Below are 242,451 nucleotides of genomic sequence, written 5' to 3' on the forward strand. Positions count from 1 at the left end.
TTCTGAAACAGGTCCACAGATGTTCGTGGGAGAGGGGGAGGGTTAGTGGGGGCAGAGTCCCTTGTTTACATTCCACCAGGGAGACTGTGACCAGAGCGATCGGCCAAACCGCCCTGTCAAGGTCAGATTATAGAATCAACAATTATATTGAAAACAGACAGACTCAGTAATTTTCCGTCTGCCTTTAGTCTCTGGTTCATCAATGGCGACTCCAATCAGACGAATTTGTGATCAATTCCCGCCAAGCCGAGCTTCCAACTTCTCCAAGGTCTTCTCCATCTTGCCAATGAGCTCAAAGACGCCGCCAGCCTGCGATTCTGTTCAAGAATCACATCCCGGTTACGGTTTTGCTCTCCCAGCGTTAAAGTCTGAGTGTTGATCACCTTGCTTGATCCTTCAGCCACGTCCGGCAGCTCTGAAAGGGCCAGAACAGCTGTCGACGACTTACGCGTTTGTCGGTAGACCAGGAATCCCCCTCCTCCGATCAAGAGAAATCCTGCTATCATAAATCCAATTATGAAGCATCTTCAACGTCCTCGACAGACAGAATCGCCAAACACAACGGTTTCCAATGTTTCCAGGAATCCATTGTGTATCCAGCAAAAAATGTCCCATCAGGGCAGGAGGGCTCCCTTACCCCCTGACTTCTCGTCGCAAAAATTTGGTCAATTGTGCTGAGAGACCAGTTAATCAATTCCATGATTGTAGAGTTTTGGAGGAGTGAAAAGAAGAGACTCTGAAGACGAGACAGGACAAAAGCAGTAGCAGGGCAGATAGGGAGGGAGAGGAGCAGAAAAGCGTCCGCCTTCACCGACGTGTTGTGTTATTTAATAATAAATAACACAACTATCTTAATGCAAACTTTACACTCTCACTAACTTATAATGTGGCCATGAATGTGTTCACAACAGTCATTGCTTCATCTGTCCATCTGATTTGTTATAATAAAATGACATTTATAGAAATAGATTATTATTTTACTGAAATGTGACCGAGACCTTTATCTCTAAACTACGGAGGGTCACATGACCTTCTTTTACTCTTTACAAGTGTAGTTCGTTTTGTAATAAGAAATCTGGCACCCGTTTGCTTTGTTGAAGTTACTGCTGATTCCAACGTAACAGGATCTGCATCCTTTTCAAATGAAGAGCCCCCTAGCAGTTTAAAATGCTTTTATTGTGAAATATTTGCAGGAAGCTGTTGGGACTCATTATTAATGAGTCATTAACTTGCAAAGTTCCAGTTAACGCTTGAAATTGCAATAATGTTAAGAAAACAAAAACAAAGAAGGAAACAGGAGACCACACTCAAAATCTTACCAGGAATATTTGTCTTATTTCAAGTTAAAATGTCTAATTTTTAGTCAAAAAATCTCATTACACTTAAAACAAGAGTCATTACCAGAAAAATAACTTGTTATTTGACAATTTTCACCTGTTTCAAGTAAATTTTCCCTTGAAATAAGTAGAAAAATCTGCCAATGGAACAAGATTTATCTTCTTATTACAAGCAAAAAAATCTTGTTCCACTGATAGATTTTTCTACTTATTTCAAGTGAAAATCTACTTGAAACAGGTGAAAATTGTTGTTTTTTCCAGTGATGAGTCTTGTTTTAAGTGTAATGAGATTTTTTTTTACTAAAAATGAGACATTTTAACTAGAAATAAGACAAATATTCTTATTAAGATGTTGAGTTTTTGCAGTGGAACCTGGAATATCGTTACATAACCGTCTCCTCCGTCTCCTCCCTGCTCTCCTCACCCTCGCCCTCGTGACCAACATTCCCAGATGTTTCTGCTCTGAGTCTGGTCTGAATGGATCTTCTGTGTCCTGGCTGGTCACCTGGTTCTGATCCGGTCAGGAATGTTTCTGATCCGGTCAGGAATGTTCTGCTGCCTTTATAAACATGAAATACCTCCAGAACGGGGGTCTATACGTCTCAGATCTGTTATGTAACAGGAATCAGCAGCTGCAGCCACGAGGAAACAGGAACACGCCTGGATCTGGATCTGGCTGCAGGAATCACTCGCCAAAGAATCATTTTTAAGAAATTAGCTGTAAGAGTAGGCTACTTGCTCTTTAATTCAGCTTCATATTTCCATCATTACCGTAAATAAAGGGGCGTGTCTTACATTTCTATTTGAATTCTACAATTCATACGAACAAATGAATCGGATTCCAGATCAAACTTATAGTAAATAAGAGTCGTAGAGAAAAACACTCGCTTTTGGAGAGGGATTGTTATTATCGTACACTTCCAAGTATTGATCATACATCGTACGAAAGTCAGAATCATCGTACAAATACAATAATTATACGATGATTATTGTATAAATACAATAATTATCGTACGACGACGATAATCCTCGTACAAACACGATAATCCTCGTACAAACTCGATAATCATCGTACAAACACGATAATCCTCGTACAAACACGATAATCCTCGTACAAACACGATAATCCTCGTACAAACACGATAATCCTCGTACAAACACGATAATCCTCGTACAAACACGATAATCCTCGTACAAACACGATAATCCTCGTACAAACACGATAATCCTCGTACAAACACGATAATCCTCGTACAAACACGTTAATCCTCGTACAAACACGATAATCCTCGTACAAACACGATAATCCTCGTACAAACACGATAATCCTCGTACAAACACGATAATCCTCGTACAAACACGATAATCCTCGTACAAACACGATAATCCTCGTACAAACACGATAATCCTCGTACAAACACGATAATCCTCGTACAAACACGATAATCCTCGTACAAACACGATAATCCTCGTACAAACACGATAATCCTCGTACAAACATGATAATCCTCGTACAAACCAGGGTTATTATCGTTCACGAAAACGAACGAAATAACGAAAACTAAAATTGAAAAAATAATTTCGTTAACTGAACTAAGTAAAAACGGAAATTAAAAGGCAAAAACGATAACTAACTGAAACTATATTGCGTGTTTAGAAAACTAACTAAAACGAACTGAAATTATAGATATAATTTCCTCCGTTTTCGTCCCTGTCAATATAAGCCTCATGGTATGATTCATTTTTCCGCTCCAGCCGTTTATCTCCGACTGGCAGCTGCGGCACCTGAACACCTCACGGTCCGTGACGTCACCCCTTTTTACACAGCATCAAGTCATGGCGGCAGCAAAAGTTGGGAGAAAGCGGCAAAGTCCCATATGGGACAAGGAGAGAGATAAAAGCAAGTGTCTTGTCTTGGAAACAGACAAAATATGCGGCTTGCTTCTCAAGGGGAAAAATCCCACCAATCTTAAAGTCCATTTAAGAAGCTCGCACAGCGCGGCTAACGTTGAGTACCTTAACAAGCTGGCTGCTGTGAGCAGCCCGCTGCCCGCAGAAAGATTAGGAACATCCTCCCGGCCCGGTGGCACGGGGAAGGAGAGAACTTTAATGGACTGCTTTCACCGACGACCAAACAGCTGCCAAACAGTTTATGGCTTACAGTTTAAGATTAAGATTCCCAGAATATTCTTATTTTTTGAGATAGGATATTTGAGTTTTCTTAAACTGTAAGCCATGATCAGTAATATTAAAATAATAAATGGCTTGCAATATTTCAGTTGATTTGTAATGAATCCAGAATGTATGACATTTTTGTTTTTTTAATTGCATTACAGAAAATAAAAAACATTATCACAATATTCTAATTTTCTGAGGCAGTCCTGTACATACATGCATATTTGTCAGGTTCGGGATTTAAAAAGGTAAGAACCTTTTTAAATCCCGAACCTGACAAATAACCCAACATATGAAAAAACTAAAACTAAAACTGAAACTAATAAAAACTAAACTAAAACTAAGCATTTTTGAAAATATAAAAACTAATAAAAACTAGCAAACCCACACTAAAAACTAATTAAAACTAACTGAATTGAAGGAGAAAAAGTCAAAACGAAATAAAACTAAACTAAAATGAAAAATTCAAAACTATTATAACCCTGGTACAAACACGATAATCCTCGTACAAACACGATAATCCTCGTACAAACACGATAATCATCGTAAAAACACGATACGTTTGTACGATGATTATCGTGTTTGTACGAGGATTAACGTGTTTGTACGAGGATTAACGTGTTTGTACGATGATTATCGTCGTCGTACGATAATTATTGTATTTATACAATAATCATGTTTAAACAAACACGTTAATCCTCGTACAAACACGATAATCATCGCACAAACACGATAATATTCGTACAAACACGATAATCCTCGTACAAACACGATAATATTCGTACAAACACGATAATCCTCGTACAAACACGATAATCCTCGTACAAACATGATAATCCTCGTACAAACACGATAATCCTCGTACAAACACGATAATCCTCGTACAAACACGATAATATTCGTACAAACATGATAATCCTCGTACAAACACGATAATCATCGTACAAACACGATAATATTCGTACAAACACGATAATCCTCGTACAAACACGATAATCCTCGTACAAACACGATAATATTCGTACAAACACGATAATCCTCGTACAAACACGATAATCCTTGTACAAACACGATAATCCTCGTACAAACACGATAATCCTCGTACAAACACGATAATCCTCGTACAAACACGATAATATTCGTACAAACACGATAATCCTCGTACAAACACGATAATCCTCGTACAAACACGATAATATTCGTACAAACACGATAATCCTCGTACAAACACGATAATATTCGTACAAACACGATAATCCTCATACAAACACGATAATCCTCGTACAAACACGATAATCCTCGTACAAACACGATAATCCTCGTACAAACACGATAATATTCGTACAAACACGATAATCCTCGTACAAACACGATAATATTCGTACAAACACGATAATCCTCATACAAACACGGTCCGTGTATCTTTTGGTCATTGGATTTTTCCATCATGAGTGGGAATCAAAAAACAAAAAACGATTGGTTTATTTGATTTTCCTTTTAAAACAAAAAACAAATATTGAATTACACTGCATTTTTTCTTTTTCTGTGTTAATATGATTTAACAAAGATTCAAAATACGCTTTTATTTTCGTTTTCTATTTCATATAAGAAAAATGAAATTACTAGTAAACAGGAACGAAAAACGAACCAAAAACAACCGTTTATTCATATTCAGTGCAGTGTTTGGCGGGTGTGCTTGTGAGAACTGGGGTCCCTGGAGGTCCTGGAGAGCCAATGTCCCCGTAGCGCGAGGTGTCCCCGGCGAGCTGCAGTGTTTGGCGGGCTGTCTGTGAGTGTCCTGGGGTCCCTGGAGGTCCTGGAGAGCACAAGTCCCCGTACCGGGAGCTGTCCCCGGTCCTGGCCGGGATCAGTGCAGTGTTTGGCCGGTGTGCTTGTGAGAACTGGGGTCCCTGGACTCCAGGGCCTGGAGGTCCAGGAGGCAAAGGGAAAGCCCAAGTAGCCTACCCCCCGTACCGGGACGTGGTCCCGGTCTTGGCCGGGTGCAGTGCAGCGTTTGGCGGGCTGGGTGTGAGTGTCTGGGGTCTCTGGGTGCCTGGGTCCTGGTCCCGGGACTCGTGGGTCCCTGGGTCGGGTCCCGGGACTCGTGGGTCCCTGGGTCCTGGCCACTTTCGCCCGATTTTCAGACACTTTGGCCGGCTTTCGGCTTCCTTCGGGCCCGCCTGTGCGGCGCTGCTCCCCCCGACCACCGGGGGGGTTTGCAGCGCCTCCCTCTCGGTAGCGAGACCGAGTCGACCCGTCCGCCCCAGGTGTCCCCCCACGGAGCCCCGCCGCCGCCGGGCAGGCCGACCTCCGACGTCGGCTGCCGCTCTGGCGGTGGTGTTAGTCCTCCGGGAAAAACAATGTTACATTGTTTTTCGCATACAGCTGAACCGGGGCCCTGATATGATGGTCACCCCCAGCCCGAGCGGACCCACCCGCCCGCCCAGAAAACGGTGCGTCGAGGCGGGGAGAGGTTCCGGCCGCTCCCGAGGTCTCCCCGCACGGGGCTGCCGAGACCCGAGTCCCGTTGCTGGTGGATCGGAGGTCGGCCTGCCCGGCGGCGGCGGGGCTCCGTGCGGGGACACCTGGGGCGGACGGGTCGACTCGGTCTCGCTACCGAGAGGGAGGCGCTGCAAACCCCCCCGGTGGTCGGGGGGAGCAGCGCCGCACAGGCGGGCCTGAAGGAAGCCGAAAGCCGGCCAAAGTGTCTGAAAATCGGGCGAAAGTGGCCAGGACCCAGGGACCCACGAGTCCCGGGACCCGACCCAGGGACCCACGAGTCCCGGGACCAGGACCCAGGCACCCAGAGACCCCAGACACTCACACCCAGCCCGCCAAACGCTGCACTGCACCCGGCCAAGACCGGGACCACGTCCCGGTACGGGGGGTAGGCTACTTGGGCTTTCCCTTTGCCTCCTGGACCTCCAGGCCCTGGAGTCCAGGGACCCCAGTTCTCACAAGCACACCGGCCAAACACTGCACTGATCCCGGCCAGGACCGGGGACAGCTCCCGGTACGGGGACTTGTGCTCTCCAGGACCTCCAGGGACCCCAGGACACTCACAGACAGCCCGCCAAACACTGCAGCTCGCCGGGGACACCTCGCGCTACGGGGACATTGGCTCTCCAGGACCTCCAGGGACCCCAGTTCTCACAAGCACACCCGCCAAACACTGCACTGAATATGAATAAACGGTTGTTTTTGGTTCGTTTTTCGTTCCTGTTTACTAGTAATTTCATTTTTCTTATATGAAATAGAAAACGAAAATAAAAGCGTATTTTGAATCTTTGTTAAATCATATTAACACAGAAAAAGAAAAAATGCAGTGTAATTCAATATTTGTTTTTTGTTTTAAAAGGAAAATCAAATAAACCAATCGTTTTTTGTTTTTTGATTCCCACTCATGATGGAAAAATCCAATGACCAAAAGATACACGGACCAAACACGATAATCCTCGTACAAACACGATAATCCTCGTACAAACACGATAATATTCGTACAAACACGATAATCCTCGTACAAACACGATAATATTCGTACAAACACGATAATCCTCATACAAACACGATAATCCTCGTACAAACACGATAATCCTCGTACAAACACGATAATCCTCGTACAAACACGATAATATTCGTACAAACACGATAATCCTCGTACAAACATGATAATCCTCGTACAAACACGATAATCCTCGTACAAACACGATAATCCTCGTACAAACACGATAATATTCGTACAAACACGATAATCCTCGTACAAACACGATAATCCTCGTACAAACACGATAATATTCGTACAAACACGATAATCCTTGTACAAACACGATAATCCTCGTACAAACACGATAATCCTCGTACAAACACGATAATCCTCGTACAAACACGATAATCCTCGTACAAACATGATAATCCTCGTACAAACACGATAATCCTCGTACAAACACGATAATCCTCGTACAAACACGATAATCCTCGTACAAACACGATAATCCTCGTACTTCTGGCACCACTGGTCTCACCGGCGATCGTGACTTGTGGTGACAAATGTACTAGAAACTGGGGGGTGTAAATTCTGCCTGTTTGTGTCTACATGCGGCGCTGCGATGCAGGACGTGCCGGACCCGACCCGGACCCGGACCAGGTCCATGTTCCAGCTCTGCTGGTGCTGACGGAGACGGAGACGCGTTAGTAAAGATCTGCAGACGTAGATGTTTCAGCAGCAGCTCCAGACCTACTTTTTCAGACCTACTTTAACTTCTTTAATCTGCTTTTAACGAATGTCCTGGTTGTTTTAATCCCGTCTTAGATTCTCAGCTCCGTCACTAACACGTTTCACTGCTTTCATTTACTTATGTTTCTGTTTCCATTAATCATCATCCTCCTTTTCTCTGATTTGTTTATTTTGTGGTGGTTTCAGTTTCTCTGCACTGGGAGGGATGTTGACCCGGTTACCGTAGCAACGGCCCAAGGCCCGCTGCTCGGTTCTGAGGTTCTGAGGTTCTAAGCACGAAGCCTCGTATCTGTGAATGATTCCAGTCGCTGCAGCGGCGCTGACCCAGATTCCTGTCCCTCGGTTCTTATGTAACCTCCATCTGCAGCAGAACCGCCGACCCGAAACCTGAGTCAGCAGAAAAGAGAAGGCAGAAGAACAGAGAACCCTGCAGGAGCAGAAGAAGAAGAAGTGATGTAACGTATCACGGTTACAGCGTCACGGTTAATATTACAACTTTATTCTCGTGATTTCCAACATTTTTTTTGATTTTATTTATAGATAGCCATTATTGTTGGATGTTCCATTTTTCTAAATCAAAGGACCAGAGTATTAATTATTTCTCCCTAACGGTGATTCTGTTTACCATCGTACCATCGTCTGCAGATCCGACCCGTGACCCGGTGTTTCTGTGAAAGCTCTGATCTCTAATGTATCACATAACATGAGAACATGTGACCTCTGACCCCTTACCCATAATCCCCCTGACCCGTTACCCATAATCCCCTCTGTTAGGTAAGACCCGGGGAGTTGTGTAACTTCCCCGAGTGGAACTGGTGATGGAGATATTTAAAGCTGCAGCTCTGGAGGCATGAATGAATGAATGAATGAATGAATGAATGAATGAATGAATGAATGATGGATGAATGAATGAATGAATGAATGAATGAATGAATGAATGAATGATGAATGAATGAATGAATGAATGAATGAATGAATGAATGAATGAATGAATGGATGGATGAATGAATGAATGAATGAATGGATGGATGGATGGATGAATGAATGAATGAATGAATGAATGAATGAATGAATGAATGAATGAATGAACACTGTTGAGTAACGTCTGATTTATTTTTTTAACACAACCATTCAAACAGACAAAAGTACAAAATAATCATCTTCAGGCAAATTAAATCAATAAAATAATAAAATAAATGAAAATTAATAAAAAATAGCTTAAATTAAAATAAGCTTAAAGTAAATTCAAGTACTTTAATAAATAATAAGATAACAGAATAAAAAAATAAATTAAGCACAAGTATTACAAAATGTCCAGCCTTTGTACTTTTCTTTTTTAACCAGGCAGAACTAGAACAAACATGAACTCATAGAAACTCTGTGTGTGTTTGAGTCTGTGTAAATGTGCCAGTAAAAACAAACATTTTTCCCAAAGAATCACCAGTGATGTCATGAGATTGACGCGTACGCGGATAAAAGGGATAAAAGAAAAGTAACAGCTCAACGTAGCCTAATGTAGCGGAGTAAGAGGAACAGTTTCTTCTTCACAAATCTACTCAAGTAAAAGTACAAAGTATAGTGATTCAAAACTACTCCTAAAAGTACAACATTTCCCAAAACTTACTCAAGTAAATGTAACGGAGTAAATGTAACTCGTTACTACCACCTCTGACACACACACACACACACACACACACACACACACACACACACACACACACACACACACACACACACACACACACACACACACACACACACACACACACACAGATAATCTGGGATGTCTCAGCGTCTCAGCGTGATGTAATGACCCTCCAGTTCTGACCTGCCTGGAACCAGAACTATTCTGGTGCGTTTTTGTTTCCGTCCCACTTTAGTCCTGGACAGCTGCCCGTCCTCTTACTCTCACCGGGGGACGAGCTGCCCGTCCTCTTACTCTCACCGGGGGACGAGTTACGTGAGAGGAAGAACCAGGACCAGATGTTTAAAGTGACAACATGACCAGGAACTAGATAGGAACTACAACTGAAAGAGTTTACAAAGCAAAGTGATCGTTGTCTTTTAGATAAAGAAGAACAAACATACTTTTCACAGCTATAACAACTTTTTATCATAGTAAATATTCTTAATTTTGGTTTGGTTTGGTTATACTGTAAACATAACAGAGCTTATAGAACTGAAACTGGAACTAAGACGCCAGCGTGGGCGGTTTTTAGCCCCAATGTTAGCTCTCATGTTAGCTCCCACATTAGTGTCCACATTAGCTCCCACGTTAGCTCCCACATTAGTGTCCACGTTAGCTCCCACGTTAGTGCTCACGTTAGCTCCAACGTTAGATCCAATGTTAGCTCCCATGTTAGTGTAAAAGAGTAGATCCATTCAGGTGAGATCGCTAACAGCCATTTATTATTATGTAAACCTGCACTCTGAGAACAGAGAGCTCTGCCAGGAACATAAGGCACTATCAGGTCTTGTAAATACTGCGGAGCTGAGCCGTTTTGGGCTTTATACGGAAGTAATAAAACTTTAAATTGGATTCTGAATTTTACATGTACATACACATATACATATATATATATATATATATATATATATATATATATATATATATATATATATATATATATATATATATATATGAATATGTCTCTCCAGTGTTAGCGTCGCTCCATTGGCTACCTGTAAAATTCAGAATCCAATTTAAAATTTTATTACTTGCATATAAAGCCCAAAACGGCTTAGCTCCGCATTATTTACAAGACCTGATAGTGCCTTATGTTCCTGGCAGAGCTCTCCGTTCTCGGAGTGCAGGTTTACTCGTAGTTCCTAGAGTATCTAAATGTAGATTTGGAGGGCGGGCGTTCTGCTATCAGGCACCACTACTATGGAACCAACTTCCAATCTGGGTTAAGGAGGCTGACACCACCTCCACCTTTAAAACTAAACTTAAAACCTTTCTGTTTAGTAAAGCCTATAGTTAGTGTTTAGTAAACCTCTAGCTGGTGTTGGTAAATCTCTAGGTAGTGTAAACTCTAGTGTGTTAGAGTCAGTAGTCATAGTTGCAGCTATAGAACAAGACTATAATAGTTAGTCTCAAATATAGCTTGGTGGTAGATATGCTGCTATAGGCTTATGCTGCAGGGGGCACCGACATGATCCACAACGTACGAAAAAACGTACGAAAAAAAAAGCACGAATAAACGTACGAAAAAACGTACGAAAAAACGCACGAAAAATTGTACGAAAAATCGTACAAAAAAACGTATGAAAAAACGCACGAAAAATTGTACGAAAAAATTTACGAAAAAACGCACGAAAAAACACACGAAAAAACGTACGACAAAACGTAAGAAAAAACGTACGTCAAAATGTACGAAAAAACATACGAAAAAACGTACGAAAAAACGTACAACAAAAAGTACGACAAAACGTACGAAAAAACGCACGAAAAAACGCACGAAAAAACGCACGAAAAAACGTACGGAAAAACGTACGAAAAAACGTACGAAAAAAACGCACGAAAAAACGTACGAAAAAACGTACGACAAAACCTACGGAAAAACGAAAAATGTGGGTTAAGGAGGCTGACACCACCTCCACCTTTAAAACTAAACTTGAAACCTTTCTGTTTAGTAAAGCCTATAGTTAGTGTTTAGTAAACCTCTAGCTGGTGTTGGTAAATCTCTAGGTAGTGTAAACTCTAGTGTGTTAGAGTCAGTAGTCATAGTTGCAGCTATAGAACAAGACTATAATAGTTAGTCTCAAATATAGCTTGGTGGTAGATATGCTGCTATAGGCCTATGCTGCAGGGGGACCGACATGATCCACTGGGCGGTGCCTCTCACCCTTCTTCTCCTCTCCTTTTCCCTTCCTCTCTTCTCCATTTCCATTTTTATTTATTATTTTTTATTATAAGTATCTCATAGCTATCATTTTTGTCCATCGTTCCTGTAGTTTCTTGTGCCGGCCCCCCTTTTTTCTCTTTTGTGCATGTTTGCAGGCCGGAGCCTCGGGAGCTGCGTGCTGGCCTGTGTTCCCGGCCCCCCCCCATCCCCGGTCATCCCGTTGCTGCTTCCACCTGCCTGCCTGCATGTTTTCTTTTCTTTTCACTGCTGTTTCATGTTGGAAATAAAATTTAAATTTCAATTTCAATGAGGATTTCTTGACAGGGAAAGGCCAGTGAAGGTCGCGGTACGAGTCATTTCCTCTCCAACGTTCTAGACCTGGACGTTCCGTCCTGCAGATTACTGATTACTGATTACTGATTACTGATTACTAGTCCTGGTCAGATCATTAAGGTCATTAGTTAGATCGTCACTCGTTTGTAGGAACTCTCGTACGACGCTGGGTTATTTTGTGGGGGTTATTTAACTGGGTTATTTTACGGTGATCCTCAGCGTCGCTGCCAGCGGTGACTCAACACTTCCCAGGAGGATCCAGGATAAGACGACTAAACCTCCTGACTGTTCTATATTTACAGAGATTAGAAGCTCTGTGTCTGGAGAGGATCTCAAACGAAGTGCTAGCTGCTACTGTAGCTGCTACTGGGGTTAAACCTGCTGGGGTTAAACCTGCTGGGGTTAAACCTGCTGGGGTTAAACCTGCTGGGGTTAAACCTGCTGGACTGACCCAGTGTTCAGACAGACTGATCTCAACCCCCCATCACCTGGTCACCTGGTCACCTGGTCCCGGTCCGTCTCAGTGTTGGACCGTCTCTGGTCCTGCAGCAGGAGGTGGAGGGTGTTTGGATAAAGTATTGGAAATCTGAAAATAAAGACTGACAAAATAACAAAATGGCATTTACGTAATTTAAAGGGGACCTATTATGGATCTAATACCTATTTTAAACAGGCCTTGAATGTCTTAAAAACAAGCTTTTGATTGTTTTTGATAAATAAATTAGAAATTCAGCCTCTGATCCATGTCTTTATCTTCCCATTCTCTAACCTCATTATCTATGCAGGATTCTGAGTGGGCGGGGCTATGATAATGAGGTCTGTGCTGATTGGCTGCCTGAATGACGCGATACACGCTACGGAAAAATGGTGGAAGCTCCGGCCGGTGGAGTTAGTTGTTAGTGGTTTCAAGCATCGGAGGACAACCTATGTAAATCGCTCCTGTCGTTCCGTCACAACGGGAACATAATCTTATTGGCTCGTAGATCCACATCACACTGGCAGGTTGGCAGGCTGAGGGGAGACAACTTTATATATGTTAAAGCAAGAAAAAACCTGGTTTTCAGAATAGGTCCTTGTAGCACGGAGAGTGCTACGGGGCCCGACCGACAGGATAGAGAGGACACAGAGTTTAGTGAAGAACCCTTTTATTTACCCAGAAGCAAACACCCACACGTGCACAAGCACAGCATCACCCTTCAGCTTCAGTCTGACCACCAGTCTCAGCAGCAGCTTCTCCTCTTATAAGGCTGGCAGGGTGGAGAGGCTGACGGGCCACACCTGTGGACTGTCAGCCTGAGTGGCTGCAGCTCCTCCACCCTGCCACAGTCCTCCTTTAATGAAAACCTTGCAAGGTATGATGCTGATTTTGCTCCAAATTAAATGTACAGCACCTAAGATAATAGAGATATTAATCTAAACACCCCAAAATTACTATCGAATCTCTACAGGTTAATGTCCAAAATAGATAACTCAGTCTCTTCTGATTTCCAAACAGGAGGCGGACATCTCTCTCAATGGGAGTGGGTGAGGGACGGTATCCATGCTAGGCTGAAATGAGAAAAACACAGGGAAACACAACGGACACACAAGCCTTTGGAATCTATGAGAGAAAAAAAAAACAAACACACAGACATGAGGACAGGCAGAGACACAAACAACAACCAGTCCAGGTCCCTGAAACTAAAACAGGACTAGAATACTGAGATTAACTGTCCCAGAAACTGTGGAGTGAGTATTGTTGATGAATTTATCAAAACCAGTTCAGAAGTCCGCTTGTGAGTAGTGAGTTTTATTCAGTAGCCGGCGGTGAGCAGGACCAGCACAGATCGTGTCTGAGTTGGTGTGCCGACCCAGAGAGATTTTACAACAGGGTTTTTATACAAGAAGTTCAATCAACAAAAGACAGGAATAAACAAGCCAAGTGAGAGACAACAAGTAATTTACAGTCAGGTGTGATCTTTCAGTTTGGGACAACCCCCTGAGGAGTCAGGAAGTCCATATATGGTATCCTCCGTGGATCAAGTCCTCGTCTCTGCAGGAGCTGGAAGTCAAAGACACTTCCACGGTGCCGTCTCAGCAGGGATTCAGGACGCCGGAACTTGCGTGACAATGTGTCTCGAGCACTGTATGAGACTGGAGCCGCATGCAAGTCCTCGTCCCTGCAGGGGTCCTCGGGAAGCTGGAACTTGCTTGACAATGTCTCTCAACAGTATGTAGGTGAGCTAGCAGGTGTGTATGTCTGGAGACGGGCCCGGAGAGAGGGAACGTCCCAACAAGGAGACGAGAGGGAACCCCGCAACAAGGAGACACCCAGATAGACTCGGCAGCAGAGACCCATGTTTAGACAACGGGCAACCATACTTAGCTTCCATTTTTAGGGCCCGAGCACTGACAGTGCGAAGGCCCTGTTGTATCTGTAGGAGATGTTTTTAGTTTTAGTTTTCTTCCGACGAAATGAGGGCCTTTTCCCCCCTAAACGTGCCCCAAAAGTCACCAAGTTTTGCACCAAGCCAGGCCTGGTGATAAATGTGATATTTCATGGTTTGCATTAATGGGCGTGGCCTAACGGCTCAACAGCGCCCCCTAGAAAACTTTGTTCCTCAAGCCCCACGATATGGTTTGACGTACATGCACGAAAATCGGTACAAACCTGTATCATGTCACAACTTAAAGAAAAGTCTCTTGGAGCCATGGCCCAAACCCAACAGGAAGTTGGCCATTTTGAATTAATTTTGGCACAATTTATGCCATTCCTTCAGCAATTAATACGGCCCGAACCGTAACGTGCACCCATATAAGCGTCGGACGGCTCACGCTCCTGCGCCGTCCATATATTTATGTTAATGTACACCTCCTCGGGCATTATCCCTTACACACTTCCCCATAATGATGGAGGGAGTAAATGTTCTTAACCTCCTACTTCTGTCTCCTCATTCCTCTCCTTCCCTCCATCCTTCACATCTCTCCAGTCTGTCTGCATTCAGGCTTTTATTCATATTTAATCTCAGTTATGATTCTGTAGCTTCAGAGAGTGAAACACTGGAAGGAACAGTCCGGCGTCGTCAGGACAACGAGCTTTTGTTCCTGGTCCGAGTCGTGAACAATGAAGCCACAGATTCCGGTCACATGTGGCTCGTCCGTCTGAACCTCCTGTGATCTAAATCACATGAAACTGTGATCTGCTCCGGGCCGGCGTCCCGGCAGCACCGGCCGTAACCCGAGCCCTAACTCTGCACGGTTCCCACGAGGTTCCCACGAGCCGCCGCTGCAGGTGAAGGTGAAGGTGAAGAGAGGCCGAGCAAATATGATGGTTGGCAGCGACGCCTCGGATCAGAACTACGTTCCTGAGAGAGTTCACAGAGGACGTTTACGTTGAAGTTTATGTTTGATTAGACGGGACAATGAGTGCATTTACGTGGGAAGTTTAATTCCTCTTTAGTTCAGAATTAAAATTAATCAGATTTAAAATGAGTAAAAATGACCATGTAAACACCTGATTCTGAATGAAAACGGCCATTCCGAATTAAACTTAATTCCAAAGAAAGTGGCTGGTTTATTCCCATTTTAAATCCGAATAGAATAATTCCAGATCATGTATGTATATTTTTTCATTTAAAAAAATACAAAAAAGAATAAATAAATGAATAAATAAATGAAATAAAATAGAAATAATAATTTAAATAAAAATAAAATAAAAAATAACATAAAAATAACATAATAAAAATAAATTATAAAACAAAATTAAATAAAAAAAAAATAAAATAAAATGAAAAAATAAAACATAAAAAAATAATAAAATAAATTAAATTAAAAAAATGTAATTTAATAAAAATAAAATTAATAAAAACAAATAAAAAATAAAATTAATAAATACATAAAAATATGATCGCCTCAGATCAGAACAACGTTCCTGAGAAAGTTCAGAGAGGACGTTTAAGTTGAAGTTTAAGTTTGTTTTTTAGATGGGACAATGCATATTAATGAACACTACATTAATCAGTGTAAATACACCGGGTTTTTATCAGAAATGCTAGTTTCCACCCGCAGTAAAACCACAGAAAACATAAAAACTATTCAGTCAAACAATACAATCAAACAAGGGAACACACATCAAACATACATAGTAGCAAAATAGATTTAGCAGCATTTAAAATCAGTATAGATTGTATCTAAAGTGACTTGAGCAAAAAATGCATATAACAATAATGAAGTACCAGCGATGGTGATATTATGGTACTGAAAGTATCCAAGCTGTGTGACATACAGTACAAAGTGTGTGCTGCACATTGCCCTGTACGTACGAATTAAAACAGATAATTAACATTAAGACAAACTACACCAGTTTAAGCTGGTTGTGATAACAGTTGTTGCTCCAATAACCAGGATTTAAATTGTTTGGTAAAGGAGGTCAGAGTGGGAGGTTTATGTATCGTTGGTGCGTGAGTCTGCAGGTTCTGAGATGTAGATGTAGATGTAGATGTAGATGTAGGTTTATGGTCCTGGAGCTCCAGGCTAACGGAGGAATCAGCGTCTGAGAGTCCTGAGAGAGACAGTGTATGAGAGTGTGTGTGTGTGTATATGTGTGTATATGTGTGTATATGTGTGTATATGTGTGTGTATATGTGTATATATGTGTGTGTCCTCCCCTCAGGTGGTTTCCGTCTCATAGAAACCGGTTCCCCCCAGGACTCTCTCAGGCTCCGTAACCAAACACCTGCTTTTGTTTATCCGGAGGTTCCAGGTGGATGAAAGGATGAAAGGAGATCGGGGGGGGGGGGGGTGTGAGGAGGCAGGTGAGGGGGGGCAGGTGGGGGGGGGGGGGTTAGGTGGTGAGGGGGGGGCAGGTGGGGCAGGTGATGCAGGTGCGTCACTGATCTGATTTCTGCCTCCAGGCTCCTGCTCTCAGGGCTGCCAGGTGACACGAGGAAACTGCTGGAATCACCGACCTGGAAATCACGACCTGCTGCAGCATCCAGGAAGAAGAGGAGGGAGACATCTTCCTCCATCTCCCTCCATCTTCCTCCTTCTTCCTCCATCTTCCTCCTCCCTCGTCCCAACGCTCTGCAGCAGGACGGATATATTCGGATGAGAGGACATGAAGACGGGAAAGAAGTCCTTCCTGGGTAGGTGCTGCTTCATTCATGAGGTGGGGGGGATGTTCACCTGGGGGGGTGGGGGGATTCAAGCTGGGTTCATTTCCTTGTTCCAACAGTGTTGTATGAGCTCTACATCACCTGTATGGGGGGGGGTAACATGCAGTTCCTCTACCGGCCACCAGGGTCAGTCAAACAGATTTATAATCATTTATAATATCTCGTTCGCGTCTCAGGACGATCGATAACGTCCTGTCACATTCACTCGTCCAGTCGTCACGGGTTACGAGAGCAGAGGAGGTCATGAACAGAGACACAGGAAGTGACCTCACTAATGGCAGTCACCATGGCAGCTGATTTGTTAGGTTTTGATTGACATGTGAGCTGCAGAGACTGGATGAGTGTTGGCCTCGGTTCCCCCAGAGACGGACACATGGTTCCGTCCGTTGTTTCCGTTGTTCGGTTGCAGATGAAACCAGAACCTCATGAAAAGAGTCGTCAGGCTTCTGTCCTCATTTCCTGTCTGGCGAGGCGGAATCGTGTCGTCCTCCGTGGAGGAGGAAGAACCGGCGTCCGTCCTCCGCCGGAGGAAAACGGAGGGAGAAGCGCCGACTTCCATCAGTCAGGATCTGCTGCCAGGACGGCGCTCAGGAGAGAAGTTTCCAGGAGAGACGACTGTGTGGTTGTGGAACTGAACATCATGGTCATTAGAGAAGCTGCATCCTTATTACCCAGCAGCCCTGCTGCCCGACAGTCGCTTCATGAGTGACATTTTAGTTCTAGTGTGAAGAGTTTTGCTTAGGGTTGCCACCCGTCCCGTAAAATACGGAATTGTCCTTTATTTGAGAAAAAAATGTTGCGTCCCGTATTGAACTAATACGGGACACGATTTGTACCGTATTTTCATTAATTTTTACACCATATTCTAGTTGAATTATTGAAATAAATTAACCTTTACACCATATTCTAGTTGAATTATTGAAATAAATCAACTTTTACACCATATTCTAGTTGAATTATTGAAATAAGTTAACTTTTACACCATATTCTAGTTGAATTATTGAAATAAATCAACTTTTACACCATATTCTAGTTGAATTATTGAAATAAATCAACTTTTACACCATATTCTAGTTGAATTATTGAAATAAGTTAACTTTTACACCATATTCTAGTTGAATTATTGAAATAAATTAACTTTTACACCATATTCTAGTTGAATTATTGAAATAAGTTAACTTTTACACCATATTCTAGTTGAATTATTGAAATAAATCAACTTTTACACCATATTCTAGTTGAATTATTGAAATAAGTTAACTTTTACACCATATTCTAGTTGAATTATTGAAATAAGTTAACTTTTACACCATATTCTAGTTGAATTATTGAAATAAATTAACTTTTACACCATATTCTAGTTGAATTATTGAAATAAGTTAACTTTTACACCATATTCTAGTTGAATTATTGAAATAAATTAACTTTTACACCATATTCTAGTTGAATTATTGAAATAAATTAACTTTTACACCATATTCTAGTTGAATTATTGAAATAAATTAACTTTTACACCATATTCTAGTTGGATTATTGAAATAAATTAACTTTTACACCATATTCTAGTTGGATTATTGAAATAAATTAACTTTTACACCATATTCTTCACCTGCAGGCTATATTCTACATCTGGGCTGATGTTGACATACGTAGCATAGCAGGATATTTCAGTTGCTAGTATGGTTGGCTGTCTGTACAGTCATGCAAGTTCAATGCTATTAAAGCACTTTAAACTTTAAATCAAAGCATTTTGTTTTTTTATATAAAAATTTTATATAAAAATAAACACATTTTTATTCAGTTTAGAAGTTTGGGGGCTTTTTTTCTTTTGGCTCCTGCGCTGCTGAAATCAGGGCGTCCTTTATTTCTATTTCTGAAAGGTGGCAGCCCTAGTTTTGCTTCACTCACACGCGGCGGATGCTACCGCTAAAGCTTTCACAAAGCTTAATAATTCATAATTAATTTTTATTTTAAGATTTAATTCCTTTTTCCGCAGGAAAACTAAGGTTTATAGTTTACAACTTTTATCAACTCTAAGAGAGTGACATGTCTGCTGTTGTCTGTGTTGCTGCACATGTTCTACATCATTTATTACCACAGGAAAGATGAAGCTAGTAGCTACACTTACTCTTTGTAAACTGAGTCCAAGTCGTCTCTAAGAGTCTGTAGGGGGTGAAATCTTGCACATCAGTCTTCAATAAAACAGTCAATTCATGATACTTTCTCATCTCCTAATTTTAATACCTAATAATATAATGTCAGTGTTGTACATGAGATTATTGACGAATTTATGGATTTCACGCTGTGATCGGTGATCGGCTCTCAAAATCCTGATGGTGCATCTCTGTAACCACGGTAACGGCCTCGCTATCCGGACAATACGGCCTCAGATGAACAAAGAGAACATTCTGGATAAAACGGGAAAAGCTGAGAGAAGTTAAAGTCCCGGTTGTTCCAAAGTAAAGCCCGTCCAGGTTCTGATCCGCATCCAGGCACCTCAGGGAAACGTTGACCTGCCGCTCTGCGTCACGACTGGAGCAGCCGTCAATCAAAGCCTGGGCCGTTACGGCGTCTGAGCCGGCGGGTTAGCAGAGCCGTCAGAACTGGGTCAGGGAGGAAACCGGCTCTGCAGAATTCCTGCTCGAACCCGCAGGACTTTCCTGGGTGAGACGCCGGCCGGGCCTGGAGAGGCCTAAAGAGAGAGAGAGAGAGAGGCCTGGAGGCCCGTCTGCTCTGAACCGAGGGTGGTTGTCACGCGACGTAGCGTTTAGCAGCGCCGCTGTAAACTCAGAACTAAAAGTATTTCAGGTCAGGGAACCGGATCCGTCACATTTCAGAGAAAATGCTAACTATTTAGGACTCACGTTCCATAAATATCTGGTTTTGATGGACGAGACGTTCCCTCGGGGGCCAGAACACAAACACGTGTAATAACTGACATGAACGGCACTGGCAACGAGCATGTGGCTAACTTAGCTTCACTTTTACATATGGCTAACTTATCTTCACTTTTACATGTGGCTAACTTAGCTTCATTCTAACATGTGGCTAACTTAGCTTCACTCAACCATGTGGCTAACTTAGCTTCACTTTTACATGTGGCTAACTTATCTTCACTTTTACATATTGCTAACTTATCTTCAATTTTATATTTGACTAACTTATATTCACTTTTACATGTGGCTAACTTAGCTTCACTTTTACTTGTGGCTAACTTATCTTCACTTTTACTTGTGGCTAACTTAGCTTCACTTTTACTTGTGGCTAACGTATCTTCACTTTTACATGTGGCTAACTTAGCTTCATTCTAACATGTGGCTAACTTAGCTTCATTCTAACATGAGGCTAACTTATCTTCACTCTACCATGTGGCTAACTTAGCTTCACTTTTACATGTGGCTAACTTATCTTCACTTTTATATATTGCTAACTTATCTTCACTTTTACATGTGGCTAACTTAGCTTCATTCTAACATGTGGCTAACTTAGCTTCACTCTACCATGTGGCTAACTTAGCTTCACTTTTACATGTTGCTAAGTTATCTTCACTTTTACATGTGGCTAACTTAGCTTCACCTTTACATGTGGCTAACTTAGCTTCACTTTTACTTGTGGCTAACTTATCTTCACTTTTACATGTGGCTAACTTAGCTTCATTCTAACATGTGGCTAACTTAGCTTCATTCTAACATGAGGCTAACTTATCTTCACTCTACCATGTGGCTAACTTAGCTTCACTTTTACATGTGGCTAACTTATCTTCACTTTTATATATTGCTAACTTATCTTCACTTTTACATGTGGCTAACTTAGCTTCATTCTAACATGTGGCTAACTTAGCTTCACTCTACCATGTGGCTAACTTAGCTTCACTTTTACATGTTGCTAAGTTATCTTCACTTTTACATGTGGCTAACTTAGCTTCACCTTTACATGTGGCTAACTTAGCTTCACTTTTAAATGTGGCTAACATATCTTCACTTTTACATGTGGCTAACTTAGCTTCACTTTTACATGTGGCTAACTTAGCTTCACTTTTACATGTGGCTAACTTATCTTCACTTTTACATGTGGCTAACTTATCTTCACTTTTACATGTGGCTAACTTAGCTTCACTTTTACATGTGGCTAACTTATCTTCACTTTTACATGTGGCTAACTTAGCTTCACTTTTACATATTGCTAACTTATCTTCACTTTTACATGTGGCTAACTTAGCTTCACTTTTACATGTGGCTAACCTAGCTTCACTTTTACATGTGGCTAACTTAGCTTCACTTTTACATGTGGCTAACTTATCTTCACTTTTACATGTGGCTAACTTAGCTTCACTTTTACATGTGGCTAACTTAGCTTCACTTTTACATGTGGCTAACTTAGCTTCACTTTTACATGTGGCTAACTTAGCTTCACTTTTACATGTGGCTAACTTAGCTTCACTTTTACATGTGGCTAACTTATCTTCACTTTTACATGTGGCTAACTGATCTTCACTTTTACATGTGGCTAACTTAGCTTCACTTTTACATGTGGCTAACTGATCTTCACTTTTACATGTGGCTAACTTAGCTTCACTTTTACATGTGGCTAACTTATCTTCACTTTTACATGTGGCTAACTTATCTTCACTTTAGCATGTGGCTAACTTATGGTACTTTTCCACTAGGACCTACTTGGCTCGACTCAACATGACCTAGATTCTTTTCCATAACAATTCAGGTCCTGGAGCAGAAGTAGGCGGGTTAGCGCCAGCGGCACATTTACAGTATAATCTCCAAGTTCTACATCTTTAGTGTTGTTTTCTTCTTCGTTTACATCAATCAAAAACGTCACAGCAGCTTCTCCAACCTCCCACTTCTGCTCCAGGGGCTGATTGTAGTGGAAAAGAAACCAGGCCAAGTTGAGATCAGTAGGTGCTGGTGAAAAGGTGCCATTAGCAGAGCCGTCAGAACTGGGTCAGGTCGGAAACCGGCTCTGCAGAATTCCTGCTGAACCCGCAGGACGTTCCTGGGTGAGACGCCTGCCGGGCCTGGAGGCCTGAAGAGGTCTGGAGGTCTAGAGAGGCCTGGAGAGACCTGGAGAGGCCTGGAGGCCCGTCTGCTCTGAACCAAGTCTGGTTGTCACGCTAGTCTCTGCTCCCGGAGCTACGTAGCATTTAGCAACGCCGCTGGAAACTCAGAGCTAAAAGTATTTTAGGTCAGGGAGCCGGATCTGTCGCATTTCAGAGAAAATGCTAACTATTTAGGGCTCACGTGCTGAAGTTCAACTCGTAACGTTCCATAAATATCAGGTTTTGACGGACGAGACGTTCCCTCGGGGCCAGAACACAAACACGTGTAATAACTGACATGAACAGCACTGGCAACGAGCATGTGGCTAACTTAGCTTCACATTTACATGTGGCTAACTGAGTTTTGCTCTAACATGTAGCTTCACTCTAAGGTGTGACTAACTTAGCTTCGCTTTAGCATGTGGCTAACCTAGCTTCATTTTAACATGTGAGTAACTGCGCTTTACTCTACCATGTGGCTAACTTAGCTTCACTTTTACATGTAGCAAACTTAGCTTGACTTTTACTTGTGGCTAACTTAGCTTCACTTTTACTTTTACTTTCATTCTGGTTCTTGTTCATAAAACAATCCTCCAACAAGTTTTTAAGAAAAGAAACTGCATCAGCCGAGCCGGACTTTCCCTCAGAGCCAAACAGATGTCTACGGAGATATAGATATCTATAGATATAGATATCTATAGATATAGACGTGGTTCCTAGAGAGAAGTATTGACGTCCTGCCCCCTGTGATGTCATAGAGAGCGAAAGTTTAAAAAAACTCTCCAGAAAAAGCATTTTTTTAGCTTTATATGATGGCCTCCAGTTTATCTAAATCTCTATGATCAGAAAACTGAAAAAAGCTGAAAATATCATAATCTGGAAAACTGACGGCACCAAACTCCAACAATCAAAAATAAAAAACGGTAAATGATCAGAATATTGTGAATAAAATGAGCCACTTGTCATTTTTACACATAAAAAACAAGCTCCTTTTTTAAATAAGAGCTGAATCAAACAGCTGAAGCAGCGAGCAGAAATCTAACTTTGGTCATGTGACCCTCCAGATTACGGCCCAGTTATGTAACCTGGAGGTCAGTGGAGCGCGGCGGCTAACGGCTAACGGCTGGCCACGCCCCCTCAGAGCTCAGTGATGTCATCTGGACTTTCTCAGAAATCATAAATCTATCTGTCAGCTTCATGAGCCGCTAAAATCCAGGGATTACACAGATCGAAGGTTTCTGGATTAAACCAGACTGCCAGCTCTGTAATGTGTTGATGCAGCAGCAGCAGGAGATGATGGATGTTTCTCTGCAGCCGTGAAACCTCCTGCGTGGAGGGAGACGGAGAGCAGAGACGGAGGAGAAGGAAGGATAGGAGAATTCTGCAGCGGTTATTGTTAAGGGGCTATTTTTGGCGAGTCTGTAACAGGGCCAGCTGGACCGGAGGGGGGGGGGCGATGCAGCAGGAATTCTTCACAACTTCTGGGGAGCCTGACTTGTGAGAGATGAACTAAAGACCCAAAAAACCTCTGACATTCGCTCACATAACTATAATAATAATAATTAAAGCTGCAAGCAGCGATGAACGGGCCCTTGCGCGTGCAATTTTCACCAATGAAGGTTAAGGACTTAAAACCGAGTCCGATGACTCCACCACGAGTGTTTATGTCAAACCATTCAAAAGTTATGGCAGAAAGTAGGAACTATCAAATATGGACCAATCAGATGAAGGGGGGGCGCGCTTTTTGGCGTCTAGCGTCGCCACGGTAACGCTTTTGACTGAGAAAAGTAATGCGTGTTGTCGCAGGATGGAGACGCACATTTTGATGTATAACACACCTGGGTGCACGTTACGGTTCGGGCCGTATTAACGGCCGAAGGAATGGCATAAATTGCTCCAAAATTACACGATTTATTCAAAATGGTCGACTTCCTGGTTGTTTTCGGCCATGGTGCCAAGAGACTTTTCTTTAAGTTGTGACATGATACAGGTGTGTACCGATTTTCGTGCATGTACGTCAAACTGTATTGAGGGACTTGAGGCACAAAGTTTTCTAGGGGGCGCTGTTGAGCCGTTAGGCCACTCCCATTAATGCAAACCATTAAATATCACATTTATCACCAGGCCTGGCTTGGTGCAGAATTTGGTGACTTTTGGGGCACGTTTAGGGGGAAAAAAGGACCTAATTTAGTCAGAAAAATTCATACACATTCACCACAAACATTCATACACATTCACCACCAAACATTCATACACATTCACCACCAAACATTCATACACATTCACCACCAAACATTCATACACATTCACCACCAACATTTATACACATTCACCACCAAACATTCATACACATTCACCACCAAACATTCATACACATTCACCACCAAGCATTCATACACATTCACCACCAACATTCACCACCAAACATTCAAACACATTCATACACATTCACCACCAAACATTCATACACATTCACCACCAAAACAGTCATACACATTCACCACCAAACATTCATACACATTCACCACCAACATTCATACACATTCACCACCAACATTCATACACATTTACCACCAACATTCATACACATTCACCACCAAACATTCATACACATTCACCACCAAACATTCATACACATTCACCACCAACATTCAAACACATTCACCACCAACATTCACCACCAAACATTCAAACACATTCACCACCAAACATTCAAACACATTCACCACCAAACATTCACACACATTCACCACCAACATTCATACACATTCACCACCAAACATTCATACACATTCAAACACATTCACCACCAAACATTCATACACATTCACCACCAACATTCAAACACATTCACCACCAAACATTCATACACATTCACCACCAACATTCATACACATTCACCACCAAACATTCAAACACATTCACCACCAAACATTCATACACATTCATACACATTCACCACCAACATTCAAACACATTCACCACCAACATTCAAACACATTCACCACCAACATTCAAACACATTCACCACCAAACATTCAAACACATTCACCACCAACATTCAAACACATTCACCACCAAACATTCACACACATTCACCACCAACATTCAAACACATTCACCACCAACATTCAAACACATTCACCACCAAACATTCAAACACATTCACCACCAACATTCAAACACATTCACCACCAAACATTCAAACACATTCACCACCAACATTCAAACACATTCACCACCAAACATTCACACACATTCACCACCAACATTCAAACACATTCACCACCAAACATTCAAACACATTCACCACCAACATTCAAACACATTCACCACCAAACATTCATACACATTCACCACAAACATTCATACACATTCACCACCAAACATTCATACACATTCACCACCAAACATTCAAACACATTCACCACCAAACATTCATACACATTCACCACCAAACATTCATACACATTCACCACCAAACATTCATACACATTCACCACCAAACATTCAAACACATTCACCACCAAACATTCATACACATTCACCACCAAACATTCATACACATTCACCACCAACATTCAAACACATTCACCACCAACATTCATACACATTCACCACCAAACATTCAAACACATTCACCACCAAACATTCATACACATTCATACACATTCACCACCAACATTCAAACACATTCACCACCAAACATTCACACACATTCACCACCAACATTCAAACACATTCACCACCAACATTCAAACACATTCACCACCAAACATTCAAACACATTCACCACCAACATTCAAACACATTCACCACCAAACATTCAAACACATTCACCACCAACATTCAAACACATTCACCACCAAACATTCACACACATTCACCACCAACATTCAAACACATTCACCACCAAACATTCAAACACATTCACCACCAAACATTCATACACATTCACCACCAAACATTCATACACATTCACCACCAAACATTCATACACATTCACCACCAAACATTCAAACACATTCACCACCAAACATTCATACACATTCACCACCAAACATTCATACACATTCACCACCAAACATTCATACACATTCACCACCAAACATTCAAACACATTCACCACCAACATTCAAACACATTCACCACCAAACATTCATACACATTCACCACAAACATTCAAACACATTCACCACCAAACATTCATACACATTCATACACATTCACCACAAACATTCATACACATTCACCACCAAACATTCATACACATTCACCACCAAACATTCATACACATTCACCACCAAACATTCAAACACATTCACCACCAAACATTCATACACATTCATACACATTCACCACAAACATTCATACACATTCACCACCAAACATTCATACACATTCACCACCAACATTCATACACATTCACCACCAAACATTCAAACACATTCACCACCAAACATTCAAACACATTCACCACCAAATATTCATACACATTCACCACCAAACATTCATACACATTCACCACAAACATTCATACACATTCACCACCAAACATTCATACACATTCACCACCAAACATTCATACACATTCACCACCAAACATTCATACACATTCACCACCAAACATTCATACACATTCACCACCAAACATTCATACACATTCACCACAAACATTCATACACATTCACCACCAAACATTCATACACATTCACCACCAAACATTCATACACATTCACCACCAAACATTCATACACATTCACCACCAAACATTCATACACATTCACCACCAACATTCATACACATTCATACACATTCACCACCAAACATTCATACACATTCACCACCAAACATTCATACACATTCACCACCAAACATTCAAACACATTCACCACCAAACATTCATACACATTCACCACCAAACATTCATACACATTCACCACCAAACATTCATACACATTCACCACGAAACATTCATACACATTCATACACATTCACCACCAAACATTCAAACACATTCACCACCAAACATTCATACACATTCACCACCAAACATTCAAACACATTCACCACCAAACATTCATACACATTCACCACCAAACATTCAAACACATTCACCACCAAACATTCAAACACATTCACCACCAAACATTCATACACATTCACCACCAACATTCATACACATTCACCATCAACATTCAAACACATTCACCACAAACATTCATACACATTCATACACATTCACCACCAAACATTCATACACATTCACCACCAAACATTCATACACATTCATACACATTCACCACCAAACATTCAAACACATTCACCACCAAACATTCATACACATTCATACACATTCATACACATTCACCACCAAACATTCATACACATTCACCACCAAACATTCAAACACATTCACCACCAAACATTCAAACACATTCACCATCAACATTCAAACACATTCACCACAAACATTCATACACATTCATACACATTCACACCAAACATTCATACACATTCACCACCAAACATTCATACACATTCATACAAATTCACCACCAAACATTCAAACACATTCACCACCAAACATTCATACACATTCACCACCAAACATTCATACACATTCACCACCAACATTCATACACATTCATACACATTCATACAAATTCACCACCAAACATTCATACACATTCATACACATTCACCACCAAACATTCATACACATTCACCACCAAACATTCAAACACATTCACCACCAAACATTCAAACACATTCACCACCAAACATTCAAACACATTCACCACCAAACATTCATGCACATTCACCACCAAACATTCATACACATTCACCACCAAACATTCATACACATTCACCACCAACATTCATACACATTCAAACACATTCACCACCAAACATTCATACACATTCACCACCAACATTCATACACATTCAAACACATTCACCACCAACATTCATACACATTCAAACACATTCACCACCAAACATTCATACACATTCACCACCAACATTCATACACATTCACCACCAACATTCATACACATTCAAACACATTCACCACCAACATTCATACACATTCATACACATTCACCACCAAACATTCATACACATTCACCACCAAACATTCATACACATTCACCACCAAACATTCAAACACATTCATACACATTCACACGGGGCAGGTGGGTAAGGTGTCTTCTTGCTCAAGGACACTACGACAGCAAATGGGACGGAGCGGGATTCAAACCGCCAACCTTCCCATCATTGGACGACCCGCTCTACAACCTCTACTACCGCCTGCAATAAGGAAAGAAAGAAAGAAAGAAAGAAAGAAAGAAAGAAAGAAAGAAAGAAAGAAAGAAAGAAAGAAAGAAAGAAAGAAAGAAAGAACGGAAAGAAGGAAGGAAGGAAGGAAGGAAGGAAGGAAAGAAGGAAGGAAGGAAGGAAGGAAGGAAGGAAGGAAGGAAGGAAGGAAGGAAGGAAGGAAGGAAGGAAGGAAGGAAGGAAGGAAGGAAGGAAAGAAGGAAGGTAGGAAAGAAATAAAGAAAGAAAGGGGGAAGTAAATAAGGAAAGAAAGAACGGAAGAAGGAAACAAAGGAAGAAGGATGAAATAAGGAAATAAGGAAAGAAAGAAGGGAATAAAGACAGAAAGAGAGACCCTCCTCCGCTGCTGCGGCAGACCCTCCGCGTCATTTCTCCATCTCCATCTCTCCATCTCTCCATCTCTGCTGCTGCAGCGGAATCCCGTGACGTCACGCCCCCAGCTGGTTGCCGTGGTTACGGGGATGAGGGGGAGGGGGCGTGGCCCTGCGGGGGCGGGGTCACGTGGTCGGTATAAAAGCGGAGCGGCTGCGGAGCGACGCGGCAGAGAGAGCGGTGAGAGCGGTAGAGGAGCGGCAGACGCGTGCGGCAGAGCGGCAGAGCGGCAGAGCGGCAGAGCGGCAGAGCGGTAAACGCAAGCGGCAGAAGAACCGGAGAATTACCTGGAAAATTACCTGGAAAATTACCTGGACATTTACCTGGAGAATTACCTGGACATTTATCTTGACATTTGCCTGGATATCTACCCCGTCCTCGGACCCGTTCCGTCTCTTAGAAACCTTTTCCTCTTTACCTGGTTCCGCTTCAGCCATGGCCGTGACGGAGGCGGGATGTGACCTGACTTACTGCAGGATGAGAGGGATCGTGACGGTTCTGACCGGTGAGTGAGGATAACCTGGACCCAGACCCGGACACGGGTCCTGGTCCTGGTCCATTAATCCAGTTATTGATGAATGAGTGATGAATGGATGAATGATGTGACCTGACTTACTGCAGGATGAGAGGGATCGTGACGGTTCTGACCGGTGAGAAAAACCAGACCCGGACCAGGACCCGGACCTGGACCCGGCTCCGGGTCCTGGTCCGGGTCCTGGTCCCAGATCAGAACCAGACTCAGAACCGGACTGGCATTAGTCCTGGTCCATTAATCCAGGAGGTTATTGATGAATGAGTGATGAATGTTGTGATGAATGAATGAATGAATGAATGAATGAATGAATGAATGAATGAATGAATGAATGGATGCGTCGCGTGTGAATGGAGGGTGTTACATAACCGCCGCTACCGGAGGAAGGAAAGGAGGGAAGAAGAGAAGAGAAGAAGGGAAGAAGGGAAGAAGGACATGAAGAAGGGAAGAAAATAATAAGGAAAAAGAAAATAAGGACATAAATAAATAAGGAAAGAAGGAAATAAGGACATAAAGAAATAAGGAAAGAAGAAAATAAGGACATAAAGAAATAAGGAAAAGGGAAATAAGGAAATAAAGAAAAGGGAAATAAGGACATAAAGAAATAAGGAAATAAAGAAATAAAGAAAAGGGAAATAAGGAAATAAAGAAAAGGGAAATAAGGACATAAAGAAATAAGGAAATAAAGAAATAAAGAAAAGGGAAATAAGGAAATAAAGAAAAGGGAAATAAGGACATAAAGAAATAAGGAAATAAAGAAATAAAGAAAAGGGAAATAAGGAAATAAAGAAAAGGGAAATAAGGACATAAAGAAATAAGGAAATAAAGAAATAAGGACAAAAGGAAATAAGGACATAAAGAAATAAGGAAAGAAGGAAAAGGGGAAAAAAGGAAAGAAGGGAAGAAGGACATAAAGAAGGGAAGAAAAAAATAAGTGCAGAAGGAAATAAAGGAAAGAAAGAGGGAAGGGAAAAGGACATAAAGAAGGGAGGAAGGAAATAAGGATATATAGAAATAAGGAAAGAAAGAAATAAGGAAGAAAGGGAAGAACCGGTACTGGTTTTCTGAGTTTATTATGAGTTTATTATGAGTTTATTATGAGTTTATTATGAGTTTATTATGAGTTTATTATGAGTTTATTATGAGTTTATTAGGAGTTTATTAGGAGTTTATTAGGAGTTTATTATGAGTTTATTATGAGTTTATTATGAGTTTATTATGAGTTTATTATGAGTTTATTATGAGTTTATTATGAATTTATTATGAGTTTATTATGAGTTTATTATGAGTTTATTATGAGTTTATTATGAGTTTATTATGAGTTTATTAGGAGTTTATTATGAGTTTATTATGAGTTTATTATGAGTTTATTATGAGTTTATTATGAGTTTATTATGAGTTTATTATGAGTTTATTAGGAGTTTATTATGAGTTTATTAGGAGTTTATTATGAGTTTATTATGAGTTTATTATGAGTTTATTATGAGTTTATTATGAGTTTATTAGGAGTTTATTAGGAGTTTATTAGGAGTTTATTAGGAGTTTATTAGGAGTTTATTATGAGTTTATTATGAGTTTATTAGGAGTTTATTAGGAGTTTATTAGGAGTTTATTAGGAGTTTATTAGGAGTTTATTATGAGTTTATTAGGAGTTTATTATGAGTTTATTATGAGTTTATTATGAGTTTATTATGAGTTTATTATGAGTTTATTATGAGTTTATTATGAGTTTATTATGAGTTTATTATGAGTTTATTATGAGTTTATTAGGAGTTTATTAGGAGTTTATTAGGAGTTTATTAGGAGTTTATTAGGAGTTTATTATGAGTTTATTATGAGTTTATTATGAGTTTATTAGGAGTTTATTAGGAGTTTATTATGAGTTTATTAGGAGTTTATTATGAGTTTATTATGAGTTTATTATGAGTTTATTATGAGTTTATTATGAGTTTATTAGGAGTTTATTATGAGTTTATTAGGAGTTTATTAGGAGTTTATTAGGAGTTTATTATGAGTTTATTATGAGTTTATTAGGAGTTTATTAGGAGTTTATTAGGAGTTTATTAGGAGTTTATTAGGAGTTTATTATGAGTTTATTATGAGTTTATTAGGAGTTTATTATGAGTTTATTATGAGTTTATTATGAGTTTATTATGAGTTTATTATGAGTTTATTATGAGTTTATTATGAGTTTATTATGAGTTTATTAGGAGTTTATTAGGAGTTTATTATGAGTTTATTATGAGTTTATTATGAGTTTATTATGAGTTTATTATGAGTTTATTATGAGTTTATTATGAGTTTATTATGAGTTTATTAGGAGTTTATTAGGAGTTTATTAGGAGTTTATTAGGAGTTTATTAGGAGTTTATTAGGAGTTTATTAGGAGTTTATTAGGATCCCCAGTAGCTGATTCTTCCTGGTTCCACATAACGAACATAAATATACATTTACAACAGAAACTACATGATCCAGACCGATATTCCTGCTGAACAATAAAACAACATTAACATTAATAATGCAAAATAAACTAAATAACAAGTAATGATAATAAAATATGAAATAAACATGTGTGTGTGTGTGTGTGTGTGTGTGTGTGTGTGTGTGTGTGTGTGTGTGTGTGTGTGTGTGTGTGTGTGTGTGTGTGTGTGTGTGTGTGTGTGTGTGTGTGTGTGTGTGTCTACATGTGCAGAATTGTTTACAGACGTCGGGATATTTGACGTTGTTTCAGTTTCTTTTAAATCTTGCTGAATGAATGAATGAATGAATGAATGAATGAATGAATGAATGAATGAATGAATGAATGAATGAATGAATGAATGAATGAATGAATGAATGAATGAATAGTTATTTATTAATGTGTCATACACCTATAAAGGCTTACAAGACACAGATACACAGAAACTACGCCAGCAAACAAACATCAGCTGCTACAAACACAAACACAAAATGATAAATTCCATTTATACTTTACAGATCAAACTACAGATCATTTCTCTGTTTCCATATCATTAGTTCTTTCTCTGTTTCCAGGCTCTTTATAAAGGTAACGATAGAGAAAATCATTCCAACTTCATCCTCCGTCCAAAACAACTCACGTTTACAATCCTCCTTTTTCTGAAATAAAAACTTCCGCTTCATCATATAATGGACAATAAAACGAAATTTTGAGAAAAAAGTCGGAATTTTGAGAAAAAATCAAGAAAAAAGTTGGAATTTTGAGAAAAAAGTCGAAATTTTGAGAAAAAAGTCGAAATTTTGAAAAAAAAAGTCAAAATTTTAAGAAAAAAGTTGGAATTTTGAGAAAAAATCAAGAAAAAAGTCGAAATTTTGAAGAAAAAGTCAGAATTTTGAGAAAAAAGTCAAAATTTTGAGAAAAAAGTCGAAATTTTGAGAAAAAAGTCGAAATCTTGAGAAAAAAGTCGAAAACTAACGTACTGGTACCGGTCCAGAACCATCACTAACGTACTGGTACCGGTCCAGAACCATCACTAACGTACTGGTACCGGTCCAGAACCATCACTAACGTACTGGTACCGGTCCAGAACCATCACTAACATACTGGTACCGGTCCAGAACCACCACTAACATACTGGTACCGGTCCAGAACCATCACTAACGTACTGGTACCGGTCCAGAACCATCACTAACGTACTGGTACCGGTCCAGAACCATCACTAACGTACTGGTACCGGTCCAGAACCATCACTAACGTACTGGTACCGGTCCAGAACCATCACTAACATACTGGTACCGGTCCAGAACCATCACTAACGTACTGGTACCGGTCCAGAACCATCACTAACGTACTGGTACCGGTCCAGAACCATCACTAACGTACTGGTACCGGTCCAGAACCATCACTAACGTACTGGTACCGGTCCAGAACCATCACTAACATACTGGTACCGGTCCAGAACCATCACTAACGTACTGGTACCGGTCCAGAACCATCACTAACGTACTGGTACCGGTCCAGAACCATCACTAACGTACTGGTACCGGTCCAGAACCATCACTAACATACTGGTACCGGTCCAGAACCATCACTAACGTACTGGTACCGGTCCAGAACCATCACTAACATACTGGTACCGGTCCAGAACCATCACTAACATACTGGTACCTCAACAACATTTAAATCACAAACACATGATGTTTCCTCTCCAGGACCAGAGTTAAACCTGTTTCTACGGCCGGAGGGAGAATCAGTTCTGCTTTAGTTTCTTCTTTAGTAATCTGTTCTGGAAGAGTTCCATTCTATCATGGCTCAGGCCCGGTTTTATCCCGGTTTTATCCCGGTTTTATCCCAGTTTTAACCCGGTTTTATCCCGGTTTTATCCCGGTTTTAACCCGGTTTTAACCCAGTTATAACCCGGTTCTGACCTGGTTGTTCTGACCCGGTTCTAGACCCAGTTCTGACCCAGTTCTAACCCGGTTCTTCTCCCCCCAGCTTTCATCAAGGAGAGGAAAATGGGCCTGAACGACTTCATCCAGAAACTGGTGTCGTCCCCGCACATCTGCCAGCAGTGAGTAGAGATTTACATTTATAACTAACCGGTGTTATTTCTGCAGCAGTGAGTAGAGAAATAAATAAATACATTTACTAATATAACCGGTTATTTAATAAATACATTTACTAACAGAACCAGTGTTATTTCTGCAGCAGTGAGTAATAAATACATGTATTACTCTGTCTGTTTGTATTGATTATTCTATTATTTAATACATATAAAATAAATACAAATGCGAGTCAGAACAACATGATGATTTCACCAGGGCAGAGATCAACAACCCACGGCTCTTTAGCGCCGCCCTAGTGGCTCCTGGAGCTTTTTAGAAAAAGTTTCACCTTTTTTTTCCTTTTTTTCTTCTTTTTTTCTCTTTCTTTCCCTTTTTCTCTTTTTTTTCCTTCTTTTTTGTTTTTTTCTTCTTCTTTTTTTCTCTTTTTTCCTTTTTTCCTCTTTTTTCTTCCTTTTTCCTTTCCTTTTTAATCTCGACATTTTGACTTTTTTCTCGTCATTTCGACTTTTTTTTTCTCGACATTTCAACTTTTTTCTCAACCTTTTGCCATTTTCCTTCATTCTAATTCTGATAAAAGACTTTTCATGTTTTGCGGCTCCAGACATATTTGTTTTTTATGTTTTCGGTCCAATATGGATCTAAAACATTTTGCGTTGCCGACCCCTGACTCAGATGTTCCTGAGGTCAATCTCATCTTTATCTTTTTACTAACTTACAAAAATGAAAAGGAAGCAGGGAATCCTGCAATTTCTTTTTCAAAAAAAGAAAGCAAGTGATGGTCCAATGTTGGCCCGGCAACGGAGGGAGTCAGGCTGTTAACGAGTCTGTTAACGAGTCCGTTAGCCGCTCCATGTCCTCGTGATATTGTTGCACTGACTAGTGAATGAAGTGAACAGAATCAGTTAAATTACGTTTGTCAGATACTTTATTTCTGCTCTCTAACTGCCTCTTGCTGTCCGTGGTGCAGAAAACGGATGTGTAAAGGCGCGTTGACTGAATTGATCACCACGTTGTTAAAGTTTAGTGTTCATAGTAGCAGGATGTGAGTGAGGCTGCATTTGAAAAAGTTCCAGTTTTCTCTACCACTCAGATAAACTACATAGACTCCTGTGATGAGTGTTTGCTGGGAATGTAGTTCAGTTCTGACACTCGAAACCTTAGCCGTTCCTTAGCTTTGACTGAACTGACGCCACTGCTACCGCGGCGGCGCGCGTGCATGCGCGCGTGCGCGTGCGTGAGCGCCTGCTCGTGGACGCGCGGGTTATTTGTGACGGCCCATTCATGAGCGCTAATCCGCTCTGGCAGGACGTTAATCCTGCAGGACGTTGAGGTTAATCCGGCAGGAATAGCCGCTCTAACGAGCACAAATCCTTTTTGTCCTCATTTGGAGGATAAAACGTTTAAGGCAATTATTACATGATAATAATAATAATAATACATTTTATTTGTTAGGAGCCTTTCATGGCAATCAAGGTTGCCGTAGAACAATCAAAATATATTAAAACAAAAACAGTTTAAACAAGAGAAAACAGCAGGGTTTGCAGCAGAACATAAACGCCCGTCTAGAGATCAAATAAAAACTGAAACAGAGTCCGTATTCCTGATGTCACTTGTTTGGCTTCAGGTTTTTCTCCCACCAGGGGAGTTTTTACCTGCCAGTGTTTCTGTAATAATTGATCGGGGGTCGTGCTTTACTTATCAGGCTTTACTGGCTGTAACTCTTTGTGAAAGTGGAGCTCTTAACATCCGGGTCTCATCCGGCCCAAAACATCCCTGATTTAAGTCCCGGAACTGGGTCTTAAATAAGAGAGCGGGATTATTGTACATGACGGACCGTCGGAGACGGGAGAGATCTGAGGAGCCTTCACCTCCTTCACCTCCTCATCCTCCTCCTCCTCCTTCACTTCCGTGTCCCAGACAGGTTAACCCCCCCCCCCTCAGACAGGTTAAACCTCCACCTGAACTTGACCTGCAGGTCTGAGTCTCAGACGGTTATGAGGTCAAAGCAACGCTCAGAGTCCGGGTCTGAGAAGGAGGGAAGAAGGAGAGAAAGAGAGAAGAAGGAAGAAGGGAAGAAATAAATAAATAAGGAAAGAAGAAAGGAGGGAAGGAGGAAGGAAAGAAAGAAAGAAAGAAAGAAAAAAGAAAGAAAGAAAGAAAGAAAGGAGGGAAGGAAGTAAAGAAAGACAGACAGGTTAGACAGACATGGATAAACTACGGCCCGTTGGGTTTTTTTAATTCCACTTTTCCCTGCAGTTCCCTCGTTTCACCACTAGATGGCGCATGCGCACTCAAACACTGTTGCTGCAGTGGCTCGTGTTTCATTTAGTTTCATGTTCGAGCCTTCTGTAAAAAACCACGCATCCATGGACCATCCACGGTTTTGAGGGGTTTAATACAATTATACAATCAAGCTTTGAGTATTCCGTTGATAATATGTTTTGAATGATGAAAGTGATTCCATTCATTTTTTAATAAATGTTCATTTCTTTAATTTTGTACCTTCGATTGAAATGTATTAAAATCATCTGGGTCTAGATCTGGATCCAGATCCAGATCTAGACCCGGGTCACCTGGTCCGGACCGGGCCGTACACCAGACGCTCACGTCTCTCTCTCTGTCTCTGCAGCACCGAGGTGAACAACTTCCTGAAGATCGATGAGAACCAGAACGAGGAGGAGGACCCGGTCCTGGAGGGCCCGGTAAGACCAGCAGACCCCCCAGAACCAGATCCAGAACCAGGTCCAGACCCCCCAGGACCCGGGTCTCACTCCTCTCCTCTCTCCTCTCTCCTCTCTGTTGCAGATGTTCCTGAACTCCAGGACATCGCTGGCCGAGGAAACTCAGTAAGTTCAGATTCACTTTACCCTCTGTTCCGTTTAGTGGAGAGAAGTTAGTTTAAAAGAACTGGAGGTGGAAATGGGAGGGGAAGAAGGAAATAAGGAAGGAAGAAGGACAGAAAGAAGGAGAGAAGGAAATAAGCAATCAGAATCAGAATCAGGTTTATTTGTCCAGGTCGATCAGACAAGACATGGAATTTCACTTGGTTATTTTCGCTCACTCAGTAAATAGATACCGTATTGTCCTGAATATAAGACGACCCTCTTTTTCAAGACTCAAGTTTGAAGAAAGACTTTTGGAACACCAAATTCAATTTTTATACATAAAATAATTACAATACATCTGAAACAAATGATTATAACAATATATTGGAGAGAAAAAGCCTGTTATTTTGACTATTTGAAATCATTATCTTGAAGTTTGCATCATAACTTCTCCTCACCTGCCGATCTTCCACCCACTTTTCTCCAGATTGTCGCTACATTTCTCCACTTTCTGTTATCTCTTCTCTTATTTTCTTCTCTTTTCTTTCTTAAACAATTTTTTATTTTCATTTTTCGTGACAGGGGTTCGCTTTGGCCTGGGGAGTTTAGTTCAGCATTCGCTTTAAAGATATCTGGCTCCATCTAGTGTTGTGAATGGGTATAACGTCTAGACCCCGAATGTAAGACGACCCACTTTTTCAGTCTGATTTAAATGCAGAAAACACCGTCTTATATTCAGGCCAATACGGTAAATAGGTAATAGACAATGACAGCTCTTATTAAACTATACACAGTTTTTAAAAGGTAAAGGTTCAGCAGAATGAGGTAGATATGGTTGTTGGAAGGTGCATTATTATTGTGTTATTAGCATAGCATGCATAGCATAGCATCTGATTGTGATATTATTATTATTATTACCCCTCCAGGATCAAACCCTGCGACTTCGACTACCTGAAGATCATCGGCAAGGGAAGCTTCGGCAAGGTGAGTGCTAGCGGCTCGCGGCGCGCTAGCCCCCCCGCTAACCCAGGTGTGCTAGCGGTACTGCTAGCCCCCCTGCTAACCCAGGTATCTCCCCCCAGGTGCTGCTAGCGCGCCACAAAGAGACCACCAGGTACTACGCGGTGAAGGTTCTGCAGAAGAAGGTGATCCTGAAGAAGAAGGAGGTGAGACCAGAACTGTGTCCTAAACTCCATCCTTCCTCCCTAATCAGTAGCAAAAACAGTTACAGAAACATTAGTACGTACTCAATAGTATGTACTATCCATACTCAATAGTATGTACTATCCATACTCAATAGTATGTACTATCCATACTCAATAGTATGTACTATCCATACTCAATAGTATGTACTATCCATACTCAATAGTATGTAGTATCCATACTCATTCTGGAGAAATGTTTTAGTATGGATTGATGGACACTAGCTGAGCAGAAACTTCCCACAAGGCAAAGCAGCAGTGTTTGGTTGCTAAGCAGTTACTTAGCAACCAACAAAAATGCAGGCTAACGTTAGCGGTAGCAAGCTAAGCTGCAGCAGCAGCAGCACCACCACACTACAATTCAAATGTGAGGAATCGGGTGTGATTTCACTTTGGTTTCCATCAGATTTTAACCAGATGATTCAGCATTTATCACATTATTGTGTGGGGGGATGTGTTAGCAAAGTTTACCAATGAGCTAGCGACGGTTAGCCAAGAGAAATGTCTTCTTGTTTGGGAGCGGAGCAGAGCGGAGCTGCTAGTGCTGTGACAGCTCCTGTTACCATGGTAACAGGAGTTACTACTGCTCCTGTAACAGGAGTTGTTACCATGGTAACAGGAGTTGTTTCCATGGTGACAGGAGTTGTTACCATGTCCCCCCAGCAAAAGCACATCATGGCGGAGCGCAGCTACTGCTGCTGTTACCATGGTAACATATACACGTTACCATGGTAACCATGGTAACCCCCCCATCTATTTCCCCCCCCAGCAAAAGCACATCATGGCGGAGCGCAGCGTGCTGATGAAGAACATCCAGCACCCGTTCCTGGTGGGACTTCACTTCTCCTTCCAGACAACCGACAAGCTGTACTTCGTCCTGGACTACGTCAACGGAGGAGAGGTACAAATACACAAATACATATATATATATATAAATACAAGCTGTACTTCGTCCTGGACTACGTCAACGGAGGAGAGGTACAAATACACAAATACATATATATATATATAAATACAAGCTGTACTTCGTCCTGGACTACGTCAACGGAGGAGAGGTACAAATACACAAATACATATATATATATATAAATACAAGCTGTACTTCGTCCTGGACTATGTCAACGGAGGAGAGGTACAAATACACACATATGTATATATATATATATATATATATATATATATATATATATATATATATATATACATACAAGCTGTACTTCGTCCTGGACTATGTCAACGGAGGAGAGGTACAAATACACACATATGTATATATATATATATATATATATATATATATATATATATATATACATACAAGCTGTACTTCGTCCTGGACTACGTCAACGGAGGAGAGGTACAAATTAGGGTTGCAGCTATCGAATATTTTAGTAATCGAGTATTCTACTGAAAATCACATCGATTAATCAGATAAAACATATTTTTGTTTAGTTAAAGAGCAATTATAAATATACATAAGAACATAAGATGTTAGATGATAATTCACATTACTAAGACTAAATGAAATAATCCAGTAGGTTCATGGCTGTGCATTTAAAAACCCTGAACTTACACCAGTCGACCAAATTCACTGATTCACTCAAAAAACTAAGGATCTTACCAAGAAATATTCTTATTTCTAACCTAAAAATGCCATTACACCTGACAACACACATCACTTAAAAGGTTAGGGGTTTTTCCCACGTGTTAAAATTTAACTGTCATTTGTGTCAAGCACATTTTAAGTTCTAGTTACGTTTTAAGTTAGAGTTTTGGCAGTGTTCAAAATAAAATTATGAGACCTGCTGTATTGGAGCACATTTTCTTTTAGTTAAAACTGTAGCGGGAACAGATGTTTAGAGAAACCTATGTATGTACCGGGTGAAGGCTGATTTATGGCTCCGCGTTACAACAACGCAGAGCCTACGTATCCTACGGCGTAGGCTGTGCGTCGATTTAACGCGGAACAATAATTTTGGCGGGGAACATATAGGATAACGGACAAATATAGAATATAGCGTGGATTAAAAATAAAAGTTAAGCACTGAGCTACATGTGTCTCCCGTCTGGGCCGTTGCAGACTCATTGCCTGAGCATGATGTTACTAAAACCAAACAAATCTGCACCCTCTTTCTTCTATCTTTTACGTGCGCGGCGGCAGCGCGTTGTGTCGCATTAAATGTAGTCCGGGCGTAATACCTGCTTTGAGCTGGTGAAATTAAACGAAAAAAAAAAAAGAAATTAAACGATTCCTCGAGGCAGAGAAAATTCCTCGATCATTTTTTGTAATCGAATTACTCGAATTATTCGAGGAATCGTTTCAGCCCTAGTACAAATACACAAATACAAAAACGTCTCTCCTGATGCTAACGTCTCTCCTGATGCTAACGTCTCTCCTGATGCTAATGTCTCTCCTGATGCTAACGTCTCTCCTGATGCTAACGTCTCTCCTGATGCTAACGTCTCTCCTGATGCTAATGTCTCTCCTGATGCTAATGTCTCTCCTGATGCTAACGTCTCTCCTGATGCTAACGTCTCTCCTGATGCTAATGTCTCTCCTGATGCTAATGTCTCTCCTGATGCTAACGTCTCTCCTGATGCTAACGTCTCTCCTGCTGCTAACGTCTCTCCTGCTGCTAACGTCTCTTCTGCTGCTAACGTCTCTCCTGCTGCTAACGTCTCTCCTGATGCTAACGTCTCTCCTGATGCTAACGTCTCTCCTGATGCTAAAGTCTCCCCTGATGCTAACGTCTCCCTCCCGTCTCCCCCCAGCTCTTCTACCACCTCCAGAGGGAGAGGATGTTCCTGGAGCCGAGGGCCCGGTTCTACGCTGCAGAGATCGCTAGCGCACTGGGCTACCTGCACTCGCTGCACATCGTGTACAGGTAACGGTTTACCCTGCAGCTCCCCCTGCTGGCCACCGGGGGGTAATAACCGCTGGTGCAGCGCCCTCTGATGGCTCGTTGTCTAATGAGTTCCACAGTCTTACTCCTAAAACGGATAAACTGCCCTTTGTATTTGTTCTTACTGTTGTTGTGTTAAACATTGCTGTTCCCCTGAGCTCATGTTCTCTTGGTTTGAACAGTTCCTGCAGCCGGAACTAAATAGTTATAAACCTTATATATTACTTCCTTCTCCCCCTTCAGGGACCTGAAACCAGAGAACATCCTCCTCGACTCTCAAGGCCACATCGTCCTCACCGACTTCGGCCTCTGCAAGGAAGGACTGGAGCCCAACGGAACCACCAGCACCTTCTGTGGGACGCCTGAGGTACGATCTGGTACCGGTACCGGAGACCCGGTCTGGGGGACGACCCGGTCCCGGAAACTGTTCACGTTATTTTCATAAAAAACATGTTTTACGGTATTGGACCGATGTTGGACCGGTATTTGACCGTTGTCCTCCCGTCCCTGCAGTATCTGGCCCCGGAGGTTCTGCAGAAACAAGCGTACGACCGGACCGTGGACTGGTGGTGTCTGGGCTCGGTTCTGTACGAGATGCTGTACGGCCTGGTGAGTACCGCCGCTCCAGACCCGGGTCCGACCCGGTCCTTCCCTGGTTCTGCTCCGGTCCTGACCCGGTCCTGACCCAGTTCTAACCAGTTCTGACCCGGTTCTGTTCCCCCACAGCCGCCCTTCTACAGCCGCAACACGGCAGAGATGTACCACAACATCCTGCACAAAGCTCCGGTCCTGAAGCCCAACGTGTCCAACTCGGGCCGGGAGCTGCTGGAGGGTTTACTGGAGAAGGACCGGACCAGGAGGCTGGGGGCCCGGGAGGACTTCGTAAGTACCGACCCCCCCCATGGGTGCTAACGAGCTAACAAGCCTCTCTCTGCCCCCCCCCACCCGTGGGTGTAGGGCTGCAGCTATTGAATATTCTAGTAATCGAGTATTCTACTGAAAATTCCATCGAGCAATTGAGTAATCGGATAAAACATATTTTTGTTTAGTTAAAGAGCAATTATAATTAAAGCTGCAAGCAGCGATGAACGGGCCCTCGCAGTTATCACCAATAAAAGTCACGGACTCAAAACTAAGTCCGATGAACCACCATGAGTCTTTATGTCAAACCATTCAAAAGTTCTGGCAGAAAGTAGGAACTATCAAATATGGACCAATCAGATGAAGGGGGGGCGCGCTTTTTGGCGTCTATTGTCACCACGGTAACACTTTTGACTGAGAAAAGTAATGTGCGTTGTCGCAGGATGGAGACGCACATTTTGATGTATAACACACCTGGGTGCACGTTACGGTTCGGGCCGTATTAACTGCCGAAGGAATGGCATAAATTGTGCCAAAATGACAGGATTAATTCAAAATGGCCGACTTCCTGTTGGGTTTCGGCCATGGCGCCAAGAGACTTTTCTTTAAGTTGCGACATGATACAGGTGTGTACCGATTTTCGTGCATGTACGTCAAACCGTATTGTGGGGCTTGAGGCACAAAGTTTTCACCCTCATCGCTCTGTGTTTTTACAGATTAAATGCGTTAGCCACAGAAACCTAGCCCTCCACAGGGCTAACATTATGTTAGCAAGGTACCGTAACGTAAACGCCAGCTTTGAGCTGCAAAATTAAACAATTCCTCGAGGCAGAGAAAATTCCTCCATCATTTTTTTTAATCGAATACAATTATCCGAGGAATTGTTTCAGCCCTTCATGGGTGCTCCAGGAGCCCCTAACGAGCTAACGCTAACGAGCTAACGCTAACGAGCCTCTCTCCCCCCAGCTGGAGCTGCAGCATCACTCCTTCTTCTCCCCGATCAACTGGGACGATCTGATGGCCAAGAAGATCCCGCCGCCCTTCGTCCCCTCAGTGGTAGGTGTTACCGTGGCGACGAGGCCTGAGACTCAGGAACTCTTAGTTCCCGATGGTTTCCATGGCGACGGAGGTCCGTTTCTCATCCCTCTCTCCCGTCTCTCTCTCTCCCCCCGACAGTCCGGCCCGACGGACCTGCAACACTTCGACCCCGAGTTCACGCACCTGCCGGTGTCGTCGTCGCTGCTCAGCGACGCCCCGGCGGCGACCAGCAGCATCCGGGAGGCGGCCGGGGCGTTCCCGGGCTTCTCCTACGGGCCGCCGCAGGGCTACGCCTTCATGTGAGCGGCGCCGCGGGGGCCCAGGATCTCCGGGGGGCCCAGGATCTCTGGGGGAACTGGTAGCACAACAGAACCGGCCCGACACTCCCGCCAGAACCGGCCCGAACAATCGTCCACGTGTGCCAAGAACGGCGGCGCTGCAGCGCCAGGAACCGTCGGCCGGTTCCGACCCAAGGACAAGTGCCTGGCGTCGGAGAGGGACGTCCGGCGGCTAGCGGGCGGCTAGCTGGGATGCCTTTGTTACGCTCAAACTGTCTTTTATTTTTATCATTAATGTTCAAGATGCATGTAGCACCTTATAATGTCATAATTTCCTGAAAATGTAATAAAATTTGCACTTAACTCAATCGAAAATGTAACAAAATCCAATAATGTAATAACTTAACCAATAATGTAATAAAATATCCCGACTGATATTGTAATAACATTTTTACCCATAATGTAATCCATTATTACATTATTGGGAATTTATTACATTTTCAGGTGGGTCTTCTTTTTTTTTCTTCCAAAACTGATAATAATACTTGAAAAATAATGTCATATATTTGTTCATTTTCAGTCCACAGTTCTACATTTTGTGTTTTAAGTATCTAAGAATGTTTTATACACTAAACTATTGGGTTAAATTGCAGACTTTGGGTTCCATGTAATAAATTCCCAATAACGTAATAAGGTATAACGTTATCGGTAAAAATGTTATTACAATATCCGTCAGGATATTTTATTACATTATTGGGTTTTATTACATTTTTGATTGAGTTAAGTGCAAATTTTATTACATTTTCAGGAAATTATTACATTATAGGGTGCTACAATGCATTTTGTTTTTTGTGTAAATGCTGAATTGCACTCAAGGAAAAACAAGCAGATCGAAGAAAAGAGAAGAGAAGAAAAGAGAAGAGAAGCCCCGCCCCTTTTTGGACCAGAAAAGATGCTCATGGGTAATTTAATGGCGTTGAAATCCAGCGTGGATCGAACACTAAATGTAGAAGCTCCGCCTCCAGCAACCAGCACCACGTCAGGAACTGTAGCTGTCACTCAAAGGAAGCCACGCCCCCAATTGTGGGCGTGGTTCGACTCTCCGCCCCCTTGTGGTCAGGAGGGGAGTTTCTACATAGCGTGGCTTTAATCCAACCTCTTTCTTTACCTGTTTTATCCTCATGAACTTAACACTTTACTGTGTGTAAATAGATACATTTTACGGTGAAACCGGAAGGTTTTCACGTTAAAAAAGAACTTTCACTGTTTAACTTCTAAAGGTCCTGCAGATGTTTATGATTCCCTCGTGTACATATTTACATATTTACAGAGTTTATGGATATATATCATCTATTTTTTGGTTGAAAGTCTTGCACCATTGACTGTTGATCGACGAGGAATCTCCGATCGATCGATCGATCGGGAGATTCGGAACCAGAGGACACGCCCACATCAGTGACTGCGTTTCCATGCATCAATAACCTTTTAAAACCGGAATATTAGCAATAACCGGGTTTTGCACGGCCATGTAAACACCAATAACTCCTTGGAATAACCAGAATTTGATTGGTTTGATCCAGATAAATGATTAATTACCATGTAAACAGAGATAACCCTGTTTGCTCACGCATGGAAACACTTTATTCCCAATGTTTCAGGAACCGGAATATTAGCAATAACCCGAATTTTGACTGCATGTAAATGTAGTCAGTGAGCGAATGTGGATCTTGTTTGAGATTATCTTCGTATTTCTGTGTCGTGCCTGATCCGTGTTTATCGTACGTTTATCGTACGTTTATCGTACGTTTATCGTACCTACATATCTGTCCCCCCCGAACCTCCTGGTTCCGGGTCTAGAAGATGGTTGTGCAATAAATTGCAATAAATTATAAACCCAGAACATATCTCTCATATCTCTAACACGTTCTGGATCAGGTTCTTCCACATTTGGAAGCTTTTGAAATGTTTTTAAGTGTATTTTTAATGTTCCCGTCTCTGTGTAAACGTCACCGACATGAAAAACTGTAAAATCTGGGTCATAAAAGTCAAATAAAGAGTCTGAACTTACGTAAACGGTGTTTTCTGTGTTTGTTTTCACGGTTCTGGAGGTCCGGGTCGCCTTCGTGGACCAGAACCAACGTCATGATCATGTGATCAGAGTTAATATTAAACCCGTCAGAGCTGAAAACGCTGTTCTGGTTCAGTCCAAAAGGATTTTTTATTTATTTTTTACTGGTGAAATTAATACTGGTTAACTACAGATCAATACTGGTTAACTACAGATCAATACTGGTTAACTACAGATCAATACTGGTTCTTTTCTCCTCAGTCCTGCAGGTTTCCAGCTCTATGTCTCCATCTGCTGGACAGAGGCGGTTACTGCAGGAAGTTACTTTAAATTATTCACCCTATTTTCTCATGTTAGATGCAGCTGTGAGCTAAAACATGTGACCATAGTGGGTCTTAGTTTTAGGTAATAAATACATATAAATATAAATATAAATACAACAGCTGATGAAGGAAAACATGTTGAAGAAGAAAGAAACCAAAGGCCAGAACGCAGCTCCTGAGGCTCCGGCCTGCAAACATGCACAAAAGAGAAAAAAGGGGGGGCCGGCACAAGAAACTACAGGAACGATGGACAAAAACGATAGTTATGAGATATTTATAATTGTAGCAGACCTTGGATTTGAAGAAAGGTAGAGAGTCTCGACTGATGCGTAAGGTTTGTTTTATTGAAGTCGCATCCAGAATCATGCCGACAGAGTCCTTACGACACCGTGAAAACTATATAGAAAAAGGATACAAACAATTCATAAAACTAGTTTCCACAGCGCGTATAAAAAACTCATAAATTAAACAGTTCTTAATTTAATAATACAATGTTAAAAACATACACAACTATATCAAATTGTCAAAGGAAACAACCAGAAAACAAAACAAACATCGTACCTCGCTGCGCTCTCCAAGGAATGCAAAACAAAAACTGCTTTCCTCTCGCACAAACAGGCCCTGAAAGGGTGATTGTCTATTCGTCACCATTAACACCAAAAATGTATAGACTGACCGGGACAGAGCCACAGATGACAAAAACCCGATCCTGTATGACAGGCCCGGGGAAGTTCTGTGTACCCGGCTGCCACGAAGCCAGCTGATCATCAAAGCCGCGGGGCCGCCCACCGGACCTTTTCAATCATGCGGGCGGATTTCCGGTCAATTTACATCCAAATCATATCAAATAAATACAAAATACAATATATATGAAAGAAGTTACAATTTTAAGACACATCCAAAGAATAATCAACTGAAATTATACTCATAACAAATCCCATCTTTATCATAAAGAAAAAATGTATCAACTAAACAAATTGGCCCAATACGGTCCTTTACACTCCCACCAATCATTCAATCCGAAACCTTTCCATATTTATGAATGATTTAAGTCTTCAGGACCATTTAATCCTTAAAACGTGCAAATTAACATGGTTTACTATGGTAAGGGCCAAATGTACATGTCTGCGTACGCATGTTTCCCATGTCATTGTTCACTTTCCAGGAGCAGCACCAATTTTTGAACTGCTCTCTCCATGATGGTGAGCTTTTCTCCTCAACAACCTCACTCATCCTCGCCAGCAGCTCATCCCTCTCTTGAGTGAGCTGTTCAATCTCATCCTCAAGATGTCGTACCTTATTAGCTCCATGTTTCTTCAGGGCTTGATATTGTACAACAAAGTCCTTTGTTTTCTCACCCAGTTCCGTCTCTACGGTGCAAAGCATGTCCCCCGTGTGGTGACACTCCGCTATGACAGTGTTTTGCTCTCTGATCAGTTCCTCACACTGGTTTCTCAACTCCTGGTTCAGGTTTTGATGCTCCTCGCTGTGCTGGGAGTTTTGGTCTTGGGTTGAACTGGTAAGTGGCTCTACATCTTGATCTTGCCGGTCATGATCAATGACCATTACACCTTCAGTAGAAGCACCAGCCATGGCCATTGGCATCTCATGGGTTTTGAACTCCAGCTCCTCCTTTTCCATTTGAAAGTCTTCTTTGGCTCTCTCCAGCTCTGCCTCAAGCTCACCTTTCACATTACTGATCAGAGTGAGCTCATCCTGCGACATGGTGTTCTGGGTTTGAAGATCATCAAGTGTTGCTGTTACCTCGCTGATCTCTCTTTCTTCTCCTTCGCCATTACTGGAGTCATCTTGACTGGCTCTAGACAGCTCCAGCATTTTGGCAATCTCAGAACCACGGGCAGGTTCCTCATCTTCCTCTTGATCATCCTGCAGGAAGCTTTCTTTGAGGGCAGGCTGCTCAGTCAGCTCCTCTTGGAGCATCAGGAGACGTTCCCTCTCGATCTCACAGTCCTCCGGGGCTCTCATTTCCTCCTCGTGCTGCAGACTCTTCTGAGCCAGCTCCTGGTGTCTGCATTGGGATTCCTCAATGGTGGTTTCTAGGACTTTGATCTTCTTTTGCCTGTCGAGGTGAGGATTTGCGGCTCCTATTATACTCCAACCCAGCTCAGTTTTCTGTGCAAATGGTTCATTCTCACTGCCTCTAACAACTTCAAGGGGAGCTAAGGCTGAAGGACAGTCGTATCCAATCAACAGCCCTACCTCACATTCTTGAAGCGCTGGCAACTTGTTGGCAAGATGTTTGAGATGTGGCCATTGCAATGCTGTGGTCTTTGTTGGAATAGAGGAAGTATCAACAGGGATAAAGTCACGTGTGTATGCTTGTCGTAGTTGCAAGTGGTTTCCACGATTAAAGCTTCGAACTTGCAAACCACAGACGCTTTGACTTGGTATTACTGTATCTATGGCAATCATTGTACTGAGTTTTAACTGGAGTGGTCGAGTCATAACATTTAGCTCTTTGATAAGACTTTCCAAGACAAAGGATGAATCACTCTGCGTATCAAGAAGAGCGTATGTGAGAATTTCCTTCTGAGGGTCTCCATTGAATGACAAGAAGACTGGGACGATACTAGAAGTGGCAGACGCCTTACGGATGAGTCTATGTGACAGAGCTTCATGAACTTCCGTACTTGGTTCTTCTTCTGTGGGAGCATCTTCTGCTGTGTCTCCACTCTGCCTTTCTCCCACCATGTGCAGGCAAGTGGGATGTCGTCGACCACACACTCCACAGATATGTCTAGTTCTACACTCCTTTGCAAAGTGTCCTTTGCGTAAACATCCAAAGCAAAGACGATTTTGATGTATAAATGATCTTTTTTCTCCCATTGACTGAGATGCAAAGAGAGGGCACTTAGCGATGCCATGCAGCTCTTCCTTACAGACAATGCATGGTAGCCTTGACTTAGGAACAGAGTCAGAAAAATGTTCTGACATCTTGAATGTCTGATTTTTAGCTTGGGCATTAGTGCTAAGGGACTTTACTCCTTTGGGAAATGTATCATCTGATGATCTAGCGCTAAACAAGAAGGGTGAGGCAATAGGATTACAGGCTATGCGAGCCTCCTTCTGCACAAACTCAGCAAAGTGTTCAAAGCTTGGATACTCTTCAGATTTATCAAGCTCTTCCACAGCAATTCTGCTCCATTTGCGCACAACCCAGTCTGGTAACTTCTTCAAAAGCTTATGATTTTCTTCGCTGTCATTTAAGATAGACAGCCCTTTAACATGAGGCATGGCCTCTACACAGCCTTTTAGAAAGTCCGAAAAATCTCTGAGAGCAAGGGGGTCGTTTGGACCTATTTTAGGCCATTTCATCAGCTTATCTCGAAAAGCTTTCTGAACAACGAATGGATTGCCGTACCTGTCCTTTAAAACAGACCAGGCACCTTTATAAGCATCTTCAGAGCTCCGATAGAAGAATCCCTCTACAGCCTTACGTGCCTCACCAGCAAGGTAGCTTTTCAGGTACAGCATTTTTTCGCTTGCAGGAATAGGTTTAGAGTCAATCAAAGTTGTAAATGACACCTTAAAGTCCACAAATTTCAAAGGATCCCCAGCGAATGTGGTAGGCTCAGGAACAGGAAGGCGATTTAAGGAGAGTGAATTTGCGATTGTTTCAGCAAAGATGGCTACTGTGTCTAGATGACTATTCAAATTCATAGGCGGAGTCACTCTAACAGGGTCTGGATTGTAAGGCTCATCAGCAGCATCCCCTTCAATTTGATTGTATGTTTGAACACGAGCTGCAGCCACTTTAACATCCATTTCGACTTCCATCAGTTTCAACCTTGTTTTCTCCTCTTGCAATTTCAAGTCAACTTCCGCCTGCTTTTGCTTTAATTGTACCAACAGTTGTGACTCATGGAGTTTCCAATCACTCTCCAGTTTGCTAAGTTTGGCTTGCTGGACTTGTATCTCCAGCATTGCTTTTGCTTGCTCGCATTTAGCTGCAAGATCTGCTTCTGCATCTGCTCGTTTTGAGGCTCTAGAAATGACTGACAAGTTATCTTCCCTTTCATCAAAAACAGTCTCGGTGTTAGTTCCGCCAAAGATCGACCCATGATCATCTCGATTTAAAATCATTCTCACTCTTTGTTTCTCAGTTTCAGGGTTAAAGGTGTTTTGATTAAGGCCTCTGTCCAGTCGTCTACTCACGAGGTCAGCGATCTCTGTAGTCAGCGTATTACAAGAATCCATTTTCTGTATAATGTCAGGAGTATTAAGAGAGTTTCGCAGGAGTGGTCCGTAATTTTGGCTTACTCGATCATATCCACCTTGAACTTGTTTGTTTATATCTTCCAAATCCTCCCTGACACAGAATTTCTTTAGCTTTGTCCTGGCTTCTTTAGCCATCTGCTTCCAGGATTCATAAGCCTTTATGAATGCCGTTATGTGCCATTTAGCTCCTGCTTCACGCATTTGTTTACCCTTTTCTGTGAGCTGCCGCTCACGGCCACTAGGGGTCGGTTCTTGTGCGTCATTAGGCTTTTCATTTTGATTTCCCTCCTTTGATGACATTATTTAATATGATTGATCACTTGACTTGACTAAATGCAAAATAATGAACTATAATATGAATGTAGCTCAGGTTACGATTTAAGCATTACAACCCCCTACAGAAATGTATTACCAAAAACAAAACCGAATCATGTAGTCTGAGGAGAATTAAGCTCACTATTTAACATTCAATAGGCTAAATCTTTACCATAGACTACGATTTAATCCAAAAATTATTAACATCGGATTTCACAAGGTCAACATATCAGTTAACTGCTCATCATTTACATAGACCGTCCATATGAAATCAAGTTTCAATCACAAACATTTGAATATTTTCACGTGGCAAACACATTCAAAATATCATTAAGCAATTGTTACATTTGTTTTCTGAAAGTCCATTCCACCCTTTTCAGTCCGTTTGGGAATAATCCTTTTCAAGGTTCAGTTCGTCGGGTGCGTTTATTAAACACCGTCTCTCACCATGCTGGGTTCGCTGCTCACGCCGTTGACGTTTCACTCACCACGCCGAGTTTTCACTGTAGCAGACCTTGGATTTGAAGAAAGGTAGAGAGTCTCGACTGATGCGTAAGGTTTGTTTTATTGAAGTTGCATCCAGAATCATGCCGACAGAGTCCTTACGACACCGTGAAAACTATATAGAAAAAGGATACAAACAATTCATAAAACTAGTTTCCACAGCGCGTATAAAAAACTCATAAATTAAACAGTTCTTAATTTAATAATACAATGTTAAAAACATACACAACTATATCAAATTGTCAAAGGAAACAACCAGAAAACAAAACAAACATCGTACCTCGCTGCGCTCTCCAAGGAATGCAAAACAAAAACTGCTTTCCTCTCGCACAAACAGGCCCTGAAAGGGTGATTGTCTATTCGTCACCATTAACACCAAAAATGTATAGACTGACCGGGACAGAGCCACAGATGACAAAAACCCGATCCTGTATGACAGGCCCGGGGAAGTTCTGTGTACCCGGCTGCCACGAAGCCAGCTGATCATCAAAGCCGCGGGGCCGCCCACCGGACCTTTTCAATCATGCGGGCGGATTTCCGGTCAATTTACATCCAAATCATATCAAATAAATACAAAATACAATATATATGAAAGAAGTTACAATTTTAAGACACATCCAAAGAATAATCAACTGAAATTATACTCATAACAAATCCCATCTTTATCATAAAGAAAAAATGTATCAACTAAACAAATTGGCCCAATACGGTCCTTTACAATAATAAATAAAAATGTAAATGGAGAAGAGAGGAAGGGAAAAGGAGAGGAGAAGAAGGGTGAGAGGCACCGCCCAGCGGATCATGTCGGTGCCCCCCTGCAGCATAGGCCTATAGCAGCATATCTACCACCAAGCTATATTTGAGACTAACTATTATAGTCTTGTTCTATAGCTGCAACTATGACTACTGACTCTAACACACTAGAGTTTACACTACCTAGAGATTTACCAACACCAGCTAGAGGTTTACTAAACACTAACTATAGGCTTTACTAAACAGAAAGGTTTTAAGTTTAGTTTTAAAGGTGGAGGTGGTGTCAGCCTCCTTAACCCAGATTGGAAGTTGGTTCCAAAGTAATGGTGCCTGATAGCAGAAAATCTCAACTTCAACATTCAATGTTCAAATATGTTAAATATAAGGACTAATCACTTAAATCCTCAGATATTTATCCATGAACAGTAATTTCAATTATATTTATGCTAAGTAACCATTAACATTTATTATCCTGCATCACAACCAGGATAAAGTGTATCTCAAATCTCAATAGATGAATGCTTGAAGGCTCAATCTCAGATCATTAACACTCGACTGTGTTTATTACAGTACAACTGGATAATGAGATTATACATCACTCCTGTAAAATTAAATAGATTTGATCCTAATACGATCTACCCTGCAACGCCGGCGGCCCCCCGCTGGCAAATCCCCAGCTGTAGCCGACCCTTTGGACCTCACCTGCGGTCTGTTTCTGCTGGATGTGTCCCGTGGCCGTCCCCCGGGTGGATTTCGGCGTCTCCGCGCTCGGCTGGCTCTCAACCACCTCCTTGGTCAGCCCGATCACTTCAGCCTCCGCCTCCGCTCCTGCTCTCCGCATGGTGTCTCTTCCTCCCCGCCGACGCTCGTCATCCTCGGTTTCACCTCTGTTTCTCCCGTGGATTGTCCTGGTGTGCGCGGCCACGGCGAGCGGCTGTCCCTCTGCACCGGGCGTGCGTCTCACTGCTGGCGCCGGGTCTTCTCCCACCACATCCGGCATCATGCCTCAGTACTCGTCTCAGCAGCTGCTGAGACTCAACTCCCTTGCCATTCCACCTCGCATCTCAGTTATCAAACAACTTGGACTTTTACTTCGGCCCTGCTATACTCACAGAGGCTGTGGCCGCAAGTTTGTCATCCAGCGTGGTCATTCCAGAGCGATACCATCCATCTGGTCTACCGCGCGCACCGTCAAACCTCTGACGCGTCATCGGGACGCACCTGTTACCGGAACTAGTAACGCGAGACTACAATGCGCCAACGTAGTAAACATCGCTAGACTGCAACTCGCCAGGCAAAACGGGAAACCTGGAGTGGATTGTAAAGATCACTATAATGCACTCCGATCTGTGAAGTTTTCCAGCCCCTCAAGCCTAAAAATTGAACTTTTTAATGTTCAGTCACTCTCAAACAAAGCCAGCCTTATACCAGCCTATATGCCTTATAAAATCTGTATCAGATTTTCTTCAACTTCTGGACTGTCTTCACCTCAAACAGCTTGTCGATGTCCCCACGCACATTCGGGGGCACACATTGGACCTGGTTATCACAAACTCTGATCACCTCACCAACCTCCACATCTATGACCTCGGTGTCTCTGACCACAGGGTCATCTCAATGGATCTGCTGCTACTGTCCTCGCATACCAAGCCCAAACGCCAAATCAGCTTCAGAAACCTCAAACGCATAAATCCGGCCTCTTTATCCTCTGACCTCAATAATGTGTCCACCTCCACAGAACTGTTATCCATCGCTGACTTAGTGGACTACTACAATAACTTCCTCAAAAGTATCCTAGACACCCATGCTCCCACTAAGACAAGGACTGTAAATTTCACACGCTCCGCCCCCTGGTTCACTCAGGAGCTACGGAAAATGAAGGAAACTGGGCGTGCTCTCGAACGGCGTTTCCGAACATCAGGGCTTGCTGTCCACAATCTGGCTTTCCGTGACCATCAGAAAACCTACTCCAAATCACTAGCAAATGCAAGATCACAGTTTTACTCCTCCATCATCAACAATAGCCCTGGAAATTCCAAGAAACTTTTCTCCACTGTTAATCATCTCCTAAAGCCTCACACCACCTCCTTTTCTAACCCCACAGAGGAGAAATGCAATAACTTCATCACTACTTTCACCACAAAAGTGGATACCATCCGTTCCTCTCTTTTCCCCTCCAGCCTCCCACCTTTGCCTGCACGGGCCATTGAAAACCCAGAGACAGCTTCTCCCCATTCTCTCTCTTTTTTCTTTGACACCACACAGCATGAGATTGAAGCTGTCATCCGCAAAATGAAACCCACCACGTGCATCCTGGATCCTTTCCCCACATGTCTTTTAAAATCAAATGTCCATGCCATAAGCCCCCTCATCACCCAAATCATCAACCACTCTCTTCAAGTTGGCCATCTCCCATCCGCCCTTAAAACTGCCGTCATCAGACCCCTTCTTAAAAAGACCACTCTAGACCCCGATGACCTGACAAACTACAGACCCATCTCCAACTTCCCATTCATTTCTAAAGTAATGGAAAAAGTGGTCGCTGCTCAGCTTCACGACCATCTCCATGAAAACCACCTTTTTGAGACATTTCAATCCGGCTTCCGCACAGCTCACAGTACCGAGACAGCACTGGTCAGGGTCACAAACGACCTGCTGATGGCAGCAGATGCTGGCTCTCCATCCCTCCTTGTCCTGCTTGACCTGACCGCTGCATTTGATACAGTCGACCACAGGATCCTCCTACACCGCCTACAGTTCACCTTCGGACTCTCCGGCACCGCCCTAAAATGGTTCCATTCTTACCTCACTGGAAGAACTGAGTTTGTTGCCTTGGGGAATGCCAAATCCAGCATACATAACATCACCTGTGGGGTCCCCCAAGGATCGGTGCTCGGTCCAACCCTTTTTATCCTCTACATCCTTCCTCTTGGTCACATCATTAGGAAGCACGGACTCTTTTTTCATTGTTATGCCGATGACACACAACTGTACGTTAAAACTGGTTCCACCTCCTCTGAAACTACACCCTCACCATCTGCACTCTCCATCTGCCTGGAGGAGATAAAGGCGTGGATGAACCACAACTATCTACAGCTAAATAGATCTAAAACTGAAGCCATTCTCATCGGTACTCCCCACCAGCTACTCTCATCATCCATAACCAGCATCTCCTTCTCTGGCCAAACCATCCCACTTTCCAAAACAGTCACCAATCTGGGTGTCAAGTTCGACCCCCATCTGGCATTTGAATCCCACATCAAACACCTCTGCAAAACCTCCTTTTACCATCTACGAAACCTCGCCAAGCTACGCCCATTTCTGACTCTTCAAGACGCAGAAAAATTGGTCCACGCCTTTGTCTCCTCCAGGCTCGACTACTGCAATGCACTCCTCATCGGGATTCCTGGCAAGAGCCTTCAAAAGCTCCAGCTTATTCAAAACAGCGCTGCCAGGATCCTGATGAGGGTGTGAAAACATGAACACATCACACCCATCCTCCGTTCCCTCCACTGGCTTCCCATCCATCACCCAATTGAATATAAAATCTCCCTGCTCACCTACCACTGTGTTCATGGAAATGCACCCGCCTACCTGAAGGACCTCATCTCACCCCAAATCTCCCAAAGAACCCTCCGCTCAGCTGACAAACACTACCTCCACCCCCCCAGAACAAAGCTAAAAAAAATGGGAGATCGGTCATTCCAGGCAGTTGCCCCAAGGCTTTGGAATGCCCTGCCTGACCACCTGAGGGCCCCCCAGACCACAGACTGTTTTAAAAGAAACTTAAAAACGTTATTCTTTAAGAAAGCCTATCCCTGATGTCCTGGTCTTTTAGAATGTCCTTGTGCTTTTTTTGCTAATTTAGCTTTTTTATTTTATTTTATTTATTTTTTTTATTTTTATTTCTCTTTTATTTTTATTTTCTATTTTTTTCTTTTTTTCTAATCTTTATTGTAAGCGCTTTGAGACTTGTTCTTCAGGTGAAAATGCGCTCTATAAATACAATTTATTATTATTATTATTATCCCTGACCTCTGCTGTAAATGCAATGATTATCAGGGTACTTTATATCACGGTCTATGGGAATGTAAAGAAATCCAAACGTTTTGGAGGATGGTGACGCAATATATCTTTCAAATTATTCTTCGTGGACCAGAACCAACGTCATGATCACGTGATCAAAGCAGAGACATTCAACTTCCTCTGAACATAATAATATTACCCATCAAAACGCTGTTTTGGTTCAATCCAAAAGGATTTTTTATTTATTTTTTACATGTGAAATTTATACTGGACACTGCAGATCAAGATTCAAGATTCAAGATTCAATCTTTATTGTCACATCATATTACTGAGTAACATGGGTAAAAATCTTGGTTGTGCAGGTTCATCAATGTAGTTAAAAAAGGTAGAGAGACAAAAGACAAAGTGCATAGTGCATGAATAATCTACATGATACCGTAGATGGAATAAAATAAAATAAATAAAAAAAGAATAAATAATAATAATAAAGATAAAAGATAAAATAATAAAAGATCAATACTGGTTAAATACAGATCAATACTGGTTAAATACAGATCAATACTGGTTAATTGCAGATCAATGCTAGGTTTCCAGCTCTATGTCTCCATCTGCTGGATAGAGGCGGTTACTGCAGGAAGTTACATTAAATTATTATTCACCGCTTTTCTTTCTCATGAACAAAATATAAACATCAATATAGCAAAATAAAAGATGATGAGGTGAGAAACTGCTGGATGTTAAATTTCTGCAGCGGCGAGGTAAACATGGAGGTAGATTAGTTTTTTTAATTATTCAATCAAAAAATATATTTTCAATTTAAAAAAAAATCAATTCAATCAAAAAAATGTATTTCAATCAAAGAAAAAAAACTTTTGAATGCAAAAGAATATTTGAGACCCAAAAAATTGCATTTGAACTCTTCAAAATCGAGAAAAATATTTTCCATCCAAAAAAAGTGTTCAAATGCAATTTGTTTAATCTCGACATTTCGACTTTTTTCTCAACATTTCGACTTTTTTCTCAACATTTCGACTTTTTTCTCGAAGTGCACAATAAAAAAAATCTTCGAGAAAAAAGTTGAAACGTTGAGAAAAAAGTCGAAATGTCGAGAAAAAAGTCGAAATGTTGAGAAAAAAGTCGAAATGTCGAGAAAAAAGTCAAAATGTTGAGAAAAAAGTCGAAATTTTGAGAAAAAAGGCAAAACTCTCGACATTTCGACTTTTTTCTCGAAGTGCATAATGAAAAATGTTTCCCATGTTTCCCCCTGAGGCACCTTTATTGTGAAAGTATTCCCATGTTTCCCCCCGGAACCACCTTTATTGTGAAAGGATCACCGTGTTTCCCCCTGAAGGACCTTTATTGTGAAAGTATCCCCGTGTTTCCCCCCGGAAGCACCTTTATTGTGAAAGTTTCCCCGTGTTTCCGGTTGGGCAGAGCCAGTCGGACCTCAGACTGAAAGATGGGAGTGAAGCTTTACTACACCACCGTTACCGCCTCTCGCTCGGTGAGTTTTTATTACAAACATCATTTAATACATAAATCCAACTTTACTAATCAGTCACAGAGAGAAAAAAACAGAAAAAAACAGTTTAGTTTGATGAGATCAGACACAATAATCGAATAATGTCACCTCATGCCTCCGTTTCCTGTCTGCGCCAAACTCCGTTTAAAAAATGGTGCGTTTAAGGTTCAAACTGCTTATTACCAAAACTAAAGCGTCTTTTTCAGTGTTTGTACAGCAATTATGATTTTATAAGGCCTGATTAACGATTCGGCTCCAATAGAAGGTGATTTTCATGTTTCATATCTGCACATTTGTCTCTTTAATTCACACTAAAGCTGCTCCAGGTTGCGGATGTGGGCTGGGTATCAGTCAAAATGCCCGGATGTTCAAACCTTAATCTGCTGCAGATGCTCATCAAACATTTACAGGTTTACAGGCTCTGCCTTGTGATTTTTATGAACATTTTGTTTTAATGCCTCATGACTTTGCAGTATTTGACCGAGCCGGTTCCACCCAGACTCCAGGATCTGGTTCTTTATTCTACATGATGGATGTTTTGGTAAAACTGCTCTAAATCTAAACTTAAACTGGACCAAACATCTGGAATCTGTTAGCTGAGAGTTATTGAGCAAGTTTAGGTTTTAACTCCTTCATGTGCAGTAGGAACGGGAGATATTTTACCGTTCACGATAAACCGTCAAAAAAATTCCCCACGGTAAGAATTTGTATCTCACGGTAAAAATGATAAATTTGCGTTGATGATGTTTTTGTGTAAAACTGATTTATGGAAGGAAGGAAGGGAGATAGAAATGAGCCTGAAAGAAAGAAAGAAAGAAAGAAAGAAAGAAAGAATTTCAAAAACAAATGACAAATTACGCAATAAAAAAACCCACTTTCCAATAAACGTAATTAAAAAAAACCAAAAAAAAACCAAAACTACAACAAAGTTAGAAAATAACACAAAATATCTGTCGTCAAACACAGATAGTCGTATTCTTTTTTGATTCAAAGAAGAAAAAAATATGAAAACTGTGCTAAACTGCATTTATTTAATTCATTTTTTTTTCATTTTTTTTCTTTATTTCATTCATTAAAAGAAAAACAAAACAGTTCAATATAATTACAAATCTCTTTCCTTGAAAGAAAGGGAACAGAAAGAAGACTAAGCTGATTTTATCTGTCCCTTTTTCCTAAGAAATCACATTTCAATTAATGTAATAATAAAAAAAACTAATGACAAATTACGCAATTTAAAAAAAAAACACTCTCAAATAAACGTAATTTAAAAAAAAAACAAACAAAAAAAACTAAAACAAAGTTGTAAAATAACATAAAATAGCTGTTGTCAAACACAGATAGAAAAAAAAATATGACAATTATGCTAAAAAGAGAGAGAAAGAAAAGCATCAGAAGTTTAATCTGAAAACTCGTCAGGAGTTTAGACGTGTTTAAACTTTGCTGCAGAGGTTTCTGGGTAATGATTGTGGTATTTCTCACCAACCAGATAAACCCACGTCATATTCTGATTCAGCAGCATAAACTCAGACCTGTTTGTCTCCAGGAGGTTTTATCAACTATTCTGTGCAGGTTTTCACCGTTTCCTCCCCCGTACGACTTTAAAAACTACCAGGATGTAAAACCGTGTCTGCAGTTTCAGTCACATAAGGTTTTAAAGCCTAAAGTTGAGAAAGTTCCTCTTTATTCTGGTTTGAGGATGTGACTCTTGTGTCATTCAGCTCTATTTGTGTTTCTATTTGTATTTCTGGTCGGGTCTCGGGTGTGGTGACATTTCAAACCCTCAACTTCCTCCTCACATGACGGTTAATCAGCGTCCCAGACTCACAGACTCGTTGTTTTATCAGGCTCTTCCTGCACAAACAGAGCTGGAGTAAAACTCTGGTCCTGGTCGGGGGGATAAACCCTCCAGAACCAGAACCAGGACCAGGAGGACCGGGGGGTCCAGGCTGGTTCTGTGCAGAACGCTTCATGATGCTGTTGTTTTTATTAAACTGAAGACACCGTGATGATTAAAAACCGCCCAAGCAGCACAACTAACCTGTCAATCAGAATAATGCTCCCATCATGCAGCAGTTTGAATCATTTATTAGATTAGATTAAATTCAACTTTAATGTCACTGCACATGTTAAAGTACAGGGAAACCAAATGCAGTTATAATAATAATAATAATAATATAAAATAATCTAACCAGAAGTGCTTATGCAGTGAAATAAACGCATATATACACATATACATATAAATATGTATGTACATAGTGCAGATTAATAAATAACTGTTGTTATAAGTTCAGGTCAGACATGAATGAATGATAATATATATTATGAACAGATGAGATGATTATATGTAAAATATATATATATATATATATATTAGGGCTGCGCGATATATCGAGATTTTAATATATATCGATATATTTTCAAACTCGATATGGTACGAGACAATATCGTTTATATCGATTATTTAAAAAAAAAAATTATGATTTTGATATAGCTTATTTTGTGACAAATTGACTTGAATGTTTTATTTGAGATTTGCACAAATGTTTTGTTATTTGCACAACTATCAACCTCAGTGGAAAAGTCTGCCTGTTACTGTCTACATTGTATTAATTACAGTGTATTTTAATTTAATTGTTATGCAGGAAAGGGATATTTGTTTTATTTTATTCAAGAAGCATTTTTATTCTATATATGCAGGCAGTTTATTTGTATTTCATTTGTTTTATACATGGGTCAAAGACGTATAAGGCCTCATTTGGGGCGACCGTAATTTATCTCAAAATTAATAGATTTCAATAACAAAATGTATATTTTAATAAGTATCAGTAATTAAATTAACTTTTCAAGAAAGATAGACACATGTTTCCTTTCATTTTTTAAAAAACATTTTTTTTTTTTTTTTTCCTTCCTCATTTTTTTTATCCCGTTTTTTTTTCTCCCATTTTTACCACCCCGTGCTTCTACCTAAGTGACAGTCCTGGGCATTGCCATCCTCTACCAACCAGAAAAAACCATTAAAAACCATTTTTAAATACATTATATCCATAATGGCAGTGTCACCCTCTTACTTACTCTAAAATTCATAAAACTGATTTAAAATGTGTACAAGGTGTATCCACTTATGCATGCTATACCAATAATTCATATTTGAACCAAAACTGATAGACATTCAATTTTGAATTTGATACAGAATTGCCATTTGTTGGTTACCCCACATGACAGGTGGTCACCCCACATGATGCTTTCAAGTTTAATCAAATATAACAGGCTAACAGTTAGCTATATGATCTAAGCTAGCTACTTCTCACCACATATCACTAACAAATTTACCTTCAAAATATAGATTTGCAAATAAAACTAATTATTTACAGTTTTAGGGTGGTCACCCCACATGATATCAAAATGTGACGTATACACTGCAGCAGTTAGAAAGAGGATTTATTTGTAAAGGAGAGAGAGACTACTGACCTGCAGGTTGTCTCTCTGGGACCCTCATGGAGTAACTGGCTGATGCAACATCCTCTTTGAGATGATTGTCAATATAAAAGTCCCTCAATTGTATTTTTTTCATGGTCACCCCAGATGATAATTCAGACAATGAACATATTCGGACAAGATTAGTTTGTGTATTATGATTGAAATGTGTGTACAAATGTTCCATAACTTTGTCAATAAATCTAAAACAAGTTTGAAAGTATGCCCAATAGGGCAAGCATTATTTTTAAATTGTTTTAATGTGGTTTAAAACCAGTTGTCCAAACAGAAGTCAAGGCCGGACGGTCACCCCACATGATGTTTTCACACTTCAGATGGCAGAAAATGACCAATAACCAACATGTTTAAATAAAATAAGAGTGGGCACATGTAGAAGGAACGTATTAGACATACATGTTATATTTTTTATTCATTTTTATGTTTATTATTAGGTAAAAAGTTCCATCGGACAGAAAAAGTAAGCGTCACGTCTTTGACCCACATGTTGATATTGTGCAGACCTCTGTTAATAAAGGAACCTGTGTGACATTTGGCACGAGGCTTTGTATTAAAACTGACTGTTTTTTTAAGAAATGAAGCTAACAGAGATGCTAACAGAGATGCTAACAGAGATGCTAACAGAGATGCTAACAGAGATGCTAACAGAGATGCTAACAGAGATGCTAACAGAGAAGCTAACAGAGAAGCTAACAGAGATGCTAACAGAGAAGCTAACAGAGATGCTAACAGAGATGCTAACAGAGGTGCTAACGGAGGTGCTAACGGAGGTGCTAACGGAGGTGCTAACAGAGATGCTAACAGAGGTGCTAACGGAGATGCTAACGGAGATGCTAACAGAGATGCTAACAGAGATGCTAACAGAGATGCTATGCTATAATGCTTTGGGGGAAACCCCAATTATGGCACAGAAAAAATATTGATATATATCGAGTATCAACATTCAGCTAGAAAATATCCAGATATGACTTTTGGTCCATATCACCCAGCCCTAATATATATATATATATATATATATATATATATATATATATATATATGTATATATATATATATATATATATACTCTATATATAACCGTAAAGGTCCCAAAAGTCCTAAAATGTGCCGGTCCTGATGTCAGAGTTGGACCTGAAGCCGAGTGAACGAGTTTCCAGAGTAACGTAAAGGTTCTGATGTGGAGCCTCCTGGAGCCATCAATTCTTCAATAGTGTTGTCTCATGTTCAACACTGTCATTGTATTATTAGCTATAAACATTAGGAGATGAGAAAGTATCATTATTTGACTGTTTTATTGCAGGCTGAGGTAATATGCAATAATTCACCCTCTAGAGACGACTTAAGCCTGATTTAAGGTTCCACGTTAAACCAGTGCAGAACCTTCATGGTGAAATTAAAAAATGTTCAATTCGAGCAGGGAGGCGCGGCGCGGCGCAGCGCCGCGGCATAGCGGCCCACTCTTGCGCCGGTAGCACGTACACAATAAATGGGAAAGCCGGCGGCGGTCGCCGCTTTCCGCCCTCTCTGTGAAAGGGGCTTTACACACCTCCCTACTTTTGTCCGTTTCTCGTGTTCTTTCTTTTTGGTGGCGTGCAGCCACCGTCCACAAAATCATAAGAAAATGTTGCTCACACTAGCGCCCCCAATGGCCAGGAGGTGAATCATTCAGAGGCTTTGATTAATCCATATTGAATCAGGGCGGGGAGAGTTGCAATGCATCGATTTTTCAATATGTTTACGCACCCCTACGATCGATTGGTGCGTCCCTGTCTCTCGCCGGTACGATGACGTTACAGCTCTGTCTCCGTCTCGATGATGTCAAAGCTCCTCAGGTACGATGACCCCGTCTCTGTCCCGTCTCTGTCCCGTCTCTGTCCCTGCAGGTGAAGTCCCAGCAGGCCGAGGTGATCCGGATCCTGGACAGTAAGAGCATCGTGTACGAGCTGGTGGACATTTCTGTGGGGGGGGAAGTCCGGGACGAGATGAGGAGCAAGTCTGGAGACGCCACGGCTGTCCCCCCCCAGCTGTTCAACGAGGACCAGTACTGCGGGGTGAGTCTCATCATTCACAAATGCACTGGAAAAAATCCACAAATGCACAGGAAAAAAATTCACAAATGCACAGAACAATTCACAAATGCACAGGACAAGATCCACAAATGCACAGGACAAGATCCACAAATGCACAGACCGATTCACAAATGCACAGGACAAGATCCACAAATGCACAGGACAAGATTCACAAATGCACACACCAAGATTCACAAATGCACAGGAAAAAATCCACAAATGCACAGGACAAGAGTCACAAATGCACAAGACAAGATTCACAAATGCACAGACCGATTCACAAATGCACAGGACAAGATTCACAAATGCACAGGACAAGATTCACAAATGCACAGGAAAAAATTCACAAATGCACAGGACAAGATCCACAAATGCACAGGACAAAATCCACAAATGCACAAGACAAGATCCACAAATGCACAGGACACAGACCGATCCACAAATGCACACGCCGATTCACAAATGCACACGCCGATTCACAAATGCACAGACCGATTCACAAATGCACACGCCGATTCACAAATGCACAGGACAAGATTCACAAATGCACAGACCGATTCACAAATGCGCAGACCGATTCACAAATGCGCAGACCGATTCACAAATGCGCAGACCGATTCACAAATGCGCAGACCGATTCACAAATGCACAGACCGATTCACAAATGCACATGACAAGATCCACAAATGCACACGCTGATTCACAAATGCGCAGAACTATCCACAAATGCACACGCCGATTCACAAATGCACACGCCGATTCACAAATGCGCAGACCGATTAACAAATGCACACGCCGATTCACAAATGCGCAGGACAAGATTCACAAATGCACACGCCGATTCACAAATGCACATGACAAGATTCACAAATGCACAGGACAAGATTCACAAATGCACAGGACAAGATTCACAAATGCACACGCCGATTCACAAATGCACACGCCGATTCACAAATGCACAGGACAAGATCCACAAATGCACAGACCGATCCACAAATGCACAGACCGATTCACAAATGCACACGCCGATTCACAAATGCGCAGACCGATTCACAAATGCACACGCCGATTCACAAATGCACAGGACAAGATCCACAAATGCACAGACCGATTCACAAATGCACAGGACAAGATCCACAAATGCACAGACCGATTCACAAATGCACAGGACAAGATCCACAAATGCACAGACCGATCCACAAATGCACAGACCGATTCACAAATGCACAGGACAAGATCCACAAATGCACAGACCGATCCACAAATGCACACGCCGATTCACAAATGCGCAGACCGATTCACAAATGCACAGACCGATTCACAAATGCACAGGACAAGATTCACAAATGCACATGACAAGATTCACAAATGCACAGATCGATCCACAAATGCACACGCCGATTCACAAATGCACAGGACAAGATTCACAAATGCACAGGACAAGAGCCACAAATGCACAAGACAAGATTCACAAATGCACACGCCGATTCACAAATGCACAGGACAAGATTCACAAATGCACACACCGATTCACAAATGCACATGACAAGATTCACAAATGCACATGACAAGATTCACAAATCTTCAATCAGATGTCTTCCTTTGTTTCAGCCAATCATAAGAGCGCACCCCACCAATCAGATTACAGGGCGGAGTCACCTGCTGTTTGAACGGCGTCGCGCCGCAGCTCAAACTTAGAAAAGTGAATAATATTTGGAGTTGGTGGAGTAAAGATAAATAAACAAGACAGCAACACGGGATGGAGAGGAGACACTGTTCTGATTTTAATCTGATCTCGTAAAGAAAACAGCGCGATGGGAGATGGTTTGTCAGTTCAACCAGAGCCGTCGGGAGGGTTTTAACACAGAGAATGTTTGATTCAGGCTTTGTGTTTTCATTATTTGGGCGGGTTTTACGTCACGTTTGGGCTGGAACCGGTCAGATCTGGCAACCTGGACCTCAGTGCTGGATTTATTAGTGACTCGTCTTTTTGGTCTTACATTTTCTTTGACAATGGTATTAACAAGTCTAACCTGTAGACTATTATAGATTTGTTTCTTAATTATTCAATCAAAACATATATTTTCAATCAAAAAAAATTCACTTCAATCTAAAATATTTATTTCAATCAAAGACAAAAAGTGTTTGAGTCTCAAAAAATTACATTTGAACACTTTTTTTTGGATCGAAAATATTTTTTTCGATTTGAGGGGATTTTTTTAAATTGAAATGAAAAAAGTCTTTTTTTTTGATTGAATCATTTTGACACAAACATCCCGCAGTGAGCGGAGCTTCCCCATTGGTCAGACCAGAGTCAGACATGTTTGACAAGTGTCTTCTAACTTCACTTCTATCAAAGAAAACATTTCCAATCCAAGAAAAACAGGGCACAGGAAAAAATTCACAAATGCACGGGAAAAAATCCACAAATGCACAGGAAAAAATCCACAAATGTACAGGACAAGATCCACAAATGCACAGGACAAGATTCACAAATGCACAGGACAAGATTCACAAATGCACAGGACAAGATTCACAAATGTACAGGACAAGATCCACAAATGCACAGGACAAGATTCACAAATGCACAGGACAAGATTCACAAATGTACAGGACAAGATCCACAAATGCACAGGACAAGATTCACAAATGCACAGGACAAGATTCACAAATGCACAGGACAAGATCCACAAATGCACAGGACAAGATTCACAAATGCACAGGACAAGATTCACAAATGCACAGGACAAGATTCACAAATGTACAGGACAAGATCCACAAATGCACAGGACAAGATTCACAAATGCACAGGACAAGATTCACAAATGCACAGGACAAGATCCACAAATGCACAGGACAAGATTCACAAATGCACAGGACAAGATTCACAAATGCACAGGACAAGATTCACAAATGCACAGGACAAGATTCACAAATGCAGAGGACAAAATTCACAAATGCACAGGACAAGATTCACAAATGCACAGGACAAGATTCACAAATGCACAGGACAAGATTCACAAATGCACAGGACAAGATTCACAAATGCACAGGACAAGATTCACAAATGCACAGGACAAGATTCACAAATGCAGAGGACAAAATTCACAAATGCACAGGACAAGATTCACAAATGCACAGGACAAGATTCACAAATGCACAGGACAAGATTCACAAATGCAGAGGACAAAATTCACAAATGCACAGGACAAGATTCACAAATGCACAGGACAAGATTCACAAATGCACAGGACAAGATTCACAAATGCAGAGGACAAGATTCACAAATGCAGAGGACAAAATTCACAAATGCACAGGACAAGATTCACAAATGCACAGGACAAGATTCACAAATGCAGAGGACAAAATTCACAAATGCACAGGAAAAAATCCACAAATGCACAGAACAAGATTCACAAATGCACATGACAAGATTCACAAATGCACAGGACAAGATTCACAAATGCACAGACCGATCCACAAATGCACAGGACAAGATTCAGGGTTCAAATGCAAATTTTTTTTGAGTCTCAAATATTTTTTTTTGCATTCAAACACTTTTGTCTCTGGTGGTTTTTTTGGTCTGATTGGTCCGTTTCTCCCCCAGAACTACGAGATGTTCTCCGAGGCGGTGGAGGCCGACACCGTGGAGCAGTTCCTGAAGCTGGCGTGAGCCGGGTCTCCTCCGGTTCCCTGGACCCCCTGGAGGACCTGGACCCCCCTGGACCCCCAAACCCCCTAACGTCGGAGGCCCCGCCCCCCTAACCCCCCCCTCAACGCCAAGACGAGGGACGCCAAACCTCTCCAATCATCTCCGATCATCTCCGATCCGACCAATCACACGGCACATTCCCCCCCGGCCAGCGCCGGGACTCTAACGTCTTAATTCTTTTAAATGTGTCCTTTTTTTCTGTGATGTTTCTGCTCGCGTCGCCCCGGAAACCGGTCTAGAACCGGTTCCAGGAACCAATCCGCTCTGTAGGCGTCGGGTCACATGACCTCTGCAGATCAAACTAACCGCTGAACGTTTAACGTTTAACCCAGAACCGAGTCTTAACCAGAACCTGCGTGTTTCTCAGCAGTTCCTGGTTCCCGCGTTACCGTGACGACGCTGCACTTCCTGGTTCCCGCGTTGCCATGGCGACGCTTCTGCATCCTCATTTAACACCCGGAACCAGAATTCCAGCTGCTAAAATCCTGATAAATATGATAATCATGCCGACGATGAACTTAACCCGCTCACGTTTCACAGGTATTAAAATAAACGATTAATCTAAAATAGTTATTCATTTAATAAATAACGTAGAACCAGAAAACCTCCGATTTATCCAGAGGTTTTTCTGACCTTAGGTCGACATTTAAACGGTATTTAGTGGGAATTTAAAGGATTATTTAGGTTTCAGCCTGTAAAAAAAGGAAGAAATTAATCAGTTTTAGCGGTAAAATGAGTAAAAAACAGTAGTTTGAGCAGGTGAACAAACCTTTTTATGAACCAAATCCGATCAAAGGGATGAACCGGAACCAGAACCGGTTCGATGTCGGAGCGGCAGAATAAACTTCCAAATGAAGCTTTTATTCTGAAAAATCAGACGTTTCCGACCCGATCGTTGGGAAACTCGAAGGCTTTTCATGTTTATATTCATTCCATTTACTGAGGTCTGGGTCGGCTGTGACCCCTGACCCCTGAACCTGCACTGGGACCCGGTACCGGCCCGTACCGGACCGGTACCGGTCCGTTCACGTCCGACCCAGATCCAGCCCAATCATCCAAACATTCCACCCGGAGCTGCTTTGCTTTTGCCTCCCGGCCAAAGAGAGAGAGAAACGAGGGAACGATGCTGTTTGTCTTCCAAGAAGATGGAAATGTGATTTATTGGTTAGAAAATTAAAGAGTTGAATCAGTTCCTGAGTCGTGTTTGTTCTTGTGTTTGGTTTCTACGGCGGTTCGGAGGACGGGGAATCTGTCAGAACGGTGCAGAATCCTGCCCAACCCGGACTTTAATTCACAGCTGAATGGAGACGTTTGATGTTTATATCGCTATATTTAAACTGTTAAATCACTATATTTAAACAGTCAAATCAGAATATGTGGATATCAGAAGTTAGAGATGCAGAATGCTGCAATTTTAAAAGTTTAATGAAACTAAAATACACTAACTAAGTCATACGGAAGAGTATCATGGCCAGGCAGGAGAAAAATAAAAATAATATTTTAGAGGAGGAAGATTTTTTTGTTCATTATGCTAGTGCATACTATTGAGTACGTACTAATGTTTCAAACGCACTAAAAAATCTCACATACTGTTTTTGCTGCTCATTAGGAGGAAGGAGGGAATTTAGGATGCAGCTATAGAATGGATTGATGGACACTAGCTGAGCAGAAACTTCTCACAATGCAATGCAGTGGTGTTTGGTTGCTAAGTAATACGTATATGTCATAAGTATAATCAGAGACGTTCTATAACCGAGACAGCCCACTACGGTTGTGTTTCTTGTATCTGTGTCACGTGACTGTCACGCCCCCTTAGGAGACCGGAAGTAGGTCCTGAGTCTATTGAGTCCTATGGGAAAAGTGAACGTGAGCACAGATTATTACCAATTCCTTCGCCCCATAGTAACCTAAGTAAATACGGGACCCATTTTTCAAAAGCCACAAACCTTCTGAACATTCTGACACCAAAATGGAAATTTTCAGACCGGCAGATTAGGAGAAAATGAACTTTGTTTGAGACCTGTCTCTGTCTGAGCAACACACTCTCGCGAGATTTGGCTCTCATCGTTTTCCCATCGGATAAAATGAAGTTTAAAACTAAAATAAAACTTGCTTCTTTGCTTAATAATACTGTTATTTTTATTATTTAAGTATTTTTGGAAGAAAGTTGTACTGTATCTAGTGTTGTATGTTCCAAAACGATGTGGGGAGGGGGCGGCCACGCCCACTTAGGAGACCGGAAGTGTATACCGTTTCAAATCATTGCCAGTAACGGCAATGCGCTATCTTGTGTATAGAAGATCTTTGGTATAATATTAAGTATAATAATATTATTATATAATATTAATGTGGCGGACACAAATATGGATCTCGCACCCATTAGGACTGTAGGGAAGGGGGCGTGGTCACGGGAAGTTTATGGTTGCTTAGCAACGCTGTTGTCAGCTGTCAGTTGTGATTCCGTTGTCTGGAATAAAGTCCTGTTTACAAACCTCTGGAGTCGAGCTTCATCCTGCCACAACTTACACTTTAAGAAACAAAACAGGCTGGATTTGTGAATATAAAGTTCAAATCCTAGTTCAACAAGAAAAAACTAACATAAATCATAATCCCGTGGTTTAATCTTCATAATTGACAGGTTTGTGTGCATCACGTGGTCGATGCTTTTATTCTGAAACTGCTCCCGGAAGTGACGCAGCTCTGTTAAACTGGCTGCAGAAGGAACTGAAGTCTGACAGAAACCAGAAGGTAAGGAGGTTTAAACTGGTTTAAGGTGGTTTTTCATTAATGGTACCGGTATCAAACCACCAGACGGTACCGGGCTGGTGTTTTTGAGGGTTTATCCCGCTGGTTTTGGTCATTTCTAACGTTATTTGGCGGTTGTGGACGTGTTTGTAGCGAAGCTAAGCTAACTGTCAGGTGTGTTTGTTATTAAAGGTTTGGATGAATAAATGTGATTAAAACTCCGTTTCTGGCTCATATAAAGCAGGATTATGAGAGGAGTTTAATTCAGTCAGGTTTTATCTGAATGCATGTCTGGTTTTTGTTCTGTTTGGGTTTAAAACCGGTGAAACTGCAGCAGGTGAATTATTATTATTATTATTATTATTATTATTATTATTATTATTAATATTATTTTAACTTCATTAGCAAATCTTCCTATACAAACACCAACAAGGTAAACAATAGTGTGGAACAACAATGATGGAGTAAATTATAAAAATATCTAGTATGAATAAGAAGTCATAATATAGATAATGAAGGTAACAGTCATAATAATAATAATATTAATAATAATGAGTAAGTAAATAAATAGAGAATAAGATAAATACATAAATAAACAGGTATGAGGAATAGAATCAGATGAAAACAATAAGGAAAGGTCAAGACAATTATAAATAAAATGTTAATCAGAGGAAACAGGGAGAAATCATGTTGCCAATTGACCTAATGAGTTGCAAATTGGTCCTCCAGCTGTTCCCTATATGTACATTTAACTTTTACCGGCTTTTTTTTTTTGACTTTTTTGAGATGTGTTGATGCCATGAAATTGAAAAACAACATATTTTAACCTTAAAATTATACATTTCCTCAGTTTGAACATTTGATATGTCATCTATGTTGCTGAATACAATATTGAAATGTGAAACTTCCACATAATTGCATGCTATTTTTATTCACAATTTATATATATATATATATATATATATATATATATATATATATATATATATATATATATATATGTATACACACACTATTTATCCTTCAGAGCTGTTTTTACACAAGCCAGTTGGAAAAGTTAGTGCTTCATTCATTAATTTCTTTCTTTTTTTGGGTCTAAATCCAGGACTTTGTTGATGTTTAATAGTATTTATTTGCAGAAAATATCCAGCTGCTCTTTTACGGCCTCTGAGATTCAGAGATTGAACTCCTTAATGAAGTTAATAGTTAGTTAACTAGAGTTAAGAGATAGTCAATCCTCCAAACAGCTGACGAGGAATTGTTTTTACCAGTTGAGGAATATTACCAAAGTAAGAACAGTTGTTTCTAAAGATGATCTGGAGCTAATTATTCCTGCTTTTCTGTCATCTTGTTTGGACGCCGGCAACGGTTAGTTTTCTTGCTTAAACAAGAAGGAACTGTCTCGTCTTCAGCAAGTCCAACACTCTGCAGAAAGGCTGTGAAGGGAGAAAAATACATTTTGTGTCCTGGAAATGCCCTGAATTCCCAAAACACAGTCTCAGTCTCATATCAGCTCTGCACCTGCTGTTTATTAATAAAGGTCTGTGAGAGAGGCACCCCCTATGTGGCTCGTTCACACGGGACTCAGTTCCCGTGGGACGCGAGCAACATGGCGGGAGGCCAAGACTTAGTAAAGTTATAAAGACGGGATAGCCGGAAGTTCAAGTCAGAGTCTGCTGTGGGTCTAGTGCACGACGCCCAGCGGGGTTTTTTTGGCTACTCTGCTAGGACTGTCGGCTCTCCAGTCTCCTGTGTCGAGGTAAGAGTATAAGGCCTTAGCCCTGTGTAATTGTCAGTAATATTGCTCTGCCATTTGTGGGGGATAACTTGACACCTTATCCTAGCAAAAAGAGTAATTGTGTGTGTGTGTGTGTCCTGTGCAATGCTTGCTTTTCTTGTGGTAATAAACGTATTCATAAATCATTATAGCAAAAGCGAGTGTGTGTGTGTGTGATTCATTTTGTTGCAGCCGACCACTTTCGAACCTTAATCGATTTTCTCCCAAAACATTTGGCGTTGTCGGCAGGATAAGAGAAAACTGATTGATGTTTTTTTGAGTGGTCGGCGGCTTGAAATCAGGGCATTCCAGGACACAAAACATATTTTACCTTTCAGGCTGATAGGAGGTTCACGTCTTCACTGCTCCCCGTCCCTCTTCGTTTGACCTTCCCTAAACCTAACCATAACCCTCTTCCTTTTACCTCCCCTAAACCTAACCATAACTCTCTTCCTTTTACCTCCCCTAAACCTAACCATAACCCTCTTCCTTTTACCTTCCCTAAACCTAACCATAACCCTCTTCCTTTTACCTTCCCTAAACCTAACCATAACCCTCTTCCTTTTACCTTCCCTAAACCTAACCATAACCCTCTTCCTTTTACCTTCCCTAAACCTAACCATAACCCTCTTCCTTTTACCTTCCCTAAACCTAACCATAACCCTCTTCCTTTTTCCTTCCCTAAACCTAACCATAACCCTCTTCCTTTTACCTTCCCTAAACCTAACCATAACCCTCTTCCTTTTACCTTCCCTAAACCTAACCATAACTCTCTTTGTTTTCCCTAAACCTAACCATAACCCTGTTCCTTTTACCTTCCCTAAACCTAACATAACCCTCTTCCTTTTACCTTCCCTAAACCTAACCCTAACCCTAAACCTAACCATAACCCACGTTACACCTACTAGTGCTTGAATCGCTGTATTGATCAGCTTTAGTTTTAATTTTGAATTGAGGGTCTGCTTAAGTGCCTATTTGACACTCAGCCTTATTTTGTTTCTGAATTTTATTTATTTAACTGTATTTGTATTGCATTTTTGAAATATTCACCTGGCCTAATTGGTTTGCTGATGATGCTTGAGCTTTTTATTTTGAATTTCATTTATGAAACTTCACCAATAAAAATGTAGATTTCAAATTTTCTCTTCTTAGTGTATTCAATTGATTAGTCATCTGCAATTTTGTAATGTCTTAGAATTGTAATTCTTTATTTGGGGACCTTTAGCAGATATGAGATTAAAATGTGATTCATTAGATTAATTAATTATAAATCCTGTAATTAATCAGATTCATTTTTTTAATCGCCTGACAGCACTAGTATTAATATGTTGCAGAACTACAGTCATATAATTCATGCAACCGCTCAAAAAACAGTTTTACTAACTCGATTCTGAAGTTTAAGAATCGTAATCAAATTGATTCTTGACATTTGAATCTCTCCAGCCCTGGTTAAACTCTCTGTCTCTGCAGATGAGCGTCCCCGACTACCTGCAGTGTGCCGAGGACCACCAGACGGTCCTGGTGGTGGTCCAGCCGGTCGGTATCGTCCCCGAGGACCAGTTCTTCCGGATCTACAAACGCATCGCCAGCGTGAACCAGCTGAGCGTCCGCGACTCCCAGCGGCTGCTGTTCATCCGCTACCGGCACCACTACCTGCCCGAGAACAACGAGTGGGGCGACTTCCAGACGCACCGCAAGGTGGTCGGGCTGGTGGCCGTCAGCACCTGCGGGACGGCCCAGGACTGGCCGGCCACGGCCCAGCGCTTCCACGGACACAAGGAGGTGGGTTGATTTATACAATACTAGAGAATAATAAGGTGAAATGTCGAGAAAAAAGTTGAAATGTCGAAAACGCACGCATGAAAAAACGCACGCACACGCACGGAAAAACGCACGCACGAAAAAACGCACGCACGCACGCACTAAAAAACGCACACACGAAAAAGCGCACGAAAAAACACACGCACGCACGAAAAAACGCACGCACGAAAAAACGCACACACGAAAAAACACATGCACGCACGCACAAAAAAACGCATGCACGCACGCACAAAGAAACACACGCACGCATGAAAAAACGCATGCACGGAAAAACGCGCGCACGCACGAAAAAACACGCATGCATGAAAAAACGCACACACTAAAAAAGCGCACACACGAAAAAATACACAAAAAAACGCACGCACGCACGGAAAAACGCACGCACGCATGAAAAAACATGCATGCATGAAAAAACGCACGCACATGCACGAAAAAATGCATGAAAAAACGCACGCACGCACTAAAAAACGCACGCACGAAAAAACACATGAAAAAACGCACGCACGCACTAAATAACGCACACACGAAAAAACGCACGCACGAAAAAACACATGCACGCACGCACAAAAAAACGCATGCACGCACGAAAAAACGCACGCACGCACCCACGGAAAAACGCATGCACGCATGAAAAAACACGCACGCACGAAAAAACGCACGCATGAAAAAACGCACGCACGAAAAAACACGCACGCATGAAAAAACGCATGCACGGAAAAACGCGCGCACGCACGAAAAAACACGCATGCATGAAAAAACGCACACACTAAAAAAACGCACACACGAAAAAATACACAAAAAAACGCACGCACGCACGAAAAAACACACGCACGCACCCACGGAAAAACGCACGCACGCATGAAAAAACGCACACACGGAAAAACGCACGCACGCACGCACGAAAAAACACGCATGCATGAAAAAACGCACGCACTAAAAAAAAACGCACACACGAAAAAACGCACGCATGAAAAAACGCGTTTTCAGAACGGGTGATATCTCTCCTTCTCTCCTGAAGACATCTGCTCTCAGAGTGAAATATATTTCTTTGTAAGGAGGGCTCTCTTGGTCATAAACAAAACCACATGACACCTAGCTTGCACATAATCAGCTGTTTTTACGATCGCGCTCACATATGAATCAGTTTTTCACTCCTTTTTTCCCTCAAATGAGCCTTTTCCTGCTCCTCTTTATATACACACACACACACACACACACACACACACACACACACACACACACACACACACACACACACACACACACACACACACACACACACACAGCTCTCTTATCATCCCCAGCTGTTTCCAAAGATCATTCTAAGGTTAAAAACTTTTTAGCAACAAACAAAAGATATTAATCCTTCTACTACAACACAAGGAGGTGCGTTTATTTATAAAATGGAAGAGAATAAAAAGTTAAAATGTCAAGAAAAAAGTCCAAAAGTCGACATGTCGAGATGAAATTTGAAGTACAATTTTGAGAAAAAAGTCTAAATTTTGAGAAAAAGGTTGAAATTTCATGAATAAAGTTGAAATGTTGAGATTAATTTTCAAGTACAATATCGAGAAAAAAGTTGAAATTTTGAGATTAAAGTTGAAATGTTGAGATTAATTTTCAAGTACAATTTAGAAAAAAAAGTCGAAATGTCGAGGAAAAAAGGCGAAATTTAGATTTTTTTATTCTCGACATTTTGACTTTTTTCTTGACATTTTATAGATAACCAGCCTAGATTCTTCTGCTGCTGGACACATTAGATCTATAAGGACAACAGAGCAACAACGTGCAGCTTTATTCTGTTCCACTTGTAATCTATTCCCATTTTTAACCTAGTATTTTCCACCAGGTGTGTTTTTAACTGCAGTATTTGTCCGTGTACAGGTGTATTTCTAACTGTAGTATTTTCCACCAGGTGTGTTTTTAACTTGGTATTTTCCACCAGGTGTGTTTTTAACTGCAGTATTTGTCCGTGTACAGGTGTATTTTAACCTAGTATTTGTCCGTGTACAGGTGTATTTTAACCTAGTATTTGTCCGTGTACAGGTGTATTTTTAACTGCAGTATTTTCCACCAGGTGTATTTCTAACTGCAGTATTTCCACCAGGTGTATTTTAACCTAGTATTTGTCCACCAGGTGTATTTTTAACTGTAGTATTTGTCCACCAGGTGTATTTTAACCTAGTATTTGTCCACCAGGTGTACGGCTCGACGCTGTACGACTCGCGGCTGCTGGTGTTCGGCCTGCAGGGCGGCGCCGCGGAGCCACAGCAGCCGCCGCGCACCGACGTGGCGTTCTACCCCGGGTTTGACGACTGTCCCGACGTGGAGCGGAGGATCGAGGACTTCGTGGAGTCGCTGTTCATCGTGCTGGAGTCCAAACGTCTGGACCGGGCCACGGATAAATCCGGGGACAAGATCCCGCTGCTCTGCGTTCCCTTCGAGAAGAAGGACTTCGTGGGGCTGGACACCGACAGCAGGTGAGATCGCTGTTTTTACCGACAGCAGGTGAGTTTATCCTCTACAAACTTCACCGTAGCTGTTGGTGATGAGCAAAGTTACCACCCATGACTCTGTATGTCAAATCATTCAAAAGTTACTGCAGAAAGTAGGAACTATCAAAATATGGACCAATCAGATGAAGGGGGGACGCACTTTTTTGGCGTCTATCGTCGCTACGGTAACGCTTTTGACTGAGTAAAGTAATGCATGTAGTCGCAGGATCTAGACGCACATTTTGATGTATAACACATCTGGGTGCACGTTACGGTTCGGGCCGTATTAACTGCCGAAGGAATGGCATAAATTGCGCCAAAATGACACGATTATTTCAAAATGGCCGACTTCCTGTTGGGTTTGGGCCATGGCTCCAAGAGACTTTTCTTTAAGTTGTGACATGATACAGGTGTGTAGTGATTTTCGTGCATGTACGTCAAACCGTATTGTGGGGCTTGAGGCACAAAGTTTTCTAGGGGGCGCTGTTGAGCCGTTAGACCACGCCCATTAATGCAAACCATGAAATATCACATTTATCACCAGGACTGGCTTGGTGCTAAATTAGAAAAATTCCTACAGATACATTAGGGCCTAATAACCCTGACCCAAATCAATATTGGAATCAAATTTGATCGAATCTTGATCCGATAATTGATTTGATGATTTCTACAGTGTTTTTATACAAGAACAGTTTAGGAGTAAAAGAATGGATATAAACCTGCTCGTTCCTCTAGAGTTGATCCCAGTGTTTGTTTCTCCCTAAAACTGTCCTGATCTTTGTTTCATTCATTTATGTTTGATTGCTTTGCTTTATTTGTCTTTCTTCTTCTTTTCTTCCATACTGTCCTGTGAGTTTATTGTTGGGTGCGAAAAGGTGAGATGTGACACTGTTAGCTTGTTAGCTGGTTAGCTCCCACCGACCCACCAGGACTCGTTAGTGTTCATTTATTCATGACTGCAGCTCCCTATAATGTAATAATTTCCTATAATGTAATAATTTCCTATAATGTAATAATTTCCTATAATGTAATAATTTCCTATAATGTAATAATTTCCTGAAAATATAATAAAATTTGCACTTAACGCAATTGAAAATGTAATAAAACCCAATAATGTAATAACTTCACCAATAATGTATTAAAATATCCTGACTGATATTGTAATAACATTTTTACCGATAATGTAATACCTTATTACGTTATTGGTAATTTATTACATTTTCAGGTGGGTCTTTTTCTTTTTTCCAAAACTGATAATGTAATACTTGACAAATAATGTAATATATATGTTCATTTTCAGTCCAGAGTTCTAAATTTTGTGTTTTAAGTATCTAAGAATGTTTTATACACTGGATTTGAAACACCAGAATGATTATTGGGTTAAATTGCAGACTTTAGTACCATGCAATAAATTCCCAATAACATAATAAGGTATTACATTATCGGTAAAAATGTTATTACAATATCAGTCAGGATATTTTATTACATTATTGGGTTTTATTACATTTTTGATTGAGTTAAGTGCAAATTTTATTACATTTTCAGGCATTATTACATTATAGGAAATTATTACATTTTCAGGAAATTATTACATTATAGGAAATTATTACATTATAAGAAATTATTACATTATAAGAAATTATTACATTATAAGAAATTATTACATTATAGGAAATGATTACATTTTCAGGAAATTATTACATTATAGGAAATTATTACATTATAGGAAATTATTACATTATAGGAAATTATTACATTATAAGAAATTATTACATTATAGGAAATTATTACATTTTCAGGAAATTATTACATTATAGGAAATTATTACATTATAGGCTACTACAATGACTGCAGGTCAAACTCATCGCTCCTCGTCATTACAAACCGCTTTGTTGACGCCAAATCTGTTCTCTGATAACAAAATTACAGAAAACGCTGTCAAAGTAACGGTCCTGCTGGCTGAAACGTCTCAACTGACACTTAAATGACAAAAATACAAAGTTTGAAAGATGCCAGGAGCTTCAACTGTTAACTGTTTCTGCAAGTACTAGATTTTTTTGTGCACAAACCAGCACTAACGCAGCACAAACAAACAAGACCATTGTGGACAAAGTTGGGGCTGTAGACGTTGGTGTAGACACCTGTCACTCAAACCTGTCTGACCAATGGGGAAGCTCCGCCCACTGTGGGACGTTTGTGTCAAAATGATTCAAAATAAAAAAAGACTTAAACTTTTTTCACTTCAATCAAAAAAAAAAATCACTTCAAATCGAAAAAAATATTTTCGATCCAAAAAAAAGTTCAAATGCAAGTTTTTGGGTCTCAAATATTTTTTTACACTTTTTTTCTCTGAATTTTTTTTATTGAAGTGATTTTTTTTTTTTTTTTTTTTTTTAATTGAAAATATTTTTTTCTTTTTGAAGCAACTTCTTTTTTGATTAAATGATAAAGACACAAATGTCCTACCCATAATAATATGGCCCAAACACAAAACAACACGACTTCAATCAAAAAAGTTGCTTCAAACTAAAAAAACTTCTGTTCTATCAAAGAAAACATTTCCAATCAAAGAAAAACAGTGTTTTTTTGAGTCTCAAATATTTTTTTGCATTCAACACTTTTTTTCTTTGATTGAAATAAATGTTTTTGATTAAGAAACAAATCTACCTCCATAGAATATTACCATCTGCACATCGACAATTAAAAGCAGTATTTTTTTTATTGATAATCGGGGAAACGTGGGATTCCTGACACAAACCCACCTCAACACACAGGAGGAAGTTCTGTTAGTTACAGATAAATACCTGAGTGTATCTTTGCTGGTGGATCATCTCAGATCTGTGTCCACATTTGTTTTTGTGTTGAATAAAAAGGTAATTTTCCTGTGATTCGCTCCTCGTTACAAACATCTTCTGAGGAAACGTCCCGGATATTAAATAACTAGGAAAACATGAAGAAAGGAGATTGCTGCTTTATGTTCACCGTTATTTAATATCCTTTCTTCACTGATTCAACCCAAATAAAAGAATGATTTATTACTATCACTGACCAAAATAATCAGTTGCTTCACTGAAGAAACTTGCTAGAATTTTACTTGCAGCAGGAGGAGCCGATAGTTTGGACTTTATCTGCTGAGGCTGGACCAGGATGGACCAGGATGGGAGGATGTTTGGGATTCGGAAGGTTCGGATGAGCCACGCAGTGAAGGATTGATAAATGTGGAATAACTGGTCTCTCAACATGACCGAGGTCTCATTAGTGCAAATCAATCCTCCGTAGTAGGGATGCAATACTGGTATGGGTATCAGGGCTGATACTGCTCTCATAAACTCGTACTCGCAAAAATTCTCCGATACCAGGCACCGATACATCATTGTTGTTGTAGTTCCGGATTAGCGCCTCTAGGGGGAGATGTTGAGCTGCAGTCAGCGGTGATGACATACATGAGTGAGACTGGCAGCGCCGTTTCAGGCAAGATAGCGACAATTAATTATGTTATATTTTTGATATTTTCTCAAATGTTTAGACAGTGCCAGTGTGGAGACTTTTTATTTACAGTATTTTTAGGACTATAAGCCACTACTTTTTTCATAGGTTTTCAACCATGCAGCTTATACAAAGGTTCTATTCTGTAGATTTTTCTTCCACCGCTCGGGGCGCTCTAACCGGAATTAGAATCAAAACTAAGACAAAATAAATGCAAAGAAGAATACGCTACTTCTTCTTTAGCAGATAGAAGTAGGTGGAAGCAGATTTCAAACAGATAAATAGATAACTTTCTTGACATTTTGACTTTTTTCTCAAAATTTTGACTTTTTTACTCTACATTTCAACTTTTTTTCTCGACATTTTGACTTTTTTCTCAAAATTTCGACTTTTCTCGACATTTTGACTTTTTTTTACAAAATTTTGACTTTTTTCTCGACATTTTGACTTTTTTTATCGACATTTTAACTTTTTTCTCAACATTTTGACTTTTTTTTCGACATTTCAACTTTTTTTCACAAAATTTTGACTTTTTTTCTCGACATTTTGACTTTTTTCTCAAAATTTCGACTTTTCTCGACATTTCTACTTTTCTTCTCGACATTTTGACTTTTTTTCACGAAATTTCGACTTTTTTTCTCGACATTTTGACTTTTTTTTACAAAATTTTGACTTTTTTCTCGACATTTCGATAAATGCTCGGGGCGCTCTAACCGGAATTAGAATCAAAACTAAGACTAAATAAATGCAAAGAAGAATACGCTACTTCTTCTTTAGCAGATAGAAGTAGAAGCAGATTTCAAACAGATAAATAGATAAATAAATACTGGTTATTTTCTCTTGGTTCTGTCCCGTTTTAATCAGCAAAGTTGCTGCCGTGTTAAAAGACACTGTTAGGAAAGATCTATTTAGGTACAAACATGTACATCATTTACAGTTCAAAATCCTTCTGTACATGTAGTAAATATCTAATCTAACAACAGAAATATCTGCGGCTAAATATCTTTTTTTTTTTGCTTGTATGCAGGTGCGGCTTATAGTCCAGAAAATACGGTACTATATCGGCCCGAATATAAGACGACCCTGATTATAAGACGACCCTCTTTTTCAAGACTCAAGGTTGAAAAAATACTTTTTGAACCCCAAATTCAATTTTTATACAGAAAATAATGACAGTACATCTGAAACAAATGATTATAACAATATATTGGAGAGAAAAAGCCTGTTATTTTGGCTCATTCAAATCATCATGTTGGAGTTTGCATCATAACTTTTCCTCAGCTGCCGGTTCACCTGCCGAACTTACACCCTCTTTTCTACACATTGGAGAAACTACGTTTCTACATTTTCTGTTATCTTAGGGGTTGGCTTTGTTCTGGGGAGTTAAGTTCAGCATTTAAAGATATCTGGCGCGAATGGAAGACGACCAACAATTTTTCAGTGTTATTTCAATGCAAAGAACACTGTCTTATATTTGGGCCAATACGGTACACATAAAGATTATTTTTTGTTTAAAATAGTTATTCTACTAATTTTATTTTATTGAATTTATCTGTTGCAAATAAAACCTGATATAAGTATCGTATCAATACTCGATATGGGCCAGTACACAAATTTAAAATACTTGTACTTGAAAAAAATGGTATCTGGGCATCCTTACTCCTGAGCATCAGAGTGGAGTTAGATGTGAAGATGTTTCCCCAGTTCTAGACGTCTAAGAACATCCTCATCCCTCCTTCCCCTGAAGTCCTGGATCCTGCTGATCCTCTCTAGTCGAACCCTGACCTTCCAGGTCTCTGAGAGGCCTCAGATCTCCTGGTCATCCTGGTCTCGTAGAGCCCCCCATGGTCTGTGTTTGCCCCCTGTAGATGAGTGATGCGCCTCCTCTCCCGCTGACATAAACAAGTCCAGGTCCAGACCCGGCCAGAGCTTGTTTTTCTGCCTCCATCCCTTGAGGAGAAAGTATAATTTCTCCTGTTTTCTGCTGAGGTTGATGGTCTAAACGTCTGTTTCCACCAGACACTACAAGAAGCGCTGCCAGGGCCGCATGAGGAAGCATGTGGGGGATCTGTGTCTGCAGGCCGGGATGCTGCAGGACGCTCTGGTCCATTACCACATGGCTGTGGAGCTGCTGAGAGGAGTCAACGACTTCCTCTGGCTGGGAGGTAAATAAACTATCAACGACTTCCTCTGGCTGGGAGGTAAGACAGATCACGATACTGGAGTCACGATACGATACAGATCACGATACTGGAGTCACAATACTATACAGATCACGATACTGGAGTCACGATACGATACAGATCACGATACTGGGGTAACGATACGATACAGATCATGATACTGGAGTCACAATACTATACAGATCACGATACTGGAGTCACGATACGATACAGATCACGATACTGGGGTAACGATACGATACAGATCACGATACTGGAGTCACAATACTATACAGATCACGATACTGGAGTCACGATACGATACAGATCACGATACTGGGGTAACGATACGATACAGATCATGATACTGGAGTCACGATACAACACAGATCGCGATACTGGAGTCACGATACGACACAGATCACCATACTGGAGTCACGATACGATACTGGAGTCACGATACGATACAGATCACGATACTGGAGTCACGATACGATACAGATCACGATACTGGAGTCACGATACGATACAGATCACGATACTGGAGTCACGATACGATACAGATCACGATACTGGAGTCACGATACGACACAGATCACCATACTGGAGTCACGATACGATACTGGAGTCACGATACGATACAGATCACGATACTGGAGTCACGATACGATACAGATCACGATACTGGAGTCACAATACGATACAGATCACAATACTGGAGTCACGATACAGATCACGATACTGGAGTCACGATACAGATCACGATACTGGAGTCACGATACGATACAGATCACGATACTGGAGTCACGTTACGATACTGTAGTCACGATACGATACAGATCACGATACTGGAGTCACGATACGATACAGATCACGATACTGGAGTCACAATAAGATACAGATCACGATACTGGAGTCACGATACGATACAGATCACGATACTGGATCGATACAGATCGCGATACGATACAGATCACGATACTGGAGTCAGATCACAATACTGGAGTCACGATACAGATCACGATACTGGAGTCACAATGCTATACAGACCACGATACTGGAGTCACAATACGATACAGATCACGATATTGGAGTCACGATACGATACAGATCACGATACTGGAGTCAGGATACTATACAGATCACGATACAGGAGTCACGATACGATACAGATCACGATACTGGAGTCAGGGTACGATACTGGAGTCACAATACTATACAGACCACGATACTGGAGTCACAATACGATACAGATCACGATACTGGAGTCACGATACGATACAGATCACGATACTGGAGTCAGGATACTTTACAGATCACGATACAGGAGTCACGATACGATACAGATCACGATACTGGAGTCAGGGTACGATACAGATCACAATACTGGAGTCACGATACGATACAGATCATGATACTGGAGTCACGATACGATACAGGAGTCACGATACTATACAGATCACAATACTGGAGTCACGATACGATACAGATCATGATACTGGAGTCACGATATGATACAGATCACGATACTGGAGTCACGATACGATACAGATCACGATACTGGAGTCACGATACGATACAAATCACGATACTGGAGTCACGATACGATACTGTAGTCACGATACGATACAGATCATGATACTGGAGTCACGATACGATACAGATCACAATACTGGAGTCACGATACAACACAGATCACGATACTGGAGTCACGATACAGATCACGATACTGGAGTCACGATACGATACAGATCATGATACTGGAGTCACGATACGATACAGATCACGATACTGGAGTCACGATACGATACAGATCACGATACTGGAGTCACAATACTATACAGACCAAGATACTGGAGTCACAATAAGATACAGATCACGATACTGGAGTCACGATACGATACAGATCACGGTACTGGAGTCACGATACGATACTGTAGTCACGATACGATACAGATCACGATACTGGAGTCACGATACGATACAGGTCACGATACTGGAGTCACGATACGATACAGATCACGATACTGGAGTCACGATACGATACAGATCACGATACTGGAGTCACGATACAAATCACGATACTGGATCGATACAGATCGCGACACGATACAGATCACGATACTGGAGTCAGATCACAATACTGGAGTCACGATACAGATCACGATACTGGAGTCACAATACTATACAGACCACGATACTGGAGTCACGGTACGATACAGATCACGATACTGGAGTCAGGGTACGATACAGATCACAATACTGGAGTCAGGATATGATACAGATCACGATACTGGAGTCAGGATACTATACAGATCACGATACAGGAGTCACGATACGATACAGATCACGATACTGGAGTCACGATACGATACAGATCACGATACTGGAGTCAGGGTACGATACAGATCACAATACTGGAGTCACGATACGATACAGATCATGATACTGGAGTCACAATACGATACAGATCACGATACTGGAGTCACGATACGATACAGATCACGATACTGGAGTCAGGATACTATACAGATCACGATACAGGAGTCACGATACGATACAGATCACGATACTGGAGTCAGGGTACGATACAGATCACAATACTGGAGTCACGATACGATACAGATCATGATACTGGAGTCACGATACGATACAGGAGTCACGATACTATACAGATCACGATACTGGAGTCACGATACGATACAGATCATGATACTGGAGTCACGATATGATACAGATCACGATACTGGAGTCACGATACGATACAGATCACGATACTGGAGTCACGATACGATACAAATCACGATACTGGAGTCACGATACGATACAAATCACGATACTGGAGTCACGATACGATACTGTAGTCACGATACGATACAGATCACGATACTGGAGTCACGATACGATACAAATCACGATACTGGAGTCACGATACGATACAGATCATGATACTGGAGTCACGATACGATACAGATCACGATACTGGAGTCACGATACGATACAAATCACGATACTGGAGTCACGATACGATACAGATCATGATACTGGAGTCACGATATGATACAGATCACGATACTGGAGTCACGATACGATACAGATCACGATACTGGAGTCACGATACGATACAGATCACGATACTGGAGTCACGATACGATACAGATCACGATACTGGAGTCACGATACAAATCACGATACTGGATCGATACAGATCGCGATACGATACAGATCACGATACTGGAGTCAGATCACAATACTGGAGTCACGATACAGATCACGATACTGGAGTCACAATACTATACAGACCACGATACAGGAGTCACGTTACGATACAGATCACGATACTGGAGTCAGGATATGATACAGATCACGATACTGGAGTCAGATCACAATACTGGAGTCACGGTACGATACTGGAGTCAGGATACTGGAGTCACGATACGATACAGATCACGATACAGGAGTCACGATACGATACAGATCACGATACTGGAGTCACGATACGATACAGATCACGATACTGGAGTCAGGGTACGATACAGATCACAATACTGGAGTCACGATACGATACAGATCATGATACTGGAGTCACGATACGATACAGGAGTCACGATACTGGAGTCACGATACGATACAGGAGTCACGATACTATACAGATCACGATACTGGAGTCACGATACGATACAGATCACGATACTGGAGTCACGATACGATACAGATCACAAGACTGGCGATACGATACGATATTGCAATATCCAAATTTTGCGATATATTGCTATGTTATATATTGTTTGCTGAAAACTGTAAAAGGCGTGGCAAGTGACATGAGTACAAATGGGCTTATTTGATTGGTGACAGATGTTTTTAATTGTTTTGATTGTATTTGTTGTTTTCCAGCGGCGCTGGAGGGTTTGTGTTCAGCCTCGGTGATCTTCCACTACCCTGGAGGAACCGCAGGGAAGACGGGAGGACGGAAACCCAGTATCTCCCAACCGCCCGACGCAGGGAAACGCCACAGACCCGGTGAGACGACGCTAACTAGCTCCTGGAGAAACTAACCACCAGAGAGTTTCTGCTGACCTGCAGCTACGACGCCGCTAAGCTTCGCTCAGCCAACCGCTAACTCTGTGCAGAAACATGTCAGTCACCGCTGGAGCTTCAACCGTTGATCATTTAAACCTAACATGATCCAATCTGCTTGTGATTAACTTGCTATTAACGCAGCTCTCTGTGTGTCTTCAGTTAGTCAGAAAGGACAAACTAAACCTCCAACTGAAGGTTTCCAGGTTTACCTGAGGCGTCTAACAGCTCGTAGAAATCAGTACGACAATGTTATTGTATGAAAAGCTTAGTTTAGTTTAGTTTATTTGCACATAAAACACAACAGTAAAATTAATGGTAAAATGAAGCATTGTGCAGGAGAGGTGGAAGCCAAAAAGACTTATGAAAATGCCTCCCCTTTATAAAACCAACATAACAACAATAACAGCAGCAGTAGTAGCAGCTACTTCAAAGCAAAAACATAATATAAAAATGCATAATATAAAACAGAAGAAGACAATTTAGCATGAAAAACAAAAAACGATACTGAATTATTGACAGATAGGAAAAATGATGAAGATGTAGGATAATTGCATGAAAAAAGTACAATTTAACAACTCCAGAAGTGTTTCTGATCTTAAAGGAGCATGAGGCAGGATTGAGGCAGGATTTATGAAAAAAATTCGTATACGTTTTAAGTTTTCTAGTAATAATGTCAGATGAAGCGTTCCAAACCAAAAAGAATGATCCTCTAGTGTATCTCTCCGTTGCCTTGAACAGGCTGTTGCTGCAAAATGTGCTGCAATTCTGGGGCCGAATTTCCCGCGCTGTCCTGTGGATGTGACGTCACATGACGCTGCATGTGCGTTCTCCCCGTTCTCCCGTGCCGGCTTCACTGTTGGCTGCAGTACCCCCGACGGCCGTCGTGGTGAAGGGTGGCGCTAGAGAGTCTCATTTCTTAAAAGGAGCCTCAAGCTCCTTTAACTGAAGAATGATTTTTTTTCAAGTGTTTTTTGAACAAAGCCAGTGAAGATATTGGTTTTAGTGATGTAGGTAAATTGTTCCATAGATGGTCGTCTGTATTTTAAAGTGCGTTGATTGTGTGAAGTCCGGCATAAAGGAAGTTTCTGGCAAGATATAGTCCGGTTACCTGCACATCTCAATCCAGCTACTGGCAATAATGCAGCTAAGATTAAACTGGAGTTCCTAGAAATCCAATAAACAAGCGCGAGAAGATAATTACAGAAGAATATCAGGGCCAGGCAAGAGAAAAATAAAAATAATATTTTAGAGGAGGAAGATTTTTGTTTTTTTTCCTTATGCACTTTGAGAAAAAAGTCGAATTTCAAGAAAAAATTCAACATTTTGAGAATAAAGTCAACCTTCTGAGACAATAACAAACAGAGCATGTAACTGTCTTTACTAAATGCCTCGTAGGCCTAAAGACACTCCAAAGATGTAAGTTAGTTAGTAAGTAGTCCTGATATTCTTCCCCAGATAATCGATTATTGAGGGAGGTGAGTTCCACTCCGCAACACTAGGTGGCGCCACAAGCACTTTCGTGTTGGCGTTCTTCCGGTACAATTACTAAACAAGAGCAAAGGAAGACAACATGTAGCAATTCTGTAAATGTTGTGCTTATTAAGATCATGTTGCAGGTGAGATGCAGCAAAGTCTCCCTCTTCTTCTTCTGCTACCGTGTTGTTGTAGTAGCAGTAGCTCGGCTAAACGCTGGTTGGTATACATGCAGGAATAACTTGCATTAGGACGAATTATCTGGCAGTAAAAGTTCCATCTCAAGAGCTGCAGTTCAGCCCGGCTAAGGTTCTATATCGGTCGGATTAAGGAAACTATTCCACTTCCTGTTAGTGCAGGTAAACGTACCGACTGTCGATAAATGCAGGTAGATTTTAAGATATAACTTTAAACACAAAGAGCTCTTTACATGAGATCATGGAGGAATCACAAGAAATCTATTTAGAAAGTAACAAAGTCCATGAACCAAACAGGAGTTTACTCTCCTGAGCGTCTAATGACAGACTGAGGTGGATGGAATGCTGGAATGGAAAGAGTTTTTATATATATATATATATATATATATATATATATATATATATATATATATAGAATGAAGATATATTATATATTAATTATTATTAATATATAATAAAAAAATTATATATTATAATATAATATACTTTTATTTAATTTTATTAATTCGTTTTTATTAATAGTCAGTAATATTATTTATTATAAAATGTATATTCAGCTCGTATTTAACTGTCAACATGATCATGTTTAGTGTAAAAGAGTCTTTGACATTACAGATATAATCATCACCATCGTCTCTTGTTAGTTAGTTTATATTTATTGTCCTTTTGGAAATCCTTTTTGCATCTGCAGTCAGAATAAATGGTCAAAAACAAAAAAACACAACATAATAATAAAATATACAAGACAATTCGACATAAAACGATTAACAACGTGATTAAGGGCAGTAAAGTACAACATTATACAATAACTTAACACAATGATCCTAAAGTTCTTCACACCAAACCTGGTGGATTATGAAATTAATAATACATCTATAATTAATTTAGCAGAGCTTTACTAGAGGGTATAAAAGGTTGGTATTCTGCTTTGAAAGATGTACATTTCTTCAGTTAAGGGGTTGCTGCAGGAGTTCCTTACGCCGCTCTGCTCCTAGTTCGTACACTGTAAAAACTCAAAATCTTACCAGGAATATTTGTCTTATTTCTAGTTAAAATGTCTCATTTTTAGTCAAAAAATCTTTTTACACTTAAAACAAGACTCATTACCAGAAAAATAACTTGTTGTTCGACAATTTTCACCTGTTTCAAGTAAATTTTCACTTGAAATAAGTAGAAAAATCTGCCAGTGGAACAAGATTTATCTTCTTATTACAAGCAAAAAAATCTTGTCCCACTGGCAGATTTTTCTACTTATTTTAAGTGAAAATCTACTTGAAACAGGTGAAAATTGTTGTTTTTTCCAGTGATGAGTCTTGTTTTAAGTGGAATTTGATTTTTTGACTAAAAATGAGACATTTTAACTAGAAATAAGACAAATATTCTTAAGATTTAGAGTTTTTGCAGTGCAGCCGTAGCTTAGCATCAGTCCGAGCTAACGCCGCTAACATGCTCCACTAACTTGAGTGAATCTGCATCTGTTCTGTGTCTGTAGGAGCTCAGGAAGTCCTCATTGACCCAGGTATGGAACTCTAACCAACGCATGTTTGCTCGTGGGCACGTCTGCATGATCTGTGTCGTCTCCTCACACTTTCATCTGCACGTTTCCTCCCTTCCTGTGTTGTGTTTTCCTTTGTCATGGACCTGCTTGTTCTCACAAACACGCCTCATATCATGAGGTTCTTCTAGACTGAAGGCTCCTACATGAGAACCTGAACATGGAGTCTTTTTCTTATTATGGGCATGCCAAGTAGTGGCATGACCATATTGCAATCGTCCAGAATGGCCCAAAGGGCAATGCTGCTAGCATGCTAAAGTCGCGAAAGTCCCACTGCGCACCAGCGGGTGTACAGCATGACCCCGCACTGATGTGGAAAAAAAAAATCCCCAAAAAGTAAAACACGGCCGAAAAAATGAGGAAAAACATGAAAATGAAGGCGTAAATTAGTACCCAGAAAAGGTTTCCCTTTTCTTATTATTATTATTAGTGCCACGGCTGCGCCACGTGGCACGCCTCCTCCATTGAGCTGCGCAAGCTCAATGGAGGAGGAGTGCCTCGTGCGCAGCACGAGGCACTCATACTATTGCTCAGGCTTATTTATTATTTATTATATATTCTTCCGTAAAAACTTTGTCCGGCTACTCCTCCTACAGCTTTGAGAAAACGCGAAAAGTAAAAACGTAGAAACGTGCGCCTTAATCGGGAATCGATGGGTATGACTTTTATTAGCGATTGGCGTGCACGTTTTTGCGCAACGTGCACAAACGTGCGCTTTTTGCCCCATCCGGAACGCATTGCGTGAACTTTGGGGCCTCACCACTCGCACACCGTTACTCGAAAAATTATGAACCGATTTAGAAAGTTGTAGGCCCTGAATTTAACTACAGTCCTGTGGATTTTCAGAACGATGGCACGAATAGTTTTTGCACGAAGTGCAAAAACATTTCCAAATTTCCAAACTAATGGGGAGCTCATTTTCCCTATGTATTCCTATGGCGCCATTCAAAGCGGATGGGAAAATGTCGAGAAAAAAGACAAAATTCACCTTTTTTCTGAGTCACGTATCTTTCTCATACTTGCACGTAGAAACGTCATTCAAACTTCAAAACGGAGGAAAACTTCTCTTCTCTCTCCAAACCCGAAACAGTTTTTTCCTAAAATGTACACTTTTCAAGATATGAGCCCTCAAGCGAGGACTGGAAATCACTTTTTTTCAAATCTAGAGCACGGGAGTCAGTTTGCTAGAGTGTAGTTACACTGAAAAAAAAACATGATTTCTTATTTGTAACTCGAGGTCACGGCCAAACCGTAAAAGGTAGACAGATAATTTTTGGTCAGAATATAGACATAGGTGTTGTGATTTATAAAATGTGACTTTGACAGGCGTGGTGTGCACAAAATTTTAACGGGGGAGCCAACAGACACGCCAGTTCCTGTCTCTCTCTTCATTGACTCCCATGTTAAATGAAGTTTTCTTAAAAAAAATCTCATTTTTGTTTTCGAATTGCCGTTACTAACACATTTTAAGGAATATCTGTATGAAAATAACATTTAGATAATCTGGTAGGTTCTCTGTTTCTCAAAATGTTTTCGTTTTTCTGCTAAGAGCTACGGTTTGAGCGCAAAGTGGAGTGATTTCAGGTTTGTCACAACCAAAAATCCAGCTGAGTCATTCCCGCTCCCTCTGTATCAGGTTCTTGTTGCCCCTAGCAACCAGAGCTCAGCTGTTGACTGATTAGACTGACCCAGAACTGGTCACATGACTCACTCAGTACAGAATTCATAGTATAACCTGGAAAATGGAGAAATCTGAACCCTGACCTTTTAACCTTAGATGAACACACACACACACACACACACACACACACACACACACACACACACACACACACACACACACACACACACACACACACACACACACACACACACACACACACACACACACACACACACACGATAGGTGTTATTATGGGATGTCAGGTGTTTTTATAGGATGTTAGTGTTATTATGGGATGTCAGGTGTTTTTATAGGATGTTAGTGTTATTATGGGATGTCAGGTGTTTTTATAGGATGTTAGTGTTATTATGGGATGGCAGGTGTTTTTATAGGATGTTAGTGTTATTATGGGATGGCAGGTGTTTTTATAGGATGTTAGTGTTATTATGGGGTGTTAGTGTTATTATGGGATGGTAGGTGTTTATTATGGGATGGTAGTGTTATTGGTGTTAGCGGTCCCGTTAGCGGTTCTGTTAGCGGTCCTGTTAGCGATCCCGTTAGCGGTCCCGTTAGCGGTCCAGTTAGCGATCCCGTTAGCGGTCCAGTTAGCAACCCCGTTAGCGGTCCCGTTAGCAATCCCGTTAGCGGTCCCGTTAGCGGTTGTTAGCGATCCCGTTAGCGATCCCGTTAGCGGCTTGGTTAGCGATCCCGTTAGCGGCTCGGTTAGCGGTCCCGTTAGCGGTTCAGTTAGCGATTCCGTTAGCGATCCCGTTAGCGGTCCCGTTAGCGGTCCCGTTAGCGGTCCAGTTAGCGATCCCGTTAGCGGTCCAGTTAGCGACCCCGTTAGCGGTCCCGTTAGCAATCCTGTTAGCGGTCCCGTTAGCGGTTGTTAGCGATCCCGTTAGCGATCCCGTTAGCGGCTTGGTTAGCGATCCCGTTAGCGGCTCGGTTAGCGGTCCCGTTAGCGGTTCAGTTAGCGATTCCGTTAGCGATCCCGTTAGCGGTCCCGTTAGCGGTCCCGTTAGCGGTCCAGTTAGCGATCCCGTTAGCGGTCCAGTTAGCGACCCCGTTAGCGGTCCCGTTAGCGGTTCCGCTAGCGGTTGTTAGCGATCCCGTTAGCGGTCCCGTTAGCGGTTCAGTTAGCGATTCCGTTAGCGATCCCGTTAGCGGTCCAGTTAGCGATCCCGTTAGCGGTCCAGTTAGCGACCCCGTTAGCGGTCCCGTTAGCGGTTCCGCTAGCGGTTGTTAGCGATCCCGTTAGCGGTCCCGTTAGCGGTTCTGTTAGCGGTTCTGTTAGCGGTCCTGTTAGCGGTTCCGTTAGCGGTTGTTAGCGGTCCCGTTAGCGATCCCATTAGCGGCTCGGTTAGCAATCCCGTTAGCGGCTCGGTTAGCGGTCCCGTTAGCGGTTCAGTTAGCGATTCCGTTAGCGATCCCGTTAGCGGTACCGTTAGCAGTCCAGTTAGCGATCCCGTTAGCGGTCCAGTTAGCGACCCCGTTAGCGGTCCCGTTAGCAATCCCATTAGCGGTCCCGTTAGCGGTTCCGCTAGCGGTTGTTAGCGATCCCGTTAGCGGTTCTGTTAGCGGTTCTGTTAGCGGTCCCGTTAGCGGTTCTGTTAGCGGTTGTTAGCGGTCCCGTTAGCGATCCCATTAGCGGCTCGGTTAGCGGTCCCGTTAGCGATCCCGTTAGCGATCCCGTTAGCGATCCCGTTAGCGATCCCGTTAGCGGTCCCGTTAGCGGTCCCGTTAGCGGTTCCGTTAGCGGTCCCGTTAGCGGTCCCGTTAGCGGTTCCGTTAGCGATCCCGTTAGCGATCCCGTTAGCGGTTCAGTTAGCGGTTCTATATTTTCTGTAATAACTTTTGAATGGTTTGACATAGAGAGTCATGGGTGGTGTCATTGGAATCTGTATCGAGTCCTTGACCTTCATGGGTGCAAATAAGCCCCGCGATCATCCGGCAGTAGTCCGTGGCACTTCAAAATTTCCCGGGAATTTTGTCTAGTTATTATTCTTATTCCGCACTTTTTTTCGTCCGTTAATACGGCCCGAACCGCAACGTGCACCCATGCATGGCATACATCGTTGGATGCGTCTCCATCGTGATTCGATGGGCATTACTTTTCTCCGTAATAGGGGTTACCGTGGCAACGCTAGTTGCCAAAAAGCAAAAAAAAAGGCGAAAATTCCCACGCTTATTGCTCGGCCGAACTTTATCGTAGAGACATCGTTCAAACTTTCAAACACTCGGCCCGATAGTCACTAAAGGACCATAAAACTTCATCATGCTACTTATTACGGTTTTTGCGATATTTAACTTTCAATTTAAAAAAAAAATCTATTTTATTTTGGACGCTTGTTGCTAGGCAACGGTTTATTGTACAGACATCATTACAACATTGACAAACCCGGGACGCTTTGTACTGCAACATATTTTAGTCTCGTCATGCTTGCTATTACGGTTTTTGAGATATTCCACATTGTTCATTTTGATGCTAACGGAACTTCGGATGCTTGTTGCGCGGCAACGCGGTATCGCAGAGACTTTGTTCCAACGTTAAAAGACTCAGCTTGATGTGGACTACACCATACTGAGGTCTCATTACGCTCTCGTTTACAGCTTTTGAGATATTAAAGCCAAATTGTCCCATTCTATCCTATGGGGCTTGTTACCATGGCAACAAAAACCTATGCATTTGTATGGGAAAGCATGTGAATAAACAATCTGTTAATACTGCTCGGACCGCAATGTGCACCCATGCATGGCATATATCGTTGGATGCGTCTCCATCGTGCCTCGATGGGCATTACTTTTTTCAGTCAAAAGTGCTACCGTGGCAACGCTAGATGCCAAAAAGCCAAAAAAAAGGCGAAAATTCAGACGCTTATTGCTCGGCCGGACTTTATCGTAGAGACATAGTTCGAACTTTCAAACACTCGGCCCGATTGGCACTAACGGAGCCTAGAACCTCATTATGCCATTTTTTTAAGTTTTTGTGATATTGACCTTTCATTTTTTTTTTAATTTCCGTTTGACTTTGGACGCTTGTTGCTAGGCAACAGATTATCGTAGAGACATCATACAAATGTTCCCTGACTCGGCACGCTGTGACCTTCAACGTATTAAAATTTCATGAAGCTGTGATTTAAGGAAGCTTTAATGTAAAATCCATGCCAAATGGCCCCATTCATTCGGATGGGTTTTTTTAAACCATGGTGGAAAAAAAACCTATCCGTTAACGTAGCCTGAACCGGAACGTGCACCCATGCATGGCATACATCGTTGGATGCGTCTCCATCGTGCCTCGATGGGCATTGCTTTTCTCAGTCAAAAGCGTTACCGTGGGGACGCTAGACGGCAAAAAGTGCGCCCCATTAATAGCTATTGGGAGCACAGGAATGAATGAAATACAACCGTAAACACCTCAAACTGACATAAAACCGCCCCGAACACAAACACTACAGCCCCAAACCAAAGCAGCGAGAGGGCTCGAATGGGCGGTAGGGCATGCCCATATCAAAATTTCCAGAAATTTTCTAGTTGATTATTATTGTTTGGTTTTGTTTTCACTACTGTTTCATGTTCGAAATATAATTTCAATTTCTCCCACTAGGGGAGTTTTTACCTGTCTGTGTTTATGTAATAATTGATCAGGGTTTATGTTCTGGTCTCTGGAAACATCCTGGAGACAACTTGTGTTGGAATAGACGCTTTATAAGTAAAATGGAATTGAATTAACAATGACTTTAATGATCCGTCAAACCCCGGTGGTAAATGATCCTGATATAACCCCAGTCAATGTGCTTTACTTTACTTTAGTGAAACTATAAACTACTTTTACTGTAGCAGCACAATCATTTCACTGCCAGCTTGTTGCTCAGCATCTCCTACCTCACACTTACTGTACATCACATGGTTGCCGTGGATACGGCCCCGTTTCCAGGCTCTGGACCGTTTATCTGAAGCTTGGACTCAAAACATCTGGGAACCTGAAATATCAGAGTCTGAGAACCTCTTTATTTGAGTGAAATGGGGCGAGAAGGAAAACTTTAACCCTCTCTGGGTGATTTGAACCCTCTACTGTTGAATGCAGCAGGATGAGTGTTTGACTGGTACCTGATGTTTGTTCTGATCCAACCGTCTCTGCATCAACATCGTCTGGTTGAACCAGGTCTTCTGACGCAAATAAAACCTCAGACAAACCGTTTCCTCTCAGACCTCTAAAGAGTTATTGTTTACAAGCAGTGGAATGATGGGGGAACTTAATATTTACCCTTTTCTTCTCTTCCTGGCCTTGTTTTTGTTAATCTCATACCGTTCCTGTAAAATCTACATAATTTTGCATAAAACGTAAAATTGAAAGCCGTTCTTGAACCGTTTGAAGTTCATGGATGGTTTTGGTCTCTTTTGAAAGTTAACACTCTGAAGTTTTTATTTCAGGCAGAAATTTGCAGTTGAATCTGTGACTTATGAGCTTGAAAACACAATGAAACCACACCATGAAGCCTTATCTAGTGCAAGTTCAAATTTGATAACAATACCACAAAAAATTTGTATTTAAAAAAAATAAAAGGGAATAACTCTTGAATCTTTCAACATACAGTCATAATTTTGGCCTCTAAATAAATGATTGAAACAGTGAACGAGGACTTATGTTGCTTTTGTCTGAGGTTTTATTTCTCAACTGATCATCATGTGTCTGGTGGTGGAAGGAAGGAGAAGCTCCGAGGAGCCACTGGTTCATTTACATCCTCATTTTCCCCTCATGTCTCCTTTCCTTGAGCAGCTGAAGAGGCTGATGTTCGTCTGGACGTCTGAATAAACTAATGTTGTAATAGTTTCCTGTTCTTGTATCCGTAGGAGCCCTGACGGCCAACGGCATCAGCGCCGACACCAGCACCGAGATCGGACGAGCCAAGAACTGTCTGAGCCCCGAGGACATTATTGACAAGTACAAGGAGGCCATCTCCTACTACGGGAAGGTAATTAAAATACTATAATCAATATTATCGACAAGTACAAGGAGGCCATCTCCTACTACGGGAAGGTAATTAAAATACTATAATCAATATTATCCACAAGTACAAGGAGGCCATTTCTTACTACGGGAAGGTAATTAAAATACCATAATCAATATTATCCACAAGTACAAGGAGGCCATTTCTTACTACGGGAAGGTAATTAAAATACCATAATCAATATTATTGACAAGTACAAGGAGGCCATTTCTTACTACGGGAAGGTAAAAACCATGATCAATAATCGACAAATACAAGGAGGCCATCTCTTACTACGGGAAGGTAATTAAAATACTATAATCAATATTATTGACAAGTACAAGGAGGCCATTTCCTACTACGGGAAGGTAATTACAATACCATGATCAATATTTAGATATTTATGACCAAACATGATCAATATTTAGATATTTATGACCAAACATGATCAATAATTAGATATTTATGACCAAACATGATCAATATTTAGATATTTATGACCAACCATGATCAATATTTAGATATTTATGACCAAACATGATCAATATTTAGATATTTATGACCCAACATGATCAATATTTAGATATTTATGACCAAACATGATCAATAATTAGACATTTATGACCAAACAAGATCAATATTTAGATATTTATGACCAAACATGATCAATATTTAGATATTTATGACCAAACATGATCAATAATTAGACACTTATGACCAAACATGATCAATATTTAGATCATTATTACCAAACATGATCAATATTTAGATATTTATGACCAAACATGATCAATAATTAGATATTTATGACCAAACATGATCAATATTTAGATATTTATGACCAAACATGATCAATAATTAGACATTTATGACCAAACGTGATCAATAATTAGATATTTATGACCAAACATGATCAATAATTAGATATTTATGACCAAACATGATCAATATTTAGATATTTATGACCAAACATGATCAATATTTAGATATTTATGACCAAACATGATCAATATTTAGATATTTATGACCAAACATGATCAATATTTAGACACTTATGACCAAACATGATCAATATTTAGATATTTATGACCAAACATGATCAATAATTAGATATTTATGACCAAACATGATCAATATTTAGATATTTATGACCAAACATGATCAATAATTAGATATCTATGACCAAACATGATCAATATTTAGATATTTATGACCAAACATGATCAGTATTTAGATATTTATGACCAAACATGATCAATATTTAGATATGTATGACCAAACATGATCAATATTTAGATATTTATGACCAAACATGATCAATATTTAGACACTTATGACCAAACATGATCAATATTTAGATATGTATGACCAAACATGATCAATATTTAGATATTTATGACCAAACATGATCAGTATTTAGATATTTATGACCAAACATGATCAATATTTAGATATTTATGACCAAACATGATCAATATTTAGATATGTATGACCAAACATGATCAATATTTAGATATTTATGACCAAACATGATCAATATTTAGACACTTATGACCAAACATGATCAATAATTAGATATTTATGACCAAACATGATCAATATTTAGATATTTATGACCAAACATGATCAATAATTAGATACTTATGACCAAACATGATCAATAATTAGATATTTATGACCAAACATGATCAATATTTAGATGTTTATGACCAAACATGATCAATATTTAGATATTTATGACCAAACATGATCAATAATTAGATATTTATGACCAAACATGATCAATAATTAGATATCTATGACCAAACATGATCAATATTTAGATATTTATGACCAAACATGATCAGTATTTAGATATTTATGACCAAACATGATCAATATTTAGATATGTATGACCAAACATGATCAATATTTAGATATTTATGACCAAACATGATCAATATTTAGACACTTATGACCAAACATGATCAATAATTAGATATTTATGACCAAACATGATCAATAATTAGATATCTATGACCAAACATGATCAATATTTAGATATTTATGACCAAACATGATCAATATTTAGATATTTATGACCAAACATGATCAATAATTAGATATTTATTTTCCAAACATGATCAATATTTAGATATTTATGACCAAATATGATCAATAATTAGATATCTATGACCAAACATGATCAATATTTAGATATGTATGACCAAACATGATCAATATTTAGATATTTATGACCAAACATGATCAATATTTAGATATTTATGACCAAACATGATCAATATTTAGATATTTATGACCAAACATGATCAATATTTAGATATTTATGACCAAACATGATCAATAATTAGATATTTATGACCAAACATGATCAATATTTAGATATTTATGACCAAACATGATCAATATTTAGATATTTATGACCAAACATGATCAATATTTAGATATTTATGACCAAACATGATCAATATTTAGATATGTATGACCAAACATGATCAATATTTAGATATTTATGACCAAACATGATCAATATTTAGATATTTATGACCAAACATGATCAATATTTAGACACTTATGACCAAACATGATCAATAATTAGATATTTATGACCAAACATGATCAATATTTAGATATTTATGACCAAACATGATCAATATTTAGATATTTATGACCAAACATGATCAATAATTAGATATTTATGACCAAACATGATCAATATTTAGATATTTATGACCAAACATGATCAATATTTAGACACTTATGACCAAACATGATCAATAATTAGATATTTATGACCAAACATGATCAATAATTAGATATCTATGACCAAACATGATCAATATTTAGATATTTATGACCAAACATGATCAATAATTAGATATTTATTTTCCAAACATGATCAATATTTAGATATTTATGACCAAATATGATCAATAATTAGATATCTATGACCAAACATGATCAATATTTAGATATGTATGACCAAACATGATCAATATTTAGATATTTATGACCAAACATGATCAATATTTAGATATTTATGACCAAACATGATCAATATTTAGATATTTATGACCAAACATGATCAATATTTAGATATTTATGACCAAACATGATCAATAATTAGATATTTATGACCAAACATGATCAATATTTAGATATTTATGACCAAACATGATCAATATTTAGATATTTATGACCAAACATGATCAATATTTAGATATTTATGACCAAACATGATCAATATTTAGATATGTATGACCAAACATGATCAATATTTAGATATGTATGACCAAACATGATCAATATTTAGATATTTATGACCAAACATGATCAATATTTAGACACTTATGACCAAACATGATCAATAATTAGATATTTATGACCAAACATGATCAATATTTAGATATTTATGACCAAACATGATCAATATTTAGATATTTATGACCAAACATGATCAATAATTAGATATTTATGACCAAACATGATCAATATTTAGATATTTATGACCAAACATGATCAATATTTAGACACTTATGACCAAACATGATCAATAATTAGATATTTATGACCAAACATGATCAATAATTAGATATCTATGACCAAACATGATCAATATTTAGATATTTATGACCAAACATGATCAATATTTAGATGTTTATGACCAAACATGATCAATATTTAGATATTTATGACCAAACATGATCAATATTTAGATATTTATGACCAAACATGATCAATAATTAGACACTTATGACCAAACATGATCAATAATTAGATATCTATGACCAAACATGATCAATATTTAGATATTTATGACCAAACATGATCAGTATTTAGATATTTATGACCAAACATGATCAATATTTAGATATTTATGACCAAACATGATCAGTATTTAGATATTTATGACCAAACATGATCAATATTTAGATATGTATGACCAAACATGATCAATATTTAGATATTTATGACCAAACATGATCAATATTTAGATATGTATGACCAAACATGATCAATATTTAGATATGTATGACCAAACATGATCAATATTTAGACACTTATGACCAAACATGATCAATAATTAGATATTTATGACCAAACATGATCAATATTTAGATATTTATGACCAAACATGATCAATATTTAGATATTTATGACCAAACATGATCAATAATTAGATATTTATGACCAAACATGATCAGTATTTAGATATTTATGACCAAACATGATCAATATTTAGATATGTATGACCAAACATGATCAATATTTAGATATTTATGACCAAACATGATCAATATTTAGACACTTATGACCAAACATGATCAATATTTAGATATGTATGACCAAACATGATCAATATTTAGATATTTATGACCAAACATGATCAATATTTAGATATTTATGACCAAACATGATCAATATTTAGATATTTATGACCAAACATGATCAATATTTAGACACTTATGACCAAACATGATCAATAATTAGATATTTATGACCAAACATGATCAATATTTAGATGTTTATGACCAAACATGATCAATATTTAGATATTTATGACCAAACATGATCAATAATTAGATATTTATGACCAAACATGATCAATAATTAGATATCTATGACCAAACATGATCAATATTTAGATATTTATGACCAAACATGATCAGTATTTAGATATTTATGACCAAACATGATCAATATTTAGATATGTATGACCAAACATGATCAATATTTAGATATTTATGACCAAACATGATCAATATTTAGACACTTATGACCAAACATGATCAATAATTAGATATTTATGCCCAAACATGATCAATAATTAGATATCTATGACCAAACATGATCAATATTTAGATATTTATGACCAAACATGATCAATATTTAGATATTTATGACCAAACATGATCAATAATTAGATATTTATTTTCCAAACATGATCAATATTTAGATATTTATGACCAAATATGATCAATAATTAGATATCTATGACCAAACATGATCAATATTTAGATATGTATGACCAAACATGATCAATATTTAGATATTTATGACCAAACATGATCAATATTTAGATATTTATGACCAAACATGATCAATATTTAGATATTTATGACCAAACATGATCAATATTTAGATATTTATGACCAAACATGATCAATAATTAGATATTTATGACCAAACATGATCAATATTTAGATATTTATGACCAAACATGATCAATATTTAGATATTTATGACCAAACATGATCAATATTTAGATATTTATGACCAAACATGATCAATAATTAGATATTTATGACCAAACATGATCAATAATTAGATATTTATGACCAAACATGATCAATAATTAGATATTTATGACCAAACATGATCAATATTTAGATATTTATGACCAAACATGATCAATATTTAGATATTTATGACCAAACATGATCAATATTTAGATATTTATGACCAAACATGATCAATAATTAGATATTTATGACCAAACATGATCAATATTTAGATATTTATGACCAAACATGATCAATATTTAGATATTTATGACCAAACATGATCAATATTTAGACACTTATGACCAAACATGATCAATAATTAGATATTTATGACCAAACATGATCAATAATTAGATATCTATGACCAAACATGATCAATATTTAGATATTTATGACCAAACATGATCAATAATTAGATATCTATGACCAAACATGATCAATATTTAGATATTTATGACCAAACATGATCAGTATTTAGATATTTATGACCAAACATGATCAATATTTAGATATTTATGACCAAACATGATCAGTATTTAGATATTTATGACCAAACATGATCAATATTTAGATATGTATGACCAAACATGATCAATATTTAGATATTTATGACCAAACATGATCAATATTTAGATATGTATGACCAAACATGATCAATATTTAGATATTTATGACCAAACATGATCAATATTTAGACACTTATGACCAAACATGATCAATAATTAGATATTTATGACCAAACATGATCAATATTTAGATATTTATGACCAAACATGATCAATATTTAGATATTTATGACCAAACATGATCAATAATTAGATATTTATGACCAAACATGATCAATATTTAGATATTTATGACCAAACATGATCAATATTTAGACACTTATGACCAAACATGATCAATAATTAGATATTTATGACCAAACATGATCAATAATTAGATATCTATGACCAAACATGATCAATATTTAGATATTTATGACCAAACATGATCAATATTTAGATGTTTATGACCAAACATGATCAATATTTAGATATTTATGACCAAACATGATCAATATTTAGATATTTATGACCAAACATGATCAATATTTAGATATTTATGACCAAACATGATCAATAATTAGATATTTATGACCAAACATGATCAATATTTAGATATTTATGACCAAACATGATCAATATTTAGATATTTATGACCAAACATGATCAATATTTAGATATTTATGACCAAACATGATCAATATTTAGACACTTATGACCAAACATGATCAATCAACCAGGTTTAATTCAGGTAAAAACATTTAGTTGAGGTAGAAACGTCAGTCAAATCAGCTAAAATCCGTTTGCCAGATGAAATATATTAAGTTTCTACATGAAAGTACAATCTGCATTGAGGTTCTTGCTTGGGGAATCCCGGTCTGTGATTGGACGCTGACTCGGCGTCAACGCTGCTCATTTAAATAAAGTTCAGATTTTTCAACTTCAAGTTGACGCTCTGGACGGCTCTTTATAGACAACGAATGGCAGCCGGGCACCTAAGACGCCGTGATGCTTTCCTGTGTCTTTGGGCCGTTTGACCTTGATTTGACCTCTGATTGGTGATCCTGCATCTCCATGATCCCTGAGGGGAGGACTGGTCTGAATCTCCTCCTCCTCCGTTTGTCCATCAGCTCATCAGTTATTCTGGACCAGTTCTGGACGTCTCCTCTCTCTTTTAGGAGTCTGAGCGACTCCTCCGTCTTCATTGTTGTTTCTCCTCACAGATATTAATAAAGAGCCAGAAATACCAGCAGAGTGGGGGCAGCCCCCGGGTCTGGCAGTCAGAAGGCGCGCCGATTTTTTCCAGTGGCCAGCCGCGGTACTGCAACCAAAAATCCCATGCGGCCCAGAAAGCTTTTTTCCCATAGACCGCAATAGTAAAAGAGAAGCCTCTAAAACTGTTCACAGGACACCTCCAGCTGTAGTCCCCGGCAATTACTAATCTTTGTATTCTATATTTTTAAGTCATGGACTTTATATCCGTCAAAAATGTTTTATAACGGCCAGAAAAGTCAAAGAAAAGTCTCTTTCTGGGCGTGACGTCACGGCTGACGTCACAGCCGTGTCCGTGCATTCCACGGATGTTTTATATTAATATATATTATATAATTATATTATATTAATACATTAATAATATATGTAATGCTATACATGTAATAATATACATTAATTAATATATTATATTAATACATATTATATTAATATTCGCGTCATTGCCCCGGGGCATGATGGGAGGCCCCAGAGCATCATGGGAGGTGACTCAACTGCGCATGCTCTATGGGCCGCTGTATGCGGAAGTAAACCCGGAAGTCAGAGATTTTTTCGGCGGATGCGCTGGCTGAGCAGAATGCATTGAAATGAATGGGCGGCCATTTTTGACGTCCGATCCAGTTTCTATAATACATCCATGAGTGGGGGGGGTGGGGGGTTCAGGCTGCTCAGCATTCACAGGAACGGAGGATGGAGGGGGTGATGGAGAGATAGATGCTGCTGCTGCTGCAGGTTGGAGCTGCTGAGGAATCACTGGATACAGGATAAACCTCCATCTGTCTATCGTTCTGTCTATAGATCGATCTATCGTTCAATCAATCCATTTATCTATTGGTCGTTCTTTCATTCTATCTATCTATTGTTCTATATGTCTGTCTGTCCTTCTGTCTGTCATTCTATTTATAGATCGATCTGTCATTCTATCCATCTATAGTTCTTTCATTCTATCTATGTATAGTTCTATTTATAGTTCTTTCATTCTATCGTTCTATATGTCTGTCCGTCTGTCAATCAATCTGTCTGTTGTTCTGTCTATATACAGTATCTATAGTTCTTTCGTTCTATCGTTCCATCATTCTTTCATTCTATCCATCGTTCTATCTAGATATGTAGTGATAATTGTTGTTCCCTACATAGTTCACTCCAATGTTTCCCACAATGCATTGTGAGGTGCAGTACAGCCAGACAGCAGTAATCATGACCTCCTCATCTCCGTGGTGGAGCTGGTTGTTGGACGTGTCCCTTGGAGAGAGTCTTCATCTGGACCTGGACTCTGGTCCACTAGTTTTGTCCTAATCATCATCTCCAGCTCCATATTTAGATCATTATGACCAAACACGATCAATATTTAGATAATTATTACCAAAAGTGATAAATATTTAGATGTTTTTGACCAAACGTGATCAATATTTAGATATTCATGGCCAAACTTGATCAAAAAAGTGGTCTGGAGAACTACAAGTCTTCATTAACATCTGCATTCTTTAAATCCCAAAAACCTTTTTATTTATATTTCAAATGTGAAATTCACCTGCCTGGGGCTGAGAGGGGGGTGGAGCTCACCTGGGGGGTTAGGTCATGACATCGGGTCAGTATCAGGTCTAGGAGACGAAACACTGCCCCGAGTTACCCAGAATCCTTCATGCTTCAGCTGAGAGAGGTGTTCCTGCCAGCAGGGGGCAGCGTTGGATAAGGAAGGCTGGGATCAGCAGAGCTGGGATCTGCTGTGTCCCTGAATGCCAGAGAGAGATCACAGTGGTGCATCAGTCACCTGTAACAGCTCACCTGTAGCTCCTTCATTCATCTCTACTTAGGGGGGGGGGCGGAGTTAGTGGTGTCCTGTCTCCTGTGATGATGGTTCTCATGTCTCTGCCTGTTTCCCCCAGTACAAGAACGCGGGGGTGATAGAACTGGAGGCCTGCGTCAAGGCCGTGCGGGTCCTGGCCATCCAGAAGAGAGCTAGAGAGGCCTCGGAGTTCCTGCAGAACGCCGTCTACATCAACCTGGGACAGGTGAGTCCTCCGTCTGGGGACTAGAGACCCGTAGAACCTGTATTTACCTGTAGACAGGTGTCCATGAGGACCAGTATACCTGTCTAAAGGTGTTCTGGTCCTCATGTCCATCTGTCTACATCAACCTGGGACAGGTGAGACCTCACCTGGACACTAACGCCGCTTAAACCTGTCTTTACCTGTAGACAGGTGTTCATGAGGACCAGAACACCTGCAGACAGGTGTTCTGGTCCTCATGTCCATCTGAAAAAAACAGAATACAAATTCCTGTTCATTCGTTCGTTCGATCTATTGTTCGTTCGTTCTATTGTTCGTTTGTTCGTTCGATCTCCTGTTCGTTCGATCTATCGTTCGTTCGATCTATCGTTCGTTCGTTCGTTCGATCTATCGTTCGTTCGTTCGTACAATCTATCGTTTGTTCGTTTGTTCGATCTATCGTTCGTTTGTTCGTTCGTTCGATCTATCGTTTGTTCCTTCGTTCGATCTCCTGTTCGTTCGTTCGTTTGTTCGTTCGATCTCCTGTTCGTTCGTTCGTTCGTTCGTTCGTTCATTCGTTCGTTCATTCGTTCGATCTACCGTTCGTTCGATCTATCGCTCGTTCGTTCGATCTATCGTTTGTTCGTTCGTTCGTTCGTTTGTTCGATCTATCGTTTGTTCGATCTATCGTTCGTTCGATCTCCCGTTCGTTCGTTCGATCAATCGTTCGTTCAATCTCTCGTTCGTTCGTTTGTTCGTTTGTTCGATCTATCGTTCGTTTGTTCGATCTATCGCTCGTTCGATCTATCGTTTGTTCGTTCGTTCGTTTGTTCGATCTATCGTTCGTTTGTTCGATCAATCGTTCGTTCAATCTCTCGTTTGTTCGATCTATCGTTCGTTTGTTCGATCTATCGTTCGTTCGATCTATCGTTCGTTCAATCTCCCGTTTGTTCGTTCGTTCGTTCGTTCGTTCGTTTGATCGTGCAGTCTATCGTTAGTAGTAGATATTTACCTCCAATTATATACATAAAAATTACTATAAATCTATATATTGACATAACTATACATCAATATATATTAATAGAGATATCGATATATAAATACTATACGTATATTACAACTCGATATATCCATATAATTACCTACATACAACGTATCCGTATACACATCTAATATCTACATATACTAATAAATGTCCACATCTATATCCGTATATACATCTAATATCTACATATATTAATAAATGTCCATTTCTGCAGCTGTCGGAGGAGGAGAAGATCCAGCGCTACAGCATCCTGTCCGAGCTCTACGAGCTGATCGGTTTCCTCAGGAAGTCGGCGTTCTTCAAGCGCGTGGCGGCCATGCAGTGTGTCGCCCCGACGATCCCAGAACCGGGCTGGAGGGCCTGCTACAAACTCCTGCTGGAGACGCTGCCGGGGTACAGCCTGTCCCTGGACCCGCACGACTTCAGTACAGGTACAAGTACTCAGATTACTCACCTGTACCTGCTACAAACTCCTGCTGGAGACGCTGCCGGGATACAGCCTGTCCCTGGACCCGCACGACTTCAATACAGGTACAAGTACTCAGATTACACACCTGTACCTGGACAATTTTCTTGACAATTTTGACTTTTCTCGAAATTGTATTTCAACATTAATCTCGACATTTTTACTTTTTTTCTCAACATTTTTACTTTTTTCTCGACAATTGTACTTCAACAGCTCAGGTGGGGCCCCACCCTCAGTCTTATATTAATATTAACACACCTGTCCCTGGACCGCGGGACTTCAGCTCAGACTCGTATTAAAATTAAAGCGACGAACGGGCCCTCGCGCGTGCAATTTTTACCAATAAAGGTCAAGGACTCAAAACCGAGTCCGATGACTCCACCACAAGTCTTTATGTCAAACCATTCAAAAGTTTTGGCAGAAAGTAGGAACTATGAAATATCGACCAATCAGAAGAAGGGGCGGGGCTAATTTGCACCAATTATGTTCAAGGATTATAAAAACCGAGTCCAATCGCTAAACGAAACCACTACAGCCCAAACCAAAGCAGCGAGAGGAGACGAATTATTGACACATGGCAAGTCAAACATTTGCCAAAGCAGCTGCCAAACACTCCTAAACAAGTTAGAACTGCGGCAGTAAAACCCCTTCGGAGCTCCACTCTTTAGAAGGGATTTCATACGGATCCAAACCGTTAATAATCATTATTTTCTCCATATACCGCTCCCTGGCTTCCTTGTTTAAGGTATCCCAGTAAATTCCAGTTGCTTTCCGGCATTTTAACATGTTTTTCTGCATTCCGTCTGTTCACTTGGTGCTACCACACAGATGTTTGTTTACGCTCACAACGCTGCCAAAATGGTCGCCTCGTCCCAGAATGCACCTTGGCGAACGAACAAACAATAGATCGTTCGTTCCATCTCCTGTTCGTTCCATCTCCTGTTCGTTCGTTCGTTCGTTCGTTCGTTCCATCTCCTGTTCGTTAGTTCGTTCGTTCGATCTCCTGTTCGTTCGATCTCCTGTTCGTTCGTTCGTTTGTTCGATCTCCTGTTCGTTCGTTCGTTTGTTCCATCTCCTGTTCGTTCGTCCGTTCGTTCGATCTCCTGTTCGTTCGTCCGTTCGTTCGATCTCCTGTTCGTTCGTTCGTTCGTTTGATCTCCTGTTCGTTCGTTCGATCTCTTGTTCGTTCGTTCGATCTCTTGTTCGTTCGAGCTCTTGTTCGTTCGTCCGATCTCCTGTTCGTTTGTTCGATCTCCTGTTCGTTCGTTCGTTCGTTTGTTCGATCTCCTGTTCGTTCGTTCGTTCGTTCGTTTGTTCGATCTCCTGTTCGTTCGTCCGTTCGTTCGATCTCCTGTTCGTTCGTTTGTTCGATCTCCTGTTCGTTCGTCCGTTCGTTCGATCTCCTGTTCGTTCGTTCGTTCGTTCGTTTGATCTCCTGTTCGTTCGTTCGATCTCTTGTTCGTTCGTTCGATCTCCTGTTTGTTCGTTCGATCTCCCGTTCGTTCGTTTGATCTCCCGTTCGTTCGTTTGATCTCCCGTTCGTCCGTTCGTTCGATCTATCGTTCGTCCGTTCGTCCGTTCGTTCGTTCGTTCGTTCGTTCGTTCGTTCGTTCGTTCGTTCGTTCCAGATTAACACACCTGTCCAGGAACTGTTGTCATGGATACGCATAACAACAGTTACCGGGGGCCAGAGTTGCTGGTACCACTAGTGTTTCCAACCGTCCCTTGAAAACCGGAATCGTCCCGTATTTCTAAACTAAAGTTTTACTGTGAGAGTCAGAAAATAGTCCTAAAGTTCCAATGGAAAATGGCATTGAGCTGTTGAGTTCATAAAGTTCACGAGTTCTGTTTTACTGTAGCCTACAGTCACGGCCTTTGAGGCTCAGATCTGTTTACGCCTCAGTCCGGGTTGCCAGGTCTCAGTCAGGGTTGCCAGGTCTAAGTCAGGGTTGCCAGGTCCCATCAGGGTTGCCAGATCTTAGTCCGGGTTGCCAGGTTGGGCGAGTTTCAGCCCGACTGGTTCTGGCAGAGCTATTTTTAGCTGCAGCAGGCTGTGGCTGCAGAGGAAGATGCTGACGGAGGATAAAAACAACCTGACGGAGGATAAAAACCTGACGGAGGATAAAAACCTGACGGAGGAAGATAATAACCGCTAGAACGTTTCTGGTAGCTGAAGCTCCGGGGGCTACGGAGGATTTAACGTTAGTGGAAACGCTTTAACGGCCCGGAAATGTCTGGGAAATGCTAAAATATTTACAGCAAAGACTCCACATTCAAGACTAAACTCGTCTTTTGACAGATCAAATTAAGTGGAACAACGTTTTTAAGGAACATTCACTTTTCACTAAAACATTAAACATCCAGCTTTCACTCGGTGGAGAATTAAACGTTAATAAAACTGTGTCGTTTAAAGAGTCGTGAGAAGATTCTACTACGACTTCAGGTCCCTGAGATCCCGTTGCCATGGAGACCGCGATGATGGGGGTCTCTTCTTTAGTCTCAGCTCATTATGTCGGCTAATTGCTCGTTAACGTTAAGTGCTTCAATCATGCAGAACAAAGATGTGAGACGCTGGTGGAGACGATCAACCGAATACAGATTAGAAGATGATTATGTTTATATTTATATGTGGAGAAACTTCATCCTCATTCATCACTGATGACTTTAAATCTGGAACTTTGATCTCTCTCTCTCTATCTCTACACTTTTCTCTCTGTACTTCTCTACTTTTACCCGTCTATCTCAACATCATGAGGGTAAAACATCTTCATTCATGTTTACGTTTACATCAACTCACGTTTGCACTCAGGCCTCGTTTACACGGAGCAAAAACGCTGGTGTTTTCCTGCGGTTTGTTCGTTCATTTACACGAAAACGAAGCTCAAAGTCTCCAAAAACCATAATTTCTGAAAACTCCGTCCAAAGTGTAGATTTTTCAAACCTCCGTCTTCACGTTTGCTTGAAAACGGAGAGAAACGGACATTTAGGCTTCAGAACGTCACATTATGAGACAGAAACGTCACCACACTGCAAAAACTCAAAATCTTACCAGGAATATTTGTTTTATTTCTAGTTAAAATGTTTCATTTTTAGTAAAAAAAAAAAGATTCGAAATTTTGAGAAAAAAATCGAAATGCCGAGAAAAAAGTTGAGAAAAAAGCCAAAATTTTGAGAAAAAAGGCAAATTTTTTTAGAAAAAAGTCAAAATGTTGAGAAAAAAGTCGAAATTTACACGAAAACGAAGCTCAAAGTCTCCAAAAACCATCATTTCTGAAAACTCCGGCCAAAGTGTAGATTTTTAAAACCTCCGTCTTCACGTTTGCTTGTAAACGGAGAGAAACGGACATTTAGGCTTCAGAACGTCACATTATGAGACAGAAACGTCACCAGCGTCATGAGTGACACCTGTGGTTACAATTAGTTTGTAACCGTCAATATTTTCTTGTATTTTACCTGTTTTATATTCTAAAGTCCCACTTAAAAGTAACTCCACTTCTCTGTCACTCCAAACCAAAGACTCTGGTTCATCTTGGAAGTAACTGGAAGTTACTCGTGTCATTTGTTGATGTTTTTTTCCAGGATTCTGATTGGCTAGCATGACTTTATCTTCTCGTTACACTGCCCCCTGTAGGTTTGGCTGCTCATAGCACCTTAACAGATATTTATGCAGGTTCCTGGAAATGATGGGATTTTTATAAACGTAGAGGGGGAAATATCCGTTTTTGAGAAAGTTTGAGAAAAAAGTAAAAATTTTGAGTAAAAAGTCGAAATTTTGAGAAAAAGTCGAAATCTTGAGAAAAAAGTCGAAAGGTCGAGAAAAAAGTCGAGGAAAAAAGACGAAATCCTGAGAAAAAAGTCTATTTTGAGAAAAAAGTCAAAAGTTTGAGAAAAAAGTTGAGAAAAAGTCAAAATTTTGAGAAAAAAGTCGAGAAAAACGTCAAAATTTTGAGAAAAAGTCGAGAAAAGTCAACATTTTGAGAAAAAAGTCGAGAAAAAAGTCGTAATGTCGAGAAGTAACTCCACTTCTCTGTCACTCCAAACCAAAGACTTTGGTTCATCTTGGAAGTATCTGGAAGTTACTCGTGTTGATGTTTTTTCCAGGATTCTGATTGGCTAGCATGACTTTATCTTCTTGTTACACTGCCCCCTGTAGGTTTGGCTGCTCATAGCACCTTAACAGATATTTATGCAGGTTCCTGGAAATGATGGGATTTTTATAAACGTAGAGGGGGAAATATCAGTTTTTGAGAAAATTTGAGAAAAAAGATGAAATGTCGAGAAAATAGTCAACATTTTGAGAAGAAAGTCAAAATTTTGAGAAAAAAGTTGAGAAAAAAGTTGAAATTTTGAGAAAAAAGAAAATAAGACTTTATCTTCTCGTTACACTGCCCCCTGTAGGTTTGGCTGCTCATAGCACCTTAACACATATTTATGCAGGTTCCTGGAAATGATGGAGAAAAAGTCGAAACATTTTTGAGAAAAAAGTCGAAATGTCGAGAAGTCAAAATTTTGAGAAAAAAGTCAAGAAAAAAGTCAAAATCTTGAGAAAAAAGTCGAGAAAAAAAAAATGACTTTATCTTCTCGTTACACTGCCCCCTGTAGGTTTGGCTGCTCATAGCACCTTAACAGATATTTATGCAGGTTCCTGGAAATGATGGCATTTTTATAAACGTAGAGGGGGAAATATACATTTTTGAGAAATTTTGAGAAAAAAGATGAAATGTTGAGAAAAAAGTCGGAATTTTGAGAAAAAAGTCAAAATTTTGAGAAAAAAGTCGAAATTTTTGGAAAAAAGTTGGAATTTTTAGAAAAAAGTGAAAATGTCGAGAAAAAAGACGAAATGTTGAGAAGAAAGTCAAAATTTTGAGAAAAAAAATGAAATTTTTAGAAAAAAGTTGAAATTTTTAGAAAAAAGTTGAAATTGTGAGAGAAAAAAGTCGCAATTTTGAGAAAAAAGACGAAATGTTGAGAAAAAAGTCAAAATGTTGAGAAAAAAGTCGAGAAAAAAGTTGAAATTTTTTAAAAAAAGTTGAAATTGTGAGAAAAAGTCGAAATTTTTAGAAAAAAGTTGAAATTTTGAGAAAAAAGTCAACATTTTGAGAAAAAAGACGAAATGTCTAGAAAAAGTCAAAATGTTGAGAAGTAACTCCACTTCTCTGTCACTCCAAACCAAAGACTCTCGTTCATCTTGGAAGTAAAGCCTGATTTATGGTCCCGCGTTAAATCGGCGCAGAGCCTACACCGTACGTGCGCGTCGCCGCGTACCTACGCCGTAGCTCTGCGTTGGTGCAACGTGGAACCATAAATCAGCCAGAGGTAACAGAGTACTCGACCCCAGTACTCGAGTAAGAGTACAAATACTACTGGTCAAAATTTACTCCGTTACAAGTAAAAGTAGCTCAGTCAAAATATTACTCGAGTAAGAGTAGAAAAGTAAATGCTTTTAAATTTACTTTAAGTAAAAGTAAGAGTAAGAGTAAGAGTACATTTCTTATTTTCCACATCAGTAAATTACTATATTTTTTCTAAATTAATTTAAGGATCTTTTAACTCTTGTTTCTGAGAATTAACTCTTTGAAACCAGCTGCACTGATGTGCTGCTTTTAGAACCACAATGTTATATAAAACCTGCAGAAACACCAAAAACAAATCAAATGAATGAAATGAGTTTATGAACAATCATGAACTGAAACCAAATGAACCTGCACCAACTAAGTCTGGATCCCCCTCAAAGATACTGCTTTACAAAAAACTACATCTCTGCTTTCAATAACTCAATGTTGACTTTTTTTCTCGACATTTTGACTTTTTTTCTCGACATTTTGACTTTTTTTCTCGACATTTTGACTTTTTTTTCTCGACATTTTGACTTTTTTCTTGACATTTTGACTTTTTTTCTCGACATTTTGACTTTTTTTCTCGACATTTTGACTTTTTTTCTCGACATTTTGACTTTTTTTCTTGACATTTTGACTTTTTTTCTTGACATTTCCACTTTTTTCTTGACATTTCCACTTTTTTCTCGAAATTTTGACTTTTTTCTCGACATTTTGACTTTTTTTCTCGACATTTTGACTTTTTTTCTTGACATTTTGACTTTTTTTCTTGACATTTCCACTTTTTTCTTGACATTTCGACTTTTTTCTCGACATTTTGACTTTTTTCTCGACATTTTGACTTTTTTCCTCGACATTTTGACTTTTTTCTCGACATTTTGACTTTTTTTCTTGACATTTTGACTTTTTTTCTTGACATTTTAACTTTTTTTCTTGACATTTCCACTTTTTTCTTGACATTTTGACTTTTTTTCTTGACATTTCCACTTTTTTCTTGACATTTTGACTTTTTTCTCGAAATTTTGACTTTTTTCTCGACATTTTGACTTTTTTTTCTCGACATTTTGACTTTTTTTCTCGACATTTTGACTTTTTTCTCGACATTTTGACTTTTTTTCTTGACATTTTGACTTTTTTTCTTGACATTTTGACTTTTTTTCTTGACATTTTGACTTTTTTCTTGACATTTTGACTTTTTTCTCGACATTTCGACTTTTTTCTCGACATTTGGACTTTTTTCTCGACATTTCGACTTTTTTTCTTGACCATTTCGACTTTTTTCTCGAAATTGTGTTTCAACATTAATCTCGACATTTCGACTTTTTTCACGACATTTCGACTTTTTTCGTGCGTGCATGCGTTCGTTCCAGATTAACACACCTGTCCAGGAACTGTTGTCATGGATACTCATAACAACAGTTACCGAGGGCCAGAGTTGCTGGTACCACTGGTGTTTCCAACCGTCCCTTGAAGACTGGAATCTTCTCGTATTTACAAACTAAAGTTTTACTGTGAGAGTCAGAAAATATTGTTGAAGTCACTTAACTTTACAGGAAGGACATGTACCAGTACAATATAGCAATATAGAGCAGAACAAACTTTCTCCCAATATCCGTCTAAAAATAGGATTTTAGGGAAGAAGAAAAAAGAGCAGACCTGAAAGTAACGAGTACTTTTCAGCCTTCCTAGAAATTTACTCGAGTAAAAGTAAAAATATTTGTCTTGGAAATGTATCCAAGTAAGATTAATAAGTACCAAAGAAATGTACTACTCAAGTAAAGTACAAATCCTCTGGATATGTACTTAAGTACAGTACTCAAGTAAATTTACTCCGTTACTGTCCACCACTGAAATCACCACTGAAGTTACACGTGTCATTTGTTGATGTTTTTTCCAGGATTCTGATTGGCTGGCATGACGTTAACAGCTATTTATGCAGATTCGTGTAAACGAAGAGATTTTGAAAACGATCTCGTGTAAACGATGGAATTTTTCAAAACGTAGAGGGGGAAATATCCGTTTTTGTAAATACCCGGCTATGTGGAAACGGGGCCTTAGAGACAACAAAACCTGGTTGACAACAACGAGAAAACCTTGTTCCTCTGATCACCCCGTTATGGAAACGTAGTTTCCAGGGCAGGAAGTTGGGACCAGTTACAGCGACCAGAGCTTCCTCTTGTAGTTTGGGGTGAAACATTGGGGTTTGTTCCCCCTCCAGGGGAAAACGGTTCAAATACTCAAACTCTACTAATAAGTTGTGAAAGTGTAAAGATGTGCAGAATACGTGAGCTAACAGGAAGGAGATGCAAACAAATTGAGATGTCCCCCTAGTGGCCGGTTTGCAGAACATTCAAAATGAATCAATAATCAATAAGGCGATAGAGGCAGAATTGTAGGTGTTAGTGAGTTTAAATACGCACACCTGATGTTTTTTGTGTGTTATTTTAATAAAATCCTATTGTTTCACTGTGACTTAGTTCTGAGGTTCTGTTCATCTTAAGCCTGAATGAATGAATGAATGAATGAATGAATGAACGAATGAATGAATGAAGCCACTGTTCTCACCCAGTGAGATTATTGACACTACAGTGATAGTGACTTGTCCAATAAACAAAAAATTGCATTCCTTGGGGGTGAAAATAGGATCTAGATCTCTCAATAATCCTTCTATGTGACTTAATTCTAGAGATAAGGAGGTTTTTTGGGCAAAAAATGACCTCGAAAATTAAATTTGACCTTCATCATGACCTTGAAATAGGACATTTATCTCAGAATTTAATTCCTAGCACCAAAAAACCAGAGAAAGTGACAATAAACAACAATCTAGGACTAAGAGAAGCTGAGATTTGACCTTTGGTCTTTTTGGCGGGAGACATTTAGAATGTTCTGCAAACCGGCCACTAGGGGGCGCCACAGTTTGTTTGCGGTGGTTTTTGAAAACCTTATGTCCATAACTAACACCAAATATCAAAAAATATCAAGTGCACAATCTTTATGATTTTTGACAGATTCCCTCCCAGCTAGTAGAGACAGAAGCTTCACGTCTCTGTCTTGACCTGGACGTTGCAGGTTGTCGTGGTTCCTGGGTGACTCTGACCTCTGACCTCTATCCCGCAGGAAGTCACCGCAGTTGGGTGGTGGTGACCCCTGACCCCAGCGGTGACCCCTGACCCCAGTGTGACCCCTGACCTCTGTTTTCCAGGTTCCCACCGGGGCTGGGCGGCGGTGACCCCTGACCCCAGCGTGACCTCTGACCTCTCTGTTTTCCAGGTTCTCACCAGGGCTGGGCGGCGGTGACCCCTGACCCCTGCGTGACCCCTGACCCCTGACCCCAGCGTGACCCCTGACCTCTGTTTTCCAGGTTCCCACCGGGGCTGGGCGGCGGTGACCCCTGACCCCTGACCCCAGCGTGACCCCTGACCCCAGCATGACCTCTGACCTCTGTTTTCCAGGTTCCCACCGCGGCTGGGCGGCGGTGCAGATGCGTCTCCTCCATGAACTGGTCTACGCCTCCCGGCGGATGGGGAACCCGGGGTTGTCGGTCCGACACCTGTCCTTCCTGCTGCAGACCATGCTGGACTTCCTGTCTGACCAAGGTGAGAACCAGAACCCTCACACCCCAGAACCATCACATCACCCTCTCACCTGAGAGGAAACACCCACCCTCACCCTGACCACCCTCAGAACCAGCACCTTCTAATGCTGGACTTCCTGTCAGACCAAGGTGAGAACCAGAACCCTCACCCTCTCACCCAAACCCGAACCATTGTTGTGACTCGTCTGGATGACCAATAAACTATACTTCTTTAAATAAGTCTAACACTTATATCGATGAGTTGAAGAGAAGTCAGTGATGAGATTCAGCTGGTTCCCCGTCCACTGGTGGTTTATTGTAGAGTTATAATGGTTTATTGTAGAGTTATAATGGTTTATTGTAGAGTTATAATGGTTTATTGTCGAGTTATAATGGTTTATTGTCGAGTTATAATGGTTTATTGTAGAGTTATAATGGTTTATTGTAGAGTTATAATGGTTTATTGTAGAGTTATAATGGTTTATTGTAGAGTTATAATGGTTTATTGTAGAGTTATAATGTACCTGCATGAGAAGCAGCCCCGGAGCTCAGTATGAAGTTTCACTGGAAAGTTTTCTACCTTTTATCCAGTTGCTCCTCCACCGGCCCTGAAGTATCTTTTGGCTTATTTTCTCCAACTTTCCACAGTTATTTATTACCTATTAATTTTACCGGAGGTCGGACAAATGGTCCTGTATTTTTAAAAAGCTGGTAATCAATTCCCTCCTTCAGCCAGCTGGGACTTCCCTGACATCCAGACCGCTGGAGAGACTGTAAATAGCCTGAAGGCCAGACATCGATATCCCAATCACATGTTTTAAGGTTAATCAAAGTTTAGTGAAGTCTCGGGTTACACACACATGTATCTGTATTATACTGGAGAACTGCACTGGTGTTTCTCTCCCGGCTTCAGTGTTGGACTTGAAAACATTACTACGTTTAATAGCATTCAATTAAGTGATTATTAGTCCATCTGCCACTACACCATCACCCTCTCACTCCCTCACCCTGTTGCAGCCACGGCTTCATCCAACACAGTAGAACCCTGAGCAGCAGCAGGACCGGGTTTACCAACGAGAGGACGGGGGGTCGTGTTTGCAGGAGAGGCTGGTGATCCGTGTTTACTAGCAGGAGAGGACAGTGGGGGCAAGGCGAGAGCTTCTGAAATATTGAACACTAACAGAATCGTCTGCAGCTTTGCTCAGGCTGAGATAAACACTGCAGATATTAGTTCAGCCTCAACACACAAACAGAGCTGAGAGAGGTTTGTTCTGCTGGGGTCTGGAAGGAGAAATGCTGCCTGGTCAGCATTGTGGGGGACCCAGGGATCAGGCCCAGTAGACCTGGTCCCTGAGACCAGGTCCAGACCTGCAGGTGGTCTACCTGGTCTCAGGGACCAGGTAGATAATCAGCATCAGAATAATCATCACCAGAATAACCAGCATCAGAATAATCAGCATCAGAATAATCAGCATCAGAATAATCAGCATCAGAATAATCAGCATCAGAATAATCAGCATCAGAATAATCAGCATCAGAATAATCATCACCAGAATAACCAGCATCAGAATAATCAGCATCAGAATAATCAGCATCAGAATAATCAGCATCAGAATAATCAGCATCAGAATAATCAGCATCCCAGAATAATCAGCATCCCAGAATAATCAGAATAATCAGCATCAGAATAATCAGCATCCCAGAATAATCAGCATCAGAATAATCAGAATAATCAGCATCAGAATAACCAGCATCCCAGAATAATCAGCATCAGAATAATCAGCATCACCAGAATAATCAGCATCAGAATAATCAGAATAATCAGCATCAGAATAACCAGCATCCCAGAATAATCAGCATCAGAATAATCAGCATCAGAATAATCAGCATCAGAATAATCAGCATCCCAGAATAACCAGCATCCCAGAATAATCAGCATCAGAATAATCAGCATCAGAATAATCAGCATCAGAATAATCAGCATCACCAGAATAATCAGCATCAGAATAATCAGCATCAGAATAATCAGCATCAGAATAACCAGCATCCCAGAATAACCAGCATCCCAGAATAATCAGCATCAGAATAATCAGCATCAGAATAACCAGCATCAGAATAATCAGCACCCCAGAATAATCAGCATCCCAGAATAATCAGCATCCCAGAATAATCAGCATCAGAATAATCAGAATAATCAGCATCAGAATAACCAGCATCCCAGAATAATCAGCATCAGAATAATCAGCATCACCAGAATAATCAGCATCAGAATAATCAGAATAATCAGCATCAGAATAACCAGCATCCCAGAATAATCAGCATCAGAATAATCAGCATCAGAATAATCAGCATCAGAATAATCAGCATCACCAGAATAATCAGCATCAGAATAATCAGCATCAGAATAATCAGCATCAGAATAATCAGCATCAGAATAATCAGCATCAGAATAACCAGCATCCCAGAATAACCAGCATCCCAGAATAATCAGCATCAGAATAATCAGCATCAGAATAACCAGCATCCCAGAATAATCAGCATCAGAATAACCAGCATCAGAATAACCAGCATCCCAGAATAATCAGCATCCCAGAATAATCAGCATCCCAGAATAATCAGCATCCCAGAATAATCAGCATCAGAATAATCAGCATCAGAATAATCAGCATCAGAATAATCAGCATCCCAGAATAATCAGCATCAGAATAATCAGCATCAGAATAATCAGCATCAGAATAATCAGCATCCCAGAATAATCAGCATCAGAATAATCAGCATCAGAATAATCAGCATCACCAGAATAATCAGCATCAGAATAATCAGAATAATCAGCATCAGAATAACCAGCATCCCAGAATAATCAGCATCAGAATAATCAGCATCAGAATAATCAGCATCAGAATAATCAGCATCACCAGAATAATCAGCATCAGAATAATCAGCATCAGAATAATCAGCATCAGAATAACCAGCATCCCAGAATAATCAGCATCAGAATAATCAGCATCAGAATAACCAGCATCCCAGAATAATCAGCATCAGAATAACCAGCATCAGAATAACCAGCATCCCAGAATAATCAGCATCCCAGAATAATCAGCATCCCAGAATAATCAGCATCCCAGAATAATCAGCATCAGAATAATCAGCATCAGAATAATCAGCATCAGAATAATCAGCATCCCAGAATAATCAGCATCAGAATAATCAGCATCAGAATAATCAGCATCCCAGAATAATCAGCATCAGAATAATCAGCATCAGAATAATCAGCATCAGAATAATCAGCATCCCAGAATAATCAGCATCAGAATAATCAGCATCAGAATAATCAGCATCAGAATAATCAGCATCCCAGAATAATCAGCATCAGAATAATCAGCATCAGAATAATCAGCATCAGAATAACCAGCATCAGAATAATCAGCATCCCAGAATAATCAGCATCAGAATAATCAGAATAATCAGCATCAGAATAATCAGCATCAGAATAACCAGCATCAGAATAATCAGCATCCCAGAATAATCAGCATCAGAATAATCAGAATAATCAGCATCAGAATAATCAGCATCAGAATAATCAGCATCACAAGGGAAAACAAACGGCTTTGACGTTTCCCCCAGAAATCTAAAATCAGGTAAAGAATCTCAAGACCACGTGATGAACTGGATCATTGATTGATGATCGTCAGGCGTGAAAATCTGCAGAAAACCCAAGGATCGTTGGTTTTTGGAGAATCCAAGGGTGTAACGTGGTGCCAGGAGGGAAAGATATAAGCAGTAGCCTCAGAGAAGCAGTGGCAGGTTTATGAAACCATTTCCCAACAGTTTGGGCTCAGCGTTTTTCAGCTACAAGGTTTATTCTCTGGAAAGTGTTCAAGGTGGTCGACTTCTGAGGAGAGAATGTTCCAGCAGATTTACCTCAAAGTCTGACGGTCCAAAGCTCCCAGAAACACAATGGAAATAAATAGAGAAGGAAAATATCTGTCAGACCCAGAAACCTCACTGAGCTGAATGTTAAATTCAACAATCCCAACAATTCAGCTTTATTTTTAAAGCGTCTGTTACGACACAAGTTGTCTCGGATCATGAAGAAACCTGGACCAAAACCTGGATCAGAAGGGGGGACCCTCCTGGGGGGACCAGGTAGAGCAGGAAAAGAGAGGATGCAGAACAGATAGAGACACGGATATGTTGTCCAAAAGAGTTGCAGATAAGAGAAAAGAGCAGACATATAAGTATGATCGTTAGCTGGAGAACTAAGAGTTACATATGTTGGTAACTGGTTAGTAGGTGGACTACAGAGACCACCATGGAACCAGGACTACAGAGACCACCATGGAAACGGGTGTAGACAGCAGACCCTGGGCGGGTGAGAGGTGGATGGAGGGAGGCGAACACTGGAGAGCCGTTAGCATATCACTAGCGCTTTTAGTGATCTTTTGTAAGACATTCTAGGTCAATTACAATGATACAATCTGTACCACAGTGGTTTTAAACATTAGACATAAATGCCATAACTCCAATTGGTTTCAGGAAAAGTATCTAAACAAGGCCGTTGTGCCGTTAGCACGAGGCTAATGTGGACAAGCTAACGTCGAGGTTTGGCCTACTAGCTGCCAGTGGTTATGGACGGCTTACCGGAGTTCACAACGAGAGACAGACGGATGCAGCTCCTCCGTTAGCTTTCTCACACACAGGATTCGGTTCCGGGAGTTCTTTCGTTTGTTCGGACAGGTTTTTCAGGTCGATGTCTTAACCGGAAGAGAGGGAGCGACCCGAGACACATAAAAAACTGGTGCGCCACTCTGTGGTCGAGCATGACATTTGTCGGAGAATAATATAAAAATCCAGTTCAGAAATCCGCTGTGGTGTAGTGAGTTTTATTCAGTAAGCCGGCGGTGAGCGGACCTACGCAGGTATTTACAATGTTATTACATGGTAAATACACATAATTACATGGTACACGAAAATACGTAATAATTACCTAGTACTTACTGGGTAAATTACCCGGTAGTTACCATGTAATTACCTTGTAAATACAAGGTACTACTAGGTAATTACAGTGTAATTACCATGGTATTACCTGGTTATTACTGTACTGTAAAAGAAAGGGTTACCTTTTATTCAGTAGCCGGCGGTGAGCAGACCTACACAGATCAGGTCTGAGTTGGTGTTCCGACCCAGAGTGGTTGAAATCATGACTTTTATACAGTAAGTTCAAAGCACAAAAGGCAGGAATAAACAAGCCAAGTGAGAGACAAAAAGCAATTTACAGTCAGATGTGATCTGTGGCCAAATGCCGTTATCGGGCATTTGGCATGACTCTTACTAAGTTGTAAATTACGTCGTCATATGGCATTCCCGTGGTTCAAGTGGTTGAAGCCAGTTCCAAGGTGTCGCCCCTGCAGGAGGAGGAAGCTGGAGCTTCACGTCAGCCACAGTGTCACAATGCCTCATCACATTACATCCCTAAATCACATATACAGGTTTAGTAACCACTTGTTTCATGTGGGTTACAATAGCTTGACCCATAGACTAGACTGAAACTAGAACTGAAACAGGCTGACAGAAACTACACTACTGGGGGTAAACACGTAAACGCGTCTCATGGATCCTCCCAGCTCCGTATCTGTTAGCGTTGTGGATCCTGTAGCGTCTCTCCGTTAATGACCTTGTCCATCGACGGACGCAGCTGGAACCTGCAGAGCCAGAGCAGATTACTCGGCTGAATGAGCAGTAATGTCCTCTCTCTAAAGGTATTGATGATCCAATAAAGCTGGGAGTTTCCCTGGAAGCTGAAGCTCTCGCTCCACAAACCTCACGCATCATTAACCCTCAGAGATACGGCCCTGGGGGAACCGGAGGATCGGTGGTGTTCCTGTATCTGTCGAGAAAAAAGTTGAAATATCGAGATCAAAAAGGGAAGGAAAAAGGAAGGAAAAAAAGGCGAAATGTCGAGAAAAAAGTCAAAATTTCGAGGAAAAAGTTGAAATGTCGAGAAAAAAGGCAAAATGTCGAGAAAAAAGTTGAAATGTCGAAATGTTGAGAAAAAAGTCAAAATTTTGAGAAAAAAGGCAAAATGTCGAGATTAAATAGGGAAGGAAAAAGGAAGAAAAAAAGTCGAAATGTTGAGAAAAAAGTCAAAATTTCGAGAAAAAAGTGGGAAATTTCGAGAAAAAAGGCGAAATGTTGAGAAAAAAGTCGAAATGTCGAAATTAAAAAGGGAAGGAAAAAGGAAGAAAAAAAGTCGAAATGTCGAGAAAAAAGTCAGAATATCGAGATTAAAAAGGGAAGGAAAAAGGAAGGAAAAAAGAAAGAGAAAAAAAAGAAGTAAAAAAGGAAAAAAAAAGAAAGGAAAAAAAGAGAAAAAAAATAAGAAAAAAAGGAAAAAAAAAAGAAAGAAGAAAAAAAGACAAAAAAAGAAGAAAAAAAGGGAAAAAAAGAAAAGAAAGAGAGAAAAAAAAGAAGAAAAAAAGGAAAAAAAGAGGGAAAAAAAGAAAGAAGAAAAAAGAGAAAAAAAGAAGAAAAAAAGGAAAAAAAAAAGGTCAAACATTTTTGAGAAAGCTCCAGGAGCCACTAGGGCGGCGCTAAAGAGCCGCGGGTTTCCGACCCCTGGTCTGGGGGGGGGAGGATGTAGGGTTGGTGTTGATGTTCCTGTATCTGGTTCTCTCTCCAGAGAAGAAGGAGGTGACCCAGAGTCTGGAGAACTACACCTCCAAGTGTCCGGGGGGGATGGAGATCATCACGCTGCCCGACGGACTCAAGCTGCCGCCGGTTCCCTTCACCAAGCTGCCCATCGTCCGGTAAGTCCAGTCGTCCGGTAAGAGCAGAAAACGCTGAAAGAGCCGTATCGGCCCAAAAACACAAAAAACAATTAAAGCTGCAGCAGTGATGAACGGGCCCTCGCGCGTGCAATTTCCATCAATAAAGATCAAGGACTCAAAACCGAGTCCGATGACACCACCCACGACTCTCTATGTCAAACCATTCAAAAGTTATAGTAGAAAATAGGGACAACCAATCAGAAGAAGAGGCGATGAAGGTCAAGGAGCATTTCTTCTTCCGACTCTCGACGAAGGCGGACGCTTTTTCTGCTCCCTCTACTGCTTTTGTCCTGTCTCGTCTTCAGAGTCTCTCCTTTTCACTCCTCCAAAACTCTACAATCATGGAATTGATTAACTGGTCTCTCAGCACAATTGACCAAATTTCTTCAACAAGAAGTCAGGGGTTAAGGGAGCCCTCCTGCCCCGATGGGACATTTTTTGCCGGATACACGATGGATTCCTACAAATACTGGAAGCCTTTGTGTTTGGCGATTCTGTCTGTCGAGGACGTTGAAGATGCTTCATAATTGGATTTATGATAGCAGGATTTCTCTTGATCATCCTCTTGATAGGAGGTGGGGGTTTCCTGATGTATCGACAAACGTCGTCGACAGCTGTTCTGGCTCTTTCAGAGCTGCCGGACGTGGCAGAAGGATCAAGCAAGGCGATCAACACTTTTACGTTTGGGGAGCAGGCCGGTAAGCTGGATGCGATTCTCCAACAGAACCGCAGGCTGGCGGGGGTCTTTGAGCTCATTAACAAGATTGATAACAACCTGTAGAAGTTGGGAGCTCGGCTTGGCCGGAATTGATCACAATTCGCCGATTGGAGTCGCCGCTGATGAACCAGAGACTGAAAGGCAGACGGAAAATTACTGGGCTGCCTGTTTTCAAAATAATTGTTGATTCTATAATCTGCCCTCGACAGAGCGGTCTTGGGCCGACCGCTCCTGGTCACAATCTTCCTGGTGGAATGTAAACAAGGTGACTCTGCCCCCACTAACCCTCCCCTCTACCACGAACACCTGTGGATCCCTGTCTCAGAACTGTACGAGCCGCCTGATAACATCAAGGACATTTGGCTGAGAGCAGCTCTGGGCGGAGGTTCACAGACGGACTCATCGCTTCACAGAGACGCTTACTGATAAACACACACAATTCCCTCAATTCAAACGCCTTCCTCGGCTCCTCCCTCTTATCAGCCCCCCCAACAGTCTCCGGGTTCAAGCGCCAGACGGCGATCACTTGGATGTTCTGTGCGGGGCTTTTTAACAGTGTTTCATCTAAAGTAAAATGTCTTTAAATCAATTAAAAAAAGTAAAACGATAACTCTGATTTCTTGCTAAATCTATGACTACTGAGGGCTGCAGTCAGTCAGCACCTCCGTGATGTGAGTTAACTGAGGGCCGGGTTTCTCCTGGTGACGGGGAGACCCTCGTTCCCTCATTCCCTCGTTCCCTCGTTCCCTCATTCCTTATTTCATCTCATCCGTATTGATTTACTGCAACTCTGTTTCCATCAGTCGATAAAAGCTTCACCTCCCAGGATTCAGCAGCAGCAGCAGCTCGACTGACTGGGTCAAACAAACATTTACCATAAACCCCCATGGGTTTAAAATACTCCATCACTGTTTAAGCTCCAGCTCAAGACACTTTTATTTAAATCTGCCTCTGGTTAACCAATAGTTTTAATGTTACTCCCCTTTTTATGTTATTGTACCTGTTCAATCTGTTTTTATGTGTTTTATGTGCTTTGTTTTTTTGTCTGAGCTTGTCTTTCTGCTTCTGTCTGTTATTGAAAAGCATTTTGTGATTTTTATCTGTGAAAACTGCTCTCTAAATAAGGTTTATTTGTATATCACAATTCAGCACAAGGTAATTCAAAGTGCTTTACATCAACAATAAAAGCGGCAAGACACAATTAAACAGTAAATAACTCGACATTTCAACTTTTTTCTCGACATTTCGACTTTTTTCTTGACATTTCGACTTTTTTTCTCGACATTTTGACTTTTTTTCTCGACATTTCGACTTTTTTCTCGACATTTCGACCTTTTTTCTCGACATTTCAACTTTTTTTCTCGACATTTCGACTTTTTTTCTCGACATTTCAACTTTTTTTCTCAACATTTCGACTTTTTTCTCAACATTTTGACTTTTTTCTCAAAATTGTACTTCAACATTAATCTCGACATTTTGACTTTTTTCTCGACATTTCGACTTTTTTCTCAACATTTCGACTTTTTTCTCAACATTTTGACTTTTTTCTCAAAATTGTACTTCAACATTAATCTCGACATTTTGACTTTTTTCTCGACATTTCGACTTTTTTCTTGACAATTTCAACTTTTTTCTCGACATTTCGACTTTTTTCTTGACATTTCGACTTTTTTCTCAACATTTCGACTTTTTTTCTCAACATTTCGACTTTTTTTCTCGACGTTTCGACTTTTTTCTCAACATTTTGACTTTTTTCTCAACATTTTGACTTTTTTCTCAAAATTGTACTTCAACATTAATCTCGACATTTTGACTTTTTTCTCGACATTTCAACTTTTTTCTTGACAATTTCAACTTTTTTCTTGACATTTTGACTTTTTTCTTGACAATTTCGACTTCTTTGTTACATTTTGACTTTTTTCTCAACATTTCGACTTTTTTTTTCTTCGACATTTTGACTTTTTTCTCAACATTTTGACTTTTTTTCTCAACATTTCGACTTTTTTCTCAACATTTCGACTTTTTTCTCAACATTTTGACTTTTTTGCTCAACATTTCGACTTTTTTCTCGACATTTCGACTTTTTTCTCAACAAGTGCATAGGCTAATGAAAAAAATCTTCCTCCTCTAAAATATTATTTGTATTTTTCTCCTGCCCGGCCCTGATACTCTTCCGTACTTCCAGAACTAAAGCCACTCCTTCGTTCTACTTCCCCCAGGGAACTATTTCCAGCTGCTAATGTGTTTATTCTACCGCTAACCATGAATATTCATGACTGTTTCATTAAAGAGTCTCAGATTTACGTCCTGCTTCGGCTGAAGGTTCCACTCTCAAACATCTGCAGCAGCTGCAGGAACGAGGACAGAACTTCCCTGATAACGAGAGTATTAATAAAACCCCAGTCAGTGTTTTAATAAAACCCATTCGTGTATTAATAAACCCCCAGTCGGTCGGTGTGTTATCAGGATCATTACTGCTGCAGAACCTTCGTATGTCAAACATATTCACTTTAATAAAGACTTTATGGTTTGGCACTAATGAATTTAATGATGGTTTAACTCCCAAAGGGCCTCGTTCACCAAACCATCCATAAATCTGAGCAGATCTGCAATAAAATCACCTCCTACTGGAAATCTGCTGTGGATTCACCAAACCATCCATAAATCTGAGAAGATCTGCAATAAAATCACCTCCTACTGGAAATCTGCTCCGGATTCACCAAACCATCCATAAATCTGAGCAGATCTGCAATAAAATCACCTCCTACTGGAAATCTGCTGTGGATTCACCAAATCATCCATAAATCTGAGCAGATCTGCAATAAAATCACCTCCTCCCTGCGAAATCTGCTCCGGATTCACCAACGAACGACTCAGACTGGATTTTTTATCAGTAGTGCCACGGCTGCGCCAGAGGAACTCTTAATATTGCTCAGGCTTATTATTTATTCTTCTGTATAAACTTTGGTGCGTAACTAGTCCCGCAGCTTTGAGAAAACGTGAAAAGTAAAAACGTAGAAACGTGCGCCCTTATCGGGAATCGAGTGGTCTGACTTTAATTAGCGATTGGTGTGCACGTTTTTGCGCAACGTGCGAAAACGTGCGCTTTTTGGGCCATCCGTAACGCATTGGGAGAACTTTGGGGCCTCACCACTCGCACACCGTTACTCGAAAAATTTCGAACCGATTTAGAAAGTTGTAGGCCCTGAATTTAACTACAGTCCTGTGAATTTTCAGAGCGATCGCACAAATAGTTTTCGCATAAAGTGCAAAACTATTTCCAGATTTCCAAACTAATGGGGAGATTTTCCCATGTATGTGTGTGGCGCGGAATGTCACACTGTGTATGAGAGGAAGTAAAAAAAAAAAGCCAAAATTCACCTTTTTTCTGAGTCACCTAACTTTCTCATACCGGCACGTAAAAATGTCATTCAAACTTAAAAACGGAGGAAAACTTCTCTTCTCTCCAAAACACCAAACAGTTTTTTCCTAAGATGTACACTTTTCAAAATATGAGCACACAAGCGAGGACTGGAAATCACTTTTTCGTCAAAGCTGAGTGCGGAATGTCGGTTGGTAGAGTGTGAGAAGCCGTTAAAAATTACCTGAATTTTATATTTGTAACTCGAGCTCACGGGCAAACCGTAAAAAGGAGACAAATAACTTTTGGTCAGAATGTAGACATAGGTGTTGGGATTCATAAAATGTGACTTTGACAGGCGGGGTATGCACAAAATTTAAACGGGGGAGGCTAGAGCGGCGCCAATACCTGTCTCAGTCCCCATTGACTGCAATGTAATCAAACGTTTTCTTCAAAAGAATCTCACTCCGCCTTCGCACTGAGCTTACTCACTCATTTTAAGGAATATCTGAATAAAATTAAGATTGTCAGAATCTGCCGGGTTCTGTGTCTCTCACGATGTTTTTGTTTTTGTGCTACGAGCTACGGTTTGATCACAAATCGGAGTTATTTGAGACCTTGTCAGAAGCCAAAATCTGGGTTTTTCTCACAGCCAAACCGGAAGGTTCTGAAGAGAGGTTCTTGTTGCCGTGACAACCAGAGCTCAGCTGCTGACTCATTCAGCCAGAACTGGTCACATGACTCAGTCACTAAAGTCTTCATATACTTTAGGACAACTATTGTGTAAAAAACCAAAACAAAATAAATCACACACACACGAAGAAAAGAGCACTGAAAGTTCACGACTGCTTCACGAACTGGAACTGGAAATGCGTTGCTACCAAGCGAACCAATCACAGCCTCTCGGTCTGCGTTGGGCTGCGACCTCTCGGCGCGTAGCTACAATTTTTGGGAGGTGCACGTCAGGCACGGCGTGGCGTGCGGCATGGGGTGCGCGACGTGGCGCAACCTGCACGCCGACACGCTCGGTGTCGATTTAACGCAGAACCAGAATCCAGCCTTCATGACCTGAAGGTCGTGGGTTTGAATCCTGGCACTGGCGTCACTTTGGGCTTATCCTTGGGAAAGATGCTTTACTCTCGGCTTCCTCACTTCACCAGGTGTATGAATGGGTCCCTAGCTTTACCTAGCTAGCTTTGCTAGGGGAAGTATCCAGATAGACTAGCATCCTATCCTGGAGATGGTTACCATGGTTACCACCTGTTCGTTCGTTCGTTCGTTCGTTCGTACTATCGTTCGTTCGTTCGTTCGTTCGTTCGTTCGTACTATTGTTTGTTTGTTTGTTCGTTCGTTCGTTCGTTCTTACTATTGTTTGTTCGTTCGTTCGTTCGTTCGAACTATTGTTCGTTCCTTCATTCTTACTATTGTTCGTTCGTTCATACTATTGTTCGTTCGTTCGTTTGTTCATTCGTACTATTGTTCGTTTGTTCGTTCGTTCGTACTATTGTTCGTGCGTTCGTTCGTACTATTGTTCGTTTGTTCGTTCGTTCGTACTATTGTTTGTTTGTTCGTTCGTTCGTACTATTGTTCGTTCGTTCGTTCGTACTATTGTTCGTTCGTACTATTGTTCGTTCGTTTGTTCGTTCGTACTATTGTTCGTTCGTTCGTTCGTACTATTGTTCGTTTGTTCGTTCGTTCGTACTATTGTTCGTTCGTTCGTTCGTTCGTTCGTTCGTACTATTGTTCGTGCGTTCGTACTATTTTTTGTTCGTTCGTTCTTTCGTTCGTTCGTACTATTGTTCGTTCGTTCGTTCGTTCTAACCCCCTAACAGTAAAGTTTTGAGGTATAAAACTTTAACCCCCTAAAGGTAAAGTTTTGAGGTATTTTGAGGTATAAAACTTTAACCCCCTAACAGTAAAGTTTTGAGGTTTAAAGGTCGTGTCTCTAACCCTAACCCTCCGTCTCCTCCAGGTCGGTGAAACTGCTCAACCTCCCCGTCAGCCTCCGTCCTCACAAGCTGAAGGGTCTGCAGGGGAACGTGTCCACGGCCAGTCCCTTCATCTACTCCCCCATCATCCTGCACACCCGGGGGGGTGACAAGGACAAGATCGGTGAGTCTGCAGGACACCGGGGTGGGGGGACTCCGCTAGTACTGGGAGGGGGTAAAAGTAGCTGCTTTTAGGTTTGAGTTCACTTTTTTTGCCTGGTTCATTTTCACACAAATATCTCTCCGTCCTACTCCTTCCATTTAAGACCTCAGTACTTCTGTTTCTTTCTGATCATAATTCACCTCCAAGCTGAGCTGCCAGGACCGTATGTCCATCCACACCTTGTTTGGTTGGTAGGTGGATGGGTAGGTCCTCCATCCAGACCTTCATCCAGGCATTTCCACTTTTTTCTCAACATTTCGACTTTTGTTCTTGAAGTGCTCGGGGGTTTATGTTCATGTTCTGGATGTCTGGAAAGCGTCTACAGCAGTGGTTCCCAACCTTTTCCAACTCAGGGCCCACTTTTATGTCTCAAAAATGTTCGCGGCCCACCTCCGACCCCCTAAATACAAAGGCCATATAATGCGTTGTCAGAGCACTTTTTTATTGAAAGGTATCGGCATCAAACGTAAATAAGTCAAGTGCAATGCAGTCCCGCTGCAAAGTGGTCCGACCATTAACAAAAAAAGTTCCTATTGCTCATTTGCTTGTCACATGTCTAATACTTGAAGGAAAACAAAACAAAATAATGAAAATAATATTTAATCATTTTTAATATAATTTAGTTTAGGTTAGTGGGGGCAGAGTCATCTTGTTTACATTCCACCAGGAAGATTGTGACCAGGAGCGATCGGCCCAAGACCGCTCTGTCGAGGGCAGATTGTAGAATCAGCAATTATTTTGAAAACAGGCAGCCTCAGTAATTTTCCGTCTGCCTTTCAGTCTCTGGTTCATCAGCGGCGACTCCAATCAGACGAATTGTGATCAATTCCGGCAAGCCTGAGCTCCCAACTTCTCCAGGGTGTTATCAATCTTGTTAATGAGCTCAAAGACGCCGCCAGCCTGCGGTTCTGTTAGAGAATCGCATCCAGCTTACGGGCCTGCTCCCCAAACGTAAAAGTCAGAGTGTTGATCGCATAGCTGAGTTTTAACATTTAAAACATTATTCTGTATATTTGTATATAATTATATTCCCCCACACACAAAAATCATACTTTTTTGGAAATGATTTGGTGGCCCACTTGCAATACCTTCGCGGCCCACCAGGGGGCCGCAGCCCACAGGTTGGGAATCACTGCTCTAGAGACAACTTTTGTTGTATTAGACGCTATATAAATAAAATTGAATTGAATTGAATTGCATAATGAAAAAAAAAAATCTTCCTCTAAAATATTATTTTTATTTTTCTCCTGCCTGGCCCTGATACTCTTCCGTAGAGAATGACAACTTTTCCATGACACATATTTCATATATTATTCCTATGCATTCATCTATAGTGGGGGATTCAGGTTTTAACCACCTGTTTGTAACAGCTTTTTAGCTCGCTGCCAGGAGTATCTAGCAGTTTCTTATCTTTGTTATTCCACCCCTCAAATTGGATGTGAGAGAGCCTTTCCTTCCTGGGTAGTTGGTTTCTGGCTGCTCTGGTGTTTGTGGCGCTGCCTCATCTCTCATTCATGAATATCAGTCCAGCGCCAGATCTGGTTCATCCATTATTCAGGAGCAGAGATCAATGATCCTGATGGGTTTCAGATCAGAGTATCTGAGTATCTGCAGCTTCGCAGTCGGAGCCAGATGAAGTTCCAACCTCGCGGCCCTCGTACCATCGGGGGGAATCACCGGCTCTCAGCAGAAACACTAAAGTGTTGGTTTTTGGGTCTATTTGACAGTTAATTGGCAGATATTGTGTATAAATGGATGGATGGATGGATAAATAAACAAACTTATGGATGGATGATGGATGGATGGATGATGCGTCTCAGTCTGAAGCCTGTGGTCCAGGTTGTCCAGGTCAGACGGCAGAAACACACTTGTGTGTTTGTTTTGGGTGTATTTCCCAGTTTTTTGGATGTATTTCCCAGTTTTTTGGATGTATTTCCCAGTTTTTTGGATGTATTTCCCAGTTTTTTTTTGTGTATTTCCCAGTGTTTTGTGTGTATTTGTGTGTTTGTTTTTGGGTGCATGTCAGAGCTATATTTATATTCATATATTTCCCTGTTAATTGGCGTCTATCAGAGCTTTGCCTCCGTCCAGACCTCAGGTGGTGTTCGCTGAGGAGACAGTTATATTATGGATGTCTTTCTGTAGACGGCTTAATTTCCCAGGGTGCTCGGCTGCAGGTCCATAAATCTGCTGCTGCAGAGACTGAGCTGGTTTTCAGGCTCTTTTCCAAGTCTGTTCTCAAAAATGGACTTTCCTGATGAACTCGGAAGCATTTCAGAATAGAGATTGGTCGGTCCGGGGACTCGCACCGGCATCTCTGTCAGGGTGTGGATGCAGACGTGGAGGGGGGGAGGGGGTCGTACCTTTGAGATAAGACTCTTATCTCTACATCATGGATGGATGGATGGGTGATGGATGATGGATGATGGATGGATGGATGGATGGATGGATGGATGGATAGATGATGGATGATGGATGGATGGATGGATGGATGGATGAAAAGTAATAGTTGGTCACCATGTTTTGGTCCTGAGGAGAAACTCGAAGCGTGTCAGGAGATGTTTTAACTTCCGGCTCTTGACGAAGGCGGACACTTTTTCTGCTCTCTCCCTTATCTGCCTGCCCTGCTACTGTTTGTTGTCTCGTCTTCAGAGTCTCTTCTCTTCACTCCTCCGAAACTCTACAATCATGGAATTGATTAACTGGTCTCTCAGCACAATTGACCAAATTTTTGCAACCAGAAGTCAGGGGGTAAGGGAGCCCTCCTGCCCCGATGGGACATTTTTTCTGGATACACAATGGATTCCTACAAATACTGGAAACCGTTGTGTCTCAAAATTCTGTCTGTCGAGGACGTTGAAGATGCTTCATAGTTGGATTTATGATAGCAGGATTTCTCCTGATCATCCTCCTGATCGGAGGAGGGGGATTCCTGGTGTACCGACAAACGCGTAAGTCGTCGACAGCTGTTTTGGCTCTTTCAGAGCTGCCGGACGTGGCTGAAGGATCAAGCAAGGTGATCAACACTCAGACTCTAACGTTGGGGGAGCAAAGCCGTAAGCTGGATGTGATTCTTGAGCAGAATCGCAGGCTGGCGGCGTCTTTGAGCTCATTGGCAAGATGGATAAGACCTTGGAGAAGTTGGAAGCTCGGCTTGGTGGGAATTGATCACAAATTCGTCTGATTGAAGTTGCCACTGATGAACCAGAGACTGAAGGCAGACGGAAAGTTACTGGGAGCTGCCTGTTTTCAATATAATTGTTGATTCTATAATCTGGCCTTGGACAGAGAGGTCTCAGGCCGATCGCTCTGGTCACAATCTTCCTGGTGGAATGTAAACAAGATGACTCTGCCCCCACTAACCCTCCCCCTCTCCCACGAACACCTGCGGATCCCTGTCTCAGAACTGTACGAGCCGCCTGATAACATCAAGGACATTTGGCTGAGAGCAGCTCTGGGCGAAGGTTCACGGACTTATCGCGTCACAGACACTTGAACACTGAAAAACACATACACTTCCCTCAACATCCACGCCTTCCTTGGCTCCTCCCTCTTATCAGCCCCCCCCAACAGTCTCCGGGTTTCGAGCGCCACGACGGCGATCACTTGGATGTGCGGGGACCCCCCACACAACCACACACCCACATGCAAGTCTTGTGATGTCTGTCTGTTCTGTGTGCTGCTGGGGTGTTTTTTTTGCAACTTGATACTGTGTATTGTATGATATTCAGTGTGAAGATGTATTTCCCCCTATCCCAGTGTTACCCTTTGGAAAACAGGCACACAATACCATCGTGCCGCCGCCGGTGTATCCGAAGTCAAAAACAGTTTTCTAAGCTGACCTAATAAACCTAATTCTGATGTCCGAACACTGATTTAATTATGTTTCATGAAATTATTGTCAACTGTTTCGGATGTTGAGTATTTCCCCAGACGTCCAACACTAACGAACCCTCTAACGAGCTGATATGTTTGTGTCTCCAGACTTCCAGTGGGTCCAGGGAGACGTGTGTGAGGTCCAGCTGATGGTTTACAACCCCATGCCCTTCGAGCTGCGGGTGGAGAACATGGTGGGTGGAGCTCTTAATTAATGCTAATAACTGTTAACCGTTAATGACTGTTAATAACCGTTAATAACTTTAATAACCGTTAATAACTGTTAATAACCATATATAAACGTTAATAACCGTTAATAACTGTTAATAACTGTTAATACCCGTTAATAACTGTTAATAACAGTGAATAACCGTTAATAACTGTTAATAACTTTTAATGACTGTTAATAACCGTCAATAACATGTCCTTTGAGCTGTGGGTGGAGAACATGGTGGGTGGAGCGCTTAATAACAGTTAATAACTGTTAATAACTGTTAATAACTGTTAATAACCGTGAATAACCGTGAATAACTGTTAATAACTGTTAATAACTGTTAATAACTGTTAATAACTGTTAATAACTGTTAATAACTGTTAATAACCGTTAATAACCGTTAATAACTCTTAATAACCGTTAATAACCGTTAATAACTGTTAATAACCGTTAATAACTGTTAATAACCGTTAATAACTGTTTATAACTGTTAATAACCGTTAGTAACTTTTAATAACCGTTAATTAACTGTTAATAACTGTTAATAATAACAGTTAATAACCGTTAATAACTGTTAATAACTGTTAATAACTGTTAATGACTGTTAATAACCGTCAATAACATGTCCTTTGAGCTGTGGGTGGAGAACATGGTGGGTGGAGCGCTTAATAACAGTTAATAACTGTTAATAACCGTGAATAACTGTTAATAACTGTTAATAACCGTTAATAACCGTTAATAACTCTTAATAACCGTTAATAACCGTTAATAACCGTTAATAACTGTTAATAACCGTTAATAACTGTTTATAACTGTTAATAACCCTTAGTAACTTTTAATAACCGTTAATTAACTGTTAATTAACCGTTAATAACCGTTAATAACCGTTAATAACTTAATAACCGTTAATTAACCGTTAATTAACTGTTAATTAACTGTTAATTAACCGTTAATAACCGTTAATGGCCGTCAATGACCGTTAATGACCGTTAATAACGGTTAATAACGGTTAATAACGTTAATAACCGTGTGTGAGGTCCGATGATGGTTTACAACCCCATGCCCTTGGAGCTGTGGGTGGAGAACATGGTGGGTGGAGCTCTGAATGGCCGTTAATTACCGCTAATGACCGTTAATAACTTTTAATAACCGTTAATTAACCGTTAATAACCGTTAATGACCGTTAATGACCGTTAATAACTTTTAATAACCGTTAATTAACCGTTAATTAATTGTTAATAACCGTACATAACCGTAAATAACCGTTAGTAACTTTTAATAACCGTTAATTAACTGTTAATTAACTTAATTAACTGTAAATTACCGTTAATGACCGTCAATGACCGTCAATGACCGTTAATAACCGTTAATAACTGTTAACAGTTGGGCCGTTCGGTGGTGCAGTGGGTTAAGCAGCGGCTCATATACTGAGGCTACAGTCCTCCTGCAGCGGTCGCAGGTTCGAATCCCGGCCCGCGCACCTTTGCTGCGTGTCGTCCCCATTCTCTCTCTGTACCCCTTTCCAGTCTGCATCTTCAATAAAGGGCCACTAGAGCCCAAAAAAATCTTTAAAAAAAAACAAAAACAAACTGTTAACAGTTAATAACTGTTAATAACCGTTAATAACGGTTAATAACTTTTGATAACTGTTCACCAGAAAGATGAACAACTCCAAAAACAGCAGATAATTTACTGACGTCTGTTATGAAATATTTTGAGACGGTTTTAAAGACGACGGCCCCAGATTTAACATAATTCATCATCAAATATGCGGACGACTCTGTCCTCGTGTCCCGACTGATCTTGACCCGGAGTTGGACATAAACGTGTCGAAGACGCAGAAAATGGAGTTGGATTTTAGGGAAACTAAAACATTTTTGACTTTTTTCTCGAAGTGCATAATAAAAAAAAAATTCTCCTCAAATATTTTTTTCTGATACTCGTAGTGCGATGACACTTTTTATTGGTGGATTCGTAGAAGATTAATGAGTTATCGTGAACGAGTTGAAGAAAGTTTGATTTATTAGACTGTTTTGTTTTGCTTTATATGTTTTATCATCTTATAACCCTTATGTTAATAACTGTTAATACCCGTTAATAACTGTTAATAACAGTTAATAACCGTTAATAACTGTTAATAACTGTTAATAACTGTTAATGACTGTTAATAACCGTCAATAACATGTCCTTTGAGCTGTGGGTGGAGAACATGGTGGGTGGAGCGCTTAATAACAGTTAATAACTGTTAATAACCGTGAATAACTGTTAATAACTGTTAATAACCGTTAATAACCGTTAATAACTGTTAATAACCGTTAATAACTAATAACCGTTAATAACTGTTTATAACTGTTAATAACCCTTAGTAACTTTTAATAACCGTTAATTAACTGTTAATTAACCGTTAATAACCGTTAATAACCGTTAATAACTTAATAACCGTTAATTAACCGTTAATTAACTGTTAATTAACCGTTAATAACCGTTAATGACCGTCAATGCCCGTTAATGACCGTTAATGACCGTTAATAACGGTTAATAACGTTAATAACCGTGTGTGAGGTCCGATGATGGTTTACAACCCCATGCCCTTGGAGCTGTGGGTGGAGAACATGGTGGGTGGAGCTCTGAATGGCCGTTAATTACCGCTAATGACCGTTAATGACCGTTAATAACTTTTAATAACCGTTAATTAACCGTTAATTAACTGTTAATAACCGTTAATAACCGTTAATAACTTAATAACCGTTAATTAACCGTTAATTAACTGTTAATTAACCGTTAATAACCGTTAATGACCGTTAATGACCGTTAATGACTGTTAATAACCGTTAATAACGTTAATGACCGTTAATGACTGTTAATAACCATTAATAACTGTTAATAACCGTTAATAACTGTTAATAACGTTAATAACCCTTAGTAACTTTTAATAACCGTTAATTAACTGTTAATTAACCGTTAATAACCGTTAATAACTTAATAACCGTTAATTAACCGTTAATTAACTGTTAATTAACTGTTAATTAACTGTTAATTAACCGTTAATAACCGTTAATAACCGTTAATGACGTCAATGACCGTTAATGACCGTTAATGACCGTTAATAACTGTTAATAACGTTAATAACCGTGTGTGAGGTCCAGCTGATGGTTTACAACCCCATGCCCTTGGAGCTGTGGGTGGAGAACATGGTGGGTGGAGCTCTGAATGGCCGTTAATTACCGCTAATGACCGTTAATGACCGTTAATAACTTTTAATAACCGTTAATTAACCGTTAATAACCGTTAATGACCGTTAATGACCGTTAATAACTTTTAATAACCGTTAATTAACCGTTAATTAATTGTTAATAACCGTACATAACCGTAAATAACCGTTAGTAACTTTTAATAACCGTTAATTAACTGTTAATTAACTTAATTAACTGTAAATTACCGTTAATGACCGTCAATGACCGTCAATGACCGTTAATAACCGTTAATAACTGTTAACAGTTGGGCCGCTCGGTGGCGCAGTGGGTTAAGCAGCGGCTCATATACTGAGGCTACAGTCCTCCTGCAGCGGTCGCAGGTTCGAATCCCGGCCCGCGCACCTTTGCTGCGTGTCGTCCCCATTCTCTCTCTGTACCCCTTTCCAGTCTGCATCTTCAATAAAGGGCCACTAGAGCCCAAAAAAATCTTTAAAAAAAAAAAAAAAAAAACTGTTAACAGTTAATAACTGTTAATAACCGTTAATAACGGTTAATAACTTTTGATAACTGTTCACCAGAAAGATGAACAACTCCAAAAAAAGCAGATAATTTACTGACGTCTGTTATGAAATATTTTGAGACGGTTTTAAAGACGACGGCCCCAGATTTAACATAATTCATCATCAAATATGCGGACGACTCTGTCCTCGTGTCCCGACTGATTGTGACCCGGAGTTGGACATAAACGTGTCGAAGACTCAGAAAATGGAGTTGGATTTTAGGAAAACTAAAACATTTCGACTTTTTTCTCGAAGTGCATAATAAAAAAAAATTTCTCCTCAAATATTTTTTTCTGATACTCGTAGTGCGATGACACTTTTTATTGGTGGATTCGTAGAAGATTAATGAGTTATCGTGAACGAGTTGAAGAAAGTTTGATTTATTAGACTGTTTTGTTTTGCTTTATATGTTTTATCATCTTATAACCCTTATGTATGAAAATAAACCTGTTTATTGATATTGGGCCTGATGGTCCGTAAAACAGTTTCAATTTCAATTTATTTTATTTGGTAAGGAGGGACAGTGCACATCATTATGCATTTTACAAAATAAAAGCAGATGCACCCAAATGTAGCCTATTGGCTAATTCTAATGTTCAGTTAAAAAAATACAATAGTACAATAATATAACCAATATCACGATGATACAACCAAGCACATAACACATTTCATAGTATTTTTACATTTATAGTTTATAAGTTATTGTTATAAGTTATAGCAGCAGGCTAAAGTAAAGTGCAAGTGTCTATGTAAAGTGTCACAGCTATAAAGTGCAGAGTAGAGGTATAAAATACGTGGTGCATGGAGTTATGGACTCAAGAAAGAAGAAAAAAGATAAATAAACAGAAAATAAAAAATAAAATAAATGAAATAAAATAATAATTAAATAAAATAAATAAAATAAATAAAATAAATAAAATAAATAAAATAAATAAAATAAAATAATAATTAAAAATAAAATAACAAGGAGTATTGTAGGTGGAATGGGGTTGCAGCAATGCAAAACCGGGTCATGCTATTGTTTTAGATGTGGTGTAGAAGAATTGATTTTAGTATTTAGTCATTGTACTGTGGGAATGGGGAGAAAAAAAACAAACAAAAAAAAACAGGGTCCACGAATAATCCCCGGGTTTGTCGGGTGTCAGGATCAGACATCGTGATGATAAACTCTTATCTCATCTCTCCATCAGCGGAAGGAAAGGTCAAGTGTTAGTGGAGACAAAGGCGGCGTTTGAACCGCGGCGACTCTCTCAGCTCGAGCTGCAGTCGTTAGCGGCGGCGGAACGAGCTCGTTAACCTTTAAACGCACCGTGCAGATTAACTGTTTCACCCAGACGGCTGTCGCTCAATTCCAGCCCATAATGTCCCCCTGAATCACCGTGGAGACTCCTCTCTGCTGAGGTAGCGTCTGCTGAGGCATCATTACATCATCCCGTCTGCTGGCGGCTCGCCGCGGTGCGTTCAGGGGAATGTAAATCCAGCTGCTGCTGCCGCGGTGCGTTCAGGGGAATGTAAATCCAGCCTCGAGGCGTCTCGTGCTCGGCTGGTGTTCAGGTTCATGTTCTGCAGATCTGAAACAACCTGGAACAACTTCTACTTCTAAAACTGTTTTCCTTCCTCCTTGTACAAAATACAATTTGAGTATCTTGTACTAAACTGGACCTGGACCAGACTGCTGGCCGTTTTTGAAAAAAAAAAAAAAAAAAAAAAAAAAAAAAAAAACAAACAACAACATTTTTTTTTTTTTCCTTTTTTTTTTCCTTTTTTCTCTTATAAATATCAACAGTCACGTTCCATTACAGACCTAAATGTGTACTAGTCTGTGCATATCAATAAATATATGTGTCTGTTGTTCAACACAACTGATCAGACCAAGCGCAGACACAAGCTGCTCTGATCCAGACGGTGGAGTTGGAACAAACTGTCACACAATGTCGAGAGAACGAGACAGATTCAGGAAATTTCCATCAGGGGATGAAAAAAGAAAAAAACTAAAGAAAATGGAAGAGTTTAATGCCTCTCTGAAAGGCTCGTTTGATAAATTTGTTACAAAAATCACCGATCTGACCGGGTCTCAAGCAGCCGTCCCCCGCGTCGAGGCAAGAGATGATGATGATAAAGCAGGGGAAGGTATCCAGTATTTTGATCATTGGAGAGTTAAAATGGCGCATATAGACACCCGATCTGACCCGAAAAACCCAAAACTTTTGGGTTTTTCCAAAAATGTTTGGGTTTTTCCAAAGATTTTCGTTCGTGAGGGCCCCCCCAGCCATTTCGCACAGGGCCTCGCAAATCTCACAGACGACTCTGGACGTATGTGTCGACGTACGTCAACGTGGGAAGAGCTGTGAACACGGACCGGATCTAGAACCGGATCTAGAACCGGATCTAGAAATAACCCACAATGTCAATTAGGAAGATTTCCACAATTTTACTGGATTATTTGGGGATTTTTACAAACGATTTAATGGATTCAAACTCTGGGAAGCTAAATGCAGGATATGCCGTAATCCGTGACTTCCCTTCTCTTTCTAAGCACAACTCAAAACTCACCTTTTCACCCCGGCCTTTCCCCATTAAGTGGTTCCCTCCCCTGTTATTTTGTCCCGATTGTGTTTTTGTTTTGTTTGTTCTTTTCCTGTTTTTTTTCCTGTAAAGCGACCTTGGGTTTCTTGAAAGGCGCTATATAAGTGCAAACTATTATTATTATTATTATTATTATTATGTAGGTGAAACTCTTCCTGTTTAACCTGTTTTAATTGGTTGTAATTGTACATTTTGAAAACCAATATGCAAACGAGAGCGCCGGCGCTTCAAAAAGAAGGTGCTGGATAAAAAAAAAGAGTTTTCTCCCACAAATTAAAATCCAGATTCTGAGTCATGGAGACTAAAACATTATTAACCAGAATTATCCCCCTCTTTTGTCTCTTTCGCCACATTTTCTGTTTGAGAGATGATGGATGACATCACTGTGATTCCTGGTCTCTGATTGGCCGATGGTTCTGTCTGTGTTCAGGGTCTGCTAACGTCCGGTGTGGAGTTCGAGTCTCTTCCTGCTGGACTTTCCCTCCCGGCCGAGTCTGGACTTTACCCGGTTACCCTGGTGGGAGTTCCCAGAACCGCTGGTACCATCACGGTTAATGGTAGGTCCTGGACCAGAGACCCTAGACCACCGCCCCCCTTAGAGACTAGAACCCCTTTAGAGACCAGAGACCAGACCAGAGTCTGGACTTTACCCAGTTACCCTGGTGGGTGTACCCAGAACTGCTCGTTCGTTCGTTCATTCGTTTGTTCGTTTGTTTGTTCGTTCTATCGTTCGTTCGTTCTGTCCATCCGTCTGTCCTTCCTATCTATCGATCGTTCCATCGTCCGTCCGTCCGTCTTGTTTGTCAGTCGATCGATCGTTCGTTCGTTCCTTCGTTCCATCGTTCGTTCCATCGTTTGTTCCTTCGTTCCATCGTTGGTCGTTCGTTCCATCGTTCGTTAGTTCGTTCCATCGTTCGTTCCATCGTTCGGTCGTTCATTCCATCGTTCGTTCCATCGTTCGGTCGTTCATTCCATTGTTCGTTCCTTCGTTCCATCGTTCGTTCCATCATTCGGTCGTTCGTTCGATCGTTCGTTCCATCGTTCGGTCATTTGTTCCATCGTTCGTTCCATCGTTCGGTCATTTGTTCCATCGTTCGTTCCATCGTTCGTTCCATCGTTCGTTCCATCGTTCGTTCCATCGTTCGTTCCTTCGTTCCATCGTTCGTTCCATCGTTCGTTCCATCGTTCGTTCCATCGTTCGTTCCATCGTTCGGTCATTCGTTCCCTCGTTTGTTCCATCGTTCGTTCCATCGTTCGTTCCATCGTTCGTTCCTTCGTTCCATCGTTCGTTCCATCGTTCGTTCCATCGTTCGTTCCATCGTTCGGTCATTCGTTCCCTCGTTTGTTCCATCGTTCGTTCCATCGTTCGTTCCTTCGTTCCATCGTTCGTATTCCTTCGTTCGGTCATTTGTTCATCGTTCTTCGTCGTTCCATCGTTCGTTCGTTCTCTTCGTTCGTCATTTGTTCCATCGTTCGATTCGTTCTTTCTTTTTCGTTTTTTTCTTTTCTTCTATTCTTCGTGTCGTTCAGTTCATATTCGTTCATCGTTCATCGTTCCTTCCATCGTTCGTTCGTTCGTTCCATCATTCGTTCGTTCGTTCCATTGTTCATTCGTTCCATCGTTCGGTCGTTCGTTCCATCGTTCAGTCGTTCGTTCCATCGTTCGGTCGTTCGTTCCATCGTTCGGTCGTTCGTTCCTTCGTTCGGTCGTTCGTTCCATCGTTCGTTCCATCGTTCCATCATTCGTTCCTTCGTTCCATCGTTCGTTCCATCGTTCGTTCCATCGTTCGGTCGTTCGTTCCATCGTTCGGTCGTTCGTTCCATCGTTCGTTCCATCGTTCGGTCATTTGTTCCATCGTTCGTTCCATCGTTCGTTCGATCGTTCCATCGTTCGTTCCATCGTTCGTTCCATCGTTCGTTCCTTCGTTCCATCGTTCGTTCCTTCGTTCCATCGTTCGTTCCATCGTTCGTTCCATCGTTCGGTCATTTGTTCCATCGTTCGTTCCATCGTTCGTTCCTTCGTTCCATCGTTCGTTCCATCGTTCGGTCGTTCGTTCCATCGTTCGTTCCTTCGTTCCATCGTTCGTTCGGTCATTTGTTCCATCGTTCGTTCCATCGTTTGTTCCATCGTTTGTTCCGTCGTTCGTTCCATCGTTCTATCGTTCGTTGGTTCTATCGTTGGTTCATTCGTTCCATCGTTTGTTCCGTCGTTCGGTCGTTCGTTCGTTGGTTCTATCGTTGGTTCGTTGGTTCGTTCGTTCCATTGCTCGTTAGTTCCATTGCTCATTCGTTCCATCGTTGGTTCGTTGGTACGTTTGTTCGTGCGTACGTTCGTTCGTTGGTTCTATCGTTGGTTCGTTCGTTCCATTGTTCGTTCGTTCCATCGTTGGTTCGTTGGTTCATTGGTTTGTTGGTTGGTTGGTTCGTTGGTTGGTTGGTTGGTTCGTTCGTTCGTACGTACGTTGGTTCTATTGTTGGTTCTATCGTTGGTTCTATCGTTGATTCTGTCCCCAGGTTACCACACGTCGGTGTTCGGGGTGACCAGCGACTGCCTGCTGGAGAGTCTCCCCGGGGTGAAGACGGGTGGGTGTCTGGTGGAGGTGATCCCGTCTCTGCCTCGTCTGCAGCTCAGCACGTCGTTGCCACGGTGAGGGACGAACCCGGAGTCGTACCGGTTCACATCAGAAACCAGGTCACCTATTAACGAGATGCAGTGACTGTAGACAAACCTCTCTCTCTCTCTCTGCGTCCAGGTCGGCCCACGTGCCCCAGCCCATGAGCAAGGAGGAGGTTTCCAGCTCCGTGTCCATCCAGCTGTTCAACGGAGAGACGCAGCAGCTGCAGATCACGCTGGAGAACATCGGATCGGAGGACATCGAGACGCTGGAGCTGTCGTCCAAGATGGTGACCACCAAAGGTGAGACGCTAGTGGTAATTCACAGTTCAGCAGCGAAGCAGCAGATATCAGGGACCCTGAGACGCTCCCTCGCCATTTTTGAGGTTCTCTCTCCGTCTCTGAGGTTCCCTCTCTCCGTCTCTGAGGTTCCCTCTCTCATTGCATTTGGACCAAACAACTGAATCAACTTCCTCGTCAAACCTGGAAAGAACCTCTTTCATCGTAACGTAAACGAGACTCATCCTTCATCGTTTAGTTTGTGATATCATCACCGTGACACAGTTTCTAAACATTGGATTTTTTTGTTTTCGTTTCTCCATCTTCCTCATTTTTTATTTCTTTCTTTCTTTCAGAAAGATTTAACTGATATAATCAATTGTTTTAGACTTCGCTCAGCGATGAGGAAGAAAACCTGTAGATGCATCTGGACTGGTCCCTGCAGGAACCCTAACCCTAGTGATACATGTTTGATTTAGTTCTTTAACATGTAAGTAAGTCCTGTGAAGAAGAAGAAGATACGATCAGTCGAAGGTTTTTCTCTTGGTGGGATCAGTGAGGGTGAGTGATGGTTCTGATTCGCTCTCTCTGATTCGCTACATCAAACATGAGCTGACCTCTGACCTCTGATGTTCCAGCTGATGGAACTGAACTCTATCACCAACTCAGGCGGAAAATAGTTTGACTGTAGTTTCACTGAAAGCAGAAGAAGGAGCTGGTGGACGATGGTGATGAAGGTGATGATGGTGATGATGATGAAGATCTCTAAAAGTAGCATTCCACCTATCGTCCGTCCGTCCGTCCGTTCGTTCCACCTATCGTCCGTCCGGTGGTTCTGCAGCCTCCCGGCGTCTCGTCTCTCAGACGTCTCTCCATCACTCCCTTCCCTCTCTGTGGGAGCTGGATGAATAAAAGATGAGGAGCCGCAACAGGAAGACATCTGTGGAAAGACAAACAAAACATTTGTCTTTGTGCCGCGGTGCCGTCATCCTTAATACCAGACAGGAAACCTGCAGATTCAGGGAGGGATTAGAGAAGCTCTGGATCTCTGTGGAGAAAACATCAGTTCTGGTTCTAGAATCATCTCTGTGATTGTACGACGTAGTAACCTTAATATCGCTCAGACCTCGACGAAGACGCTCGGACCTCAACAAAAAGGCTCAGACGTTAACGAAGACGCTCGGACCTTAATGAAGACGCTTGGTCATCGACAAATATGCTCAGTTTATCCTCAAAATAACAATAAGAGGAAGAAAAGAAACTGTTTTAAACTCTCCTGGTCATCGGAATCTTCCTGAAACAGGAAGTTAAAGCTGCAGCACTTTTATTGAACAGTATTGATCAGAACAGATCAGAACTGATCAGGTGAATCTATATTTCCCCGTCAGCTGAACCTGCTGGTTTCCAGAAGTGGATTTTCTCCGGCTTCATTTCCTCCCAAAGGGACGTTGTCTCTGCCGAACACGTGAAGCTGAAACCAGTCGTATCTGGTGGTTTTTAATTAAACAAAGATAACGGTTTCTTTATTCAGAGTCTGCTGTTCCGATTACAGAGCTGGATTCAGACAAACGTCTTGTACTTTTTTACAAGCCTGATATCGTCTAAATCTTCCTCCCTCCGTCTCAGCGGCTGCTTCCTCCCTCTCTCTTTTATTCCATCCCACTATCTTTGCTGCTGGATTTCAAAGCAGTTGTTCTCTTCATTTACTGGTATTTGCGTCCACATACAAGAACATGCATAAAAGAATGTAAATAAACAAGCAATGCCCAACATCAACATAACAGATGGAACAAAAAGGACGGGACCAAAAAGAAAAGAATTAAGTGAATCTGTCTGATGCTATTCTGTACCTGAGAGGATTCTGTACTTGGTTCTGGTAACTTTTGCCCCCGTTAATCTGCTACCCGGAGAAAATTGTAATCCTGGGTTGAGTGGGGAATAACAACATATCGTCTGCGTACAATGATATTTTATTTTCGGTGTATTGTGTATTGTAACCATGTAGATCTGGATGTGAGCGAATAGTTCCGGCCAGTGGTTCTGTGGCTGATAAATATTATTATTTTCTTTCTCATGACCAAAATAAAAATATCAATATAGAAAAATAAAAGATGATGAGAAACTGCTGGATGTTAAATGTCTGCAGCGGTGAGGTAAACCAATATTACCAAAATTAAATAAATAAATACCTCATTAATTAATTAAAATGGGAATTAAATATATAATTAATTAATTAAATGTGTCATTAATTAATTAAATACTGAAATAATTAATTAAATACTGAAATAATTTAATTCCTTTTTTACTTAAAATGAATTGTATTTTAATTAATTAGTGACATATTTCATTCCAATTTTATTTTAATTAACGTTATTTTAATTGTATCATTAATCAATTTAATTAATTACATTTTATTAATTAATGATACATTTTATTAATTAATGATACATTTAATTAATAAATTATGTATTTAATTCCCATTCTAATTAATTAATGACACATTTCATTCAAATTTTAATTAATTAATGACATGTAATTAATTAATGACACATTTAATTAATTAATGACACATTTAATTAATTAATGATATGTTTAATTAATTAATGACACATTTAATTAATTAATGATATATTTAATTCCCATTTTAATTAATCAATGACACATTTAATTAATTAATGATACATTTGATTAATGATATATTTAATTCCCATTTGCCCCTACCCAGTTTATTGGGAAGTATTCTGGTCCAGAATCTGGACTTAGTCCAGGACACACTTTTATCAACACAGTTGAACTTCTTGCAAGATCCAGAATAAGAATGCCCATTCAACCCGGTCCAAAGCTTTTTCAGCATCTCAACTGAGGATAAATAGGTCCTTTTGGGGAATTCTGGAAACGTGGATGATATTTAAAAGACGTCTACAGTTGTGGGAGGAATGTTGTGGGGTAAACCCAGTTTGGTGAACCAGCTGGAAGATAAAGAATTCTGGTCGATGTCTTGGCGAGGCTGGCCTGTAGGAGCCACTTCTTCCGGGTTCTGATCACCGTCACCGTCATCTTCTCACCGTCATCTGATTTAAACCCGTCTGGGACCGTGGAGTCGGTCCAGGCGTCTCCACACCAGATCTGGGTTTAAGGGAGAACCTGAGACCTCTGCCGGTCCCAGTTGATCCAGTTCATTTAAACTGGACCTGGTCCTGCTTGACACTGGGTGTGTTCCTCTGTTGGGCCCTAAATCAACAAAAATACTTCAATACCCCAGGTATTTAAGTAAGAGGAGGTCTCTCACCAGTCTCAGGTGCCTTTCCTGGCTCGGGGACCCGTCACCGGACTCCGGACCGGCGCAAGACCAAAGCTATTGGCCCCGTCCCTAAAGTTTTAGGTGGCCTGTTTTGATCCTACGCCGTTCCAACGTCACAGATCTTGAGGTCCCGGGTTTCGGCACCAAAATGTTGGGTCCTAAATCAACATTACATAAATTCATAACGAGGAAAGACACAGAGACTGTTGGAATGGGTTTAACGCACTTCTGCAGAAGGGGGAGACAGCAGAGGAGTGCAGGGCACGAGGCCCTCATGGAGAACTCCTCAGCTCTTCTCCCAAAGATCTTCCTCCTGCATGATGCTTTTATTGAGAAACTGTGACAGGAAATGACCATATAAGGACTGTCAGTGAATAGACAGACAATGGACAATTGGAAGAAAACAGGAAACATACGGAGGGCTTGACATTGAAGTGACGTTGCTGCCGTCTGGAAGCTCGTTCATGTTCAACCTCTCCAGACCCGTTTTTACTGTCACGTGTCTCCGGTTTGGTGCCGGACGGAGGGACGTGGGTCTGATTCCGGTTCTGTTCCTGTCTCTAAGGCCACGTTTCCACAGAGCCGGGTATTTCCAAAAACGGATATTTCCCCCTCTACGTTTTGAAAAATCCCATCATTTCCAGGAACCTGCATAAATAGCTGTTAAGGTGCTATGAGACTTTTTTCTCGAAATTGTACTTCAACATTAATCTCGACATTTTGACTTTTTTCTCGACATTTCGACTTTTTCCTCAAAATTACGACTTTTTTCTCAACTTTTTTCTCAAAATTTTGACTTTTTTCTCAAAATTACGACTTTTTTCTCGACTTTTTTCTCAAAATTTCGACTCTTTTCTTGACATTTCAACTTTTTTCTCGACATTTCAACTTTTTTCTCGACATTTCGACTTTTTTCTCAACATTTCGACTTTTTTCTCAACATTTCGACTTTTTTCTCAAATCTCTTTTTTTTTCTCAAATTTCGACTTTCGACACTTTTTCTCAAAATTAATTAATTAAAATTAAAGAGGAACTAATCTGTGGTATGCAGAAACTTAAGTTTTAAAAGGACAAAGGTCAATGGGTCACTGGGTCAATGGGAAGTCTGAACAAATGCGTCCAACTAACCTTTAGTTAACCCCAAAGACAATGGGACAGCTGTTAACAAAGCATGTGATAGTTTCATAAGGATAAACTAGTTCAAAAGTCTGATTAACCTCACACCTCTCTCTCCAGAGAAAGTCCTGGGCCAGTTCCTGGTCTGGTTCTGGTTCTGATCCGGTTCTGGTTCTGTTCTGTCCCCACAGAGAAAGTCCTGGGCCAGTTCCTGGTCTGGGACCCGGCCCAGTTCCGGTCCCAGCTGCCGGTCCGGCCCGGTGGGTCCGTTTCTCTGAGCGTCAGCATCCGGGCCCAACTGGACTTCTCTGGCCAGGAGAACCTGCTGCAGGACCTGAACGATGGTGAGTACCGACCCAGGTTGACCTTTGACCTCCAGAACCTCCGTCTGTGTTTACGCCCAGCTGGGTCGGTCCAGGTCTGGTTCTGAACCGGTTCCCCTGACGGACCCGGTACCGGTTCCTCCAGTTCTGTCACGGTATTTTCTTTCAACTGTTTCTCAAACAAGAAGCTCTAAATGTCAAAACTCCAACAATTATTTGATTTATAACAACTTAAAAATAAATATGCATCAAAGATATTTACTAATGTTCTTACATGTTTCCATAGAATTATTAACATTTCTCTATAATAATAGAACTTATTGTTCAATTATTCATTCATATAACACTCGAGGGCGAATAGTGGAGGATTATGTTCCTTAAGTCTGACTCTACGCAGATGACAGGACTTTATACACCAGTAATAATAATAATAATAATAACTAGAAAATTTCTGGAAATTTTGATATGGGCATGCCCTACTGCCCATGCGACCCCTCTCACTGCTTTGGTTTGGGGCTGTAGTGGTTGTGTTTAGGGTGGTTCTATGTCAGTTTGAGGTGTTTTTACGCTTGTATTTCATTCATTCCTGTGCTCCCAATAGTTATTGATGGGGCGCGCTTTTTGGCGTCTAGCGTCGCCACGGTAACGCTTTTGATTGAGAATAGTAATGCCCATCGAGGCAAGATGGAGACGCATCTAACGATGTATGCCTTGCATGGGTGCATGTTCCGGTTCAGGCTACGTTAACGGATAGGTTTTTTTTTTCACCGTGGTAAAAAACCCCATCCGAATGAATGGGGCCATGTGGCCTGGATTTTGACATAAAATTTCCTTAAATCCCAGCTTCATGAAATTTGAGTATGTTGAAGTCCACAGCGTGCCGAGTCGGGAAACATTTGTACGATGTCTCTACGATAACCTGTTGCCTAGCAACAAGCGTCCAAAGTCAAACGGAAAAAAAAATAAAAATGAAAGGTCAATATCACAAAAACTGTAATACTTGGCATAATAAGGTTGTACGGTCGGTTAGGGACAATCGGGCCGAGTGTTTGAAAGTTTGAACGATGTCTCTACGATAAAGTTCGGCCAAGCAATAAGCGTCGGAATGTTCGCCTTTTTTTTTGCTTTTTGGCAACTAGCGTTGCCACGGTAACCTCTATTACGGAGAAAAGTAATGCCCATCGAGGAACGATGGAGACGCATCCAACGATGTATGCCATGCATGGGTGCACGTTCCGGTTCGGGCCGCATTAACGGTCGAAAAAAAGTGCGGAATAAGAATAAGAAAAGGGAAACCTGTTCTAGATACTAATATATCGCCTTCATTTTCATGTTTTTCCTCGTTTTTCCGGCCGTGTTTTAGTTTTTGGGGATTTTTTTTTTCCACATCCGAGCGGGGTCATGCTGTACACCCGCTGGTGCGCAGTGGGACTTTTGCGACCTTAGCTTGTTAGCAAAATGCTAGCAACATTGCCCTTTGGGCCATTCTGGACGATTGCAATATGGTCATGCCACTACTTGGCATGCCCATAATAATAATAATAATAATAATAATAATAATAATAATAATAATAATTAAAGCTGCAAGCAGCGATGAACGGGCCCTCGCACTCACGGCCACCGTCCCCATAAGCATATCAGAAATTACACCACCCACGACTTCCTATGTCAAACCATTCAAAAGTTATAGCGGAAAAAAGTTTTCTAGGGGGCGCTGTTGAGCCGTTAGGCCACGCCCATTAATACAAACCATGAAATATCAAATTTATCACCAGGCCTGGCTTGCTCGCAAAATTTGGTGACTTTTGGAGAACTATCAAATATGGACCAATCAGATGAAGGGGGGGTGCGCTTTTTGGCGTCTAGCACCGCCACGGTAACACTTTTGAAAGACAAAAGTAATGCGTGGTGTCGCAGGATGGAGACGCACATTTTGATGTATAACACATCTGGGTTCACGATACGGTTCGGGCTGAATTAACTCTCAAAGGAATGGCTCATATTGCTCCAAAATTACGCAATTAATTCAGAATGTTCAAAATGGCCGACTTCCTGTTCGGTTTCGGCCATGGCGCCAAGAGACTTTTCTTTAAGTTGCGACATGATACAGGAGTGTACCAATTTTCGTTCATGTACGTCAAAGCGTATTATGGGGCTTGAGGCGCAAAGTTTTTTCTGTCTGAACCAACCAGATGAAGGGTGGGCGCGCTTTTTGGCGTCTAGCGTCGCCACGGTAACGCTTTTGAAAGAGAAAAGTAATGCGTGTGGTCGCAGGAGGGAGACGCACATTTTGATGTATAACACACCTGGGTGCACGTTACGGTTCGGGCTGAATTAACTGCCGAAGGAATGGCATAAATTGCGCCAAAGTGACACGATTAATTCAAAATGGCCGACTTCCTGTTCGGTTTCGGGCATGACGCCAAGAGAATTTTCTTTAAGTTGTGCCATGATACAGGTGTGTACCGATTTTCGTGCATGTACGTCAAACCGTATCGTGGGGCTTGAGGCACAAAGTTTTCAAGGGGGCGCTGTTGAGCCATTAGGCCACGCCCATTAATGCAAACCATTAAATATCACATTTATCACCAGGCCTGACTTGGGTGCAAAATTTGGTGACTTTTTGGGCATGTTAAGGGGGGCAAAAAGGCCATCACTTTGTCAGAAGAAAAAAATAAATAAATAAAAAAAAAAAAAAAAAATCCTGCAAATACAATAGGGCCTTCGCACCGCAAGTGCTCGGGCCCTAATAATAATAAACACGACTAAGACATGACTAAAAGGAGAATGAACGTGACTAAAAACTAAAATGATAGCTGGTAAAAGCCAGCTATCCAGCTACTATCTTTTTACCAGCATGGTATCAACCATTAATGTATGCAGACAAGGTAAAAAAAGAAAAGAAGATAGCTGGACCCAAAGACTAGACTGAAACTAAAATTGAAACAGACTGAAAAAAACAACATTAGCTCCATGTGGTGAATAAAACCCTGGTTTACAAATCGTTGCATCCTGTTCATTAACATTTGAGCCACAACTGTTGAAGTGAATATTCATTGATACGTCTGAATATTGATGCTCCGTCTCCAGGAGCTTCCTCTTCCTCCCTCTTCACTCAGACCTCTTCCTCTCCCTCCTCCTCTTCCTCTTCACTAGGACCTTTTCCTCTTCCTCTCCATCCCCAGCTAATGAATATTCATTAACTCCAGGGTCGGAGTCGTCGGGGGGGAAACACATGTTTATCTCCCCCCACCAGGTCATGTGACCTGGTGGGGGGAGATAAACATGCAGGTCATGTGACCTGCATGTCTCCCTGTTTTAATTAACCGAGCAACAATGGAGGCCCTGAATTAACGAGATAAGACGCCTCTCCGCCCCGGCTGCTGCTGAACACGTTGATCTGCTGCTCCGATACCTGAACTCTGTTAATAACGTCCTGCTGACGTTAATAATGTCGTCTTGATGAACTTATTTACATAAATCCTGGTTCTGGTTTGGTCTCTGAGCTCCTGTTAGCGGGGGATTAGCGGGTTCTGCTGTCTTTGCTAATGAAACGCTGGAATGCTGATTGTCTCCATGTTAGAGTCCAGCTTCCTCTGTTTTAACTTTAACTTTCTGTTAACGTCTCCATGGCTAGAACGTTGGAAAGACTGTTAAACCAATGTTTTACTCTGGGAGGTTCAGTCTCTTCCAGGAAATTACTACTGTACACAGAGTTTAGTCTGAACTGAGCACAAAATGACCATCTTTTTATCTGCGCCGGACACTCCTAAGTGGTACGAGGGGGTTAGCTGGAATCCTGTTTCCAGCAGGATGAATATTCATGTGTTCACTGTTGCCGGGTGACATTTATTTATTTATTTATTTTTTGCACAGTGATAATACAATAATTTTTTTATCATATAAAGACAAATAATTTGTGCAGGAGAGGAAAAGAAGCCCGAAGGGCTTATAAGAAATCCTCCCCCAATACAAAATCACCAAAAACAAATCAGTCAATAGCAAAAGAATAGAAAGGAAAAAAGAAAAGGTAAAATAAACAAAGAAAAATACAATAAGTACACAAACAAAAATATCCATGAAATGGCAATTTCATTTCCGTAATAATAGCCTGTTAATTTTGTCTAGATAAAAGATTCCCCACCAAGCTGGTCCTAAACGTTTTTAAAGGAGCTTGAGGCTCCTTTTAAGAAATGAGACTCTCTAGCGCCACCCTTCACCACGACGGCCGTTGGGGGTACTGCAGCCAACAGTGAAGCCGGCACGGGAGAACGGGGAGAACGGGCATGCAGAGGGGGAAAAAGGAAAAAAGAGGAAAAAAAGGAAAAAATAGGAAAAAAAGAGGAAAAAAAGAGGAAAAAAGAGGAAAAAAGGAAAAAAAATAAGGGAAAAAAAGGAAAAAAGAGGAAAAAAGGAAAAAAAGAGAAAAAAAGAGGAAAAAAAGAGGAGAAAAATAAGGGAAAAAAAGGAAAAAAGAGGAAAAAGAGGAAAAAAGGAAAAAAAGAGAAAAAAAGAGGAAAAAAAGAGGAGAAAAAGGAAAAAAAAGTGGGAAAAAGAGAAAAAAAGAGGAAAAAAATAAGGGAAAAAAAGGAAAAAAGAGGAAAGAGGAAAAAAGGAAAAAAAGAGAAAAAAAGAGGAAAAAAAGAGAAAAAAAGAGGAAAAAAAGAGGAGAAAAAGGAAAAAAGAGGAAAAAGAAGAGAAAAAAGAGGAAAATAAGAGAGAAAAAGAGGAAAAAAGAGGAAAAGAGGAGGAAAAAATGGGAAAAAAAAGAGGAAAAATAGGAAAAAAAGAGAAAAAAAGAGGAAAAAATAGGAAAAAAAGATAAAAGAAGAGGAAAAAGGGAAAAAAGTGGGAAAAAGAGAAAAAAAGAGGAAAAAAATAAGGGAAAAAAAGGAAAAAAGAGGAAAAAAGGAAAAAAAGAGAAAAAAAGAGGAAAAAAAGAGAATAAAAGAGGAAAAAAAGAGGAGAAAAAGGAAAAAAAAGAGGAGAAAAGAGGAAAAAAGAGGAAGAAAAGGAAAACATAGGAAAAAAGCGAAAAAAGGCGAAAAAAATTTGAAAAAGTAGGAAAAAAAGGAAAAAATAGGAAAAAATAGGAAAAAAAGATAAAAGAAGAGGAAAAAGGGAAAAAAGTGGGAAAAAGAGAAAAAAAGAGGAAAAAAATAAGGGAAAAAAAGGAAAAAAGAGGAAAAAGAGGAAAAAAGGAAAAAAAGAGAAAAAAAGAGGAGAAAAAGGTAAAAAAGAGGAGAAAAGAGGAAGAAAAGGAAAAAATAGGAAAAAAAGGAAAAAAGAGAAAAAATAAGAGAGAAAAAGAGGAAAAAATAGGAAAAAAGAGGAAAAAAACAGAAACAATGAAAAAAGAGAAAAAAAGAGGAAAAAAGAGGAAAAAATAGGAAAAAAGAGACATGACACTGCAGCCAACAGTGAAGCCGGCACGGGAGAACGGGGAGAACGTGCATGCAGCGTCATGTGACGTCACATCCACAGGACAGCGCGGGAAATTCGGGACAGAATTGCAGCACATTTTGCAGCAACAGCCTGTTCAAGGCAACGGAGAGATACACTAGAGGAATCATTCTTTTGGGTTTGGAACGCTTCATCTGACATTATTACTAGAAAACTTAAAATGTATACAGATTTTTTTCATAAATCCTGCCACAATCCTGCCTCATGCTCCTTTAAGGATGAGGCTAATTTAAGAGATCTATCTAAACAGTTCCAGAGTTGAGGGCCATGGAATCTGATAAAGGATTGCTGACTGCAGGTAAAAGACAAAGAGGTAAATGAAAGTTCTTCCACCTCTAACTGAATGAGAATGAATATCTGATGATAACAGAAAAAAATTATGAAAAGTGCCTGGAATGTCTTGTTTGCAATAAATTAACTTAAACATAAACAGGCATGTTTGAAACTTGTTAATAGAAAAAAATGATAATTTAAATTTGCTAAATAAGGGTGCAGAAGGTGCAGCGTTAGGAACATCAGTCCCTCACGCTGACAGCAGCAGCAGCTGCAGATGAAGGAGCCATGAGGAGGAACATGAATGTCCTCTAGTCCTGACGGGCTTCAAAACGGCTCTGCAGAAACTAATGGGTCACATGACCTGAAGCTTACTCCATCGTTTACTAGTCTGACTGTGATTGATTGACTGTGCAGCACCAATCGAAGCTCACTTATTACCCAGAATCCTGTGGGTGATGATGTCATTAGGGTTTATCCAGTTCTTCTTCTACAGTTCCCTCTCCCTCCAGAATGTCAACATGGATCATTATGGGATGTTTCAGCCTCACTAATCGGGTTGATCAGTTTGTTTTCCGGGGACTCGGTGTCCTCTCTGCTTTAGCAGAAGGAACAAATTAACCCTGAACGGAGCTGAGGGAACATTGGGAACATTGGGAACCGGCCGGGCCTGAGCTGACCCCCCCCTAGCGTGACTCAGCTAATACTCCCCCACCGTAACTCAAACAGGCCTGGCTGATCCCCCCAGACCGAGCTAATACCCCCCTACCGCCCCCTCCGTAGCTGAGCTAATGGGCCTTCACTTACAGCAGCTTTATTGTGTTAAATGGTGTGAGCGTCGCCGCTAACGACGGCACCGCCGGTGGTATTAGCTTTGTGGGTGACGGTGGCGCGGCGTGCTGCAGGAAAACACAAGACACAGCAGAGGAAGCTGTCCAATCACAGCTGTTTCTATGAAATCAACAACAACAGATACTAATAATGATAACTAATAGCTGAACTAGCTGTCAATCAAAACAAGAAACATGCTAAGAATTAGACATGATCAGAAGTTTATTGCCAAGTAGTTTAAGACACACAAGGAATTTGTTTTGGTGATTTGGTGCAACATAAAAGTGAAAATAATATGAAAGGAAAAAATCAGAATTAGAAAAAGCTTTATTGCCAAGTCAGACATAAATCAGACGAGAGAACTTGACTCCGGTCACCTTGTTTACATTCCACCAGGGAGATTGTGACCAGAGCGATCGGCCAAAACCGCCCTGTCAAGGCCAGATTATAGAATCAACAATTATATTGTAAAAACAGACAGACTCAGTAATTTTCCGTCTGCCTTTAGTCTCTGATTCATCAATAGCGACTCCAATCAGACGAATTTGTGATCAATTCCCGCCAAGCCGAGCTTCCAACTTCTCCAGGGTCTTCTCCATCTTGCCAATGAGCTCAAAGACGCCGCCAGCCTGCGATTCTGTTCAAGAATCCCATCCAGCTTACGGCTTTGCTCCCCCAGCGTTAAAGTCTGAGCATTGATTTAGCTCTGAAAGAGCCAAAACAGCTGTCGACGACTTACGCGTTTGTCGATAGACCAGGAATCCCCCACTCCGATCAGCAGAAATCCTGTTATCATAAATCCAATTATGAAGGATCTTCAACGTCCTCGACAGACAGAATCACCAAGCACAACGGTTTCCAGTGTTTGTAGGAGTCCATTGTGTATCCAGTAAAAAATGTCCCATCCCTTGTCTTCTTGTCGCAAAAACTTGGTCAATTGTGCTGAGAGACCAGTTAATCAATTCCAAAATGTACAACAAGTTGGTTCTAAAGTGCCGGAGTAATGAGTCTGTAGGAAAAAAAATGTACATGAGGTGACCTAAATGGATGGCTTTGAATAATTTTACTTGATGTGGTAGAAAGAGATGAGACCTAAAACTATCAGGTCTGGATCCAGACCCTGGTGGCCACTAAGAATGGGAGATATTTTACCGTTCACGATAAACCGTCAAGAATTTGTATCTCGCGGTAAAAACGATAAATTCCCGTTGATGATGTTTTTGTGTAAAACTGATTTATGGTTCTGTGTTAAATAGATGCACAACGTACCTGAAAGATAGAAAGAAAGAAAGAAATGAGCCTGAAAGAAAGAAAGAAAGAAAGAAAGTAAGAAATGAGCCAGAAAGAAAGAAAGAAAGAAAGAAATGAGCCAGAAAGAAAGAAAGAAAGAAAGAAAGAAATGAGCCAGAAAGAAAGAAAGAAAGAAAGAAAGAAATGAGCCTGAAAGAAAGAAAGAAAGAAAGAAAGAAAGAAAGAAAGAAAGAAATGAGCCTGAAAGAAAGAAAGAAAGAAAGAAAGAAAGAAAGAAAGAAAGAAAGAAAGAAAGAAAGAAAGAAAGAAAGAAAGAAAGAAAGAAAGAAAGAAAGAAAGAAAGAAAGAAAGAAAGAAAGAAAGAAAGAAAGAAAGAAAGAAAGAAAGAAAGAAAGAAAGAAAGAAAGCAGATGTAATAGATTTATAGTTACAAAGATGGAGTTGAATTGGTATTTTTTTAATCGTCATTTTTATGGTTATAAGGATAAATGCCAGAAATGATCGTGATAAATCTTTTAGTCCATACGGCCCATCCCTAGTGGCCAGTAAAGGAACTGCAGGTCTGGATCTTTTTAAATGGCATTAACAAATATAAAGACACGACTGTAGGTCAGTGAGTCAGTAATGTTGCTAGTAATTAGCCCCCCCCCCAGGTCCTCTGTTGTTAAATGGATCTCCTGCCGTTCTCGTCGTCAGTCTGACGACAGTTTTAGATTAATCAGTGCAGTTAGAATCTGCATTCGAGCCTCTGTACTGTCTGACCCACGCTGGTCCCGGAGTCTCCTCTGATTGGTTCTGGTAAATCAGGGAGTCTCCTCTGATTGGTTGAGTCAGCTTGTGTGTCTGCCGGTCCCTGAGTGTTCCAGGTCTCGCCTGAACCCCCGTCCCCTTCGCCGAGGCTGCAGAGACTGATAAAGTCTCCTCTCCTGAGGGGAACTGCTCTGACGTCAGAGAGAGCTGTGATTGGTCTGTGATTGGTCTGACGTAGGGAATCCTCTGTGTGAAAGGCCCGGCGGTTGTAGCGATTAGCTGCTGGCGCTGCAGCTGCTGCTGTTGCTGCTGTTGCCATGTCTGTCAAGGTCAGGAACAGAAACCCCAGAATCCCCCGTCGCTCAGAAACATCTAAATATCTGTTATGGAGTCTGCTAAACAACATAGAACTAATGACTGATGTCAGACCTCTAACTGGACTAATGTCAGACCTCTAACTGGACTAATGTCAGACCTCTAACTGGACTAATGTCAGACCTCTAACTGGACTAATGTCAGACCTCTAACTGGACTAATGTCAGACCTCTAACTGGACTAATGTCAGACCTCTAACTGGACTAATGTCAGACCTCTAACTGGACTGATGTCAGACCTCTAACTGGACTAATGTCAGACCTCTAACTGGACTAATGTCAGACCTCTAACTGGACTAATGTCAGACCTCTAACTGGACTAATGTCAGACCTCTAACTGGACTAATGTCAGTCCTCTAACTGGACTAATGTCAGACCTCTAACTGGACTAATGTCAGTCTAACTGGACTGATGTCAGTCCTCTAACTGGACTAATGTCAGACCTCTAACTGGACTTATGTCAGACCTCTAACTGGACTAATGTCAGTCCTCTAACTGGACTAATGTCAGTCCTCTAACTGGACTAATGTCAGACCTCTAACTGGACTAATGTCAGACCTCTAACTGGACTAATGTCAGACCTCTAACTGGACTGATGTCAGACCTCTAACTGGACTGATGTCAGACCTCTAACTGGACTGATGTCAGACCTCTAACTGGACTAATGTCAGACCTCTAACTGGACTAATGTCAGTCCTCTAACTGGACTAATGTCAGTCCTCTAACTGGACTAATGTCAGACCTCTAACTGGACTAATGTCAGACCTCTAACTGGACTAATGTCAGACCTCTAACTGGACTGATGTCAGACCTCTAACTGGACTAATGTCAGACCTCTAACTGGACTAATGTCAGACCTCTAACTGGACTAATGTCAGACCTCTAACTGGACTAATGTCAGACCTCTAACTGGACTGATGTCAGACCTCTAACTGGACTAATGTCAGACCTCTAACTGGACTGATGTCAGACCTCTAACTGGACTAATGTCGGACCTCTAACTGGACTAATGTCAGTCCTCTAACTGGACTAATGTCAGACCTCTAACTGGACTAATGTCAGTCCTCTAACTGGACTAATGTCAGACCTCTAACTGGACTAATGTCAGTCTAACTGGACTAATGTCAGACCTCTAACTGGACTAATGTCAGACCTCTAACTGGACTAATGTCAGTCCTCTAACTGGACTAATGTCAGACCTCTAACTGGACTAATGTCAGACCTCTAACTGGACTAATGTCAGACCTCTAACTGGACTAATGTCAGACCTCTAACTGGACTAATGTCAGACCTCTAACTGGACTAATGTCAGACCTCTAACTGGACTAATGTCAGACCTCTAACTGGACTAATGTCAGACCTCTAACTGGACTAATGTCAGACCTCTAACTGGACTAATGTCAGACCTCTAACTGGACTAATGTCAGACCTCTAACTGGACTAATGTCAGTCCTCTAACTGGACTAATGTCAGACCTCTAACTGGACTAATGTCAGACCTCTAACTGGACTAATGTCAGACCTTTAACTGGACTAATGTCAGACCTCTAACTGGACTAATGTCAGACCTCTAAGTGGACTAATGTCAGACCTCTAACTGGACTAATGTCAGACCTCTAACTGGACTAATGTCAGTCTAACTGGACTAATGTCAGACCTCTAACTGGACTAATGTCAGTCTAACTGGACTAATGTCAGACCTCTAACTGGACTAATGTCAGACCTCTAACTGGACTAATGTCAGTCCTCTAACTGGACTAATGTCAGACCTCTAACTGGACTAATGTCAGACCTCTAACTGGACTAATGTCAGACCTCTAACTGGACTAATGTCAGTCTAACTGGACTAATGTCAGACCTCTAACTGGACTAATGTCAGACCTCTAACTGGACTAATGTCAGACCTCTAACTGGACTAATGTCAGACCTCTAACTGGACTAATGTCAGACCTCTAACTGGACTAATGTCAGACCTCTAACTGGACTAATGTCAGACCTCTAACTGGACTAATGTCAGACCTAACTGGACTAATGTCAGACCTCTAACTGGACTAATGTCAGACCTCTAACTGGACTGATGTCAGACCTCTAACTGGACTAATGTCAGACCTCTAACTGGACTAATGTCAGACCTCTAACTGGACTAATGTCAGACCTCTAACTGGACTAATGTCAGACCTCTAACTGGACTGATGTCAGACCTCTAACTGGACTAATGTCAGACCTCTAACTGGACTAATGTCAGACCTCTAACTGGACTAATGTCGGACCTCTAACTGGACTAATGTCGGACCTCTAACTGGACTAATGTCAGACCTCTAACTGGACTAATGTCAGACCTCTAACTGGACTAATGTCAGACCTCTAACTGGACTAATGTCAGACCTCTAACTGGACTGATGTCAGACCTCTAACTGGACTGATGTCAGACCTCTAACTGGACTAATGTCAGACCTCTAACTGGACTAATGTCAGACCTCTAACTGGACTAATGTCAGACCTCTAACTGGACTAATGTCAGACCTCTAACTGGACTAATGTCAGACCTCTAACTGGACTAATGTCAGTCCTCTAACTGGACTAATGTCAGACCTAACTGGACTAATGTCAGACCTCTAACTGGACTAATGTCAGACCTCTAACTGGACTAATGTCAGACCTCTAACTGGACTAATGTCAGTCTAACTGGACTAATGTCAGACCTCTAACTGGACTAATGTCAGTCTAACTGGACTGATGTCAGACCTCTAACTGGACTAATGTCAGTCTAACTGGACTGATGTCAGACCTCTAACTGGACTAATGTCAGACCTCTAACTGGACTAATGTCAGACCTCTAACTGGACTAATGTCAGACCTCTAACTGGACTAATGTCAGACCTCTAACTGGACTGATGTCAGACCTCTAACTGGACTGATGTCAGACCTCTAACTGGACTAATGTCAGACCTCTAACTGGACTAATGTCAGACCTCTAACTGGACTAATGTCAGACCTCTAACTGGACTAATGTCAGACCTCTAACTGGACTAATGTCAGACCTCTAACTGGACTAATGTCAGACCTCTAACTGGACTAATGTCAGACCTCTAACTGGACTAATGTCAGACCTCTAACTGGACTAATGTCAGTCTAACTGGACTAATGTCAGACCTCTAACTGGACTAATGTCAGACCTCTAACTGGACTAATGTCAGACCTCTAACTGGACTAATGTCAGACCTCTAACTGGACTGATGTCAGACCTCTAACTGGACTAATGTCAGACCTCTAACTGGACTAATGTCAGACCTCTAACTGGACTAAGGTCAGACCTCTAACTGGACTAATGTCAGACCTCTAACTGGACTAATGTCAGACCTCTAACTGGACTAAGGTCAGACCTCTAACTGGACTAATGTCAGACCTCTAACTGGACTAATGTCAGACCTCTAACTGGACTAATGTCAGACCTCTAACTGGACTAATGTCAGACCTCTAACTGGACTAAGGTCAGACCTCTAACTGGACTAATGTCAGTCTAACTGGACTAATGTCAGTCTAACTGGACTAATGTCAGACCTCTAACTGGACTAATGTCAGACCTCTAACTGGACTAATGTCAGACCTCTAACTGGACTAATGTCAGTCTAACTGGACTAATGTCAGACCTCTAACTGGACTAATGTCAGACCTCTAACTGGACTAATGTCAGACCTCTAACTGGACTAATGTCAGTCTAACTGGACTAATGTCAGACCTCTAACTGGACTAATGTCAGACCTCTAACTGGACTAATGTCAGACCTCTAACTGGACTGATGTCAGACCTCTAACTGGACTAATGTCAGACCTCTAACTGGACTAATGTCAGACCTCTAACTGGACTAATGTCAGACCTCTAACTGGACTAATGTCAGACCTCTAACTGGACTAATGTCAGACCTCTAACTGGACTGATGTCAGACCTCTAACTGGACTAATGTCAGACCTCTAACTGGACTAATGTCAGACCTCTAACTCAGTGGTTCCCAACCTTTTTTCCTTGTTCCCCTACTTGTTTCTAAGACCCGTACGTACTGGCACCAAAAGTGTAAAGTGATTTGTTACAAACCTTTAATTGAAAACATTAACATGAATTATGTTTTTTTTTTATACATTTCTCTTTGGTTTACCCTGTACTTTGTTTTTCTCACCTTCCTTTTGTGTCACCAATGTCTAAAATACGCACAAAAAATAATTGCAAGGACATAAAAATATTTCAGAAAAATGTCTCTTATAATATGAGAGCAACATTTTTTAACATTTTTCCTTTAACAACCTGTCGGAGTAGTAGTAAGATTAAATGTTGAATAATGATATAATAATACGTTTTAAAGTTTTTATCCTGATAAATAACTCAGTATTTTAAAATGACCAAAATATATTTCTAAGTGGGTTTATACAGACTTGGATTACTGTATTCCATTACAATAGGTGTGTTATTGTCATGTATTTAACATGTGCAAATATAATTTTTACAACTGCATATTAGGGCTGGGCGATATATCGAGATTTTAATATATATAGATATATTTTCAAAAGCGATATGGTACGAGACAATATCGTTTATATCGATTTAAAAAAAATATATATATATATATTTTTTTTATGATTTTGATATAGCTTATTTTGTGACAAATTGACTTGAATGTTTTATTTGAGATTTGCACAAATGTTTTGTTATTTGCACAACTGTCAACCTCAGTGGAAAAGTCTGCCTGTTACTGTCTACATTGTATTAATTACAGTGTATTTTAATTTAATTGTTATGCAGGAAAGGGATATTTGTTTTATTTTATTCAAGAAGCATTTTTATTCTATATATGCAGGCAGTTTATTTTTATTTAATTTGTTTTATACATGTTGATATTGTGCAGACCTCTGTTAATAAATGAACCTGTGTGACATTTGGCACGAGGCTTTGTATTAAAACTGACTGTTTTTTTAAGGGTTTGCCTCAGAAAAAAATGAAGCTAACAGAGATGCTAACATAGATGCTAACAGAGATGCTAACAGAGATGCTAACAGAGATGCTAACAGAGATGCTAACAGAGATGCTATGCTATAATGCTTTGGGGGAAACCCCAATTATGGCACAGAAAAAATATCGATATATATCGAGTATCAACATTCAGCTAGAAAATATCGAGATATGACTTTTGGTCCATATCGCCCAGCCCTACTGCGTATCCTCAAAGCAGAGAAAGTTTCGCGCCCCCAGAGATCTCTGCCCGGACCCCAGGGGGGGGCCCGGACCCCAGGTTGGGAGACACTGGTCTAACTGGACTGATGTCAGACCTTTGATATTGATATATTGTTAAGGTGGTGGTAGACTAACTTTGTTATTGATGTTGTTAAGGTGATGGGAGGATCTGAGAGGTCAACTCCACCTCCTGAAACCAGCTGCTGTGAATACGGCTGTAAAGAAGTGGTTGAAAAGGACAATTTCATGCAAAACTATGTCTCAGTCATGTTTTTCCGAGCTAGAGAAATGATGGTGTACAAAGTCTGTTTGGTCCAAACAAGCTCAGGTCGGTTCAGCCCGGTCATTCTGAGATAAGTAACGGTGATAACTGACCAGCTCAGCCGCTGCTCGGCATTGTGGGTCGTCACAGCTGACTAACCCGTCTCCACCCCCTGATTCTGTGGTTCTGGTTCTGTGGTTCTGGTTCTGATCCTGGTTCTGGTTCTGTTTCTCCCCAGATGGGATCAGTATCACGGGTCTCCCCATCTCCAGCCCGCTCCGTCAGGTCCTCAAACCGGTCCGGTCCGACAGCAAGACCCTCGTGGGAGACCCGGCCAAGAACGAGTACAGCCACGTCAAGGTGAGGAACCGGGGAACCGGACCTGGTACCGGTGAGGGAACCGGACCTGGTACTGGACCTGGTACCGGTGAGGGAACCGGACCTGGTACTGGACCTGGTACTGGTGAGGGAACCGGGGAACCGGGGAACCGGACCTGGTACCGGACCTGGTACCGGTGAGGGAACTGGGGAACCGGGACGGTACCGGACCTGGACTCGGTCTCCCCATGGAGGCTGAGCTGGTCTCTGGGGGGTCGCATGGTTTATCGATCGATCGTTCGTTCGATCGTTCTATCTAATCTGTTCGTTCGTTTGATCGATCGATCGTTCTATCTAATCTGTTCGTTCGTTTGATCGATCGATCGTTCTATCTAATCTGTTCGTTCGTTTGATCGATCGATCGATCGTTCTATCTAATCTGTTCGTTTGATCGATCGTTCTATCTAATCTGTTCGTTCGATTGATCGATCGTTCTATCTAATCTGTCTGTTTGATCGATCGATCGTTCTATCTAATCTGTTTGTTCGATCGATTGTTCTATCTAATCTGTTTGTTCGATCGATCGATTGTTCTATCCAATTTGTTTGTTCGATCGTTCTATCTAATCTGTTCGTTCGATCGATCGTTATATCTAATCTGTTCGTTCGATCGATCGATCGATCTAATCTGTTTGTTCGATCGATCGTTCTATCTAATCTGTCCGTTCGTTTGATCGATCGATCGTTCTATCTAATCTGTTTGTTCGATCGATCGTTCTATCTAATCTGTTCGTTCGATCGATCGATCGATCTAATCTGTTTGTTCGATCGATCGTTCTATCTAATCTGTTCGTTCGTTCGTTCAATCGATCGTTCTATCTATCTGTTTGTTCATTCGATCGATCGTTCTATCTAATCTGTTTGTTCGATTGATCGATCGTTCTATCTAATCTGTTCGTTCGATCGATCGTTCTATCTAATCTGTTCGTTCGATCGATCGTTCTATCTAATCTGTCCATTCGTTCGATCGATCGTTCTATCTAATCTGTTTGTTCGATCGATCGTTCTATCTAATCTGTTTGTTTGATCGATCGATCGTTCTATCTAATCTGTTCGTTCTATTGATCGATCGTTCTATCTAATCTGTTCGTTCGTTCGATCGATCGTTCTATCTAATTTGTTCGTTCGATCGATTGTTTTATCTAATCTGTTCGTTCGATCGATCGTTCTATCTAATCTGTTCGTTCGTTCGATCGATCGTTCTATCTAATCTGTTTGTTCGATCGATCGTTCTATCTAATCTGTTCGTTCGTTCGATCGATCGTTCTATCTAATCTGTTTGTTAGATCGATCGATCGATCGTTCTATCTAATCTGTTTGTTAGATCGATCGATCGATCGTTCTATCTAATCTGTTCGTTCGTTCGATCGATCGTTCTATCTAATCTGTTCGTTCGATCGATCGTTCTATCTAATCTGTTCGTTCGATCGATCGTTCTATCTAATCTGTTCGTGCTCACGTCTCTGGTTGTGGTTACACCTCAACGTTTTGGTGTCCCTGTTCCCCCTTTTCCACCAAACCGGTTCCAGGGCTGGTTCTGGTTCTGGTTCTGGTTCTGGTTCTGGTTCTGGTTCTGGTTCTGGTTCTGTTTCTGGTTCTGGGCCAGTGCTGAGTTTGGAACCGGGCTTTCCAAACCTCTTCTGTCTTGATCCAGACCCGATTCTACCTGCTGGTGTGTCCTCAAATCACCTGAGCAGCAGAAACCTGCATGAACCTGATGAACCTTTCAGAGCCGGAGGTGGGGGCTGTAGGGGGGTGTTGGAGGGGGCAGCAGCTCCTACGGAGGGGCGGTGTTGGGGGGCCTCACTCCTGGTGGTTAATCAGATGCAGACTTGACTCGACTCGGCTGCTGCTGCTTCTATTTTTAGCTCCGTTGCTGCTCCGTCTCTGCAGAAGCTGCTGAGCTACGATGCAGATATTTATAACCTGCTGGAGGCAAAAACAATGATAACAACAACTACGATGACAACGATGGCAACAACTAAAACAATGACAACAACAGGCTGTGTTTGTTTCCTTCACCTCCAACTGCATCTTCAGGTCTGGAGTCGGTGCTGATGAGAGAACGATGTTCCTGCTCGGTGACGTCAGGGTTTCAGGTTGTGATGAGGATCAGTGTAAATCAGTGTAAATCAGTATAAACCAGTGAATCTGCTGCAGATCAGACATCAGCAAGAACACGCCCCGCTGCATTATGGGAGTTGTTTATCTGATGCCACAACTTACTCTGGCCGTAAACAAGTCAGTAGAGTTTTAGTGGAGCTTCATGGAGCCTGGACTCAACGATCCAAGTTTTACTTTTAGGTATTTAGTCTCTGATTTGAGAAAAACGTGATCAGACTCTCCACGTCCTCCGTCTCATCGTCCCCCGACAGAAATTAACGAAGGCCGACTCACTGAGACGCCATGGAGACGCCGCCGTCCTTCACTGCTCAGTCTCTACACCCCATAATAATAATAATATTGTTATTCTGGCTCAGCTTCGTCCTCGGACCCCCCAGACCAGGACCCCCCCAGTCACGGTGGTCCCTGACTAACAAGTGGTTTCCCTCCCAGCTGAAGGGACCTGGTCTAACCTCCCCCTCTCTTCTTCCAGACCCTGGAGGTTCTGGGTGGTCTAACCCGGTCTGATCGGTCTAACGTCCCCCCTCTCTCCTTCCAGACCCTGGAGGCGGTTCTGAACTTCAGGTTCTCTGGTGGATCAGGGATGAGTGGGGGGTTCTGGAGGGTCAGGGGGGTCTGGATTCTGGATCTTTAACCTCCCCCTTCTCCCTACAGACCCTGGAGGCGGTCCTGAACTTCCGGTACTCTGGAGGACCAGGAGGATCTGAAGGTTTCTACCGGGAACTGGGTCTGGGGGTCCACGTGGACCTGGAACCGTCTCTGTTCTTCACCCGGGTCAGCACGCTGCCCGCTACCAGGTAAGAACCCCGTCATGACCCGGTACTGGTCCTGGTCCCTGCTCTCTCTGAGACATAAAAATACCATTAGAAAACGGTGAAATCTTGCAATCTGATTGGTTGTTAACTGTGGAATCACAGCACATCCAGGTGATCGCCGCGACTTCGTGGCGCTCGAAACCCGGAGACTGTTGGGGGGGCTGATAAGAGGGGGGGCCGGGGAAGGCGTTGAGTTGAGGGAGGTGGTTATCAGCAAGTGTGTGTGTAAGCGATGAGTCCGTGAACTTCGCCCAGAACTGCTCTCAGCCAATGTCCTTGATGTTATCAGACGGCTCGGTCAGTTCTGAAACAGGTCCACAGATGTTCCTGAGAGGGGAGGGCTAGTGGGGGCAGAGCCCCCTTGTTTACACTCCACCAGCGAGATTGTGACCAGAGCGATCGGCAAAAACCGCCCTGTCAAGGCCAGATTATAGAATCAACAATTATATTGCAAAAACAGACAGACTCAGTAATTTTCCGTCTGCATTTAGTCTCTGGTTCATCAATGGCGACTCCAATCAGACGAATTAGTGATCAATTCCCGCCAAGCCGAGCTTCCAACTTCTCCAAGGTCTTATCCATCTTGCCAATGAGCTCAAAGACGCCGCCAGCCTGAGATTCTGTTCAAGAATCACATCCAGCTTACGGGCCTGCTCCCCCAGCGTTAAAGTCTGAGTGTTGATCACCTTGCTTGATCCTTCAGCCACGTCCGGCAGCTCTGAAAGAGCCAGAACAGCTGTCGACGACTTACGTGTTTGTCGATACACCAGGAATCCCCCCACTCCAATTAGAAGAAATCCTGCTATCATAAATCCTTATATGTATAATGATCTGATTGGTTGTTAACTGTGGTATAATGAGTTTATACCACGGCCTGGCGGGATGTATAGCTTAAATATTGATATTTAATTTTTATTATATATATATTAAACGCTCCCACTCTGTTAAAAACGTCTGCTTGACACCAGGCAGAGATATTTTATAGCGGATGGTTTGTTTCTTCAGTAAATCCAAACATCGACTCTGGAAACACCAGGTTTGGATCAGGTGAAAAACGATGAGTCAGCGTTTGTTTAGTGTGAATAACGATGAGTCAGGGTTTGTTTTCCTGCATTTATCTGTTTCTGCAGAAACATAGAAACATAAAAACACATTTATCTGTTTCTGCAGAAACATAAAAACACATTTAGCTCCTTGTATTCTGGTCCGTTTCTGCTCTTTCTGCTCATAGATGCAGCGCTGAGTGATTTAATTGATTTTCTTTTATATGATGCTGCACCACATCGGGGGGGTTGGTACTATACAGAAGTATTGATACGTGATCAGCAGAGCCGGCCCGGAGCAGCTGCAGCAGCAGCAGGTTCTGCTCTGACCCGGTTCATTAGTCCAATCAGAGAATCTTCTGCCTCCAATCAGCTGCTGATTGGCTGTAATTACTGGGAGATGAAGGAGAGCAGACCTGGAGGAGGAGGAGGAGGAGGAGGAGGAGGAGGAGGAGGAGGAGGAGGAGGAGGAGGAGGAGGAGGAGGAGGAGGAGGAGGAGGAGGAGGAGGAGGAGGAGGAGGAGGAGGAGGAGGAGGAGGAGGAGGAGGAGGAGGAGGAGGAGGAGGAGGAGGAGGAGCAAAGATGACTTCATCAGGAACACTTTTAGTTAGTATGTAATCACTGATATTAATTCATCTGGAGCAGGAATCAGAAACCCGCGGCTCTTTAGCGCCGCCCTGGTGGCTCCTGGAGCTTTTTCACAAATGTTTGACCTTTTTTTTCCTTTTTTTCTTCTTTTTTTCCTATTTTTTTATTTTTTTTTTTCCTTTTTTTTCTCTTTTTTTCTTCCTTTTTCCTTTTTTCTCAACATTTCAACTTTTTTCTCGAAATTTGTACTATTTCCTCGACATTTTGACTTTTTCTCGACATTTCGCCTTTCGCTATTTGCCTTCATTCTAATACAAGACTTTTCATGTTTTGCGGCTCCAGACATATTTGTCTTTTGTGTTTTTGGTCCAATATGGATCTAAAACATTTTGGTTTCCAACCGCTGATCTGGAAAGAAAGAAAGAAAGAAAGAAAAGAAAGAAAGAAAGAAAGAAAGAAAGAAAGAAAGAAAGAAAGAAAGAAAGAAAGAAAGAAAGAAAGAAAGAAAGAAAGAAAGAAAGAAAGAAAGAAAGAAAGAAAGAAAGAAAGAAAGAAAGAAAGAAAGAGGGGCACCAGTCTCTCAGTCCGGATCCAGACCTTTTAGGGACCTCGTAGTCTCGTCTCCGTCTCGTCTCCGTCTCGTCTCCGTCTCCTCCTCGTTCAGACTCCGACTGGTTCATTACTGACAATCAGAAGCTTTTACTGCTAGCGTAGCCCCCGGTTAGCTGTGCAGCTACGTTATAAACCCCCAGCGGCTCCAGGTTTGATGTGGGACATAAAAACCGTCATCTGTCCGGCGTCTCGGGTAAAAATAGCCGGCGGTCGTTTGGCAGCCCTTAAATCCAGCGGCGCTGATGAAGACGCTGCTTCCTGCTGGAGGGAGGAAGTCCATCTGTTTCCATCTGTTTCCATCTGTTCCTGCCAGAGCAGAGCCGTACAATCAGCACTTATTGATTACAGTTTGCAGAATTAATGGAGGTGTGAGCCCGGCGCTATCGATGCTTGTTTATTTTTGCCCCCCCCCAAGGAACGTCCATTTTTACTGCCGTCCCTCGTCTTCCCGGCCTCCATTCACGGCATCGATAAGATGTTTATTATTCAGGTTTCTGAGGAGGAGAAACATAACGGGGGCAAGGTTTTCCTGGATACATTTATGTCTCATAAAAGCAAGTGTTTGAGCTTGAGTTGTGATGTTTTTTCTTCCGTCGTTCTCAGACTTATACCCCGTTTACACGTAGCTAAAACGGTGGAGTTTTCATGTGTTTTGGTCGTTCGTTTACACGAAAACGAAGCTCAAAGTCTCCAAAAACCATCATTTCTGAAAACTCCGGCCAAAGTGTAGATTTTTAAAACCTCCGTCTTCACGTTTGCTTGTAAACGGAGAGAAACGGACATTTATTCTTCAGAACGTCACATTATGAGACAGAAACGTCACCAGCGTCATGAGTGACACCTGTGGTTACAATTTGTTTGTTCACCGTCTGAAAACAGGGGTCCACAGATGTTCGTGGGAGAGGGGAGGGTTAGTGGGGGCAGTCACCTTGTTTACATTCCACCAGAGAGATTGTGACTGGAGCAGTGGTCCAAACCGCCCTGTCAAGGCCAGATTATAGAATCAACAATTATATTGCAAGAACAGACAGACTCAGTAATTTTCCGTCTGCCTTTAGTCTCTGGTTCATCAATGGCGACTCCAAACAGACGAATTTGTGATCATTTCCCGCCAAGCCGAGCTTCCAACTTCTCCAAGGTCTTATCCATCTTGCCAATGAGCTCAAAGACGCCGCCAGCCTGCGATTCTGTTCAAGAATCGCATCCAGTTTGCACTTTTGCTCCCCCAGCGTTAAAGTCTGAGTGTTGATCACCTTGCTTGATCCTTCAGCCACGTCCGGCAGCTCTGAAAGAGCCAGACCAGCTGTCGACAACTTACACGTTTGTCAGTAGACCAGGAATCCCCCTCCTCCAAACAGCAGAAATCCTGCTATCATTAATCCAATTATGAAGCATCTTCAACGTCCTCGACAGACAGGATCACCAAACACAACGGTTTCCAATGTTTCCAGGAATCCATTGTGTATCCAGCAAAAAACATCCCATCGGGGCAGGAGGGCTCCCTTACCCCCTGACTTCTCGTCGCAAAAATTTGGTAAATTGTGCTGAGAGACCAGTTAATCAATTCCATGATTGTAGAGTTTAGGAGGAGTGGAAAGAAGAGACTCTGAAGACGAGACAGGACAAAAGCAGTAGCAGGGCAGATAGATAAGGGAGAGGGAGCAGAAAAGCGTCCGCCTTCGCCGAGTCACACTTAAAAGTAACTCCACCTCTCTGTCACTCCAAACCAAAGACTCTGGTTCATCTTGGAAGTAACTGGAAGTTACTCGTGTCATTTGTTGATGTTTTTTTTTCCAGGATTCTGATTGGCTAGCATGACTTTATCTTCTCGTTACACTGCCCCCTGTAGGTTTGGCTGCTCATAGCACCTTAACAGATATTTATGCAGGTTCCTGGAAATGACGGTATTTTTTATAAACGTAGAGGGGGAAAATACGTTTTTGTAAATCCCTGGCTCTGTGGAAACGTGGCCTCAGACTAGACGTACTGCTGAATCGACTCTGGGCTGCAGCAGCTTCCAGGAATACAGATTCCTGGCCAGCTCGGTCACAGCTCCACCAGAGCAACAGAGAGGTATTGATCTGCTCCCCAGACGGAGGATTTGCTTGGTTTGCTCTGAACAACGAGGCAGCTTGTTTACGCCGAGTGTCTGAGTCCCGGCCGTCAGTCGGTTCCTGCTCTGAGCTGGAACTCACGTCCGACTGGAGACAAACAGTTTGAGAGTCTCTGGCCGAGAGAATGATTTATTTATCCTGCTCTCTCCGAGCGGCGGCTGGAATACTGATCCGGAGGATCCAGGGGGGCGACTCGGTTCATGACAGAACTGGACTGGAGAAGGATCCGGAGCCCGTTAGCTTATCTGGTGCTTAGCCCGTGAGCTACGAGGCTGCTGCTGCTCTGATTTATCACCATCTGATTGATCACCGCTGATTGATCACCTCTGATTGATCACCTCTGATTGATCACCTCGGCCGAACCGCTCGGCTGAGGTGATCAATAAATCAACCCATAAATCAACCTGTTTATCACGTTTGTCAGCTGAAATAACGAGGCGATTAAGAGAAACACGGGGAGGCCTCCGTATATACGCCTACGAATATACGCCTACGAATATACGCCTACGACTATACGCCTACGAATATACGCCTACGAATATACGCCTACGAATATACGCCTATGAATATACGTCTACGAATATACGCCTACGAATATACGCCTACGAATATACGCCCCCGAATATACGCCTACGAATATACACCTACGAATATACGCCTACGAATATACGCCTACCAATATACGCCTCCGAATATACGCCTACGAATATACGCCTACGAATATACGCCTCCGAATATACGCCTACGAATATACGCCTACGAATATACGTCTCCGAATATACGCCTCCCAATATACGCCTCCCAATATACCAATATACGCCTCCCAATATACGCCTCCCAATATACCAATATACGCCTCCCAATATACGCCTCCCAATATACCAATATACGCCTCCCAATATACGCCTCCCAATATACGCCTCCCAATATACGCCTCCGAATATACGCCTACGAATATACGCCTACGAATATACGTCTCCGAATATACGCCTCCCAATATACGCCTCCCAATATACGCCTCCCAATATACCAATATACGCCTCCCAATATACGCCTCCCAATATACGCCTCCCAATATACCAATATACGCCTACGAATATACGCCTCCGAATATACGCCTACGAATATACGCCTACGAATATACGCCTCCGAATATACGCCTCCGAATATACGCCTACGAATATATGCCTACGAATATACGCCTACAAATATACGCCTACGAATATACGCCTACGAATATACGCCTACGAATATACGCCTACGAATATACGCCTACAAATATACGCCTACGAATATACGCCTACGAATATACGCCTACGAATATACGCCTACGAATATACGCCTCTGAATATACGCCTACGAATATACGCCTCTGAATATACGCCTACGAATATACGCCTACGAATATACGCCTACGAATATACGCCTACGAATATACGCCTACGAATACACGCCTACGAATACACGCCTACGAATACACGCCTACGAATATACGCCTACGAATATACGCCTACGAATATACGCCTACAAATATACGCCTACGAATATACGCCTACGAATATACGCCTACGAATATACGCCTACGAATATACGCCTACGAATATACGCCTACGAATATAAGCCTACGAATATACGCCTACGAATATACGCCTACGAACATACGCCTACGAATATACGCTTATGAATATACGCTTATGAATATACGCCTACGAATATACGTCTACGAATATACGCCTCCGAATATACGCCTATGAATATACGCCTCCGAATATACGCCTACGAATATACGCCTACGAATATACGCCTACAAATATACGCCTACGAATATACGCCTACGAATATACGCCTACGAATACACGCCTAGGAATATACGCCTACGAATGTACGCCTACGAATATACGCCTACGAATATACGAACATACGCCTACGAATATACGCCTACGAATATACGCCTACGAATATACGAACATACACCTACGAATATACGCCTACGAATATACGCCTAGGAATATACGAACATACGCCTACGAATATACGCCTACGAATATACGCCTACGAACATACGCCTACGAATATACGCCTACGAATATACGCCTACGAATATACGCCTACGAATATACGCCTACGAATATACGCCTACGAATATACGCCTACGAATATACGAACATACGCCTACGAATATACGCCTACGAATATATGCCTAGGAATATACGAACATACGCCTACGAATATACGCCTACGAATATACGCCTACGAACATACGCCTACGAATATACGCCTACGAATATACGCCTACGAATATACGCCTACGAATACACGCCTAGGAATATACGCCTATGAATATACGCCTACGAATATACGCCTACGAATATACGCCTACGAATATACGCCTACGAATATACGCCTACGAATATACGCCTACGAATATACGCCTAGGAATATACGAACATACGCCTACGAATATACGCCTACGAACATACACCTACGAATATACGCCTCCGAATATACGCCTAGGAATATACGAACATACGCCTACGAATATACGCCTCCGAATATACGCCTACGAATATACGCCTCCGAATATACGCCTACGAATATACGCCTCCGAATATACGCCTCCGAATATACGTCTACGAATATACGCCTCCGAATATTCGCCTACGAATATACGCCTACGAATATACGCCTCCGAATATACGCCTACGAATATACGCCTAAGAATATACGCCTACGAATATACGCCTCCAAATATACGCCTACGAATATACGCCTAAGAATATACGACTCTGAATATACGCCTACGAATATACGCCTCCGAATATTCGCCTACGAATATACGCCTCCGAATATACGCCTACGAATATACGCCTAAGAATATACGACTCTGAATATACGCCTACGAATATACGCCTACGAATATACGCCTACGAATATACGCCTACGAATATACGCTTACGAATATACGCCTCCGAATATTCGCCTACGAATATTCGCCTCCGAATATACGCCTAAGAATATACGACTCTGAATATACGCCTACGAATATACGCCTCCGAATATTCGCCTACGAATATACGCCTCCGAATATACGCCTACGAATATACGCCTAAGAATATACGCCTACGAATATACGCCTACGAATATTCGCCTACGAATATACGCCTCTGAATATTCGCCTACGAATATACGCCTCCGAATATACGCCTACGAATATACGCCTAAGAATATACGACTCTGAATATACGCCTACGAATATACGCCTCCGAATATTCGCCTACGAATATACGCCTCCGAATATACGCCTACGAATATACGCCTCCGAATATACGCCTCCGAATATACGCCTATGAATATACGCCTCCGAATATACGCCTACGAATATACGCCTCCGAATATACGCCTCCGAATACACGCCTCCGAATATACGCCTACGAATATACGCCTGCGAATAGACGCCTGCGAATAGACGCCTGCGAATAGACGAATATACGCCTCCGAATATACGCCTCCGAATACACGCCTCCGAATATACGCCTACGAATATACGCCTACGAATATACGCCTACGAATATACGCCTACGAATATACGCCTACGAATATACGCCTCCGAATATACGCCTCCGAATATACGCCTACGAATATACGCCTACGAATACACGCCTACGAATATACGCCTCCGACTATACGCCTACGAATATACGCCTACGAATATACGCCTCCGAATATACGCCTCCGAATATACGCCTACGAATATACGCCTACGAATACACGCCTACGAATATACGACTACGAATATACGCCTACGAATATACGCCTACGAATATACGCCTACGAATATACGCCTACGAATATACGCCACCGAATATACGCCTACGAATATACGCCTAGGAATATACGCCTCCGAATATACGCCTAGGAATATACGCCTAGGAATATACGCCTTCGAATATACGCCTACGAATATACGCCTACGAATATACGCCTACGAATATACGCCTACGAATATACGCCTACGAATATACGAACATACGCCTACGAATATACGTCTAGGAATATACGCCTAGGAATATACGCCTAGGAATATACGCCTTCGAATATACGCCTACGAATATACGCCTCTGAATATACGCCTACGAATATACGCCTCCGAATATACGCCTAGGAATATACGCCTACGAATATACGCCTACGAATATACGCCTAGGAATATACGCCTTCGAATATACGCCTACGAATATACGCCTAGGAATATACGCCTTCGAATATACGCCTACGAATATACGCCTACGAATATACGCCTCCGAATATACGCCTAGGAATATACGCCTACGAATACACGCCTACGAATACACGCCTACGAATATACGCCTACGAATATACGCCTACGAATACGTCTACGAATATACGCCTACGAATATACGCCTACGAATATACGCCTACGAATATACGCCTACGAATACACGCCTACGAATACGTCTACGAATATACGCCTACGAATATACGCCTCCGAATATACGCCTCCGAATATACGCCTACGAATATACGCCTCCGAATATACGCCTACGAATATACGCCTACGAATATACGCCTCCGAATATACGCCTACGAATATACGCCTACGAATATACGTCTATGAATATACGCCTACGAATATAGGCCTACGAATATAGGCCTACGAATATACGCCTATGAATATACGCCTACGAATATACGTCTACGAATATAGGCCTACGAATATACGCCTATGAATATACGCCTATGAATATACGCCTACGAATATAGGCCTACGAATATAGGCCTACGAATATACGCCTATGAATATACGCCTACGAATATACGTCTACGAATATAGGCCTACGAATATAGGCCTACGAATATACGCCTACGAATATACGTCTACGAATATACGCCTACGAATATACGCCTACGAATATACGCCTACGAATATACGTCTACGAATATACGCCTCTTAATATACGCCTACGAATATACGCCTCTTAATATACGCCTACGAATATACGCCTCCGAATATACGCCTCCGAATATACGCCTCCGAATATACGCCTACGAATATACGCCTCCGAATATACGCCTACGAATATACGCCTACGAATATACGCCTACGAATATACGCCTCCGAATATACGTCTACGAATATAGGCCTACGAATATAGGCCTACGAATATAGGCCTACGAATATACGCCTACGAATATAGGCCTACGAATATAGGCCTACGAATATACGCCTATGAATATACGCCTACGAATATACGTCTACGAATATAGGCCTACGAATATAGGCCTACGAATATACGCCTACGAATATACGTCTACGAATATACGCCTACGAATATACGCCTACGAATATACGCCTATGAATATACGCCTACGAATATACATCTACGAATATACGTCTACGAATATACGCCTACGAATATACGCCTACGAATATACGCCTACGAATATACGCCTAGGAATATACGCCTTCGAATATACGCCTACGAATATACGCCTACGAATATACGCCTTCGAATATACGCCTACGAATATACGCCTACGAATATACGCCTCCGAATATACGCCTAGGAATATACGCCTACGAATACACGCCTACGAATACACGCCTACGAATATACGCCTACGAATATACGCCTACGAATATACGTCTACGAATATACGCCTACGAATATACGCCTACGAATATACGCCTACGAATATACGCCTACGAATACACGCCTACGAATACGTCTACGAATATACGCCTACGAATATACGCCTCCGAATATACGCCTCTGAATATACGCCTACGAATATACGCCTACGAATATACGCCTGCGAATATACGCTTACGAATATACGCCTACGAATATACGCCTGCGAATATACGCTTACGAATATACGCCTACGAATATACGCCTCCGAATATACGCCTACGAATATACGCCTCCGAATATACGCCTACGAATATAGGCCTACGAATATAGGCCTACGAATATACGCCTCCGAATATACGCCTACGAATATACGCCTACGAATATACGCCTCTGAATATACGCCTCCGAATATACGCCTACGAATATACGCCTCCGAATATACGCCTACGAATATACGCCTCCGAATATACGCCTACGAATATACGCCTCCGAATATACGCCTACGAATATAGGCCTACGAATATAGGCCTACCAATATACGCCTCCGAATATACGCCTACGAATATACGCCTCCGAATATACGCCTACGAATATACGCCTACGAATATACGTCTATGAATATACGCCTACGAATATAGGCCTACGAATATAGGCCTACGAATATACGCCTATGAATATACGCCTACGAATATACGTCTACGAATATAGGTCTACGAATATACGCCTATGAATATACGCCTATGAATATACGCCTACGAATATAGGCCTACGAATATAGGCCTACGAATATACGCCTATGAATATACGCCTACGAATATACGTCTACGAATATAGGCCTACGAATATAGGCCTACGAATATACGCCTACGAATATACGTCTACGAATATACGCCTACGAATATACGCCTACGAATATACGCCTCCGAATATACGTCTACGAATATACGCCTCTTAATATACGCCTACGAATATACGCCTCTTAATATACGCCTACGAATATACGCCTCCGAATATACGCCTCCGAATATACGCCTCCGAATATACGCCTACGAATATACGCCTCCGAATATACGCCTACGAATATACGCCTACGAATATACGCCTACGAATATACGCCTCCGAATATACGTCTACGAATATAGGCCTACGAATATAGGCCTACGAATATAGGCCTACGAATATACGCCTACGAATATACGCCTACGAATATACGCCTCTGAATATACGCCTCCGAATATACGCCTACGAATATACGCCTACGAATATACGCCTACGAATATACGCCTACGAATATAGGCCTACGAATATAGGCCTACGAATATACGCCTATGAATATACGCCTACGAATATACGTCTACGAATATAGGCCTACGAATATAGGCCTACGAATATACGCCTACGAATATACGTCTACGAATATACGCCTACGAATATACGCCTACGAATATACGCCTATGAATATACGCCTACGAATATACGTCTACGAATATACGCCTACGAATATACGCCTACGAATATACGCCTACGAATATACGCCTCCGAATATACGCCTACGAATATACGCCTATGAATATACGCCTACGAATATACGCCTACGAATATACGCCTACGAATGTACTTTTTCTCGACATTGTGACTTTTTTCGCAACATTTTGACTTTTTTCTCAACATTTTGACTTTTTTCTCGAAGTGCATAATGAAAAAAAAAAATCTTCCTCCTCTAAAATATTATTTTTATTTTTCTCCTGCCTGGCCCTAATACTCTTCCGTGGAACACAGTTACCAAAGTAATAAATATTCATTTTAACTTTCAAATTCTCCAACCAAACGAATGTAATGAAGGTTTTAAAGTGGAAACATCCTCGCAGAGAGAAGCTGAACTCGTAGAGAAGACGTGACTTCAGGATCAGACACTGAAACAGAAAGATGAAAGAAGGATAAATCTTTGAGCTTTTCTTGCTCTGGATATTTGAGGAACTGCTGATCTGCTGCCGGTTTTATGGTTTTATCTACATCTGAGGAGTTTAGGGAGAGTAAATGTCCAGGGGACGGCGTTGTCTCAGAAATACTTCATCAACGTCAGAGACCAGAGGAAACAGATCAAACACAGAGAGAAGGAGAACAGCAGTCAAATCATTCAAAGTGCTTTACATAAAAAGATTTCAAATGCATTAAAAATTAAGCATTTAAAAGAAACTAAAGACAGACAGACAAAAAGAATAAAACCAATGAGATGTGAGAAATAAAAGTTGCAGTGCATTGTGGGAGATTACTGAAATGCAGCAGTCGATAAAAAGGGTTTCAACCTCGACTTAAACAGCCCTGATGCATTCTGGGAGTTTGTTCCACAGGGGAGGAACGTTAAAGGTGAACAGAGATGTGGTTTGAACTGAGTGTCATGGGTCCAATAAACCAAACTTTCAACTGCACAAAACACTGGATTTTAATAGGAATTAATCTTAATTAATGAATCACAGTTCTGTCTGAAGTGGTTTTGGACGAGTTTCGTTGGTCCTGCTGATGTTTACATCCAATGTCTTTGTTGGAGTTTACACAAATATGACATCAGAACGTTTGATGATTCAGTTGAACAAACGTTGAACATAAAACTTTCCTAATTGTCGCTACGGATTAGAATTGTAGGTCTCCAAGCCACTTCTTTGTGTTCCTGGTCTTGTCTCGGGTCTCGGGTCTCTCCAGGTCTCAGACTCAGATAACTGAGAGTCCGTTACCACGGTAACAGAATCTGGCATCAGCATCTTCCTCTGGTTAACGTACAGTTTTGTAAACGATTTGTATTTTGCATCTGATTTCATGTTTTGGTGCATCTGCATTCTGAATTTAATTACAGTTTAGTGTTTATAACAACACGCCTTGTTGGAATCTTGTGGCCTCAGCACCCGCCGTCCCCCGGTTCTGCTGGTCCGGGTTCTGTGGTTCCGGTTCTAACCTCTGTCTCTTCTCCATCCTCAGCACCCGTCAGTGTCACCTGGTGCTGGTTCTGCTGCTGGTTCTCGTTCTGGTTCTGGTTCTAACCTCCATCTTCTCTCCTCAGCACCCGTCAGTGTCACCTGCTGCTCGACATCTTCAACCCAACAGAACACGAGCTGACGGTCCGAGCCAAGAACAACCAGGACCTGGTTCTGCACGCCAGCGAGTGCCAGAGGTGAGTGATGACGTCACACATGTGTTTTGATTTTTGATTTGATTTCTTTTTATTTTGTACATGTAAAAAACAACAATTCAAGAGAAGATAAGACACAAAACAACAAAACAAAGAATGTCATACTTTAACACTTGATATCTTAATTTATATGTGCAAAGAGGAGTAGGAAGAAGTGTAAACTTATAAAAGTTTTAATGATTGCTCTCCTGACAAGGAGACAGGATGTTCTTTTCTTTTTCCAAAGCTAAAATAAAGTTGAGATAAACTGTCTCCAGTTTGTTTCTCCTGCCTCCTCTCCTCTATCCTTCTCTCCCTCCTCTCCTCTATCCTTCTCTCCCTCCTCTCCTCTATCCTTCTCTCCCTCCTCTCCTTCCTCCTTCTCTCCCTCCTCTCTTTCCTCCTCTCTCCTCTGGAGGAGCCGGTGACTCAGATCTTTCTCTAACGGAGGAATCGTATTATCTGCAGGATTTAGGGGGTGGAGGATGTTTTCACTCCGAGCCAGAGAAGCTGATCACGGAGCTCTGACAATAATCCTGTGAGGAAGAAAGAAACGGCTCAGAAAGACGAGAGTCTTCGTTCAGGAGCATCTAAATCCAGCTTTTATGTGATAATTGTTATTTTAAAGCTTCTAATGGCTCCTAAACTGCTGCTTACGTCGTTTTTTACGTGTTTCTGGAGCACAGCAGGGGTTTGTCCTCGGCCCCCGCCAGATTATACCGTTTATAGTTTCACAAATGTTCTGGAAAAGTCCGGTCCAAGCGCTCGGTATGCCCCGTTTCCATGACAACCTGCCTGAAACGATAGAAGCACACGGCTATTCTGAACCGTTTGTTTGGAGCAACTTGGGAACCGATGCTCCTGGTCCAACTCTTCTGACACAAGATCTTTTGTAGTAAATATTTGTGCACAAACCTTCACAATCAGCGGTCGAATATACGACAAAGATGCAGCACAAAAGATGCTTTTTCCATGATTTTTAAACGTATTCGAGTGTTAGGTCTAAATCAACATTACATAAGTTCGTAACAAGGAAAGACGACAGAGACTGCTGGAATGATTCTTTAACGCACTTTAGTTTTAGTTTAGTTTAGTTTATTTATTTAGCAATATAAGACAAATATGAACAAAAAATGAAAAACAATGAAATAACATGCAAGGAAAGGAAGAAGCCTGGTGGATTATATAGAATCCTTTCCTTATATGAATAAAACACAAAACAAAGCTACACAAGGGAGAGTAAAAAAAACAAAAAAACACAAGAAAATGTAACTCAGATCAAATAATGAACACTACAAAGATGAAACAATAAGAAAGTTCTTTAAATGTTTTTTGAATATTGGCAAGGATGGTGATGATTTAAGAGATTTATTGAGTGAATTCCACAAGTGGAAAGATTGATGTTTAATGTTCTACTAAACGCTAAATTAAAATCATCTTTGTGTCTTGTGGCATAAAAATTAATATCGGAATTAACACAAAAGAAATTATGAAAAGAATAAGGAAGATCTTGTATATAATTTTTAAATTTGAACATTTGAACCCTGGCCGGGGGGTGCGCGGGCGGGCGCGGCGGCGGGGTGGCACCATTCCCAGGTGTCTATGTCTTATGTTGTCAGTATGAATGTCTACTGGTTGGCCGGTGGGGGAGCGTGGGCGTCCTTCCAGGGCCGGCTCTGCTGGTCCTGCTTCCTGGCTTCGGCCTCCGCTCCCCCTCCTTCCCCCCCTACACGATTCATACGCACATAGGCGAAGGGGCGGGGGGTCCGGGTCTTTCTTTCTTTCTTTCTTTCTTTCTTTCTTTCTTTCTTTCTTTCTTTCTTTCTTTCTTTCTTTCTTTCTTTCTTTCTTTCTTTCTTTCTTTCTTTCTTTCAGGCTCATTTCTTTCTTTCTTTCTTTCTTTCTTTCTTTCTTTCTTTCTTTCTTTCTTTCTTTCTTTCTTTCTTTCTTTCTTTCCTTCTTTCTTTCTTTCCTTCTTTCTTTCTTTCTTTCTTTCTTTCTTTCTTTCTTTCTTTCTTTCTTTCTTTCTTTCTTTTAGGCTCATTTCTTTCTTTCTTTCTTTCTTTCTTTCTTTCTTTCTTTCTTTTAGGCTCATTTCTTTCTTTCTTTCTTTCTTTCTTTCTTTCTTTCTTTCTTTCTTTCTTTCTTTCTTTCTTTCTTTCTTTCTTTCCTCCTGCTCTCTCCTTCCTTCTTTCTTTCTTTCTTTCTTTCTTTCTTTCTTTCTTTCTTTCTTTCTTTCTTTCTTTCTTTTTTCAGGCTCATATCTTTCCTTCCTTCCTTCCTTCCTTCCTTCCTTCCTTCCTTCCTTCCTTCCTTCCTTCCTTCCTTCCTTCCTTCCTTCCTTCCTTCCTTCCTTCCTTCCTTCTTTCACGTACGTTGTGCGTGGATTTAACACAGAATCATAAATCAGTTTTACACAAAAACATCATCAATGGTAATTTATTGTTTTTATGGTGAGATACAAATTCTTACCGTGGGGGATTTTTTTGATGGTTTATCGTGAACGGTAAAATATCTCCCATTCCTACTACACAAACATCACCGGAGTGGAGCGTCAGCTTCATCTCCTCAGCATCTCCTCGTATCAGCTGATGCAGCTCTGTTGCCGCGGCAGCGAGTGAAGGGTTACTGAGTCGTTACTGGAGTCAGCAGTCTAAGAATAGCCTGAACCCCCCACTGTTTCCCAGTTTCCCCCATCACTCCCCCCCATCGCCTGCATCTCCAGCCCAGAGCTCTCAAACGTGAGCTAAAAATACCTCCCTCTGCAAACGCAGCAGTCTGGCTCCCAGCGCGGCGCGGTGACGACTGTCACTAACGGTTACGGTTAGCAGACAAACCAGAACTAGCAGAACGTTGATGCTCTGAAACATGACGCTAAGGGCGGAGGACGCCGTCGGATCAGAGTAGGAACTAGAAACCGTCTCCTGCAGGAATCCTGACGGATCTGAACTCAGGAGTAGATCCTCCTGCAGTCGCATCAGCAGCAGGAGATATTAGGAGAAAGACATTAGCAGCATCAGCTCTAATTAAAATGTATTACAACTAAAACCAGGACTAGTAGAACTGAACGAAATGTCGAGAAAAAAGTTGAAATGTCGAGGAAAAAGTTGAAATGTCGAGAAAAAAGTTGAAATGTCGAGAAAAAAGTCTAAATATCGAGAAAAAAGTTGAAATGTCGAGAAAAAAGTCGAAATGTCGAGAAAAAAGTTGAAATTTAGAGAAAAAAGTCGAAATTTAGAGAAAAAAGTCGAAATGTCGAGAAAAAATTCGAAATGTCGAGAAAAAAGTCGAAATTTCGAGAAAAAAGTCGAAATGTCGAGAAAAAAGTTGAAATTTAGAGAAAAAAGTCGAAATTTAGAGAAAAAAGTCGAAATGTCGAGAAAAAATTCGAAATGTCGAGAAAAAAGTCGAAATTTAGAGAAAAAAGTCGAAATTTAGAGAAAAAAGTCGAAATGTCGAGAAAAAAGTCGAAATGTCGAGAAAAAAGTCGAAATGTCGAGAAAAAAGTCGAAATTTAGAGAAAAAAGTCGAAATTTAGAGAAAAAAGTCGAAATTTAGAGAAAAAAGTCGAAATTTAGAGAAAAAAGTCGAAATGTCGAGAAAAAAGTCGAAATGTCGAGAAAAAAGTCGAAATTTAGAGAAAAAAGTCGAAATTTAGAGAAAAAAGTCGAAATTTAGAGAAAAAAGTCGAAATTTAGAGAAAAAAGTCGAAATTTAGAGAAAAAAGTCGAAATTTAAAGAAAAAAGTCGAAATGTCGAGAAAAAAGTCGAAATGTCGAGAAAAAAGTCGAAATGTCGAGAAAAAAGTCGAAATGTCGAGAAAAAAGTTGAAATTTAGAGAAAAAAGTCGAAATTTAGAGAAAAAAGTCGAAATGTCGAGAAAAAAGTCGAAATGTCGAGAAAAAAGTCGAAATGTCGAGAAAAAAGTCAAAATTTAGAGAAATAAGTCAAAATTTAGAGAAATAAGTCAAAATGTCGAGAAATAAGTCGAAATGTCGAGAAAAAAGTCGAAATGTCGAGAAAAAAGTCAAAATGTTGAGAAAAAAGTCAAAATGTCGAGAAAAAAGTCAAAATTTAGAGAAAAAAGTCGAAATGTCGAGAAAAAAGTCGAAATGTCGAGAAAAAAGTCGAAATGTCGAGAAAAAAGTCGAAATTTAGAGAAAAAAGTCAAAATGTCGAGAAAAAAGTCGAAATGTCAAGAAAAAAGTCGAAATTTAGAGAGAAAAGTCGAAATGTTGAGAAAAAGGTCAAAATTTCGTGATAAAGTTAAAATTTTGACTTTCTTCTCAAAATTTCGACTGTATTCTTGAAAATATTTTTTTTTTAATTTTGCACTTTGAGAAAAAAGTCAAAATGTTGAGAAAAAAGTCAAAATGTCGAGAAAAAATTAATGTTGAAGTAAAATTTTGAGAAAAAAGCAGGACTAGAGGAACTAAAACCAGGAGAATTTGGAGATGAAACCTGAATTTTACATATTAAAAATTAAATTAAATTATTTACCATTATAGAAATCAGATTACACCGTATATCTGCATCACTGAAATGGACCTGATGCTTAATCAATCACAACGATGTGCAAATATTATTCATATATTTATTCCAACAAGGCCTGTGTTGAAAAACATCCATTTTCCAATTCTAAATTGATTCTCATATTAATTCCTAAAAGTCGATTTGTATGTCTAAAGATCAATTATTTTTTTCTTCTTTACATTTTCGCCCTATGAACTTTAATCCCAGTAGTCACAGCATTTAATTCACACATGGTCGTGGTGTGAAACTATCAAACAAGCGTTAACAAAGCGCCAGTTTTGAAAATTCCTGAACAAATTAACTTTTCTTTAGAGAAAATGCTTGATATTTCAGCTTCAATTTATAAATGTTATATTAGTTCAAGGAAGTTCATATTTTCTATAATTATTGGCGCTTGTTTGGTTTCTCTGTTATTGGACACAGTTTGGCAATATGTGTGTGTGGTGACAGAATAAACCAGACAACATAAAATGATTTGTTTACTGTATGAGCTGCTGCAATTTCTTTCTTTTTTTGCACTTTAAATGGATATTTATTTCTTAGTTATTTCAACAATTATTGTCAAATTATTATTTCACTAGTTATTAGCGCCACGAGGCATCTATTGTTATCCTGCATGTTTTTTATTCACTTTCCGTCCAGATTTTGGTTCGCTACTCCTGCAGATTTCAGAGAACCCAGGCACATCATATATCAAAACGTGCGTCTCGATCGGGAATAGTGTGCTATGACTTTTGGTGTTGAAATTCCCATTTTTCCCAAAGAACAGGCCAAAAAAAAACATTCAAAGTGGATGGGAGGAGGTAAAAAAAAAAGCAAAAAATTCAAAATTCTGAGTCACCTAACTTTCTCATACCTGCACGTAGAAATGTCATTCAAACTTCAAAACGGAGGAAAACTTCTCTTCTTTCTCCAAACTCCAAACAGTTTTTCCCTAAGATGTAAACTTTTCAAAATATGAGCACTCAAGCGAGGACTGGAAATCACTTTTTTGTCAAATCTAGAGTGCGAATGTCGGTTGGTAGAGTGTGAGAAGCCGTTAAAAATTACCTGAATTTTTATTTGTAACTTGAGCTCACGCCCAAACCGTAAAAAGGAGACAAATAATTTTTGGTCAGAATTTAGACATAGGTGTTGGGATTCATAAAATGTGACTTTGACAGGCGGGGTATGCACAAAATTTAAACGGGGGGGCCAAAGCGGTGCGAATACCTGTCTCAGTCCCCATTGACTGACTTACTCATTTTAAGGAATATCTGAATAAAATTAAGATTGTCAGAATCTGCCGGGTTCTGTGTCTCTCACGATGTTTTAGTTTTTCTGCTACGAGCTACGGTTTGATCACAAATCGGAGTGATTTCAGACCTTGTCAGAAGCCAAAATCTGTGTTTTTCTCACAGCAAAACCAGAAAGATTCTTCCGGGAGGTTCTTGTTGCCGGGGCAACCAGAAGTCAGCTGCTGACTCATTCAGCCAGAACTGGTCACATGACCCAGTCACTAAAGTCTTCGTATACGGTGCGTCTGAAATGCCGTACTAAACAGCATATACTAAAAAGTATACTTAAATTCGGCACACTTTTGAGTAAATATCAGTAGTGTGCATTCATTCGGACGTACTATTAAGAGCACACACGTCACTTCCTGCCGTTGGGAGGAAGTGACGTGTCACAGCAGCAGTAGCAGCTGTTACCATGGTAACAGCAGCAGTAGCAGCTGTTACCATGGTAACAGCAGCAGTAGCAGCGTAGCAGCAGTAGCAGCAGTAGCAGCTGTTACCATGGTAACAGCAGCAGTAGCAGCTGTTACCATGGTAACAGCAGCAGTAGCAGCGTAGCAGCAGTAGCAGCGTAGCAGCAGTAGCAGCGTAGCAGCAGCAGTAGCAGCAGTTACCATGGTAACAGCAGCAGTAACAGCAGCAGTAGCAGCAGCAGTAGCAGCAGTAGCAGCAGTAGCAGCAGCAGCAGCAGTAGCAGCAGTAGCAGCAGCAGTAGCAGCAGCAGTAGCAGCAGTAGCAGCTGTAGCAGCAGTAGCAGCAGTAGCAGCAGTAGCAGCAGCAGTAGCAGCAGTAGCAGCTGTTACCATGGTAACAGCAGCAGCAGTAGCAGCAGTAGCAGCAGTAGCAGCTGTTACCATGGTAACAGCAGCAGTAGCAGCGTAGCAGCAGCAGCAGCAGCAGTAGCAGTAGCAGTAGCAGCAGTAGCAGCTGTTACCATGGTAACAGCAGCAGTAACAGCAGCAGTAGCAGCAGTAGCAGCAGTAGCAGCAGTAGCAGCAGCAGCAGCAGTAGCAGCAGTAGCAGCAGCAGTAGCAGCAGCAGTAGCAGCAGTAGCAGCTGTAGCAGCAGTAGCAGCAGTAGCAGCAGTAGCAGCAGCAGTAGCAGCAGTAGCAGCTGTTACCATGGTAACAGCAGCAGCAGTAGCAGCAGTAGCAGCAGTAGCAGCTGTTACCATGGTAACAGCAGCAGTAGCAGCGTAGCAGCAGCAGCAGCAGCAGTAGCAGTAGCAGTAGCAGCAGTAGCAGCTGTTACCATGGTAACAGCAGCAGTAGCAGCAGTAGCAGCAGTAGCAGCGTAGCAGCAGTAGCAGCGTAGCAGCAGCAGTAGCAGCTGTTACCATGGTAACAGCAGCAGTAGCAGCTGTTACCATGGTAACAGCAGCAGTAGCAGCAGTAGCAGCAGTAGCAGCAGCTGTTACCATGGTAACAGCAGCAGTAGCAGCGTAGCAGCGCCCGAGACTGAGACAAGACCAGGACCAGAAACAAGTGATTTATATAAATTCAGCTGAACTTCCCTCAGAGTTTTCATGGAAGTGAAACCAAACGACACAAATGTGTTTCCTGAACGAGACGTTTAACCGCGGGTTTCTCACCTGTCCCGTACCTGCCCAGCAGAGGGCGCCGTCATCCGCGAACGAAGGTGCTTCATCTGGACCTGAAGAGCTTTAAACCTTCAGAACTTCACATTTAGACCTTTTTACAGCTTTTCTGTTTAACAGAGAGAGAAAACATCGATCACCAGAACTGAACTGCAGTGTTTTATGTAATAAAAGAGTTTCTTAGATTCTCAGTCTGGTTGTAAAACCCGATCACAGCGTGGATCAATATCTGCTCCCCCTCATCACACGGGTTAGATCTTTCCCTCAGGAAACTCGTCCTGCAGATTTGTTTGGATCCGATTTGACTGACAGTTAATTTTCAGTAAAAATTGAGGTTTTCTTCTTTTTCCAGCTCTTTGAACCGCGGTGATCCTCAAACTCATGAATCCATTACTGTTCAGACTCCGTCAGCAGCTTCTGGGTCAATATTTGTATAAATGAATACATAAATCACTCACACACCTTCTAGAACAGTTTTTCAGAGTTTTTTAAGTGGACGGGGTCACCACTCTTATTATTATGGGCTGGTTTTGTCAGGTTTACTCTCCATTATCACTCTTTCATGTCTTTTCCTCGTCTGCCTGCCGTTGCCGTGGAGACGAAGGGAACTTTCCTCCCGTCTGCATCTCTGCATGAGCGACTTATTCCAACACTAATCATGTAAAACATAGGCCTGTGTTGAAAAAATCTATTTTCTGATTCTAAATCGATTCTCATATTAATTCCTAAAAATCGATTTGTATGTCTGAAGATCGATTTATTTATTTATTGATTTTTTTTTTCATCATTTCATTACAACTTTTGGTATTTTTTTGTTTATGCCCAAAAAAGGAATGTTTTGTTGGACACAATGTTTTTGCCTTTAAATATGTTTAAAGGTATGAAAACATTAAAGTTTTCAGTTATAATTGCATAAATTGTCTATATTTCATTACTTTATATACTGTCTTGGGGTTACATTTGCATAAAATGCTAAAAACCAAATTTAATTTTAATGAATTTAATTTAATTTTAATTAATTAATTTTAATTTAATGAATTCATTTATATTTCATTACTTTATATACTGTCTTGGGGTTACATTTGCATAAAATGCTGAAAAATCAAAAACCAAAATAGACCGAAAATGGAAAAACAATTAAATGGAATATGGGAAAAAATAAAACGGATTTCATCGTCTCTGTTTCCTCCTGGATCTGTTTGATAATTCTGCCCCACGATGTTTCTGAAAGCAGTTCGATCAGAATTCTGGGAGCTGATTGGTCCTTTTTTTCTCTTTTTTTTCTTCCTTTTTCCTTTCCTTTTTTATCTCGAAATTTAGACTTTTTTATCGACATTTCGACTTTTTTCTCAAAATTTCAACTTTTTCATCAAAATTTCGACTTTTTTCTCAAAATTTCAACTTTTTTCTCAAAATTATGACTTTTTTCTCGAAGTTCCGACTTTTTTCTCAACATTTCTGATTGGTCCTTCCATTCTGGGAGCTGATCGATCCCCAGCCCTGTTAATAGCTCATCTAATCGTGACGTCCATTGATCTTCCCCCCCGGGAACTCTGGCCGTAGAAAGACAGGCAGGTATCGGTCATCAGTTGGAGCTGGAAAGGGAAGAGAGACTCAGACGTTGGCAAAGATTTCCCCTCGTGGCTCCAGCTCAGCCAGCAGGTTGTTATTAAAAGCTTTGTAATCAGCGACATTAGTGTCCAGAAACGTCCTGAACTTCCACAATCAAATCCCTGAAGGAAAAGCTGCGACCTGGACGTGGAGGAAGGTCGTCCCAGGACGGAGCAGAGATAAATACCGGGTTAAATAAAATAAGAAAGGTCGTCCCAGGACGGAGCAGAGATAAATACCTGGTTAAATAAAATAAGAAAGGTCGTCCCAGGACGGAGCAGAGATAAATACCTGGTTAAATAAAATAAGAAAGGTCGTCCCAGGACGGAGCAGAGATAAATACCTGGTTAGGGATCCTCTCTTTTGGAGACAACTAGAACCTGCAGCTGAAACGTTTCAAACGTACGTAAATGTACGTTTTCTTCTGCAAACAATTTACGCTCTACTTTACTTGTGCAACAAAGACAAAATGAGACAAATAAAAGGACCCTAAAATGATTGAATTGAATTTGAATAAAAAAATTATTTCGAACATGAAACAGTCGTGAAAACTAAACAAAATAATAACAATCAATAATAAATAAATGTAAATAAGAAAACAAAAAGAAAAAAATTTAAATAAAAACATGCATCCATCATAATTAACATGCTCAAAAAGGAGGAGGAAGAAGTAAAAACGTATTAAATTCTACCCCTAAACTCTGTTTCATTATAATCAAAATGAATTTAATTTCTATACAAAAATGAAAGATATATAGATAGATATATGTTGGGAAATCCAACTACCGATGGGGAAAAACATCCAGACCCAGGATGGTTGGAACAGAAGAAGAGATGTAGTTTGATATTAACGATTCACTTGTCTTTAGGTCTAATATCTTCAGGCTCCAGGTTTGTGGTTTGCACCTTAAAAAGCCCAGAAAGTAAAGTTAAAGCTTTGATAAAACAGCAAGAATGAGAGTTTTTCACAGAATTCTGCAGCATATTAAGGAATGCAGCTTTTCCAGACGTCCCTGTTAATGTGAGCAATTTCAGTGCATCCTTTTCTGTTTTTGATCAATAGAGTTGACTTTTAAAATAACACTTTCCTTTTCTTTTTAGCAACCGTCTGCATATATACGAGGAGTTAGTGCCGAGGTCGACAAAAGAAACTCTTTTTACAAATATTCATGCAATCAATGTTAGGAAAAAATGCACGGCCAAACGAAAATATGAAGATAAACACAGGACGTTTTTAACAGAGTGGGAGAGTTTAATGTATATAATATAAATTAAATATTAAAATTAAAGCAATACATCAGGACAGGCCGTGGTTTACGCTCATTATACCACAGTTAACAACCAATCAGATCATTATACCACAGTTAACAACCAATCAGATCATTATACCACAGTTAACAACCAATCAGATCATTATACCACAGTTAACAACCAATCAGATCATTATACCACAGTTAACAACCAATCAGATCATTATAGCACAGTTAACAACCAATCAGATTGCAGGATTCCACCTTTCCTGTTTTCTAATGGTATTTTTATGTCTCAGAGAGCAGGGAGTGAAGGAAAAAGTCGAAATGTTGGTGAAAAAAGTCGAAATGTTGAGAAAAAAGTCAAAATGTCGAGAAAAAAGTCAAAATGTTGAGAAAAAGTCGAAATGTCGAGAAAAAAGTCAAAATGTTGAGAAAAAGTCGAAATGTTGAGAAAAAAGTCGAAACGTCGAGAAAAAAGTCGAAATGTCGAGAAAAAAGTCGAAAACATCGAGAAAAAAGTCGAAATGTGGAGAAAAAAGTCGAAATGTGGAGAAAAAAGTCGAAATGTGGAGAAAAAAGTCGAAATGTCGAGAAAAAAGTCAAAATGTCGAGAAAAAAGTCAAAATGTCGAGAAAAAGTCGAAATGTGGAGAAAAAAGTCGAAATGTCGAGAAAAAAGTCGAAATGTGGAGAAAAAAGTCGAAATGTGGAGAAAAAAGTCGAAATGTGGAGAAAAAAGTCGAAATGTGGAGAAAAAAGTCAAAATGTCGAGAAAAAGTCGAAATGTTGAGAAAAAAGTCGAAATGTGGAGAAAAAAGTCGAAATGTCGAGAAAAAAGTCGAAATGTCGAGAAAAAAGTTGAAATGTCGAGAAAAAAGTCGAAATGTCGAGAAAAAAGTCGAAATGTCGAGAAAAAAGTCGAAATGTCGAGAAAAAAGTCAAAATGTCGAGAAAAAGTCGAAATGTCGAGAAAAAAGTCGAAATGTCGAGAAAAAGTCGAAATGTTGAGAAAAAAGTCGAAATGTGGAGAAAAAAGTCGAAATGTCGAGAAAAAAGTCGAAATGTCGAGAAAAAAGTCGAAATGTCGAGAAAAAAGTCGAAATGTCGAGAAAAAAGTCGAAATGTCGAGAAAAAAGTCGAAATGTCGAGAAAAAAGTCGAAATGTCGAGAAAAAAGTCAAAATGTTGAGAAAAAGTCGAAATGTTGAGAAAAAAGTCGAAACGTCGAGAAAAAAGTCGAAAACATAGAGAAAAAAGTCGAAATGTGGAGAAAAAAGTCGAAATGTTGAGAAAAAGTCGAAATGTCGAGAAAAAAGTCGAAATGTCGAGAAAAAGTCGAAATGTTGAGAAAAAAGTCGAAATGTGGAGAAAAAAGTCGAAATGTCGAGAAAAAAGTCGAAATGTCGAGAAAAAAGTCGAAATGTCGAGAAAAAAGTCAAAATGTTGAGAAAAAGTCGAAATGTCGAGAAAAAAGTCAAAATGTTGAGAAAAAGTCGAAATGTTGAGAAAAAAGTCGAAACGTCGAGAAAAAAGTCGAAATGTCGAGAAAAAAGTCGAAAACATCGAGAAAAAAGTCGAAATGTCGAGAAAAAAGTCGAAATGTGGAGAAAAAAGTCAAAATGTTGAGAAAAAGTCGAAATGTCGAGAAAAAAGTCGAAATGTCGAGAAAAAAGTCGAAATGTCGAGAAAAAGTCGAAATGTCGAGAAAAAAGTAAAAATGTGGAGAAAAAAGTCGAAATGACGAGATTAATGTTGAAGTACAATTTTCCGTTTTCTAATGGTATTTTTATGTCTCAGAGAGCAGGGAGTGAAGGATCATGGGTAGTTAGAGTGAAGGATCATGGGTAGTTAGAGTGAAGGATCATGGGTAGTTGATGTTTGCAGGAACACAGGAACCAATCGTGGCTCTGACTGATTGGCCACCCCTGATCTAGACCCACTATTTTAACTTTAATGTTGTATAACTGCCATAAACGGGGTGTCTGGAGCTAGCTAGCGGCGGGCCGGTCCACGAGCTTGTTTTCTGTGTTCTGCCGGGGTATATTTAGACGTTTAGCTGCGTAATGTGTAAAGTGTAATGTGTTCTTTTGAAGACGGCTGAATGAGAAGCAGCAGAACCGTTTGAAGATTAGACTTCAGTCGGGAACATAAGCTGGTCCAGTAATCTTCAAACGGGGACGTATTTAAGGGTCGCACCGCCAGACCAGCAGCTGGTCCTGGTAATCTTCAAACGGGGACGTATTTAAGGGTCGCACAGCGACAGCACCAGCTTCCCTTTGTCTCCGGCCGGTTTTGAAGTCTTAATTGTTGGTTAATTTGTGTTGTGTCTTTGTTGTAAAGGCTATGAAGTGATAATTGAGTTGCCTTTTCCTCACTTTGATGCTGGTGAGTCTGGACTCGTCCAGAGATGCTGCTCTGGCAAGAAATCTGCTTTAGAACCAGGACTGGGTGGAAAAAATCCATTTATATATTTTTTTTTTATTTTTATTTTTTTAACCTTGTCTGCACACATATTAATGATTGATACCATGACGATAGAAACCAAAAGTATATATATGTGCATTATTACTGTATTTAATATACATATATATACGCATACATATGCGTACACATACATAAATACACACATACAAACCCAGTGATTTTTTTTTTCTTTGTTTTTTTTTTGGGGGGGGGGTGGGGTGGGGGGGGTGACGACATCCACTGCCAATCCAGGAAGCAGGAACACACGGAAACAAACGTCAAGCACTGGAAATCTGCAACAAAAAAACCACAAACAAAACACGAAACCGGCACGGAGCCGACCAAAACACGAACGGCAATCGACCCAAATCTTGAGATCTGATCGCAGTCTGAGCTAAGCTACCGCTACCGCTACCTAACCCCAAAAACTACAGAGCAAGCATGCAGGTGAACAAGCCAGTGTGTATGACTGTGTGTGTGTGTGTGTGTGTGTGTGTGTGTGTGTGTGTGTGTGTGTGTGTGTGTGTGTGTGTGTGTGTGTGTGTGTGTGTGTGTGTGTGTGTGTGTGTGTGTGTGTGTGTGATAAACCAAACAAAGCTCCACCTGAAGTGTATCTATAGTGGGGGAGGGGGGGAGCAACCCCGCCACCCGCGAGACCAGAGGCCGACAAGGAAGAACCCGGAACCCAGGCCACCGGCAACCCCACAGAGGGGAGAAGTAGGAGGGAGGCATCCATTTATATTTCTCGATTATTCGATTATTTTTTAGTAAAATGAAAATAGATCCTCCTCCTCGCCGAGCTGGAATCCACAGATGAACCTCCGATCGATCTTTTTGAGTCTTCGTCGACTAAAACTAGACTAAAACCTTTTTGAGTTTTCGTCGACTAAAACTAGACTAAAACCTTTTTGAGTTTTCGTCGACTAAAACTAGACTAAAACCTTTTTGAGTTTTCGTCGACTAAAACCTTTTTGAGTTTTCGTCGACTAAAACCTTTTTGAGTTTAGTCGACTAAAACTAGACTAAAACCTTTTTGAGTTTTCGTCGACTAAAACATTTGAGTTTTCGTCGACTAAAACCTTTTTGAGTTTTCGTCGACTAAAACCTTTTTGAGTTTTCGTCGACTAAAACCTTTTTGAGTTTTCGTCGACTAAAACTAGACTAAAACCTTTTTGAGTTTTCGTCGACTAAAACCTTTTTGAGTCGTCGACTAAAACCTTTTTGAGTTTTCGTCGACTAAAACTAGACTAAAACCTTTTTGAGTTTTCGTCGACTAAATCTAGACTAAAACCTTTTTGAGTTTTCGTCGACTAAAACTAGACTAAAACCTTTGATGCTGGTGTGTCTGGACTCGTCCAGAGATGCTGCTCTGGCAGGAAATCTGCTTTAGAACCAGGACTGGGTGGAAAAAATCAATTTATATGTCTAAAGATCAATTTTTTTTTTTCTTATGGCTTTTTTTAGTAAAATGAAAATAGACTGAGTATATTTTCTGCAGGCGTTTATCTGTGTGATGTTTGTGGTCGTGTTGAGCTGTTTCTGGCTCCATCCTCCTCCTCGCGGAGCTGGAATCCACAGATGAACCTCCGATCCATCTTTGAGTCTTCGTCGACTAAAACCTTTTTGAGTTTTCGTCGACTAAAACTAGACGAAAACCTTTTTGAGTTTTTGTCGACTAAAACTAGACTAAAACCTTTTTGAGTTTTCGGCGACTAAAATCTTTTTGAGTTTTCGTCGACTAAAACTAGACTAAAATCTTTTTGAGTTTTCGTCGACTAAAACTAGACTAAAACCTTTTTGAGTCTTCGTCGACTAAAACCTTTTTGAGTTTTCGTCGACTAAAACCTTTTTGAGTTTTCGTCGACTAAAACTAGACTTAAACCTTTTTGAGTTTTCGGCGACTAAAATCTTTTTGAGTTTTCGTCGACTAAAACCTTTTTGAGTTTTCGTCGACTAAAACTAGACTAAAACCTTTTTGAGTTTTCGGCGACTAAAATCTTTTTGAGTTTTCGTCGACTAAAACTAGACTAAAATCTTTTTGAGTTTTCGTCGACTAAAACTAGACTAAAACCTTTTTGAGTTTTCGTCGACTAAAACTAGACTAAAATCTTTTTGAGTTTTCGTCGACTAAAACTAGACTAAAACCTTTTTGAGTCTTCGTCGACTAAAACCTTTTTGAGTTTTCGTCGACTAAAACCTTTTTGAGTTTTCGTCGACTAAAACTAGACTAAAACCTTTTTGAGTTTTCGGCGACTAAAATCTTTTTGAGTTTTCGTCGACTAAAACCTTTTTGAGTTTTCGTCGACTAAAACTAGACTAAAACCTTTTTGAGTTTTCGGCGACTAAAATCTTTTTGAGTTTTCGTCGACTAAAACTAGACTAAAATCTTTTTGAGTTTTCGTCGACTAAAACTAGACTAAAACCTTTTTGAGTTTTCGTCGACTAAAACTAGACTAAAACTTTTTTGAGTTTTCGTCGACTAAAACTCGACTAAAACCTTTTTGAGTTTTCGTCGACTAAAACCTTTTTGAGTCTTCGTCGACTAAAACCTTTTTGAGTCTTCGTCGACTAAAACCTTTTTGAGTCTTCGTCGACTAAAACCTTTTTGAGTTTTCGTCGACTAAAACTAGACTAAAACCTTTTTGAGTCTTCGTCGACTAAAACCTTTTTGAGTTTTCGTCGACTAAAAAATTTTGAGTTTTCGTCGACTAAAACTAGACTAAAACCTTTGGAAACAGGAAATCTGGTTTAGAACCAGGACTGGGTTGAAAAAATCCATTTGTATGTCTAAAGATCGATTATTTTTTAGTAAAATGAAAATAGACTGAGTATATTTTCTGCAGGCGTTTATCTGTGTGATGTTTGTGGTCGTATGAGCTGTTTCTGGCTCCATCCTCCTCCTCGGGGAGCTGGAATCCACAGATGAACCTCCGATCGATCTTTGAGTCTTCGTCGACTAAAACCTTTTTGAGTTTTCGTCGACTAAAACCTTTTTGAGTTTTCGTCGACTAAAACCTTTTTGAGTTTTCGTCGACTAAAACTAGACGAAAACCTTTTTGAGTTTTTGTCGACTAAAACTAGACTAAAACCTTTTTGAGTTTTCGGCGACTAAAATCTTTTTGAGTTTTCGTCGACTAAAACTAGACTAAAATCTTTTTGAGTTTTCGTCGACTAAAACTAGACTAAAACCTTTTTGAGTCTTCGTCGACTAAAACCTTTTTGAGTTTTCGTCGACTAAAACCTTTTTGAGTTTTCGTCGACTAAAACTAGACTTAAACCTTTTTGAGTTTTCGGCGACTAAAATCTTTTTGAGTTTTCGTCGACTAAAACCTTTTTGAGTTTTCGTCGACTAAAACTAGACTAAAACCTTTTTGAGTTTTCGGCGACTAAAATCTTTTTGAGTTTTCGTCGACTAAAACTAGACTAAAATCTTTTTGAGTTTTCGTCGACTAAAACTAGACTAAAACCTTTTTGAGTTTTCGTCGACTAAAACTAGACTAAAATCTTTTTGAGTTTTCGTCGACTAAAACTAGACTAAAACCTTTTTGAGTCTTCGTCGACTAAAACCTTTTTGAGTTTTCGTCGACTAAAACCTTTTTGAGTTTTCGTCGACTAAAACTAGACTAAAACCTTTTTGAGTTTTCGGCGACTAAAATCTTTTTGAGTTTTCGTCGACTAAAACCTTTTTGAGTTTTCGTCGACTAAAACTAGACTAAAACCTTTTTGAGTTTTCGGCGACTAAAATCTTTTTGAGTTTTCGTCGACTAAAACTAGACTAAAATCTTTTTGAGTTTTCGTCGACTAAAACTAGACTAAAACCTTTTTGAGTTTTCGTCGACTAAAACTAGACTAAAACTTTTTTGAGTTTTCGTCGACTAAAACTCGACTAAAACCTTTTTGAGTTTTCGTCGACTAAAACCTTTTTGAGTCTTCGTCGACTAAAACCTTTTTGAGTCTTCGTCGACTAAAACCTTTTTGAGTCTTCGTCGACTAAAACCTTTTTGAGTTTTCGTCGACTAAAACTAGACTAAAACCTTTTTGAGTCTTCGTCGACTAAAACCTTTTTGAGTTTTCGTCGACTAAAAAATTTTGAGTTTTCGTCGACTAAAACTAGACTAAAACCTTTGGAAACAGGAAATCTGGTTTAGAACCAGGACTGGGTTGAAAAAATCCATTTGTATGTCTAAAGATCGATTATTTTTTAGTAAAATGAAAATAGACTGAGTATATTTTCTGCAGGCGTTTATCTGTGTGATGTTTGTGGTCGTATGAGCTGTTTCTGGCTCCATCCTCCTCCTCGGGGAGCTGGAATCCACAGATGAACCTCCGATCGATCTTTGAGTCTTCGTCGACTAAAACCTTTTTGAGTTTTCGTCGACTAAAACCTTTTTGAGTTTTCGTCGACTAAAACCTTTTTGAGTTTTCGTCGACTAAAACTAGACGAAAACCTTTTTGAGTTTTTGTCGACTAAAACTAGACTAAAACCTTTTTGAGTTTTCGGCGACTAAAACCTTTTTGAGTTTTCGTCGACTAAAACCTTTTTGAGTTTTCGTCGACTAAAACTAGACGAAAACCTTTTTGAGTTTTCGTCGACTAAAACTAGACGAAAACCTTTTTGAGTTTTTGTCGACTAAAACTAGACTAAAACCTTTTTGAGTTTTCGGCGACTAAAACCTTTTTGAGTTTTCGTCGACTAAAACTAGACGAAAACCTTTTTGAGTTTTTGTCGACTAAAACTAGACTAAAACCTTTTTGAGTTTTCGGCGACTAAAATCTTTTTGAGTTTTCGTCGACTAAAACTAGACTAAAATCTTTTTGAGTTTTCGTCGACTAAAACTAGACTAAAACCTTTTTGAGTTTTCGTCGACTAAAACCTTTTTGAGTCTTCGTCGACTAAAACCTTTTTGAGTCTTCGTCGACTAAAACCTTTTTGAGTCTTCGTCGACTAAAACCTTTTTGAGTTTTCGTCGACTAAAAAATTTTGAGTTTTCGTCGACTAAAACTAGACTAAAACCTTTGGAAACAGGAAATCTGGTTTAGAACCAGGACTGGGTTGAAAAAATCCATTTGTATGTCTAAAGATCGATTATTTTTTAGTAAAATGAAAATAGACTGAGTATATTTTCTGCAGGCGTTTATCTGTGTGATGTTTGTGGTCGTATGAGCTGTTTCTGGCTCCATCCTCCTCCTCGGGGAGCTGGAATCCACAGATGAACCTCCGATCGATCTTTGAGTCTTCGTCGACTAAAACCTTTTTGAGTTTTCGTCGACTAAAACCTTTTTGAGTTTTCGTCGACTAAAACCTTTTTGAGTTTTCGTCGACTAAAACTAGACGAAAACCTTTTTGAGTTTTTGTCGACTAAAACTAGACTAAAACCTTTTTGAGTTTTCGGCGACTAAAACCTTTTTGAGTTTTCGTCGACTAAAACCTTTTTGAGTTTTCGTCGACTAAAACTAGACGAAAACCTTTTTGAGTTTTCGTCGACTAAAACTAGACGAAAACCTTTTTGAGTTTTTGTCGACTAAAACTAGACTAAAACCTTTTTGAGTTTTCGGCGACTAAAACCTTTTTGAGTTTTCGTCGACTAAAACTAGACGAAAACCTTTTTGAGTTTTTGTCGACTAAAACTAGACTAAAACCTTTTTGAGTTTTCGGCGACTAAAATCTTTTTGAGTTTTCGTCGACTAAAACTAGACTAAAATCTTTTTGAGTTTTCGTCGACTAAAACTAGACTAAAACCTTTTTGAGTCTTCGTCGACTAAAACCTTTTTGAGTCTTCGTCGACTAAAACTAGACTAAAACCTTTTTGAGTCTTCGTCGACTAAAACCTTTTTGAGTCTTCGTCGACTAAAACCTTTTTGAGTTTTCGTCGACTAAAAAATTTTGAGTTTTCGTCGACTAAAACTAGACTAAAACCTTTGGAAACAGGAAATCTGGTTTAGAACCAGGACTGGGTTGAAAAAATCCATTTGTATGTCTAAAGATCGATTTTCTTTTTCTTATGGCTTTTTTTAGTAAAATGAAAACAGACTGAGTATATTTTCTGCAGGCGTTTATCTGTGTGATGTTTGCGGTCGTGTTGAGCTGTTTCTGGCTCCATCCTCCTCCTCGGGGAGCTGGAATCCACAGATGAACCTCCGATCGATACCTGAACTCACTGTGGAAACGTGTAAATGAGGTCTCGTCTCACGGAGGAGTTCACTGTGGAATCAATCACAGTTTCTGCTCCGAGCAGAGACGCTCTCTTCCTCCCAGACGGATAATTCACCTCTCAGTCACGGAGGAGGCTCAAAGCTAGCAGTCCTGGTGACGCCGGCATGGGGCCTCCGGACCGGAGCTGCAGGGGCCCAGATCAGTCTGAATAATAATAATAATAATAATTAAAGCTGCAAGCAGCGATGAACGGCCTCCACCTTGTGAATGTTCAGGCTGCAGTGGAAGCTTGTATGACTTCATGTAGATTCTTCAGGCCTGGACATTTAGTGGATGAAACCACCCACGAGTCTCTATATCAAACCATTCAAAAGTTATGGCAGAAAGTAGGAACTATCAGATATGAACCAATCAGATGAAGGGGCGGGGCTAATTTCTAGCAATTATGTTCAAGGATTCAAAACCGATTCCGATGACACCACCCACCAGTCTTTATGTCAAACCATTCAAAGGTTATTGCATTTACTGGGGATTATTTACTGTGTGTGTGTGTGTGTGTGTTGGGGGGGGGGGGGGGGCGGGGGGGGGGGTATGACTCAACACACAGTTCCGGTTAACCCAGATTCTGACAATCTTAATTTTATTCAGATATTCCTTAAAATGAGTGAGTAAGGTCAGTGCGAAGACAGAGTGAGATTATTTTGAAGAAAACTGTTGATTACATTACAGTCAATGGGGACTGAGGCAGGTATTGTCGTCGCTCTAGCTTCCCCGTTTAAATTTTGTGCATACCCCGTCTGTCAAAGTCACATTTTATGAATACCAACACCTATGTCTACATTCTGACCAAAAACGGTTTGGCCGTGAGCTCGAGTTACAAATAAAAATTCAGGTAATTTTTTGCTGTTTCTCACACTCTACCAACCAACATCCGCACTCTAGATTTGATGAAAAAGTGATTTCCAGTCCTCGCTTGAGTGCTCATATCTTGAAAAGTGTTACATCTTAGGAAAAAACTGTTTGGGGTTTTGGAGAGAAGAGAAGTTTTCCTCCGTTTGAAGTTTGAATCACATTTCTAGGTTTTTTTTTTATTGACCTCCTCCCATCCACAGTAGGCTATTGTGACATTCACAACACACATACATGGGAAAATCTCCCCATTAGTTTGGTAATCTGGAAATATTTTTGCACTTCGTGCGAAAACTATTTGTGCCATCGCTCTGAAAATCCACAGGACTGTAGTTAAATTCAGGGCCTACAACTTTCTAAATCGGTTCAGAATTTTTAGAGTAACTGTGTGCGAGTGGTGAGGCCCCAAAGTTCTCCCAATGCGTTTCGGATGGCCCAAAAAGCGCACGTTTGCATACGTTGTGCGAAAACGTGCGCACAAATCGCTAATAAAAGTCATACCACTAGATTCCCGATTAGAGCGCACGTCTCTACACACACGGGGAGGCGGCATTTCGTTTTTATGGTCCCCGATTGTGGAAGAGCCTCCCGGAGAACCTCAGGGTCGCAGAGACTGTTGATGTTTTTAAAAAGAGGCTCAAGACCCATCTCTTTAATCAGGCTTTTAACTGACTCATTTAACTCTTTTACATTTTTTATGCTCACCCTTATTCATATCTTATTATTATTATTATTATTATCTTATTCTTATCTTGTGGTTCCCTTCCACCACACTAACTGAGACATCCTTGTCCCCCGTCTCCCCCATCTTTCTCTCTCCAGAATGGCCATCCAGGTGGACAAGTTTGACTTTGAGAGTCTCCCGGACCAGGTCCAGGACCAGAACCAGGACCAGAACCAGAACCAGAACCGGTTCTCCAGCCCCCGGCAGCAGGAGGAGGAGCGGCAGCTCGCCCAAGGGTGTAGGATCAACGGCAAGCTGGGCCTCGGCTGGACCATTATATCCTTCCCTAGGGGGTCTGGTACTGGGGGGTTTAGAGGGGGAACGGGGGGGGACCTAAGACCTGAGACCTGAGACCTGAGATCTGGGGGGGACCTAGGACGTTAAAGCCCCAGATGTGCTTGCGTTGGCGTCCGTTGGCGTCCGTCCGTTGGCGTCCGTCTGTTGCCGTCCGTCCGTCCGTTTGCGTCTGTTGGCGTCCGTTGGCGTCCGTTGGTGTCTGTTCGCCTTCGTTGGCGTCCGTCTGTTGCCGTCCGTCCGTTGGCGTCTGTTGGCGTCCGTTGGCGTCCGTTGGCGTCCGTTGGTGTCTGTTCGCCTCCGTTGGCGTCCGTCTGTTGCCGTCCGTCCGTCCGTTTGCGTCTGTTGGCGTCTGTCCGTTGGCGTCCCTTGGCGTCCCTTGGCCTCCGTTGGCGTCCGTTCATGTCCGTTTGCGTCCGTTGGCGTCCGTTAGCGTCCCAATGCTGGCGTAGCAGTGGTTTGTCAAATGTGCATTTGTGAATCGGTCTGTGCATTTTTTAATTTTGTCCTGTGCATTTGTGGATTGGCGTGTGCATTTGTGGATTATGAGACTGTTCTAGCTCCATATGGGAGGCTTTACGAGTTGAATAATTATGAAATTAATAGTTGGCGGAAAATTGTGAAAAAAGTTATGAAGAGTTTTATTTAAAGAACTAGATACAAATTGAGCAATTTGGAGGTTTTTAATCTGATAGATGTTGAGGAAACAAAGGTACCGAGTGACTTCTTAGAGTTACTGAGCGGCTGCAGTTATTCCTGTTATTATTCCTGGTGGTTTAGTAACCAACGGTCGGGGGTCTGAACATCTACGTCAGTCCTACGTCAGTCCTACGTCAGTCCTACGTCAGTCCTACGTCAGTCCTACGTCAGTCCTGCGTCAGTCCTACGTCAGTCCTACGTAGCCTCCTCGTCCACCATCACCGCGGTTGCCGTCGGCGACGGCCCGTCAGCCTGACGTGAGCCTGACGTGATCCGACACCAGACCCGTTCAGGACTAGTTTCAGGGCTGGTTCCAGCTGGTTCCAGCTGGATCACCTTCAGATCCAGCTCAGCTGATCCTGCGGCTGCAACGGTGGTTTAAACTCTGGTGGAAAGAAAGAAAGAAAGAAAGAAAGAAAGAAAGAAAGAAAGACAGGTCTGCCTGACTTTCTCTCTATCTGCTCTGCCAGCGATGGCTCAGCGTCGGCGTTCACGTCTTCCTGCAGCTCAAACTGCTGGATCCTGTTGTTTCCGTCAGCCTGTTTCAGTTCTAGTTCTAGTCTTTAGGTCCAGCTCTCATTTTAGTTTGTATTAGTTTTAGTCACGTTCATTCTCCTTTTAGTCGTGTCAAGTTTCAGTCGACTAAAAGTCGACTGAATTCGGTCTGAATTCGGTCAGAATAGTCTGAATATTTTAGTCTGGTGTTTATTCCTCTACAATATTGCATTATATATTTAATTATCGTTATCGTCACATTACCAGCATTTTGGTCTCGTCTGGTTTTCCTCAGATGATAAAGTCGACGATATTTAGTCGTGACTGATCATTTTCCACCCTTAACAACTCAACAACAAACACAGATTTCATAATAAAGGCAACTCTCAAACAGAAAAAGTGAAGTTAGACATTAAAAAATAGATTAAGCGATTAAAAAAACATAATGCGCTAAATATGCCTGTAATTATGTTCATGCCAAGTCGTGGCATGAACATAATATATATTACATAATACTGAACATAATATTGCAATTGTCCAAAACGGCCCGAAGGGAAATGCTGCTAGCATTTTGCTAACAAGCTAAAGTCACAAAGATCCCAGCGCACTAGCGGGTGAACAGCATGACCTGATCTGATGTGGATGAAAAAAATCCCCCACAAAATAAAACACGCCCGAAAAAACCTGAAAAATGAAGGCAATTTATTAGCATCCAGAAACAGTTTCCTTCTTCTTCTTCTTCTTCTTCTTCTTCTTATTATTATTCTTATTCCGCACACTTTTTTCGTCCGTTAATGCGGCCCGAACCACAACGTGCACCCATGCATGGCAGACATCGTTGGATGCGTCTCCATCGTTACCTCGATGGGCATTACTTTTCTCAGTCAAAAGTGTTACCGTGGCAACGCTAGATGCCAAAAATAAAAAAAATTGGCGAAAATTGTGGCGCTTATTGCTCGGCCGAACTTATCATTATGCCAATTATTCCAGTTTTTGCAATATTTAACTTTGAATTTAAAAAAAAGTATTTTATTTTGGATGCTTGTTGCTAGGCAACGGTTTATCGTACATCATTACAACATTGACAAACCCCGGACGCGTTGTACTACAATATATTTTAGTCTCATCATCAGAGCCGGATTAACGCAAAGGCAGACTAGGCACGTGCCTAGGGCCCGACAGAGGGACAAAAAAAAAAAAAAAAAAAATATTTTTTTTTTTTTTTTTTTTGTCTGCACACATATTAATGGTTGATAACATGCCGGTAAAAACCTAAGGCATATATATATGTGCATTATTACTATATTTAGTATACATACATATATATATATATACGCATACATACGCACAGGGCCGCCGCAAGGGATGTGCGAACCGTGCGACCGCACGGGGCCTGGCGCCCCAAGGGGCCTGGCGCTATGGGCCGTTTTTTTTTTTCCCCAATTTTTTTTTTTTTCCTTATAAATATCAACAGTCACGTTCCATTACAGACCTAAATGTGTACTAGTCTGTGCATATCAATAAATATGTGTCTGTTGTTCAATACAACTGATCAGACCAAGCGCAGACACAAGCTGCTCTGATCCAGACGGTGGAGTTGGAACAAACTGTCACACAATGTCGAGAGAACGAGACAGATTCAGGAAATTTCCATCAGGGGATGAAAATATAAAAAAACAAAAGAAAATGGAAGAGTTTAATGCCTCTCTGAAAGGCACGTTTGATAAATTTGTTACAAAAATCACCGATCCGCCCGGGTCTCAAGCAGCCGTGGGGCCCCGCGTCGAGGCAAGAGATGATGATGAGGCAGGGGAAGGTATCCAGTATTTTGCTCATTGGAGAGTTCAAATTGCGCATATAGACACCTGATCCGACCCGAAAAACCCAAAAATTTCGCGCGCGTGAGCTACGCTTTTATTAGTAACTTTGGTAAGTTTAAGATTTCATAAATAACATCGATGGAGGGGGGCCCAAAAATCACAGTCTGCCTAGTGTAGTCCATTTATTTAATCCGGCTCTGCTCATCATGCTAACTATTACGCTTTTTGAGATATTTAACTATTCTTTTTTTTTTTTTTTTTTTTTTATTTAACCTTTGTTTAACCAGGAAGTCCCATTGAGATACGAGATCTCTTTTGCAAGGGAGACCTAATTATAATTCTAATTATAATGCTAACGAAAATTTGAACGCTTGTTGCTCGGCAACACGATATCGCAGAGAAATCGATCCAACGTTAAAAGACTCGGGACTGTGTGGACTCCAACATACTGAGGTTTCATCACGCTGTCGTTTACAGCTTTTGAGATATTGAAGCCAAATTGTCCCATTCTATCCTATGGGGCTTGTTACCATGGCAACAGAAACCTATGCATTTTTATGGAGGAGAATATGAATAAATCATCTGTAAATGTGGCAGCCACCACCGACACAACCAAAACAACCTTAAACACAACCAGTACCACCCCAAACACAACCTCTACAGCACCAAACAAAAGCAGCAAGAGGGGACGAATGGGCAGTAAGGCATGCCCATATCAACATTTCCTGACATTTTCTAGTTAAAACTGAGAGTTTATACGGCTCCTGAAGGGGTTTGTGACATCACAGACCCGGATCAGAGCTGGTCACATGACCTCCCAGCTCAGCCCAGGGGGTCATGTGACCTGAGATCAGGCTGGTTAGTGAAGGTTTAACGCCTCAACAAACCGCCAAACTGAGTCGGATGATGAAAAGAGGAAAACGTGTCCTGTGAGTCTGAAGTTCAGCCTCATCATCATCATCATCATCATCATCATCATCATCATCATGGTAGTGATGGAAGCCCCCGGGCCCAGGTGCATGCTGGGAGCCTCATCATCATCATGGTAGTGATGGAAGCCCCCGGGCCCAGGTGCATGCTGGGAGCCTCATCATCATCATGGTAGTGATGCAAGCCCCCGGGCCCAGGTGCATGCTGGGACACGGTGACGGATCAGCAGGATTCTCCCTCTGCATTAACGTCGTCGTCTCCTGAAAGGTTAATGGAGCCGGTTCTGCAGCTCCGGGGGTTTTAACGCCGACCCATTATCCTGAATGTCAGCGTTAGCGGAGCGGCGGAGCGGTGGAGCGACAGCGTATCGATAAATATTATCTGTAATCGCTCTGGGAAAGATGCAGCGTGTTCTGATGCAGAATTCAAAAAAGTCTGTCCCCCAGAATCCTCCGGCCGCTGCTTCTACGTTATTTTACTGTTCGTATCGAACGACATTTAACTTTAAATTTAACATCACATTTCTAGTGAGAAGCCGTGCTGCTGTCCGTGGTGCTGAATCTCTGATACACGAGTCGCTCAACTTTATAACGTCAGTGACGTCTAAAACTAAATAAATACAAAAATATAAAATATATAAATATAAAAATATAAAATGTATAAATATAAAATATAAAAATATAAAAATATAAAATATATAAAATATAAAAAAATAAAATATAAAAAAATAAAATAATTCACAGTTTTCACTTGGTTTAAGGTTATTTGTTTGTGTTTAAGTCGGCTATATTTGCATAAGGTAGGATATTTTTTTTGGGCCACCACAAAAACAATAATTAATCCTGCCTTTATCTGGGATTTTAAATATATATATATATATATATATATATATATATATATATATATATATATATATATATATATATATATATATATACCAAAAAAAATATATATAATATATATAATTTTAACTAAAAACCGAGGACCAAAAGGTGTAAACTGAAGCCTAAGTTTATGACGCCTTCCCTTTTCACCAGAAAAAAAAAAAATAAAGGATAATTAGGACTCGGCCGTTATTAGAAGTTAAAGGTAATTGATTGATTTTCTGGCACTCGGCGGATAATTAGGACTTAGAACATTATTAGAAGTTTAACAGTAATTGATTGATTTTCTGGCACCGGGAGCTCGACGGCTGTAACGTTTGTGTTACCGAAGGCTCTTTAGCATTTTACAGTCTATTCCAGAATGATGTCACGTCTCCTCGTACCTGCTGTTAGAAAATAAAATCATTATATTGTGAGTTTTCTAAAGCTGCTGTGTCAGCTGTTCAGGAAAACCTGTTAGGCTGAATCAGCAGCTTCTCCAGAGGAAACTCCCGTCTGCAGGAAACTCTCTCTCCGTCTGCAGGAAACTCTCTCTCTGTCTGCAGGAAACTCTCTCTCCGTCTGCAGGAAACTCTCTCTCCGTCTGCAGGAAACTCTCTCTCCGTCTGCAGGAAACTCTCTCTCCGTCTGCAGGAAACTCTCTCTCCGTCTGCAGGAAACTCTCTCTCCGTCTGCAGGAAACTCTCTCTCCGTCTGCAGGAAACTCTCTCTCCGTCTGCAGGAAACTCTCTCTCCGTCTGCAGGAAACTCTCTCTCCGTCTGCAGGAAACTCTCTCTCCGTCTGCAGGAAACTCTCTCTCCGTCTGCAGGAAACTCTCTCTCCGTCTGCAGGAAACTCTCTCTCCGTCTGCAGGAAACTCTCTCTCCGTCTGCAGGAAACTCTCTCTCCGTCTGCAGGAAACTCTCTCTCCGTCTGCAGGAAACTCTCTCTCCTTCTGCAGGAAACTCTCTCTCCTTCTGCAGGAAACTCTCTCTCCGTCTGCAGGAAACTCTCTCTCCGTCTGCAGGAAACTCTCTCTCCGTCTGCAGGAAACTCTCTCTCCGTCTGCAGGAAACTCTCTCTCCGTCTGCAGGAAACTCTCTCTCCGTCTGCAGGAAACTCTCTCTCCGTCTGCAGGAAACTCTCTCTCCGTCTGCAGGAAACTCTCTCTCCGTCTGCAGGAAACTCTCTCTGCGTCTGCAGGAAACTCTCTCCGTCTGCAGGAAACTCTCTCTCCGTCTGCAGGAAACTCTCTCTCCGTCTGCAGGAAACTCTCTCTCCGTCTGCAGGAAACTCTCTCTCCGTCTGCAGGAAACTCTCTCTCCGTCTGCAGGAAACTCTCTCTCCGTCTGCAGGAAACTCTCTCTCCGTCTCCGGCTCGGCTTATCCGGCCGTCAGGAGGGAAGAGGGATCGATACGACTCGTTACGTCGGAGTGGAGGATGTTCCTCCGTTTTTCCGTTCCTCTGTTTTTCTGCCTGCTTCATTTCATCCAGGACGGTTTCTGTCCGGCGTCCAGGACGGTTTCTGTCCAGGACGGTTTCTGTCCAGGACGGTTTCTGTCCAGGACGGTTTCTGTCCGGCGTGCAGGACGGTTTCTGTCCAGGACGTTTTCTGTCCGGCGTGCAGGACGGTTTCTGTCCGGCATCCAGGACGGTTTCTGTCCAGGACGGTTTCTGTCCGGCGTCCAGGACGGTTTCTGTCCAGGACGGTTTCTGTCCGGCGTCCAGGACGGTTTCTGTCCAGGACGGTTTCTGTCCGGCGTGCAGGACGGTTTCTGTCCGGCGTCCAGGACGGTTTCTGTCCAGGACGGTTTCTGTCCAGGACGGTTTCTGTCCGGCGTCCAGGACGGTTTCTGTCCGGCGTCCAGGACTGTTTCTGTCCGGCGTGCAGGACGGTTTCTGTCCGGCGTGCAGGACGGTTTCTGTCCGGCGTGCAGGACGGTTTCTGTCCGGCGTCCAGGACGGTTTCTGTCCGGCGTGCAGGACGGTTTCTGTCCAGGACGGTTTCTGTCCGGCGTGCAGGACGGTTTCTGTCCGGCGTGCAGGACGGTTTCTGTCCGGCGTGCAGGACGGTTTCTGTCCGGCGTCAGGGACGGTTTCTGTCCGGCGTGGAGGACGGTTTCTGTCCGGCGTGCAGGACGGTTTCTGTCCGGCGTCCAGGACGGTTTCTGTCCAGGACGGTTTCTGTCCGGCGTCAGGGACGGTTTCTGTCCGGCGTGCAGGACGGTTTCTGTCCGGCGTGCAGGACGGTTTCTGTCCGGCGTCAGGGACGGTTTCTGTCCGGCGTGCAGGACGGTTTCTGTCCGGCGTGCAGGACGGTTTCTGTCCGGCGTGCAGGACGGTTTCTGTCCGGCGTGCAGGACGGTTTCTGTCCGGCGTCCAGGACGGTTTCTGTCCGGCGTCCAGGACGGTTTCTGTCCGGCGTCCAGGACGGTTTCTGTCCGGCGTCCAGGACGGTTTCTGTCCGGCGTGCAGGACGGTTTCTGTCCGGCGTCCAGGACGGTTTCTGTCCGGCGTCCAGGACGGTTTCTGTCCGGCGTCTAGGACGGTTTCTGTCCGGCGTCCAGGACGGTTTCTGTCCAGGACGGTTTCTGTCCAGGACGGTTTCTGTCCGGCGTCCAGGACGGTTTCTGTCCGGCGTCCAGGACGGTTTCTGTCCAGGACGGTTTCTGTCCGGCGTCCAGGACGGTTTCTGTCCGGCGTCCAGGACGGTTTCTGTCCGGCGTCCAGGACGGTTTCTGTCCAGGACGGTTTCTGTCCGGCGTCCAGGACGGTTTCTGTCCGGCGTCCAGGACGGTTTCTGTCCGGCGTCCAGGACGGTTTCTGTCCAGGACGGTTTCTGTCCGGCGTCCAGGACGGTTTCTGTCCGGCGTCCAGGACGGTTTCTGTCCGGCGTGCAGGACGGTTTCTGTCCGGCGTCCAGGGCGGTTTCTGTCCGGCGTCCAGGACGGTTTCTGTCCATCGTCCAGGACGGTTTCTGTCCGGCGTCCAGGACGGTTTCTGTCCGGCGTCCAGGACGGTTTCTGTCCGGCGTCCAGGACGGTTTCTGTCCGGCGTCCAGGACGGTTTCTGACCGGCGTCCAGGACGGTTTCTGTCCGGCGTCCAGGACGGTTTCTGTCCATCGTCCAGGACGGTTTCTGTCCAGGACGGTTTCTGTCCGGCGTCCAGGACGGTTTCTGTCCGGCGTCCAGGACGGTTTCTGTCCGGCATCCAGGACGGTTTCTGTCCAGGACGGTTTCTGTCCGGCGTCCAGGACGGTTTCTGTCCAGGACGGTTTCTGTCCGGCGTCCAGGACGGTTTCTGTCCAGGACGGTTTCTGTCCAGGACGGTTTCTGTCCGGCGTCCAGGACGGTTTCTGTCCGGCGTCCAGGACGGTTTCTGTCCAGGACGGTTTCTGTCCAGGACGGTTTCTGTCCGGCGTGCAGGACGGTTTCTGTCCAGGACGGTTTCTGTCCAGGACGGTTTCTGTCCAGGACGGTTTCTGTCCAGGACGGTTTCTGTCCAGGACGGTTTCTGTCCAGGACGGTTTCTGTCCGGCGTCCAGGACGGTTTCTGTCCAGGACGGTTTCTGTCCAGGACGGTTTCTGTCCGGCGTCCAGGACGGTTTCTGTCCAGGACGGTTTCTGTCCAGGACGGTTTCTGTCCAGGACGGTTTCTGTCCAGGACGGTTTCTGTCCAGGACGGTTTCTGTCCGGCGTCCAGGACGGTTTCTGTCCAGGACGGTTTCTGTCCAAGACGGTTTCTGTCCAGCGTCCGGGGATCCAGAGATAAGTTTGTTCTGCTGATCAATAAAGTGGACGGAGCCAGAAACCGCAGGGAGGAATAAAAATAGTCTCCAACTCCTGAACTTCTACCGGCTTTAATGTCAGCAGGAAAACTGTGATGGTGGGAGAGTCGTGGTACGGGTTTTTTTGTTTTATTTTTTAGTTTATTTAGTTTATTTCGAACATGCAAAAAAATAAAAATAAAAAAGACAAGAAAACAAATCCAGGTACATTCCCCCACATAAAGAAAAAAACCAACATCAAAACCCATATTTCAAGTGTTTGAAAAGCAGTGGGAGGAAGTATAAACTTATTTAATCCCACCCCCTTTCCAAAACTAAACATACGTTCTATGTCGAAATTTTGGAGAAAAAAAAGTCGAAATGTCGAGATTAATGTTGAAGTACAATTTCGAGAAAAAGGTCAAAATGTAGAGAAAAAAGTCAAAATGTCGAGGAAATAGTAAAAATGTTGAGATTAAAAAAGGAAAAGGGAAGAAAAAAAGAGGAAAAAATAAGAGAAAAAAAAGAAGAGAAAAAAGGAAAAAAAATAGAAAAAGAGAAAAAAAGGAAAAAAAAGGTCAAACATTTTTGAAAAAGCTCCAGGGAGCCACTAGGGCGGCGGTAAAGAGCCGCGGGTTACCGACCCCTGGTCTAGGAACTACAAGTAAACCTGCACTCTGGGAGCGGAGAGCTCTGCCAGGAACATAAGGCACTATCAGGTCTCGTAAATACTGTGGAGCTAAGCCGTTTTGGGCTTTATATGCAAGTAATAAAATTTTAAATATTGTGATTTTACTGCTGGAGCTGCTTGTTATGTGTTTGTTTGTGTCTCCTGACGTTGTCATGTCAGATATAAATGTATAAATGTGTAAATGTTTTAAACATTCTCCTTAACCTGTTCCCACCCATCCCTGCGGCGTCAGGGCTCGGCCAGCGTGGAGGGAGTTCTGAACAAACTGGTGCTGGAGCAGCTGCAGCTGGCGCCGCTGCAGTGGGGTGAGTTTCTGTTTATTATGGGATGTTATTACTCTGTAACCATGACAACTGCAGTGCACTACAAAAACTCAAAATCTTACCAGGAATTTTTGTCTTATTTCTAGTTAAAATGTCTAATTTTTAGTCAAAAAAATCTCATTACACTTAAAACAAGAATCATCACCAGATAAATAACTTGTTATTTGACAATTTTCACCTGTTTCAAGTAAATTTTCACTTGAAATAAGTAGAAAAATCTGCCAGTGGAACAAGATTTATCTTCTTATTACAAGCAAAACAATCTTGTTCCACTGGCAGATTTTTCTACTTATTTTAAGTGAAAATCTACTTGAAACAGGTGAAAATTGTTGTTTTTTTCCAACGACAATTTGACTTTGTTCTCGATATGTCACCTTTTTTCTCGAAATTTTGAGAAAAATGTCGAGAAAAAAATCAAAATGTCGAGAAAAAAGTCAAATTTCGAGAAAAAAGTCAAAATTTTGTGAAAAAAGTTGAAATGTCGACAAAACTTTGTTTTATCGTTTTATTTGACAATTGTAAACCTGTTAGTAAATTTTACTTTAAAAGTAAATTTTCACTTGAAATAAGTAGAAAAATCTGCCAGTGGAACAAGATTTATCTTCTTATTACAAGAAAAAAAATCTTGTTCCACTGGCAGATTTTTCTACTTATTTTAAGTGAAAATCTACTTGAAACAGGTGAAAATTGTTGTTTTTTCCAGTGACGAGTCTTGTTTTAAGTGTAATGAGATTTTTTTGACTAAAAATTAGACATTTTAACTAGAAATAAGACAAATATTCTCGTTAAGATTTTGAGTTTTTGCAGTGTGGGGTGAGTCCTGCACTATTATGGGACGGGATTCCAGCGTAACCATGACAACTGCAGCCCGGTTCTGCAGCAGGACGTCTGTCCGGATCGTATCATGCATATGCATGTATGATAAACATGTTGTTTTAATCCACTCGGATGGAGGTGACCGAATCCTCCACCGTGGTTTGCTGCATGAATCAGCAGAATCTCTCCCTCGTCAGGTTTTTATTTGCATCTCTAACGACTGGCAGGTTTATTTCTGGAAAGGAACAGAGTGCATTTTGGGAAACGTGTGAATCACGGGGGGAAACTCTCCGTCTCCTGAATCACGTCTGATCAGCAGCCGCTCGTATCTGCCACCGCCGGGCCGGAGCAAAGCACTCTGGGTAATGAGGCTGCGCTGGGTCGTGTGTGGAAGTGAATCTGTTCTGAGACGGAGATAAAGAGGAAACTTTGAGAGTCAATCTTCTGCTGGAGGTTTGCTGGCGGCGCTGATGATGGAGGGATGATAGAGGGATGATTGCGATGTGTCCAGGAGGGATTCAGCGTGATGCCGGCCTGATGGGAGCAGAGCGGTGGTTTGGTTCCCGGGTCTCTAACTATCAGGCTGATTGCAGAACCAACTAGAAAATTTCTGGAAATTTTGACATGGGCATGCCCTACCGCCCATTCGTCCCGTCTTGCTGCTTTGGTTTGGGGCTGTAGTGGTTGTGTTCGGGGTAGGGCTGTGTGATTAATCGATTTTAAATCTAAATCGGATTTATTAATCACAATCGATGTTAAAAAAAGGAAAATCGGAAAATCGATGTTCCTTTTTTGCAGCTGCATTACAGACAGAGCTTGTCTGGAAAATTGTAAATGTTGTCACTTTACTCAAGGAGGATTTACAGGATCTTTCATTTGCACTTCATTCCCAATAGGGAAATTTGCTATTTTTCTTTAAAAATAAAGATAAAATATGTGAAACAATTTATTCCATTGTCTTTTGTAGTTTTACTAAAAAAATCGAAATCGAAAATCGGGTTTTCAGAGAAAAAAAATCTGGATTTTATTTTTGTCCAAAATTGCCCAGCCCTAGTTCGGGTGGTTCTATGTCAGTTTGAGGTGTTTACGGTTGTATTCCATTCATTCCTGTGCTCCCAATAGTTATTAATGGGGCGCTTTTTGGCGTCCCCACGGTAACGCTTTTGACTGAGAAAAGTAATACCCATCGAGGCACGATGGAGACGCATCTAACGGTTTTTTTTCCACCATGGTAAAAAACTCCATCCGAATAAATGGGGCCATGTGGCCTGGATTTTGACAAAAAAATTCGTTAAATCACAGCTTCATGAAATTTGAATATGTTGAAGTCCACAGCGTGCCGAGTCGGGAAACATTTGTACGATGTCTCTACGATAACGTGTTGCCTAGCAACAAGCGTCCAAATTCAAACAGAAATAAAAAAAAAAATGAAAGGTCAATAACGCAAAAACTGTAATACTTGGCATAATGAGGTTGTAGGGTCCTTTAGTGACTATCGGGCCGAGTGTTTGAAAGTTTGAACTATGTCTCTACGATAAAGTTCGGCCGAGCAATAAGCGTCAGAATTTTCGCCTTTTTTTTTTTGCTTTTGCTTTTTGTCATCTAGCGTTGCCACGGTAACACTTTTTACTGAGAAAAGTAATGCCCATCGAAGCACGATGGAGACGCATCCAACGATGTCTGCCATGCATGGGTGCACGTTCCGGTTCGGGCCGTATTAACGGATGAAAAAAAGTGCGGAAAAAAGATCTTGTGATGGAGTTACAGATGAAACCTGATGGAGTTACAGATGAAACCTGATGGAGTTCAACGGTCACCTAATAAAGACAGATCTGGAGGTCGTGACTCCATCAGAGAGATCAGGAAAGGTGAGGAAACCCTTCAGAGGAGTCTGACCCCCGACCTCCGGAGGAGCTGATTAAACTGGTCCTTTAAATGGTTCTCAGGGGGAAAGTGAAAGTGGCTCCAAAATACACTGCAAAACATCAAGTATTTAATAAAGAAACAGCAGCAGAATATATTAAAATACTGTATTTAATGCGTTTGTGGACGGTTATGGTTTAGTTTTGGTTTACTGAGGAACTGAACTGAAAACAGCAGGTTGAACTGAGGACTTTGTTCTCGCCTGGAACGGAGAGACAAACGTTTAGAGAGAAGAGAGATGGAGGGAGGAAGGAGAGGAGAGATGGAGGAAGGAGAGGAGAGGAGAGAGATGGAGGGAGAGAAGAGAGAAGAGAGATGGAGGAGGAAGGGAGGAGAGATGGAGGGAGGAATGAGAGAAGAGAGATGGAGAGGAGGAAAGGTGGGGAACCAGCGGTGAAAGGAGGAGAGATGATTTAATACCCAGCTCTTCTGAACCCACTCTCACTGGTGACACTGACGGTTCAGAGAAACTACAGACGGTTTTCTCTCAGCTCATGAGAGGAACCTGAGGAAATAAAACTCCTCTAAGCCTTTGTGTGGTGGAGAGTTTGATGGATGGAGCTGCCAGACGGGTCAGAACCACCTAGAGTTCTGTTGTGGTGCTGATGAGGAGGAACATCCTGGGACTGGAGACGGAGGGAATGTGTGTTTTTGTCTTGAGATGGGACTAAATGCACATGTGGGTGAAGATGGGAGTAAATGCACATGTGGGTGAAGATGGGAGTAAATGCACCTTTTTTACTTGAGATTGGAGTGAAAGCATGTACAGGTACATTAGGTTTGTCCCCATTAGGATTTTGTTTGAGTTTCTGCCGATCCCGGGTTTTTCCAATCCGATCACTTTTTTTTGGCTCCCGATACAATTCCGATACTTTTTCCCGATTAGATACATTTTGGCAATGAATTAAGTAAATGAATTTGATCATTGGCTGTCGGTTCATGTGTCCATTTCCATTTTGTATCCATTAAGGGCCAAATCCACAAAAGGATTGCGCGGCTTTTGCGGCCGCTAAACCGGTGCAAATGACACAAAAAGAGAGCGTCTAATTCACAAAGCACCCGCAAAGGGGGAATTGCTCCACAAACTGCGCTGCCAAGCAAATAGTGTCATGGTGCGACTGTGCCATTTGCATGCATGCAAATTAGGTAATATTCATACATTCCTTTCTATGCAAATAAGCCTCATTGCAAAAAGCGTCTAATTCACAAAGGCCAGCGCTATTTGCCACACGCAAAAATAGTGGAGCAAATACCGTGTTTTGGAAGCGTCTATTAACTGAGCGCAAACTCACTCCTCAAGGCTGATTTATGGTTCCACGTTACACCAACGCAGAGCCTACGGCGTAGGGTACGTGCGTACCCTACGGCGTAGGCTCTGCGTCGATTTAACGCAGAACCAGAATTCAGGCTTCACTCCCCCTCTGTCTCTGTTTCTCTCTCTCTTCAATATCATCCAAGCCTGTGTGATACTGAATGATATTAAGGGTGAAATCTACAGTCAGACATGACTGTAGACAGTCAGATCAAGTGGGATTCATCCATACAGTAAGGGACTGCTTTATTACAAACAATTCCACCATATAAACATATACATCTAGAATGTGTGTGTTTAACAGCTGACCTGTAGGTGTGTGTAGCAAAACACAGCACAGGAATTACCGTCAGATCCTGATCTGATCCCGATCCGGTGTTAATGAAGTTACCGGTGCTGTGCCTTGTGCGTAAATGCGCACAGCCTCTTAACATTTGGCTCCCCGTGCGCTTCAGGATCGATTTTAAGGTTCTTTTACTAGTTTTTAAGTGTCTTAATGGTCTTGGGCCTTCTTATTTGTCTGCACTACTTTTACCCTATCGACCCTCACGGACCCTGAGGTCCTCCGGTGCCTTTTAACCATACCAAAAGTTAGAACCAGGACACACGGGGAGGCGGCATTCAGTTTTTATGGTCCCCGATTGTGGAACAGCCTCCCGGAGAACCTCAGGGCCGCAGAGACTGTTGATGTTTTTAAAAAGAGGCTCAAGACCCATCTCTTTAATCAGGCTTTTAACTGACTCATTTAACTCTTTTACATTTCTTATGCTCACCCTTATTTTTATTGAATCTTACTGCTCTGTTTTATATTCAGTTTATCCTTTCTTATCGTATTTTATTTTTGTTTAATCTCAATGTTTTATCTAAATATTTTAGTTGTTATTTATGGTCTATTTTATACATTTTACTGTTTTATTATTTTAGTTTTTAATGTCTTACTTTTTAGACATACTTTTAGGATTTTATGTTTGTATGTTTTATGTTTTTTATAAACTCCTTTAATGTATCTTATCCTGTTTTCTTGTAGCTTTTATCTCCAGTGTTTCCTCATGGGGAGCCTCCATGCTGGGAGTGACTCTGGCCTGCAGGGGGTCGTCCTGGGGGTGGTTCTGGCCTGGATGGTGGTGGAGCTCTGCACCACGGCTTCACCGCTGTGGTGTGGACTCCTCTATCCATCCGGGCCGGGATGGTCTCTGTGGAGCCCCCCCCCCCTTGTAGCTGCGGGCTATGAGACCTCCTGGCGTGGACGGCTCCCTGTTACCGTTTCCTCACCTGGATCCTCTGTGCCTAGCTATGTCTACACCATGTGTCTGCGTGCGTGTCTGTGTGTGTAATTTAGGAATTTAGGTGAATTGTAGTGTGCTTTTGTCTGCGGGGAGGGGGGGGGTGGGGCATTAATAAGTTTTATGTTTATTTGTTTTTTCTTGTTTTTTTTTTTTTTCTGTTAAGCACTTTGTGTTTCATTATTTGTAGGAAAAGTGCTATATAAATAAAGTTTGATTTGATTTGATTTGACATTTCATTAGCTTATGTCATACATGTGAAATACTAGAGAAGTACAAATACGTGAAAGTTGAGGCTGTTGTGCTCTCTGCAGTTTTCTTTATGGACCAATCTGTGCTGAAATATGGAGAACACTGGAAACAGCTCCGCTCACTTACTCAGACAAGGGAAAATTGCACTCAGCTGCAAAACTTTTTGCGCCCATAAACTTTGTTCCACAGCTTAACTCCATCACTGAAACACGATGGGTTGGATGTTTGTTCCTACTGTACATGCTGTTGTTTGAAATTACCCCTGAGATTGTGTTTATTTTCTTTTATTTGAAACGACTTCTGGACGTCTTTGTGGCGACTGATGCTGATTCTCTTTGTGCATGATTTGTATAGTTTTGAAGTCGACCAGATCCTTAAATTTGACTGTTTTCTCAGTTTGATGAAGAGTGGGTTTGTTGATCCTCTAAAGGATTACAATTCTTACAATTCTTACAATTCTTATTGCTCTTTGTGGCGACGTTGTCACTGTACGTCTTTTTGTGCTTGGTCTTCAGGTGTGAATAAAGTTTGTCGTTTTGAACGAACTGTTCGTTCCTCCACGCAAACGTTGCATTTGGTTGTTCGGCTGCCTTCGCTTTCAAGTTTCTAGTGTTTCCAAACTTCAGACATGGTCTCTGTTTATCTGAGCGTAGGCTAGCTGTTGTTAGCATAGCCTAGCTGTCGTTAGCTTTCTGTTATCTACGCTTCTTTCCCTCCAGCACAAACGTCTCTTCCAGCCGCCGCCCAAAAGCAATATCTTATAAACACACATCAACTGTCTATATTGTTATTATAAAACGATGTAATAATTAATATATATTAAAAACATTAATAACTAGGTTTGACCCGATACTTTTTTGGCCGATACTCGTCTCCTGAAACAGCTGATTTCATTAGAAGGTTCTTGAATTTGCAGGTAGTTCAGTAAAGATTGGTTTGATTTCCACAACAAAAGCAGAAGTTCAGATCAATAATCAGCTTTTATCTCAAAAATATCCAGAAGAAACATTTAGTCTTATATCAGCTCTGAACATAGAAGAGCAGAAACATTTCGTCTTATATTTAGTGTTATATCAGCATTTCCGGCTGCAGTTGTTGCTGTAAATTGGGAACTCAACCACAACAGTGTTTTCACGGTTTCAGAGTTTGTTAATGTGGAAAAACCTTTTGATTGCAAAAGTTTTGTAGGTGTAGAAACTGTGACAGGCTCACAAACGCGAGGAAAACATTTGTTGTTATAAGAATAAAAGGGGAGAATTTAACAGATGTTTATAAAGTGAACAAGCAGAAACGTGGAGGTTTAAAACTAGTAGAAGTTATTTAAGTCTTTGAAAACTTCTTGCTTTTGTTGGACTTTGTTTGACCTTATTCAGCTGATCTTATTAGAAACTTTCTCAGAAGAAAGTTTAACCTTATTAAAAGGGCTTTAATGTTTGTGTAAACCGGTTCATGTTGGAGGTTTTTGGTGGTTAACGTGGCGTCCCTCAGGGTTCTGTTTTAGGCCCCATCCGGTTCTCACTTCATATGTTCCTTAAACGAGTTTAAAGAGTCTCAAACTTTTGTTAATGTTTATTTACTTCAATTGGACTGATGGATTGTGGAGAAGGTGCATTGTGGGTAATGCTGCTGCCTAACAAAGACCAATAAGGACCAAGTTCAACCGTGAGTTTGGTGATACGCTGGTGACCTTCTTGCATTTTTATACTTTTTAAACACATAAGTGATCCGGAAAAATGAATTTTCGGAACTCTTGAATAAGTTTGGAATTTTAAATTATTTAAACGGTTTGAACTGTGCTATCGAGGATTTTTTGTGCCAAAATTAAATAAATAAAATGAAATATATCATTAATTAATTAAATGTGTCATTAATTAATTAAAATAAGAATGAAATATGTCATTCATTAATTAAAATACAATTCATTTTAAGTAAGAATATATAATTATTATTTCAGCATTTAATTAATTAATGACACATTTAATTAATGATTTCGTGTTGCTGAATCATGAAATGTAAATGTAAAACACAAAATCATTGATTAAATGTGTCATTAATTAATTAAATGCTGAAATAATAAATATATATTTTTACTCAAAATGAATTGTATTTTAATTAATTAATGACATATTTCATTCTAATTTTAATTAATTAATAACTCATTTAATTAATTAATGATATATTTAATTCCCAATTTAATTGATTAATGATGTATTTTTTATTTATTTAATTTTGGCACAAAAAATCCTCCATAATTCCATATATATATATATATATATATATATATATTTATTTTTATTTTTTTTATTTTATTCTTTATTTTCATTCAAAAAACAAAACAATTCAATACAAACACAAATACAAATGTTCCTAACTTATGAATGAAAAGGGAGCAGAAAGAAGAAGAATCTTATCTGATCATGCATATATACATGTGTGTGTGTGTGTAATGTGAGATTTATCCGTTTGTATGTTTCTATTCCTGCAGACGTATAAACAGATCGCTCTCATCTCCTCCTCATCATCCTCCGTCCGGGCTCTGATAGGTTTAAATCTTTACTGAGCAGCGAGGCCCGTTTATGTGAGTGATGTTTGCTCTGAGCCGCCGTGAAGCTCCACGGGGAGGAATAACGCTGATTTATCTGTTTGTTGTTCTGCTGTCGCTGCTGCTGCTCCGTCAGTTAAAGCTCTGCTGCTGACGCCGCGGCTACGGTAGCAGGAGGACCGGAGGACTGAAAACTCTCCGGTTTCTCCGGGGATTTACCGAGCTAGCGGTGCTACGCTAGCAGGAGCACCGGCCTCTCTGACACTCTCCGGTTTCTCCGGTGATTTAGCGAGCTAGCGGCGCTACGGTAGCAGGAGGACCAGCCTTTCTGAGACTCTCCGGTTTCTCCGGTGATTTAGCGAGCTAGCGCTACGGTAGCAGGAGGACTGGCCTCTCTGACACTCTCCGGTTTCTCCGGTGATTTAGCGAGCTAGCGGCGCTACGGTAGCAGGAGGACCAGCCTCTCTGACACTCTCCGGTTTCTCCGGTGATTTAGCGAGCTAGCGGTGCTACGGTAGCAGGAGGACCAGCCTTTCTGAGACTCTCCGGTTTCTCCGGTGATTTAGCGAGCTAGCGCTACGGTAGCAGGAGGACTGGCCTCTCTGAGACTCTCCGGTTTCTCCGGTGATTTACCGAGCTAGCGGTGCTACGGTAGCAGGAGGACCGGCCTCTCTGAGACTCTCCGGTTTCTCCGGTGATTTAGCGAGCTAGCGGTGCTACGGTAGCAGGAGGATCGGTCTCTCTGAGACTCTCCGGTTTCTCCGGTGATTTACCGAGGCAGCGCTATGCTAGCAGGAGGACCAGCCTCTCTGAGTCTCTCCGGTTTCTCCGGTGATTTAGCGAGCTAGCGCTACGGTAGCAGGAGGACCGGCCTCTCTGAGACTCTCCGGTTTCTCCGGTGATTTACCGAGCTAGCGCTACGGTAGCAGGAGGACCGGCCTCTCTGGGACTCTCCTTAGGTTTTACATCCCTTTATTTCTAATTATTGTACCAAAGAAAACCAACAGCAACTAGATATAAATAAAAAGGAACACTTCAGGTACCGTGGAGTTAGTTTATAAAACTGAGGTGTTCGGTTAAAACGAGATATTTTGATGAGCTTAGCTGATAGCACAATGGAATGTGCTATCAAAACAGACATTTATCTTAATTTATCGTTTGTTTTGGGATGAAACATGTTCCTGTGATTCTCTCTTGATAGCAGGTGTCACTTTATAACCATTTTAAGATAAATAAATAAAAGCTTTTGTGGTTGTAGCTATGGGTTGTAGCTGCTGCCTAGACGACTTTATTTTTGGAAGTACGGACCAGATTTATGTCAATTTGGGGACAAAAATACGCTACAAGTGTTCCTTTTTACTAATACAAAGTTTTATAAATAATAGAATGATTTAAATTTAGATACAAAACAAGTAAAAACTAGGCTTTTTCCATTGATGTGAACGAGAGAGACGAATGTTTGCTCCAACCAGATAAACCTGTTTCTTATCGGTCGGTCAGGAACCAATCAGAAGCTGATAAAGGGTCAATCCTGCTTTAATTTCACAAGTTCCTTCATTATTAGAAGCAGTTTCTGAGATATAGTCATGTTTTTTTAAGGCTGGCTGTTCGTTTGCTGGAATCTGAAAAACGGTCCTCATTAGAGACGGTTAATGTTTCTCAACCAGTAAATTACCCCATTATGAAACCGGGCCACGTGGGATTACCATGACAAAAGACTGTTACACAAAGCGTTATTAAAATGTTTTTACCACATGAAAACGGCTTCTGCTTTGGCTGCTTTCCCCGGTTTGCTTTAATGTGGAAATGAGAGTAAAGAGAGGAGCGGCTGCTCTGATTGCCTTTTCCAGCCTTTTCTTCTTCTTCTCTGCGGCCGGCGCGGTGGTGGAGTTAGCACATTTAACAGGCTCGCGGCGTCGCTTTATGGGGGCATTTATCACGGCCGGAGAACAATCCAGGCTGTCAGCGCGTCAGTCCGGGTAAGCTGTGGACATAAATCACTAAAACTCCTCCGGCAGCGCTAGCTCCACCCGTTCATTTAAACCGGTGGACGGAGTCGCAGGAAACGGCAGGAACACCTGAATAAAGAGAGATAAAAGAAGTTAGAGCAGCTAAAAACACCCATGACGGGAAACAAGTAGAGCTGGGGATCCATTCAGACGTCAAGAATCGATTTGATTCTGATTCTTAAGATTCTACTGAGCCCCTCTGGCGACATTTGAAAAAAATAAAATAATGCGTGGCCACGAGTTAATATCTCGTAGCCACGCATTGATTATCTCGTTGCCACGAGATATTAACTTGTGACTACGAGATATTAACTCGTGGCCACGCATTAACTCGTGGCCACAAGTTAATATCTCGTGGCCACGCATTATTAATTTTTTTTCAAAATGAGTGGCCACGAGTTAATATCTTGTGGCCTTGACTTAATATCTCGTGGCCACGAGTTAATATCTCTTGGCCACGAGATAATTAATGAGTGGCCACGAGTTAATATCTCGTGGCCACGACTTAATATCTCTTGGCCACGAGTTAATATATTGTGGCTACGAGTTATTAAGGCGTGGCCACACATTAATATCTCGTGGCCACGCATTTATAACTCGTTGCCATGAGATAACATATTGTGGCCACGAGATATTAACTCGTGGCTACGAGTTAATATCTCGTGGCCACACATTATTAATTTTTTTTCAAAATAATTAGTGGCCACGTGTTAATATCTCATGGCCCCGCATTAATTATCTTGTGGCCACGCATTGATTATCTCGTGGCTAAGAGATATTAACTCATGGCCAAGCATTAATATCTCGTGGCCACGCATTAATAACTCGTGGCCACGCATTATTACATTTTTTTCAAAATAATGAGTGGCCACGAGTTAATATCTCATGGCCCCGCATTAATTATCTTGTGGCCACGACATATTAACTCGTAGCCACGCATTATTTTATTTTTTTCAAATGTCACCAGATGGGCTCCGTAAGTTTCAGAATCGATTATCAAGATTTGACTCGATTCAATCCGATTCGATTCCGATATTGATTTGGGTCAGTGTTATTAAAACTGTTTTTTATAATAATAATAATAATACATTTTATTTGAAGGCGCCTTTCTGAACACTCAAGGTCGCCGTACAATAGTTAAAAACAGTGTAACACAATAATAAAAGCTAGGGGGTAAACAAATACTCAGAATAAAAAACCACAACAACGACACAACGACACAGTGCAAGTGGGGTCAGAGGGAGAAGGCAGTTCTGAACAGGTGGGTTTTCAGTTTGGATTTGAAGTGAGGGAGTGAGGTGGTGTTCCTGAGATCCGGTGGTAGGCTGTTCCAGAGACGGGGAGCAGAGCGGCTAAATGCTCTGCTCCCCATGGTGGCAAGACGGGCAGGTGGAACAGTCAGGTGGATGGAGGAGGAGGATCTGAGGGTGCGTGAGGGCGTGGCGACGTGGAGGAGGTCCGACAGGTAGGGAGGGGCAAGGTTGTGGATTGACTTAAACGTTAGGAGAAGGATTTTGAAGTCGATTATGTGTTTTATTGGAAGCCAGTGGAGCTGTTGTAGGACAGGGGTGATGTGGTTGATGGATGGGGTCCTTGAGATGATGCGGGCAGCTGAATTCTGAACTAACTGGAGTTTGTGGAGGAATTTGTGAATGACACCGGAGAGGAGAGAGTTACAGTAATCAAGGCGAGAAGTGACGAGGCTATGCACAAGAATAGAAGTGGTGTGGGGGGTGAGGGAGGGGCGGAGGCGGTTGATGTTGCGCAGGTGGAAATAATAATAAATTTTTGAGCTGTTGCATGAATTATATGACTGTAGTTCTGCAACATATTAATACTAGTATTATATTGAGATTCAACAGCAAGTATTGCAGCTAATGATGCTGTAAGGACCAATCAGCTCCCAGAATGGAAGGACCAATCAGAAATGTTGAGAAAAAAGTCAAAATTTTGAGAAAAAAGTCAAAATTTTGAGAAAAAAGTCGAAAAAAAAGTCAAAATTTCGAGAAAAAAGTCAAAATTTTAATGAAAAAGTGGAAATTTTGAGAAAAAAGTCGAAATGTCGAGAAAAAAGTCGAAATGTCGAGAAAAAAGTCGAAATGTTGAGAAAAAATGTGAAATGTTGAGAAAAAAGTCTAAATTTCGAGATAGAAAAGGAAAGGAAAAAGGAAGAAAAAAAGAGAAAAAAAGGACCAATCAGCTCCCAGAATGCTGATAGAACTGAAACAGAAACATCGTGGGTCAGAATTACCAAACAGATCCAGGGACGAAACAGAGACGCAGGAAATCGGTTTTTAGTTTTTAACACATTCTGTTTTTATTGTTTCCATTTTCGGTTTATTTCGATTTTTAATTTTTGAGAATTTTGTTTTTAGCATTTTATGCAAATGTAACCCCAAGACAGTATATAAAGTAATGAAATATAAACAATGTATGCAATTATAACTGAAAACTTTAATGTTTTCATTCCTTTAAACATATTTAAAGGTTAAAAACATGGCAGCAGTTATTCTGGTGTCCAAAAAAACATTCCTTTTTTTGGGCATAAACAAAAAAATACCAAAGGTTGTAATGTAGTGATGAAAAAAAAATCGATTTTTAGACATATAAATCGATTTTTAGGAATTAATATGAGAATCGATTCAACACAGGCCTAGAAACAAGTGTGGAAACTGTAAATTATAAATGAGGACGCAGTGATTCGTGTGATGAAATGGTTGTTGAACTTCTGTTCCTCTCGGTGAGTTAATGTGACTCCCATCATTTGCTAGATGTATTTTCAGCTCCAAACCATTCGCCCGGTTGTGCTTACCGTCAAATAAAAGCACTTATTTTATTTATTCCCTTATAGGAAACAAGAATATCCCCAACGGCTGCCTTTCCATCCCTGGAAGACAGATTAGCTGACACTTGTAAACACCAGCGAGTCTCGCCGGGGGTTTCATTGGGAGAATGTCGTGAGTGGTTTAACATCCAGCTAGCAGAAACAGCTGCTTCACCTGCTGGAGGATTAAATAATGAATTAAGTCGTTATTACGTTTGTTTCCCTCCGTCGTTGCTCCGTTGCCTGAAGGCCCAGCAGAACATTAATGTATTTCATGCGTTAGTTAGCGTCGTGGACGTTCAGGCGGTTTGTCAGGGAGGCGTCTGGCGGCTTTTTAAGGGGCAGGAAGCAGGAAACTGTATTTATAGAGACCAGTGGTGTTTGTTAGACTACTGACCTCTGACCTCAACCCCTGGAAACGTCTGCAGGGACTCCCTCGTACCCTCATCACATGTTTCCCCAGACCTGTGGTTTTCATTCTATTAGTTTCGTTGACATCTTGAACTCGGTTGTCTCCCACGGCAACTGTGAAGCTTCCCCTGCCTGTCGCTTGATCTGGCAAATACATGAAACATGGCCGATGACCGGTCTCTCCCTGAGAGCCCGTCTGGCTCAGACTGGTCCAGTCTGGACCAGTCTGGATTTGAGATAGAGAGAGACCATGCTGTTAATTAATCATTTCATTTCTTGGGGGGGGGGGAGTGCCGGGCCACGCGGGACAATGCCCCCCACGACCCGGACCCCCTGCCCCTTAGCCTATGTGCGTATGAATCGTGTAGGGGGGGAAGGAGGGGGAGGCTGAAGCCAGGAGGCAGGACCAGCAAAGCCGGTCCTGGTAAGACACCCACGTTCCCCCACCGGCCATCCAGTAGACGGGGGGCAGCCCTCCGTCTACTGGATGGCCGGTGGGGGAACGTGGGTGTCTTAATGGGTGTCTTAATCATTTCATTTCAGTCATACTTTATTAACTCCTGAATGGAAACAAAATAAAATATAACCATCAACATGAATTTAAAGATTTGAGTTGAACTGATCACCAGCTGAACCTTTTGAGGTGAGTTAATGGTTCACAAGTGGAAATCTCTCCTGCACCAGACGTCCTGTGGAGGTCACCCCAATGTCACCCCAAGGTCACCCCAAGGTCACTCCAAGGTCAGCCCAAGGTCTCCCCAAGGTCAGGTGCCTGCGTGAGGTCGTACTTGCCTTAAACGCCGACCGGCTCCGAGCTCACGATCCTTGTCTCCGTCTCTTTGACCCTTTAAACACCAGACTAACGGCGTTTACATGTCTGGGGACGGTTTTATAGCCCGGGGTCTCCAGTGACCCAGTAATGTTCAGGTGAACTGAGATTCAGGTTCCAGGGTTGAGCTGGGGGGAGATCAGCATCTGTAGGAGATGAGGCGTCCAGGAATCAGCTGTATCATCTGGACCTGAGCTCCTGAGGTCCTGAGCTCCATCACCCCCCACTATTATAAAGATGCTGACATCATCATGAGGTGACAAACGTCTCTCTGGCATCACGGCTGATTAACCGATGATGACGGTCGGTAGCTCCGCCGTCTGCAGAGCTCCGGCTGTTTCATCAACGTTGCTGTCGCTCGGCAGCAGCGTCTGGAGACGAAGCCAAACAAGTTCAGCTGATCCCGCTGGAGTAACCGGAGCAGAGGAAGATGAAGGAATGAAATAGTAGTCGACAGACAGAAATACTAAAACAGAAATAGAGCTAGTAGCCGGGAAATGAGAAAAGTTGGACCGGATCCCCTGACTGTGATATCTGGAGGGAGGAGGGACACGCCTGTAGATCTCTGGACACGCCTGTAGATCTCTGGACACGCCTGTAGATCTCTGGACACATGGATCTGCAGGGATCAGTTCCCTCTGAGGTCTGAGTTTGTTGGGGGGGGTACACAACAGCTTTCCTTCACATTCGTCACTAGAACAACGTTTTTATTATTTCCAATTATAGCGAGAGGAGGTTCCTCGGAACAGCGGCAAACTTTAATACCGTAAACGACCTCCATCGTAGGAGGAACTGCTCTCTGGATCTCTTTGGATCAGATTCAGATTCAGAGAAACTTTATTCATCCCCGAGGGACAATTCAGGACAACTAAGCAGCAATACAAGTACAGTAAATCCGCTCAGCTGCCGGCCGGTCGACCACAACGAGCAGCAACCCGAGCACATGAAAAATTTACATCAACTTCACAAGACTTTTAGCCAGGAAGGCGTTGAGAGTAAGAGAGGTGGTTATCAGTAAGTGTATGTGTGGCGGTAAGTCCGTGAACTTCGCTCAGAGCTGCTTTCAGCCAGTGTCCTTGATGTTATCAGACGGCTCGGTTAGTTATGAAACAGGTCCACAGGTGTTCCTGAGAGAGGGGAGGGTTAGTGGGGGCAGAGTCACCTTGCTTACATTCCACCAGGGAGATTGTGACCAGAGCGATCAGGCAAACTTCTCTGTCAAGGCCAGATTATAGAATCAACAATTGTATTGAAAGAAAAGAAACAGACAGACTCAGTAATTTTCCGTCTGCCTTTAGTCTCTGGTTCATCAATGGCGACTCCAAACAGACGAATTTGTGGTCAATTCCCGCCAAGACGAGCTTCCAACTTCTCCAAGGTCTTCTCCATCTTGCCAATGAGCTCAAAGACCGGAGCCAGCCTGCGATTCTGTTCAAGAATCACATCCAGCTTGCGGCTTTGCTCCCCCAGCATTAAAGTCTGAGTGTTGATCACCTTGCTTGTCCCTTCAGCCACGTCCGGCAGCTCTGAAAGAGCCAAAACAGCTGTCGACGACTTACGCGTTTGTCGGTAGACCAGGAATCCCCCTCCTCCGATTAGGAGAAATCCTGCTATCATTAATCCAATTATGAAGCATCTTCAACGTCCTCGACAGACAGAATCGCCAAACACAACGGTTTCCAATGTTTCCAGGAATCCATTGTGTATCCAGCAAAAAATGTCCCATCGGGGCAGGAGGGCTCCCTTACCCCCTGACTTCTCGTCGCAAAAATTTGGTCGATTGTGCTGAGAGACCAGTTAATCAATTCCATGATTGTAGAGTTTGGAAGGAGTGAAAAAGAGAGACTCTGAAGACGAGACAGGACAAAAAGCAGTAGCAGGGCAGATAGATAAGGGAAAGGAGCAGAAAAGCGTCCGCCTTCGCCAAGACCCGGAAGAGAAGCATTCTTTCTGTATCTCTCTGAATCTGGCTTGGTCTCTCCAGATCTTTCTGGATCTCTCTGCTCTGTTTTCTCAGGTGTGAATTATATATGAAGTCATTCAGAGTCTCTAGTTCTGTCAAACTCCTCACAGATTTCCCCAACGCTCAGCTTTTCTGGCTCGATACGTCACACGGTAACAGGGCGGGAACTCTGCACCTCCGAGTTTATGTCTGAAAGGAAAAACCTGCTGCAGCAACAATGTTGCAGAGACACACACACACACACCACTCACCAACATTGACTTTGGGACGTTATATTTCATATTTATACTCTATTCTAGTTTCAGTCTTAAAGCTTGGTGTGGAACCCCCCCCTGTTCTGCTCGTACGTTTCCTAACACGTTTCCTAACACGTTTCCTAACACTACACTCGTTTACTCCCCAAAGAGCCGAACAAAGAGACACCTGAAACCTTGAGTGTGAATCCTTTCTCTCCGTCTCAAAAAGCAATTCCCCTGAAACGGTAGATATGGAAAACAGAGATATGGGATTGTTATTCAGCAGGAGACGGACGGCGTCTGGAGCTGCTCTGAATTATAAATGAAGGCAGCGGGACCGAGGTGCTGGTTCCTGGGCCGGGTTCTGGTGCTGGATCCTGGGCCGGGTTCTGGTTGGACGGCCGGAGCTGGGACGACTCGTCACTTAGCAACTCTCTCTCTCGGTGTAGGTTAGATCCTAACGGCTCACCTGTAACCTTTGACCTGCCAACCTGATTTAAATAAGACCAATGGAACCGTGGCTTCAGTAAAACCTGTTTAGTGTCAGAAAATTTGTTGTGTGAGATATTTAACTGCCTGTAATATTTCATAACTGTGATCCGTCGTAGTTTTCAACCAGTTTTGTCCCAGTCCCACCATTATAACCAAGAACAACTTGTTCGTTTTATTTTGCATCTTGCTTTTAAATAAGAATATGGGCCTATATAGGCTATTTATTAGCATCAGTGTCTATTTTAATTTGCACCTTTTGCTTTAAAAAACAAAACAAAAAACAGTCATGAAAAATTAACAATATGAAGCCAAGAGCGCTTATAATATTACCAAGTTCACTCTCACTCATTTGCCATAATTTGGATGGGTAAATTATTCACAAAAATGAATAGTAAATGGAAAATAAATTGATTCTAAAGAATACATTTTTTTTTTTAAATTATTATTGTTTTCCATTAACAATTTCACGGACCACCTGCCATACCGCAACGGACCACCAGAGGGCCGCGGACCACCGGTTGACAAACCCTGATCTAAGGTGATCTTCTATCATCTACAGTGATCTATTGTGATTGTTAGGTTCCTAAATCAACATACATAAATGAATAACTTAGGAAAGACACAAAGACTGTTAGAAATGAGTTTTTCAGGCCTTCTGCAGAAGGGAAGCAAAGTCGGAGCTTGCAGAGCAACATGGCCCTCTCGAATGCTCTCGACCAACTCTTGCTGCCTCCTTTGCATCAGGTATTTATTTGAGAAACTGACAGGAAACATGACCATATTTGGAACAGTGAATGGACAATGGACGAAAACAGGAAACAGATGGAGAACAGACATGGTATCAGATGATGGTTAAAAAGGTCACACCTATGACTTTTCAGTTAATAAACAACTTATCTGTGGTGTGCAGATCAACAGACATTCTTTAAAAAAACTCAAATGGTCAAGGGATCAAATGGGCCCCTTCTGGACAACAGGACATTTTGGACAGATGTGTCCAACTGCACAATAGTCAACTGTTAACAGAGCAGACAACCCCCCTGAGTACCCTCAGGGAGTGGCCTGTCCTGTGACTTCTGTTAACAGTGATAAGGATGTGAAAAACCCAGCAGTCAGCTTCTCTGAGCTGACCTAATTCTGATTCTGATTCTTCATAGTTTCATAAAGACAATTTGTTCAAAAAGGTTGATTAACCTCACAGTGATCCATTGTGATCCGTTGCCATCTATTGTGATCTATTTTGATCTACAGTGATCTATAATGATCCACCTCCTTCTCCTCGGTGGCCAATATGTTCTGTGTTCTGCATAAAACCCCACAACCCCTTCAGCCACGACTCTAACCAGACTGATATGTTTACTGCTCAGCAGTTCAGACGAGCCGGAGTAGCTTTTGTGAGGAGGGAAGAGACGGTGATGGTGGAACTGGAACATCCAGGAGGCCCCGTCACTGCTGAGAATATTAAAACAGGCTTTACTGGCTTCTACTCACCCTGTCATGTTCTAGTCATGTTGTCATCATGGCCGCCGGGCCTCCAGGTCTCAGAACCACAGACCTGGACCTCCGGATGCCCTGATGTTTCAGCACTCATCCCTTCTCCTGTCGGCCTGAAATATTCAACGTTTTACTCACTAAACCAGAAAACACCGTCTTAGTGCCTTCATGCGGAAACTGACTTCAGTTTCTCCTCTGAAGGAGAGACTCAGCTCACCTCCTAACTCAGGGGTCGGAACCCAAAATGTTTTAGATCCATATTGGACCAAAAACACAAAAAAACTCATGTGTCTGGAGCCGCAAAAAATGAAAAGTCTTGTATCAGAATTAGAATGAAGAAACACATGCTGCATGTTTCTATATTAGTTAGAACTGGGGTTTATTTTTCATTATGCACTTCGAGAAAAAAGTTGAAATCTTGAGAAAAAAGTCGAAATGTTGAGAAAAAAATTGAAATCTTGAGAAAAAAGTCGAAATTTCGAGAAAAAAGTTGAAATGACGAGAAAAAAGTTGAAATTTAGAGGAAAAAAGTCAAAATGTCGAGTAAAAAGTGGAAATGTTGAGAAAAAAGCCAAAACTTCGTGAATAAAGTCAAAATGTCGAGAAAAAAGTCAAAATGTCGAGGAAATAATCAAAATGTTGAAATGTCGAGAAAAAAGTTGAGATTTAAAAGGAAGAAAAGAAGAAAAAAAAGAAAAAAAAGAAGAAAGAAAAAAAGAGGAAAAAAAAGGAAAAAAAGAGGAAAGGAAAAAAGGAAAAAAAAAGGTCTAGCTGGGGGACCGGGACTGGGTCCTCGGACTTAATGTTCCGTAAATAGTTTCAATTTGGACTTCTTTAATAAACTGAATAAATTTGAATAAATGTAGTTGTCGTGCTCGGTTGAAAATGTTCTGGTGTTCTGGTCGAACACATCCGTCCTGGACTTCCCTAACTTCCTGCCAGTGGATGAATAGCTAATCTTGAATATATAAAGTCACATCGTCCACAAACGTACCCGTCGCTGCAGACAGAACCGACCCGACACCATCCACTCCTGAGGAGTTTTTATGGTTTGATAGAAACAACTAATGTGTCGTCTCGTTGGTTTTTGCCCTAGTTGCTCTGGTCTTGGTCTAGGTCTTGATACTCTCTAGTCTTGGTCTTGGTACTCTCTAGTCTTGGTCTTGGTACTCTCTAGTCTTGGTCTTGATACTCTCTAGTCTTGGTCTTGGTACTCTCTAGTCTTGGTCTTGGTACTCTCTAGTCTTGGTCTTGATACTCTCTAGTCTTGGTCTTGATACTATCTAGTCTTGGTCTTGGTACTCTCTAGTCTTGGTCTTGATTCTCTCTAGTCTTGGTCTTGGTCTTGGTACTCTCTAGTCTTGGTCTTGGTCTTGGTACTCTCTAGTCTTGGTACTCTCTAGTCTTGGTCTTGATACTCTCTAGTCTTGGTCTTGATACTCTCTAGTCTTTGTCTTGGTCTTGATACTCTCTAGTCTTGGTCTTGGTCTTGGTACTCTCTAGTCTTGGTCTTGGTCTTGGTACTTTCTAGTCTTGGTCTTGGTACTCTCTAGTCTTGGTCTTGGTACTCTCTAGTCTTGGTCTTGGTACTCTCTAGTCTTGGTCTTGGTCTTGATACTCTCTAATCTTGGTCTTGGTACTCTCTAGTCTTGGTCTTGTTACTCTCTAGTCTTGGTCTTGTTACTCTCTAGTCTTGGTCTTGTTACTCTCTAGTCTTGGTCTTGGTACTCTCTAGTCTTGGTCTTGGTACTCTCTAGTCTTGGTCTTGATACTCTCTAGTCTTGGTCTTGGTACTCTCTAGTCTTGGTCATGATACTCTCTAGTCTTGGTCTTGGTACTTTCTAGTCTTGGTCTTGGTACTCTCTAGTCTTGGTCTTGGTACTTTCTAGTCTTGGTCTTGGTACTCTCTAGTCTTGGTCTTGGTCCTCTCTAGTCTTGGTCTTGGTACTTTCTAGTCTTGGTCTTGGTACTCTCTAGTCTTGGTCTTGGTACTTTCTAGTCTTGGTCTTGGTACTCTCTAGTCTGGGTCTTGGTCTTGATACTCTCTAGTCTTGGTCTTGGTCTTGGTACTCTCTAGTCTTGGTCTTGGTCCTGGTCTTGGTTTAGGCGGTCTTGACTACAGCAGTCAGCTGACGTCTCCACGTTGAGAGTCCCGGGTGTTAATGATGATGGCGTTGGACCAGCAACCAGGGCAACCAGGGGAAAGAGCTGCTATTCCTGGAGGCGTCTCTTTTTATTTAGGAGCAGCGTGTCGTCGTTGGCAGAGATTCTCCTCTTCTCTCCTCTTCTCTCCTCTTCGTTCCTCTCACTTCACTGGTCTGCTCATTTATTCAGCTGCTGCTCCGACCTCGTTCATCCCTCCTTCATCCCTCGTTCATCCCTCCTTCATCCCTCCTTCATCCCTCCTTCATCCCTCGTTCATCCCTCGTTCATCCCTCGTTCATTCCTCGTTCATCCCTCCTTCATCACTCGTTCATCCCTCCTTCATCCCTCCTTCATCCCTCCTTCATCCCTCGTTCATCACTTCTTCTTCTGCTGCTGCAGCCGATCAGCAGAATCAGCAGATCTGCAGGTCGGGGGTCAGCGGCGGCGCGGAAACGCTAACCTGGTGGTTTAGGTTCCACTAGGAACCACAGCACTCATCTGCTTTACTCACGCCTTTATTTTGAAACCCCAGCATCCCATCAAGCCTTTATTTTGAAACCCAAGCATCCCTTCAACAGTTACATTTCACTACAACACTTTCATTTCAAGTATACACCAATATTTTCCACTCTACTTTATCTAAATCAAAGCTTAAGCTGAAAAACAGGAACATTTTTGTGACATAAATACAATTGCAATGATCAACTTTTGCACATTAACAGTTTTTATGAAGGAAATGTTCCGGTGTTGGTTGTTTCCCCCTTTGTAATGATCCAAACACCAACCACCTTGCTGCTCCTGCAGGACTGAGGTTTGCTGCAGTTCCTCCACCGATCACCGGGGGGCGGCTGCAAAAACAAGTCAATCTCCATTGACTTCGGTGTTAAAATCTCCCACTTTGGAACAGAAATATTCATATTTACAGCCTACAGGTTCAAACACTGCCTGGGCTGGTTTGGACCACGCCAGGAATTTATATCATGCATTAAATTGAATAAAGTTGCTGGCTGTTACCACTTCCTTATCTGTAATCGTCAAGCTACTGCCCGTCATTTTTGATTTCACCATCGACTTAATATATCAAATGTTTTATCCCGCTGATATATTGGCGGGGTTTGGCTGAAAAAGCTGTGAGCAAAGCTAACTATTTTTTTTATATCTTTTTATTTCACAATAATTTTCACAATTCACATTTTCACATTCGCAATTTCTATTTTACCCTCCCCATAATTTTCCAGGGGGAAAAAAAACATACATTAAGGGAGAACAAAATTAAATAAATATAAAAAATATTAAAAAAAATATTAAAAAAAAAAGAAATAAAAAAATGGCAGCAACAGCGATATCAATAAACTGTACATACATACAGCACATGCTTATTTTCTCATACATATATCTGTATAAGGCACAAGTTTGAAAATGGAGATACTCATTGGTCGCCCTTGGAAAAGTTCTCCAGTTTTGAAAATAATGGAGACCAAAATTCTTGAAAGATTTGACCACAGTTGTATTTTTCCAAAGTTAAAGCTAACTATTATTGATATTCAGGTTTCAAAATTGGTCTTCAGAAACCAGTGGGTCACGTGACTGAAGGCTTCGTCCATCGTTATATACAGTTTATGGTCTCACCTGGCCCTAGTATTGTCCTTTTTCATGAAATATAACCAAACTTTGGAGCGTTTCTGCCTCCACGCCTAGTTGGAAACATTCTAAGCCAAAATACGAAGCGTGTACATGAGGCCAAATGTGTCAGACGTTGGTAGAACCGTTAATGGAATTGTTAGGGAGACGGGTTAACAATTCCACGAAGTTGAACTAGTGGATTCCCCTCCCTGCCCATGACCCCCTGACCCCGTAGAGGAAGCTCCATCCAGATACTGGTTCCTCCAGGTCTGGGTTCTGGTCTCTAACAAAGACCTGCTGACCCCAGAACATGTTCTGATCCACCAGAGGATCAAAAACATCAGCTTTTATTGTTGTCTTTGTGTAACAGACTTGAGAAACGAACATAAAGGTGTTGAATGCTGTGCAGGAACAGGAGATTGCAGGAGTTAGGGACGGGGGATCTGCTGTTTCACTCTGAGCTAAACTTATGCATTTGCTATTTTAAACTCCTTCTTGTTACCGTAGCGATACGTGATGGGAGTGTGAAGCTGCAGAGCTGCAGACTCTGGCTCTGTATATTCCTGTTTCTGTCGTTGTTCTTGTGTTATTTATAATCAAACACAATCGTACCTTCAGCTCTCTAATCCATATTTAAACAGACAACTATTAACCAGCGTTAGGAGCCACGGCGGTGTCTCTGAGAGACAGAAACAGCTAGTAGCTCAGCTGCTGCAGGGACAGGGGAACTCTGTTACCGGTCATGAGACTTGTTGGGTCAGTAGATGTTTTGGGAGAAATCTCACTTTAAGGTTGTAGAAGTGGTCGGCTGCACCAAAATGAATCACACACACACACTCGCTTTTGCTATAATGATGTATGAACCTTTATTACCAGCCAGAAAAGCAAGCATTTGCATAGAAAACACACACACAATTACTCTTTTGCTAGGACAAGGTGTCAAGTTATCCCCCACAAATGACAGAGCAATGTTACGCACACACAACTACAAAGGTTCAAGGCCTCATACTCTTACCTCGACACGAGACTGGAGAGCCGAACAGTCCTGATACAGAGTAGGCCAAAGAAACCGCGCTGGGCGTCCGTGCACTAGACCCACAGCAGACTCTGAATCCAAACTTCCGGCTCTCGCGTCTTTATACCTTTCTACTCTGCACCTCTCTCACAGAAAAACAAGCATTTGTTATAATAAACAGCAGGTGCATGGCTGATTAAAGCTGTGTTTTGGGAATCCATGGCATTTCAGGACACAAAATTTATTTTTCTCCCTTCACTAGAACACCTAGGAACTCCTTCAGACCACATTGGACCACATGTAGAACCGTAGAACTTAACTATAGAACTTAACCGTAGATCTAAATGACGGTAGTAGATCTGAAGTGTAGAACTTAAAGGTAGAACTGGACCTTAACCGTAGAACTTAACTGTATGTAAAATGTCGTCTTGTTTGGGCTAAACGGATAAACGGGAAAGAGCGGAGCTGCTGCTGCTGCCGGGACAGGAGTTATTACTGTCAGGGTTTGACGTTTCCCCCAGCCTTTCAGTTTCTGTCTTGCCCCGCCTGTGTCCCATCTGCCCTGATTGTTTGCACCTGTGTCTCGTTATCCCCTGAGTATATCTGGTCTTGTCATTCCCTTGTTCCCTGTCGGTCCGTACTGTTTTGTCCTCCATGTTTCCTGCCACGTTTTTCCTCCTCAAGTTTTTTGATCCCTGTTTAGTTTCTTTTGATTCTGCCATGCAGCGCTTTGTTTTTTGGTTTTCTGGAATAAATCCTTGGTTTTTGCAACTCCTGCCTCCTGCTCTCCTGCGTTTGGGTCCACGCCTTACACCAGACGTGACAGTTACTGTGGATCTTTGGATTGAGATTTTACATTTACGAAATCATGTATCATCAAATTATCAAAGTATTTTAGAGCCATATTCTCTTCAAAGAGGTAAAATACACATTTACGCCCAGTATAGGTATGCATATAGAGCAGAGATGTGAGGTGATGACCTCGCGTGATTCTCTAAATCCTCATGATCTTCTCCAGTCCTGCTTTACAGCCACTACGAGCTGCTTAACGTGAAGTTCTTTCACTTCAGTGGTTTCCTCATCCCAAGAGACACGATCGCGGCTACAGGGACGTGTCGTGATGAGCTGGAGAGCTTGAGAGTTTGAGAGCGTTAGATGGACTAAGAGTGGCTCTAAATCAACTCCGTGTTGTCATCAGCTCTCAGAGACACAAACATGTTGACACGACACTGAATCCCTCATGAATCCCTCATTAATCCTTCATCAATCCTTCATCAATCCTTCATCAATCCTTCATCAATCCTTCATCATCATCCACATCTGGAAACATGTTAACACGACACTGAATCCCTCATGAATCCCTCATGAATCCCTCATGAATCCTTCATCAATCCTTCATCAACCCTTCATCAATCGTTCATCAATCCTTCATCAACCCTTCATCAATCCTTCATCAGCTCCACATCTGGGCTTCGTCTCGGTCCCTCTGGACTCTAATGTTACTCAGAACTGCTAAGATTATAAAGTTATCTTTGTTATGTTACTGTCTCCTGGAATCTGGAGCTCTTTGAGTGTTTTTAGAAGTCTGAGCTATTTCTGAGCCAGTACTTCCTCGGCGCGTATTAAAATTACATTAAAAAAGTCAAAATGTTGAGAAAAAAGTCGAAATGTTGTGAAAAAAGTTGAGGTACAATTTTTTTAAAAAGTCAAAATGTTGAAAAAAAAGTCAAAATTTCGTGAATAAAGTTGAAATGTTGAGAAAAAAGTTGAAATGACGAGAATAATGTTGAAGTACAATTTCGAGAAAAAAGTCGAAAATGACGAGAAAAAAGTTAAAATGTTGAGAAAAAAGTCGAAAAAAAAGTCGAAATGTTGAGATTAATGTTAAAGTACAATTTCGAGAAAAATCTCAAAAAGTCGAAATGTTGAGAAAAAAGTCGAAATGTTGAGAAAAAAGTCTAAATGAAACGTGTGGTGATGAGCTTGAGAGCGTATATTCGGCTGGAAGTGGCTGCTAAATCAACACCGTGTTGTCATCAGCTCTGAGAGACACAAACATGTTAACACGACACTGAATCCTTCATGAATCCTTCATGAATCCTTCATCAATCCTTCATCAATCCTTCATTAATCCTTCATCAATCCTTCATCAATCCTTCATCATCATCCACATCTGGAAACATGTTAACACGACACTGAATCCTTCATCAATCCTTCATCAATCCTTCATCAATCCTTCATCAATCCTTCATCAATCCTTCATCAATCCTTCATCAATCCTTCATCAATCCTTCATCAATCCTTCATCAATCCTTCATCATCATCCACATCTGGAAACATGTTAACACGACATGGGGATGCTAGTGCTGCATCAGCATCATCTGAGCATCACTTTGAGTGTTTTTAGAAGTCTGAGCTTTTTCTGAGCCAGAGCTTCCTCGGCTCGTATTAAAATTAAATTAAAAAGTCGAAATGTTGAGAAAAAAGTCAAAATGTTGAAAAAAAAAGTCAAATGTTGAGAAAAAAAGTTGAAATTTCGAGAAAAAAGTCGAAATGTCGAGATTAATGTTGAAGTACAATTTCAAGAAAAATGTCAATGTTGAGAAAAAAGTCAAAATGTTGAAAAAAAAAGTCAAATGTTGAGAAAAAAGTCGAAATGTTGAGAAAAAAAGTCGAAATTTCGAGAAAAAGTCGAAATGTCAAGAATAATGTTGAAGTACAATTTCAAGAAAAAAAGACAATGTTGAAGAAAAAAGTAAAAATTTTGTGAATAAAGTTGAAATGTTGAGAAAAAAGTTGAAATTTCGAGAAAAAAGTTGAAATTTCGAGAAAAAAGTTAAAATTTCGAGAAAAAAGTCAAAATTTCAAGAAAAAAGTCAAAATGTTGAGAAAAAAAGTCGAAATTTCGAGAATAAAGTCGAAATTTCAAGAAAAAAGTCGAAAAGTTCCCTCATCTGGGCTCCGGTGTTCGTCCCTCTGGACTCTAATGTTACTCAGAACTGCTCCGACTATAAAGTTATCTTTGTTATGTTACCGTCTCCTGGATCTGGAGCACTTTAGTGTTTCTGTTTCCTCCTGCAGAACTGAAGTTATTATAAAGTTATCTTTATGTTACTGTCTCCTGAATCTGGAGCACTTTAGTGTTTCTGTTTCCTCCTGCAGAACTGCTAAGATTATAAAGTTATCTTTGTTATGTTACTGTCTCTGAATCTGGAGCACTTTAGTGTTTCTGTTTCTAAGATTATAAAGTTATCTTTGTTTTGTTACTGTCTCTGAATCTGGAGCACTTTAGTGTTTCTGTTTCCTCCTGCAGAACTGCTAAGATTATAAAGTTATCTTTGTTATGTTACTGTCTCTGAATCTGGAGCACTTTAGTGTTCCTGTTTCCTCCTGCAGAACTGCTAACATTATAAAGTTATCTTTGTTATGTTACTGTCTCCTGAATCTGGAGCACTTTAGTGTTTCTGTTTCCTCCTGCAGAACTGAAGTTATTATAAAGTTATCTTTATGTTACTGTGTCCTGAATCTGGAGCACTTTAGTGTTTCTGTTTCCTCCTGCAGAACTGCTAAGATTATAAAGTTATCTTTGTTATGTTACTGTCTCTGAATCTGGAGCACTTTAGTGTTTCTGTTTCCTCCTGCAGAACTCTGAATAATCTGCTTCAGTTTATTTCTACAGAAAAGCATCAATGATTCAGGGGATTGTGCTAACTTTGTTCCCGCTTGGCTGTTTTTAGAAGTCTGAGCTATTTCTGAGCCAGAACTTCCTCGGCTCGTATTAAAATTAAATGACCCGATGGATGAATGGATGAGTGAGAGGAAAGTGCAGGAAAGAGGAACCTTACTCATCACATTATGGATGATGTTGTCCTGCTGTCAGCTAGAGTTGATTCAGACCTCTGATCTGTTGCCTCGTCTGTGACACGTTTAACCTGCAGAAACACAGTCTGACTTTGGTTTATTTATTTAAAATGTTTTTTTTTTTTAATATATATTATTAATACTCAGGTTCCAGCAATAAATATTGAAGAGTATCAGGGCCAGGCAGGAGAAAAATAATAATAATATTTTAGAGGATGAAGATTTTTTATTATTATGCACTTGGAGGAAAAAAAGTCGAAATGTCGAAAAATGTTGAGAAAAAAGTTAAAATATGTAGAGAAAAAAGTTGAAATGTCGAGATTAATGTTGAAATACAATTTTGAGAAAAAAAAGTCAACATGTTCAGAAAAAAAGTCAACATTTCGTGAATAATGGTTGAGAAAAAAGGCGAAATTTCGACTTGATTTTTATTGACACGTTTAACAAAGTCCCGTCTCGGTTTTATTTATTTATTCATTTATTTTTATAAATACTACCAGCAACCTTTTTTTTTAAACATATATATATAAGGGGGATCGAACGGGGGGTGGATACGCTGCAAGTCTGAAATGAGAGAAACAGGAAAACACACAAGTCTTTGGAATCTGCAAGAAAGAAAACAAAGAAACAGGAACAGGCAGAGACACAAACAGCAACCAGTCCAGGTCCCTGAGACTGAATCAGGACCGGAATACTGAGATTATCAATCCCTGAAACTGTGGGGTGAATTCCATCTCTGTTTTAGCTTCAATACTTTAGATTTTATGATAAAGAAAGCTGAATCAGGACTAGAATACTGCCATTAGACAGTAGCTAACGCTCACTTTTCATACAAGTCATGTGAAGACATAAGCCAGCTTTTCCAGGCTATGTTTCTAGATAGCCAAATAGTAATGAGATTTGTTGTTTGGGGGCATCCCCTGAACAGACAGACGTTAGTTTGGTGCAGATCGGACCTGCACTTTTTGATGGGCGGGGCTTTGAAACTTCACCTTTTCCAACATTTGAACGGACGCTGTTGCCACAACATTTGACCAAACCAAGTAAAACTTGACCTGTGGCCTCCATATGGGGCCTAGATTGGGCTTGCCAAGTCTCAACTCTGTGAACCCTCTGCAACGCCAACTAGCTCTGTGGAAGTCGTACAGCCACGGGAACAAAAGATCCTAGCAAAGGGCCTTCTGCATTGCAACATAGTCAAAAATCAGCCTCCCAGCTCAAAGCGTTAGTGAATTATTCAAAAAACACACAAAAAAGGCCCGAAAAAGGCACCACACACGGTGACCTTTGGCACTTCCGAAGGTCGCACGGGTCTGGACCTCGGCACAGTGGATGAGAGTCACCTCCTGATACAGAGTCTAGAATTTCAGCCTCCTAGCTCAAAGTGTTAGTGAACTATGCAAAAAAAAAAGACACAAAATAGTCTTCGCAGGCCCAAAAAGCAACACACGCGGTGACCTTTGACACTTCCGAAGGTCACACAGATCTGAAACTCGGCACAGTGGATGAGAGTCACCTCCTGATACAGAGTCTAGAATTTCAGCCTCCTAGCTCAAAGCGTTAGTGAACTGTGCAAAAAAAGACACGAAATAGGCCTCATAGGCAAACCTATAACAATACATAACAAACCTCCTGTGCCTACTGAGCATTAATAACTTGTCATAATCGAAGGAGAACTAATTAAAACGGATGTCCTTAACATGAACCTATTGTATTATTGAATTATCAAGGACACTTTCGTGTTTTTGTGTTTAGAAATGTTAAAGATATTAAAAGAAAACCATAACACAATGAGGAAAATACCGTGGCGAACAAGTCGTGCCCAGAGCGTGTCTCGAACCACAGTCTCCCAGACCACAGTCAACTGCACTAACCAGTCTCCCAGACCACAGTCAACTGCACTAACCAGTCTCCCAGACCACAGTCAACTGCACTAACCAGTCTCCCAGACCACAGTCAACTGCACTAACCAGTCTCCCAGACCAGTCAACTGCACTAACCAGTCTCCCAGACCACAGTCAACTGCACTAACCAGTCTCCCAGACCACAGTCAACTGCACTAACCAGTCTCCCAGACCACAGTCAACTGCACTAACCAGTCTCCCAGACCACAGCCAACTGCACTAACCAGTCTCCCAGACCACAGTCAACTGCACTAACCAGTCTCCCAGACCACAGTCAACTGCACTAACCAGTCTCCCAGACCACAGTCAACTGCACTAACCAGTCGGCCAAATGCTGATGTGTTGCCCAGGCGGGCAAGGCCTTATCTATCTGTGGTCGTTACACTATGTTCCAAAAAGTTTTGTTTTTATTGGACAAGATCCGGCATTTTACGTTGAATTCTATTGTTCAGGTTTTAAAATTCTAGCTCGGGGGTCGGCAACCCACACAGACTCTACACTCACCCACACTCTAGAGCCGCATGCTGCTCTTTAGCGCCGCCCTAGTGGCTCCTGGTTTGACCTTTTTTTTCTTCTTTTTTTTTCTTTTCCTTTTTTCTTTTTTTCTTCTTTTTTCCTGTTTTTTCTTCCTTTTTCCTTTCCTTTTTAATCTCGACATTTCGACTTTTTTCTCGAAATTTTGACTTTTTTCTCATTATTTTGACTTTTTTCTCAACATTTCAACTTTTTTCTCGACATTTCAACTTTTTTCTCAAGATTGTACTTCAACATTAATCTCGACATTTCGACTTTTTTCTCGAACTGTATAATGGAAAAAAAAATCTTCCCCCAGTTATAACTAATATAGAAACATGCAGTGTTTCCTTCATTCTAATTTTGATACAAGACTTTTAATTTTTTGCGGCTCCAGACATATGTGTTTTTTTGTGTTTTTGGTCCAATATGGATCTAAAACATTTTGGGTTGCCGACCCCTGGTCTAGCTAAATACATAAAAAAGGGAGGTGAGGTATGAGCTTCATAACAAAACTTCTGTGCCTACTGAGCATTAATAACATGGGGTTAGCCATAGAAAGGGGCGATAACAGCCTCCTGTGCCTACTAGTAGGTAGAGTAGGGCCCTACTGGCCCATATCTATGGGATGATTGTTATCGTTTTGTCCTTCATTCAATAATATGACAGCAGTCAAATCGGGTGACGGATCCCATTGACTTTGCATAGTAATATCCGTGGTGCTCCCATTAAAACCTCAATAAAACACTGCTAAAATAGCGTTAAAAACATGCTTTTACAAACTGACAGTAACAAACAGTACCTTGCACGACAAAAACTCATAATTTAGTCACTATAGAAATTTCGAGAAAAAAGTCGAAATGTTGAGAAAAAAAGTCGAAATGTTGAGAAAAAAAGTCAAAATTTCGAGAAAAAAGTTGAAATGTCGAGATTAATGTTTAAGTACAATTTCGAGAAAAAAAGACAAAATGTTGAAGAAAAAAGTACAAATTTTGTGAATAAAGTTGAAATGTTGAAATTTCGAGAAAAAAGTCAAAATTTCGAGAAAGAAGTCGAAATGTCGAGATTAATGTTTAAGTACAATTTCGAGAAAAAAAGACAAAATGTAAAAAAAAAAAAAAGTAAAACAAAAAGTAAAAATTTTGTGAATAAAGTTGAAAAGTTGAGAAAAAAGTTGAAATTTCGAGAAAAAAGTCAAAATTTCGAGAAAAAAGTCGAAATGTTGAGAAAAAAAGTCGAAATTTCGAGAGAAAAGTTGAAATGTTGAAAAAAAAAGTCGAAATTTCGAGAAAAAAGTAAAAATTTCGAGAAAAAAGTAGAAATGTCGAGAAAAAGTGGAAAAGTTCCCTCATCTGGGCTCCGGTGTTCGTCCCACTAGACTCTAATGTTACTCAGAACTGCTCGGATTATAAAGTTATCTTTGTTATGTTACTGTCTCCTGGAATCTGGAGCACTTTAGTGTTTTTAGAGAGGAAGTTTATTCTGAGAGTCTGACTCAGGGAAACGAGGGATTGTTGTGACGGCGGCGGCGGCGCTAACGTAGCGGCGGCGGTGCTAACGTAGCGGCGGTGACAGAAGTGCAGTAGTTACAGCATCACAGACTTTAGCCAAGGTCAGGGATAGAAACGCTAGAAAGAGACGGAGAGGAGAGAAGGAATCAGCTCTGAAAGAGACGGAGAGGAGGGAAGAATCAGCTCTGAAAGAGACGGAGAGAAGGAATCAGCTCTGAAAGAGACGGAGAGAAGGAATCAGTTCTGACGGGTGGAGACGGATAGCGGCGGCGAGTCCCACAACAGCTAACGAGCAGGAATGATAGAACTGAGAAGTGACAGAGTGAGAAATTGAGATGGAGTGAGGCGGCTGCCGGAGTTCGGAGGATAGAAAGAGCTTCGGCGGCTGAATGATGGAGGGAGAGATGGAGGGAGAGAGCTGGCTACTCGCTAGCAGAGTGATGGATGGAGAGATGGAGGGAGAGATGATGGAGAGAATAGAGCCGGCTACTCACAGGGTGATGAATGGAGAGATGGAGGGAGAGATGGAGGAACAGAGTCGGCTACTCCCTACCAGGGTGATGGAGGGAGAGATGATGGAGGGAGAGATGGAGGGAGAGAGGTGATTGATGTCCGCCGGGTTACAGACGATTCTGTTCAGGGTGATTTCATTTAGAGACTCAGAACTCGGTTGCTAAACGTTGGGCTAATTCTGTCCGACCTTCCCGAGGCTGAAAGTGATGTCAACGTTATATTTCCATTAATCACGGGAACAAACTCTCTGCTCACGGATCTGTGAGCCGTCAGTCCGGCGGACGATGAAGACGTTGCTGGTGAAGAGACGATACGCCGGTTAAACGACAAACTGCACCGAGCTAGCGGTTAAACCACAACCTGCACCGAGCTAGCGGTTAAACCACAACCTGCACCGAGCTAGCGGTTAAACGACAACCTGCACCGAGCTAGCGGTTAAACGACAACCTGCACCGAGCTAGCAGCGCTCTGGGGTTCAAGCAGAGGAAAAGACCCGGTTTAGACCCGTTACAAGGGTTAGGGTTCAAGTCTGAGAGAAACAGGAAAACACACGACGGACACACAAGCCTTTGGAATCTTCAAGAGAGAAAACAAAGAAACAGGAACTGGAACAGGCGGAGACACAAACAACAACCAGTCCAGGTCCCTGAAACTGAATCGGGTTAGGGTTATTTTATATAATATTACGACTTTATTCTCATAAATTATGACTTTACTCTCATAAATTACGACTTTATTCTCATAAAGTACGACTTTATTCTCATAAAGTACGACTTTATTCTCATAAATTACGACTTTATTCTCATAAATTACGACTTTATTCTCATAAATTACGACTTTATTCTCATAAATTACGACTTTATTCTCATAAATTATTACTTTATTCTCATAAATTATTACTTTATTCTCATAAATTACAACTTTATTCTCGCAACATTACAACTTTATTCTCATAAATTACGACTTTATTCTCATAAATTACGACTTTATTCTCAGGAAAACACACAACGGACACACAAGCCTTTGGAATCTTCAAGAGAGAAAACAAAGAAACAGGAACAGGCAGAGACACAAACAACAACCAGTCCAGGTCCCTGAAACTGAACCTGGTCACGGTTTGGGTTTAGGCCTGTGTTGAAAAAATCGATTTCCCAATTCTAAATCGATTCTCATATTAATTCCTAAAAATCGATTCATATGTCTAAAGATCGATTTTTTTTTTTTTTTATTATTTATTTATGTTTTTTTTTTTCATCATTACATTACAACTTTTGTTTATTTTTTTGTTTATCCCCAAAAAAGGAGTGTTTTGTTGGACACGAGAATAACTGGTGCCATGTTTTTACCTTTAAATATGTTTAAAGGTATGAAAACATTAAAGTGTTATAAAGGGTTATAATTGCATAAATTGTCTAATTTTCGTTACTTTATATACTGTCTTGGGGTTACATTTGCAAAAAATGCTAAAAACCAAATTCTCATAAATTAAAAACCAAAATAGACCGAAAATGGAACAAATAAAAACGGAATGTGGGAAAAAATAAAACCGATTTCCTAACTTCTCCGTCACTCCATTTCTCCGCGGTGCTAAACCCCCCAGAGCGCTAGCTGATACTTTGTTTAGCTTCCAGCTTTTCCGGTCATAGTGAATCAAAGAGATAAGTGTAACTATTGTGCAAAAAAACAAAACAACACACAAAAAAACTCACACACACACAAAGAAAAGAGGCTGAAAGTTCACGACTGCTTCACGAACCGGAAATGCGTTGCTAACCAAGCGAACCAATCACAGCCTCTCGGTCTGTGTTGGGTTAGGGTTAGGGAGAAGAAAAAAAAGAAAAAAAAAAGGTCAAACATTTTTGAAAAAGCTCCAGGAGCCACTAGGGCGGCGCTAAAGAGCCGCGGGTTGACGATCCCTGGTCTAGATCAGGGGTCGGCAACCCGCGGCTCTAGAGCCGCATGCTGCTCTTTAGCGCCGCCCTAGTGGCTCCTGGTTTCACCTTTTTTTCTTTTTCTTTTCCTTTTTTCTTTCTTTCTTTTTTTTCTGTTTTTTCCTCTTTTTTCTTCCTTTTTCCTTTTTTAATCTCGCCATTTCGACTTTTTTCTCGAAATTTTGACTATTTCCTCGTCATTTCAACTTTTTTCTCGACATTTCGACTTTTTTCTCGAAATTTGGACTTTTTTCTCGACATTTTGACTTTTTTCCCGAAATTTTGACTTTTTTCTCGACATTTTGACTTTTTTCCCGAAATTTTGACTTTTTTCTCGAAATTTTGACTTTTTTCTCGACATTTCGACTTTTTTCTCAAGATTGTACTTTAACATTAATCTTGACATTTCAACTTTTTTCTCGAAATTTTGACTTTTTTCTCGAAATTGTGACTTTTTTCTCGAAATTTTCACTTTTTTCTCGTCATTTTGACTTTTTTCTCGAAATTTTGACTTTTTTCTCGTCATTTTGACTTTTTTCTCGAAATTTTGACTTTTTTCTCGAAATTTTGACTTTTTTCTTGAGATTTCAACTTTTTTCTCGACATTTCAACTTTTTTCTTGAAGTGCATAATGAAAAAAATAAATCTTCCCCAGTTCTAACTAATATAGAAACATGCAGCATGTGTTTCTTCATTCTAATTCTGATACAAGACTTTTCATTTTTTGCGGCTCCAGACATATTTGTGTTTTGTGTTTTTGGTCCAATATGGATCTAAAACATTTTGGGTTTAGACCCCTGTTCTAGATATTGCTAGGCTACAAACACCACGATTCACCCACGGGTGTCTCAGAAAACCTCCCTGATTCCTGCCGGAACTCTACCGCTCATATTTGGGGATTAATAAAGTGTTGTAGTTTTAATTAAGCTCAGGCCGAGGCCGGCGTCCGCGGTGGGAAATAAACACCGCTCACTTCTGATGGCTCGTTAACGGCTAGCAGCTAATTAAGGAGGTTATGAAACTTTAACCTCCTGAGACCCGGGCCTTTGTTTGATCTGCATTTTTTATTTCTCCTTACTATTCTGGATCAGTAAGACCTAATTTTTGTTTAAATTAAATTTTTGCTTTCTATGTGCTGTTAAACTATGTCAAATCCAACGGCCTCAAATGAGGACAACGGGTTTATTTCTCTCTATTTCCCTTTCTTGGTCCTGCCCTGTGTCCGTGCACATCCTGGTCAGGTTCTAATAATAAAAATATGATACATTTTATTTGCAATATACTCAGCATTTTGAATGAAATAAAGTGCTACAGAGTAAAAACATGGGTATTAGGTTATATCTCTATATCATTTATATTTATATATCATTTTCAATTGTTTATTTCCTATTACAAAGAAATAAAAACTTGCTCCACGGGCAGATTATTCTACTTATTTCTAGTGAAAATGTGCTGTAAACAAATGGAAATCTAAAAAAAACAAGTATGTTAAGTGTAATGAGACTTATTTTGACTAGAAATTGGACATTTGGGCAAGAAATAAAGACAAATGTTCTTGTAAAGAATGTACGTGTTTGCAGTGAAGATAGACCTGATGTCCTCAAACGAGTACTTCATGTTTACAGACGTTGTAGCCTGCTAATATTACTCAAATATATCAAAAAAGCATGCCATGTGAAGCTGCAGACGTTTTTGTGCATAAATATACTATTTTCAATCATAAAATTAGGTTAGGATTTTTACCATGTCCATATTTCTGTCGGGAGCTCCATAGAAGACTTTCATTGAGATCCAGCCATCTTGTTTTTTCCCAAATGAGTGTAATTTAATTATGAGACCACTAGATGGTGCAGGCAAGTCAAAATGTTGAGAAAAAAATAGAAATGTCGAGAAAAAAAAGTCGAAATGTCGAGATTAATGTTGAAGTACAATCTTGAGACAAAAGTCGAAATGTCGAGAAAAAAGTCAAAATTTAAAAAAATTAAAAAAAAGTCAAAATTTCGAGAAAAAAGTTGAAATAACGAGATTAAAAAGGAAAGGAAAAAGGAAGAAAAAGAAGAAAAAGAAAAAAGAAGAAACAAAGGAAAAGAGAAAAAAAGAGAAAAAAATGTTGAGAAAAATGTTGAGAAAAAAGTCGAAATAAAAAAAAAAGTCAAAATGTTGAGAAAAAAGTCTAAATTAAAAAAAAAGTCATTAAAAAAAAAAAAAAAAGTCGAAATGTTGAGAAAAAAACTTGAGAAAAAAGTCAAAATTTAGAGAAAAAAGTTGAAATAACGAGATTAAAAAGGAAAGGAAAAAGGAAGAAAAAGAAGAAAAAGAAAAAAGAAGAAACAAAGGAAAAGAGAAAAAAAGAGAAAAAAATGTCGAGAAAAATGTTGAGAAAAAAGTCGAAATTAAAAAAAAAAAGTCAAAATGTTGAGAAAAAAACTTGAGAAAAAAGTCAAAATTTCGAGAAAAAAGTTGAAATAACGAGATTAAAAAGGAAAGGAAAAAGGAAGAAAAAGAAGAAAAAGAAAAAAGAAGAAAAAAGAGAAAAAAGAAGAAAAAAAGGAAAAAAAGGTCAAACATTTCTTGAAAAAGCTCCAGGAGCCACTAGGGCGGCGCTAAAGAGCCGCATGCGGCTCTAGAG

At 41.1% G+C, this 242,451-nt stretch overlaps 3 protein-coding genes across 4 annotated transcripts; all 3 read left to right on the top strand.

The window, feature by feature from the left end:
• Positions 1 to 29,024: 29,024 nt before the first annotated feature.
• LOC133460757 (serine/threonine-protein kinase Sgk1-like) lies at positions 29,025 to 45,062 on the top strand. 2 transcript variants are annotated; one of them, XM_061741520.1, is made up of 13 exons: positions 29,025 to 29,349; positions 33,830 to 33,905; positions 36,530 to 36,602; positions 36,706 to 36,746; positions 37,652 to 37,709; positions 37,808 to 37,891; positions 38,697 to 38,828; positions 40,697 to 40,809; positions 41,071 to 41,194; positions 41,341 to 41,436; positions 41,554 to 41,709; positions 42,655 to 42,744; positions 42,865 to 45,062. In XM_061741520.1, the coding sequence occupies exons 1-13, from the start codon at positions 29,280 to 29,282 to the stop codon at positions 43,027 to 43,029; spliced, it is 1,278 nt and encodes a 425-aa protein (XP_061597504.1). In that variant the 5' UTR covers positions 29,025 to 29,279; the 3' UTR covers positions 43,030 to 45,062. The 2 variants fall into 2 exon arrangements, with proteins under 2 accessions (XP_061597504.1, XP_061597505.1); XM_061741521.1 differs by lacking the exon at positions 29,025 to 29,349 and adding an exon at positions 29,450 to 29,494.
• Positions 45,063 to 56,646: 11,584 nt separating this feature from the next.
• On the top strand, positions 56,647 to 67,217 carry LOC133460759 (SH3 domain-binding glutamic acid-rich-like protein 3). Its single transcript, XM_061741522.1, has 3 exons — positions 56,647 to 56,736; positions 62,130 to 62,297; positions 65,923 to 67,217. The coding sequence occupies exons 1-3, from the start codon at positions 56,692 to 56,694 to the stop codon at positions 65,986 to 65,988; spliced, it is 279 nt and encodes a 92-aa protein (XP_061597506.1). The 5' UTR covers positions 56,647 to 56,691; the 3' UTR covers positions 65,989 to 67,217.
• Positions 67,218 to 68,723: 1,506 nt separating this feature from the next.
• On the top strand, positions 68,724 to 230,735 carry LOC133460965 (trafficking protein particle complex subunit 9-like). Its single transcript, XM_061741675.1, has 23 exons — positions 68,724 to 68,775; positions 72,020 to 72,331; positions 74,570 to 74,850; positions 80,371 to 80,516; positions 84,408 to 84,533; positions 87,756 to 87,782; positions 94,336 to 94,457; positions 103,458 to 103,583; positions 104,819 to 105,035; positions 113,859 to 114,002; positions 120,660 to 120,786; positions 126,859 to 126,998; positions 131,022 to 131,107; positions 137,898 to 138,024; positions 139,982 to 140,114; positions 140,221 to 140,384; positions 144,969 to 145,121; positions 159,765 to 159,886; positions 162,682 to 162,824; positions 175,910 to 176,020; positions 196,635 to 196,812; positions 206,312 to 206,402; positions 230,608 to 230,735. The coding sequence occupies exons 2-23, from the start codon at positions 72,020 to 72,022 to the stop codon at positions 230,733 to 230,735; spliced, it is 3,204 nt and encodes a 1,067-aa protein (XP_061597659.1). The 5' UTR covers positions 68,724 to 68,775.
• Positions 230,736 to 242,451: the final 11,716 nt, after the last annotated feature.

The sequence above is a fragment of the Cololabis saira genome, chromosome 15 (assembly GCF_033807715.1).
Source record: "Cololabis saira isolate AMF1-May2022 chromosome 15, fColSai1.1, whole genome shotgun sequence".
NCBI lineage: Eukaryota > Metazoa > Chordata > Actinopteri > Beloniformes > Belonidae > Cololabis > Cololabis saira.

Excerpts from the sequence above, each read along its gene's own strand:
- LOC133460757 (XM_061741520.1), top strand. The coding sequence starts at position 29,280 with ATGGCCGTGACGGAGGCGGGATGTGACCTGACTTACTGCAGGATGAGA. Across the intron at positions 36,603-36,705 it reads ACCCGGTCCTGGAGGGCCCG|ATGTTCCTGAACTCCAGGAC; the intron begins GTAAGACCAGCA and ends TCTCTGTTGCAG. Across the intron at positions 40,810-41,070 it reads TCGCTGCACATCGTGTACAG|GGACCTGAAACCAGAGAACA; the intron begins GTAACGGTTTAC and ends CTCCCCCTTCAG.
- LOC133460759 (XM_061741522.1), top strand. The coding sequence starts at position 56,692 with ATGGGAGTGAAGCTTTACTACACCACCGTTACCGCCTCTCGCTCG. Across the intron at positions 56,737-62,129 it reads CCGTTACCGCCTCTCGCTCG|GTGAAGTCCCAGCAGGCCGA; the intron begins GTGAGTTTTTAT and ends CTGTCCCTGCAG. Across the intron at positions 62,298-65,922 it reads ACGAGGACCAGTACTGCGGG|AACTACGAGATGTTCTCCGA; the intron begins GTGAGTCTCATC and ends TTTCTCCCCCAG.
- LOC133460965 (XM_061741675.1), top strand. The coding sequence starts at position 72,020 with ATGAGCGTCCCCGACTACCTGCAGTGTGCCGAGGACCACCAGACGGTC. Across the intron at positions 87,783-94,335 it reads GGAAGTCCTCATTGACCCAG|GAGCCCTGACGGCCAACGGC; the intron begins GTATGGAACTCT and ends TTGTATCCGTAG. Across the intron at positions 206,403-230,607 it reads GCTGGCGCCGCTGCAGTGGG|TCCTGCTTTACAGCCACTAC; the intron begins GTGAGTTTCTGT and ends GATCTTCTCCAG.